The sequence below is a fragment of the Elgaria multicarinata genome, chromosome 5 (genome assembly GCF_023053635.1).
Source record: "Elgaria multicarinata webbii isolate HBS135686 ecotype San Diego chromosome 5, rElgMul1.1.pri, whole genome shotgun sequence".
In the NCBI taxonomy this organism is placed as follows: Eukaryota; Metazoa; Chordata; class Lepidosauria; order Squamata; family Anguidae; genus Elgaria; species Elgaria multicarinata.
The window spans coordinates 113003748-113258124 of record NC_086175.1 but is presented as its reverse complement, the minus strand read 5'-3'; the positions used below and the strand labels follow the sequence as shown (position 1 = coordinate 113258124).

At 40.5% G+C, this 254377-nt stretch overlaps 5 protein-coding genes across 10 annotated transcripts; 2 read left to right on the top strand and 3 right to left on the bottom strand.

Annotated features, from left to right (window-relative positions):
• The first annotated feature begins 21147 nt into the window (after window positions 1–21147).
• SAP18 (Sin3A associated protein 18) lies at window positions 21148–26975 on the top strand. The gene is made up of 4 exons (XM_063127036.1): window positions 21148–21434; window positions 23371–23480; window positions 24317–24439; window positions 25947–26975. Exons 1-4 carry the CDS (start codon window positions 21363–21365, stop codon window positions 26101–26103), a joined length of 462 nt encoding a protein of 153 aa, XP_062983106.1. The 5' UTR covers window positions 21148–21362; the 3' UTR covers window positions 26104–26975.
• Window positions 26976–36351: 9376 nt separating this feature from the next.
• SKA3 (spindle and kinetochore associated complex subunit 3) lies at window positions 36352–52285 on the bottom strand. Its single transcript, XM_063127820.1, has 10 exons — window positions 52197–52285; window positions 51524–51656; window positions 50816–50880; window positions 48999–49164; window positions 47800–48151; window positions 39280–39359; window positions 38292–38467; window positions 37962–38150; window positions 37718–37803; window positions 36352–36536 (listed from the first exon to the last, which is right to left on the bottom strand). Exons 2-10 carry the CDS (start codon window positions 51624–51626, stop codon window positions 36521–36523), a joined length of 1233 nt encoding a protein of 410 aa, XP_062983890.1. The 5' UTR covers window positions 51627–51656; window positions 52197–52285; the 3' UTR covers window positions 36352–36520.
• A 923-nt stretch (window positions 52286–53208) lies between these two features.
• On the top strand, window positions 53209–56060 carry MRPL57 (mitochondrial ribosomal protein L57). Of its 3 annotated transcripts, none has more exons than XM_063127069.1 (2): window positions 53209–53293; window positions 55637–56060. In XM_063127069.1, the coding sequence occupies exon 2, from the start codon at window positions 55639–55641 to the stop codon at window positions 55945–55947; it is 309 nt and encodes a 102-aa protein (XP_062983139.1). In that variant the 5' UTR covers window positions 53209–53293; window positions 55637–55638; the 3' UTR covers window positions 55948–56060. The 3 variants fall into 3 exon arrangements, with proteins under 3 accessions (XP_062983139.1, XP_062983141.1, XP_062983140.1); XM_063127071.1 differs by having other exon boundaries at window positions 53266–53286; XM_063127070.1 differs by lacking the exon at window positions 53209–53293 and adding an exon at window positions 53635–53657.
• Window positions 56061–58379: 2319 nt separating this feature from the next.
• ZDHHC20 (zinc finger DHHC-type palmitoyltransferase 20) lies at window positions 58380–114367 on the bottom strand. 4 transcript variants are annotated; one of them, XM_063127067.1, is made up of 14 exons: window positions 114144–114367; window positions 97575–97601; window positions 90685–90779; window positions 84084–84204; window positions 83225–83294; window positions 79665–79697; window positions 78241–78361; window positions 73594–73629; window positions 71439–71571; window positions 69636–69762; window positions 65447–65536; window positions 64876–64991; window positions 64591–64672; window positions 58380–62506 (listed from the first exon to the last, which is right to left on the bottom strand). In XM_063127067.1, the coding sequence occupies exons 1-13, from the start codon at window positions 114301–114303 to the stop codon at window positions 64635–64637; spliced, it is 1167 nt and encodes a 388-aa protein (XP_062983137.1). In that variant the 5' UTR covers window positions 114304–114367; the 3' UTR covers window positions 58380–62506; window positions 64591–64634. The 4 variants fall into 4 exon arrangements, with proteins under 4 accessions (XP_062983137.1, XP_062983138.1, XP_062983134.1 ...); XM_063127068.1 differs by lacking the exon at window positions 73594–73629; XM_063127064.1 differs by lacking the exons at window positions 58380–62506; window positions 64591–64672 and having other exon boundaries at window positions 64872–65536.
• A 19800-nt stretch (window positions 114368–134167) lies between these two features.
• MICU2 (mitochondrial calcium uptake 2) lies at window positions 134168–227370 on the bottom strand. Its single transcript, XM_063127032.1, has 12 exons — window positions 227153–227370; window positions 176631–176778; window positions 171313–171344; window positions 171131–171206; window positions 166082–166129; window positions 156360–156442; window positions 152839–152904; window positions 149453–149550; window positions 139198–139369; window positions 138846–138954; window positions 136977–137134; window positions 134168–135203 (listed from the first exon to the last, which is right to left on the bottom strand). Exons 1-12 carry the CDS (start codon window positions 227363–227365, stop codon window positions 135099–135101), a joined length of 1308 nt encoding a protein of 435 aa, XP_062983102.1. The 5' UTR covers window positions 227366–227370; the 3' UTR covers window positions 134168–135098.
• Between the last annotated feature and the right edge of the window lie 27007 nt (window positions 227371–254377).

The following is a 254377-nucleotide window of genomic DNA, read 5'->3' as shown; positions in this document are numbered from 1 at the left end:
GGTAATGCTACACCTTGGCTGGAGCAAACCAGTGGAGGGAAAGGGATATTTTTGTGGGGCAGGGAGGGTGGAGTGGAAAGAAAAGAACACAAGAAGAGGCCTGCTGGATTAAACCAAAGGCCTATCTAATCCAGCAGCATTCTGCCAACCAGATGCAAACTTGTATATAACCTGCAGCTGAAGTGGGATTTTACAGCTAAGTAAAGAGGTCTGGGATTAGGGTGTAAAGTCTTGCTCTGTTAAAATAAATGGAGTGAACATATGAAAATGTCTTATTTGTTATTAGTTGCCTGTTCACCTTGTAAATAAATCTGCAAAGAAAACAAACATGTTTTCTTTGCTAGGCAGCGCTCTCCAGTCTCAGACAGACACCCTGCTACCTGTAATCTTTTATTATTATTATTTGGAGGTGGGTCTAACTTGAAACCCTGGGCACACAAAGTGCTCTGTCCCTCCCAAAAGGAGCAGGATTGCACTTCTACTCGGCACCCATATCCTAAAACATTGGTTATTCTGAATTCAGTGGTATTTACTTCCAAGCCTCCAGGTTAACAATCTAAACATGCAATGCTGTGCATGTTTCTTCAGAAGTAAACCCCACTGTGTTCAGCAGGGCTTACTGCTGAAGTGTGTTTAGGATTGCACCCTTAGGTAAGATATGATAGAGGTTTAGAAAAGCATGCCTGATGGAGAGATTGTTTTCTCCCTCATAATATTAGAACTCAGGGTCATCTATTGTAATTGGTAGTACATTCAGACAAAATAAAATACTTCTTTATACAACACATAATTTGTCTTCATGGAATTTGCTGCTACAGGATGTAATTCCTCCATGAATTTGACTTTTAAAATTATCTAAGCCTTTGATGACTTTAAAAGACAATTTTTGGAGGCTATGGGTATTAGCTATGATACAATTTAGAGGCAGGATACAACTGAAAATCAGTTGCTGGGGGACAAACAGTGGGGAACGGATGTTGCCTTCGCATCCTGTTGGGGTCTTCCTAGATGCGCTTGACTGGCCACTTTTAGATGCTGAATTAGATGGACTTCCTTTATATTTTTATGAAAAAAGAAAACCTGTAAAAAGGAAACATGACTCAAAAGGAAAGTGAAATGGAGATCAGGTGGCAAATGCTTGATATATAGGGGCTGTTCACATAACACATTAACCCACACTTAGTGGCTGAGTGTGGGTTGTTGAACAGCAGGTTATTTGTTGAACTGTGGTTTAGCATGTTGTCTGAACCCAAGACATTTTCTGCAGGGTGGCTTGTTAAACACCCTAAACAACCCAGCAACAAACCAGGGGTTCCAAAGGTGGCTTCTTTGAGGAAAAATTAACCCATACTGTATGGTTAAGAAGCCACCCTGTGGAAAATGCCCTGGGTTCAGACAACATGCTAAACCACAGTTCGTACAACACACTAACACACACTCAGTGGGTTGACAAAAAACAACACAACAACAATACACACTCACCCACTGAGTGTGTTAGTGTGTTGTATGAACCCAGGAATAGTTTGGTTTGGAACTCATGAATTCTATAGCCAAACATGCAAAGATCTGCTATCCTGTTAACGTCAATATTATTTAAAAAACAACTAGATTTGTATTATAGTCACTCTTTCTCTCTGTGTATATGTTTATAAGAGAAATATTCCTAATTGCTCTGTTCCACCAGAAAATATGACTCCACTCACAGAACATGTTTGGTATTTCAGTTGTGCTGCCAGTTACTCAATAAAATTTCATTTGAAACTTCCAGTGTGTCAATCACTATAATTCATTGAGAGAAGCATTTGGAAAGGAAATCCCAGCTTGGATGAGAGTAGGAAAACCATTAGGTCCTTAGATAATTCCAGAGTTGAAAGAATGTTGTCGGGTGAAGCAGTTCATTTTGCAATCATCAGATACCTGCAAACCTTAAATAATATTTAGATAATAGAAGCAATGCAGCACAGCCTCATTTTTTAAATTATTGCAGCACTTAACCCATGAAGTGTGGTGATGAGACTGCTTAAATTAGTGCATTGCTCAATCACATTTTCTCAATAAGTCTGGCTTACAAAGAACCCCTAAAAATAATGTTATACATTATTCTGAAAACAAGTATATTGCTACACCTTGATCATTACATTTAGTGGGGGGAAATCCATAACAGTTCATATTGATTAATTTTGTATTCCAGTCAGCATAGATCAGTATCCCCCCCCAAAAAACAACAACAGGAGGCAGACTTTACTGTTTGTTTGTTTATTTATTAGATTTTAACCCACATTTCAGGGTGCACTGCTCTCATAAGGCTTACAATATTACGAAAACATGAACATATAAATTACAATTAAACACATATACATAGCAGCAGCTAATGATTTTCAAACACCAAATATGTAGTGGAATACATGTGTATTCAGGTGTTTTTCTTTTAAAAAAAACCCTCCAGCAGTGACAAAGGCAAATGTATCCAAAGGTTCCAAAGGTTAGGGGCCACCACTGAGAACGCTCTGTCCCTAGTACCTGTAAACCTATTGGGTCTTGCTGGTGGTCTCTTAATGCTTGGGCAGGCTCAAACAGGCATAGGCAGACAACATGTTCTCAAACCATTTAGGGCTTTAAAGAAGGGATTGGCAGAAGGTTGATCTCTGATGTTTTGGACTCCCAGCATTTATGATCATTGGCCATGCTGAGAGGGAGTTGGAGTCCCAAACATCTGTAGATCTACCTTCTGCCCACCCCTGGTTTAAAGGCTAAAACCAGCACCTTAAATTGGTGAACAGGCAGCCAATGTAAATGCTATACAATAGGAACAGTATGATTCAAATTTATTTATTAATTAAATTTATATACCGCCCCATAGCCAAAGCTCTCTGGGTGGTTTATAAAAGGCTGTGCCTATATGATGCAGCTTTGTGTCCTGATTCCTCCCAAACCCCATGGAACTGCTGCTGCAAAGTGGCATTGATTTGTTTAAATGGCAGGACTAAACACGGACTACCTGGAGAGGAAAAATCGCAGTGCTGTATTCAGACAGTGGGAATGGGGAGAGGACTGAAAACTGCTAAAACCATTTTTTGTTTTGTTTTCTGGGAAGTTTGCACAGCTTTGGAAGCTGCTACAGTTCATTGAATTGATGCATTAGTCATCACAACTGCCCTTACTTTAGTTCTCTAGACTGCAATACAGCCATGGCAGTCATTACTCAGTTTATCCAGCGCACACCCAATACCCTGGTTCCTGCACCTACCCTGCATTGGGAACCGCCCCTAGCTACGCCCACTTTCCAAATCTGAAGTGAAGCCACCAGTGACAGGCAGAGGAAACAATGCGGTGACACTGGGGCAATTGAAAAAGTCACGGTAAAATAGCATTGTGAAAAAGCGCAGTTTCAGGGGGAAAGCCCGACGTGGCTGAGTTGGCGGCTGCATCTTATAAAAAACACAGTGCTACTGAGCAGCCACAATGGGGTAAATAGGGAGTATAGACACACCCCTAGCTCCCAAAAATGTTCTAGCTTTTGCATTCTGTACCAATTGATGTATCCGAAACATCTTCAAGGGCAGCCCCACATACAGTACATTTTAGCAATTTAATCTGGATGTAACCAAGGCGTATGTCACTATGCCCAGGTCAGCTTTCTCTAGATAGGACTGCAGCTGTTGAATTAGCCTTTGCTGATAAAAATCACTCCTGGCAATTGATGCCACACAGATAGTAATGAGTGCAGACACACTCTTCATTGTGTACCTGGCTCTTCAAGGGGGAATCTGTCTCCATCCAAAGTCAGATCTAAACCTCCATCTAGATTAATGGATTTCCCAACTCATAGTACTTCCGTCTCATCCAGATTAAATTTTAGCTTGTTAGCCCTCATCCATTCCAATACTGCCTCCAGACACCTGTCCAGGGTTTTAAGCACCTCTCTGAGATTAGACGGTGGGAAACAGAAGTAGAGCTGTATGTCATCTGCATATTGATGACATCTTCACCCAAACCTCCGGATGACTTCTCTAGCAGTTTCATGTAGATATTAAAAAGCATGGGGGACAAGATGGAACCTTGAGGCACCCCAAATGGCAATGGCCAAGAGGTGGAATAATGACGAAAGGGTGGTTTGGTGTATATGGGTTTCTCTATTTTGTATTCACAACAACCCTGCAAGCCTTGTTTATTTATTTAGGGTGCAATCCTATGCAAGTTTAGATAGAGAAAAAAACTCCTACAATTCCCAGCACACTCCAGCCAGGATGGCTGCCTGGAAGAATGTTGGGAGTTGTAGGACTTTTTTTCTGTCTAAATGTGCATTGGATTGCACCTTTAAAGTATTTTAGCCCACTAAAAAATAAGTAGTCTTTCAGCAGGTGGAATGGACCTGCTTTCCCTCTTCTCTTCTCTCCCTCTGTACAGCCTGCTGGAATTGCTGCTAGTGGCGATGGTGGCAAGCAAAGAAGCATTCATGGCAGAGGACTTTCAGCAGACCTTGTGGAGCGGACCTGCTTTCCCCTCTCATTTCCTGCTCATTCTTGAGTGGGAACACACACACCCCTATCCAGCACGCTATCCACTAGGCCACACTTGCTCTCATACTGATTCAGGCCCCCCTGGGCCTGTGTCTTTCTGAATGAAGACTAAAGTTGCAGGGGCTGAATGTTTGCCCTGTAGGCACTATAGTCACCCCTAAAACCCTATCATCAAAACTTTCACAAACACACAGGCACTGTGAAGGAATGAGGTTGAAAAAGCTAACTATAAAGTCAACAAAAAGGTGCACAGGCACTGCTCCAGGCATAACAAGAATCCTGGGAATGCTAACCATAAATCAGCCACAGGTATTTTGCCATTGTTGTCTAATCCTGTGTTCAGGGAAAGAATGTGAGATTTTCAGAATGACCTCTACATAGATCAGGGATTGGCATCTTGTTTACTACTAAAGGCCACTTTAGAAATGTGCTGTAAGGAAGGCTTCAGCGTTTCTATGATGCTCTGTGTCCAGCATTCTGGGGTGGGGTATGTCCACGGGAAGTTTTCCTGGGTCCATCTGTAATACCATTGTAAGAGACCAGAGGGAAACTGCCCACAAAATAACTCTGTAGTGCTAACTATCTGTGCAGGTGCACATGCATTTGCCAGAGATAAAAAAGCAGTTTGCAATCTGGAAGCACACAGCTCTGAACGAGCATGACCCACTTCATACTCCATAAATTAGCAGCACCAGAAACAGGTCAGCGTTAGCCCCACCCCAGTGCTGTCCCTAAGTGTAGGACTTTACTTTTGAACGTATAATTGGACTGTCATCTAGTCTGAGTGTGTGTGTGTGGATGGGACAGTAAAGTGTTGCACTTACGGCAAAGGTTTGGTCATGAAGCCAAAACTAAGGTAAGACGGCAAAACCATGGAAGGTCACAGAAAGAGGAATTTAGCAAGGGACAAGAATTAGACATTTGCTGACTTGGTAGCTAAAAAAATAAGTAGAAAGAGAACAACAGATGGTGTTGGGGTCTAGAAGTCTAAAAAGTGTCATGGGAGTAGTGATGGTTACTGAAAATTTGAAACAAATGACATGGACAGGGAACATGGACAGGTGGAAATAGGCCGCAATTTCATAGGCACAGAAGTCATCCAGATTTCAGGACACACCACTATCAGGTATGATACACTGAGAGCTCAATCCTCTGCATGTTGAGACAGAAAGAAGTCCTACATCTCCCAGTATTCCTCCAGCCAGCCATGCTCATAAATGTGTGTGCTTATGTGGGTTCTTTCATGAAAGTCTACTCATAAGTAAATCCCCCATTGCACTTCACTGAATGCGCAAGAGAGAATGGGAAAGGGAGCAAGCCAACACTCATTGGCTGCTCCACACCTATACAATTGATGTTCATTTCTACTCGTGGGAGTCCGCCCACCCAACCCCAAACTAAAGCAGCTTCAGTTCCCATTTGCCCCACAAAAGCACGTTTCCCCCAGTGGAATACAGTGCTTGATGGACTGCACGTGATGTGGAAGGAGCTAATTCAATTCCATGAAAATCCAGATTTTGCCCACCTCAGAAAGTGTCTCCAGGGAGTCCAGGGAATGCTAGACTCAAGGCCAGGAGACTTTGATATCACTGCTCTCCAGGAAAAAGGTGGAGACTGAGAGCAATTGCCTGGGTGGCAAAGCATTAAAAGGCTTCGTGACATCAAACCTTGTTGGAGCAATTTGCTCCCTTTGACGTCCTGCAACTCTGGATGGAACTTCTGTGAGTCGTTTTAGAGCTGCGGTCACCAAAGTGCCTGTGGACACTTCCTTGTTGCTGTAAAAGTTTGAAGGGCCCTAGACGCATTCTTAGAAAATAAAAATGGTGGGTGGCTGTAGCCCAGTGCTTTGTTTTAAAGTGTGCCTGCTGTGAAATAGGTGTTGGAGCACAAAACTGTGGGTTCAAAATAATGGTTTTGTGTTTTGAAACTCAGAACTCACCTTTGCCTTGTTCTTTAGTACTTGGGCAACTTTAGGTTTCTTTTAGCCTCACCTGAGAAATGGGTGCTTTGTGACTGGCAATGCCAACTATGGTGGCCATTTTGTAAAGGGGAAGCTCCTTTCATCACAGCCATTTTGTGGGAGCACCCATGACACACTATCAATATTCCAGATGTGCCAAGCATCCCCAAAAGGTTGGAGAACCCTGTTTTAGAGGCTTCTAAAATAGATGCCAAGGCTGAAATTTGAAGTGAAAATAAAAAGGGGCTTCTTAACCTTCCCCTCATGGTATTTTCCTGCTGAAAATCATTCCCATTCCCACAGCAGTTTTAGCTCTACTTGGAGTGAATAAATAAATTTGGGCCAACTGAGCTGTATCACCCATTCATCTCCCACTTCTTTCATGCTGGGATAATTTTCAGCAGGAGGGCTTTGTGATAAAATATTTTGGTATCATTTTTTTAAAATGAGACCTCCCATTTGGCATATGTTATGATCCAGCAGTGAGAATGTTTGTTCACTGATGCACATACTATTGTAGAAAAATTTAAATGTGTCTTGCCTCAATGACCCATGAGTGTATCCCCTGCTGGCTATATCTACACATTTAATCAGCTTCATCCTTATAGCTTCCTCCAAAGAATCCTAGGAATTATAGCCTTGTAAAGATGCTGACAATTCTTGGAACTATAGTGACAGGGTTCCCTTCAGAGAGCTCCATCACACCTGCACTTTTGCCCTCATATTATCCCCCTTTGTTTCCATAGTGTGTGAAGCCTTGATCACTTACACCTGTGCGCTTTTAGGGTTCATGCATTTTTACACCTCTCCTCCCCTGAGCACCTACAAATCGCTACACTTTATTGTTTGTTGGTGGTTGGACAACTCCCCGCCCCCGCCCCCACCCCCCTGCACTGACTATGATGGACATGGGGCTACTAGGTGCACTGAACACTGCCTGGGATCGGACTGGTAGGAAGAAAGAAAAGAAAGGGGTGTGTGTGTGTGGGAGAGAGAGAGAGAGAGAGAGAGAGAGAGAGAGAGAGAATCCCACTTCAGTAAAGTGCCCACCTGGATGGAAAGAGACATGGGGCTCTTGCTTCCCTGCCAGACTCAAGGTTGCCTCTCCGCCTCCCCTTGATGCAAAACAGACACCCCACCCCAAACCTGGAATAAGAAAGGAAGCCGCTGCTGCAGCCCTCCTGGGATTGGTATCCTCAGCCAACTGCAGAGACAGCTGGTGTCCATGCCTTGTGGAAAGGGCAACAGGAAAACCAGGTTCCCCTCACCCCCTTCCTCTCCTCGCCTCACACGGTGCACCTTTCATACATGCTCCATCTGTCAAACGCATGCACACAAACACGAGCCCTCCGTGGCTCTCCAGAACTGGAATATGTTTACTCAGAAGTAAGACTCTCTGTTCAATGGGGTTTACTCAAAGGCAAGCCTGCATGTGACTTTAGCAGTTGAAATCAATGGGATTTACTTTTGAGTAAGGGAACCAGCCGATCTGTAGTTTATGAACTTGGAGATGCACAGCTTCACATGATCATTCATACTGGTGGACTATGGAGAAAAGAATTTAAGGGAGGGAAATTTTAAAAATCATAAAAAATCAAGGGATGACCCAATCTGATTCAAATTTGGTATGCTGAAAGCCCTCCTTAAGAGCTATCACTGTGCCAATTTGGATCTCTTTAGCTTTAAAAATGAGGGCACTGCTGGCAAGGAGGGTGCATTTTCCACATTTCTTTTAAGGTGAAAATGCCTACTCAGGAGTAAGAACATAGAGTTCAATGAGATCTCTTCTTGCTCCAGAGGGACTGCTTATAACCCACATGCAAATTTAATCCATAGATTAATTGATTAATCAACTAAAACTTCCTTTTACTGAAGAAAAGGCACGCCCCTCTCTTTCGTCAGCAATATCACACTTGAAAACATGCCCACAGAACATCAGATTGAAAATGATGGATGAAAATACACGTTGAAGTTTGAGTGGTGTGCTTTCGCATTACCGGAAGAACCGGACTTTCCACATACCAAAATACCCCGGGGGGGGGGGGGGAGGAAGAACTTCAATTACAGCAGGACATGGTTGGGATCATCTGAGACCTTTACATGCAATTTACCGCGATAGCAGACTATAACGTTGGTGTGATGGAGCTTAGAGAGGAAATGACATTAAGGTTGCAATTCTATACAAAGTTACCTGGAACTAAGTCCCACATTGAACTCAGTGGGACTTACTTCTGAACAGACGTCTATAGAGTAGCACTGCAAACCAGTTTAGGAGTATGCATTAAATAGGCCTGTGCGTATGGTCTGTGCAGGTGTCTTTTTCCCTACACAACACCTACTGATTTACTAGTCCTCAGAGTTTAAAAAAGGACTGAGAAAACCACTGATTGACAATACCATACTGAATATAAACTATGAAAATAGGCAGCAAATGTTTTCCTTTTTAAACACTTCTATTATTTATTTATTTATTTATTTATTGCATGTTTATATGAGATAAAAAATGCTTCAGATAGTTGGACTGATCTGATGTCAATGGATTTGTATTTTCATTCTGAACTTTCTTCCCACATCATTCGCTGTTTTTAGCTCATTTTAAGGATATTTACGTGCCTGTTTGAAAAGCTCTGCAGCAGCCTTGGCATTATTTTCCATTTTTAGCCCATTTCTGTCTCAGTTTCTTCTGTTGGGTGTGCTATAATTTGATCCTGAGTGGGATCTTGTGAGTCATAAAATCCAGGTTAGACCTGGAGTCTCCTAGTTGCCATTTATCCTTCCCACAGACGTGGGCAAAATAATCACTGGTTTGCAAAAGTCCCTCCCCAAACTTCACAAATAAAACTCAGAAAGTGGTATAACCCTGATGACAATTAGGAACAATTAGGTCTTATGCCAGGTCAGACTAGGGGATCATCAGACGAGCATTTTATAGCAAGCTTGTTACTGGGCACTCACGGATTTTTGTGGGTCCTATTCCCAACACCGTCCACGTCCCAAGTGTCTCCCACTCTTTCTGGCCTTCTTCCCATGACAAAAAAAGACCCTGGTGAGTCCGATTTATATTTAGAAACAGAACTTGCTGCAGTCTCCTGCTGTGTGCAGGAGAACTGGCACAATAAAAACACCCACTGAATGGGCCATGTGGTTGTTGTTTACTTCTTCTTTCTTCTCCTGTAAGAAAGAGGAAGTATTGTGCGACTGAAGCGGGGGTGGAGAAGCGACGGTAGGGAACCGTGATTCCCCTGTTGGAAAAAGGCCCTTGTCTGTCTAGCCATGTATTGTCTACTACAGGGGTAAGTAACCTGATGTCATCCAGATGTTCTGGATGACAAGTCCCATAAACCATGACCATTGGCCATGCTGGCTGGGGCTGATGGGAGTTTTAATCCAAAATATTTGGAAGGCATCTGGTTGTTTAAGCCTGGAAGAAGCCCACTATGGCGTTAGGCATGGAGCTTTCCCATCATTCGCTTCCTGTTCCTTTTATCTGGAATTGTGGGGGATTGAACCTGGGATCTTCTGCACACAAAGCATGAGCCAATCAGCAATAGGCCCTCTGCAATCCTTACCATGAGTAATTCTTATTAATGCTAAGATTAATTCTCCATGCCAGTAGATCTTATTTATTTATTTATTTATTACACTTATATACCGCTCCCATAGCCAGGGCTCTCTGGGCGGTTTACAGATCTTAGCTGTCCCAGTTGCATGGGTAAGCCGTTTCTGACCCTCCTCACCCCATCTATTATTATTATTATTATTATTATTATTATTATTATTATTATTATTATTAATTTATATAGCACCATCAATGTACATGGTGCTGTACAGAGTAAAACAATAAAATAGCAAAACCCTGGCCTCTTTTGTCAACATACTTACAATTATATGGGATGGGGGTGGAGTAGAAACACAGGGAGCCATAGTATCTGGGACTGATGTGTGTAGCTGGCGATGATGTGCCCAACACATCTGCAGGGAACCAGGTCAGGAACGGTAGTTTCAGAACTAAGGTCTTCACTCTTTCGGCACCCTACATTGATTTTGCTTGTCGTATCTGCTAATTCAGAAGGAAGGAAGGGCAATTTTTACAAACACTTCTGTGGATGATGTTGGGACCATATAAATGCTTAATACCAGAAGAAAGGCAACAGCAGCTCTCATTTAGACATTCTGTTCTGTGCACATTGAAGGGGGGGTGTAGATAGTTTTTTTATGTGCGTCACGCAGCGGAAAGCAACAGCCTGTGTTTGCTCTTTAATTAAAACATTTCAATGGGTTTAGCTTGTACAGTGTTAAAAAAGGAAAAGAAGAAAAAGAAGACCACAAACCCCTGCCTTGAGTAACCAATTAAAATTTTATAGGGGATCAGTTGCCAGAATAGAAAAGGTATCTTAGTAACAATGATGGCCAAAGCTTACTCAGAAGGATAGGAACAGCATACTCCAGCTGTCCCAGTTCGCCCAATGTTTGGAAGGAGGTGAAACTGGAAGAAATCCCCCCCCCCATGCCTTTGAGGAGGAGTTCAGGGGGGGGGCAAAAAAAGTTGTTGGATGGGGCATGCTGGGAGTTGTAGGACGTTTTTCTGTCTAAACCTGCATAGGATTGTGCCTTTAATGTGTGCACGTTTGTGTGACCTTTTCATGTCACATGAAGCTGCATTACTTTTTGCCAGCTCTCCTCCAAGCTCAAGGCAGCAGCATATACCGAGGTTATGCTATTTGTTGTCCTAACAACCCTGTGAGATAGTCTAGGCTCAGAGAAAGAAAGCACCAAGTGAACTTCATGATTATATGGAAATTCATGCCCAATCTCAGGTCCCCCCCTCACCAGTTTCAACAGAAATCCAGCCTTCTATCAACTACCCCACACTGAGTTCAATACTATGTGCTCGGTTCTGTACAGGAGTGAAACGATCCTGAAAAGACTTGGAATCTATACTAGAAGGACAAAGGGGGCAAGAACAGGGATCCAATGTTTATAGGTGAGTAAGGGGTTGGGTTGATAGGTATTTTATTTCACTGTCTATAAGCAAATCATATTAGGATCTGAATAATGAGGAAACATTACCTATTATAACACTTTTACCTTTAAAATGGGTTTCAGGAGCCATACAATGATTTCAGCTCAGCCTCAATTTATTACCTGTGTTTGAGCAAAGCCGGGTGTCCTAGCCAGGAGAGCAGCAGACTCCTTATGGGACAGAAAAGAGTTCTAAGCAAAAGCACAATTGCACACAGAGAACAAATTCATGTTTACGGTTCTGCCTTTGTCTAAATCCTGGTTGCTGATTGATTCAGGAGTATGGTGGTTATGGGGCCAGAGAGGGCACCAAGATATTTTGGCATCTGAGGCAAAAAAAAACCTCCACAAGGTCTCTCCCCTTCATCATCATCATCATCTATCCATCCATCCATTCACCCACTTCACCATACCTAATGGAACAGGCAGCTCTGCTGAGGGCAACTGGAGAAAATCATGAATTTCAGAGGGATAGGTAGGTATACTTAGGGAGGGGGAAATCTATCTAAGTTGGGAGGTTTTAATAATTTCCTCTTGGAAAGGGTCATACTAAGAGCAGAGTGTGCTTCTGAGTCATTTAAATTAGATTGGGGTAGAGGAGTCCTATCAGCGGAATTTATGAGCCAGGCAGGAGAAGCCTTCTAACATGGAGTCTGCGATTCAAAATGGAACCTGACTGACGTGTCCAGTTGCTAGACCAGCCGACTCCCGGTGTTTTGGATTACAACTCCAAAATTCCCGACCATTGGCCATGCTGGCTGGGGCTGATGGGAGTTAAAGTACAAAACATATGGGGATACCAGGTTGGGGAGTTACTCTAGGTCTCCTAATGCAGGTTACAACAGTGTGAAATGGCTCTAAGATGGGACACCATGAGCTTGTGGAAATACCAATAGTGGGACAAAGAGGGGAACAGGAGAGATTCTGTGAAATAGTGCTCAGCTTAGTGTGACACAACACTGTATGTAGAGTTTTTAAATGACATTCAACTCCTCCACCTTTTACTTCGGTGTCCATTTCCAAATAAAAGCCTGATATTGTGTGTGCGTGAGTCCAAATTTACTTCACTGTTTTTTTCATTAGGAAACAAAAATCCATGGCAAGAACTGTACAGAGAGACAAAATGTCGCAGTTTTGCTACAGGAGAAACTCTCCTGCTTTGGGAAGGGAAGGGGTGTGCCTTTGTGAGACAGGATGCAGGCTGAATGACCTCCATTCCTGAAGAGGGTGGTCCTGAAAGGTCAGGGCTGTACTTGACAGAGTGGTAATGTGAACGGAAGCTGGCTCAAAGCACACTTTCATAACTCTTGGTCTTGGAATGAATTCAGTCAGTTCCCAAGTGTTAGTCACTCACTGATTTCAATAAAAACATTAAGGTTTGTAAGAAAAATTCTCTGACCAATTATTTACAATAGAATAATTGTTTTTCTCTTTGAGTTACAAAGAAAAGCATGGCTTCTGATTACTATTTTACAGGAATTAATGTATGCTCAGATTTGTGGAATCTTTTATTGTATTGTTGTGTTCCCCCAGCCCAAGCCCCAGGATATGACCACAAGGCAAGAAACTCCCACAATTCTTCCGTGCTTACTTGTTCTATATACATGTACCTCTTGTGGTGACATAGAAGTATAAACGTGGAAATCCACTGCAGATTTTTCAATGGGAGGATTTCAAAACTACAGCCCTATTTCACCACGCAAAGGCCTTTTATACGAAAAAAGCAATCATGAAAGCATTACAGGTGTTTCTAAGCTTACAACCGTGGCAGCCAAAGTTCAGCTAGGTTGGCCAGTTGCATGTGGCCACCTGTCAAGAGCCAGAATTGCCAATTTAGTCATCTTTTGGTGCATGGTCTTGACTGTGTCTTCTACCAACTGAGTCACTGCCTTCCCATCCTTGGACAATTATAGGGTCATCCTAGGACAGGAGTTCTCAAACTGAAGGCTCACTTTCAACATAGACCCATTTCTAATTTTTTTTAATGCTTTCACTTTCACCAGCCCTTCACCCTCTCTGCTTCATGCAGAATACCCAGGATGTTAACATGAAGTGCTAATGCACAAGCACCCACCAGGAGGCATTTTATATCATCTCACCTCATTGTGCATGGCTTATTTTTTTCTTTTTGCATCCCTACATTCTCTCTGCAGCAAAGGAAAGAACTTGGGAAATGGTGGTAGCGTAACTGCTTGACCCATTTTAGATCAGGTTATGACCCACTTGGGGGTCACAGCCCACCATTTGAAGAACACCGACCTAGGCCAAGTTGCCAAAGGCTCCCAAAAGGTTGAATCCATCTCTGCTAACAGAAGCAGTTCCCCCGTAAATAATAGCCAAGTAAGCTTAACTTCAGAATTGAAAGAAATGTTCTAGGTAAGGGATGCCTGGCGTTTATATTCGCAGAGGCTACTCTTCTTTCCAGAAAGTAGTTCAAGGTATTTTGCTGCACAAGCCAACATGTTACGATTATGCTTCACAATAATGGGGCATACACCCTAGCATCACATATAAATACCCAAGGAAAGATGTAAGAATCAAGTGTAGAATCCCTCTCACAATTTTTGAAACAATATTTTTTTCCTTACTAGTAAAATCTCAACAAAACAATGGAATATCTTGAAAATTATTCAAACTAAGAATTAATTCATACTACTATTATCTATTGCTCTGCTGCTTTGGAAGGTTATGGTCTTTGTAACTCTGAACAAGAATTTACCCTTGGTATCCTGATGCCATTTTTTATTTTTATTTATTTGAATTTTATAACAAATACAATAATCACACTACATCAACTCAATATACCACAATAATAAAATTGAAAAAACTTATTAAAATAATATAGTAATATCTCGTGCACCCCCCCCCCCGGGACCCTTATTCTCCTTTCCAAAATTGTAATGTATCCTGCAACGGTTTACTCCCTTTCCCCTTTTCTAATACGAATTTAACAAATTGTCTCCAAATTTCATCAAAGTCATTTCGCTTCAGCACTCCTCTCTTAACTTCAAAACTACTCATGAGTCTATCATTAATAGCTATATCCTGATGCCATTTAGCGAGGCTCTATCACAAGTATTCTGGGTTAGTGAGTGACCAGTTTTATTTCAGGCAGAGCCAAGATTAATATGTAATCTGACAGATGGGTTGCTGTTTTATTTATTTGACTTATAACCTGACTTTCCACCAAAGAAAGCATGCTCAAGGCAGTTAACAATAAGAACCAAAATTAAAACAAAAACTTAGTACCAGATGTAGTTGCAGATGTGACAATTTGACTATAAATTTGAGGGGTGCATTTATTTTCTTTTAAATGGCCCTATTGAATTTAACAGTAACGTTTTACACAAGATCTAATGAAAGTCTCCAATTAAAGATTTTCCTTCCCCTCTGAATTGTTGGTGACAAGTATGCAGATTACATACATATGAGATATTCAAGCTGAACATAAGAAGCGGCCTGCTAGATCAGACCAAGGCAGGATCTACACTACTGCTTTAAAACAGTTTATAACAGTAGTGACAACTGTTGGGGCCCAGGACACACTCCCTATATAGTCTTCAAAAACATTTCAAAGTGTTATATCCTGCTTAGTGTAGATCTGGCCTTGGGACCATCCAGTCCAGCATCCTATTTCTAGCCAGTAATGAGGGTTCCCCTCTCTGCCGCCCCAGTGCTTCATTTTTTTGCGGAAAATTTTCCATTTCACAAGTTCACTAGTACCAATACATGGATGCAATTACAAATACAGTATTAGGCAAGCTTGGCATTTGTAATTAGCGTTTATCAGGTGATTATCGCTAGCAAGCATGTGATAGAAATGTCATTGAAATGTATGTGTCTCAGTGTGAAACAAAACTAATAAGTAGTGACAGCAAAACTGAAGGTGCCCCAACAACCTTAGTAGAACTCTGTTGAAATAGATGAGTCCGCATATCATGCACTTCTTTGGGAAGCTAAAATTAATTAGTGAAGCCTTCCCCAACCTAGTAGCCTCCGGATGTATTTGGACTACAACTCCCCGACTCCCCAACCAAATTAGAGAGAATTAGGCTGAATTAGAGACCTTTGGCTATTGGTAGGTATAGAAATGCAATCAATAAATATAGCATCAACTAGTGTGTCAATTTTCAGTCCTTGTGCTTATTTCTTACATTTAAACAAGGGAAGTAAATGATATTGTCTTTATTTTTTTAATTTTTTAAAAATAAATATTCCATTAAAAACATCTACATAATAGTTCAATCACATTCAGTGTGCTTCAGTTTTTTCATCAAATGCATGTGGTGTATTGGAACAAAAAATTAACATGGGGTACTGTTTTTTTTTTTAGCTGTGTTGTCCACTAAATACAAGTAAAATACACATACTAAATTGGATCACTCCATGGCATCAGAAAATTTTCCAGTGCAAATGACCCTATGCAAATTTGCCTAACCCACATCATTGTCTCCAGTGATGGCTGGCCAGATGCTTCTTGGAGCCACAAGCAGGACATGAAGAACATCCTGTCCCCAAGCACCTGGTATTCAGAGGAATACTGCTTCCAAAGATGGAAATTCTATTTAGCTGCCATGACTAATAGCTGTTGATAGAACTATTCTATCCTAGAAACTGTCAAATTCCCCCTTTAAAGACATCTAAGCCAGTGGCCATCTCTACACTCTGTGACACTGAATTCTATAAATGAATTATGCATCATGTGCAGAAGTATTTTCTTTTCACTGTCATCACACATTTCAGTGACATTTTCAATGATTTCTTGAAGAACATAAGAAGAAACATGTTGAATCGGACCAAAGTTTCCTCTAGTTTAGCATTCTCTTTACACAGTGGTCAACCACATACCTCTGAGAAACCCTCAAGTAGGGCAAGAATGCAGTAGCACTCTCCTGCTCACATTCCCCAATAACTGATACACAGAGTTGTACTGCCTCTAATACTGGAGGTAGTATATAGCTATCATGACTGGAAGCCATTGCCTAGTAGCTGTTCTTTCTTGAATGGTCATGCGCATTTTCATATACCATCACAATCTATGAGAAGTTGGGATTTCCCCCCCCCCCCTCTAATGTGCATTACTTTACACTGATATTGAACGTCATTTTGCCATTTTGCTGCCCATTTACTTGTATTGTTGGTCATTCACAAAGAAAGAGGCAGTGATGATCCCTGCATCGGTCTTAGCTAATCCAAACATATCCACATCATTCATTTGTTTTAGGTATATATCTAAAATATATTAAGTGCATACCTAAAACAAGTTATATGAATGCAACTAACACATAACATTCTGGCACACTCATCTGCAATTGGCTGCAACTTCCACCCTGTTGACTGTACACTTGGTAGCAAAATTAGTTTTCTCTCTTAGTAATGTGTGAAATTACAGCCTTTAGCAGAACAATAATGGGGAGCAGAGTTAAAATATGACACCATTTCCCAGATTTTGCTTCTTTCCCCTACTTTGGCAATGCAAAAACTGCCCTACCTGGAAACAACATTGCGCTTCTCTTCATTTCACCTGACTGCTGCTTCAATTTTAAATTTGCAACCTGCTTGGGGCCAATTAATTTATACACTACATCAGCTGTCTCTTTGTCATTGACGTCTTGTTAAGTCTTCCACACAGAGGCCTATCCAAATATCTCGTTCGTTGTTGTTCTCCCTGCCCCGTTGTGCCCTGAGCTTACAATATTTTGCAGGAAGTTGATCAAACTGAGCATTCTTGTAAATATGAAGTTGGCTGCCAAGAATGCAAGTGATTCATTCCCTATGAGGAATTAACTTCCTGTGCCTTCCCCCACCCCACATACCCTCCTTTAATACACATTTACTACTAAAAACAAGCAACCCCTCCCATTTTTTTTACTCTGAACAACGTGCATTCTTAATTGAATGGCAAATAAGATTCTTAAAATACTCTCAAAATCTATTCTTAGGATATAGAAAATTGTCGCTAGAGGCCTCAGCTTTGATGAAGTAGATATAATACTACTGTGAAAGGACAAATTGAAATGCTCTCAACTCAAATGTCCATGGGAGGGTTACTTGTCAGAATGAAGAGAACTGCCTTACATAATATATCTGTTCAGGGTACAATCCTAGAGCCAGCCAAAGCCCAGCTGAAGGATTGCTGCATGTGGCATAAATGTTGCTCCGGCAGCACAGAGGAGGCCTGCCGGCAGGACAACACTTGCGTTACTGGAGCCCCCCCCCCCCCCCCGAGTATGCCTGTGGAAAGTTCCATGGAAAGTTCCGACTATGTCCTATTGGCAGGGTGCCTCCCGAAGGAGCCCTCAATTTTGCCAGCATAGGAGCAGGCATAGTTAATTTCTTCCCACTGACCGCAATGTGAGGAAAGAAAGAACAGGGGGTGGCGGTAATAAAAAGCCTCCCCCATTTCCCATCAGGACTTAGGAAGTGGTAGTAGTTCCACCATGGAATTTCAATCTTCCAGTCCCATGGGATTGCTCTGTGTGTCTTTAAGATGCCATAGAATTCCCAAGTGCCTCTACTATTTCCCAAGACTGTGTTAAATAGTTTTCAGGAGCGAATATATTATATTCGCTTCAATTAGGAAAAAAAAGCAATACACAAATTTTGTTTAGTACAAGACCTCCTGACAAGACCAATCGTTTTATAGTTCCCTTCCCTTGATCCTGAATGTGGAAATATACTTGAGTGCCATCTAGCTAATCCTCAAGGTATTTCAGATAATCAACAATTGCTAGTATCAAAGAAGAGAAAGTTCTCTGTAAAATAATTTACATAGTAAATGCATTTGCACCCCACAGGCTGCTCAAAGATACCTATCTCTATAAGTACACCAAGCAAGATTATAGCCATGGTGCCTCCTAATCACACTCCTAAATTGGTGCCTTAGGTTTAGAAATAGCTGTTCATATGCAAGGATAACTCATTGATTTAAAACCTGATGAGTTGTCGGTGACACTGCAGCCACATTTTCCACTTCAGCACACAAGCCACAATTGGCTCCTTTGTAGGTTGTGGAAAGTGACATCCAAACTTAGACTGCTGGGTTGTTCAGAGGCTAAATAACCCAGTGGTTAACTCGTGGCTTGCTGCTGGGTTGATTAGCCCCTAAATAATCCAATGGTCTGGGTTCGCACACCATACTGTATAACCTACGCAGGAGGGTTTTAAACAGATGGGTTATTATGTCCGAACCAGGTCACTATTTCTGGCAAATACAGCTATTATTTTTTTTAAAGTTCATTGTTATAATATAAAAGCAGGCAATTGTTATAATATAAAAGCAGGCACTGTCTGCTTCCTATAAGATTAATCTTCCTGTAAAATGTTCATGAGGATAATGACCTACATTGCATGCACTGGTGAATTATAGTATTAAAACACAGTACACAGGTTCGAATGATTATTCGAGGCTTCATAAACCATGTTTTATGAATCTGTGAAGAAATACTGGGGTTGGACATTCCTTCCTTATCCCACCTCTGTGCTTGTATTAAGCCACAGTTCCCCATTTTGTCCAAACTAGGGGACTATGGCTTAATGTTGATTAACAAACCAGGAAAATTAGCTACTGCAGTACATTTCTTTTTTACCTTGTACAACATGATTGGGCAGAAGGAAGATCGTGGTCCACTATTTAGCTGTTAAAGTGAAAAAATAGTAGCCCACACAAAACTACATTTCCGGTAGACAATTTGTTGCTTGTGGGATTCTTGTAAAAACTGCCAGGCTAGGTGGACTGTGATCTGATCCAGGAAGGCACTTATGTTCTTACATTTTTAAGCAGGAGTGCATACATAGGAACACTTATCAGATTAGTTATGCCTTAACTGCAAAGAGATATTGAGCATTCTTTCTTTGTAGGTTTAAAACGTATTGACGAACCATAGGAATTTTGGGTTTTTTTAAAAAAATGTAAGTCACACAATACTAAAGTCAGACCAACCCTGTTGTAAAATACGGATGGGACTCTGTGGGTGTATTTGACCACAAGCAAACATGAGTATCAAATAGCTATAAAAGTGGTTATAACAAAAGGACAGAACTGCTATTATCAAAAATACACAAAATATCATTTTTTCTGCCATTGAGTTTGAATTACAGTCACTTTCAGATTTTAAATTCCACGTAAAAAAATATCAGCTTCAAACATGCTCTAGAATATAAGCATAATCTTCTGTATTTTACTGAGACATATACTCCCAATAAAATCTCATGTATATGTAAAATGAAAACAGCTTACAAGTTTCATTTTGTTTGCTGAAAGGTGATGCTTGGGTGTTATTTTCTTCCTGTATATAGTTGACATTTTATTAAGATAATGTTTCTTAGTAAAAAATACAGCAGATATTATTAGAGCATTCAGATATGATCAAAGCTGGCCTTTTGGTACATAAAACTTTAAAATATGCTCATTCACTAATATTGCTTGTTACTGTGTTATTCCTAACTATTTCTAAAGTATTTCATTTTGCTTTTCATTTAAGTGAAACAATACAACAGATCTAGAGAATAATACTTTGGAAACAAGACTAACAATTTGGGCAGGTAAGACACATCGCGAAATCTGAGCTGCATGCTGTGAGGACCATCGGGGGACAGATTCATAAAGAATAAATGGTGTCAGCAAAGCTGTCTCATGTATTTATTTATGCCTTTGGCAACGTGCAGTTCATGTATCACTTTCTCCATGAAGTGAAATATTCCATAACCATTCTATTCGTTTTAGGGTGCAAGCCTATGCATGTTTAGACAGAAAAAAAGTCCTACAACTCTCAGCATCCCTCTGATACTGGGAGTTGTAGGACTTTTTCTTTCTAAGCATGCGGAGCATTGCGCTCTGAATGTGTGTTTTTGTGTGTGCGCGTGTGAAGCCTTTGGAACAACCACCTAGTTCCAATAATACCCTACTGTTAACTAAATCGAAGTAGATTTAACTGAAATAATGACACAACCCTTTCTTGCTTACCTCTGCCTCTACTTCTCTCTGTCCACCCCGCCCTCCGCCCGTCCATTTTTAGACTGCAAGCTCCTTGAGGTAGGGGACTGCTAAACCTGTTCTTTGTGAAGTACGATGTACGCGATTATACATTTTTAAATGGGGAAACTGGCCAACTGGCACATCTGATGCTCCCTTCCGCATATAGAGCCCCATCCAACTCAAGCTTTCAAATGCTACATTTTAACTCTTTCGGACTATAGTACGATTCTAAATCCTAAAGACATAACGTGTGAACCTGCACAGTCAAACGAATACGTGTCCTCATCAAGCCGTTGTCCGCCGGAGACCGTTTCGTAACCCGCCAATTCCCCTGAGTTCTCACTTGCCTATCGGTTCCTCAATTAACTAACGGTGCAATCCTATATATATGTATACTTAGACAGAAAAAAAATCCTACAGCTCCCAGCATTCCTCAGCTAGCCGTACTGGCTGAGGGATGCTGGGAGTTGTAGGATTTCCCCCCTGTCTAAACGTGCACAGGACTCTCCCATTCCCCGCCTAAATCTTTAAGTGTCTCCGTAAAGCAAGTCCTCATTGGTCACTTCGAAAAAGGTTTACCTCCCCTATTTGCTTCTCGAGAGAATTTAGGTCTCGCGACAGTTGCGTCGCCGCGGTTTCAAGCAAAGCAAACCCGACTCTTGTGGGCGCCGCCATCTTGCTTCGGCGGAGCCCGAAGAGGCGGGAGTAGCACCTCCGGGCTCTCGGTGAGCTTGTGAGGAGGAGGAAAGCGGCGGACTAAGCGGGGTTGGAAGGGGACCGTATTGCTGGCAGTCTCCTTTCCTCCTCTGTGGTGTTCGGGTTCTCTCCTTTACCTTATTTCGCGGGGCCGTTTCCACGGAGGTTGGGCCGAGGCGACGGCAAGATGGCGGTGGAGTCTCGCGTTACTCAGGAGGAGATTAAGAAAGAACCCGAAAAGCCTATCGACCGTGAGAAGGTATAGGGAGGAGCTGGAAATGGCAGGGGAAGAGAACGGGGCGAGGAGCGCCTTTTCACACGTTACATGTTAGCTGCAGCATTCCGGCATTTGCAGCTGTCTCTGCTCTATACGGAGGGCTGCTTCACATAGACGTGTGCTTCGCTTCGTTTATAAAATATCGATTTGTCGGAGACTAATGGTTCTGAATGCATGACTGAAGAGCCCTATTGTGTGAGAGGGGGTGTATTAATTTTACCTGTAACGGCCCATTCACACTTGCAAATAATTAAGCGATGTAAGGTTGAGCCCCAGCCAATCCCTGCTCTCTGATGAGAGTATTTGTTACCTTGCGTTTCTAAATGCCTGTTTGTGACATTCATTCGGACATTTTATGTGATACCTGTAAAAAGTAAAATTTGAACTAAGTCTCAGTGGTGCTGGAAAATTTGGGAAGGTTTGTGCTATCTTGTTTCTTCAGAAAATGTTTCCAGTACTGGACTTAATTCTTTTTTGTTTTTCTTTGGCATACATAGGATAGAATCTCTAATGGGAAGGGGTAAGATTCAATAGCCTTTTCTATTAAGAATATGGAAATGTAAAACAGTACAAACACAAAAAGATATAAAAATGAGCACTAAAGAAATACATATAATGATGATGTTATTAGATAAGAATGTATCAAGACATAAAACATATGGCAACAACATTTATTGATGCTAGAGTAAATTATGTATAATAAACAACTGGTATGGTGCAAGTGAATTAATAATTTGAAAAGTCTTTCTGAAGACATTCCTAATAGCTAAAGGATATGGTATAGAGATAAAGAAGCTGAATATTGTGTTGACTGTTCTTCAAAAATCATATGAATTACCATCTTATAGTATTTTCTAGCTCTACCACAACTCCTTAGCTAATTGGCAAAGCCAACATTTACCACCCAAGGTTTTATATATTTTATAGTTTCCAAGGCATAAGATTCCACTTAAATGCAACAGTTTTCTTTAATGCCTAGAGAAATGGTAAAATGGGATCTTTCTCTTCTGCAGATCCATGTTTCATTTTAACTTATAAGGTGTCAGGGTTTTTGTTGTAGCAAAAAACTCAAAAAGTACTGTAATTAAGTATTGATAAAAAGGCTTTTTCTTGCGTATGTTAAAAACTTGTTCATAAGAATTTGTTTATAAGCATAAAGTGCTTTGTATGTGTCTAATTCATATTTCTGGAATAAACTGAAATCTTTAAGGTGTTTGTGGCTGAAAGCCTTGCCGCTAATCAGAGCAATCCTAAACTCCTGTGGATGGCAGCTGATGACTCCTTTTCGGCTTGCAGAGAGGGAGGCGTGTTGTCAGAAGAGGGTTCATTGTTTGAGTCCACCTCATTGCGCTGGTGGAAAGCCCTACTGCTGTTGCTGCCCTAGATGGTTCTCTACACATGGCCAGTCATGAGGTATTGGCGGAGGCCATGGATCCATAGGATCCAAAGCTGCCTTGATCCCTGGATGTGTCCCCAAAGTGGCTTGAAAAGTACTGCAGCACTGGAGCTGATGTATTTAATCCCCATTGTCAATGGGAGGGAAACTTTTTTTAAAAAACAAACCTGAAGCACAAAATCGGAAATAACCACAGATCTCCCCCATCCAAGAAGATAGGATTGCTCTGTTAAACATCATAGATAGAATCCAACTGAAGTCCTACTTAGAGTAGACCCCTTAAAATGAATGGGACAAGTTAATCATGGCTAACTTAATCCCATGCATTTCAGTGAGTCTTTTTAAGTAGGACTTCAGTTGGATTCTGCCTCTTATTTCTCTTTCGTCTGCTTGTCCATGGTAAGCCCTTAAGTGGAATATTACAACATGCACTGCATCCCTGACAGGATCATATAAATTGGTTTCATTTTTGGTTACTTGTCTCTCAGCCAATGAATGAATGGCACACTTTTTGCCTTGCAGACTTGCCCCCTCTTGCTGAGAGTTTTTACCACCAACAACGGGCGGCATCACCGAATAGATGAGTTTGCCCGTGGAAATGTACCTTCCAGTGAGCTGCAGATCTACACCTGGTGAGCGGCAGTGATTAGTTTGCCTGTATTACTGTGAATTCTGGTGTTACAGCAGACATTGGGTTGCCATTTTTTTTTTACTTACAGGAGAAAGGGTCTCTGCTTCTAAGAGCTAGATAGGCAAAATATCAGCTAGTGAAGCTTTGTTATATTCTGCCTCACATATTAAAGCACGGAGCCTCTGCCACTTTTTTCATGGGTAGTCTGAAGGAGAACATAAATATTTCATTGTCTTGGCAAATTGTTCTGACTTCGTAGCATGGGTGACTTCTTATTAATGGTGGTGGGCACCAACCACCCTCCCACTGGCAAGTCCCTTAGAGTTTAGAGTTTCTTCTTTTTGCTGCAGCCTGCAATGCACTCTCTCCTCCACTGAATGGTTTCGTTGCAACTCTGGGCTCTTGTCTAAACCGGGCATAGTCAGAATTCCATTCCTATATACAATGGAAAGTTTCCCATTTGGCCCATAGAGCCTCTTTGGATTCATCCAGTGTTCAAGCTTCACCCGCCAGGAGAATTCCCACTGTTATCTCCGATCTGACATCTGAGAGAATAGTAGGGTGTCTGGGGACTTGGCCAGCACTGGGAGGAATCACTGCTTTTCTCAGTGCCGTGTGAGTCAGTTTGTATGAAGTGCATCACCCGCATGGGGATGAAAGGCACTGCTCAAGCCAGAGACAAATGGAAAATGAAGCCAACATGAAATTTTTAATACGAGATATATAATCCTTGATGCAGGACTCTTCTCCCCCTTAAGAGCTTTGACTTAATATCATCATATGAACATCTAATATCGCTATAATGACCTATAATGCTGTTTGGTCTGTTTCTTCCAGGATGGATGCAACTCTAAAAGAACTGACCAGTTTAGTGAAAGAGGTCTACCCAGAAGCAAGGAAGAAGGGAACACATTTCAACTTTGCAATAGTTTTCACAGATCTTAAAAGGCCTGGTTACAGGTAATATAGTCAATTGGACAGCAGGACCACACTGTTATTGCCAAGACCTTATAATTGTGATGAAGTTCTCTGTAAGAAGAATCATACGCTGGGAATCCTGAGCTAGCTTTTCACATCTTCAACACACAATAGTGAAGAACTGTTCATTTATAGAAAGGGTGCAAAACCTCTTTCAGATGGTAGTTCCAAATTCAGTTTCAGAGAGGACTACGTTTCAGTGGTGGGCAGAACTGGAGGCAAGGTGTGGGATCAAAGCCAAAAGGAGCAGGGCCCAAATACAAAAAATACCAGCATATTTTAGCTTAAATCTCTTTAGTAACTAAGCCTTAGGAGAGGCGTGGGGGAAGAGCTGCACAAAAGCTGGGAAACCACCAGATTATCTTGGGGGGCAGGTTGGGGATTGGGAACTACCTGATAATGTGGGGAAGGGGCCTGGCCATTGAGAATCCTTTAGGGCTGGACTGGGACCACAGGAGGACTGGATTTATCATCCGGGCTAGAGGCTCAACAGCTCTGATACATAGTGTAACATAAACCTCATGCTCACAGACCAATAGCTTAATTTGGTCTCTTTCCTCAGCCTGAGAAATGCCTTCCTGAGCAATTGCTAAGGGTCATATAAGTGCTTATCTCTGCACTTTTCCATGCAAACTAATGCAAGGATCCCTCTTCTAAAGCCACCAGTTAGAAAGCAGGAGCAGTTATTTTCTTTCCTATGGCATAAGTGTTTTGGTCTGGGAGAAAGAAAAATCAGACTGGAGAAGTCAGAAGGAGCATAGTGTTCAGTGACCATCGAGAAATACCATCAGCTCCAAATTACAAATGGCTAGATTTTAGATGTTTACGAGAAGTTGAGACCATTAAACAACTGCTTGATGGTAGGAGCACATAGCACATGCTGCATAAAGAGATGATAGAATCCACACTCAATAGCACATTCACCCTGAGCTCATAACTTTTTGTAGGTGGTGTATTCCTAATCTTCCTGATAATTAAAACATTACTAACTTTAAGAGAAGTAACTTGTGGCTGCTTTGCATGTCTCCAAATCTCTGAAATTGTAGTGGAAAAACTCTGAAGCCATTATTTAATTACAGATTAAATTTAATTGATAATGAAGATTAATCTGAAAATAGCAACACAGGAAGTTTGTTTAGGATCACAACCAAAGAGCCTCTGAGTTCAATAGGACAATTTCCATCTAAATGGGGCAAGATCATCATGCCAGTCGCTGCATCTTGTATTATGCAGAAGAAACTCTAGGGAATGGGCCATAGTTAAGTACATGCATAAGGTCACAGGTTCAGTTCTTGGCATATCACATTAGAAAGGATCTTGGGCAACAGAGCTCTACCTTGGAGACCTGCTGACAGTATGGGGATAGATACAATAATCTCCCTCAGCATAAGGAAACATTCTGTGTTCAAAACAATATGGTTCTTCCTTTGGTCTTAAGTAACTTGATTTCCAGAAGGCAAATCACATGCATCTCATTTTCTTTCTACAGAGTGAAGGAGATTGGCAGTACAATGTCAGGCAGAAAGGGCACAGACGATTCCATGACTCTGCAGTCCCAGAAGTTCCAGATAGGGGATTACCTTGACATAGCAATTACTCCTCCAAATCGTGCACCACCTCCATCAGGTCGCATGAGACCTTACTGATATTTTGCTTTCTTCCAACAGCCACACCGTCTGCATTGCCATGTTGATTAGAAAAGGCTTATTTTTAAAAACGTAAAGTGAGACTACGAGAAAGCTCACTAAGACCGGGAAGTACTGAAGTTACTTTTAAATTATGTTAACTGTATATTTTTTAGAAGAGTGCTCTCTAGCTGTTAGATTTGTCTCTCTAATTAGTTGAAAGTGGCACTGTCCAGGGTTTCCAAAGTGCATAAAGCATGGCTCTAACAACACAAGTACTGTTGTGCATTGTTGAAACCTGTTATGGAGCAAATATATTAAGACCAACCATTAATGTATGTGGGGAGATTAAAATCAGATGGATGTATTTCATAAGTACACTGTTGAGATTTACTGGGAAATAAACTAAAATGTAAATCAGGCAAGTATTGTCAGTCAGCAGTGCTGTACTTTGTATGTTCACAATGAAAATATAGTCTATTACATCTCAAAACACATTGAAGTAGGAGAGGGATTTGTAAGCCATCTAGTCCAAGCAACACCATTTGATGCAGGAAATTTCTGCTTGAAGACCTCTGGTGAGGAAGAGCTACCCAGCTATAAATGTAGTTGGTCCACAATTTACAGCCAAGATGTGTCTTTTGATGTCCAATTGATATGTCCCCCTGTAGCTTAAGCCTATTAATTGTCCGGCATTCCAGGGCACTGAAGAACAAGTGTCTGCCCTTTTATATGATTCCCATCAGGTCAACTGTGCATGTTGTGGAAAACCATTCAGATGTACATCCAATTTGCACCTACTCTTAAATTTGTACAGAAGCCTATTAATATGCACGCCTCAGCTTGATCAGTGTGTTTGGATTTTTTTAAATAAAATTCATGAGAAACGCAAATGACAGGGTGTTGATAATCTCTTAGTTTAGGGCTGTTGAACCTCAGGCTTGAGAGCCAAATCTGCCTCTTTGGGTGTCCTTAGATGGCCATGCCTCCTTTCCTGTGTCACAAGATGGGTCCCACAACACCCCCGTCCATTTATCATTTGGTTGTTTCCTAGCTTTTGCTGGAAAATGGGGATTTCTTTCGGCGTTTGAAAAGGTTGAAATGCTTCTTATAAAAGTTAGTTACTGGCAGTACAAGCTTGTAATTTAAAATATGGTAGTTTTAACCCTACCAGCACCAATTACTGCAGCCCTCAAGAGCTTCTCCAACATGCAGATCACGTGCTGCTGCAACCCCCACCCCACCCCCAGGCTATAGAGTGCCCAGTAGTGCTAAAATCGATGATGTTGGCAAAAAAAATGGTTGTTTTAAACTGAGAGACTTAAAAGGAACAACTTTAGCTTGAAAAAGGGTTGGGGTTTTTTTCTGATGCAGTGAGAGTGCACCCTGCAGGGAGATACGGGGTGGGGTGGAAAGTGTCCCCCACAAGTGCCTTAAATATTGAAATTTTGAATCTTTTTAGACAACTTACCAGTTTCCACTGCTGTCTCTTGCTATTAGTTAAAAGAGTCTAACGTAGTAAGGCAAATTTAAATTTTTTTAAAATTAAAAAGTTTGTAAGATACCTGTAAAAAAAAAAAAAGCTTTGCTGAATATAATCACGTTTCTTGACAATGACAGAACCGCCAAGCTGCCAAAAGCAAAGAGAAACAGAAGTTTTACTGTTGCTTGCTTGCCTTTTGCCCTTTTGTCTAGACATTACAGCAGATGATGTATTCTGAAAATGTGATTCTCTAGTAAGAGACTGCTTCCTATGTAATTGAAAGGATTCTGAATATTTCATTGTAGAACATAACTGTTTAAGTTGAAATGCTGCCCTTTTGCCCATAACAAAATTATGGCCAATTTTAGTTTTCCATGTTGAACTTGAAGATCTTAAAAGTTTCCTACCAATTTTTTTTTAACCCAAGCTCCATATTTCTAATTTACAAAACATCTAAGTTAGCCACCTTTGCCACTGGCAGTAAAGAGTACCACTTTAGCTGCTGCTCTCTGTTTCAGGCATGGTTAATGGCCTTGGTTTAACAACTAGAAAATCCACCTGCATGGATAACTCATCAGCAGCTATTTTTCCATTAAGTAGGCGAATTAGTAACTGCAACTTACCTGCATGGCATTTTTCTTGATTAGACCTGGAAATGTCACATTTATGCTTATGATTCTAATTGTTAACAATTTATCAATCCCAATAAAAATGGGGTGTTTGGGCAGAGTTGAGATATTCACTTTTAATGTAGGCAAGTGGGAATTTTTAAAGAGTTGGTTCTGTCAAAATAAAGCACCAAGACAGTCCTGGTTTAAATATATAAAAATCTTTGTACCTGTTAAAAGTAATGTTTTGCAATGTATTGATGGAGCACATGCTGATTTCAGGGCTACAGTATGAATGAGTTTCTAAGAGAGGCTGGCTGCTATTATAAGTGGAGAGCCACAGAGACTTCAACTTCATTGGTATAGATCAGCAATTCCAAGATGTGGGTTTAGCACAACACATTTAACATGGATGAAACAAACAAAAACAGCAGCAGAAGAGCCAGTGTTAAAATTGCAAATCAGAAGCTTCCTTCCTGCGACGGCCAGGAGTGCCTGCTATCAGTTTTGGCTGATACGCCAGCTGCACCTTCTTAGAGTCAGAAGACCTAAAGACAGTAGTACACGTGCTGGTAACCTCAAGGCTTGACTTCTGCAATGCGCTCTACATAGGGCTACCATTGTACCTAGTTCGGAAACTTCAACTAGTTCAAAATATGGCAGCCAAGTTGGTCACCGGTACATCTAGGGCTGAGCATATTACCCCAACATTAAAATCACTCCACTGGCTGCCAATTAGTTTCCGGGCAAAGTACAAAGTGTTGGTCATTACCTTTAAAGCCCTAAATGGTTTGGGTCCAGGTTACCTGCGGGATCACCTTCTCCCATATAGTCCGCCCCACACACTCAGGTCCTCTGGGGTGAACTTACTTCAGTCAGCTAAAACTAGGCTGACATCAGTTTCCCAGAGGACCTTTTCTTCTGTCGCCCCCAGATTGTGGAATCTCCTGCCGGAGGAGATTCGTAAAATTAACTGTGTGTGTGATTTTAAGGCAGCTTTAAAGACTTGCCTTTTCCGGCAGGCCTATCCAGATCAATGTAAAATCAAGAATTTTTAAGATGTATTGATTCCAATACATGTCTTTTTTGCTAAGTGTAAGCCGCTCCGAGAGCCTTTTTTGGCTGAGGAGCGGAGTATAAGTATGATAAATAAATAATAAATAAATAATTGATTCCTGTTCTAATGTTGTTCCCCGCCTCGATCCAAAGGGGGAGGCGGGAAATAAATATTATTATTATTATCATTATTATCAGAGCAGCTTTGTATGTTTAAAAGCAGATCAAAAAGGAGTCTGACAGACTGCTGCAGGGAGGGTAGTCCAAAGTCTAGGCACTAGAAGAGACCCTCTCTCAAGCCCACAGGCTGAACATCCACATCCAATGAGGGTGAGACAAAACTTGGAAGATGGTGGTTCTCTTCAGTGTTTCACATAGCAATTGTCCAATTCACTGTTCTGGTCTCTTTCAAATCAAATTCCATTGTAATCCCTCACACACACACCAACCACATCCTGCCCCCACTTTCCCTCAGCCTACACTACCTCACAGGGTTGTTGTGAGGATAAAATGAAGAGGAGGATGAAGAGGACTACATGCCCTGGACTACTGCAACTACTGAGGGGCATTGAATTCTATGATTCTGTGAATCTAAGTCTATAGCAACTGGAGGGTGCCGAGTTGTAGCAAAAACTAGGTCCCTTAACCTTTTCTCTGGTGTGAAGTAATGCTTTGGGTATAAGATTCACAGATGTACATTTTGGAAAATGTTTTCCTTTCATACAAACATAAAGCAGCAGATTTATTATTTATTTATTTAGAATATTTATATACTGCTCCCCATTGAAAAATTTCGGAGCGGTGTACAAGATAAAATGAAAATAAAAACAGAATAAAACAGTTAAAACAAAATTTTAAAAGAAGCAAAAAAACCACCACAGAAATCCAAGGCTGCATGTTAAAGAAAGGCTTCTTGGAATAAAGATGTTTTCAGGAGGCGCCGAAAGGAGTACAAGGTTGGAGCCTGCCTGACCTCCAGAGGCAGGGAATTCCACAGGAGGGGCGCCACCGTGCTGAAGGCTCTTCCCCTGGTGGATTCCAATCGGAGGATGGATCTAGGTGGAACCACCAGGAGCAGGCCCTCGGATGACCTCAGTGACCGGGCAGGTTGCTAAGGGAGAAGGCGCTCTTTCAGGTATCCTGGTCCCAAGTTGTTTAGGGCTTTGTACACAAGTACAAGAACCTTAAACCTGGCCCGGTAGCGAATAGGCAGCCAGTGCAGTTCCCTCAGCAGAGGAGTTACATGCTGGAAAGGGGCAGCTCCAGACAACAGCCGAGCTGCAGCATTCTGCACTAGCTCCAGCTTCCGGAGCAGCTTCAAGGGCAGCCCCACATAGAGCGCGTTGCAGTAATCCAATCTTGAGGTTACCAATGCCTGTACCACCGTGGTCAAGCTATCCCTGTCCAGGAGAGGTCGTAGTTGGCGAACCAACCGAAGATGGTAAAAGGCACTCCGAGCCGTGGCGGCTACTTGAGCCTCCCACGACAGAAATGGGTCTAAGAGTACCCCCAAACTACAAACCTGTTCTTTCAGAGGCAGAGCAACCCCATCCAGGACAGGCAATGAGCCTGTCTCCCGGACTCGGGAACCACTCAGCCACAGGGCTTCCATCTTGCCAGGATTCAGTCTCAGTTTATTGGCCCTCATCCAGTCCATTACTGAGTCTAGGCACTGGTCCAGGACTTGCACAGCCTCACCTGATTCAGTTGTCACAGGGAGATAGAGCTGCGTGTCATCAGTGTATTGATGGCATTTAGCTCCAAATCCCCTAATGACCGCTCCCAATGGCTTCATATAGATGTTAAATAACATTGGGGACAAGATGGTGCTCTGCGGCACTCCATAGCTCAATTGCCAGGAGGCCGAGGACTGGTCACCCAATGCTACTCTCTGAACACGACCCCGTAGGTAGGACCGGAACCACTGTAAAACAGTGCCTCCGATGCCCATCCCACAGAGTCGATCCAGGAGGATACCATGATCAATGATATCAAAAGCCGCCGAGAGATCGAGCAGGATTAACAGGGTTGCATTCCCCCTGTCCCTCTCTCGATAAAGGTCATCCATCAGGGCGACCAAGGCTGATTCAGTCCCATAACCAGATCGGAACCTAGACTGGAATGGATCTAGATAATCAGTATCCTCCAAGAGTGCCTGCAGTTGCTCCGCCACAACCCTCTCAAGTACCTTCCCTAAAAAAGGAGTGTTAGCAACTGGGCGGTAGTTGCCTAATACCATCGTGTCCAGGGTGGGCTTCTTCAGGAGTGGTCGCACTACTGCCTCCTTAAGGACAGCAGGGACCACCCCTTCCCAGAGAGAAGGATTTATCACCCCTTGGACCCACCCAGTCAGACCCCCTCGGTTTGCTTTTATAAGCCAGGAGGGACAGGGATCGAGAGGGCAAATGGTCAGTCGCACTGCTGCAAGCACCTTGTCCACATCATCAGGCCGCAATAACTGGAACTGATCCGACAAAATTGGGCAGATGGTGGCATTGGACACCTCAACTGGAGCTGCACTAAAAACAATGTCAAGCTCGCTGCGGAGAGAAGCGATCTTGTCCTCAAAGTGTGATGCAAAAAGGTCACAGCGGGTCCTTGATGGAGCCAGGGCCCCATTTGCTGGGGATGATGTTAGCAGCCCCCAGACCACCCGGAAGAGCTCCGCTGGACGGCTACTCGAGGACGCAATGGAGACAGCAAAATAAGCCTTCTTTGCTGCCCGTACTGCCACGCAATAGGCACAATTATGCACTCTACAGCGTGCTCGGTCATCTTCGCTTCGAGTCTTGTGCCATTTGTGCTCCAGCCGACGTCCAGCCTGTTTCATTGATCGCAACTCCTTAGAATACCAAGGAGCAGAGCGAGCTCTACAGGACTGGAGAGGGCACTCAGGTGCGATCAAGTCGATGGCCCTCCGCATCTCACCATTCCACAGTGAGGCTAGGGCCTTGGCTGGATCACCAGCTCTCTCCACTGGAAAATCCCCAAGAGCATTCAGAAATCCATTGGATTCCATCAGTCTCCTGGGGCGGACCATCCGAATGGGTCCCTCACCCTTACAGGAGGGTAGTAACGCCGTGAGTTCAAATCTCACCAGATTTAGTTTATAAGAAGCAGGTACACAAAGAAAGGAAAACATTTTCTGAAATGTACAGCCATGTTGTATCTTATAACACCAAAACCATTCACTTTCCTTCATACCAGAGATTTTTTTTAAGAGACCTATATCTGTGTTCAAATTCAAAATACACACACACACACACACACATCTATAAAAGCTTAAAATGTAGTTCACCTTTTAAAGAAACTTGCACTACCTGAAGAAGTTTGAACTTTATGGAAAGACGCTAGAAATTATTTTAATCACGACCATGCACGGCAGATAGGCCAGGGTTAACTTCCTCCTCCTCCTCGTGGTCTTATTTATTTATTATTTATTTATTACATTTCTTGATGAAAATTATTCAATATTTCTTTCCATAAAGTTTAAACTTTAAGAGGCTTGGGTGAGGAGCTGCCACTGTAAAGGAAAGTTTGCCATGTATTCTTTACTTTGAATTAAGAAGGATGCACCAGCACTTCAAACACATACACCCCTCCCTCTTCACACTCGCAGACACACAACAAAGTCAATCCCTCTATCAAACCCCTACCTGAGCCAGCTAGCTTTTCTTTTTCCTTGGAGGCCAGGGAAGGGCCTCCCTCCAAGCAAGGCAGATCGTTTCTCTCTCCCTCCCTGGCCTCCACAGCACTGTGGGGAAGGAGAGGGCCCAGACAGGGCCTTGGCTCAACTGCAGAAGGAAATGGCTGCTTTTAACTTTTGTGAACTGCCCAGAGAGCTTCGGCTATGGGGCGGTATATAAATGAAATAAAGAAATAAATGAATGAATAAATAAAATTCTGCTTTCTCTGCTCTGGATATAATCAGATGTAGCCTAGTTGAGTTTGGTGATGATATCTACATGGAACACTATGAAATTACCTAGTTCCAATCAGGCATACCTACATCAATGATTCATGAAAAAATGGGGGAAGATGGACATTTTCACTCTTACTCACTAGAATGTATGCAGCAAATTTTAAAAAGGGGAGGAAATATCCTAGAAGTGGGAAACAGGTCTAAATACAACCTAGATGTAGATACCAGGTTCCTCCAATGCATGATTCTTTCTTCTAGCTCCCACCTTCATTTTTAAGGCTAGTAAGTAGAACATAATATTTTGACCAATGTGGTCCAAGGTACCAATAATATATGCATGCACTACACAGTGGGCTGGTTTGCATGATCAGACAAGCCACTATGGGTTACTTAATCCACACTGGCTTGTTTTGATTGTGCAAACCAGGTCACTGACTTTGTTCCTTACTTCTGTGAGCATAACTGAGATTTCTTACCTCTCCCAGTTGCAACTCTTCCCTTGCAGATTTGCTGCTCAGAGTTGAGGAAATGGTACAAAGCCATTTGAGATGTGATGACAGTAGCAGAATGGGGGTAATAATCAGGATTCCAATCATATGGGTCTTTGGATCCAAACCATTATGTGAATAGCCAACTTAGTCAATGGTGAAGGCTAATGGGAATGACAGTCCAACATCTGGAGGGCCACATGTACCCCACCTCTGCTATATCACACATGTCAAGAGGGTATAGTCTGTCATTTATCTAGGCGAGCAAAAAGATGAAGATGCCCTTCAACATAATTAGGGCATGGCATGAAACAGCAGAGGGTTGCAGGCAGGAAAGCAAAGTCTTACTTCAAGATGACTATAAAGGAATATTCCTTATTCAATAGAAGACCTACCAATGCATACATAGCCAGAAAAGACCACATTTATGCAAGTATTTCTACCCTCTCCCCACTCCCACAAACAGCATGAGAAAATTATGAAGTAAAGCTTTTCCCAGATTAGCAAAGTCGATATGAAGGTAGAACATTAATACCCTTAGAGAAAACAGTCTATAAAATGCATGACATCCACTGAGGCCAACACACTGCACATTCCTAATACAAATCAATTAAAAGCCCACATTTAGCAAGACGAAGAGCACTCTACATCTTGGATTAGTTTCCCTTGAGAATCCTCCCAATTACCCCCTTTTTAAAGAAGTGTTCATTCTTTAACCACCAGGAAGCAGCATCCTTTTCAATACTTTCCTATGTGCCAGCAGTTCCTTAAAAGGTCCCTTGATCAAAGATTAAACAAAAGTGAATGTAGCCTAAATCCACAAGATCTTACCTATTTATTTATTTTATTACATTTATATACCACCCCACAGCCATAGCGGTTTACAAAAGTTTAAAACAGTAAACAATAAAAAAGTATACAAAATTTAATACCATCAGAAACATAAAAACAACAGTATCCAACAGTATAAAAACAACTATTTAATACCATAAAGGTGCAATCCTATGCATGTTTAGACAGAAAGAACATGCTGCCTGTCTAGGGAATGGTGAGAATTGTAGGACTTTTTTCTGTCTAAACATGCATAGGATTGTGCCTTTACACGCCTTTATTTTTTATGGCAGCTGCCTTATACCATTTGTGTCATTAAGAACAGAACAGCAATCAGCCACATTATTTCACCCCAATATAGGCTAGGAATCAGTAACTTCATCATAGAATAGCCTACAAGGCCATCGAGTCCAACCCCCTGCTCAATGCAGGAATCCACCCTAAAGGATCCCTGACAGATGGTTGTCCAGCTGCCTCTTGAATGACTCTAGTGTGGGAGACCCCACAACCTCCCTAGGTAACTGATTCCATTGTCATACTGCTCTAACAGTCAGGAAGTTTTTCCTGATGTCCAGCTGGAATCTGGCTTCCTTTAACTTGAGCCCGTTATTCCGTGTCCTGCACTCTGGGAGGACTGAGAAGAGATCCTGGCCCTCCTCTGTGTGACAACCTTTTAAGTATTTGAAAATTGCTATCATGTCTCCCCTCAATCTTCTCTTCTTCAGGCTAAACATGCCCAGTTCTTTCAGTCTCTCCTCATAGGGCTTTGTTTCCAGACCCCTGAGCATCCTGGTTGCCCTCCTCTGAACATGCTCCAGCTTGTCTGCGTCTTTCTTGAATTGTGGAGCCCAGAACTGGTCGCAATACTCTAAATGAGGCCTAACCAGGGCCGAATAGAGAGGAACCAGTACTTCATGCGATTTGGAAGCTATACTTCTATTAATGCAGCCCAAAATAGCATTTGCCTTTCTTGCAGCCATATCGCACTGTTGGCTCATATTCAGCTTGTGATCTACAACAATTCCAAGATCCCTTGAGTACAATTCCTTACACCCAAGGACAACCCAGCCCTCTAAGTAGAACTAGCTGGTCCTCATACCATTCCTGCCCCTATTCCTAATACAGAAGATGAGTATGTATAGACAGAATGGTTGGTGTGGCAAATAGGACTTGGTGACTCTGTAAGAGTTAGAGCCTGCCCATCAGTTTCCGTTTTTTCCTCAAAGTGGCCATTCCAGAAACTAGTTAAAAAAAAAGCCTGGTTCCTAATATGGCTATGCAATCTCGATTATGTCCACTCAATTGTGTTCCAGTATTTTCATTAAAATAATGTTACTCAGGCTGCAATGTTACTCACTTACTCAGGAGAAAGCGCAACTGAACACACCAAGAATTACATCAAGCTACTAGTCCATCTATTGAAGCTCCCAACCATTCTTACATTTTGAGGACACATGACCTACTTGGCCTTTGCATCAAGGTGCAATTCTCTAACCAAATTATCTAAGTTGATTGCTACTAGATGGGTTCCCATAGTGGCTTAAGAACTGAAGATGTTCTTCAAGGACCATAGCTATTGTTTAGCATAGATAGTTTTTCTTCAGTTGATGATGTTCAGAGTCTTTGTTACATAATAGATGTTGTCCAAAGACACTGCTCAACGGTGATTGAGAAGTAGAATAAGTATCTGCCAGTATTTATTTATTACATTTATATACCGTCCCATAGCCAAAGCTCTCAAATAAGGTATCAAAAGTTAAAAACAGTAAACATTAAAAAAAAGTTTGTTAGCTGATAGCATGATGCTAGGTTTGAAGAATGCAGCCATTTTTATTTTTATGTCTATTCTTTATTAAATATTAACATTTGATAGTCGTCTAAAGAAAAAATAGTTTCAGTTGAACCTGTTGGCAAATTGTTTAGAAAAGAGTAGTTGGCATATTCAGGTATTTTCCCCATGTAGTTCTTTCTTCCTATTAAGCTTTCTAAACTCTTCAGAACAGCCTTAAATATTGTAGTCCCAACAAAAACTCAAGTGTTCTTCTTCAATTCATCCAGAATACTCTCTACAAATGGAATAGTGAAAGAATCAGTTACATTATAATCTTGGTCCCATCTTCAGCAAAGATTGTGTGACATCTCTTGAAATATGCCTATGCACTCACTTTCTAATGAACAGCCATCTTGATTTTAAAATATGTTTCAGAGAGTAATCCTATGGTCCTGGGAAGACACTGTTATGACCTCGGGAGGGGGACTCTTGAGTTCCACGCTCCCTTGCAGTCACTGTGGAAAGAACTGTGCTGGCTGCTTTCCGACGCTGCAAATGCAATCCTGGGGGAAGGGAAAAGGGGGCATTCCAGTGCAGGGAGAGGAGAGGCCAGGGTACAAGAAATCCTATGGCCTCTCCAACCCTGGCAAGCACACCCTCTCTAGATGGGCTGAAAGGCCCATATAGAGGAAAACATTTAAAAGAAGGATCAAGAAGCAAGGAATTGCCTCTATCATTTCTCTAGCTCTACCAGTAGCAGCCCAGTAGGGCCCTGGATATGTAGAAGCCTCAAAGACTAGAGGCTTCATTCTACCCTTTCCAGACTTTCAGTGCAATCTTATATTGCTACATGTCTACTCAAAAGTAAGCCCTATTGGGTTCAATTGGGCTTACTCCTAGGTAAGTGTGCATAGGATTATAGCCATAGCCATTTTGGGGATATTTGAAAGGTTTCACACATCTATTCTTTACCCAGCCACTCAACCCCCTGTTCACCCTTTCCTACAAGAAATTTGTGTCGGTATCTAGGCAATAGGGACTAATTTGGATAATGAGATTTTCAAGTGGCCACATCCCATTTCTACATCTCACCCTTCTGGTGCCTTCTCCAGGGGGAAATGTTCACACTTAAATTTCAAATAATATTGGCACTAGATACTAATCTACATGGGGCTTCTGACAGCTGTGATTGGTGGCAGGAAAGTATCCAGACAGCTTGCCTTTATTAAGTTAATGGTAAATATGTGGTAAGGCGGGTGAGAGCCTACACACAGTGTGATACCAAGGTAAAAGAGAGCACTATTTCTGGGTGCCATACCACCACACATGTACTCACTAACAGGCCTTTGCAAGATGCTCTCATATGAAGCAGGCCAGCCCTAAAATATCTAGTAATATACTACTTCCACCATCTGTCTGGAAGAGCCAGTCATAAAAAAGAATGAGGGAAAAGCATCTCTATGGCTGAAATCTCACCTGTTCTCTTTGTTCCCGATACCAAGAGTAGGCTCTCTCTCCACTGATGTAGATGCTTCTATGGTTGGATTGTACTTTGATAAAATCTAAAAAGGAATTTAAAATAGAAAAGAAATTGCTAACATTCACACTTCCCCACCCCTTCTCCATTTTATACATTTTTTCCATAACAAGATAAAAAAATATTTTTGCTAAGAAAAGGCTGAATTCTAGTGCGAGTTGCAGGTAAGTTTGAGTATACAACCTGAAAAATCTGTTTTGGAATCACAGTTATTGCAGGAGGTGGAGGAGGAGTACCAAACAGGTTACTGTAGTCCGATATTACTGGAGGAGAGGGTACTTCAGCACATTCCGGATAATTGTCTGAGTGCAGAACAGACACATCAGCACTTTTAATAAGAACTTTATTCGGCCTCTGAGAAACACACATTTGCTGTAGAAAAGAGAATAGAATCACAGTGTTCAAATACTAAAATGCTATGGTTATATTTAAAACCTTTCTTCGATTCAGTATGGGACAGAAAGTCCTATTAAGAAATTCATAACATTTATAAAAGAGTAACCAAATGCTTACTTTAGATTCTATTTTCAGAGGTTGTGTATTTGATAGAGGTTTTTCTGTTGTATGATTAGATGCAACTGGATGGTTACCCTCTGGGGATTTTTGTAAGACAGTGTTCTTTCTGTGGGGAATTTTCACTCCAGGTGTGCAGAATGCAGGTGCATCAGGTGAAGCCATGTAATCAAAATCTGAAAATGCAATGTTTTATTGGCAGTGTTACATGGATTTACATGAAACTGAGAGTTCAGTTCTTAGAAACTCGTTTGGCATAGCAATGGGCCTGTGCAGACAACACTCCAAGCTCTGTGGTTAGTGAAACTGTGGTTCTCTGGGGTTAGCACCAATCACAAGCTGTGCTGTCACACACATTTTAAGCCACGGTTACAGCCGCTAATCCTGCAGCAAACGGTCTGACTGTGGTTAGTGAGTGGGCAGGTTTAGCAAAACGCATCGCACAAGACACCTTAAACCCGGCTGCTTATCCACAAGTCTTAACCAGCAGGGTTTAAGGTGTCTTCTGAAGAGGTCCAATAATTATAATTCAAAATATTTCTTGGCCACCTTTAAGGGCAGAAGCCCTCCCAAGGTGGCATACAACAATGAAACTGATAAAACCAATACAATATTAAAAGCGATAGAAACACAATAAAACAGAAATAATACAATAAAACATAAATAAAAACCAAACAACAAATCCAGGAATAAATACAGCAACAAATAAGGTATCAAACTGCAGGCCTGAGGACCGTGCTGTGGCTGCCCCTAGGTTGTGGAAATGTCTGCTGAGGGAGGATCCAACTGGCCTCCTCCTCAATGGTGCCCAACAAACATTTAGTGTGCTTTACTTATGCTTCTAGCTGTGAAAAACCGTTCAAGGAGAAGGTCTGGAATATCCCTGAGGATGCCAGACTTCTACAGGCTCTCTTTGAGTAACTATTGCATTAAAAATACTTCTACTTTTCAGTGGGTCATCAGTTTATTTTGAATACCCAGGACTTACCACACAATTTGTTTGCTTGCTTAGGTGTAGCCAGGTTCTTGTTTGGTACTGATGCCACTGCTGGTCCACGTATGCAGTGCCTAAAAAAAGAGGCAAAAATATTGTCATATCCATGAAAGTGTATCTAGCCTCATAACTGACAGGGTGACTGTGGGTAGTGTTCAAATCAACATGAACACTAACAAATTACGTTGCACTAGCTAAGGGATCTTTAGCACAACCCTAATAGCATTAGTTGGCACAACGGGTTTTCTTGGGAATAGTGTCGTGCCAGCTAGCGCTATTAGTTGGAGATCTCTTACATTAGTACGTTATTTACATTAGCGCTTTTGTCCACTTTTTATATTCCCACAAAACCCTAAGTAGAATGCTGTGGTAAGCCAGAGCTGATTGACCTTGTTTGTGAATAGAAAGTAGTTAATAGCAATACAACAAGGGACCCAGAGTCAGTTGATGGTGGGGGAGGGGTTCCCGCCAAAACTGTTTGCCTCAGCTATAGAAGTTTCCGAAACGAGCTCCACGCAGGCGCAGAGCCCACATGTGTGATGCACACAGACCACGAAGAAGAACATAATAAAAATACTCCTCTCGCCAGAGGGAATGAAATGGTTAATAAAATGGTGTTTATAAAATGGTTAACAAGAGCAAGTTAAAACATTTTGCAATCCTGGACAATATTTGCTAATATGTTCTATTATATTAATAAGTTTAGTCTTTTATGGCTGCCAGTGACTTTCGTTTCTCCTGACCATTTGACAAACTTGGCAGTCCTGTATGACATATCTGTACCAGCCAATAGTGTTAGAGTTATGCTTACAGAGGAGTTATAATTAAACCCAACTATTAAGGGCTCAGGATATTGATTCCTCATATGAAGATATGGGGGAAAGACTCATGGGCAGACAAGGCAAGATATCTATCTGTGAGTTGGGCTTTGTCTACTAAGAACATAAGAACAGCCATGCTGGATCACACCAAGGGTCCATCTAGTCCAGCACTCTGTTCACACAGTGGCCAACCAGCCATAGGCCAGGGTTGAACAACCAGGACATGGTGCAACAGCACCCTCCCACCCATGTTCCCCAGAAACTGGTGCACACAGGCTTGCTGCCTCGAATACTGGAGATATTCTAAGTGTGGTCGCACCATAGATTTGTATAACAGCAGTATGATATTGGCTGTTTTATTCTCAATTCCTTTTCTTATCATGCCGAACATGGAGTTTGCCTTCTTTACAGCGGCCACAAACTTGGTGGATATTTTCATCGAGCTATCCACCACAATCCCAAGATCTCTTTATTGTTCGGTCACTGCCAGCTCAGATCCCATTAGGTTATACTTGAAGTTGGGTTTTTTTGCCCCAACATGCATTACCTTAAACCTGTTTACATTGAACTGCATCTGCCACTTGGATGCCCACTCTCCCAGCCTGGAGAGATCCCTTTGGAGCTCTTTACAATTCCTTTGTGTTTTAACAACCTTAAATAATTTGGTGTTGTCGGCAAACTTGGCCACTTCACTGCTCACTCCTAATTCCAGATCATTGATGAACAAGTTGAAAAGAATTGGTCCCAATACTGATCCCTGTGGGACCCCACTATTTACTTCCCTCCACCAGGAGAATTGACCATTTATTCCTACTCTCTGCTTTCTGTTCTTTAACCAGTTATTGATCCATAAGAGGACCTCTCCTCTTATTCCATGACTACTTATTCAGGAATCTTTGGTAGGGGACTTTATCAAAAGCCTAACAAGAGGCAAGAGGCCTAACATGAGGTAAGGCAATTCCTCTTTCAAATGCTGTTGAGGTGGCAACTCCTCTCGTAGAGTGGGAACGCACTCTACCCTCCAACGGGAGGCCAGCAAGTTCATAGGCTAATTTAATGGTCTGAACGACCCAAGCATATATTCTCTGCGAAGATACTTGAAGGCCTTTTTGTTTGCCCCCGTAACAAATAAAAAGTCTTTGAGATCTCCGAAAAGAAGCAGTTCTGGACTGATAGAAGGCGAGGGCACGTCTAACGTCCAGTGTGTGGAGAGCGGACTCTAAGGGAGATGTCGGCGAAGGAAAAAAAATTGGCAGAATGATATCCTGACTAACGTGGAACTATGACACAACCTTTGGGAGGAAGGCTGGGTCTGGTCTAAGGACCACCTTGTCAGCGTGGAAAACTGTATAAGGTGGGTCTATGCGGAGTGCTGCTACCTCTGATGAACGTCTAGCAGACGTAATGGCAACTAGAAAAACAACTTTGAAAGTTAATAAATGGAGGTCTGTAGTTGCCAGCAGTTCAAAAGGCTTGCCAGACAATGCCTTGAGCACCACGGAAAGGCTCCATTGAGGAACAAAGGAACGAACGGGTGGAATGGTATTCTTCACCCTTTCATAAAACGCTTAACTAATGGATGGGTGAAAACCGAACAGCCCTGAATCCATAGATGTGAGGCAGAGATTGCTGCCAGGTAAACTCTAAGTGAGGAAAACTTAAGGCCTCTTTTAAACAAAGACAAAAGGAAGGTGAGGATGGTGGAAATAGGCGCTGAAAAGGGGTTCTCATTCCTGCTTAGTGCAAAGGAGGAGAAAACTTCCCATTTGGTAGCATATGACTTCCTAGTTGCTGGTTTCCTAGCTGCTAGAATTATGTCCCATATATCAGAGGGTAAGGATTGACAGTTTAACGCTGTCGTATCCTCCAGGCTGTTAGATTCAATAGGCTGTTAGATTCACTCCAGGCTGTTAGACTCTACATCCGGGTGGAGAATGAGCCCTTTCCCTTTGGAGATTAGGTTGTGGCATTGGGGCAACCTGATGTTTGAGGACAGTTTGAGAAGCGGTGTGAACCATGGCTGTCTTGGCCACCAGGGTGTGATTAGTATTGCATTGGAATTGTCCCTGCGTAACTTCACTATCACCCTGGAGATGAGAGGTATTGAGGGAAACAGGTATAACAGTTGCCCCCACCAGGTCATTTGGAAGGCGTCTCCTAGAGACTGTCTTCCGTGGCCCGCCCAGGTGCAGAAGCGACTGCAGATGGTGTTCTCTGAGGATGCGAACAGGTCCACATTAGGTTTTCCCCACTTCTAAAAAATTGTAGCAAGTGCAAACTTCGCCATCTGCCACTCGTGAGTGTCTACAAAGCTGCGGCTGAGATTGTCTGCCAACGTATTGTCCTGGCCTGCAATATGAAGGGCTGATAAAGTCATGCTGTGTGCGATTGCCCAGTTCCAAATCTCTAGGGTCAAAGAAATCAGGTCCATTGACCGAGTTCCCCCTTGTTTGTTGATATGCCAGACTACTGCCATATTGTCTGTATGGATCTGGACTACGTAGCCTGATAAAGTTTGTTGAAAAGAGTGCAGTGCCTTCTGTACGGCCATTAATTCTAGAACGTTTATGTGTCTTTGCCTGTCGGCAGGGCTCCAACGTTCTTGGATCATCAATTTCCCACAGTGGGCACCCCAGCCCGTTAGCGATGCATCCGTTGCTAGGAACTTGGACGGAACCGGTGGTCGGAAGTCTAGACCCTGCATGATGTTGTGGGAATCCATCCACCAGAGAAAGGTCTCCTTCACCGTTGCCAGGAGCGAAAGCCTGACTCGGTGTGCATCCATTGTGTTGTCGTACTCCCGTTTGAACCACAACTGTAGGGGCCTCATATGGAGGCGAGCCCATGGTACAACGCTCACTGTCGCTGCCATGAATCCAAGTAACCTCTGGACTTGAAAGGCTGATATGCTGTGTGAACGGTAAAGTTTGAGTGCGAGTGTTGTCAACGTGGTGGCTCTTTCCTCTGGGAGGAAAGCCTTGGAACGGGTTGAGTCCAAAACTGCTCCGAGGAATTTTATCTTTTGGGTAGGTTGGAAGGTTGACTTTTCCTCGTTTATGTATAGGCCTAAGGTGTTGAGGAGGTCGATAGTAAGTTTGGTGCTGTGACTGGCTTCTTGTTCTGTACCCGCCACTATCAGCCAGTCGTCTAAATACGGGTAAATCTCTACCTCCCGAGTTCTGAGGTGTGTGCATACCGGCGCCATGCACTTTGTAAAAACTCGGGGGGCAGTCGAAAGGCCGAATGGGAGCACCTTGAATTGGAAAATATCCTTCCCTATAATGAATAGGAGGAAATGGTGATGATCGTTGTGGATCGAGATGTGGAAGTATGCATCTTTTAGATCGATTGCTGTAAACCAGTCCCCTTGGGAGAGGAATGGCAAGATGGTTGCTAAAGAGTTCATTCGAAACTTTTTGGGTTTGATGAACTTGTTGAGTTCCCTGAGATCCAAAATAGGACGGAGGGCCCCATCTTGCTTCGGAACCGTAAAGTAGCGGGAATAGAACCCGCCTCCTAGAGCGTTTGTTGGTAATCGCTCTATGGCACCCTTCTTTAGAAGAGATGTAGTTTCTTGTAAGAGAGCGACTGCAGGTGGTGAGAACCTTGCGGTTCCGAGCGGAGGGAGGGTAGCAAACTCTATTTTGTAGCCCCGAAAAATGATGTTTAAAACCCAGGCATTGGTGGTAATGCCTGCCCATGTAAGGTAAAAAGGGGCAAGAATATCTTTGAAATAAGGAGGACAGATAGGGATTGTGGGGCAGTCAAAGACAACGTCTTTGGCCTCCATCAAGTTTGCCCTTGTTCTGTTTAAAGCGACCAGCATATGGTTGTCTCTTGTACTGTGACTGGGGTTGGTACTGAGACGTACGCTCTTGCGGTTGTTGTTGTCTGGGGAAAAGTTGTTGCTGGGTTCTGAACCAGCGTCTAGGACGGAAAGCTCTTTGTGACTGTTGTTGTCCGATGCCCATCTTTTTGGCTGTATTTTTAGCCTTTTGGATACTTTCCATCGACTCATCGGTGGAGCAGTGGAATAAGCCTTCACCATCAAAGGGTAAGTCCTCTATCCGGGTGCGTGCCTCCTAAGATAGTCCCGCTGACCTTAACCATGCATGCCTTCTTAATGCGATGGAAGCTACCATCGCTTTTGAAGCAGTCGGTTGCATGACGTGCTGTGTTCAGTTCTTGTCGAGACAGTCTCATAGCCTCAGTATAGAAAACATTTGCTAGCTCCCTTTGATCATCTGGGAGATAGCCAGACAACGATGCCATTTTTTCCCACAGGAAGAATTGGTATTTTGCCATGGTGGCTTGGTAGTTATGGACTCTCAAGGACAACGCCGAAGAAGAATAGATTCTTCTACCTAGGCCGTCTAGTCTGCATTCCTCCTTATCTACGGGTGCATTGTGCCTTCTTTGTGAACGTCCCTGAGATGCTTCCACAATAATAGAATTTGGCTTGGGGTAGGTGAAAAAAAAGGTGCTGTTTTCTCCTGTATTTTGTACAGGTTCTCCAGCATTTTTGACGTTGGTGGCATAGAGGAGGGTAACTTCCAGGATTGTTGGGTGGTTCTCAATAACACTGGTAAATAGGGGATGGCTGCCGGTGTTGACGTTTCGCAGTAAACGTCATCATAAACCGGGTCGTTTAACTTTTCCAACGGTTGGGACATTTCAATCCCTAATGACCTTGCCATCCTTTGAACCTGCTCCGCAAAATGTGCTAAGTCTTCCGAAGGGGAGACTACATCTGTGGTTGCCACAAGATCATCTGGTAAGGGAACAGATGGTGCTGGCGACGCCTCTTGTGAGGAATCTGATTGATAATCTTCCTCCGAGAAAGTATCCAACCTACTTCCCACTTCCGTCGGCCTGGACGATGGTTGCATTGAATGGATCGGTACCGGAACAGTCGGTAGCGATGTAGTGGCAGTGGGTTGTAATTCCACTGTCGTTTGCCTCGGTAGCGAGGGGCGCATCGGTTGCGACGGCTGTGGAGGTGGCGGTGGTGGCGTAGAGGTGGCCTCGTGAGAGGGTGGGGGACGAGAAATCGTCTCTGAAGGTGGTTGATGAAAACGCGGGTATGGAGCATGTGAGCGTCCTTGATATTAATAATAATCTTGTTCTGCTCTGTGTCTCCAATTGTCATAATAATATGGCAGATATGGCAGTGGTGCCCAATCGGCGTAATACTCACGCCTCCAAAGTGGGGAGTGGGAACGATCACCGTAGGTAGAATGCTCTCGTCCCGAAAAAACAGAGGTTGGTGAGCGATTCCCGGTCTGTCGGTATGGAGACATCGATCGGTACCGATATCTGTCGGTACCGACTGGTGGGGGTGGTTCCTCTCAGTATCGAGGGGAAGCGGGACCCCGTTTCGCCATCGTATAGTCCAGAGAGGAGTCTCTTATTTCACCCTCTGAAACAGATGCCATTAAAGCAGGGTCCTCCACCGGTACTGTAACAATCTGAAAAGGTGAAGGTACCGGGGAGCCCAGAACCTCCTCAGCTTGCGGTTTTGGCAAGGTTAGTACCGGCAGTGACAACGGTGTTGCCCGTTTTGGTATCGAATAGGTCTTTGGTAGCGAAAGCCTCGGTATCGGGCTCTTCGGTATTGGAGGGGACCTTTGTAGTGATGATGTCGATATCGGGCTCCTCGGTACTGCAGGAGACTTCGGTAGCAAAGTTTTCGGTACCGGGCTCTTCGATACCGATGAAACTGAAGTGGCTAATTTTCTTTTCCCATGTTCAGCTTTCAGTTCTCTTCTTTTTTTGAATATCTTCTGTCCCATTGTGCTCTCTAGCCCTCTTAGAAAGCTTCTTTGCAGCTTTCACGGAAGCAACATGAGGGAGGACGGGGGGAACCGCTAGGGCTTCACTCCTAGTAGGTGGAGGCTGGGGCGAAGGCTCCATTCTGTGAGAAGTAGTAACTCGAGGAGGCCTCGGTTTGTCTATTGCTACCAGTGCCCTTTCCCAGAGAATCGCCCGAAGGCGGTCTGAGCGTTTTTTTCTCGCTTGCCTCGAGAATTTTAAGCAAAACACGCAGGATTCAACTACGTGCACTTCCCCCAAGCACAATAAACACAACGAATGTCCATCCGTCTGGGAGATATTTTGTCCACAGGATGAACACTTTTTGAAGAGTCCTGTTTGTGCCATAGGCACCTAACAACTAAATAAGAAATATAATATATATATATATATATATATATATATATATATATATATATATAAAGTTAGAACACTGAAGAAGAAAAAAGGAAGAAAAAACGACAGTTTTCAGCAAAAAGGTAAGTACCTAACCTAGAAGTCTCCAAGAAAGCTGTTGACCCACAGGCGGTTGAAGAGAACTGAGGAGTTAGGGCGGGAACCCCTGAACGTGCTCAGTGGACGGTGGGGGAGGGGTTCCCGCCCAAAAATGTTTTCAGCTAGTGAAGTTTCCGGAGCTGACCCTGCGCAGGCGTAGAGCCCATATGTGTGATGCACAGAGACCACGAAGAACGAATTTGTTCCCTGAGAGCCAGGAGCTCATTACACCGAGCACACCCCCATGATTTCTGTCCAGCAGGCAGATGCTAGCAAGGGGATATGATAGTGCCAGGGAAGAGATCTTTAGAAGGCTACATGATGTTGACATCAAGACAGCAATGGCCATCACTGCTGGGAGTCATTCCAACATGAACTAATAGCAATACATTTGGGTCTTCTATCCAACAACTTTTGGTAACTTTTGATGGGAAATTTGGGAGAAAGCAGTTTTGGAGCATTCCTTGACATGGCGCTAACTGGGGAAGCTCAGTTGGTAGCAGTAGCTAAGGACTGCAGTTGATGAGGGCAGTTCTTGCCTTGGTTATTCCCACTCTGGTGACATCCAGGCTGTACTACTGGAATGCACTATATGTGGGGGCTGTCTTTAAAAACAGTTCAGAAACTTCAGAATAGAACCACTGGTGGGGGGGACTGGGTGATCAGCTTATGTGACACAGATACTGCACTGGATGCCAAGCACTTCTGAGTACAATTTAAAGTGTTTGTTTTATTTTTTAAAGCCTTAAATGGGTGGGCCCAAATTACTTGAAGAAACCCCTTCACCTGTACCAGCCTGCACAGATTCTGAGGTAATCAACAAGAGACCCTTCTCTGCCTGCCACCATGGGTGGCTAGACTAAGTTCAAAGGAGAGGGCCTATTGTGTGAGTTTAACTGTTGTATACTGTCTTGGGAAGACTCCTGCCTGAAATACAGCCAATAAATATTTTAAATAAAATAAATTTGAACTGGCAGTTCATCAGGGCTTCTTTATAGGTCTTTTGGAAAGCTATGAAGACCCACATGTTCTCACTGGCCTTTTCTTAATTTTGGGGCTGTGGGTTTTATTGCATTTCATTGTTTTGTATTATTTTTTACATGCTACCTTGGGAACGTTCTGCTCTTAAAGGCTACCTAACAATAATTTTGAATAGATACATAAATGTCAGGAGCTGGAGGCCAACGACTTAGAAGGGCCACAGGTTGCTCATTTCTGAGCAAGAGGTTTGCAGCAAAAGTCTCACCCCTTCACCCACTAAATATTTCCACATTTAACAACATAATATTTGCAAATACCACCAATTGATCTCTTCAGAAATGGAAGGTGCCATGCGAGAAATGAAACCCCCAATATTCTTACAAAGGTTCTCAAGGATGCTACTTACTTAACGTTTTTTGCATTATTAAGTAAGAAGATTGTTTGGTCTTCCACTAAACCCGTGGTTTCATCATTCAAACACAGGTCACGCCCATGGATATGAAAGTGTTCTGTCTTGGGTGATACATATGCGGATCCATCCGCCCTTGGCTCTTCTTTTGGTACATGTGCTTGGGGCTGAGGATGCATTGTGCCTAAAGTATTTGGAAGAGCATATTTTGAAAGCCCAAAATCGGAAAGTTGTGGAATTCGCAGTGGACTATGAGATCCAGATAATTTTCCAGGATAATCAAGGTTTGGGGGCTCTTCTAGATCAGGCATGGTAGACTCAGGGTTGATTTCAGCTTCACCCTTTATTTCTTTATAAAAGAAGAAAAATTGCTCATGGTCTGAGAAGTAGTCAGCATTTTAAAATACAGAATTTGTAGTTAGGCATGTTACAAGAATGACAATGTGTTGTCTGTACTGGACCAATCTCCTAATTACAGTTAAAAGAACAGTTTCTCTTTACTTTTCCAATGTAGGTTCCATTTTGAGCTAAACAGTATGATTTAGTGTGTCATGTAAACCATGACTTAGTTTGTCATGTAAACCATTGGGCCTGTTCAGATAACACTTCAGGTTCTGTGGTTAGTGAAAATGTGGTTCTCTGGGGTTAGCACTAACAGCAAGCTGTGTTGTCGCACACAACACTTTAAGCCACAGTTACAGCCACTAACCTTGCTGCTTAGCCAAAATCCTTAACCAGCAGGGTTTAAGGTGTCATATTTATTTAATTTATTATTGCATTTATATCCTGCTTTTTTTCCTCTTAAGGGACCCAAGGAGGCATACATAATCCTCCTCCTCTCCACTTTATCCTCACAACAACCACCCTGTGAGGTAGGATGGGCTGAGAGTCTATGACTGGCCCAAAGCCACCCAGTGGATTTCCATGGTCGAGTGGGGACTAAACTCGTATCTCCTGACTCCCATTCCAACACTTTAGTCACTACACCACACTGGCTGTCATATGAACCATTCCTAACCATGGTGACTACATAACAACGATTTAAACACATTCACTAACCACTTTCAAGCTGAAAGTTCTCTCTCTTTCTATTTAAGCAAAGAGCATTTCTTACTTTAAGAAATGAACACACAAGAAGCAAAATGTGGAATATATTAACAAAAATCAACAAGCCTAGATTTGGAAAAAGAAGTTACCTTCATCTTTGTCAACAAGTGGTTTGTAACCATACTTCTGGAAGAGGTCACTTATTTTCTTAAGATCTGTTGTATTTCTTTTCATCAGAACTTTACTGGCTTTTATGAAGTCATATGTAGTATCTCTTTCTGAAGAACTCTTACAAAGAGTATTATCAGCATCACCCTTTGATTTAAAAGAAGTTGATTTTTAGCCCAAAGTGAACTATTTAAATTAGCAAGAGTTACAACAGGTTCAGGATACAAGGACCTGTTTTCATTATTCCCAAAACAAAAGCAGCAACAGGGTGGATTTATTTATTTATTTAAAGTAGTGTTTAATTTAAATTGGATTCTTAAAACGATAAGCAGTTTTCTTAAAAAACTAGTTTAATATTAAATAATTGCTGTAAACATGCTATCACTATGGTTAATCACTAAACAAAATCAATGCCTCTGTCAGATATATTAAAATAAAAGAGTTTTTCTATGAAAATGAAGAACCAATTTGATCCTCTCTCTAATCTGAATATTTACACTCTACCTAACAGGTATTTCATTTTCACCTCATGCAAATGAACTGCTCTAATCCGCCAGACCTTCCAGACCTTACTTCTACCACAGCAATCATGGGCATTTCATTTTTGTTTGCCACTTTATTTTTGTAAGGGTGGGCTATGCTAAGGCAGAAGGAACAACTATAGAAAGGAAAAGACAAAATTGTACAGTGCACAGGTTCATGTAATTTCACAAACTGTGGTGCTGGTCATAAAACAAACTCTATATGGGAATATTTAAAAGACATACTTGTATAGGTTAAAAAAGAAGAAATCATACAAAATGTATATACTGTGACAAAGAAGTGCAAAGATTGGTTGGATGAATGAGAGTGTAAGCATCAATGGCAACAGTGTAGAATTCTGATGAATGGGTTATTTAGTGGAGGGTTAAAAAAAACATGTAACTTTTCCTACGTATTTAGGGTCATGGGTGACCCTAGATGGAAAATAAGTAATGTTTTCCTTTAGTCTCAACCACTTAAATGCAGATAAATAAATAAAACATTAATTCTTGTGAGACATCTATGATATCTCTAGCAATATTTCTCTAATTCAGCTTGAAGGTGCGGAAAAGGCAACCCAAAATGATCAGGAGACTAGAGCAACTCCCCTACGAAGAATGGTTTCAATATCTGGGGCTCTTTTGTCTAGAAAAAAAGGCAAGTAAAGGGGGACATGACAGAGGTGTATAAAATTATGCATGGGGTGGAGAAAGTGGATAGAGAGAAGTCACAAAACTTTTCTCCCTTTCATAATACTCAAACCAGGTCATCCAATGAAACTGAATTGTGCAAGATTCAGGACAGACCAAAAAAAGTACTTCTTACACAGCACATAGTTAAACTATGAAATTTGCTATCACCTATCAAGGGATGAAGGGATGTGCTTTAAACTTGGCATCGCTAAAGCCCTACTTAAGAGCTACCAGGGTGTCAAGTTTCATCTCTTTGTCTTTAAAAATGACGAAGATTTATGCATTTTTGTTAATTCCCATTGATGTTAATATCATGATTTTCCAAAAACGAAGCAGTTTTCCACCAGGTAATCTGACGGTGCAAGGAGACAGAGCCGCCCGAAAAATCTGGGCAGGGAATCGCCTCATCAGAGCACTGCTCCGAATTTCAGGGAGGAGCAGACCTGGTCTGCACACCCCTAACATCTATTTACTTCCCGTGAATTGGAACTGACATGTCTAATATGTAGCCAGTGAAATTACCGAAAGAAAATGCATATGCCATTATACAATATGAACGAAGAAGAGGAGCAGGTAAGCCATACCTTTAGTGTTCTTACTTCAGAGTACAGTTCATGTAAATATCTCATTGGAGAATCATCTTCAAATTCTTTGTGACATGTTTTAAAGAAGAAGAAAAAAGATTTAGGAAGAAAGCACAATCCAGTACCTATATAAGATATTCTATAGCATATGGCATTGATACATTGTTAAAGCTGAGCTTTCAGCCTAGTCACTGGCTAGTTGGGACACTGCCTTAGGACCCCAATGGAAGCCATGATGAGTCTCCCAAATGAAGGGCAGGACAACCTGCGTGGAGCATTGTAGAAGTACAACATGCCTTTGGATTTAATTGGGCAGAGTGGCACTGCCAAGTTCGAATGCAGAACAAGTAGTGCAGGAGAGGGGGCACCATCTCAAATAGAGGTGAGAGTAGAAAGCCAAGCACGATGCTCTGAACATCTGTTACGGACACACAGCAGTTTTCTGTGGTCTTGATTCTGTATTGGAAAGCACAACTAACAGGGTGGCCAGTGAAAGGAACTTGCATGTTCACTTGTCCTGGGGAAGCTAGTCACATCAGAGATCAGTACAGCTGAACTAGCCCTTATATCTAAAATGAGACTGTGGTGATGAATTGCAAACTTCCCAGTTTCACAATCACAGCTGTCAGGATGCAACTTGGTTCCCCTAAAGAAATGGTACATGGCACATGTCTCATGAAACTAGGCAATTCTTTATGGCTCTCTTACCTGAATTATCACCATGGAAAACTTGCTTAAACTGCTCGGTCTGTTTCTCCAAAGTGACAGCTATGCTTCGCAGTTTGTTGAAAAAGTTTCCAGTCACATCCATACCGGGAGAAAGAAATACCACTTTTTGCCACTATCAGCATATTTTGCAGAAAGAACATAAAGTAATATTTCAACAAATATGTAAACACATAACAGTTCAGAAACAGATCTCTCTGGTTTGTAAGGGCCTTTCTTATCAGGGGGATGCTACATTTTCCCATTTTGTGGTGGTGCCCACAGCAGTCTCTCAAATTTCCAGATGTGCCCATGGGTCAAAAAAGGTTGCAGTTCCCTGTGCTAGTGCCCGTCATTCGAGGCTTTGATGCTCCTTTTGTACAACGTACAAATGTTGTCAACACAGAACAAAACACGGAAGAGGTTAAATGTACATTGTAGTTCATATAAGTCGTATACTCACATTGCACACTAATTGCAAATTGCAATACTCACATTGCACAGTAATTGCAATACTCACATTGCACACTCTACCTAAAGTGAGACTTTAGGTAGAGATTGTGCATTTTATTCATGTACAGCAAACTTGAGAACTTTTATAAATGATAAATTACTATGATTTAAACAAATGATTTACTTACATAAAACATGCCACAATAAATTAAAATAAGCTTACACCATAATGAATTTGTTACCCTTTCAGATGCCACAGAAGATTGTTGTTTTGACTTTAAAAATAAAACGGCAATTTCCTTTAAAGACCAATGACTGGTCTTATACACATTTTCCTGGGAGTAAGCCCCCAATGGGAGGTATTTTTGAGTAGGTATTTTGAGTAGATATGTATAGGTTTGTACTGTAAGAGTTGCATTGCTGGATCAAGCCTTGGCTTATCCAGTCCAGCATGCTGAGGCCAAGCCAGATGCCTTGGAAAGATAAATTCCCCCTGTTAATCCCCAGCATGCATCTGGTACCCAGAGATGAAGATGATGCTATTACTGCTACTACATTTATATCCCGCCTTTCCCTCAAGGCAGCTTACAATGGTCCTTCTCTTAATTTTACACTCACAACAACCTTATGAGGTGAGGTAAGGTAAGCTGAAAGTCAGCGACTGGAGGTTTTATTATTTTATCTATTTACAGCATTTATGCACCATCTTTTAGACAAAAAGGCACCTTTCTATATAACTATCGTGTCCGAACAATAATTGTTATAACTACGCTCTATGAATCCCTCCACTCCCTACAAAAAGCCAGTATAAATATCTCATGCTCTCCACGTTGTACTTTAAAGAGAACGGACTACACACCCTGCCCCAGGAAAGAAGCAGAAGACAAAAGGAGACCATTTCGATCACCCACACCCAAGATATCACCCGTGTTCACAGGAAGTAACTGTTACACACGACCATTCGCTAACACGGAAAACAACTCCCACCCCGCCTGTGAAAAGGTGAGAGAAACCGACGACCGTACCCGGAGAAGCGACCCTTTGAAGTCACCCCTCGTTCCCACTTCGAGAAAGTCCTCACGGACTTTTCCTTCCAGCAACCGCCGCTTTTCTCTCACAGCGCCCCGCCGCGAGCTTTGAATCCCCCGCGACGGCGAGTCCCGATTGGTCGCAACGAAACGGGCCCTCCCCTTCACTCCTGGCTCTGTGAATTTGAGCTCTCGCGAGAGCCGAGACTTATGGCTCCGAGCCCAACCAACTCAGCTGCGCCATTTTGTGTCCCTGAAGTCCGCTGAGGCGATCCAGAGTCGACGGTGTTCGGTGAGTTCACAAGGAGCGGGAAATGTTCTGAGATAACTGCGAAGTCAAAGGGCGGTGGGCTCTGGTAACCCCTTTCCCTTCGTTTAAGTAGCACGAGGAAGACCTCAGTCAAGGACTTGCTTTGAGCCTCTTCCCTGCAGCCCGCTGGACCAGTGGCCGGCAGGAGCAAAAGGCAGCTGATTCCAGCCATGCGTGGTCTGTCTCCTTTCTCCCGTGTAGACTCCCGTGGGGGCTCCGCTAGTGTGTTGTGCAGAGCGACCTTATGTACCTTCATATGGAAGTGAGGAGACCGGAGGAGGCAAAGGGAACATCAGGGCCTGCTCCATTTGGAGCAGGTAGCCAGAACCATTCCATCAGCCCTGCTGTCAGTCTGCTTAATTTTTTCCTCTTCCCTCCACATCCCGTTTTCCTTCCGCGTCGAGTCTTTTTAGATTGTAAACCTACAGGCAGAGGCTGTCTTTTTGTTGTTGATTGATTGTAAGCCACTTAGATAAAAAATATATTTAATAAATAAGTTTTGTATACTTATAGATATCTTTTATATTGCCTTTGAATAAAAATTCTTAGGGTGGTTTAAATAAAAGTAAAGTAAAGGGTGCATTAAATAGATCCAAGCCATGGGATTCCTAGTTAAGGGTAATTTACACATACAAGGGAAAAGATGGGATCTTTTAATCCTATCTTTTGCACTCGATGGCCTTATAGGCCCCTTCCAACTCTACTTAACTATGATTCTATGAGTTTAGTGTGTCCTCTTGCTTGAGAATATAAAAAGTATGTTCTGGATCAGACAAACACCTACATAATTCAAGCATTTGTTGGAATAATTTCAGCTACTGCTGTGCATTAATTAGTTCGCCTGTTAGAAACTGGTAGTTTTATAGCAATGTAGTTTGTTTTTATAGCAGTGTGGGTTTTGATTTATGCTTCTCCAAGTGTTCTTGGATGTTCAGCCTTGCTGAGTGTGTTCACATGATCATTTGATTAGGTATAGCTTCTTAATGCTGTCCAACTGCCCTTATTTTCCAGCATCTGTCCATAGTAAAACATTACCCCATTTTTGAGTTTGGCACTAAGAGCGAGTCAGTGGCTGCTTTTGGTCAACACAGTAAGGCCACTTCATGGATGGATGACTAAAGGAAAAAATCTTTATTTTTAATTTTTATTGGAAATATACTTGTAGCGTCACATCAAAATACAATTCACATAAAATGACATAGAATTTTTGTTGTTGTTAAACAGCTTTGCTAAAGATTCATACATCTTAATAGCTGAACAGGAAATAGAATTTGTAAATCTTTATTGTTCTAAGATTTCAAGTACCAATAGCTTAAAACAGAGAGATCTCATTCAATACTGAATAACATGTTCAGCTGATACAGGCATGGTGAGCATCTAATAAGCTTTTGCATTATTAAATCAGCACATTTATACCTTTTTGTGTAGAAATTATCTCAGGACTAATATTATCTGCTGTCTCATGTATTAGGACCCATGGTCTTCATTACCTTGTTATTAAACATTCCTGAAAAACTAGTACCTACAAAAAGGTTTACACATACACCTTTCAGACTAGATACAATCACACCTGTTCATTACTCAAAATATTTTTTTTTGCCCTAAGTGATAGGATTTTAACTTAGTATTTTCTCTTTGGATATCATCTAGGTCAACTTGACTGTTATTTCTATGGCACTTATTGTGAACCTTTATCTTCCCTTTAATGCAATTACTACTTTTTACTTATTTACATTTTCAAATTCTTAATTATTTATGATTAAACATTTGGTATTCGCATCTCATAATAAGCTATCATCCAATATTGTTTTAAGATAGGTGGAATAGCATTTTTCAGTGGTTTTACTAGCAAGCCCAATAAATCAAACTTTGCTAGTTCCTAAAAATGTAGGACAGTAGGAGACTTTAACCCGTTGCCCCCACCCCCACCCCATGGTCCCAATCTGGATTGCGTGCCCATTTACTTCAACAGAAGATTCCCACCCCCAAGACAAATAGGCATGAGCTGCAAAGGGTTAAAGCACCCCTATCCTAATGCCAGGATCTCAATCAAGTGTATGGGCCCCATGCCTACAATTTACTTTTAAAGAGCCATTCACTCAATTGTGTATATGCTGTCACATCTAATTTGGCGCTTTCAGTAATCCCTTGTCCAGATTCCTATGTCAATTACTAGAAGTTAGTTTTTCTAATTCATCACCACCAGTGCTTTGAGCGCATCTTTCTGGGCTCTGGCTGCTAAATTGTTGCTAGCAGAATACTAACTTGTTGCTTTTAATCAAATAATATTCAAGTAGTCAAAGTTAATTTTGTTTATTCGAAAAGGTATGTTTCTGACTATTGTGCTGCTTCGGAACAAAATTCCTGGGAGACAATGGATTGGTAAACACAGGCGACCAAGGTTCGTTTCCTCTCAAATGAAGTCTAATATGATTCGAAGACTGGAAATTGAAGCTGAAAATGAGTATTGGCTGAGCCAGCCATACATGACGGAAGAGCAGGACTATCGTCATAATGAAGAACGCAGACATGCAACACGGCAAGCGCTCTTGGCTGAAAAAATATCTAAGTTTCCTGAACACAAGTATGCTACAGAACATCTAGACCATCTTAACGTGACCAAGAAATGGACGTAGATTGACATTTCAAGTAAACTGCTTGCATGTAGTTGACTATTTACATCTGCTGACTGTGGCGAACGTCAGTTATAACAAGGTCTTGTAAATAAATGCATTGATCTTCAAGTTTATCCCTTACCGAATCAGTTTTGTTAGTGCCTACCCTTTCCTATTAAATTATGCATGCTCTTTTTCTTGCAAAGCTGTAGCAATAGTACTGTGTTTGGAAAGGATTGCCCTCTCTTCAGGCGGGGAAAGAAAAAAGGATGTCCGTTGCTCTTGTCATGGGGTTTGCTCCAGAGGCAGCTGCAGTTAAGAGGCAGTATCCACAAATGACCTCTATTTATTTTATTCACTACATTTATATACCACTCCATAGCTGAAGCTCTCTGGGCGGTTTACAAAAGTTGAAAACAGTAAACATTAAAAATATACAAAATTTTAAACCATCAAAAACATAAAAACAACAGTATAAAGTGGTATGACAATATTATAAACTGGCACTGGGGCTTTTCCAAGAAACCCGTCATGCCAACAATTTGGTTAAGACATTCATATATATATTACACAGTAACCGCGTTCGGATGACACAATAGTCAACCATGTGTTAAGTGTCAACTCCACGGTTGACTATTTAGGTGGTACTCCCCACATGGTTGAGTATTGCCCATCCCCACCCCCTCTCTGCCTTTCCCACCGAATGGCAGTGCTGGTTCCCATGAGAATCATTCAGACAACACGATAATCTAAGCATATATTTCTTTCAAATGTAGGTGTAAAGACCTATAGCGGTAACTGCAGGCAAAGTTATACTGGGAATGCTCACTTTCTATATCTTCACTATATGGATTAGGACCCTAGCACGGGCAAAAGGGAAGCTTTAATCCTTTGTCCTCTGCTTGTGCTGTGGTCCCAATCTGGTCCCCCCCATGCCTCCAATTTGCATTGCTAAAAAAAAAGCATCCAGTTGAAATTAAACTGGAAGCAAAGGGTTATAGTCCCTACCCACCACTCTTACGTTCCTGATACATATGAGGTTCCATGAGTTTACTTTTGTGTAAAAAACAACAAGCCACATACTTAAAATAACATGCAGGTTGACCCTCATAATTTGGGAGGGGATGGAATGTACAGGGTGAAGGAGCAAAAAGATCAGGGCCTCAAACCATTTTACTGAAAGCAGAAATGTAGCACAAGGGCTCCAATCGTTGCTCTATTCAGTGGGGTGGGTGGGTGGGTTTGCACATCATTTAAAGCCATGACTTACAGTAACTTATTTTGAAAATAGGCTTGTTATCCCCCACACGACCAGACAAATAAGCTACTGTGCCCTTGCCCCTCTTTCCTCTACAGCCTTCCTGCTTGGCTGGGATAGTATCCCAGCATCCTTTGCATTGGAAACCAAATCATGGTGCCCCCTGCACTGCTATGTCACCTGCATCGCTCCGATTGGCCTGTCTCACACTAGGGGCATATTCTTCATTTTCCTGCCATTATTGTTAGCTCCTTTTCCACTCCACACCACCTCACCCAACCAGGCTCAATTCTCAAGGCTCCATCCCCCCAACTCCCAGCTGGTTTTCAAAGCCGTTCCCATATCCCTGCGAGTGTGCACAAAAATTGGGGGCTCCAAATCCATGAAAGTTTGCTAGAATGGGATGAATTTTTATATACAGCATCTCCTCATGGGGAGAATCCAAATGCTCTACTGGTTAATTTTGTGACTTTCCTTTTTCATGGAAAAATGATCAGAAAAGAAAAAAAATGCAGGCTGTAACTCCACAGAACTTTGGAGGACTGGAGCAAAAATTCATTTCTTTCATAGGTTACTAAAGCCATTAACTCCTAATAACTTTTCTCACTTTAGTAGGTCACTTACGCTAGCTCAATATATTTTATGTTAGTAGTAGTGTTGAATTGGATAGTCTGTGCTGGTAATTGGAAAGATTTCAGGAACACAGAAAGGGAAAGTGAGTTTTGATCTGTGACAAAGGTGGATGTTTGAGTCTTGTGGGGTTGCCTTGGTAATGAAGGGTTACAAAAGTACCGAGGACTCTCATTAGCCAATTAGTACCTGGTACAGCATTGCTTGATTGCATTAGGAAGTGGAAATGTGATGAAGGATTCCCAGGCCAGCTGACAGAACCTGAAAAATTCATCCTGTCCTAAACTGTTAGCTGTTGTCAGCAAACACTTACAGGCAAAATGGAGACCTCTGAGCCAAGGTATGGAGACTTAAATTGGAGGTGCAGCTGCTGCAACATCTTCCCTCTGCATTCTTTCTTCTTTTAAAATCAGACCTGCGCTCACATAAAGAGCCCAAATTTAAAGCCTTTCTTCCCAAGCGATGTCACTCTTATACCAATACCAAAAAAAAAAAATTTTTTTTTTAAAAGGAATGGTATCTTTATTGCCACCACTGATTAGAAATGTAGTTCACAACAGCCAGCTTATTTCCAATGTATTTATTTATTTAGCTTCTTTTGCATTCATTGTGTCATAATCTGTTAATGTATCACCACTTTGGCAAGGAAGTGCTTAAAGATGATGCATTATTTTTCTTGAACAGGAGTTATAATTAAGACATGAATGGAAGTCTGTACTTTGATATACAAAATACTCAACATGACCTAAAATTATTACGTTGATGGAAAATACACATGAAAGATATTACAAGGTGCAGTTAAAAATATGAAAATTTCAGGCAAAGTGATTTGTTATTCTTCTATCTTTATTTATAAAATTCCATTTAAAAAGTCACTTTGAATTATTAAACTATTAATGGCAATATGTTTTATTTGTGCATAGGAATATTCCTATCTGCAACGTAATAGATGCATCATTCACATTATATATCCTCTAAATAACCTCATACCAATTTGAATGTGAAAACTTGCAAGTTTACTTTTAGTACAATGAAATAACTATATTTATGTAAAATACTTGCATACACTTTTGTCATAAATACAGTGCAATGTATCTGACATACCCACTGGCAAACACACAGGTTGTGGCAACCCTAGATAAATTAAGGGCACCACTTTTATGGCCATGTAATTTACACTTGGGAGTGGACAGAAGTTCTGCAGTGAACAGATGCAGTGGACAGAAGTTCTGTTATACACTACAACCTGCAATCCTAAACCATGTACTTGTAAATTATCTCCACTGAAATCACTAGGACTTCCAGGTAAAATTAGGATTGAGGTAAAAAAAGGGCTGCAATCCTTAAACCACTTACCCTAAAGTTTTCCTGGTATAATTCTAGAAGTCCTCAGAATGGCAACATAATGTAACCTACACATCTGATATAATTTCCTAATTCTTTGGTACCATGAAAGAAGATCCTGATGCTATCTTAACATGTGACCAAGTTATGAGCCATTCATCTCACTGCTGAAGGATCTTCCCAAACTCATTTATTTTGTAAACATGGTTAGACTTTTCCTACAATTTACAAGATTCAAGTAATGTCTGGAAAACATATATTGGATAGTAAGACTAACTGAAAACATGTTTTTCAACACAGATGGCAAAGGTTGCATTGTTAGGTAGCTAAGATCTAACTTCACATTGTATATTACAGTTGGCATCATTTTATGAAAAGATGCTTGGATCATCTTGACTGACTGACTTATTCAATCATAGGAGATATCAATTGTTAGTGCATTAGTTCTATAGCGAAAGATGGAAATTTGGTTTTAAAAAGTCCTGTTTTTAGACTTTTTTTTAGTAGTTACAAGTTCTTGGTGTAAGAAACCACAATAATAGAAAATACTTTTTTCTTTACACTTCTCACCCCCAAGCTGCAACATAAATTGTAACTCATAAATGCAGCCAGCAAGTACCTTAATAAAATCAGAACTCAAAAAAGACTGGTAAGGGACTTCCCACAGCAGCAAGGAATGTAACTGTGCTTGCAGGATGCAAGATTTATTTACTAGTATTAAAAACATGTGCATACAGTAAATTGTTTCTAAGTTCCTCAAATCACCAGCAAAATGCTTTGATGAGAAGGCATTGAAATAAAACTTGTGAGCATATCTTTCAGTATAATCAACAAACATTACACAGTATATTCTTTGGTACAATTTTGTGATACTGGTAAGATACTCGCATATTAAATACATTTTAGACACTGAACAAGTTCTTCTGATCCAATATACAGACAGTTTCACAAGTAATTGATAGGACCTTTTCAAAGTGGTTTAAGGACTGCAGAATAATCTAAAATACAAAGCATTGACACATTTTTAAGTTACCCCCATAGCAACAATGAAAAAGGAATGCATTATCAGAAATATGTGGACACCCAATATTCGTGTAAGTGCAGATGGGCCTTTATTCCTATGTACACTTTACAAGAGAACCCTGTCACCATTCATTTCATGTATGCTGCGTGTTTATTAACATACTGCAAGAAGAAATCTGCTTTAATTGAGTTATTGACAAATACCACTGATATGTGCATGATTTGGCATAGGTATTCAGAAACGACAAACAAGGCATTGCACTTGCCTCAAAATTTAAGGGGCAGAGGATTTGTAGCTAGCTGGAATTGTGGGGTCATAGGTACTCAATCAGCAGACTCACTGTCTATTCATCCCCATTTAACCTAGAGAAGCTACCTGAAAGAGCTCTTGTGCCACATAAAGCTTCCTTCCCCCTTGCACTCACATTGATAGGCACGGGCCCAAATCCCATTATCTGACTAAAGGAACAGGGGTTAATGTTAGCATTGAAAGTCCTGAGCCTGATCATACATTTATAGCACAGAAGAGCATAGGACTCAGTGCTTTGTGATTGGATAGGCACAAAGGCAGCATAAGCTATTTTAGCTTTTCCCTCTTTTACAAACCAGCCCAGGACAGCTGACTATAAAATATGTAACACTTTTTGCAAACTATGAAGTTACTTTGTCTATAAGCCCTCTTCTCCCACCCCCATTATGTTGCCTAGGATTTGCAGAGTGGGGCAAATTTCTTTTGTATGCGTCACACATAATAGAATTTAAACCAAGATACTTTGAGATGTTTTTATGGAACTTCAACAGGCTTTGAGCCGTCAATACTCAGTTTATGATAGGGGATTAAAATGTACACATCAAGACAGAATGATGCGCAATCACCTCCATTCAACCAAGGAGGAACATCATAGCTCTGCCAGTCTGTTCCTTGGAGTAGAGGTACCAGCGCTCTGCTTGAAGGACGGGTTGGTGGATGGAGAGAGAAGGAGAGGAAGCCTTATGCACATTCTGCTCTTGGCTGGACATTTATGAGTCAAGAATAAAGAACCTTACAGCCCTTAGTGAACTGATCGAGTTGAAGCCACCACAGTTATTCGTAGTATTTCTGGAATTACTTGTTCAGATAGCCATTTGTGTCTAAAGGACAAGACTCGATTCCAAGGGTCAGTGTGGACATTGGAGAAAGGGAGAAAGACAGAGAGAGTAAGGTCTTGGACAAGAAATCAGGTACAGTAGAGAACAAGATTCTCTTTCTTCCTTTGGTGCCTTCTTTCCCACCTTACTCAAGGAATGTTCCCATAAAGATCCTTGTGAAATCCAGCCCCACAAAAAAAGTACGTAATCTGCTTCCTTTCTCTTAAAGAAAAGGAAGCAGATGATCCCTGGACTTGGTCTGAAAGAAGACTTGAACAATCAGCTGGCTTCAGAAAGGATTTTAAATTGGGATTACCAGTCAAAACAAATTAGAAAGAATATTCAGGTAAAAATTTCTAGGATGGGAGGCGAAGAAGTCATGTTAATGAAGTATATTCCTGATATGACTTAGATTAAACATATTTAAAGGAAATTAAAAGGTTCTCTTTAAAAATATATTAAAAGAACAGAAGAAAAAATTAATTCTCCAGACTAATGTACCAAGCTGCCAGTGGGGACTAATTCTGAAGCAAACAAACAAATGAGAAACCTTGCTTGTCTGAGTCTGCATTGCAACAAAGCAAGCCTGAAGGAAGAGAACTTCAATATCAGAGGGGACTAAAAAGCCAGGGTGATAGGTTGCTTGGTTAGTAACACCTACCAATAACACTTGTTATCTGATAATGGAGGTGGAGAAAGCAAAATCGCACCATACCACTAGTCCACCAGATGATGTTTGAGCCACACATAACTCGACTGTGCAGTACCAATGGCCAAATGCAATGGTCATATAGCATACTTACTTCCCTCCCCCACCCAACCTTCCTCCTATAGACTTGCTATGAAAGTAACTCCTGTTTGACACTGGCATGGCATTGCCTCTCATGTGAACTTTGCAGAATCGGTCCCCTCCAGTGGAGTGCAGTTGGAATGCATAGTTTCTGCACTTCTAGAGTCTTGCACACCCTTGCAGGGCATTTGGCCCTTGTAGCGGCTTAAGTCCATGTTGCAAAAACGCACATCAAGAATCTTAAGGCATCAGACTTCCTGTTCTGCAAGTGCTTATAAGCATCCAGTGGATACCATCAAGGGTTTCATTTTTCATATCCTGTTAACATGCTGGCACTGTTCCATTGATATATCAGTGTCTTCCTTAGAAAATTAAGTAATATCCAAGCACAAATGTATTGTAGAAACCTATTTGGAAAACAAATTCAATTAGTGTAATATCGCATAAAGTTAGGTAGAGATAGGAAAAATACAAGGCTGAACTATCATTCAAAATCTCTGCATTTTCCATGTACTGAAACACACAAAGGACATGTACTGCCACTTGTTTTCCACACTCTTAGCCTCAATCAGCTTTGCCTTGGCAAACTAGCAATTGCATTACAAACTAATTTCTGTCTAGACAGAAGCTGCTTCTACTCTTCAATTAAACACTTGGCAAATAAGAGTCTTCTCATTTGGTCTCCCCAAGGGTACTTGCAGCTTTCTGAAATCTGCTTTGTGCTTTCGAGATAGCCGTACTATCAGTGATATGTCATGTCTACCACCAGTGCTTTGCGATGTCTCAACTAGCTTAGAAAACCCTTCCCCCTAATCCTAGATGTGTGGAAATTTATTGTGGTCATTCAATGCTAAGTCAGAAGCACTGTGCACAGTGCATTTGGTGACAGGCACTGACTGAGTTTGCACGATAAGACAACCTTGTCGGGGGAAATTTATCCACAGAAGACCCCTGGAGTGAAAAAGAAAACTGGACTTGGCATTAAGCTTCACACAGGTGTTGCTCATTAGTGCTGGAACTATAAGGGTCGAAAATCAGGAAAGAATTTCTTGCATCATCCCTTAATTGAATTATTGGATGATGAAACTGTGTGCAATACTGTGTATGAAATTGTATATAAAGCTGTACAAATGATATGGTGGTGGATGCTGGTCAGTGATGTTGTGTATGCTGGATGTGTTTTGTATAGAAACGTTATACGTATATGCCTCAGTAAAATCTTTGCTGAAGAAAACCTTACGTGGTGTGAGTATTTTTCTTTCGGAGGGAAGGCACTCAGAAACCAAGCAGGAGTGTCAAATGCTGAAAAGCTGCTGCTTAATCTCTGCTAAGCAATCCTAACAAACCTATCATGGGCAACAAGCCACCCTAACAACCCATAGCTTGTTCTAGGGGTTTTTCAACCCACAATAGTTTGGTGTGTCATCTGAACCTGGCACTGCCAACCCATCATAGCTTACGAGCATCAGTGAGCGAGCCACTTTACAAGAGAGGCAGAAACCCTTTAGTAAGAGCGGCAGTGATCTCGCCCATGAACAAGTGAAAGTCCCTCCAGCAGTGCCGAACTGGCACGTTGAAGCGGCTGTCACTCCTTCACTAACCCGTTTTTTAAAAAACAAATAAATCCCTGGTGACAGTTGCATAAATAGGGGCTGATTCCCCCCCCCCCAGCTCTGATAATATGCGCAAATGTCCTTTTTTAACAACAACAACAACAACAACAACATTATTGTTGGGTTTTTCTGTCCAAAATATATAGGCTTGCCTTGTCTGATACCTTGTATGTTTCAGCTGTCAAACATATAAAGTAATTTAGCAGTATAGGCTGATTCGACAGCTTTTGACAGTTGACAGGTGGGGGAAGGGGTCAAGATCACCCCCTTAGCCATTTGATCCCCAGGTTTTTAGGTATTGCCTTGACCCTTTGGGGTGCCCTGCTTCAAATCCCCATACGCACATGGCTATATTTGACAGCTGTCAAAGGTTGTCGTGGTTAGTGCGACTGGGAGGTAAAAGTGGGTGGCGTATAGCTCAATCACGTGCCAGGCCCACCGTTAGTTATTCTGATGACAACCCACACTGCATGGCTTATTCACCAAAATGGGTTGCCATGTTGTTCAAATTCACCCACTGTCTTTTTCCTGTCTTTTGGGGGCTGTACTACAGAATTAAAAACAGGTGCCTGGTCTAAGAGCTTATCATATTAAATCTATGCTTAATATGGGTAACAGCAGATTCTGGTGAGTACTAAGGCAGTGATTGGCAGAGGAAAATCAAGCATCTTCTGTGTTTAACCATAGATCACAATATCTTCCACTCCTTAATTGCCATGTTCTTGCCTTTAAACAGTGCTACTTAACTCTAGGCTTTATATTTCTGATGCATCATCCACATTTCTTTTTCCTTTAAGGTTTTTGAAATGAGAACAATGTTACGTCATAGTCTTGCAAAGTCACTATTAATTTCTATTTCTGAGCAGAAGTTATCTTACCTTTTCCCTCCAACCACTGAGAGGGATGGACACTGAAATCAGGATCAGCTCTCCAACGAAACTATAATATGTTTTTTTATACCTTAAATGAAAGAAAAGACCAGGGTATAAAGTACATATGCCTCATATGATAGAAATAGTAGGGGATAAACAATTATGCTAGTACCTATGTTACCTTATATTACTTTGTATAAGATAAACTTGTTCATGTTTAAATCAAAAATCAGAATATTGAAATTCTGTTCTGTAACAAGCTATTAGAATCAATTGATTAATGTTCAATACCTGATTTAGCATTTTCATCTTCTGAACCGGCTTCCACCCACTGGTTTTCATTGGCCAGCAATCGATTTTGAGACTCACTGAGTGGCCTAGTAGGAAATGGCTGACTGGGACCAGAGCTGAAAAGAGGAATTGTGGTCAGAGGTTGGATTCTACCATACCAAGGGTTTACCCTTGAAATTCTTCCTTAAATAAACTCTGGAAAATTACACAATATAAACTAATATTGCTTACAGCCAGTTCAGACATAACAAACTAGGGTTCATTTAATACGAAGATACTGGCACGAGCCTCGGATTTGCACACTCTCCCTCCCCTTCACACACGAGGGGAGGAGATTTGAAGTTTCTGTTCCTGGTTAGCAACAAACTCCAAACCTCCTCCCCTTCCCCATGAATGGGAGGTGGCTACATGCAAACCTGAGGTTTCGATGTTCAATGACGAATCATGGATTGAGAGAAAGAAGAATCTGAATTTTATTTCAATGGACTTCAATGTGCGCTTTCCGTCACTTCCCTGAAAAGATGGAGTAAGATAAACAAAAGCAAAATGCAAGTGGGACAAAACCCCACACCTTTTGGCAGGTTCATTTTGGCTTGAAACAGTAAGTTGCTCTGGATCCATAATCACTAGACGTGTTGGAAAGTTACAGCCATCTCCTAAGCTGCAAAATAAGATAAACATGACATGGTTAATACATCATTAGCATGCTAACTATTAAAAATTAACAGTGAGTTTAAAAAGAACTATGCAACGTGGGAGAAATGGACTTAGCCCATTCAAACAAACCAAGTAAATATAGATACTAGATCGCCCTGTAGGGAGCTTTAGTTGATCAGAAAGTAGAGGCATGGCTTGAATAGAAGAAGGCAAGTCTCTTTTTCAGTGCTGAAGGGTACACTACAAATGTTGCAGGGAACAGGCAATTTTAGCTGCATATAATCTGCGCATAATTTTTATAAACACCATGCAAGCAAAATGCGTACTTGTTCATTAACACACTCGTCCTTTCTCTTCAGATGTGACAACCTCCACTTGGACGATGCAGAATGCAGGAGATCAAAATTTATAGAAACTTAGGCTTAAGCAAGTCCTTGCCCTTCAGATACTAAGAATGCTTGTACTGCATGTCTTGCACTTTTATCAGTAAATTGCATGCAGCCTGTTTATCTCCAGTGTAGTGGTTTTGTTAATGTCTTAGTCTGGACTTAACAGGGGAATCATTTTCCTGTTATTTTTCTTAAATTTCTATGCTATGGCTGAAGAAATTGTACTTGGCTAAATGATCCGCTGACTACAACTAGTACGGCAGTTTGTTTGTTTTTTAAAAAAGCAGTGTTTTTGCAAACATGGGAGTAAATTATATTTCTAGACAGTATATTATAGTCCATTACAGTAACAGCACACTATCAGCCCTTGGACTGTTAGCATCTGCCATAATAACTAAAATAGACACCTTTTGCTTCAAAGTATGGTCTACATGTTGGGAATGTTAACTATGTGCAGCTTAGTATAATGAAACAGCTTTGGTCGCCTTGGTGGATGATCTTCGCTGGGAACTGGACAGGGGGAGAGTGTCCCTGCTGGTTCTGCTGGACCTCTCAGCGGTGTTTGATACCATCGACCATGGTATCCTTCTGGGCCGCCTTGCTGGGATGGGTCTTGGAGGCACTGTTTTACAGTGGCTCCATTCCTTCCTGGATGGATGGACCCAGAAGGTGGTACTGGGGGACTCCTGTTCGACTCCTTGGCCGTTGGCCTGTGGAGTCCCTCAGGGCTCTGTTTTGTCCCCCATGCTATTTAACATATACATGAAACCGTTGGGAGAGGTTATCCAGAGTTGTGGAGTGCGGTTCCACCAGTACGCTGATGATACCCAACTCTACTACTCCTTTCCATTCAATTCCAAGGAAGAGGTTTCTGTGCTAAACCGGTGTTTGTTGGCAGTAATGGATTGAATGAGGGCGAACAAATTGAAGCTTAATCCAGATAAGACAGAGGTGCTCCTGGTCAGTCAAAAGGCAGATCAGGGAATAGGGATTCAGCTTGTGTTGGATGGGGTTACACTCCCCCTGAAGACACAGGTCCGCAGCTTGGGTGTACTTCTGGATTCAGCCCTGAGCCTGGATGCCCAGGTTTCGGCAGTGGCCAGGAGTACATTTGCACAGTTAAAGCTAGTGCGCCAGCTGCGCCCATTCCTAGAGATGTCGGACCTGGCCACGGTGACAAATGCCTTAGTTACATCCCGATTGGATTACTGTAATGTGCTCTACGTGGGGCTACCTTTGAAGAGTGTTCGGAAACTCCAGCTGGTTCAAAGAGCTGCAGCCAGATTGTTGACCGGGGTTGGTTACAGGGAGCATACAACTCCCCTGTTAAAACCACTCCACTGGCTTCTGGTCTGTTTCCGGGCACATTCAAAGTGCTGGTTATGACCTATAAAGCCCTATATGGCTCGGGTCCAGGTTATTTCTCCCTTATGAGCCTGCCCGTGCTTTGAGATCTTCTGGAGAAGCTCTTCTTTCAGTCCCACCATATTCACAGGCGCGCTTGGTGGGAACATGGGAGAGGGCCTTCTCGGTGGCTGCTCCAGTGCTCTGGAACTCTCTTCCCGGGGAAGCTAGGCTGGCTCCCTCCTTGATGGGCTTTCGGAAGCAGGCTAGAACGTTTTTGTTCCAGCAGGCCTTTGGAGAGTAATCTGGCCCTCCAACTATGTTAATGTCTTATAATTTTGTTGTGTATTTTAAATGTTTATGGTTTTGTTTCCCCACCCCACCCCAATGTATGTTTTAAACTTTGTAAGGCCACCTTGAGGCACTCCAAGCTGCTACTCCTGATACGGAAATAATAATAATAATAATGTCACTTTTTTAATGGGACAATTGTCCAAGTGCTATGTAATGTTTGTCTTCAACAAGTTTCCTCCCCTATTATATTTATTTTTATTATTTTTATTTATTATTTATTTATTATTTAAAATATTTCTGAAATTGCCCTTCATCCATAGATTCCAGAGCAATGTACAACAGACATAAACATTATACATGCAAAATACAAAGATAATAAAACAATATCCTTCCTAAAAATGACAGACCGTGAAACAGCAAGACTCAAAAAAGTAAGCCCAGTTTGAGATAACAACACCCTTAACGCCTGGGGAATGCTAAGCCAAATATAAATATTGTATCCTGGTGCCAAAAAGATCATACTGACAGCACTAGACATACCTCTTTGGGGAAGGCATTTCAGAGTTGGGGTGCCATCACAGAAAAGACTCTCTTTAATGCATACATAATGCACTTCCACTAAGGAAAGCACTCTAAGAATGGCCTCAGAGATCTTAAGTCATGGACTGGAATTGGAGGAACATTCCTTCAAGTATTTGGGTCCCAAACCATTTAAAGTAGGAGTAGACCAATGCTACCTACTTTCTGAAACCCTGCATGTAGGAATGAGCATTTCAGACAGTTTATTTAAAATATCAAGTAACTGAAAGTAAGACTGCCAATATCATCATGTCTTTATATAAACCTATGATGTGACCACACTTGGAATACTGTATATAATTCTGGTCACCACACTCAAAAACAGTATCGTAGAGTTGGAAAATGCAAAACAACCACCACCACCAAAATTATCAGGTGTCTGGAGTAATTCTGTTATTTTTATTTATTTATTTATTTTTATTTATTACACTTATATACCGCCCCATAGCCAGAGCTGTCTGGGAGGTTTACAGAAATTCTAAAATTGAGATAAAAACGGCCTATTTGGTTTAGAAAAAAAACGACTAAGGAGAGACATTATAGAGGTGTACAAAATTACGCATGATGTGGAGAAAAATTGTGACAACTATCATCCAGACACAAGTAGCCCCTTCTTGGGCAGGTACCTAAGAAGGACATGGCAATCCAACTCCAGGCACTTTTGGATTAAATGGGTTATCTGGACCCATTTCAATCCAAGTTCAGGCATGGCTTTGACATCAAAACAGCCTTGGTCACCATGATGATTTATCAACCCAATTGGTTCCCCTTGACTTCTCAGTAATTCTTGATATAATCAAGCATTACATCTTATTGGACTGTGTAGGTTTGGTGTGGATGATACAGTGATTCCATTGTAGAACATGAGTGCTACAATATTACTTCAAGGAACCAGTAGGATTTTCAGGGGAGGCCCTGTTGTCTGCCTACGAATTTCCATTTGGCAGTGAAATGGAGTTGGGCCTTCTCTGCAGTGGCACCTGCCCTGTAGAATATTTTTCGTTCTGAGGTGCATCATGTTTTAGGCATTTATTGAAAATGTATTTGTTTACTTTGGCTTTCCTCCTGCTATCAGCTATCTTTGTACCATCCTCATACGATTTTTGTGTGTATATATGTTTTAATAGTTGTTGTTGTTGTTGTTGTAAAACGCTTCAGGATTTATTTTAAATGAGCAATATATGAATATTGTTAACAAACAAATAATAAATAAATGTCAAGGATCTAGCCTGCATCTTCTCTGGTTCCATTATGCATAGAAACATTATTTTTTAAAATCAAATCGGCTATATTTGATGTAATTTAGCTCTAAGCAGACAGGGCATCATTTAAATCTGCACTCAAGTATGATCACTGTGCAGGAATTGTACAAGTTAGAATTTTAGAAGTCTTTGGAATTTGAGGTGCTTTGTGAAGTTTAGTCAACTGTTTTCTACCCTCACCAAGCTCTAAATTTTATTTTTAAAAAATGGCCATGTATAATTTAAATATGAATACCTTGTAAAAATTGGTAGTAACCAATATTTTTTCTCATCTCCAAAAACCTGTCGCAGGTTTTTACTGCATCCAAGAGAGAAGCCATTTTTGTCAGGTCCATTTCGAAACATGGGTGCCCGGAAAGCTTCTGTACCGCACACAAAAGGGAAAACAAATTAAACAAACTGGGAAGCCGGGGAGCTCTTTGGTAATGAGACATTAGGAGCTGCAGAACAAAAACATATCCCAAAGAACCACTTAAAGAAGCCAAGTTTGTCATCCACAAGATCATATTAAGTTAATAAAACTTAATCTTCATAAAACGCCCAGGGAGCTTCAGCTATGAGGCAATATAGAAATGTAGCAAATACTAATACCGCTAACAATAAACATTTAAGAACACAAGAAGAGCCATGCTGGATCAGACTGAGGGTCCATCTAGTCCAGTACTCTGTTCTCACAGTGGCCAGCCAGCTGCTGACCAGGGACCAACAAAGCAGGACATGGTGCAATACTCAATAAGCTGCTTTTGAAATCTGGAGGGCTTTTCAAAGTGGATTTTGCATGAAATGCTGTTTTTAGGAAGAAAGAATAGGAAGAACTGTTCCTCCCACCTGCCCAGAAGCCCATGATTGATGTGACTTAAAGCATCTCTTACTTCTCATGATGATGCAGCACTTTGTTTCTAGAACCAGGCAAAACCCCCGACTTAATTACAGGGTCAGTAGCTGGGAGGATCAGGAGTCACTTTAAATCACAAATATGGGGCAGTATCCAAACACTGCCCTTGCACTAGTGGGAATGACCACTAGCGCAATGGGAAGCTAGCGCTTTATACTGCAACTGGAAATTAGCTCAAACTAGCACTTTCAGAATGGGAGAAATGAGCTTTCTCCCGTTTTGTAAGTGCTAGTTTGAGCTATTCTACTTCTGTTCCACTATGAAGCACTAGCGTCCCATTGTGCTACTGGTCATACGCACGCAACTTGATTGGCACTGGCAGACTGACAGCATTTGATATGGCCCTTGACAGCTTTGATTGATTGGTTATAGCTTTTCACACACTTATTAGGGGCCCATCTCTAAAGGACTTACTTATGAGTAAGATACACAGCTGTCAAAGTTACTGGGCAATCTTGGGCCAGTCATAAACTCTCAGACTAATTTAGTTCATAGGTTTGTTGGTGTCAGGATCAAACCCGTCTCCCTGGTGTGGATCCTGAATTGGACCTGAAGGCTGAAGAAAACCAGCCAACACAGGAAGCAGGGGAGGAAATTCTCCAAGACTCTCCGGGAGTCAAGGAGGAATCTTCCCAAGAACTGATCCAACAGAAGACCCAGGCTCAGAGATCATCTTCCCTCTTCTTCCCCTCCTGGGAACTCAGCCTTTATCAGAAGGGAAGGGAGCATCAAATTGACAGATCCCAGAGTCTGCCGCAGGGTCATGTGAGTGGAGTTGAGAGTCCACTAGACCAGCCACATGACAGAGGTTACAGCTTTAAGACCCTCCCTGAAGGAGGGGCTCAGTAAAAGCTTGTTGGGCACAGAGGGGAAACCATCCATTAAATTGATAGGCAATTGCCTTGCTTTGTTAGGCTAATCAAGTTTAGAGGATAGCTACTAGCATTCAAACTTCCTTCAGGTGTGAAGAGGTGTCTATTTACCGAATAAAGCTTTTTGTGGATTGCACAGCAGGCTTCTGTATTGTCTCACATCACTGTGGGAGGGCTTGGAATCATGACAGTTGTGAGGATAAAGTAGAATAACTCTAAGCTGCTTGGAGGAAGGGTAGGATACAAATGGGAATCATCGTCATTTACTAACCTATTGTTGATCTGTTTTTGCCAACCAGCCAGCAGTGATAACTAAAGAGTGACAGTATGCTGATGAAGAACATGGCAGCCACAAAGAAAAGGAAGAGAACATGGAATTTTGCATGTGTGTCTAGGAGTTCATTCTGGGGGGGAAAAGAAAAGATTAGTATAAACCTCTTTTCATCAGCTTTCTATTAAACTGCTATTCTCCTACAAAGCTGCCTCTCTGAATTAAAGCAGGTATCACTATATATTCCACCATTTGGGGCAGGAAGGCAGGATATACATTTAAAAATAAATGAATAAATAAATAAATTTGAACAGTGCTATGAGCAGTTTAGCACCTAGAAACTTCTAATATAGGTCACATGAAGCCAATATATAACTGCAAATTGTTATTACCCTGTGGTGGAGTGTACATGTCTGTAAAACTGTCTAGTAAACACTGTCCTTTTAAAAATGTTCGTATGAACTGGGTTTTTTTTTCATATATTTTCCGTCAAGTAATTTATAGTCCATGGGAGGATGTAACACAAAGTGCACCCACTCTAAAACCTAGTTTTCAAACTATGGGAGGGCCCCACAGAGCAGGGTCACAGGACATCAGGAAATGGGGGCATAAAGTTCCAGGCAAAGTAAAGATATGGGGGCAGGTGGAGCCTCCCACCCAGGCATAAACAGACTTCAGTATGAAATGATCTGATCACTGTTATTTGTAAGTAACAATAGGACCCATATGTAACAATGAGCACATATTTGTGCATTTGATAGCACACTGGGTTTGTACATAGTTGGACCCTCCACAGAGTTAATAGACAAAAAACATAGAAAATGAAAGTTTGTTGCCAAATACATGGTTGCAAAGAGGATCAAAGATAAATTCAAAGAAGAAGAAGAGGAGGAGGAGAAAAAAACCAAACAGAATAACTGACTGGACTTCAGCTTGTTAAATTTGTGCATTGCCTCACTTTATGCAAGATAAAGAAAAACTGGAGAATTTATAGAAAGGGATAATTAAAGTTATTAGGGATACAGACCATGTTTTATCTAGATGAAGTAAAATTTAAGCAGTTTTGGCTTTTTCTCACAGACCCCCAGGAGAAAGAGGAAAGAATGGTAATTAATTTATTAACTTGTGAGTGGCATGGGAGGAAACCTGAGGAAACTTACACAAAATATAAGAATTCAATGTAGCTCCCCAATAACTGAGGACTCTTTTAGTAGCAAAGGGAAAGCTCAACCCTCCCTTCATTTTCATACTGATTGATAGAAGAGAGACCATGCACCAAAGAACCATGATGTCTCCTAGCAAAAGTCTCCAATCCCTATGATCGATTCAGAGCTGAAGGGAAGTCTCAACAGCTTCCCTTCATCCTTAAAACGACTATTGCAGGAGAGAATTAGGCTGCAGGAATGTGATGGGGAAAAACACTTTGAAGTGGCCAATACCCTGGCTCAAGAACAGCAATGGAATGCCCAAAATCCTCATCATGTGGAATAGGGAATCTGTAGTCAAGAAAAACCCTTGGGGAACTGTACTCATTTCTCTACATACAGCATAGTACCCCTTTATTCCTGACAAGATAAGATAGAGCATACAAGTTTGCCACAATTACTTTTAAAGCTTAAAGTAGTTAGACAAGACTGGGCCTTAAACAATATACCTCAGGAAATCCATCGAATATACTGTAAGCCTCTGTAAAGAGGCAAACATTATAGGGAATTGTTTATGGATTATTATTTTTTTTTTAAATGATGTCTTCTTTATATTGAGTATAAGCATCATTTCATGAGAAAAAAGCCCTATGCATTTTTAACCTAGTCTAATTTTCTTTCCATATATACTCAAATAACACAAATTTCATTAAATAGGTAATAGTTTAGCTACAATAGCTATGTACACCAAAACACGACCTTTAAAATAGAAAATGAAAATGAAATTATCTATTTCTTCTTAGATTTAGATAGTTTTAACAACCATTCAATTTTCTGTCAGCATATCCAACACACTTAGGAGCACCAATTTCTGCCTTAGATTCTTTATGCTATTTTCTTTATTAAATCAAAATACATTTTATTTATTATAGAAGTATATTATAATCTTGTGACCCACTGTCAGAAATGAATGTACAAAAGGATAGACTTCAGCTTAAATTGCATTTTACCTTTGGACAATTCTCAGCAGATTTCCTGCGGCAAAGCTTTGTGCAAATAAAGACAATTTATTAAAGAGCTATATCCCTTTGACGCTGGTGTTCAGAAACAGTAAAAACGTTGTTAGAAAATTAATGGGTTTTGCGTGCACAAGGTGTCAAACGTGCAGCATTCAATGGCAAAAGGCCTTATTCTACATTCACTGAATGGACATGTAAAGCTGAACTTGTGTTTGCACAATGAGGTTGAAGTAAAGATTCATCATTTTAATGGTATGGATTCAGGACACACCATTAAAACTAAGAGCTCTATCCATTGCTCTCTAATTTTCAATATCTAAAGATTTACCTTTCAGCCAATCTGTTGCATACAGAATCATGAAACCTACTGCAACTTAATGTCTACACTGATGTCAAATTTGAATTGAAATTTGTTACCCAGCTATATATCGGAACATTCTGAAAGCATAATTTTCTGGCCGCTATTACACTTTTCTTAGAATTAATTATTTGGAGATTATCACTAGTTTACAGTGACATATTTAGTTCTTCATATGAAATATTATGAGAGCTGTGGGTGGGCAATGTTACAATGTATATTTTTGGTCTTTCCTATACCTTAGATTAGAATTAAAGCATTACACTAAAAATCTTAACCTAAACCCTTTCCATGGATCTAGAAAAGCCATAGATCTCGAACCTACAGCTATCCAAATGTTATAGAACTGTAATTCCCATCATCCCAAATCACTATGGGCCTGTTCAGACAACACACTAAGCCATGGTCAGGCCACTAACCCTTTTGCAGCAAATAGTTAGTGAACATGATTAAACCGTGGGCATGTAATCACCATGGTTAGGAATGGTTCACACGACCCGCTAAGTCATAATGTTTAGCTCAAAATGCTTAACCACCATGGCTTAGTGTGTCATCTGAACAGTGTCTATGTCAGCTGTGGCTAATGGGAGTAGGAGTCCACCAATACCTTAGAAGGCCACAAATTCCCTAACCCATTTTCAAAAATATTTAGGTTCCAAAGGTTTTAACCAAACTATTTAAACACTTTTTGGTTGGCAAAAAGTTAGTGAGTCAGATTTCACATATCTGACAAACTGAAGGAATTAAGAATAGCTAAAGTCATCTCCTGAAAAAAGAGCAGAACATGGAATAGGAGTGGCGTGCACACCACACACACACACACACGCACACACACACACACACACACAGAAGTGAGCAGCTGCCTGGAGAATGTACAAAAAAGTCTTTAGGTTCATCAATATTGGTACTTCAGAGCTGTATGACCAATATATCACTATATGAAATAATCTTACAGTTAACTGTCTACAGCTTGCAGTAACCAACAAATAGATGTCGCCTCATTCATAATGTGTGTGTTCCTATATCAATGACATAGTTGTAAGAACTTCTAAACTTTTTAGAAGTTTATAGACACTAGATAACTGAAAACAGCATTTTTCTCACACTTGAGTAAACTGTAACAATTTCATCGGAAACTTTAATCATTTCTGCTTTCAAGGTTATCAAAAGCAGAAGTGTGGGCACAAGCAAGCCAAAGTTGGATTTTCAGTCCTATTAAATTCTAACATAAAATTAAGCACATGCATTGTTCTGTCCCATAGCATTTTAAAAATGCTTCCTTTTGGCTGGATTGCACCCTGGCAGCTTTCACTTCAATTTCAATGGAACTGAAATTAAAAGAGAAATAAATTCAGATGGTCTGAAACTACCTTTAAAAATACTTCCTTGGTTATATAGAGTTCCACCTTATAAAGGTTCTTGCTAATCAGAAGTGATACAATTGATTAGCCACTTATGAAAATGGAGGTGCCACAAATGCCTAAAGAATGAAAGCAAACCAAAATTCTCCTACATTTAACAATAGACATTCAAAATGGTAATTTTCTATAACAAATTAGAATATAAGCAAGATCCTCAATAAATAATGGTAAACACACCTCTAAGGGTACTTTCTTATTGTCCATGATGAAATGTATTAAAATGTAAAAATGAGTAAGATGTTTTTTGTAAATCCCAATCCTTTAAGCTACCTCAAATGTAATAGTCAAACTAGGTTCTTTTTTCTTTTATGATGGCCCTGTTCAGAAGACACCTTAAACCATGACTTTAACCATGGTGGTTAAGCCAGAAAGCCAGGTTGTGTTGCTTTATTCACTGTGGTTAAAGCCATGGTTTAAGGTGTCTTCTGAACGGGCCCAATAAAAAGGAATTCTAGAAAAATTAGATCTGGTGATACACCTATGAAATTCTCAGATAGTTCATGGATAAAAGTGGAATACAATCCATATGATTTGTGAACCATCCAGAGAGCTTCAGCAATTGGGTGATATAGAAATGTAATAAATAAATACACAGATGTATAAAACAATAAGAACTGCCTTGGCAGGGCTTTTGCCTGGAAAGAAATAATCAAGTCCTGGGTCAGGGTGTTCACACATGGATCACGTCTGGAGGCACAATATTTTTCCTCCCCTATCATTACTAGATTAGCCAGGCAAGTGTCAGGCACACCCAATGCTGGGAAGCACAGAAGAATGTTGCAAGGAATGACATCATCCACCTGGACCAGGGCCAGAGGAGACCAATCCTTCTGCACTCATGGAGAGCTACCCTTCTTCCCCATTATGCCCATTTAGCCAAGCTAAAATATTCTACACTTCCTTCAGCACAAGCTTCTATTCATGAGACAGCATCCAGAGTGCAGGGGTGGAGAAAGCAAGGAAAACCATTCTCGCAGTGCCAAGGACAGAATGCAGGCTTTGGAAATGCATCCACCCAGGTTTAAGTGTTACTTCAGTCAGGATGGCCTTAGGGAAATCTCTGCCCCAGTTCGGACATACATCTCTCAGCTTAATATGCCAAGATACAAACCTTGTTCCTGAGTGTGCCACCCCATCTCTGCTCCCTTCTGCACGTGCTACAATAATCAGGGCCATCGCTGCCATAGAGGCAGCTCAGGCAGCGGCCTAGAGCGCCAAGCAAAGGAGGGCGCCGAATGGCGCACCCGGAAACTGCTCTCCTAGAGCGACTTCCAGGCACGCTGTTCCAAAGCCGCTGTTGCCCCGGCTGCCCCCCAACCCCAGTGTCCTGGCTTCGAAACCAGGAGCAGGTGTGGGGGGCAGCTTCAGTACAGCGTGCCCGGGTGCGCTGTTCTGAAGCCACCGCCCCGCCCCCCAACCCCAGTGTCCTGGCTTCGAAGCCAGGAACAGAAGTGGGCATGGGGGACAGGGTTTGGCTTCAGTACGGCGCGCCCAGGCGCGCCGTTCTGAAGCCACCGCCCCGCCCCCCAATCCCAGCATCCTGGCTTCGAAGCCAGGAGTGGGCGGCGGCTTCAGTACGGCGCGCCTGCCTAGGGCGCAAAATACTCTGGCGCCGGCCCTGACAATAATGAGTAAGTCTTCAATTAACCATAGTTTAAACTATGCTTACCAGGTTTGGACCATGCAAGATCTGAAACCAACTTCAAACTATTATTTAAGATACTAGAGCATTCCAATCCTGATAACCATAGTTTCCTAGTTCTGGCTTATTATAGGGTGCAAACAAGATAACCTTTGCTTCCTTTATGGGTTGTAGGATGGGTATGAAGCCACCTCTGCTGCAATGGACCAAGCGCAGGGTTCGGATGACATGCCCCCCTCCCTGCAGCACAGGTAATTATATAAACAACAGTTGCACATGCAGAAGGAGAAGCCACGATAGCTTCTTCTCCCCACATGATCATCCGAGTCACTGTGAAGATATTCTGGCTTATTATAGCAGCAAAGAAGGAAGCAATGAAAGGTCAGCATGCACGGGCACAAGGCTCATATTCTTATGAAGCCAAGATATGTACATCTGAACCAGTCTTATACCTCTCTGTGCCTAACCCAAGGTGTCATGAGGATAAACAAGGCAAGAACAATCAGTCTTCATAAATATTAATGTATTAGGTTTACTTGATCAAAATATACAATTTCCTGCTCTATATATGAAGCATGCATACAGGAATTGTTTTCTGAAATCAGACATTTAAATATTGGCATATTTAATGTGAGAAATTCTCACATTAAATAAGAAAATATCTCATACTCTATGGATGTTAGCTAGCTCTTTTCAGAAGCAAGCAGTAACAGGTCCATAGCATTAAGGCAACATGCAGCACTTTAGAGATGATCTGGCTTGTTGTGGCATAAATTTTGGTAGGATACAGCTGATTTGATAGGTATTCTTTACAATGAGTGATTGAATATAAAGTTAATTGTGCTACTGGACCAGAGCAGTAAATATTAAAATAATGAATTTGTTTTGAAATTAGGTGAGGGTTGATTTTTCTTTTTAGTTATAGATGTCATACAAATATAATGTGCTTTCCTAAAATATGCACAAAAAGCCCATGTAAGAAATATGATCTACATGATAGCAAATTCTACCCCAGAGTTTGCCAGCTCCAGTGAACATAAAACCATACATTAATAAAGTCTATGAAACTATTCGGTAGATTTGTCTTGCTTCAGCCACTTCAATAACGGTGGTTATGATGATGCTTATGTAGTATGCCAAAAATGATATCATGATACTTTTATATCTATTAGACATAAACACACATTTACTTTGAAGATCTAATAAAAAAAACTTACTGTCCAAAACTTTATGAAATACTGCAGAACTGTAGAAGCAACAAATAGACAATACAGGAGGGAATAAAATAAAAACAGGAGGAAAAACTTGTAGTTAGAAAATCCCACGCAGTTATTCACCCTAGAAAAGAAAGCAAAAATTGCTAAGTAATCTTCCTTCCTTCTAGAATAACGATTCACATAAAAAGGACAACTTTCCTAGGTTTGCCAGACAGTATTTAATCACTTAGGAAAAATATTTTCTGAAAGTAACTTAAAAGCCTGAAGCGAAAAGGTTTCCTTTTATTTTTATTATATTTATTATTGCATTTATTATATTATTGCATTTTATTTTTTCCTTCAAGGAGCTCAAGGCGGCGTACATAATCCTCCTCTCCATTTTATCCTCGCAACAACCACCACCCTGTGTGGTAGGTTGGTCTGAAAGTCTGTGACTGGCCCAAAGTCACCCAGTGGGCTTCCATGGCCGAGTGGGGACTAGAACCCAGATCTCCCGACTCCCAGTCCGACACTCTAACCACTACACCACACTGGCCAGGCGAGTTAGCTCTCTCCTCTCTCTTTCCAGAATGCTTGAAATCAAGATCATAAAAACATCCCTTTACCAATTAAACATGCTAGAAATGCTGCTTGTTAATTATGCACACATACGTATAATTTATTTTGATATAATTGTTCTCATTTCCCAATTCATTCCCTCTCTCCCTCTCTCAAACACACACTCTCTCTCATTCTATTGACTTCCTTTTTTGTCTCTACAACCATTTCATTTCACGTTCTAAGCTTTATGAAGGACAGTGCTGTAGTCATTCAACAGATAGGCACTGTTACCAGATAATGAATAATAATAATAATGATGATGATGATGATGATGCTTCTTGTAGTGTCCCTACACAAGTGAATGGCAAAGCTTCCATTAATTTTAATAGGATTGTAGCCATAGGTTCTTATTTTGAGAATTCCCTCCCAAGGAGACTAGGTTTGCTCTTTCTCTGCTGTCGTTCTGCTGTCAGGCAAAAGCTGCTTCATTCAAGAAGGCCTTTGGCCTGTAAGTGGTTCTGTTGGGTTGGATGCTGTTCTGTAATTCTGTAATTGTGGTGTTTTTATTGTGTTTTATTTTAATGTGTTTTATTGATTTATCTACTTTTAACTGCTTTTGTAAGCCACTTTGAGTGCCATTTTTTGGTAGAAAGGCAGGGTAGACATCAAATAAAAATAAATAAATAGAACCTGTTATAAAATTCATTCTAATCTATATGTAGACTTTTTGGTAGTTGACCAACCCGTACCGATGTAGCATCTAAATTTCCCCACTCCTAGTTATTCCTGTTCCTGACTCATCTTGTAGCGCAGCCCCCAGTAAGGGGTTTAGTTACTTCTCTCTGGATGTGCATAAAATCAAGAACAAAGAAAGGAAGGCATACCAAGGACAATGATGATCCATTTTCAGTACACATCTAAAGGGAAAAAAATGAAGGAATTTTAACCACTTCAAAGTTAAGTAAAAACACTAACACACATTTTCCCACAAGCATATCTAATCTACACCTTGTAAAAGCATTTCAATCTCTACATATGATCACAGCTGCCAAAACTCTGAAATGAAACATTACAAGACAGATACATGTAAGTCTCCCATAGCCATTCTTTCCTTTTCTCTTCCTCTCTTTATTAAAAATAGCCAAGGGAACATGAGTGTAGGAAGAGCTAAGAGAATGAAAGATGACTGCATGTTTTTTTCTCTTCCACAGCTATTTTCCCCACTCAATGTGTTTTTCCACCCATGGGTACACACTTATATTCCCCATATGGGTGGATAAGCAAGTGTGTGCGCGTGCGTGCGTGCATGCGTGGGGTGGGTGGTATTTTGCACAGAAAAATGGCTAGAGGAGAAAGAGGCAAGAAGCCCCTTCTTACATACCCTTGCTGTTCTTCCATGTTTTCCCATAGCCTCCTATGACTGCTTTTCATTTTAAACGCACACAAAGTTCAGAAGACTGTCATACAAATCCTTAGCATTCAGCCAAATAAGAATTCCAATTAAAAACTACAAATGGCTAATGCTTTGCAAATAGATCACATCCTTCTTTCCCAAAACATTTAAATTCTGAAGCATGTTCTAAAGCAGAGTGTTACAACAGAAAAAAGAATGCATGTTTTCAGCACAATGAAACTCTGCAAACTTGTTGTATGGGAGATTATTTTGCTGGTAGCTGTAGTGCAAAATTAGAACACAGGAACACAAGAGAATTATAGTGCAAAAGAATGTAGTGGGCCATACAATGCCAGCAAAGCATAGTAATTAAGAGAATGAGGCATAAGCCAGGAAATGTCTCACTCAGATCTCATTGATAAACTCAAGACCCTGTAGGAGATAACCCACTGACCTCCCAACTTTAAAAAAACTGAAATGCAGCTACAAGTATATGACCACATGACAGCTTGTTTGGAGCAGTGGCAGGGAGGGGATGTTTAACCTTTTCCGCATGTATTTTTTATGTCAGTGTTCTCCAATGCAGCACCATGGAGACTTTCCAATGCACCCACAAGGAGATCAGAGCCATTCTGATCAGAGCAACGAAGATGGAGGGTAGCTGAACCCCAGCCTTTGCTTTACCTAGTAGTGCGCCTGACCTCCTTGGAAAAATGTGAAAAAGAAAAAGGGACCCCTTCCTTACAACTGCTATCCAGCGTAAGAGAGAAGAATCTCACTATGACACCAGTAAGCTTTTGGGGGAGGTGTGTGTGAGTAGACCAATCAGGACTGTGGCAGGGAAGAGAACAAGGCGAAAGTACTGCCTCATGTGTGTTTGTTTGTGTGTGTGTGTGTGTAACACAAAGTGGGGTGGCCTGAGGGTCAGGCTCGGCTCACACTGCAATTTCTCAGCCAGTGGGAAAGGGTCGGAAAATGTGAAGGCAGGGAGAAGACAGAGGTCTCATCAGAATTCTGTGGACCACCCCAGGCTGCACTCTTAGTTTCACCAGAAGCTGCAGGTGTGCAGAAGGACCGTGCATGGCTGAGGAGAGTCTGGCTCACTTCTCTATGTGTGAGAGGGGGAATCGGCGGGTACTTTTCCAAATCAATTATGGGTTAGCTGGCATGAGGGCAGTGGGCAGAAGGAAAAGAGAGTAATGTTAAGCTATTATTTCACTGCTTTGGTGAAGTTTAGGAGAGGCAGGGGAATTTTTGTTTTAAAAATCAGAAATCACCTCCCAGGTCCTGAGGGGAACGTTTTATGTACTTTGGCTAGGAAGGAGTCATGATACAACCTCCCTAGCTTTTGGCTCACCAATACAGCCTGCTGAGGCCTGTGTGCCTTTCTCAGGGGAGTGGGGGCAGGTCAGGAAATCCAATATGTAGCCTAGAGTATGTGGGAAAGCTTTCTAGAACAGCCACCCCCAGGGAGTGGGAGTGGAGGAAGGCTGGTCTGAGAGAGAAGGCAATGGCAGAGAGAGAGAGAGAGGGACACATACACAAAGAGAGAATGATTCAATCAAGTCCCCAGTTCATTGTGTGGTGTGCCTTTCACCTCTCCCGTGCATGTACATGGCAGGGCCTGCACTTTTTCCATTCTACAGTTGCCTTCTCTTCCTCTTCCGGGGCAGGGTAGAAAAAGATTGATGGTGGATGTGTTTGTTAGCTTTGGCTATTGGGCGGTATAGAAATGAAATAATAATATGTGTGCAGAATTAGAAACAGAACTGCCTGAACTTGCATGATTTTTTACACAGGATCCTCCTCAAACCACCAAATCACAAAAACCACCAAATCACAAAAACATTGAAGGATGGCATAGAAATCTTGAAAATAAAGCAACATTTCTTGCATAACATGTAATTTTGCTCTGACGTAAACTACTAGCTCATTCTGGTTTTATGATGACTATAATGGCTGAAACATCCCCCCCCCACACACACACGCATACCACCTAGTAATTTAATGCTGGTGATTGTGCATGCTCTTCTACATTTTATTACCATGCATAACGTCCAAATAAAGTGGCTGCACTTGCATGTCAATTTAAGCCAAAATTATTGCTTGATAAACTAGGATGAAAACAAACAGTATACTGGTATACCCAGCCCGTTTGCTCCCACTTCACTCCTCCTATTGTGTGAGCAGATAAACTAACCTGGAACTGGATAGCTTCTCATGGCATCTGAATTAGGGATTATTGCTTACTGTGGCCTTCTCCAACCTGCTACCCTCCAGATTTTTTGGACAACCCCCATCAGACCCAGCCAGCATGGCCAATGGTTAGGTGGTATTGTAGTTCAAAACATCTGGAGGGCATCAAATTGGAGAAGGGTGGCTTAGAGCATCCAAACAAGCCAGTATTCATAAGCACAACCCTAGTTTAAAACTAGCTTATGAATCCTGGCTTGTTTGGGCACACTTAAACCATAACTCTGTGTTCAGACAATGAAAGAAGGGATCCCTTTCCTGGTTAATCCACTCATGTGAAGAAAGGAGCAGTGGGAGTGAACAGGCTGCATGCATCCTAGTTTGTTAAGTCATAATTTTTGGCTTAAAGTGATGTGCAAATGTAGGCAATGTAAGCCTGTTATGGAAATATTGCAGTAGGCAGATGCTCAACTAAATAAAGCTTATTAAAATGATGTAATATAATCAATATTGTAATATACTGTCATGGAGTAAAAGAGGGAAATGAGATTCTGAATTGTTTGTTCGCTTCTATTTCACATCTCCCTTACTCTCGTTCAGTAGGAGAAAGAATGACTCATAGTTATAAGCAGATCTGTATTAATCTATTTCTGATGATAATACAACTTGTACAAACCCAAGAAAAATACAATTTGTGATCAATTCCCCAGTTAAAAAACAGATATTTTGTGCAGAAACACCTTGTATCTGGAAAAACAGCATTGAGGCTTCAGTTTTGAAGATGATCTTGTTACTAAAAACACAGATGTTCATGAATCCAAACAAATCTATCCTACCCTAGAGGTGGTAAATACTCACAAGTCACAGGCAGAACAGTGGTGACATCGATCAGGCTTGATTAACTGGCATCTGTCGCAGTACCTTATGGCTAAATTAAATATTTTACAATCAAGGTTAAACATGAACTTATAAGTGTGAAGATTCAGAATTCAGAAACTCTCTATTTCTCATACTTTGATTCATTACATCTCAAAAACTAATGAGTAAACAGTGATGTGAGAGTTCTACCAACAGATTGCTTCTTTAAAAGACACAGTGTACTATAAGGTGAAAGGTATTACTAAGATGGATACTTAAAACTAACAACGGTAGACACACATTCTGGAGACATAAAATGCTAAACATTAGCTGGAACATCAAAATACGAACACTGGTGTGTTTTTTCCTGCTGCTTTAGATACACATAGCTCTTCTTCTTGAATTTAAGAAATAAGCGTTCATGCAAATTTCCCTTCTAGAACTGGTTTCATTCTACTGGTTGTTTATAGAGAGACAGGCAAGAACCAGACTAAAGAACTTGATGATTCACCACAGTAAGAAAGCTGAGACATAAGACCAAACTATGGTTTGCCATTACGAGAATGAACGAGCATTAGTCTCAGCCGGGCACATTCCTGGCCACACTCTTCCCCTTGTGCATGCCAATTACTTCCTTTACTTCCAGGTTCTCAGCATAACCTGACATTTCATTTAAACCCATGAAACCATGGCTTGCATTAATCAAGACTGCAAACCATGTTTAAACTGTGCTTTCCAATCCTGATTTGCTGGCAATCAGTACACATGCTTGTTCCTGCTGAATGGCCCCAGTCAAACTTGGCAATGTCATTGCGGCCATAAAGAATTATTGAAATGCTGGTATCATTTATAGGCTCACCTCTTGATGTTGTTGTGGTATAGACAGGTAAGTCTTTAGCAGCTCTTCTCAGAATTTCCTGCTGAGATTCTGGTCTCTCTTCTTTTTCATATTGCTCCTTATCCGTTTTGGACAAACAGAACTGAAGGAGACAGAAGCATGTTTTTTCCCCAGTCACATTTTATTAATGTTTAGGTGCTATATAGAATCCTTTAAGCATTTCTCAATATTCAAAGTGGAAACGTGGTGGAGAAGGAACTGAATTTCAAACACTACTTTTAAAAAGCAATTAACACTGGAAGGGATACAAATACAAAGGAGTAAAGAACTCAATGTGCCAACAGCTCAAGTTATATGCCAGTCTTAAAAGAGCAATAAGTAGAGATCATGGGTGCTTCCAGATGGAGGGCTCCTTAACTAGCCTCTTAAAAAAATGCAGGGCAAGGAGGAACAGGAAGCTACTAATTAAAGGCACAATAGACCAAAAATCTTCTTTAGCACTTTGCCAATCCACACTGATAAGGTAGGAACTGCACTTTTGTTTTAAACAAATTGTTACAAACAAGGTCCGAAAAAAGATGAGAGGACAACATGGAAAACACTGAAATGCAGCAAACTACCAATACTGTCTGGATTGTTCATAAGCATGGAGTAAACAAAAGGTTTTCATTCCAGACCCAATACATGGCTAGTGAAGAAGCAACCAGTGTACATGCTTCTGGAAACCTCGTCATTTGCACTGTTGCATAATATGTATAAATATTCCAAGAACAAGCTTACAAACTGGTTTTCAGGACTAAGGTTGCCACCTTGTTTCTGGCCTTGCTCCTAAATTTTTAACAGCAGAGCTTGACACACTGAAATTTAGCAGGCGAAGTTCTATGTTTAAGAGGGGGCCCTGGTAATTTTTAATGTGTCTGTCCACTGTTAAAGCCACAAGAGGAGGAGTATTGGGCAAAAGGCGGGATACAAATAAATATAACAACAACAACTTTTTTCTTTTAACTCTGTCATGACATAGTACATAGTACAAGAAAACATATCCAGGAAGACAGAAATACCTTCTATAATCTAAAGTCATTACACACCCAGACTGCCTGAAGTACTTACTCAGTAGATAATATAATTTACTTTAAGGGCAAGTGGGCATATTAGCCTAGAGTAAAAACAAACATCATATGACTATTCTGGCTGCTAGTCAAGAGCAAGTGCCTTACAAACAAGGCATTGGATCAAACAAGTCACTTATGTAGATAGAATATCTTAACACTTTAAAACACAGTCTGGTGAAACTACCGACTGATTCAAGAAAAATATTCCTTGAAGCAATACTCCATTTATATACCCGTAAGTACTAATGGGATCACAGAATTGTTCTCCTGAACAAGGGTTTGATCCAGGATCTGCCTTCTGTGAGAGGAAGGGCTCTGCTTATAGAAGGTCCCTTTGCTCAATTTTTGGGGATCCTACCATGCCTCCCACACCACAGCTCTCCCCAGTCAGCAGGGTCTCCTGACTCTCTGTAGCTTTTTCAGAGGGCTGGAAGGGCTGCCATGGGGGAGAGGGGGCAGGGAAGTCCACTTCCATCAGTGCAGTTGAACCAGCATAAATCTGGATCCAACCCAATATCTACACTCAAAAGAGCAAGAACCTACAAAACCACAAAAAACTAGAATTATTTCAAACACGGTCCAAAATACTTTTCAACTGGAAAAAACAATCTCTTCTGTTTGTTGTTTTGTTTCTTCATCTAATTCCAGAGTGTCAAATTATACCAATTGTTCTTCTATAAAAGAATAAAGAGAAAAAGGGATATTCCAAGTAGAGTATATGTTCTTTAGATATTGACTTCCTTTTCATTTGTTTAAAACATTTTATTTGTTTAAAGATAAATTAGAAAGCTTAAATTCGAGATGGGTATCTCTTTATTACTACCTAATTTATTGCTACCTAATTCCTTCTAATAATGGACTTAGGTGACAGGATGCTTATCAGTTTGGATGTGAAACAGGCCATATTCCGTAGACTCCCTAGGTACACAAGAAATTTATAAATGAAAAGGGAAATAAAATTTTAAAACCAGAAACACAGTCTGACAAGGACTTGTTGGCTTCATGGATGTACAGAATGTTGAAAGTTGTTGAGGGAGGGGAGAGAAGGAAAGTGAATTTGCCTGTTCCAGTCTTAACACCTTATTTAAAAGGATCCTGGATTATGTAGCACAGCAGGGGAAGACCTCCAGGATATTGGAAAGAAGGTGTGAAGATATGCTTTTAAGTCTTAAGATGGACCTAGGAAATCTTAGGAGCTGTGGAGTGGGAATTGCAGAGCAGGACTTCCATAGGGAAACAAGTGCCCTCAGATAGCATATGGACTTTCCCATTATGGTCCACTGCGGACATAACCGTCCTGATCTCCCAGCCATATTTGAAAGATGAATGTGCGTTAGTCTTGCACGTTCCGTTCTCCGCTCCCAAATTTCTAGCCTCTTTCTATTACTTGATTTAACTAAGGATTAGTATTATGCTAGCTATGGTTAACCAGATAGCCTTATCAAAATGGCTTGCAAGCATACCTTAAGTATCAGGCATGTCTGCACCAGCCCTATATCCCGGGGTAGTCTCTGGATCGTCCCTGTCCATCCAAATAACACACAGGGGATCCCAGGGGCAACCCGGGATGACCAAGGACTTTCCCTGGGATATAGCTGATTTTTCCACGGTCCTGGGACCATCCCGCAGAGTGCAGGCTGTGTGGCCGCTGCTCCCAGGTCCTCCTGTCATCCCTGTGTGTAGCAGGGACCGTAAAATGGGCACGGAGCTGCACATGGGCAGTCTGTGTCCATCGGGGTGGGGAGTGGGTTCAGGGTTTTAATGGGTTTTTTACCTTTTTTGCGGAGGAGTGCAACTGCGCTCCTTCTCCCTCTTCGGGGGGAAAAAATAGCAGCCGCGACGTCCTTCCAGGATGTTGCACGGCCATCAAGGTGCTGGGGGAGGATCACGGAAGCCGATAAGTCCGTGACCCCCCCTCCCTCTATATCTTATGGCGTGGACATGCCCATTGGCTTCCACGCTACTCTTTACAAGGGTAATCCTGGTTAGCGTCAGTGCAAATGTAACATCGCACCATATTTAAATAAAATCATAGGGGGTGGGATTTGTGTGAGAAAGAGCAGGGGGAGGTAACATAAGGGTTCAGGCTTAGGAGATCAAGAATGTTATGACTGCGCAATGCCTAACAGATGCAGAGTGGTGTAAAGTAGCCAAGCAAATACAAACAAAAATAGATCACAGTATTTGTTAGCTACACACAAGAGTCATTTTTTTAGTTAAGAGAATATTCTGGGCAATAGCAAAAGCAAGGTTGAGCCCCACTTTGTGTCAGGTCTCCCTGTCCCTCAGGAAAGCACACTTTCTGGCAAACTGACATGAGACATCCAAATCAGTGAGACTTCTTTACTGGAGAAAATCCCATGGCAAAACTTAATGATTACACATTTCTGGTGGTAAGCAGCTGTAGGCTCCAAGAAATTCCAGAACAGTCATAAGCTAATCGCTACTACCATCACGAGATCCCCATCAATGTGGTTTCCCAGTTGTCATCTCCTTATTCTGAACACAAGAGAAAGTCAATCCATATATGGGTCCCAAACCTGGACAAGAGAAGGGCATGATTTTGGCATGATCCCTCAGGCAATTCTTGAAAGCCCTAAAAAAAACTACCCAAAGAGAGCTAGACCAACCTTGGATCATACGTTGGTCACTCAAAGGGAACATGGTCAAGGCTTAAACAAGATCACAGGGAAGGTAAACCCTCAAGCGCAGGGAATTCTGTGCCACAGCTTTCGCATGGCCAACTCATCATCGCATGAGTCCAGGCAGAGGAGAGAAAAGGTCCAACAATCAATGATCAAACCCAGTCTGCCAGTACACTGAGCTGATGACAAACGAAGACACACAATCCACAACAAACAGAATTCAAATCTATGAAAAGCATCACAGTACTTTTCATGGCAAGTTCTTAGTAATCTGAAGTTTCATTTAGAAGGGAGCATGTGCAGAGTGCCCCCAGAGTCTCAGACAATGATGGATCCAAACAGGGAAGTTTTCCGGGAATGCAGAGCAGATGTTCCTAGCAAAGGATCCTCGCCTTTGCACCAGCATAAAAGGGAGGCGTAGGCCTCTTCCAGACCACTTGACAGACAGGAGTTTTGGCCTTTCAGCAATGCCCCTGTCCAAACAGGACGGCACTGCTCAGCTCACGAAGAAGACACTTCAATCTGGGCAACCCTTCTGCAACCCCCCACCCTTTCTTTATCAATTTCTCACAGACAGTTTCTCTACCAAGGCTGAGGCAAGCAGGTGGCTTGTGGGGAATAAGGGCACTGCTCCAATGCTCCATCTCTGCTCTGAGAACACTGTCAGAGATCAGAGATCACACAGATCATAACATTCCAGAGGTTGACCAGGCCCAAACCCTTCCCGACTACTTCTAATTAAATCTTAGCTAAAGCTATGACCATGCCTTCTATCCCTGATAACTTTGCAAACTCCCAACCTGATCCCAAAACAATTGTCATCATGACAGTTTACTTACTTTATGCCTGTTCTGTGCTGTTCCACACAGACAACTCAGACAGACTGTCAGCCAACTCTGCAAAAGAGCAGAGCTTGATGCATGCTCTTTGGCTCTTTCTCATTGGAGCTTCAGTTTATTGTGCATTAGACAGGGCCTGGGGGAATAGCGACCTGCCTGGATGCCTTCTATGGGCATAGTTGCCAAACCTCAGGTAATCAGGGACTGGAGAGAATACTAACAAAATGGGTAGGAAACACCCATTTGGGTAGGAAAGACCCTTCACCCAATCACCATTTCTCACTGATTTCTTAAAGCATTTTTCAGAACCAATCAGCTGAATTCTCTCAATTTTCCTTTGAAATTCATCCCAGCATCTGTGTGGAGCAGCTTAGCTAGGTAAATTGCATTGCTCTCCCTACTATTCTTGCTCTCCCTACTCTTCTATCAGAGTAGAAGAGGCTGAAGAGCACTTTTTTTCTGCAGCAAAGCTCTCTTTTTGAGTAACTAGTTTTGCAGCTCTGTGTGTGTCTATTACTTGTGTAACGTGTGTGAGAATAAGTGAAAGGGGGCAAGTCAAATGCAAACACTGGAGGAATGAAGAAGAATGGCTTAGCCATTTTTAATTTCTATTTGAATTGCATTTTCAGATTTTTTTTTTAACCATATCTTTAGGACCTGGGCTATTTCTACTTTTGCATATCCCCCTCTGGTGGGTCTGGGTGATTTGTAATTCATTTCTGCTTGGGGTGTGGATTTGCTCCCCTCTCCCTTTTGCATTCATGAGCTTAAATTCACTTGGTTCAGTTTCTTTCTCTGTGCAATGTAGATTATTGCTTGAACAGAAAAAAATGCTTTTGTGTGACTGTATGGATGCTGCTTGCTGCTGCAAAGGGGTGAAATTTGGATACACTTAAAACTTGCTACCCATGCTGTCCTCCTTCTGATTAGACATGCATGAGTTGGATTTTGTACTGCGCTGCATTTTGCTGTTACTTCTGAGTAGACATGCTGAGAGTTGGTTTGGGGGATGCCTTGTGGTGAATGTGCAAACCTGATCATTGTGTTTGTCATAGATTATTCCTCTGTGCCTTGGCAGCTATGCTATGGGGTTCCACAGGGCTCTACTCTATTCTCCATGCTGTACAACATCTATATGAAACCACTAGGGGAGGTTATCTGTAGGTATGGCCTAAGGTGCCATCAAAATGCAGATAATACCCAACTCTGACTCTCCTTTTCACCGAATCCAAACAAGATTGGACCCTAAGACAGTCTTCAGTGGTCCTTCTCTGGAAGCCCCCACCAATTGAAGAGAGGTAAGTGGGTACTAAGGAGAGGGGCTTTTCCGTTGTGGCACTCCGGTTGTGGAAAGTGCTTCCCAGAGAGGATTGCTTGGCACCTACATTGTTCTCTTTCCTGCACCAGGTGAATACCTTATTTTCCCGGGCATTTTAGACTTTCAGTTTCTGTTATTTTAAATCTGTTACTGTATATTTTGGTTTTATTTTATACTGTAGTTTTAAATGTTTAAACTTTTGAATAATATTTTATCATGCTGTATTTTATGGTTTTAATTGTTGTGAACCTTCCAGGGAGCTTTGGCTACTGGGCAGAATAGTAATATAATAAATAAACAAAGAAACATGGAAAGGGATGTTGTCTACTTGAAACTGAAAACATTAATTATGACATTTATTATTAAGCAGGATGGTAAATTGTGATTAGCTTATATAATTTTTAATTAGCAGATTAATAAATGGAACAACAAAGTCTTCTACTTGAATGCTGCATTACTGGATTATTTCATATAGAATATCTGAACAATTAACATTCAAATTAATGAAATCTAAAGTTAGCCATAGCAAGTTGTTTATTTTAGAAAATAATCTTAGGATTTTCATTCACAGCATTACTAAGTTATTTATTAAATGGAAACAACAACAACAACAACAACAAGCAAGCCATGTCATAGTTTAAAGCAAACATCAGTAGCAAAAACAATTCAGTAGTAAGAGTGGCATTACTTGCAAATGTTAACATTTACCTCATTGGAAGGGGAGGCGGGAGATGTAAAAATAGTCTTCCAATAGGACCACACAAACATGACAAACGACAGATGAAAAACCACAAGGTAGACAACTGCAATAAAAATAAAACACAAATAAAGTTTCAGTGAATCCAGCTAAAAAGAGGAAACACAATTTTTTAAAAATGCAATGGCTTAAAGTGTAAAAGACGTTTATTCTTCTTCATTGTTTCAGCAAAATAAATTTGAAGAGTCTATCACAGAAGAGTAAATGGCATGCTACTCTGGCCAGTTCTGAATGAAACACTACAGAATCATACCTGGGAGTGATTCTATCAGTGTGGATAAAAATAGATTTTTTGTTAAATTTAAGTCATATTTTTAAACACACATTAAATTTCAAGTATGCACATTCTTAAAAATACCCTGGTTTAACGTATTTGAACCTAACACAAACATGTTGAAGCAAAACTTAAATTTATATGTTAAAAACTGAATCCATGGCTCAGTATCAAATATACCAGCTCAATTCAGGCATTAGTCATCATACCAAATCATGGCTTATGAAGCTTAACAATAGTTTAGTATGATGTTCAAACTGATAAGCCAAGGTTTGCAAGTGGACGGGAAACCAGAATCGGAAGCCGTGGGTTGAAGTGGGCTTTTAGGCAATGGTTTGTGCTATTGGGTTGGTTTGTACAATCAAAATATGCTACAGTGGCTTACTTAAGACACCATGGCTTATTTAAATTGTGGTGCTACATGGGCTGTTGTAGTATTATTAGAAGGTTGTTTCCTCCTCCATCAAGCCACCTTGCCCAGGATGGATAACATGACAAATTGCGTCCGGACGGTCATTATGGAAATTGCATCCCACACACACCTGGCACGTGCTGCAATTTAAATAAGCCACCATGGCTTATTTAAATCATGTGAACCAGGTCAGTGATAGTTTGGCACTTTTTGCAGATTGACAAATCATAGGGCAATATCCAAAGGAGCCCATGCACCAGCAGAAACCACTGCTGGCACAGTGAGAAGTGTTAGAGCAATTCTGGAAATGAGCTGAAATGCTCATTTACAGACTAGAACAGATCTATGGAGCTCACAGAGGAGAGCTCTGCTTGCTGTTGTTCTGGAAATGAATGTTTTGCCTCGTTTACGGAGTTGCTCTAGGAAGTGCTAGCTTCCTGTAGCAATGGCATTGAGTGCTGCTGGTGTAACACAATCAGTAGATGTACAAGGATAGCGTTGGATACTGTCCATGGCTGTCGCTCCATCTCAAAAGACCACTGCACCTAGACTGCCAAGCAGAAAGGAAACACACACAGAAAAAGAGGTCTAAACAATAGTTTGTCCAGTGGTTTGGGAGCTGAAACTATGGTATGTGTTGCACTAAGCAATTGTTTGACAGCTTGGCGTGATGTCTAAATTCAGCCACTGAGTTAAGAGCTGCTTTCCTATGGAAATAATGAATCATAAGTAAAATATCTGCCATTTGAGGTTAAGCATTATAAATATGCCTTGGTAGATCATACACTATATTTATTATTATGGGCTTTGGAACTGGCAAGTCATCACAGACATTTGGATCCAGCTGCTGTTCGAGGATATGCTATCCTGTAACTTACTAGGATCACTCACTGAGTCTATCTGGGGGATTTGGTACTTCGAATGTACATCGTCTTAACCATCTGGGTTCTGCAACTGGCTGAGTTCTTGAATTATGAATATTTATAACTATCAACCAAATGTATACCCCATGGAAAAACACTTATCTCCTAAAAGCAACTATTAACCTTGCTTTTGGAAAATTCTAGGTCTTGTTCACAATTCCTGCATGTGTACAGAGAGCAAGAGAGAGAGGCAAACAAATCTATATTTTGAAATAAAATACAGATTGTGTATTATATATAGTTATTTTCTCTCCTAATACAGCTTTGCAGAAGAAGTATCTGCTAATAGTATACAATACATTGCTTATTTCCAAAAATAGTAAACATGACATATTTAAGAAATAATATATAGGTAAAATATACCCTTCCAGGTAGCACACAGGCTCTATTTAGTATAAATCAACATTTTAATAATTATATCAAGCAATTACCATGGACTTATTTAGAATAAATATTTATAGAGTGCAAATGGATTTTTTAAATATATAAGTCAATGATTTCTAAATCACCTTGATTTAAGTAAATTCACTGTGGATTCTAAAGGGTCTAACATGTATGCCAAAAAGAAAAAGGAAAAAAGAACAGGATTTACTTTATTCTCAGGCAGTCAATTGAGTGCTCATTAAATAAAGAAATAAAGTTTAAAAAATGAGCAATGTTCCTAAAATTAACCAAACACTCCTACAGTCTTAGGTTTGTGTTTGGATGTCATAAACAATATATTTTGCTACAACTGCAGTTCCTTGCAGTGCTAAACCAATGCCTCCCCATTCCTTTATGAGTCCCTTTTGCAATAGCTGAGGACTGCAGACTTAAACCCAGTTTTAAGTTAAATATTCCCAGTTCCTTCTTTTGTTCAAATACATTTCCATTCTTGTTGTCATATGTCCTCCACTGAGTTCTCTTCAATTTGTTTGCATACTTGTTAATGCAAAATAACGTTTCAGATCACATGAAAGTTTACACATTTCAATTTGAGGAACAGCACTGCCTCTCCTTCTTTATATACTATGCTTGTAGGAATGCTCTTTATATGAAACCATGTCTGCCATACACTTGAAACGATTTCTGGTTTGTTCTCTTAGCGCCAAACTACGTTATGTTTTATTATATACGTTATAGCTATTTCCCCCCCTCTTTCTTTTACCTTTATTAATTACGGGTGCATATGCATAGTTGTCTTACTATGGTTTTAATTTTTGTGAACCGCCCAGAGAGCTTCGGCTATTGGGCGGTATAGAAATGTAATAAATAAATAAATGCATAGAGTAGTCTTTAATGAGAATGAAGTATGTGGGGAGGGGAGATCTATATCTTCCCTCGCCAGTGGAATCAAAACTAAAATTGCCCCCTGCCCAACATCACTAGAATGCTTAGGAAAAGTTTCCCAAAGTTTCCTAGCTGTGCAGGTGGGGGTCCAATCACATGAGGGAGGGGAGGCTTATCCTTGCGGACTATATTCTTGGTGAGAACAGCACCAGCTGCCTGAAATTAATATAAGTTAAAAGGAGATGTAGCTATGCACTACCTATTAAGTGTAATGTGCAGTTTGGTCCAGAGTGAATTGCCCATTAATGTAATGGTTCGATTGTATTTCCATTGTAGGTTTTTACTTATAGAAGAGAAAGACTTCCATTTACTTCTACAGGATAGTCCCATAAGCTGACAGGCTCCTCTATAACTTGATTGACTTAGGAGAGGGACAAGACTTCACACAGAAATGAGAAACCCATTGCGCTGCAGGATCCCTGTCTTGCTATATTTCTAGGAAATCCACATGACCTACAGGTGAGGCGGTCATACTACATAGAAAGCTCAGAGTGACCAAGAGAGAAATGATACCACAAGATGACCAAGAGATTTTCAACTTGAAACTAGTTTTCTTTTATACTGGTCATTTAGCAAGCTATTTTTCTGGCGTAAAATAGCTGCTTGTTGACTGAAGTACCTCCCAGTACACGTATATTTGTAACAAGGAGAAATTTGTGATGTTTATGGCATACTAAGAATAGTAATCCAGAGAAGTAACATCTTACATCACTTTGTATTGTACTGAGATACAATAACAATAAAATTATTAAAACTGATGCTATCAACTCATTAACTGAGTAAGATTTGTATTAGTGTCTTTTAAGATGGAGCTAGTGCAGAATGCTGCAGCTCGGCTGTTGTCTGGAGCTGTCCCTTTCCAGCATGTAAGTCCTCTGCTGAGTGAACTACTCTGCTGAGTGAACTGCACTGGCTGCCTATTCACTACTGGGGCCAGGTGTAAGGTTCTTGTACTTGTGTACAAAGCCCTAAACAACTTGGGACCAGGATACCTGAGAGAGCGCCTTCTCCCCTACCAACCTGCCCGGTCACTGAAGTTATCCGGGGGTCTGCTCCTGGTGGTTCCACTTAGATCCATCCTCCAATTGGAGTCCACCAGGGGAAGAGCCTTCAGTGTGGTGGCTCCCCTCCTGTGGAACTCCTTGCCTTTGGTGGTCAGGCAGGCGCCAACTTTGTACTCCTTTCGGCGCTTCCTGAAAGTATCATTATTCCAGGAAGCCTTTCCTTAATGTCCAGCCATGAGTCACTGTATTTACTTCTTTTAAAATCTGTTTTAAGTGTTTTATTCTGTCCCCCCCCCCCAATTTTATCTTGTACACCGCTCTGAAATTTTCAGTGGGGAGCGGTATATAAATATTGTAAATAAATAAATAATAAATAAGCATTAAATGCTCTTTCTAGCAAGTATTCCTCACCTAACTTCAGCCCATAGCAGGCTAACAATCACAAAAGAAAGAGTGTGAACCACAAATCTATTATCCAGTGTTGATATTACACATGCACACATGCAGCCCTGTGCAACAGCATCGGCAGCTGAGATCTGGCAAGCTTAGGAAGCCCATGGTGCAGAAGGTATCTAATAGAACTGATGCTTCTGTAACAGCTCAGAGCAACTGTAAACATGGCCTGGAATGGGTCTGGTCTGGTGATCGTTGCCCAGGATCCCAGGTATGCCTGGGGTTTACCAGGTCTGAGCTGCCTATGTTGGCAAGGGAGGCTCACATATCAGTTCAGTATGTTTGTGAATTACACCCTATGAAGTTAAGAAGCAAGTTGTGTCTTTTCAAGAGTTCCCACATCATTTTAAAGTACTGCCAAGTTCAGCCAGTACTTTTTGGGCTTACTGTTTCTAATCCAACCTGGTTTACTAAATAGGCATATTTAAGCTATATTAAGAAGACAATAGAATACTAATGCCCAGGGTTGCTATCACCTCCTAAATCCAGGAGTTGCTGCTATGCTGTTAATCACTGAAGACTTTCTATTTCTAAGCATCTCTAGAAGTATCTTAGGAATGGTGAAAGAAAGCACCTTTTGTGACTAACTGTTGGTGGTGTTGGTGGGGAAGAATGTTGCATGGTGTTGAATATTTAATGCTACTCTTTCTGTCACATTCTCATACCAAAGGAGAAATTGTTGACCTACTTTCCCAAGCTGAAAAGGGATAAAGGTTTAAGAAGATATACAATTAAGCTTCAACACAATCCTAGAAACGTTAGGAGTTTCCACCTGTTCCAAAGGCACTATGCACACACTACTAGACTGTCCTGTGACTGCTTTTTTAAAAAAGTTATACAAAATCTTAAACTCTCAGAAGAAGATATTACAAAAATAGAAAGCAATGCTTAAAAACCAATTCTGAAATGGCACATTTAAAAGAAATTCTTTTTTTTTAAAGGTAAAGTCATTAACTTTGAGATTTTAAGAATCTAACCTAAGCACAGAGTCCACTCTCATATGGGGGTTCTAAATTTCAGGATTTATGAGAATAAGCTTGATTATTAAAGTGTCTAAATCCAGATTTACTTCACACAAAAATCTGATTTAACTTCAGCCAGGCAATTAATTAATCATTGTTTGAACTCAATTTCAAATGCATGATTTAACTGAATTTTGAATTGAGTGTGTCAGCAGCAAAACTACTGCTAATCCTAGTTTACTAGATTTTCCATGCAGCATCCTGCCATAGTTGCTTCTTCCTTGGAGAGAAATTCTGAGACAGTACTACAGAGACTTGGTACATGCATAACATAATTCTCTACATGTTAGATTATTTTAGAATCAGGAACCCTACTTTACAGGTGTAGCAAAAAATAAGGGACTGTTTTACCACAAGCATTTACTACAAATCCATATACAGTGTTACAGAAGAGAACTATGGAACAGAAAGAGGAAGAAATAAAATGGATAAAACTAGAGTGGTTCACAATATTAGAATACTGAACAGGAAGAATAGTGACAGACTTCACAAGGAGGAGGAAGAAAACAAAATTGTTGACTGGATAGTAAGTTAAATTAACAAACTAGATCAGAATATACATTTTGTAAGCAGTGATATATTTCATGCAGATGGACAACACTTTGAGAATGAATATAACTAGCATATCAGGGTAATGCTGAATACTTAGAAAATATGCACACCATAGGCTTCAACAAGTTAAATAATCATTTCTTCTCATAGGAAGCCTTCAACAAACCCACTCACCCACAGACTAAGGGTGAAAAAATCTTTCATCTTGGCAGCAAAAATGCTCCGGGAAGGATGATGCACTACAGCAGCTAAGTTAGGCTGTCAGGAAATCCAGGGGCAGATTTTTGGAGAACAGTCGGTTCTTTAGTTCTTAACAGCATCAATGGGTTCATCCCTTTCCTCTCCCTTCCTGCAAATACTGGGGGCGGGGTTGATGGGTTGGGCTGGTATTGGTTGAAGTATTGTGTTTTAGCTTCTCTCCATCTCTATGTTTAATGCTGCTTCCTCCACACAGTCTCTTTTGCTTCTGTCTTCCAACACTATCCTTCTTCTGGAGCTCAGCAGCAACTGGTGCTTAAGAACTCTAGGAGCCTGAGCTTTTACCCGATGACATATTCCTTTCCAGTCTACAAATTCTACCCCTACATTCCAATTGCATTTTTTTTTTCAAGGACAGGAAGGTTTGCTTTGTTAATTGATTGACTAATTTCAAGTCTTCCTTTTACTCCCCTCAGTTGTTTAGAACCTGATTCCTTCTCTTTTCTACTTCTGCAACTTTTCTCCATTTCCCAGCTCCAATTTCAACTGGCTTCTCTCTGATACTATCCCTTTCTACATCAGAAAGAAAAAAAACCCACAAGGCGGATTAAGATAAGAAACCAAGAAAACAAAATTTAAAACATTACTTTTTATTGAGAAAGAAATATTCCTACCTTTTTCTCCAGTTGAGGTAATTGTAACTAGAAAAAAACAGAAAACAAAAGTTAATACAGCAGTAGTCTTTTAGAAACGAACAACATTAATAAAATATGAACGAAGATGATCTAAACAAATTAGGATAACTCTAGAAAAAATGCATTTGTTATTTTCCGAAATCCAAGAACTTAGAGAAAATCAATACATATGTTCAATAAATGTGCACAAACCCCTTCACAAAAATTGCTTAATCTATTTAGCGAGGAAATTGCTTAATGATGAAAGCTATGCCCATTTTCATTCTGGGCAGGGGTGGAAGAAGTGGCTTTGTGTATGTGTGCTCCTGACAAACAACAGGAAATGCAGAATACAGACTTCCCTCAATTTTATTTCTCTGTTCCTTTAAGAAAATGAAGCTTGGGAAAGACAACCAAAGCAGAAAGAGCTGTAATAAAGGAGCCATATGCACCAGTGGATAGAGGACTGAAGAGCTAGGCCAGATCTATACCAAGCAGGATATAGCACTATGAAAGCGGTATATGGTATCTGTCATGGGCCCCTACAGCTGTCAGCGCACTTCAATACCGCTATAAAGCAGCAGTGTGGCTTCTGCCTCTTATATACTGCTTTCATACTGCTATATCCTGCTTGGTGTAGATCTGGCCCTAGATTGAAAACCATGTAAGACCCAGATATACTTTGTGTCCTTAAACAAGCTCTCAGGCTCAGTGTCCCAGTTTTAGTATTTTGTGGTTTAATAAGCAGAGTTGTGAATGAGTCTTACGAGTGTGCGTGCAGACCCAGCCTCCTCTCACCTCAGTATGCCACAACTAACCATAATTCCCCATTTCGTCCAGTCTGGGAAACTATGGTCACCAGGTTCAGAACAAGCCAAGACTGTGGTTTAATCTCCTAGTTTGTTCTGAACCCAGTAACCATGGTTTCTGGGCTCAGATGAAACTAACTGGCTAAAGGTAAACTAGTTTCCTCCCTAGTGACAAATTTTAGCTAGTAATCATTCCTTCTATGACATGCTCTCTAAGTTTGAACAGTTGTACCTTGCTGTGATCCCATGGACAATTTTAAAGTAATGATAATTTGTCATTCCATGTGCATGCAAGCTGAGAAGAAGCAAACAGCAACTGTGAAATAGAGCATACAGTTTATTTACACTTCCCTAGAGTACGGAAGTGAAATGAACCAACAATAATCAGCGTTCCTGAAAGAGGCAGTGAACCGAGTTCAATGCTCAAACTTTATTATGGCAATTTTTTCATTTGCCCTTGCTGAAAAGTGACATTCAAAATACAATCGTTTGTCACCAACATTGCTGAACAGAACCATCTATAGATATGACTATATAAAGAGTATCATTTAAAAAATGGACTGGCATGTTAACTTTTAGCAGTGAAATTACCATCAGCAGGACATGGGATGGTCAGAAAAATCCTAATACAGTATCACACTGGTGGCTTGTCACCACAACGCTATACATGCCTACTCAGAAGTAAGTCTCACTGAGTTCTATGGGGCTCACTCCCATGTAAATTATTATTATTATTATTATTATTATTATTATTATTATTATTTACATTTCTATACTGCCCAATAGCTGGAGCTCTCTGGGCGGTTCACAAAAATTAAAAACATTCAAAGTATAAATCAACACTATAAAACCAAAATATATAATACAATATAAAAGCTCAACTAGATAAAAAAGCAGAAATGCAAAATTACAAATTTAAAACACCAAGTTAAAATTTATTTATAGACTGTTAAAATGCTGGGAGAATAAAAAGGTCTTCACTTGGCATCTAAAAGCATATAACGTAGGTGCCAAGCGAACCTCCTTTGGGAGCTCATTCCACAGCCGGGGTGCCACAGCAGAGAAGGCCCTCCTCCTGGTAGCCACCGGCCTCACTTCCTTTGGCAGGGGCTCGTGGAGAAGGACCCCTGAGCATGACCTTAGGGTCCGGGCAGGTACATACGGGAGGAGGCATTCCTTCAGATAGCCTGGCCCCAAGCTGTTTAGGGCTTCAAATGTTAATACCAGCACTTTGAATGGATATATCAGTGCTGCTTTTAAATAAAATTTCCACCAGCTAAACTGATAAAAGATACTGTCTCAGCATAGTCTCACTGTATACACTGCACCTGCACAATAGAATTCTAAAACTATATAGAAAGGGTCACCCCAGTCCTAAAGGTTATTTGTCCCTAAATATGTTAACACTAATTATGCACACCTAGGAAACCCAAAACAAGATAGAAGTTGATACAGTGCTAGCTGTTTGCATATTTATTTTAAAAGCTTCCAAGGTAGCTATTTCTTTTCTTCTATTTCTAGTGATGTTCACTATATAGTCCTCATGGGGAATCCTTTTTCAAATTATCAACAATATTTTTTTAAAATGCTATGTACTTCTCAGCTAGGAAAATATAAGAGATAAGATTAGGGTATTTTTGTTTATCACTGTACAACTCTGACTAACCATTGTTGATTTGGCCAATATTGGTTCCAAAAGAAGTGTGCAAAAGCTTGATGACTTCTTCCTCTGGATAGGAGGAGTTTCCACAATAAGAAGGCGGGCAGATGCTTTGCTTCAACTCTACTAGATTACTCCATGCAGGATCAGAAAGGAATTTTTCACTTTCCCATGTTTTATGTGGCTTGACTCACTTCCAGTGGCCCACAAATACTGGCTTGGCTCAATAGCCAGCCACTATTTGTAATCATCATCAACCTTTCCCCTCTCCCAAGCCTTCGACATATGCCAAAGGATGCACAATTTTGTGCCTTGTTTTTAAAGTAAAATATATCCTTCTTTGGCTGGTGCTGCATCACTGAATTTCAGCAGCAAAATTGGCGATGGCAGCAGTTCTGGGGCAGGATACAGCCTCTGGTGGAGGCAAAATTGGCCTCCAGAGGTTTCTCACCCCTGACTTAGAAGGTGGTATATGTCTGTATATTTCATATTACGCTGAACTTCAGAGCAAAAAGGAAGCACTTCTTCCTTCTTTCAAACTGACATCAAAAAAGTGCCCCTCCCTCCCTTCGCTTTGTACGTCAGTCTCCTGTTGTGCTGAACTTTGATGTAGGCATAAGAGACCTCTCTACAGTTCTCTGCCATTTTAGGCAGTGGAAGGGGATCTGTGAGTGAATTTGTGGAGACCTGCTCACTTGATTTAATCAACAGTTAAAATATTTCTCTATTCTGCAGTCCCAGTAATGTGCTGCATCTTTTCATTCCTGCTCCTTGATTGCAGTTTACTGGTTCTGGTCTTGTGTTGGGCCATGTATCTGACATGGTTGAACTTCACTTCTAGTCCCTTTGCCAGCACTGATTATGGCATGACTTGCTGGACAAGAGGTTCTTCAACCAACAGCTAAGTGAACAAGGTAGTTTTAATATAGAATTCAGTTACTGTTGTTGGCATGGTCTTGGATTAATGTAGCATGGTAGGATTATACCCATGCAGTAGCAGATTCAACATGCTAAAAATAACTTTAATCTCATGAGGAAGAGCGGACAGGAAAAATTACCATTGAGGAATCAATTTAATACACTTGAGCAAACTCAAAATCTAATTGGGATATTATACTCCACTGGTGTGGTGTGCTCCAAGTACATGGTTGTATATAAAAGGAGCCTAAACACCAAGCCTAGCCACCTATATAAGTACCATCTATTAGCACTTATTCTGAGATCAGAGAAGAACAAGAAACAGTTACGATAGTTTCAGCTTAATGGACAATGCTAAATGCAATACAGAGTAATATTTACTTATTGGCTCCATCTAATATGGAAGCATATCCATTATAACAAAGAGTTTATAAATTAACTGTTGCATCAGTAAAAGTTTATTTCAGTAAAACATAACCTTAAATTGACTAAGAACATTATCCTATCATCATCTAGGTTGAATGTATTAAATTGGTCTTCTGATTCTTAGGAATAATTTATACCTTACAATGTGAAGGAAGAGAAAAGATGCAAAAAAGCCACAAGTTAGCTAAAACATTTGAAAAAAATAATGAGTTTCTCCTCAAAATAAAAACAATCACAACTGAAATAGAATGTCTCTAACATTGTTATCATAGTTATAGTTAATTACAAGGATTTCTCCTTTCATATAAAAAGATTAAACAATGTTTCAATTCATGTTACTTGTAGAAGAAAGGATTCTAAGTTTTGATCAAAGATTCTCAAGAAAAAATAGAACAAGTTGGATTTACAGATGCGCAATGAGCAAGATAAAAGGAGTATTTCAAAGATCATGTTCATAAATAAACAAAGGGAGGTGGGTGAAGATATAAATCAAGATAATTTTTACCTCCAAATTAAACAACAGATCATGGAAATAAATAAATAGAAGTAGGAGGGCACATTGTTTCCACAATTACAGCAAGGGGTGTTTAAGAAAATCTTCAGGAAACACACTGGTGGGTGAGTGGGGCCAGGGAATCTGATGGACCCCACCAGTGATCCCAACACAGCCAAAATCGCTGCACTGCCTCCTCACTGCCCAACTAAATGGCACTGTGAACCCCACTCCCACAGAAGACATGGGGCAACCAGAAGAGTCTTGCTGTGGGGATGCCACATCTGAGCTCCCAAAGAATGCCTTCGACCCCAATCCCAATCCCTGCCATGTTTCCTGACTCTCCTCCCTTTCCCACGATGCTTCAGAGCTCTGGCAGCAACAGACCAAGTGGGACCCTAAGAGTCGTCATCTAAGCACCCCCTCCCAGCAATCCTATGAATATCACTGTCCCTATGTTACTAACAGCAGCACAGGAACAGCGCTCTTTCCCCAGCCACCCAGCCAATGGCTAATCAGTTGGGCAGTGGAGAAAAGTGGGTGGGCCTCCCACTTGCAGCACAAGACCTGAATCCACAACCTTTAGGGATGTCATTCATTTGAACTGTTTCAACAAGCATCTATATGTTGTTATTTTGGGGACAGAAAGATTCTACTCATCATTTTGATGATGACAGTAGAGCATAAATTCAAGAATTAAGTTTCATTTGACTCTAGAAATGTTAACATGTCCAGCAAAAGCATGGTTAAAAAAAATACCACAAGGTAAGAATTTGTTGCGCAGAAATATATTAATAAGCACAAATGTTTGATTAATATTATTATGCTCTGTCCTAACACTCTTGCTATAATTCTATAGCTGTCATCTATAGTGTCATGGGTCACCTTCCCTCTAGCATTTAGATGTGCTGGCAAACTGAGACAGGACACTCACATCAGTGAGACTTCTTTTATTTGAGGAAATCTCATGGTGAAAAGCTTAATGTTTACACACTTCAGAAATACTTAAAGCTGATAGATGGTGAGAAAGCTTTAGACTCCAAGATAATGTACAGTCAAAATGCTACTCACTACAATAACAACTTGGTGTCCTAGTTGTCATATCAACAGTTCCAAAAATGAGTTCCAAACTACAGATGTAAAATTTCTGGAAATTTTGAAGCTACGGAAAAAAAATGTTTTTTTCAATTTTTTTCCGGAAAAAAACGGAAATTTCCGGAAAAATTGAAATAATGCAATATTAGCACTTTTTTTACAGATTGAAAGTCACGTTGTTACTTTAGGAACATAAAATGTAATTATGTCCAAGTTGGTTTGGCATAAAATTATTACATTTGGTATATTAAAAGTAGTGTATTCAAACAATTATTACAAATTTAATTACTTTAACTTTTTTTTGGTAACAAATGGAGCTACAAGCTCCTGAACTGTTAGCAACACCTGAACTGTAAGAAACCTCTTTGGTTCTGCCAGTTTATTAGAAGCAGGCAAAAAACAATTTTAAAAAACAACAACTGAAGAAACCACCAACATTAGTAACAAAGAAAAGTATTTATGTCTCTGCTAGTCCTTCAGTGTCAAGACATAAAGCCCCCATTCCCATAGAAAGAACTGAGAAAAATGGGGGGGGGGACACCAAGATTCAATGAATATGCATGAAATTTAATCAGACTCATTTTCTGACCTATACCTATCAGTATTAGTTTCAGTCTCTGCTTCCATGGAAGTGCCCCCTAGAGGCAGAAATGCATCTTCCTCTTGCATTTGAGAGTTGTAGTCTCAGTTTGCAACCTAGGACTTGCTTGTCCTTGGTGCACAGATATTGTAATAATCTGATTCTGTATAGTTTTTAGAAATCATTTGAAGAAGTAAATATCTGAACACCTTGTCTTAAACATTTTATTCATCATGCTAAAATAAAACATCCTGTAATCTGTTTTTTCTTCATTTTTTCAAAAAAGGCTTCGGAAAAAACAGGAAAAAAATGGGCTTTTTCCAAATTTTTCCAGTTTTTTTCCGGGCCTTCACATCTCTATTCCAATCCCAACCAAGGGAGGGGAAAGATTCCTGATATGATCATTCAGGCAATCACAATGGGGAATTCTTGAAAGGCTTATCAAACCATGCCTAAAATGCAGCTACACGTTGGTAACTCAGGGAACATGGCCAAAGCCAAAACAAGATCACGGGGTGGGTAAAAATCTCAGGCACAAGAACTCCTGTGCACGTACTTTAGCACCGGGAACTCCCTGCCACCTGAGTCTGACAGAGGAAAAGTCCAATGGTCAATCCCAGCCAGTCTGTGCTGACAACCAACACGCAATCCACAGCAAATGTGAGTTCAAGTCTATGAAAAGCCTCACAGTACTTTTCATGGCACAGTCCTTAGAAATCCAAAGTCCAAATAGGAGAAAGTCCATGTACAGAGTGCTTTCAAAGTCCCAAATGATGATGGAGCCAAACAGGGAGGGATTTTGGGCTAGACAAAAGATGATCCAAGCAATAAAGAGAGGCATGGGCCTGTTCAAAACCACTTGACAGACAGGGGCTCTGGATCATAAATCATGCCCGTGTCCAAACAGGGCGGCACCGCTCAGCCCACCAAGATGACACTACAATCTGAGTGACTCCTTCAGCAAGGGGCCCCCACCTTTCAAAAAACTCTTACCAGTTTCCCACAGAAGTCTTACAGCCCCAAGGTCAATGGAGGGTGTGTGCTTTCCCTGAAAATCCTGATAGAGATAAGCTTGCACAGACATTCCAAACTAGTTCTAATAAATCTAACTACAAGTTGCTAAAACCTACACCTGACATATAGATTAGAAGTAGAATTCAGATTCAAGTAAGAATTCTAATTGTCCTGATTTGTTCTTTAAATATAGGAAAAACCAGCCACCATTTATTTATTGCATTTTTATACCGCCCAACAGCCGAAGCTCCCTGGGCGGTTCACAAAAACTAAAACCATTCAAAGTATATAACACAGTATAAAAACATGATATAAAATACATATTAAAAATTGATTAAAAACATACCATACATAATTAAAACATCTTTAAAACATTCTGAAAACATTCTAAAATTTCACTGGATAGGCCTGCCGGAATAGATCAGTCTTTATGCATCTTTGCATTAAATGGTAGATCCAACAGAAATGATTAAGCTAATCACACTTTGTGATTAGCTTAATGTGATTTAATGTGATTAAATATTATAAACACTTAAATGTTATAAATACGAGTTATAATATTTAAGACACAAAATTCTCTAAATGACAGATAGGAGAAGAAAAAGGGGAAAGAATCTAAGCCTATATTTCACAAATACTGTGTTGTTTTCTTAGCAATCATCCTGGATATTGATGCATATAGCGCATTTCTAATTTATGGCTGGCTGTGGTATGCTGGGATTTGTAGTCCAACACATCTGGAGAGTACCATGTTGGCTGCTCTTGACCATTTCATTTGATTTTGACCAGTGACAACTGTACTCTCATGCAGCTGTCATTAAATTGCAGTGAGACTTGCTCTCCAGTAGTTTGTACCCAACATCTTTTGATCACTTACAATCCAACATGGATTAAAGCCAAAGCCACTGTTCTGAAAGTCTTGGCATCGTTTTACCCACCTTGAATCATATGGATTCCACACACAAACATTTGATACTGAATAATTTCTGACAGGCTTAAGTGTTTATTTTGGGAATCCAAGAGACTTGGAAGTCTTCGTTTTTCTAGGAATAATCCCAAACAACCTGGAGGTGACCTGTGGCCTAGAAGGAAGCGTGCTGGTGCATTATACCTGCATTTCAGGCTTCTTCCCTTCAATTATAGCAATTTTTTTCACATTTTGACACATGCAAATGTCTTCCTCTGCAAAATACCAGTAGACTAGAGAGCTGTGTTTCTTTTGCTACCTCCCACTTTTATCTTGCCTTGCAATTCCTACTTAAATCCAGCTAGTTCATGTCATGAACTGAATACTGAACAATCAGCTTCAGCTGGGTTATAAACTACTTTGGAGTAAACATAGCACTGTGCTGAGACAAAATGAATCACACAACTTCTATCATTTTTATTTCACTTGCCATTTGTGCAGCAGAAGTATTGAACACTTCTGGAATATCTGAAGAAATAAGCTCTACATTTCAAAACAAATCCTCCAACTTCCAAACATAATCTATTAAAGTTCACCAGGTTTGCTTTGATGACTAGGTTATTTTTTTAAAACCCAACTTAATAAAATCTGCTCAGTAAGGAAGACAGAGCAGGGAAATGCCAGTCTAGGGACTGGGAAATGAATCACATACTAATGGGGATACTAAGCTGAGTATCCTGTCTAATATAATCCCCAGATGTTTCCTATTCTGCTAGACATTGTACTGACAATAACACACATTTTCAAATTCGTGGAGAATATGCTGCTGCTTCTAGCTACCCTGCCTCTACTTTTCTAACCTTTTAACAGTCTTCTCCCCATAGAGCCATTAGCCTCCACATGTTTGATAGACAAACAATAGAATTTCAACAAGCATAAATAACTAAACAATGCTCAACCTTTGTACCAATGTATCTGCCTGCCACAGGGGTGTAGCACTATTATAATGTTGTGTTAAGATGCCATTATCTCAAACTGAGGGTACTAGCAACCCAACCCTACTATCTTACTCTGTTCACCAGGGCAAGAGATCTTTTTTCTGAAGAGGAAACTGAACAGACACATTGAGCCAGTTATCTGCCACTCTGAAGGATAATCAAGGCAGCTGTCTAGAGGGACGTGACACAGATGTATTATACCTGCTGCGCCCAAGCTGAACTCTGCTGCTTCAGTATTCTATCAGTATAATATCATTCTACCAATTATATTTCACCTGGCACAATAAACTCTTTTGACTAAGCAACATGCCTCCCCAGTAAAGATCAATCTGTTATTGACTGTGGACTCACTTAGTTTCCCATCCATGCACCTTCCTTCTGCTTCAGTCTTAACATACCCTGCTGCTACTCCCTGCACTTGGTTTTCTGCCTTCACATGCTCCTTTGAGCACTCCTCTGCCTGCCATCATCAAAACTGCCATATTCACTTGCCAGCCCTGATAATACTACCATCACACAATGTACAAGCTAAAAATCAAAAAGTAAAATACCAGCCCTCAAAAGCAGGTGTAGAATCATAGAATAGTAGTTGGAAGGGGCCTATAAGGCTATCAAGTACAACCCCCTGCTCAGTGCATATCTCTATGACTGGGTTCAGACATCATGACAACCCATGATGGGTTAAATAAACCACGATGGCTTATTTAACCCATCATGGGTTATTGTGTCATGTCAGGAGTTTCTTAATCCACAATGGCTTAATTGGCCAAAATAACTCACTCTGATTATCTATGCAGAGTGGGTTATTTAACACATCATGGGTTATTGTGTTGTGTGGTGGTCACCATGGGTTATTTTGATCTCCTATGAGTTGCTTGGCAAGAGCAGTCAAAACCGCTGCCACCACTGTCCTCCAACTGGCAGATCTGTTTCTATGATGAGCCTAGCAAGTGATCATGCTCACAGACTGCCCCCACCCTAACCCTTTCCCTGGCGGTGAGCTCTGCAATCTCCCCAAGTGTTAAACACCATCTTGGTCAGGTGGTGGTAGCTGCGCAGAGTTGTCTTTTTGCCATGTATGCCTACCTGCCAGGGGATGCTGTGTATGAAGTTTTATCCCACTCCTGCAAACTTCCATAAAGTTATAGCGGCCAACCCCTTTTTGGCAAAAAGTTGCTTTCGCTCATGTGGCTTTGTCAACACATAGGGTTTTCAATGGGCCTCATGTGCATCCCTGCTAGGGGAGGCTGTCTATGAAGTTTGGTTCGTACACAGGGTATATTTGTGCCACCCACTTTTTGGTGCATACTGGTTTTTTTGCTCCTTTGATGGTGCATCAGGTACCTCCCAACTAGGAGAGGTTGCATATGAAGTTTGGTCTCAATCCTGCATACTTCCAGCACCTCAGAGCCACTGGTGCCTTGTCAGGGTGATGCCGTGGAAGTACTGAATTAACCTCTCATCTCTCAGTGGGATATTGTGGAAGGTTAAAACAGGCTGTTGTGATGTCGTGACTCGATGAAACAGCACCACTGCTGGGGGGGAGGACAGCAGCAGGACAGGGGATTACTCAGATTATGCACAGTAATTTAATAAGCTACTCACAGTAGTTTAATAAACTATGCATGGTAGCTTATTTGTTTGATTAACCCATCATGGCTGAAAGTGATGTTTGAATGCAGCCTATATATTTAGACAACTCATTTCCTGCCAAGAAAATCCAGCATTCAACATTCTAAGCCATTACAAAGTTTCAGGGAAAAGGGAATAAAACCTGTCACCATTCTTGATTTGTCCCTTACTGCAAAGTACTCATATTAATCAACCTTTGCCTAGATTTTTAACGCATCACAACAAAATTGAAATGTCCAGTACTTTATTATAAATAGCAGGGGGTGGACTCATGGTGTACATCACATGCAATGATTTTGACTGGTAGGAGATCAGGAGACTGTGTAGAAGAAAAGCAAAACAAGGAAAAAGTTTCCCTGCTATTAAAGGTCAGATTTTCCTTCTCAATAACATCTTCTATATTAAGTTGACATGCAGAAGTTGAAAAATATATGAAAATAATGGGGCACTTGTACTGGGCTAAATATCCCAACTAGAATGGTAGTGGGAAGAAAAAGAGTATAATATAAAGTCTCAATTTTGTTGTAGAAAAGCAAGATCTGCATGGACATTAAAGCAGCCTAGGAGTTTTAGCCCAGCTTTTCCCAACTAAGTACTCTCCAGAATGTTTGGCTCCCAACTTCCTTGATAATTAGCCATGGTAGCTCATGCTAGTGGTCTAGCCATACAGACTTCCTTAGAGACTGGCTTGCAGCCACATGTATGGACTATATCATTGAGTAACAGCATGCCTGTGTACCCAATTCTGACTGATAAAGTGCAAATGGTGGTGGTGGTGGTGTGATCTCAATTTCCTTCGATGTGGTTGAAGCACACAATATACTACAGAGTCAGATCAGAATCTTTCAGTTCTGCCAGCTTTAATTCTATCCACAGATTTCTGGGTGCAACAGTTGGCCCACTACTGTTCTTGAACAATCTGCTTGATGCAAATTAACCTGCTGAGTATATTTTTATGATGAGAATTCATCTTTAAAATAAGTGGCTGGAGCAGATAACTTTCATTCTCCTTCCAATCCTAGAGTTCAAATCTTAGCATTCCAGGATGGCAATTCACATTTGTTAAGGCCAACAATAATGTTTCAGAATGCAGGGAATAAAAGCTGCTTACATAGCTTAAGAAAGAGAAAGAGTTAAAGATTAAAAAGCAATAATAAAGTACAGCAAAAAAATTCTAGCTAACAGTCCTGGTGTATACAGATTTGACTTTTTAAAAATATAACTACAATTATGTTATCTCCACACATACAGTGTTTGTGCCATATTTCTCTCTACCTTCATATTTCTCAGAACCCAGCATTTTTATGAGGCCTTACCCATAGTCCCCAAGCCCTTATCCCCAACTGAAACAAAGTTGAAGTATATGAAGTAGCCAAGTCAAGGAAGAGCCTGTTGTCTGAGAAGGCTATAATCTTCTTTGTCTAGCTGACAGGGAGAGTTAATGGTCACATTAATCCCCTGCTATGGGTACTCTTGCCTGTTGTCTTCCTCAATACAAACTGAGAACTATAAAGCCCCTTGGCCAGTTGTTTTCTAACAAGCAGCTTTCTTGTTAGGTTCCCATGGACACTTACCCAACATTCCTAAGCACTAGGGAAGCACTTGATTTTTTAATTTTTTTTAGCTGAAGAAATTTACATGGTACAATTTTGATTCCACAAATGTATGTAATTTCTGCTTTTCATGTCTCTCCAAAGAGAAAAAAAATAGCGTAACACATACAAAAAAACCATGGCCTAGCTCAGACCTAATAATCTAGCCCAAAAAACTATGATTTAAGAAACCAAGCAATATTTTATAGGGAGACTTCAATTCACAATTTCCACAATTCAGATTTCATGAAAAACTATGATTTAAGAAACCAGGAAATCTCTCGCATGCCCATTTTCTGAAAAAAAGTAAAGATTTGTGTGGCTTGTTCCTGGTCTGAGACCGTTACGCCTGAACCAAGTCCATAGATCAGTCTGCTGACAGAGGGCAGGTTTGCATGTCCCTTTAAGCCATGGTGGTTTAATAAGCTATGCACAGTAGCTTATTTTGAAAATAGCCCACTGGGTCCCATTACACAGATGGGAAAATAATCTACTGTGCATAGCATATTTCTCCCCCACCCCTCGCACCTTCTCCTCTGTAGTGTTGCTGCCCGAGTGAGTAGGCATCCCAGCTTCTTTTGCAGTAGAAACCATATCCCAACATCCTTCGCGCTACTGCAATGTCACCTGCCTGTCTCTGATTGGCCCACTATGCGCTAGGGGTGTCTTCTTCTATATCCTCTGTCTGCTGATTCCCTGTCGTTCTTTACGCAGCATCGATCTTTAGCCTCTTCCCTGCACCCCCACCAATCTCACCCCACCCCACCCCGCTTCTCAAAGCTTTCTTTCCTGCTCCACCCACCTCTCCATCCACCTAAACCCTTGAAAATTTGCAGGAATGGGAGGAAATTTCACACACAGGTTCCCCCCCTTGGGAGGCACCAAACGCACAGCCAAAACCCTTGCATGGCTCTGCAACGCAATCTGTTGCTAGACAGATCTAGGAAACGGACATCGCCCAAGAGAAGCAGAGCACTGACAGCGCTTTTGACTGCTCTTGCTGAACGACTCTGTAAGTGAGCAACTTAAGTCACTCTGTGCAACAGATGACATTCATGGGTTAACAACTTTTATTGCAGACCATGGGTCATCAGGCTTATTTTGGGGAAATAAAGCACTGTGGGTAGAAAAAGAACACACAGACGACATGCGAAGCTATCCTAGTTAAATAAACCATTGCAGGTTAACGTGTCATCCAAACCCAATCAGAGTCTTCATGTAATGACAGACACTGAATGTATCCCAAGAACAAGAGCTTGAACGTTATTCCAAGCAATAGGTTTTGTGTATTTGTTAGTTAACTCAGAAAAAACACTGGTTTTTTTAAATATGCCTAAGTGAATCTTTCAGGAATTCTGCCAAGAGCTTCATAGGGCAGCAATATAGATGAAGTCTTGATTGCATTAGGAAAGCATTAGGAATATTAACACATATTGCATGCTAAATAACATACCTGATAAAATAGTTTGGATTCCTATATGAGGTTACGTAAACACTATTACCATCAGAAATTCATCACACAAGTGAATCTCTATCCAGTGTCTGACAGGACTTTAATCGAAACTCAGATCAACCTATCTTTGCCTTACATGTAGCAAGTTTATAGGGGATATTCAATGCCTGGAGAGGAAGCTCACCTCACTCCCAGACTCAATATATTGACCCAGCTCTCTTACAAAGTGCCTACATGTGGGAAAGCTGTATGCATAGAGTTCTCTCTGTACAATCTGTATTTGCAGGATACAGATGACATAAGTGTGCAGATTGTGCATGCACAGATTCTGTTCTGAAAAGTCAGATCAACACACTGAGGTTAGGAGTGAGGCAAGCAGTAGTTTGGGCTGCATTAATAGCAGTATAGTTTCCAAATCGCACGAGGTACTGGTTCCCTTCTATTTGGCACTGGTTAGGCCTCATCTTGAGTACTGCATTCAGTTCTGGGTACCACACTTCAAGAAGGATGCAGACAAGCTGGAGCGTGTTCAGAGGAGAGCAATGAGGATGATCAGGGGTCTGGAAACAAAGCCCTATGAGGAGAGACTGAAAGAACTGGGCATGTTTAGCCTTGAGAAAAGAACCCTGAGGAGAGACATGATAGCACTCTTCAAGTTGTCACACAGAGGAGGGCCTATTTTAGTTGATTATACAGAGCTACTGCATCTGAAGTTATAACAATCCTGCAAAACAGCTCATCATTATTCCTATGTATACAGATCAAGAACTGAGGCTGAGAGATGGTGGCCTGGAGCAAGTCATTTATGGAATTCATAACTGAAACAGGATTTGAACACTGTTCTTCAAGGTCAATATCTTACACAGAATCCACCAAGAAAAATCAATTTTCCCAAGAAGGCTATAAGGCAAAGATAAACAATATTTGCAAGTAAGTTTACTGAACTTTGCTAGAGCTTTAGCTGGCCTTTGGTCACATCCCTGACACCCACTAACATCATTCGGTTCCCACCCTAAAACTGTATTACCTGAAGCAGTCTAACAGCCTAATCTTTGGTTATTAACCACCATGTTCAATGTGCCATTGTTCCATATCAATATGCACAGAATCAGGCTACAAGCCTAACTATGGTTCCCTGGAATGAAGTCCCATTCATTCAGTGTCAGTGTCAGTGTCAGTCACTTTAAATGAAAACATGGTTAGGGATTGTACTACAAGTCTATTTATATTTCAAATACCCTAATGTTTAAGATGTAAAGATTTTGCTTTTATTTTAAGTTCTATTTTATGAAACAAGAGAGCCACTTTTCATTTTATTTAAAAATAATGTTAGGGGAAAACAAACAGTAGGTCAATTAAAATATTCCAGTACTACAACAGGTAATGAACTCATATGATATTATGTTCACCTGAAGGATGGTGAAAGAATTAACTCAAAGGTTGCTTAAGAAGAAGAGAATTCAAGGTAGGAATAGCATTTGGGGGGGAAACACCCCAAAACAATGCAATTCCTTTACTTTGTATTAGTTTGAGTAGTTAGCAGCTCCTAGTTCTGTATTAGTAATCACTAAAGTATATTCACAATTCAACATACAAATATCCATTAAATTGATTTTAAAAAATTCAACTTTTGTGGAATTTTTGTGGAGATAAGTGGATGACTAAGGGCAATATCCAATGATAGTCCTACTGGGATAAGTCGCATTCACTTCAATGGGTCTACTTTGTGTAGGAGTACGATTGGATAATGCCTTAAGGCTGCAGTCCTATACACAATTGAACTCAATTGGGTTTACTTCTGAGTAGATATACATAGGATTGCACTGCAACTTTCAGTAAATGATCTTGAGTAGGCTTCCTCAACCATTTCGTGAACAGAAGAGGTTTAGGACTATACTAAAGTCTTACCACACAAGTGAAATTTAGTTCTTAAAACCTCTTATTCACCCATCACTCCTTTTGCAATTCTAATTTTCTTTTGGGTGAAGCGCTTGATACTAAGCTTCACAACCACACGAAAAGATCAATTAGCAAACCCTTTCTGGAGCACCATTCCAGGAACCTTATTCAGTCAAGGAGCAGTGACAAGCAAAGCACACTGAAGCACCGCAGCCCCAGGCTCAAATTCTGTCCAGTGAAAAGGACTTGCAAGGGAGCATTTTAGCATCAACTAAGCACCAAATAGCCATTTTGTTTAAATGGCAGCCTCAAAGCTGCTCGGAGGGTACAAGGAATCAGTCATGCAGCAAAGTCTTAAAAGAGAAAGTGACAGCCCAAGTATTTTAGCATAATACAATATACTCAGTAATAACAGTATTTACTTACTAACAGACATTAGTTATCTGCCAGCAACCACAAAACCTAAGGTGAAAGAAGCTACTAAATAAAGCTTTAAGTGTGTCCTATGATCACTTACCAGAGAGTAAGCCAGGGTTTACTTCTAAGCAATTGTACATAGGATTGTGCTGTTACTGTCCTATGAGTACCCTGATGACCAGGGCTGCTGAAGGGTGGACGTCCTGCTCTGCTCCTTTCAATTCATGCACTTAGTGTGGAGACTCTAATCCATATTAACGATTAAAAGTACAGACTATTGAGCGCGTGTATAGAAAGAGGGAAGTTTTTCGCCCCTTCCGGATTATAATCAATGCAAAATATCCAGGTGTAACCCGAAGCATGGGGACTCCGAAAGCAAGGTGGGACAGAAAAGGCAGGCAACAGGTCTCCCCAAATTCTTTGGAGATGCATAACCACTGGGCTGGTCCTCAATACTACTCAGCGGGGATAGAAAGAAAAGGAAGAAGCGAGAAAGGCGACAGGCAGAGATAATTAGGAGGAAGAGCAAGCTCCTATCCTCACCCCACGGCCATTACAAAGTAAGAGTAATATGGTAATATAACCCTCGTCCCCCTATGACGGCGGCGAAGAGGCATCCCAGGATGTGCCTTTCTGGCGGCCGCCAGTCAGGTTGCGTCGCGCCCGGCTTACTCACACACACACAGCTCCACTACGTAGGCGTAATAGGACCAGGCCACGACCAGGGCGATGAAGGCCACGGGCACCCACGCCAGCACCTTCTGGCAGCACTTGAGGACGTGCGACGGCGCCATCTTCCTCGCCGCCGAGCCGCTGCCGCCGCCCGCAGGAGCCATCTGTGCTGCCGCTGTTATTGCTGCCACCGCCGCCACCAGCACCACCTCTCAGCTCGCCGATGCGGCGAAGCCTCCTCCGCCCGCCCGCCCGCCAGCCAGCCCCCGCCCTCGCTCGCTCGCACGCTAAGGGGGCCGGGCCGGGCCGGGCCGAGCCGCCTTGCCTCCTGCGCAGCGGCTCCGGAGGGCGGGAAGAGAAGGGCTGGGAGCCTTAGGAGGGCGCACCGGCTGAGGCGAGGACGAGGAGAAAAACGAAGCTGCCTCGGAGTGAGGGAGAGACCCGACACGTAGCGCTCGTGAGGCGGCGGGGAGTCCTTCAGGCTCGTCACTGCTCGTTCCAACAGCAGCTCCCTTTCCTGCCCGCTTCTTTCGGCTCCTCACGAGGCACCGTCCGCACCGAAAACCCGTTTCGGCTCCCGCCAGACCTCCGCTTTCCTACCCTGCACGCGTACACAAGGTCACGGCGAGGCAGTCTTGCCCTTGCCTTCCACGTGAACGGATTCAGAAGCGAGCCTCCCTCGGTTCTGCAGTCCTCACAATCATATCGCTCAGAATGGTTCGGGCAATCCAAATGGTGATTGCCGAAAGCGAGGGAAAGAGCCACCCTTCTTCCCCCCCCCCCGGCTTGTGTGGGTTTTGGGGGGGAGGGGGGAATAACACAACAGGCTCGTGGAAAGCCTTTAACCCCCGCTACGTGAAGTAGTCACGAGTGAGCTTTTAAAAACAATTCTTTATGCACGTCTCTTTTATTTTCGGTGTGTAATAAAATAAAGTCCCTAGCTACGATAATTTAGGCTGCAACAAATGTATTCTAATTTACCTGGGAGTAAGTCCTATTGAACTCAATGGGGTTTACTTCTGTGTAGACACGAATAGGATTGCAGCACTGTTATCTGTTATTAACAAAACTTACAAACCGCCTGTCATGGAAGATACCAAAGAGGAAGCGAGACAAATCTCCCCCAACATATAAGTCCAGTGTCATGTAGTGATTAAACTATGTAATGGTACTATCCACACTGCCTTGCAAAATATGTCCACAAGGTTCCTTTTAATTGTTTATAGAATATATATATATATATATATATATATATATATATATATATATATATATACACACATACATACATACATACATACATACATATACACACTCTGAAGGATTGCCAAAGTGGGTTACAACCAACAAATATATAATGTATTATTCATGGTCATTATTTCTTCAGTAGTTCTAGCCCACCTTTTCTCCCGCCCACTCACATAACTTTGTGGAGTAGATTTGGCTGAGAAACAGTGCCTGGCCCATGATCGCATAGTGAACTTTGTAATGGAGTGGGGATTTAAACCCCTGCCTCCCCAGTCCTCTAAGCACTACCCAACAATGATTCATGTTTATTATTAGGACTGTGCATGGGCCCCTCGACTCACCTCGGAGGCTGATCGGGAGCTCCAAATCAGCCCAATTTGACTTGGGCCGCTTTGGGAGTGAGCTGACTTGCTTCAGATTTGGTTCCAAAGCTGCTTGGCTGCTGCCTGGGAATCCATTGGACTCTGCACTCCTCACTTGCCCTCAAAACTGCTGCATGCAGAACTTACCTTAGCCGTGTGTTTTCAATTAGAGCTGCAATTTTAAACAAAGGTGTAGGCTCTATAGTTTTCCTTAAAAGGTTGTCACACAGAGGAGAGCCAGGATCTCTTCTCGATCCTCCCAGAGTGCAGGACATGAAATAACGTGGGCTCAAGTTAAAGGAAGCCAGATTCCAGCTGGAAATCAGGAAAAACTTCCTGACTGTTAGAGCAGTACGACAATGGAATCAGTTACCTAGGGAGGTTGTGGGCTCTCCCACACTAGAGGCCTTCAAGAGGCAGCTGGACAACCATCTGTCAGGGATGCTTTAGGGTGGATTCCTGCATTGAGCAGGGGGTTGGACTCGATGGCCTTGTAGTCCCTTCCCAACTCTGCTATTCTATGATTCTAGATGTAAGGTTACAAATGGCTCTTTATGGCTGCCGTTGTTGCAACTGTAGATCTAGGAAAACTACAGAGTCCCCATCTTCATTTAAAATGATGGCACTAATCGAGGATGTGCAGCTAAGATAAGTCCTGTGGGCGCAGTTCTGGGGGTGATTGGGGGAGCAGGGGAGCATAGAGTCCAATGGATTCCTGGTCAGCCTCATGGCAGGCATGGCCCGGGGCTCACCACTGCCCTGAATCAGCCTGAAATACTTCAGACCTATTCCAATCCACTTTGCAGTGACTCGGCCCAATCCGGTACCGATCGGATTTGGGGTTTGCCTCCGAGGAAGTGCTCAGCCCTATTTATTTATTATATTCTACTTTTGCTCTCCTGTGCTTTTTCACTTCATCTCATTTTCAACACCGCTTGTCACATTGGCCAGTTCGATGCATGCACTCCACTTGTGTATTAATAACGAACAGCTGACAGTTACTATTTTTGTAGTGCAGGGGTAGGCAGCACGGCAAATATATCTTGCTTTTGGTTAGCTTTGGTGAATCTAATAAGCAGTCTCAGAATATCACTAATAACTGACTGACATTGCTTCCTCCACCCCAAAAAAACCTTTATTGGCTTTTCATGAATAATACACTATTATCAACAATGCAAACTAAATGGAAACCAGTTTCCCATGAATTGGTGATAATTTGCAATCCCTCATATCATGCTATTGTGATGGGTTAATCTTTCCAAGAGTGTGATTTTCCATATTTAGGCAAACCAACCATGTATCGAACATTCAGAACTTGCTTTCCAATGTTGCACAACTTTCAAATGTGTTGCCGTTAATAAGAACATGCTCACCTCGCCATGTGGTAAATTGCTCTGTACTTTATTTGCCAGAGATAAAAATGCTAGACAATAATACATACATCTACTGTATGTCTGATATAATTCCAAAAACTGTAGCCCAGAAGGTTCCTACATCTCCATGATCTCTCCATCACTGTGGGAATAGCAAAATGTTCATATGATGCAACTTGACCAGAGTATAATGCCATGTACAGTATATACAACTGCTGGGAGTTGTAGGACTTTCCCCCTGTCTTTATGTAGTTCTGCACTCTTATAAATGCTGGACAAAGTCCCATTTAGGTCCTCTAGTGACTGTAGGCATAGACAGATTCAAATCTTGTTAAAGGCTGAGACACTTCTATTGTCCTGACAAGTCTGTTGACAGTCTGATTTGATATTGCAGCCATCTTGCATGTACCCCAGCTAACAAGTCATCCATTCTTGCCTCTGAGACAGGCTGTCCGTTGTCTATCAGGTCTTGTACTCTATGCAGACCTATGACTTCCTACTTGTCGCATCTACAGTATATGTATAAAATGCTAAGGTGATGTGTGGTACGGAACTTTGTACACTAGAAGTTCCGAGCAGTGACACACTGGAGGTTCTGAGCTATGAGAAGGACTTAGTGTTGCTAAGCAACATGATATATAAACACAGCTGATACTGCTGGCATTGAAACAGAGCATTGTGGAACCAGCGAGGTGGGGAGTGGCTGGGAGGGAGCAGAGTCCAATGGACTCCCAGTAGGCCTCATGGCTTGCCAGTGCATCCAGAGACCTCAGGTAAGTCCTGCAGGTTGGCAGGCAAGGGGGGCAGCAGCTGGGAGGGAGCAGCTGGGAGTGAGTGGGGGAGGGGCAGTAGCTGAGAGGGGGGTGAGCCCAGAGAGGAGGCTGGGTAGCTACTGAACAATAAAGTACTAGCACACAGATGGTCTGCATGAGTCAAGCTAGTTGTTTATATTTGTCTTTCTAACAAAAGTAAGCATGATCCAAAAATGGGAGTGGGGCAAGGGAGGGAATGGTGCTAGTTGCTTTGACTATTGTTTCCAAAAAGTGGTTAAAGTAAAGGAGTATCCATAGCTGCTAAACCAGATCTCTTGAAAGGGAGGAATGCCAAGCCTCTCATCAAGGGAACTACTTGAACATTTTCCATTTGCAACCATAGAGCAATCTGGGTTGATGAGATTAAGCAACTTAATTCTTAATGTTGCTTAATATTGTTGAAATTAAACAAATGAGAGATCGGAGCAGCATTATAATAAAGTTTTAAATTAAGAATCCCAAGACCCCACTCTTGCATTTCTATATAGGGCCAGTTTGCGAATTCTTGTCCCTCTATGTGCAAAGCTTCAATAAGGTTTTAGCACTTTTTAAGGGAGTATTCCAGAACAGTGGAGGCTGGTGGCTCCGATTTCAGTGTGGATATGAATCCATTCTGGCTTTCAGTCATGAGCAGCAGAACTCTAACAGAGCTATCTGAGGTGCTGAACCCATTTTGGGGCTAAGGTTCAGCACTTTGGATAGCTCCTTTAGAGTTCTGGCAGCTTCTGACTGAAACCCGGAATGGATTCACAACCCCAACTGAAATTGGAGTCACCAGCCTCCACTATTCCAGACTATGAATATGGTAGGTAAGTTCTGGATGAGGAACAAAATCTTGGGCAGAATCATCATCTTCAGGACAGCTATTCTGCCCAACCAAGACCAATTTATTTCGCTCCTCACTCGAAGATCTCGCGTCAACTGCCTTCTTCAGAGGGACATAATTTCTTTTCTTTTTTCAGTTGTTTGAGGTCTTCAGGATTATAACTCTGAACTACCTAAAGCAGCTTCAGTGCAATTACAGCCCTGCTAGTTTTTTGCAACTGCTCTTGCTTCTCTGTTAAGGCAAATTAACTCTGATTTACAATAGTTGATGTCTAATTCTTCTATATAGTGGAAATGTTTTAAAGCGTTTAATATTCTAGTATGGCTTCCTTTGGGTCAGTAAGGGTTAGCAGGATGTCATCCACAAATAGATTGATATAAAAAAGGATGCTCCTTGTATAATAATGCCTTCCAATTTGTGGTTTACCCTCAAGTCATTTGCTAATCTCTATATAGGGAATATTGCTTCATCCCACTGGATAATGAGAATGGTTTGAAGTCAAACCTGTTAGCTCTGGTCAGTGTACTCAAACCTGAGTATAGTTGTGCTAGAAGATGCAGGAATTTGTCTCCAAAGTCCAATCCACTCTATCGAATGCTTTCAAAGCATGCAGGGAGTATTATGGCTGCTAAGGTTCTATGTTTATTACAATGGTGGATTATGGCAAATTGAGTTAGGTAAATGTCACTTTTGGAGTAAAACTTGTTTGGTTTGTATTAATATAAGCAGAGATAAACCTAATAATTCTGTTTACCAAGAAGGCTGAGAGAAGTTTGTCATCCTGGTTTAGAAGGAAGATGGATCGATACAATTCCAGAGCCAAGGTGGTTTTGCCTGGTTTAAGAGTTGCAGCAGCCGTCACTTGCCTCAAGGACTGCAGGATTGCACCACTCTCTAGAATACTGTTAACTGTTTCAAATAAGTATCAGGATGGCCTCAAACGCTTTGTAAAACTCCACTGAACCCATCTATGCCCAGTGATTTTTTTCCTTTTTAAAACATTTTTGAAAGATATTTTTAATTCTCTCCTCTGAAACTGGTTGGTTCAACAGATTGCTGTGTGTTGCTGTAAGGACTTTAAATGTCACCTTGTTTAGGAATGTTGGGATAGAAGAATGGTTTGGATTATTTGAGGAATACAGACTCTTATAGAATCTTGAAAAAGTCTTTAGCAATGTGATTAGACCTATTTTGCACAGTGCTTGCCCTATCTAACATACTCACAACATTGTTTATAGTTGTGTGTTTTTTAAGGGCCCAGGCTAGAACATTAGAATGCTTGTTTCCAAATTCATAGTACTTTCTGTCTAAATATACAATGGAAGAGTGCAAACTATTTATTTCCAAAGCATTCAATTCACATCTCTTACCAGGTAGGGCTTATTATATCTTGGACTTCCCTATCCTCTTACCAGCTGCCTCTAATTTAGCTCTTTCAGTTAACAAAATTTGCTTAGCGGCCTATCATCTCTTTTAGAGAGTATTTGTGCTCCTTTTTTATATAAGCCTTAAGTCACTGCTTTTCATACTAGGGAAAGGTGTGTCGTCGTCCTCACCCGAAATATCAGAACTGAGCTCACAGTCCTGTCATGCTGAAATCCAGTCCTGGTTTCCACCCTAAGCTTTCTTCCATCCCTTCAGCCTAATTTAGAAGGGTGGTGGTGGGAGAAGACTTTTTGTTGTTGCTATTGTTAAACAGTTGGGATCCCAGAACCTTTGGTGATCTACTGCAAGTCACTCAGAGACTACCAGTAGATCTCAATCTACCTTCTGCTCACCCCTAAGTTACACTGTGACCTGGTTTGCACACACTTTAACCCAGGAATTGTCAGGGCTGAGCAGCAACAGCAAGTGAGAATGCTGACTCCCACGCACTTGTCACTTCTGCTTTCAATCAACATTTTTACATCCAAATTGTGAACTTGGTTGTTTAGGGGTTACACAACACAGAGTTAACTCAACAATCTCCTATGGTTTGTTGTTGGGTTAACTCTGGGCTGATTAATCCCTAAACAACCCAGAGTTCTGGGTTCAGATGTCATGATAACAAGCCAAGAATGGGGCATTCCTGAGTTGTTGTTTGAAAGTGAAAGTGATGCTCAGGAGGAAGCATCCTTAGTCACTTGCCGCCTTGTGCGTTAAACAACCCATAGTTAGGGATATCAGAGAAATCAAGAATGGAATCAAATGAGTTTGGTTTTCTATTACTCTTGACCTGCAGATTCTGCAATGGACCAGATTTTGCACAGTTGCATGGATTCCACAGACTTGCGGACCATGTTTTTTACATCCTGGAATTTTACACAAATTTAGTCGTAGAAGAAAATACATTAAAAAAAACCCCACCACATAGGCTAAAGCATGAAAATGTCCATTTTAGGGGAGGGTTTACACATTTGGGTGGGTGGAATTTGTGCATTTTGCAAGTTTTGCATGTGCAAAATCGCAAAAGTGCACAAATTTGGAAAATGGGGGGGGCATCCAATTGCATGAATGAGCAGACAACAGAATGAAAGGCACCTGACAATCTGCAAACACAGATAGAATGGATTTTACAAAATCTGTACATCCCTACCTATAGTTAGCTATTATATGTGAACTGGGTCAATTTTTTTTTAAATATTTTGGCTACTAAGCATCAACACATAAAACAGTCTGACAACTTTGTAAATCTCAATGTTTACTTTGTAGCTGTTTTGAAATTTCCCCCTTTTTTGTAATGTATTTATTAAACAAAAACAAAAATAAAACAAAAACTTAAAACAAATAGCACAATGAGTGAGCTAAATCAAAAGACACACTTTGATGAACCAAAAGAAAACTGCTATGGTGTTTTTCGTTTGCACTGTCCCTTACAGTAACTCTCAGTATCTCCCCACCATAGTAAAATAGGATATGAATACTGAACTGAGGCAGAAAGACAGTGAATTGCCCAAGTGAGTTTGTGGATGACTTGGGATTAGATCCAACTTATTTTTGTCCCAAGTGACACACTTCATCCACTTCACTTCATTGGTTTCTTGTGCTATTCAGTGAAATCAATGTAAGCTATCTAATGAAATGTACTTGTCTTTGGCCATAGTCCAGGAATCCTTTCCTGTATGCTGAGCAGTTATTTACCATGTGCAAGCAGCATCGTATGCAGGAACTAGGCCGCCTGAGTTTCTTCTGCATGCAGGAGCATGTTTCCAGCAACTGAGTAAGCCCATAGTTTGTGCAGCTCTTGTGCACCCCAGCTCAGAAATGCGTGAGCAGCTTTTGGTTCTCTCTGGGTACCAGCCTTTAGCATTTATTTTGACTTGTAACCTGACTAAGAGTTCAGGGGCAATTAATAATCTTTATAAGAACACTATTATAACGGGGGGGGGGGGGGGAGAAAAAGCCCTTTGAATTTAAGTCCTTTGAATTTAAATGGTCCACGTTGGGCTCTGCTCCAAGTCTGGCATTTAGACCTCATTAATATGACCAAAGGACATTGATCACCATTATTGTGTAAACACACCAACCCTAGTAATTGTAATTTATATTCCAATGCTGACAACAGTGGTGTGTTTGGAGGAATCCCCCCTTCCCAAATCTCAGGGAATGCAAGAAGGAGCCCCGTGTCAGAGATGTCCTAAGTTTGTCTCTTGCCTTTCAAGTAGAAGGCATGATTAAAGAAATAAATTGTTGGTAAGTTCAGATCAAAGAAAAGTATTCCCCTCCCCACATACAATCCATAAATAATTCATTGCCACAAGATATGATGTGAACTAGATTACACAGCTTTAAGAGGGGTGTAGGCAAATTCATAGAGAACATGTCCCTTAACAGACAGTAACCCCTCTACAGCAGGGGTGTTGAACCTCAGGCCTGTAGGTCAAATCTGGCCTGCTTGAGGTCTCAATCCAACCTTCTGAAGGTCCCCAGAGGGCCACACCCCTTCACCTGGCTCTTCTGTCCCCAACCACCAATTGATTGGTGGTTTTCCAGGTTTTACATGCCCCACCTCCATTCTAAAAAGTTGAGATGCCTCTCCTAAGGCTTAGTTACTGTCACTGAGCACTAAAATATGCTATTTTTGGTATTTTGGCTTTGTCCCCTTTTGCCATTGGTCCTGCCCACTACTGGACTGCAGCCCCTGAGATAGTCTCTGAAATTGAATTTGGCCCTTGGGTTGAAAGTGGTTCGACATCCCTGCTCTATAGCCAGAAGCCCTTCAAGAGACAGGAACTAAGGAGACCAGCTTTCCCCCACTGGCTGGCAACTCTGTGTGTCAAAGCAACTGAAGTGCTGCTCTTAAATACTTCCATTTTTTTTTAAAAAAAATGGATTTTAATATCTCCTTCTTAAGTATGTTTATTTAGCAGTAAGCCCATTTTGTTCAACAGGACTTGCTCCTTAGTAAGAATGGCAGCCTACAAGCCTTTCCAGATGATCACAAGGACATAAGAAGAGCCATGCTGGATCAGACCAACGGTCCATCTAGTCCAGCGCACTGTTCACACACTGGCCAACTAGCTGTCGACCAGGGAACCACAAGCAGGACATGATGCAACAGCACCCTCCCACCCATGTCCCCCAGCAACTAGTGTATATAGGTATTTTTATACTGCAATGCATTTTATGTTGGGCTATCTATGTGCTTAGTTGGGAAGGTGCAGCTGATACAGAGTGCAGCAGTGAGGATGCTGAGTGGAGGACTGGCCGTGTGCACATTACACCAGCGTTGAAGCAACTGCACTGTTGGTCAGGAGTATAGTGGAGTCAGGTCACACTGCTGGCCCCTTATTATTATGCTGTCAAGTGCCCAGATGGCCCTGTTGCCTCTGAGTTTAGCTGCAATCCTCACAGCAGCAGGAGGAAAATGAATTATCTCACTAACCATTTATTGTTCCTTGTTGTAATGCAGGCTATTTTGGGGGTGATTTGGTCATGCATGGCAATTAAGATTTGTGAGATTTACAAAAGGCCTGCTTCTGGTGGAGACGAAAACTCCTAGGACTGGTTTGTTGATATCCATCAACACAGCTGCCTGCTTTTTGACTTTCTTTGGGATGTATGGTTATGGAGATTGTCATGATCATAGAATCATAGAATAGTACAGTTGGAAGGGGCCTATAAGGCCATCAAGTCCAAACCCTGCTCAATGCAGGAATTCACCTTAAAGCATACTTGACAGGTGGTTGTCCAGATGTCCATGATGAGCACTTGCACTCAAAATATATCACCATGCCACTGCTATTGGTGTGCTCCCTTACTATAAATGCCACTCAGAGCTGGCCCTACCATGAAGTGGTAGGAAGCAGGCGCAGCAGGTCTCCAAAGGGTCTGCTGCTGCTTGGTCCTGCTGTCTGTCTGCAGGCAGGCAGCCAGCAGGACTAAGCAGCAGCAGCAGCAGCCGCCGTCGCCGTTCGCCCCCCAGCCCTGCTGGCCAACCAGCTTACTTTCCCTAGTGTGGGCCTGTAAGTTGCCTTAAGGTCTTTCTCCTTCAGGAACTGTCCTGGAAGTTCCGGGATCTCTCATGATACTTTGCTGGACACACAGGCGCTGTCTGGGTCCTGAAGGCAGAAAGAACTTACAAGCAGTGCATGGACCTGCACTAGGGAAAGTAGGCCAGCTGGCTGGCAGGGTCAAGAGGCACGGTGTGGTGGGGGAGGGGGGAGCAGTAGCTGGAGGCCACCTGGGGGGGAAGGCTGCAGTAGGGAGGAGAAGGCCATGGGGGAAGGTGGCAGTGTACCAAATCCCGCTTCTGGCAGCAATCTGCCTGGGGCCAGGCCTGAGGCCACTGCTAGAGCATTAATCCATCTCCTCTTCCTAAACAAACATGTCATCATTCAGCAAAAGATATGAGGCACTGTGGCGTTACACCCCACAAGTCAATTCCCAAAGGTATGCCTGCAGTTTGTAAGTCTGTGGTTTGTAGAATGTTGGCCTGAGTGGGCGGAGTTAGAATGTCTTGGGAGGGGGGAGGAGTGATATATAAGGGAATGACTGAGGGGATTGTGAGTTCTTTCCAGGGAGACTTGTTAGGGACTCTTAGAGTCTGTAGTGCTCTCTGTGTTTATGGTACTTAAATTCTGGGAAATTTGAGAGTCAGTGTAGTGAGTGGTGTCTTTAGAGTGTGGTGTGCATGTAGTGGAAGTATATTAATCAATACTGATAATAAAGAAAGTTCAAGAGTGATTGTGTGAGAGAAAGGAAAGCGCGAATGTGAGAGTGAGAGGATTGTATGGAAGGTTTCAAAAAGGTTTTTAAATGTTGTTATTTGAAACAAAGCTTGTGAACTTTTAAAAATAAATTTTGATTGTTTGTTTTAAAACTACCACAAAAATCCCACGTGTCTGTTTGGCATTTATCATCTTAAGTTTACATCATTCAGCATCCACTCTGACAATCATTCACCTAAGCAGATATAACTCACAGCGCATTATTATATATATTAAATCCTTCTCCATTTTAAACCCCTTTCTCCACATAGTTTGGAGGAAGGTGGGCTTTATCCCTTGCCTCAAGCGTATCAAGTGTTGGTGCTTGGCTTGAGCAGGGAGTAGCCTCGGCCGGGTCTGGTGTACAGAGCCTGTATCGCCCCATAAGAAGTGGTGGCAGACGTGAGGTCTGGTGTTCAGAGCCAGTGTCGTGGCATAAAAGGTGGTGGCAGCGTCGGGATCCGAAGTAGACTCTGTTCATTTTTAGTGACAGAAGTCAAAAAGGATTTTATTTGTGAATAGGACAGAGGGTGATTACTGTAAAGCACCTCTGAGGTCCTTAGCTGTGAAAGTTACATATTACCTAAGTCAGAGGTTGCGCTGATACAATTCTCTGACAGGATATTTTTGTCTGTGGTGAGATACATATTATAAAATACCAACTTTACCACTCCTGACCTTAATTGAAAACTCCCAGTACCATTTTATTTATTAAGGTTAAGTCTCTGTCTGATAAAAATGGATATCTTAGCTTTGAAGAAAGATGCCCTTTCAGACAGATGTAAGCGTTTAAATTTGCCAACTGAAGGAAAGTCAGTTGATGAAATGAAATGGGCTCTTATAGAATATTACAGAGTTCATGCTGCAGGTGAAACTGAGGTAAATCCTCTTAGGCAAGTGCCTGTAGAAATGTCTCCTCAATACATTCAGCTAGAAATGGAGAAAATAAAACAACAAAGAGAACAACGAGAAGCTGATAGACAACTTGAATTAGAAAAGATAAAACAGCAGGAGGCTAATAGACAAATTGAATTAGAAAGAATAAAGTTGAAGAGAGCTGAGTTGGAACAGCAAGAGGCTGATAGGGAAAAAGATAGAGAGCTGGAGCTAGAACGAATTGCTTTAGAAAAGAGAAAATTTGAGCGGGAAGATCAGAGGAGAATTGAGGAAGGGGCTAGACCTCCCAAATTATCTCCTAAAGACTTTACCCCTTATGTTGAGGGGCAAGATCCCCAAATTTTCTTCAATACCTTTGAAAAGGCAGCCATGATGTGGGAAGTAAAGCCACACGATTATATGAAGTTTATCCCTAACTTGATCAAGGGAGACCTGGCTGAAATTTATAACAGTTTTCCTGTGGGGGAAACTTTAGATTTTGCCTCATTTAAAACAGCAGTTTATAAAATATTTCGCTATGGGCCTGAGTATTTCCGGAAGAAATTTAGAAGCCTTAATGCTGTGTCATCCAAATCTTTTGTGGAGTTGGGACACAAATTAGCAGATCATTTTGAAAAATGGATCACCTGCGCTGAGGTGAAAACCAAGCAAGATTTAGTTGATCTGATGATTAAAGATCAATTAATTTTTCAAATCCCTCAAGATATAAGATTGTTGGTGAGAGATAGAGACCCAAAAACATATCAAGATGCAGCTTCCCTGGCTGATCAATTTTCCTTAAACCGGGGCTATCATATGACCAGCAAGTCTCCTAAAGAAAATAATATTAAACCAGGGTATAAACCTAATGGGGGTAAGAAAGAAGCTGAGGTAAATAAAAATCAGTTGCCAACAGAAAAGGCGGGAAACACCACCAAACCTATGTTTGGAAATACAGACCTCACATGCAATCATTGTGGGTTGGTGGGGCATATTAGACCACACTGTCCCAGGCTGAGGGAAAAGTACCTCAGTAAGAAGAGTGGATATAAATAAAGATGCTGAACATACCCAAAGTTCCCAGTGTTACACATTAGTGTGGGAAAATGTTTTAATAAATGGAAAAAAGCATAAAGCTATTCTGGATACTGGAGCTTGTTTGTCTCTGATTAGAGCAGACCTTGTGAGGAGGGAGGAGATTATTCCTCACAGAAAAATTAACATCAAACCTGTGACAGGGCCCATAATTGAAATTCCGGTAGCCGAGATGGAGGTTACATGGAGGGGAGTCACAGGGAAATGTATTTTAGGTGTTAATTTTTGGCAAAAAGAACCTTTAATCCTAGGTACTGATATCATGGGGTTAGAAGGTAGAAAAGTTTTTATTATTTCATGCTCACAAGCAGCAGTGGAAGGCTTGTCAGACAATTGTAGCGAATCTGGAGAGGCTGAGGGCATGCCTCTGCAGTTGCCTAGCAACCCAGCTGAAGGAACTGTTGAGCCAAGAAACAACGTTGCAAAAACTGATACCACGTTAGCTTTAAACACAGGAAATGATCCCAGCTTGGAAGTTTTAAGATCCTGGAGCGGGCGGTCTACTCTCGCTGTCTTGACTTTCTTTCTAGTAACTCTGCTTTGGATCCACTTCAATCTGGATTCCGTCCTCTGCATTCCACCGAAACAGCCCTTACTAAGACCACCAATGATCTCCTTACTGCCAAGTCTAAAGGCCATTATTCCGTTCTTATTCTCCTTGATCTAACTGCAGCCTTTGACACGGTTGATCATGATCTTCTCTTAGATTCCCTTCATGACCTTGGATTTTGTGGCTCTGTCTATAACTGGTTTGCCTCCTATCTAGCGGGTCGCTCTTTCAGCGTGTTGGCTAATGGCAGCTCGTCTTCCTCCTTTCCCCTTTCAGTAGGGGTTCCGCAAGGCTCGGTGCTTGGCCCGTTGTTGTTTTCCTTATACATGTTACCCTTGGGCAAGCTTATTCAATCTCATGGCCTCCAATATCATCTGTACGCCGATGATACACAACTATATCTGTCATCTCCGGAACTTTCTCCTGATGTTCACGATCGTATCTCGGCATGTCTTTCAGATATCTCAGCTTGGCTGCTTCATCGTCGTTTGAAACTCAATATGGCAAAGACTGAATTGCTTGTTTTTCTTCCTAAACCTTCTCCTCATCTCTCATTCTCTCTTACTGTCAATGATGTTACGCTTACTCCGGTCAAGGAAGCTCGTAGCCTTGGCTTTATATTTGACTCCTCGCTCTCCTTTATTCCTCATATTGAGGCAGTAGCTAAATCTTGTCGATTTTTCCTGTATAATATTGCCAGGATTCGATCATTTTTGTCTGTCTCTTCCGCCAAGACGCTTGTTCATGCACTGGTTATTTCACGGTTGGACTACTGCAACCTTCTTCTCTCTGGCCTTCCTTCTTCTCACATCAGTCCGTTGGTTTCTGTTCACCACTCTGCCGCAAAGATCATCTTCTTGGCTCGCCGCTCTGACCATGTTACTCCGCTTCTGAAATCTCTTCATTGGCTTCCAATTCACTTCAGAATCCAATATAAACTTCTCCTGTTAACCTTCAAAGCTTTTCACGGTCTAGCTCCTTCCTATCTCTCCTCTCTCATCTCACACTATTGCCCCGCTCGTGCTCTTCGCTCCTCTGATGCAATGTTTCTCGCCTGCCCAAGGGCCTCTACTTCCCTTGCTCGGCTCCGTCCATTTTCTTCTGCTGCCCCTTACGCCTGGAACGCTCTTCCAGAACATTTGAGAACTACAACTTCAATCGCAGCTTTTAAAGCTCAACTAAAAACTTTTCTTTTTCCTAAAGCTTTTAAAACTTGATGTTGTGCAGACTTTATACTGTTAGTTTTACCCTACCCTGTGCCTGCTTACCCTACCCTGTGCCTGTTTGCATTCTCTTCCCCTCCTTATTATTTTACTATGATTTTATTAGATTGTAAGCCTATGCGGCAGAGTCTTGTTATTTACTGTTTTACTCTGTACAGCACCATGTACATTGATGGTGCTATATAAATAAATAAATAAATAAATAATAATAATAATAATAATAATAATAATAATAATAATAATGAAAAGCAGTTTATGGTACCAATACCATATAGGGACCAGCTGCTGAAATTAGCTCACGACTCCTTTTTGGCAGGCCATATGGAGATAGGTAAAACCCAGAAAAGGTTGATGACTAATTATTACTTGCCAAATATTTTTAGGGAAGGCACAGAGTTTTACAAGTCCTGTGAGAGTTACCAGAGGGTGGAGAAAAGTAGAGACAAGGTCAAGGCTCCCCTAAATCCCTTACCAGCTGGGTCTGGTGTTCAGAGCCTGTATCGCCCCATAAGAAGTGGTGGCAGACGTGAGGTCTGGTGTTCAGAGCCTGTGTCGTGGCAGGCACTATCTAAAGAAAGTTGGGCATATCTAACAACACAATCCTAGGTAGGTTTACCCATACATAAATCCCATAGAATCACGGGACTTACTCCCAGGTATGTGGAAATAGGTTTGCAGTCTAAGTACCATTGAAATCAATGATATTTAAATGTTTAACTGCATGCTAAAAATAAGAGCCATTGATCCAAGCCTGACTTTCTCTGGATTACACCCATGGGTAAGATTTTGAAAGTCATCCAGGATATTAAATGTGTATAATTTTTATCCCATTTTAGAAATGGTCAAATTAGTCTCAGAATATATGGCTTAATAGGGAAATGAATAGAAAACGTAGGGCTCCACCTTGTGGGAACTGGCAATATTTATATTTTTTGCAAAGCAACCCACAAAATGCTTAAAATGAGGGCCCATACAACAAACACCACTTGTCTCAGGCATTTGTATTTTTATCAGCAAAACTTTGTTGTAGTTCTTATGTAAAATATAGTTGCTGCCTCCAACCTCCACACTCACAATTGCAGGGACATTGCTTGCTGAAATGTTCTTTCTTTTCCTTTCCTTGTCTCTTAAAATTTTGAATTTAAGCACATTGAGGTAGGGACCTCACATTTTTGCTCTGTAACTTCTGATAGAACTATATAAAATTAAGTTAATGTGAGTAGAGAAATATGCATAACTATTGTGCACATTCACAGTAAAGCATAGAAAATGTAGACCAAAAGGCAGCTGAAACTGGAATTCAATATATTGCTAGATCAAAATGTTTTGTCTCTGAACTGAAAATGAATTTATGAAGGATTTTGAGCAGCTCTGGTCAATACAGAGTTTCAAATAAAGGTTATAAACACTGAATAGGCTAGTATGCATAACATACTACATTTATGCTGTCCATTTTTGTCACTCCCTATGGTTGATTTAAATAGTCCCACATTTTAGGAAGTGCTACCTAAATGCCTATGGAAACACATAAATCAATGCATGTTGGTCCATCCTTTTTGTTCGCAGCATTTATTTTCATTTGCTCAGTAACAGATATTCTCTGGGAAAATTACAGGAACTAAGAGAGGCTGGGACAGCGTAGCATGACATGGTGGGGAATCTCTTCTACGAAGTGATTTTCTGTCCCAAAAATGAGAAGACGGTTGAGAGTATTGGCCTATGTACAGTTCTTGCAAGACGACTCCCATCCTCTCCAGGTGGTGTAGAAATGATCTGAACATCTTGAAGAATACAAGTCAGGTGAACCTTTCCTGGAATCAGGCGAGTGACAGTGCCAAGGGGGCACAGCATGAGTTGCAGCACTTGGAAGACCAGACTGTGCAATATGTGGCAGTGAAGAGTCTCTTATTTCTCTTTCCGAAGGCGAAGCCATAATTTGAGCCTCACCAGAGGGGATTTGTGTGATGGTCTCTGCACTGTTTGAATGGGTGGGAATAACAACAGTGGAGGTGGGAGTTGGGGCCGGTCTCATTGGAGGTCAGCTATATTGTCCTGTGGGACAGGTGATGGCATTGGTTTAGTGGGATTTCAATCTTCCTCCAGTAACATAAAAGTTCTTCTTCTTGGGTTCTGCAATCTGATCCTTGGAAGAGCGTTTAGAGTTGGCCTTCTTTGCAATTGTGTGGGAAATAGGTAAGGCGGGTTTCCCACCTATACACCTCAGCTCCAGAAAGTTACAACAGAGGCTCTGAGCAGGCACAGAACTCACATGCGTGGTGCACAGAGACCATGAAGAAGAACTGGATGAGTTACAGTAATACAAGCATCTTTGGTGTTCTGACATTAGCATCCCTTTCACTGATGGTATGAACACAGAGGTTTATTTCTTATTTTATTTAAAAAAGAAACTTGGCTGCCTTTCAGGGCCAGAGCCCTCCCAAAGCAGCGTATAATAAGAAAACACACAATAAAAACTGATATGGTCTTAAAAAGCACTAAAAACGTAAAAAAAAAAAAAAAACAGCAGTAAAAACAGCAACAACAGTGAACATATCAGGAGAAGGCTAAAGTGGAATAATACATTTTAGGACCTTCTTAAAAGCCTGCAGTGATGGGGCCCGGCAGAAAAGGTTCTGTCATATTGGCGCCCACCTAACTGCACTCACAGGTGAGCAAGTGAGAAGGGCCTCTTTTGCTGACCTTAAAGTGCAAGCCAGTGGATATAGATGAAGGCAGCCCTTCGAGTAATTTAGTCCCAAACCATTTAAGGCTTTAAAGGTCAAAATCAGCACTTTAAATTGGGCTCAGAAACACACTGGTAACTGGCACAGTTGGAGCAGTATAGGTGTTATATGATTAAAAAGGCCCACCAACACTCTGGTGGCCGCATTCTGCACCAGCTGAAGTTTCTGAACCGTCTTCAAAGGCAGCCCCATGTACAGCACATTACAACTCTAAAATCTCTTCACTGGCTCCCAATTAGTTTCCGGGCGAAGTATAAAGTGTTGGTTATTACTTTTAAAGCCCTACATGGTTTGGGTCCAGGTTACCTGTGGGATCATCTTCTTCCATACAATCTGCCCCGCACACTCAGGTCCACTGGGAAGAATTTACTTCAGTCAGCCAAAACTTGGCTGACAACTGTTGCCCAGAGGACCTTCTCTTCTGCCACTCCTAGACTGTGGAATGGCCTGCTGGAGGAGATTCGTCAACTTAATAGTCTTCTCAAATTCAAGAAAGCTACAAAGACTGATCTCTTTCGGCAGGCCTGCCCAAATGAATTTTAAGATGTTTGACGGTTATTGTAATATTGTATCAGTTTTATACGTTTTTAGTCAATTTTATGGTATTTGTATCTAACTTTGGCTGTTGCTAAATTTCTTACAGTGGCGGCCAGGATTAGAGCTCTCTGTGTATTAGACGAAAATTGACAATAGCTCTAACTGTCTGATGTTTCATGTTTGATTCTTGTTTTTTCATGGGTCTATGGATCACAATAAAGATGTATGGTATGGTATTTGTATCTAATGTTCCCTGCCTCAATCCAGAGGGAGAGGCATGTAATAAATAAATAAATAAATATATTATTATTATTATTACAATAGTCCAGTCTGTATGTCAGTAGTGATTGAGGCAAGGTCCATCTTCTCCAGATAGGTTCACTGCAAGATGTATTCATCCTAGCAAATTCAGAAATGAGGGTATTACATGTGTATTATTTGTTTGCCAAAGAGGCCTACCTTGCATCCTCCCCTTCCCTTGAGATTGCCAGTTTGCTTTCAAGTCAGCACAGGTTTTCATTAGCTATTTTTCTCTCGGAATGAACAGATATTACCATACTGCCCGATTCTGTTGGAGTGTTAGGATGAGGTACATGTTATCAAATCATTTATATCCTAATCCTATGCATGTTTACTTAGAAGTGAGCTCCATTGAATTCAACTAGATATATTTTAAGGGAGGGAGCAATCCTATGCTCCCCAGAGAGTGTCCGGTTCGGAGCTATGAAACCGCACTTCCCTTCCTTACCGGCGCGGAGAGAACTGCATGAGCTGCCTCTCCACATTCAGGAAATGGAGTCAGAGGGAAAGGGGGCATTCCCTGGTGGTGGGGAGGGGAGGGAACTGGAGTGGCAGTGGCTGCCCCAGCCCCCTTCCATAAAAAGCAGGGAGGCTGAAGTGTGGAGGCAAAGATCACCTCTGCTGTCCTCCCACCTTGCACTGAGTAGTCGGCAGCCTCCGAGTTCGGACGCTGCCGACTAGCCACATAGGATTGCGCCCTAAGTGGATATACCATAGTTTGGGACATCCCAGACCATCCTATTATGAGTTCTGAGACAGATCTTAATATGGGGAAACCAAGTATTTAATTTTTTAAATTGCATCCAAACCAACAGCTTAGTCGCCCCCCTCTCCCCCCTCCAGGCACGTCTACAAAATGGCTTCTATCAAGGCATTTATGGTCCACAAGCAATCGCTGTAAGATTCAATTACCATCATACATTTAAATGCAGAAAATCGTTTCCTCCAAGCCTCTCACAACAAAGCTCTGGGGCACAGTTTGAAGGGAATTAAAGTACTGTGGAGTTACTTCTTGGAAGGAGCTCATCACAGTCCTCAAGTTAACAAATATATAAAGAAAAGTATTCTATTTCTATTCTAAAGACACAGGAGGTCAGCTACATTGACTCTGTGAACAACATGTATTAAGATTTTATTGTGACTACAAGGTAATGGAGCATAAATTAAACTGTTGTTGCAGCACGACAGTATTATCAGACCCCTCTCCTCACATCAAGAGGCACAAAACATATTAAACTTTGAAGAGCACTACAGAAGTAATTCTCATCAGATTGTGACTTGGTTCGGGCAGCACAATAACCAATGGTGGGTTAAATAGTCAATGGTAGGTTAAATAGTCAATGGTTGGTTACTGTGTCATCTGTCGGGCCTTTTTCATACCACGGTTGGTTATTCGGCAGAGTTGATTATTTGAACAACTGTAGGTTATCGTGTCGTGTGTCTGGCACTGTTGACTATTTTGTCGCACACAGTTGGTTATTTTCAGCGACTACAGAGTCCCTTGGCAAGAGTGACCAAAGCGGTGAGATGATAACCAGTGGACAGTCTTGGGGTTCCTGGATCTGATGCTACAACCTCATTATCCTGAAGTTCCAACTCTCTCTAGTGAGAAGTTTGCAAGCCATGGTGGTTGCTTCCTTCACAGCAATTGTTCGAACCCAGTCATACAGTAATTACAGATAAATCTAACTGCTACAACCTGTTATTTGTATTAAGTAATAACCCTCCCAAGCATTTCAGTTTTCACTATTTTAGACCTTTTTTTCTCTTGATAACCTGTCTTGAGATAACCAGGCCCTTAGACTGTGCCAACAAAGGAAAAATAACTAGGAAGGAAACAGAGAAAGGTGGAAATTTACACACTGGATCCTGGTGGAAGCAAGACCAGAAGCCATTTCATTCAAATTGCCAAAAGAGAATTCCTTTAATTTTTTTAATTGCTGAGCTAATCTGTACACATTCACACAATTTACAATCTTCCAGTTTATGTAAACATTTTTGTATTTCCAGCTTGGAGTGAGAGATGCAAACCTTACTGCTAACAGGATGAATAAACATTTGTAGAAAGTACAGGAATAAACAAATAATATAATTATCAAAAGATGCTTTCCTAGGCAAGAGAGATTTCTAATACCCATAAAGTGTTCTTGAAGTAGCTTTTGAGCACTAACGTTTTATTCACAATCTGCATGGGGTGTTTAAAAGTTGCAATCCTAAATTCACCAGTGCTAGTGAAATCATAGGGACAACTAATCAATGAATTGAAGGTTATAGTTTTAAAATAATTTTGGCCTGACAAAAAATCAATATGGAATTGTAGGTTTTATCGTTTTTATTTCTTTAGCCCTACCCCAACCTAGCACCCACCAGATGTTGGACTGCAACTTTCAGCTGGCTGGGGGATGCTGGGAGTTGTAGTCCAACACATCTAGAGGGTACCAGGTTGGGGAAGGCAGTATTAGCCCTTAAGGAAGGAGGGTGTGTTCCAGTGCTGTTAATGAGACTTGCCTTCTTTATGGAACATACAGAAACTAGAAATTTCTACTAAATTCCAGGCAGATTGACCAACACAGGAATTTTAATAGTATCTATTTCTGACAACTTCAGTGCTACCTGGAATTCGAACACTTGTTATAAAAGCTGGAAATCAGCAAACCTGATTATACTGATCAGTACTGTAACATTACAATGAGAACAGAAATATGTTCAATATTTAACTGTATGAAGTGATTGCCCCAAATCTAATATATCCAGCATGTAAACAAAAATACACAAAAGACACAAACCCAGACTTTTATAGTTGTAAAATGTTCTTATGGATGTGTTTAAAAAGGACTTTTCCCAGTTTGTTTCCAGACTTCTTTTGCTCCTTTAATGGTCTCTCTCTTCACACATTTCCAATAACCTTGGGCTCCTTGCTGTTGAGGCACCTGTTAGAATTAAAACAGTTATCATTTAAAATTTAAGTTGTATTTTAACCACTGATTACATCAGATCAAGCGAGACACCTAGTGCCTCCTTATCAGCTCATCTCGAACTGATGCTCATTTAGCTCTTCCTCTCCCAGAATTGTCTTTGCAATAGCTTTTCTACCCAGTCATTATGTAACAAGAACTGGTACCGGAATTTGTTAATTTTGGTCTTTTCTTCCCATTTCCTTTTCCTTTTGTATCGCACCTATTTGACTGTAAGCCATTATTTTAAAACTATTTTGATTATACAGACAACAGGCAGTATATGAATGCAGCAAAAAAATAGATAATTGAATGAAATAAATTCTTTAGACTCCTATGACCCTTGATTCATTATTACCATAAGAAGCTTTGCTATTAATTTCACTGGATATGGGGATAAAATCCTGAGGGCCTGGTCGACATCTGATTGGCCACTGTGTGAACAGAGTGCTGGACTAGATGGACCTTGGGTCTGATCCAGCATGGCTCTTCTTATGTTCTTATGAAGGCAGCTGTTAATTTCCCTTACAGTGTAGATGCTCTATCATGACTGACCCAAGTGTTAATGTAACAAAGCTAAATGATTGCTAATCACTTTGGTCCAGGCTCAGTTATTTTGCACATGGTATTATCTCCAGTAAGTGTTAATCTGGTCTTCAAATAGTCTGTCTGTGGCAAGTCAGTTCTCACTCTTGCCTTTCGTAGAGGACTGACAAAATGCATTATCAATTAATGTTGGGATATGAAGTAGGGAAGCCTGGTGCTATTGAGCTAAGATGATTTTATTATTGGGGATGGCTCAATTTATAAGCGTTCCTTTTACGCTTTGGTCGAAAACAGTGATGCAGAGCTCAGGTCCAGGGCCCAAATCCAGACCCCAATATGGCCCTCTGGGGTCTCCAGAAGGCCCTTCTCCCTAGCTACTGATTGTTTGGTGGTTCCCTGTTTTTTGTGCATCCCCCCCCCCCATTCCAAAAGTGCTTCTCCTAAGGTTTAGTTACTGGCAATAAAAGCTTTAAGATAAAACGTACTGGTATATTGGCCCTGCCCCTTTTGCTTCACCTACCCTGAGAGCTTCTCCAAAATGGAATTTGGCCCTTGGGCTGAAAGAGGTTCTGTATCCCTGGTCTAAAAGGTCACCTCTTTGGCTCTAGGAAGAAGCTCTTCCCATGAAGCAGAATGTGATATCTTGGTCTTCCCCTGTGGGGTTTGTCACACCATACTATTGAGCCATCTGGGTGTGTTACTAATCTTAGTTCTCAGCCTACTGACATCACTGGCATGAAGCACTTTCTCAATCTTGATCCCTGCTTGTGGCAGAGCAAGCTGAGAGATGCAGGTTAATCTGAAAGAGGAATTTTATGTAAAGGATCCTGTAACAATGCAAGGGATCGTGGTGGGTGACATTCAGGTGTGTGCAACCTCTAAAAATCTTAACACAAGGCATTTCAGTATGGATGTACATTGTTCTTGTGGCTCTCCATCAGGTTGGATGTTCAGTGAAGCCTATTGAACATACATCCACAGTAAACCATTTAATAGGCTAACTGACTCTTCTGTAAAATGTTTGTTTTAATTAGAAAATGCCGTATCTTGCATGTATACTGCCAGCATCTTCAAAGAAGCAGCCTTTTAAAATTTCCAAAATTATCTAGTTTCACAAACTACTTCCACCAGGATTATATGATCTGGATGTTGTCAACCGATTAAAGCAGTACAGTATTGAATGAAGGAACAAGCTTCTGTTACCCTTAAGCCTCGGTGCATCCTGTTCTTCAGTACTCCAAGGAACTCTGCGTGGCTGAGGCAATTGTCTCCATCTAAATCAAAGATCTTGAAGATGGTGTCCAAAACGTTTTCCGAGAGCTCCTGTCCTATAACCACTTTTACAGCTCTCTTGAAGTCGGCTAACGAAAGAACATACCACATGTTAATATTAAAAAGTAAAAAAGCTATGGATGAATTATAGATGAATTTATGGCACTCAACAGTGGAGAGGGGGCCTATAAGTTTAAAGAATAAATTACTCTACCTGGGCACACGTACTTCATCTGATCAAAATATAAATCCAGATGGGCTACTGAAGTTGCCTTATGGCACAGCATAAGCATTATGTGGCTTTTGAAGAACTATGACTACTTTTTATGGAAGAGCAAGGAAAAGATTTATTTTTTTGCTGAAAACAGCCATCTTTTCAGATGAATGTGCGTCTGGATTACAGGAACATGCCCCCAAAGCTCTCCCCAAAACCTGTGTAATTTCCCACTGCAAAGCTTTACCTAACTTGTGCCCCTCCAAACGTTGTTAGACTCCAACTCCCATCAGCCCCAGCCAGCATGGCTAATGCTCAGGGATAATGGGAGTTGTAGTCCAACAACATCTGGCTCAAAATTGCCAAATTGGTGCTTGTGGACGCCACAAGCCACCATGACTAATAAGTCAAGGTGGGCTGCAACTGATCAAGTGAACCACGTCAATGTATCTCCCAGACAGAGAAAATCTATACACCTCTTATACAGTTCCATTTTTTGCACAACACAAGGAGTAGTAAAATGCAGATACCCACAGATTCTTTTGAATCATCCTTTTGCCATTAATTGTGGTATAAAAAGCAGCCTCTAGAAATATTTTAGGAATAATTTGCATATTAACTACTTAACTTTTGATTTCTTAATGTGTGGAATGAATTTACTACTTTTTGTCTTGAAGACTGGAAGAAAGCAGCAGTTTGCCATCTTCCAGTTGCCCAAATAGGCAGCAGTGGTGGCCGGGGCTCAGCAGTGGCACCTGTCTGCCCGCATAGAAAATGCAAATCATAGAATCATAGAATAGTAGGGTTGGAAGGGACCTATAAGGCGATCGTGTCCAAAGCCCTGCTCAATGCAGGAATCCACCTTAAAGCATACCTGACAGGTGGTTGTCCAGCTGCCTCTTGAAGGCCTCTAGTGTGGGAGAGCCCACAACCTCTCTAGGTCATTGGTTCCATTGTCATACTGCTCTAAAAGTCAAGGAGTTTTTTCCTGATGTCCAGCTGAAATCTGGCTTCCTTTAACTTGAACCCCTTATTCTGCAGTCTGAGATGATCGAGAAGAGATCCTGGACCTCCTCTGTGGGACAACTTCCAAGTACTTGAAGAGTGCTATCATGTCTCCCCTCAGTGTTCTCTTCTCAAGGCTAAACATGCCCAGTTCTTTCAGTCTCTCCTCATAGGGCTTTGTTTCCAGACCCCTGATCATCCTCATTGCCCTCCTCTGAACACACTCCAGCTTGTCTGCGTCCTTCTTAAGTGTAGTGCCCAGAACTGGACACAATACTCAAGATGAGGCCTAACCAGGGCCAAATAGAAGGGAACCAGTACCTTGTGCGAATTGGAAGCTATGCCTCTATTAATGAGGCCCAAAATAGCATTTGCCCAAAATGCTTGCCAGGAGATGGTGATCTGCTAGCTTGTAGTAAGGGATTGAACAGTATTGTATTAACAGGTTCAAAACCCTTTTATAAAGGAGACAGGAGCACAAGATGTGGGTTTACATTATCAATTTTCTTTCATAAGCCATGCTCATCGTATTTTCTTCTTCTTACTTGAAATGTCGGTCTATGAAATTATGGATTTCTTACCCCGTTTAACAGGACGACTGGCTACAGTAAACATTTTCAAGGCAATTGAAAAGTCTTCTAAGCGGTTTGTAAACTGGCAGAAAGTCTTAAATTCCTCCATACTGATACTCTGGAATACCAAAAAACAAAACAAAACAAAAACAGACTTTGTTAAGATATATACGCAAGAGATCTAAAACAAAGAATTTTCTTGAAGGATTAATCGGACTATTATGAAGTGGATATAAAATTAGTTAACATTGTAAAGACAAGTCAAATAAAAAATAATAATGCTATAATTTAAGGATTTAGTAAGAATGCTCTCCAAATACACTTCAGAAAAGCCATTCGAGTTTAGGTATTCTATACCAACCTCTCCTGCTTGGATTCTGTCTTTTACATTTTGCCAGTAAACTTCGTTGTTTTCCTCATCAGTGAAATACAGCAACCACTCTACAAAATCCTCTTTTCTCATGCAGGTGAGGCCTTTGGAAAACTGGATGAATTCCATTTCTTGCACCTCTGTTTGTAAATTCTGCATAAATCTTACAAATAAGAATGGTGACACAATTCAAAATAATAATTAAGAAAGAAACCATATTTCATAGTAAGGATCATATATTCACTTTTCTAGCCCACTCACACCTTAGCACATATACAGTGATTTCATATATAAATAAGCAACACCTTCTAGGCTCCCTGTTTTCATTCACTGGTGAAGACAAGAAATGCAATGCATAAACTGTTAGTTTCCAGGTCTCAACAGCAGCAACAAGGCTGCTGGTGGGTACATCTTACAGAGACCACGTAACACCGGTCTTAAAGGAATTGCACTGGCACTGACTGCCTATACGCTTCCGGTCGGAATTCAAGGTGTTGGTAATGACGTTTAAAGCCCTAAACGGCTTGGGACCTCGATACCTGAGGGAGCGCCTCTCCTTATATATGCCTGCCCGAGACCTTAGATCTGTTGGAAGAGCCATTCTCTGCATCCCACCAGCACAAATCATTCACTATGATGGGACAAGGGATTCTCTGTTGTGGCACCCTGACTGTGGAATGCCCTCCCCTTGGAGGCCCGACTGGTACCAACGCTGATTTTATTCTGGCGCCAAGTGTAAACATGGCTTTTTATCAAAGCTTTTAATGGTTGAATTCACTAAGTTGGCACATTGTTTTAACTGTTTTAATAGTTTTACTGCTTTTAAATTATATATTGTTTTAACTTGGTTTATGCTTTAGTTTGGTTTTAGCCGTGTATATTTACTGTTTATGCTTTTATCTGTACGCCGCCCTGAGATCTTATTGATGTAGGGCGGGATATAAATGTTTTAAATAAATAAATAAATAAACTTCCATAACCTAAGACATGTTACCAAGCATGGGTAATGCAAGCTGAGAAGGCAGAAATCTACGGATAATAATAATAATAATAATAATAATAATAATAATAATAATAATAATAAAATCCCACCTTTTTCCCAGAACTGGAACTCAAGGTGGTTTAAAAGATTAAAACATGTACAATTAAAACATATAAATATAAATTAAAGAATTTAAAATAGAATTAATCCTACAGTAAAATTAAAAACATATTTATTTATTTATTACATTTTTATACCGCCCAATAGCCGAATTTTTAAAATTCTAAAAACTGTAACAGGTTAAAAGGGGGGGGGGAATCCAATATATTAACACAGGTCCAGAGTAGTTCCAAAAGCCTGCCGAAACAAAAAAGGTTTTGCCTGCCTCCGAAACTGTAGCACAGAGGGAGCCAGCCTAGCCTCCCTGGGAAGGGAGTTCCAGAGCCTTGGGGCAGCCACCGAGAAGGCCCTCTCCTGCGTACCCATCAGGCGTGCCTTGGATGTTGGTGGGACTGAAAGAAAGGCCTCCCCAGGGGCAGGCTCATATGGGAGAATACGGTCTTTCAGTATTCTGATGCATTCAAACTGAGTTACTCGCATAAGCAAGAGAAAGGTATAGCTCTCTTAGGCTGAAGTCTTATACACACATATGTGGGAATAAGGCCCACTGAATTCAATAGACTTACTTCAGAGTAGACACATATAGGATTGCACTGTTAGTAATGTTGTTTTACCTTTGCATGCAATACAAGTTGTCTAACAGTGTCTTTTAGCAGTTCTACCACTAGGGTGCTCTCTAAATCCATGCACTTTTGTGGATGTTCTAGCAGCTATGGGCTGATTTTTTTTCCTGCTACGTGGATGCATAACTATTACCTGAATGAGAAAGAATATTTAAACACAAAAGTAGTATAAAACTTCTGTGAACAGCCAACCAGAGTACTGAACCTTTGACAAGAACTCATGTGGTCTTAAAATATATTTTTTGGGGTGAAAAGCTATACACAAATAGAATAGGAGCATGATAAGTAGTTTCCTAGTCTTATAATGGATGAAGAATCCATCTTGCGCAAGGAAGGCTAACTATTATTACCCATGTGCCCTACACTCTCATACAGTAAATAAAAAGAATGATATTTTTATATCATATTGCAAGAACTGAATATTGGTGACGTTTTGTTTGGTCATGAGCAAGTACTTTGAATATCAATTCCTTACCCTTGGACTCACTGACTTTACTGAGCCAGAAATAAAGCACTTGTCTTAAAGGGAATTCTATATTGACATCCCTAAATTCACTGCTTGGTCACTTGTGCCCCCGACAAGTACATAAAGAGGCGATGGATTCCTCTGATCAATCACATCAGTATACATAGGCCATCCTGAGCAGGGATGTATAAGAAATTTGTTTCAGTTCATTTTAAATCAGGATTTACCCAGTTTGTACCTTCCAGACCAAACATGGAGACAATCTGACATCAAAGTCTGTATATTTCTGAGACTGTGATTTGTAGAACAACAACAAAAAAAGCGCATTTAACTGCATGAATACATTTGAAAAAATGCACATGAGAATCCCACACAAATATGTTTTAATCAATGGGAGAAGAGTGCATACATTTCAAAGATCTGTACATTTGGAAAAATATGTACAAAAATACACAGATTTTCATGCCCCCCCAACCTGATATTGATTAGAGGTATCATGAGCTTTGAGATGGAATTCAAAGACTTTCAGTAAACTTGCTGATTTGCACATCCCTACATAATGTGTATATTTTGAATAGGCTGACTAGTGTTTCTAGCATAAGAAGAAAACAAGAATATTTATCTCCAACCAAGCAGTAACATCTAAAACCAGTAACAGAATCGTTTTTGTATATTCTCCTAATTTTTTTGCAAATTTGAAGTGCTGCTTAGTCTGGATATTGCTGCTCATCATTTGGAAAATTGCCTCATTGTAGACTGTGAAGCAACTGAGGTGAATTTGAGCTAAACATTATGTTTTATTTCAATAAGTGAGGGTCTGAATGGGTTAACAGTAAAAGAAAAATGTATGCTTTTTAGTTGAGGCTTGTGCCTGAGGAGAGTTACACTGTAAATGTGGTATGCTGGCTCTCCATGTGTGCCAAAACGCTGGAAAATCAGCATTCTGGCTTCCATGGATAGAGGAAGCTTTTCTCTTCAGACAATTGCCCTCCATAAGAAGAGAGTGATGGATGTGAAGGATGGGTTCCTGCCTCACAATCCCCTGATCAATCACATCAGTATACATAAGTCATCCCAAGGCTGGAACACTCCTTCTCATCACATGTTTGCCCTATTCAAGTACAGAATGCCTGAATAGGAGAAGTTTCTCCCAGCTATGCTACTCCCCATGTATCTAGTGCAGCATCAGAATAGTATGAAGGTTCAGGGAGGGGGGATTCACTGTAGTTTACAGAGTTCCATCTTCCTCTCCAGGTCTTCTGTCCAAGTGGGGGCCAACCTGGAAAGTTGATAACTTGTACTGGGCTTTCAGAATAGATTGGGGATTCTGCTGGTGCATTACCTACGCTGCTGTCCACCAGTCTCACTGCCTAAGCTGAGAGGGCTGACCAAGGATTTGGTGTTGGGCACTCCCAGGATGATTGTTCTGGGATACATCAACATACATGCTAAAACTGCCTTCTCTGGGGTGTATCAGGATTTTATACCTGCCATGATAATCATAGGGCTGTCCCAACATGTCATCACCCTGACACATATACCAGATCATGCTCTGGGTTTGATTTTAACAACTAGAAAGGAGGGTGGGGGATTTTACATCTATTCCCTTGTCTTGGTCAGATTGCTTCCTGTTAAGGCTTAGACTTTCAGCCCAGGGAGAGATTTTGCGTATTACAACACATTTAGAAAATGTCTTGAGTCTAAAGTCACTTGCATCTATGATTTGGATGTTTGTGGAAGTTTCTAGAATCTAGTCTACTTTTGTTAGATGATCTTCAGTTATTGGTTGAGTGGCTGACCACTTGTGTGTTCAATCCTTACTTGTCATGATCTGTTAAATCTAGCAGGGAAGGGATGTCCGGCTCGTTCCTAGAGGTTGTAAATGCCTCTATGAGATGGGGAATGATCCTATTTTTTTTTTTTAAATGAAGTGATAATCCAACACTTCTGAAGAACCCTAGCATGGATCCAAAAGATCTTAATTATACATTAGTGTCCAACATTCCCTTCCTAGGCAAGGTGGTCAAGAATGGTAGCCTGTCAAATCCAGTCACTCTGGGATGAAACTGATTTTCTAGATCCAATTCAATCAAACTTTGGGCCTAGGTTTGGGACAGAAACTGCCTTGGCCACTCTGTCAATAACTTTTACTGAGAGAGAATGGAGGTGGGGAGAAAGACAGACAGACAGGAAGAGTGCGACCCTGGATCTTGGATCTCTCAATGGCTTCTGATAGCGTTGACCATAGTATCCTTTCAGACTATCCAAACCAGGTGTGGGAGGCAACACTTGATGTTGGTTCTACTCCTACTTGGTGCTAGGAGATCAAGTGTTAGGAGACCTTTGCTCAATCCCTTCATAGTTATGCTTTGGGATCGTGTGGAGAGGAATTTCCTAATTAGAGATCAGAGATAACAAGGGGATTTCTCCTTACTTAATGCGCCTCTCTATCTCCCAATTTGACCACCCTGTGCCATCCCCAATGGGGACAGATGCGGGGTGGGCAAAGCTGGTCCCTGGCTGAAGTGATGGCTGGAGAAGTCCACTGGAAATGATGCGGGGTGGGCAAAGCTCCCTGGCTGAAGCACCAGCTGGTGCTTCTGATGGGAACTGTCTTTGCCCATCTCGAGCCTTCCCCTATTGGGGATAAAACAGTGCAAGCGAACCACTTAGTGCAGTGCTACCCCTCACAATATTTGTGACTTAGGCTTCCCTACTTCATGCCTGGCATCCTAAGGTAGGACACTTGCAAACTTCAGATCTGGCCCCTCAACTCCACTTTTGCGATGCAAACAGGAATTCCAAAGGTCTGTTAGCCAAATGGAATAAGGTCCTACTATAGAGATTCAAAAGAACATGAAGCTAGTTTGACAGCCAATATATATTGCTGGCTGGCGTGCAGCCATAAAGCACAGAGGTTGGGCAATTTGCCACCCTAAATGGTCAAAAAGGGGCAGGAGAGGGATAAAGTCCCTCAATCCATGTAGTAGATTGCTAAACTGGAGTGGCTTGTCATGCAGCATGATTTAAAGTGGTTTCTGCAAGGCAGGCAAAAAACAAAAAAACAAACGTCTTAAGCGATGTGTTGCAAACAACAAATCAACCTGAGAAGCGAAGGACTAAATAATAAAGCCAATGTTTCATTTCAGCATTTTGAAAAAAGGAATATTAACAACACGTAAACACCATTAAGCTTATGAATGAATCCTCTCCACCCCGCATTTTAAGGAACATAAATTACACAGGTAACTATATCTAAAGCTTGTGTGACAGGTTTTAAAGCAGCCTAATCAAATGTAATCACTCCTTGCTTTCTCTAGCTACCCTACTGATCAATGGAAAGCCTTTCTAACAAGAACTTGGAAAATGATAAAAGCATTTACCATCATTTTCCCCTCTGTCTTTGACAATGATCTATGTCTGTACAGCTCATCAGTCATCTCTTGTAAAAACACCATGGCACTTTGATCAAAAAGCCAACAATGGCTTCCCATGTGAGGTAAAAATGTTGTGAAAAGCCATCAGATAGAAATCACATTTTCCCTGAACAATAGAAACTCAGAAATGATGTGCCTGAGTTACTTGCAAATAAAATAATGTGAAAAGTGATATCTCTACAGAGCTTTTTTCCTTTTCTTTTTTCTTTTAAAAAAGACACTGATCCTTTCATTCACCTTTCTGTGCATTAAAAGAAACTTTGCTGTCATGTCACAATGAAGATGGAGTGGGAATATATGGGTAGTGATAAAGAGACACATTCCAAGTGCATGAAAAATAAATGCCACTACTGAAAAATTACCTGTATTAAACCCTATATTTATCCCAACAGCTCAAAAAGCAAGATGTGGGAGTCTAATTTTGATTACAGGCTTCTATCTGTGTGGTAGGCAAAGGTCTTTAACCTACATTTGCTGAATGTAGTAGGTACACAGTATTATCAGTGTTATGCCTCATTGGGTCAATGCAGGATTTTATCTAATTACCTGAGACATTCCAGTTCACACTATAAATGCAAACAACCTTTTACGGGTGCACTCTGGCCTATGTTTTGTTAAGAGGCCCTGCTGTACGAGAGAAAAGGGAGTGTTAAGGCAAGAGAGCTCTTAAGTTTAAGAACTTCAAAGGCTTATTTCCTTTAAGGCTGGTGTATTCCTGAATCAGTGGAAGGAAATGTTTTCCAAGCAATAGAAATACCCCTTTATTCTTGTTTTGGCTAAGAGCATACAAACTGCAAGTGGCCATGTTGATCCATTGGGGGGAAAATCTGGAAGTAACTGCAGAGTAATATCTTTATTTGAACCAACTAAAGCATCACAAAATGGTGAACGAACTTTAGAGTTCACCAGAACTTCAGTCTGGATGCTAACCAGGGATGGTGTGGGGGGGAGGGGGAAGAGGAGAAAGAGAAAGATATTCCTGGGCATGCTGAAAAATCCTCAGTCTTCTCTTTGTAAAATGGAACTGAAGAGGTGTAACACTACTTTAAGACAAGCTTGAATATGCTAAGTGCAAAGGAGCTCTGTTGAGAGCCGTGGCTTTTGTTACTGAAGGACTGACTAGACAAACACTGTAAATTACAGATCTTCTTTATACAGTGTTGATGCAAAACAGATAATGAATCCAAGAATAAATGTAAAACATTCACTACGATAACGTGGCTCAGACTGTACACATACCATTATGCAGTATTTGCTGCTTAATATTAATGATGATGGGAACATAATTTCAAGTGGAAACAGAACAATGGCCCCTTTGTAACATGGGAGCCAATACGGCACAACTCTTTCCATAGAATGAAGGCAACGTCAAAAGCTACAGTTCACGGTGGCATTGTGGCTCCTTTCTATGCAAGCATCACCCTGCTCTGCAAATGGGACTATGCTAGAATGGGAAGCAGTTGCACTATAGAGTCATCACTCATGGAATCTGAAGTGGTGAGCACTGAATTTGAGTAGGGTGGATGAATCATCTTATTTTATTTATTTATTTATTTATTTATTACATTTTTATACCGCCCAATAGCCGAAGCTCTCTGGGCGGTTCACAAAAATTAAAACCATAATAAAACAACTAACAGGTTAAAAACACAAATACAAAATACAATATAAAAAAAATCATCTTGGCATTTCCTTGGTGCTGAGGGCTGTCAATGTCCAATGGAAAGGAGCTCATGCCCTTGATCCTATGCAATGCAATGCTGCTCCTGTACTCCATTAGTTTCATTTCCCATTTATTGAATTGCATTTATTTTTCATCCATTATTAGTTCATTTTTGTTTGCATTTTCCACTTATTTAATGGCGACCCAGTTTTCTGCTGTGTATAGCTTTTGGTGTTCTTGTTTTTATTTATCCAAATGGATAAATAAACATTTTCAGGCATTCTACAACCTCACTAGATTACCAGACCTACAGCATTTCAGATAAGTCAATTCCCCTCCATTTTATAGACAATTAAAATAAGTGCACAAAGCCTAATTAAGAGAGATTTCCTATTTGTCCATTTCACTGATTTCTTTTCTCTCACTCCTTGTGGCCTTCCTGTGAATAGTACACAGAGTTCTAGGCAAGGCATCTAATGCAAAGCATTCTGAAATGCAAACCAATTGAAAAAAAATAGGTTTTCATCCATTTCTCCCCAATTGTCCTTTAATTTTCCATGAATAGAAAATGAAACTAATTCATTTTTATAAAGAAAACAAATGAGGCCTATTGATTTCATTTTCCATTCATTTTAAAAATGAATACACACCCTTAATGGAAATTAGCTTCCAATTATATTTACTTTTATTAAATCAGTTCAGATATAAAGCTAAATGACAATTAACATACACAGGGGAAGGAAGAATTCACCTTGAAAGTGATGGAAATGTGAGAGGAAAATATGTGATTCTGCCCTGGGTTGGTGACTGGCCCAGCTGAACCACTCCTTGGTGGATTGGTAGATCTTTCAAACTGTTAATATTATCAGCATAAGGTAGATGCTTCTTCCTCTCTACACTCCCCTTTTCCTGGCTTGCTTCTTCAAGTTATCCACCATCAGAATGTGGAGAAAATACATACCTATGATTTCCTGCAAGTCAGGAACTGCTAAATCATTTCTAGAGTCTCCTGTGTATATTTAGGAGTCGATATATATTTTAGCTCCTTACTATACAGATACAAATACTTTCTGGGCTATGCTTTTCAGCAGAGAAGCGATTTATAGGAGAGCTCCTATGAAAACTAACATGTGAAATATCCCTAAGGGAATTCCTGTACCGGAGTTCAAGCTGACAGAGTTGATTTGCAGATGATTCTACAAAGAAAAGGACCGACTTGTGGTAGCAATGCAAGTTGAATTGCACTGCTAACTGGGTTTTCTTTTTTTTTTGGCAAGGGGGGGGTTGCACTTATGTATTTTCCTAGACAGATACAGAGCTTCAAATACATCTCTCCACTCCCAGTGGATGTTTGGCTTTTAATGTGCATTAAAGCAGCATTTTAAATAGCACTTTAAAACATTTCCCAATATCAGCTAATAATTGTGGTTAAAGTTTAACTAGAATATTTTGATGAAGTCTAGGACTAGTGTTTAAATTTACAATGTATAAGATTACAATTCTGACTTTCTACTCAAAGCACAAAGCAGTGCACAACATGGAAAAAATAAACAGTTTAAACAACACAAAGAACAGCGGTAATCTACCCAAAACGTCAGATAAAAGCTAAAGGAGTCAAGAGTCTTCATCAATAACTAAGTATAAAAGGTCTTCACCAAATCTCTTTAGGCCAAGCAGGTTTTTCTGGGAAGAGCATTCCATAGTTGTGGGGCCACAGAGACGGCAATTTTTGCACACCTATAGACCAAATATCACTTGAATTTGTATAGCCAGCTGGTCTTCCTCTCCAGATCTTAACAACAGAGAGACACTGGGTGAACTGCATTTTTTTAAAAAACACCTACAAGGCTTTATCCATTCAGGCTTGAGTCCCTTTTGCAAAGTGATTTGTTGCAGCAGTCATAAGCAGCAATCAGTCTTGCCAAGCCATACTGTGACCCCAGCATGAACCAAACAATAGTGCCTAGCACTTGGTAACGACAAATGTATTAAGGCAGGGGTTCAGAATCGGAGGGGGACCAGATGATGTCAGCTGGGTGTTGCCACACCCCTGATATCACAGGGGGTGAGTGACCATGCCCACATGACATCACGTGTTCCACTGCTGAAGTGCTGGGTGCATCTTCCACCCGGCACTTGGGCCAAGGACCAGGCTCCACTGCATGCTGGCTTTCCTGGTTAGGGAAGTCCTGTGTGCAGTGAAGCTGAGCTGATGGAAGAGTTAAGGGGACTTGGAAGGCTCTGCTCTGGCTTTGCACAACCCCTGCAATGGAAGAAGGAGGCAGGATGGGCAAAACTGACCATGTTGCTCATCTGATGGAGCAGCGAATGGCTTTGCTGCACGTGGGGCTTCCCTGACCGGGAAAGACCTTGTGCAGAGAAGCAGCAGAGAAGAATCCCCACTGTTGTCTGTGATCAGAGCTAACAGTGGAGATTTCTCTCTGCATGTCTTCCACAACCCCTAGTAGGGGGGTGGGTCTATGGAGGACTTTGCGGCCCAGATTAGGCCCATGGGCCAGAGGTTATGCACCTCTGCATAATGGCATATGTCCATGGACTCTGAACAGGTTTGGTTTAAGCTCCACTCTTTCTGTTTGATCCCAAAGTATCAATTTATTCCATGCTGTCACAACTACAAGAATGAGCTGAGCTTTCTGCCAAGTGGAGCATACAAATATCATTCTGGATACATCTATTAGTCTTATGGAAGCCTATCGGAGGGGGATGCCGAGTTGACATGAGGGCTGATGTGATTTCCACCGTGTGCCAAGTACAGAAAGCTGTTTGGAATCCTTCTGAGATAAGGGATACCACCAAACATAAAAGATGCTACTCCAAACCGGACAATATAGTGATTTGCAATTGATGACAGATTGACCAAACTTTACCACTTCACAACATGGAGCAAACTAGGATGTCAGTTAAAATGTTAACTAGTAATATTTAGAACACTACCTGTGGAATTCACAATACTGAAGCTTTTCTTTTCCTCCTCTTCCAAAGAAGTGGACCAGCAACATGGTGTTAATATCAGAATCTTCCAATTCTGGCTCCTGGAGAAAACACATCAATTTAAGCCGTTTCTCTGCAGACCTCCAGAGTTATTTATAATTTGATTATCCTACTTGTAAGCTAACAGTGAAATCCCCAAAGGAAAGATTATCGAACATGACTATGCAAAATCTAGCTTGAATTTCAGGTGAAGTAAGAAGCCAGCAAACAAGAAGCAATTTGCATTTGTGACTTAAAGAAAAGTTTTGAAGAGTATTGGTAACATGTGTGGTATCTCTTTGTGGGGGATGCAATATCTTTCTCCAATCGGAAAGATAAGTGGCAATGGGCATTGGTTGGGATCCCATAAACCAAAGTCCAAAGGTGTGCAAAGTAGAATTTCTAGCTTTTGTCATTTGCACAGCAGACATTCTTGCCGTGTCACAAACTACTTAAGGAATTCCCACATCATTTTTAAAGGAGATTTCCTTGCAGCATGGGCAGTGCTATTCAGGTTATGCAGCCTCCCCCCCCCCCCCACAGCCCCCTTATGTGGACACCTACCAACCACTCAAAATTTGGGGGGATTCCCCCAAAATGTATTTTTCCCCAAACATTAATCAACAGGTAGAGGCCAAAAAAAGCACATGGTATGTAAAATACAAACAAAAATGCACACATTAAAAAACAACAATCTGATATGATATGTCTTTTCATGTCAAAACCAAACAAACATCTGCATGGAGACTGCATGCAATGAACTTTGAGGTGGGAAAAAGAGGAAATCCATGGAATCAAATGAAACAGACTAACCCATTCCAACTTATAAGGCTGATTGTGTTATGTAGAGTTAGGCATCTCTAAGTCCATTGATTTAAATGATCTTAAGCAAGTCCAATTCTGCATAGGATCAGGCTGCAATGTTTATGATTTCCTATGAATGACCAAATAATTCTGTATATACTATATAATTGAATTTTTCCTTCTGAAAAACAGGCCTACAGAAATCAAAGAATGCATTTCACTTAGCTCAGCTATTTCATCCTTTCAAAAGGCTAAAACCACACAAAGTGCAGGATTTCTATGTTATGTATTTCTTTCACCACTTAGACTAAGTGGCATTTCTTTGAACACAACAACACACTAAGCAACATGGAATCCACAAGGATTTCAACAGTACTATTCTAATGACATCTAAATAGCCCCTCCGTCTTTTATTCTGCTGAAGAGGCAAGATGAAAGACAGCAATCTATTCATGAGTTTAAATACTGGTTATTTAGCTTTTCGTATTATCAACAAGTTGCATTAATTCAGTGAGTTTCATGCTTACTGCTCACATGACAACATATTTTATAGTTTAAGCAGCATTCTTATTTGTTCTATGCAACTTTTCCCTGAACGAGGTAACATGAACCAATTCTTAGCTATGTAAAAACTTCTGATGTTTACATTTTACCATTTGATTTTTTTAAAATTTTAAAAATCAAAAGGTACTCAAAACATATAAAACCTAAGAATAACTTCAAAAATATTACACATAAAATACTATAATTAATTATAAGAAAGAAAAAGTAAGAAAAAGAGAAAAGAATGTCAGTAATAAAATCCATCAATTTTAATTAACATTAAAAGAGAAAATAACATGATAAAATAAGTAAGTTATCCATACTAAACTGATAAACTTTTTTATGATGTACAGTCAAAGAAACCTCATAACAAAATAATGTTGTAAACTGGGATATAGTGCATTTGATTTGCATAAGGTGAAAAATGGTGAACCATTAGTAGTATAGTTACTAATTGCCTGATTTGGGAAAGCTCAGGTGAAGTGAAGCAAACTAAGGCATTGGCTTCGCTCCTCCTTTGCATTCCCCATGTGGAGAATATGGGGGAGTAGTGAAATGGACGCAGATGGCCTCACTCTTCCCTGTGTCTGGACAGGCTTTGTGCCACTGTTGCCTGCCTAATACTTGAAAGGTTTTCACACAGAGGAGGGCCAGGATCTCTTCTCGATCATCCCAGAATGCAGGACACGGAATAATGAATAGATTGCTGTCTTTTGTGAACCGCCCAGAGAGCTCCGGCTATTGGGCGGTTTAGAAATGTAATTAATAAATAATAAATAAATAAATAATGGGCTCAAGTTACAGGAAGCCAGATTCCAGCCGGACATCAGTAAAAACTTCCTGACTGTTAGAGCAGTACGACAATGGAACCAATGACCTAGGGAGATCGTGGGCTCTCCCACACTAGAGGCATTCAAGAGGCAGCTGGAAAACCATCTGACAAGTATGCTTTAAGGTGGATTCCTTCATTGAGCAGGGGGTTGGATTCGATGGCCCTATAGATCCCTTCCAACTCTACTATTCTATGATTCTATGCTTTCCCTTCTGAGGTGATGGGGCTTTGGAAGGGGAGAGTGGCTTCAGGGAGGAGAGGCAGGACAGACCACTTGTCCATTATAACATAAATGAAGGCCTTTTCATATTCTGGTATTGAAATATAAGTTTTAAAAAAACAAAAAAAATGAAATATAAGTTTTTTAAAAATAAGTTATATTGAAATATAAGTTAAAAAAAAAATTAAATCTGTAAACCATCTTATACAATATGCCCTAACAGTACACTTTCATCTTATGGATTGTTAAACCTCCGTGTTTTTCCTCATCTTGTAGAATGAGTGTCTTAACTTGGATTCTCTTATTTTTCCAAATTGGTTTGTCATTTCATTATTCGATCATTATCCTAATTTGGATACACTGAAAATAAATAAATACACAAATAAATAAATCATTTTGACTGCCAATAAAATAGTATGTTCAGTTTTGACCAGTGCTCAATTAGTAGTATAAAATCTTCAAAATGATTCAGAATTATTCTTATACAACTTTTGATTCTATAGTTTGCAATAGCAGTTACTGATTCCTTCGCAAGTTTTTTATGAATTGATTTTAATTTGGGGTGTGGGGGGAAAATCTTTCTGTATTGGGATGTATCTATGCAAGAAAAAACTCCCAAACTGACCTAGTAGGGCTTTTACTGCTCTTTGTTCAACTCAGTTAAGCATAATGTTATAGGGTTATGTTATTACAGGTTCATAAAAATGGTGTGACTGCATACAATGTAGATGAATTCAATGCGTTTCTCTCAAAAACCCAAATAAAGAACAAAAGCCATTTGGAATTATTTCTGTAACGAAAATGCAGAAGTAAGGTCAACAGATCAGGCACTTTCATTTAATGAAGTAGCAGAGTTGATACGGATGTAATCAGCTCCAAGCTATGAAAGGAATAATGTTAAAAAGAGAACAAACTCCTTAGAAGGAAAATCACTTATTTCCGAAGACCTACCTGAGATATCGCTTCATCTCCCAAAGCGGTTTTCAATTCATCTTGCTTCCCAATTATGTTCTTAAGCTAAAACAAAAGGGATATTGTTTTTCATTTGCTAACTATATTCTTGCTTTTCATATCAGAGTGTGCTTTGACCAAAACATTTTTTATGAAACAGAAAGGAGCTTCTCTCAAGGCCAGTTCCGACACTACCAAAATCCCTACAATGAAAACGCTTCCATGTAAGTAGAAACATAAGACTCCTGTGTAGATTGTAACACGGGACACTCCTATGTAGTTTACATACACTGTAAGATTCTTAGCACATGTATCTTGAGTGGAAAGCTAGCACACAGAATTATCACATCTAACAATAGCCCTGTTCAGAAGACACCTTAAACCACGGCTTTAACCATAGTGGTTGAGCCAGAAAGCCAGGCTGTGTTCTGAAGACACCTTAAACCATGGCTTTAACCACTTTGAATAAGGCTTTCTGGCTTAACCACCATGGTTAAAGCCGTGGTTAAGGTGTCTTCTGAATGGGGCCAATGTGGGTTTCACATTACTGCAGTTCCTTCAATGAAAGGAACTGGTAAAATGTGAAGTGGACTACACACAACAATCAACGCTTTAAAGTCTCAGGAATTAAGATCATGTTCATCATAAGAGATACAGGCTTCTGACTAAAAATAACCTTGGGCTTCATCTAAAGGCTGCACAAATGGAACTCTGCTTATGCAGTCAATCTTTTCTATCCCCTCCGAGTTCCTCTACCCAATTTTGGACAATCCCTCTGTCTGACTGCAACCCCCCAGGATGCAGCCAGTACTGATCAGGAGGGCCCCTGGCTCTCTGGAGAGGATCTGCAAAGACGTTCGGAGAAAGGAGGGGAAGGACAGTTGTGCAAGTGGCCTTCTGTTACTATCAAGTCTTCTTTCAGGTTTTCAGAAATATATGCAGAAATACATTCAAATGGGACAGGGTAGCATAAGACCAAAGAATGGTAAGAACAGATAACTGTTTTTGTAAGCCATTTTTTTTTAAAAAAAGATCTTTCTCAAAGCTTAATGTGATGCAGTTGCTAAGAGTGTGATCCAGAAATCTCTGGTTCAGCTCTTTCTTCAGTCATGAGCTCACTAGGTGGCCTTAGGCAAGCTTCTTTCTGCCCATCTTTGCCTTTCCACCTGAAATATACAAGACTCATTGGCAGATCACATGTGTTGCCCATACAGCAGGTCCCAGGTTCAGTCCCTGGCATCTGTAGTTAAGGGTCCTCAGGAAGCTGTGCCAGGCAAGAGGTTTGCCCAAGTTCTTGGGCAGCAGCTACCAGTTGGATTAGGCAGTGCTGTGCTGGAATGGTCTGACTAACGGGGGTGCAGAACTTCTGGCTCGGGGCCAAATCTGGCCCTCCACAGTCCCCCAGAGGGCCCCACCCCTTTCCCCCAACCATGGATTGTTAGGTGGTTTCCCAGCTTTTGTGCAGTTTTCCCTGCATTCTAAAAGGCTGAAATGCCTTTCCTAAGGCTTAATTACCGGCACTAAGAGCTTTAAGAGAAAATATGCTGGTATTTTGGCCCCGCCCCCTTTGCCTTCAGCCCCACCCACTGGCATGCGGCCCCCTGAGAGCTTCTCTAAAATTGCATTAGACTGTCAGGCTAAAAGAGGTTCAACATTTCTGCTATATAAGCCAGTTTTATAAGATTATTGTAAGAATGATTGAGATTATTTAATTCATTTAAATACTGAAATACATTGTTTGTATTTTAGTCTTTTAATTGTTGTAACCTGCCCTGACAGATTATAAATAAAATAAATACACTAGAAAATAAAATAATAACACACAGTGCATGTGAAGCACTGCGAACAGTCAAAAAGCACTATAAAATGAGACATCTGTAAAAAAAAAAAAAAAGGTTAAAAAGAAAGGGGAAAAAAATCAGAACATGACTTGGTAATTTTGTACTCCACCGTACCTTAACAAGTTAAGATCCAAACCAAGCTCTCTAGCAAATACACCCATTTGGAGCTTAATATAAATCTCTAGCAAATCATTCAGAAGACTCCTGGGAGCAGCCTCTCTTTGTGAAAACATTTATAATTACCCTTAAATCTCTTCATGTTTCTAACAAGAGATTTAGCACAACACACTGCAAAAGCTCACCTACCTTTCAGAGATGTTAGCACCAGTCCTCAAATGGACAGCAAAAATAAAAGAACACGGGATTTATTATTTACGACCACAGCATGGATAGAGATAGAAAGCAGAGGATTTAGAGTTGCTTAAGAGAGGTGCTTTTAAAAGTACGTTTATCACTGTAAGACAAGCAGCGCATGACTTTCCCTTCTGAATAATGGAACTGAACAACCCCCCACCCCAAGCCTCCTGCTTTATCAACCTTAACCCTGATCTCCGATTCCTCATGCCAACCTCGGATGATACTTCTGGCAGGTTAGGTTTGAAATAGCTGTATTCCCCCTAAATAGTTTGCACCTGTCCCTGTCCACTGTCATTCTAAAAGAGTGGTGCACACTGAAACACAACACTTAACACCCTTTCACCTAGCATTGCATTGCAGAAAGACCACCCACCCCTGATCTGTTTGTTTAAGCCAGGCATGTTGGGGTAGGACATCATTTTCTCTGCTCCTCCCAAGTTTCTACTACTGTTGAAAGATTAGATATAGGGGGACATGTGACAGAACTGTGCCTACAGACAAGCAGCTGCCATTTACAGCTAAAGGGAAAGCAGTCTACAACCTGGTGCCGTGGAGCAAAGAGATATGGCTCTTACAAGTCATGCATCAATTGCGCTCTATCTTCACTGGACCTGGGGAATGCCATTTTTTCTGGGTCCACGAAGCAAGCCTGGACAAGTCAGCTAGGGGCCTTACCCATCACATTTGTTGCACTTCCTTTTTTGTGTGCTGAAATTGAAGTCACTTCACCCTCTCTCCAGATGGTCTCAGTAACCATTCAAATTAACTGAATACTTGGGTGTTTGATTTTGAACTTGTGTGTGATTAATAGGATCCTTATAAAAAGTTAAATATGCATCCTCTTAACATTCCTACAATGGAAACCTCTCTCTAGTGATGGGTTTTCAGCCATTTTGCTTGTGTGTGTAGAAATATATCTCAATTCCACACACAAAAGTGATCAGAAATCTGAGAATCTTTAAATTAAAGAAACTTTTTGTCCTAGCTTGTGACACTAAAGCAAGGTTGTGACAGTAACGCAAGTTTGTTAGTAAAGGAAGAGCGAGAGCAGGTTTGTCATGTGTGCATTGCCACCTATGTCCAAATGTAAAAAAAAATATGAAATCTGGTCTAAGGGAAAGTGCTGAGAACATTAACTTAGAACGTTAATGAAAGAAGTTACAAATGTTTTTAATTTCCTCAGTTCTAGTCAGGACAGGATCTCTCCTTGCACAAAACAGATGAGGAAGGAATATTCTTGAATCCATTCTACCTTACATTTTGCAGTTATATGGTATTTCCATGAACAAAAGGGGAAAGATTTTAAAATATTGACATCTATACCTTAAAGAATTCCTTTTTCTCTACTTGTTCATTCCCATCCACATCCAACATTTTAAAAGCAATATGGAATCCAGTCTGCGGTTCTGTAATGAATCATAGCATACAAATCTGTTCAGAAATATTTTAAATGTAATACAATACTGCCTGCTACAATCATATAGCAAAGTATTCTGAAACCATTTCTAGATCAGCTAGTTGTAGAGATAGTTCCAAGAAAACAAAATGTTTTATCAATTTGGTTCCTATTATGAAAACTCCATTGGGGGCGGCACGCTCTATTCATGGTGGGAACATGTTCTAAACTAGGATTAGTGCTAACTAAAAAATGGATCTTCAAATCATGATTTGGGGAATCAGAAATAGGATGTATTAACTGAACCACCAGCTATGATGTATGAACTACTAGAAAGATGTGTCTAGCACTTCACCCGGGACAGAAGAATCTCTGAAAACCATTTATAAAAAGGAGTACAAAGGAATATCAGTGACAACAATATGTTCATATAAGCTTTTACCATTACAGATATACATATTTTCCAATATATATTTACTACAACTTTCTAGTATTAATATTACCTATTGTTGCTGCAATCAAGGGTCCTATAAACTGCATGGAATGTCTGTGAAGAGTCCTGTCTCTTTAAGAGGTGGGTTTCAAATCCTCACAGCTTTCAGTAGGTAATTAACATTTATGGCAGATCAACAAATATTTCACAGTGTGCAAATAACCTTAGAGAAGAAACCCATACTGACTGAGGGTTACAGCTGATTTCTCTCAGTGGAATGTTTCATTGTAAAGGTTTTACTAAGTATTCTTTGAGTCAGTATTACTATGTATGTAGTCTACAACACTCTTAGAGAATAAAAGAATGATTTGTTCTAAAGTGATGCATACCATATGTGGGAACATGCTGATAAGAAGGTAGCCCCACGTAATACATGGGAGCTAAAGCTGTTCATACAGCTCATAAGATGACACTCTTATCTGATATGATGCAACTCCAATGGTATGTATTTATAAAATAAGCGAGGTTCAAAGAAAAGCTCAACACACTTGCATTTAGTTACACAAACAATACCTCTAACATGTGAGTTTCAGACATCTACATTGGCTCTTAGTAAAAGTTGCATTTGGGTGCTATCCACAAAAAGAACGTTAAACATTCTTAAAATGTGAAGCCCTCAAAATTTGGTTATTTGCAACGCAACTTGAGATGGAGATGAAGCGCCAGATGAATCTTTTTATGAAATGACACAGCTGTAAGGACCAGTGGCTGAGCATCTCCTTCAGAGCAGAGTATCCCTTAATCCTTTTCTGACTGCAAAATGGCTGGTGTGCATGATCTCAGGATTGATAATAAGCCATGTTGACTTGCTAACCACTCTGTGTGTGCTAGTTGCATTTACATAATTATTCTCATCAGCACAGTTTGTTGTGACATTCAAATCCAGTGGGGTGGTGGTTGAGGTAGTTAACAACTACCCAGCAACCCCCATACAGGTCATGGGTTCTGGGTGGTTTGTCTTAAGAGAAAGGAGAGGCAGGAAAATTGGCTTTTGATCTTTGCAGGAAATTCCTGATCTTCCTAGTGGATATCTCTCATTTGGGAATCCACCTCTTCTGGGTGGCAGACAGAGTCCTCAAACTGATCACTTTGAGGAGCAGCTCCTGCGTTGCTCAAACTAGAACAGTGCACGAGTCCATCAATTTCCAAATAGCTGCACAAAAGAAAAAAATGTACTGTAACCATGAACTAGAACAGTTTACTCAGCTTTAAAGGAGAAAGGAATAGTATCAGAAAAAAAGATAATAGTTAAATAAGAAAAGAGGGACTTCCCCATGTCATACTCATGATACCACGGTGAGCAAGATTGCTCTCGATCTACGATGAAAACAAAGCTCTAGTGGTAAGTCCAAAACTCTCTTTTCTCCCTAGTGGTTGTGGGCATTCATCTCCTCATGGGGCCCAAAAATAAATAGGCAGCCAGTGAAGTTATTTTAAAGACTGATGAGATAGAATCCGAGTCATGTCCCCACTGGAGGAAACCTCAGAGGAAGAGCTAGAGCCCCCCAGAAACTGAGGACACCCTAGATCAGTCACTGAAACCAGACCAGTAGGAACCTGGGCCTTCAGTGGAGATGGCTGTAGGTCCATCCCTGTCAGAGGGAGGGGACTCTGAAAGGCTGAGCAACTTCTTGACCCCAGGAGCACTGCTGTCTCAAGCGACAGGCCAGTAGGGCTCCTGGGAAAAGGAGTGCTCACTTGCAAAAAAGGACTCCTCAGGAGGTAGTGACTCCTCATGACTAGATCTCTGACCAGAGAGTTCTAATGTACTGTAGCTGGGCACAGGGTGGGGCTTAGCAGGCTCTAGTGCTAAAAGCCTTTAGTGTCTGCCTAGCCAGTGCTGGAAACAACACATTCTTTCAGCTCCAGTCTCTTCTACCTTGCCTCCTGGTTCTGTGATTGATGCGCCAAGCTATTGACCCTAGGATTCTTGACACTGCTTCTGGACTGTGTAACATACTTGACTGCCTGTGTTTTGACCTCTGCCTGCTATCTCGACCATTCCTGCTTTAGCCTAACTCCATGTATCTGACAGCTCACCTGTGCTTTGATCTCCATAGTAATATGGTTTTATTTAGTGTTATGAACAAGTGTATGTGCTGTATAATTGTTAGTTTTCTGCATTTATTCTTTCTGGACATTTTTACGCTGGATTTTTTTGTCAGCCAAATGATTGTTTTATGATATTGTGTTATTAAATGGTATTATCATTTTATGCTGTAATCTGCCCAGAGAATATTATGTTTGGGTGGTTTTATATACAGTAGCAAAAAAATAAAAATAAATGAATAAAATAGAAATAGTAGTTGGATTTTTTGGGGGGAGTGTCTTTTTTATATTGATGTATGGTGCTTTAGATGCCCAATTAAGAAAAAAAGGATTACAAACATTTAAACAAATGAACAGAAAACCTGAAACACACAGCAGACCAACAGTAGTTCAGAACAGTAGGAAGGCTGTGGTAAGAAGCTGATGAATTATTAAGGAATCACTCAAGGCAACTATTTGCCAGGCCTAACTGGTATAGAAATTTCTCTAAGGCAATGCAGTTGGCTCTTTCAGGACAAATTGATGACTACAACTTCTACCTAAGCTCACTTACTACTTCCATAGCTGCCTGCTGTGTGGGCAAGTCACTGCTGAGGAGGTGTGTGTGTAGGCGGGGGGAAGGGAGTGCTCATTGAGGCTATGAGGCTGGCTGCAACTACCACCGAGAAGAAAGCAAAGCCCATTGTGGCTCACACATACAGTCTAGAAAATGGTTTCCTCCCTATCTCAAACTAACTGGAACCACTGAGAGGGAAGAAAAAATATTCCAAAAGGCCTACAAGACTAAAATTGGGATGCCTTTCAGAAGAAACCCGTTTTTTGCCACTGCAATGGGGTTGATCTGGGCAAGGCAGGAGCCCTTCCTCTTGAATGATATCAATTGAAGGACTCTGCCACCAGGAGGTGATGCATTGCCAGAGAAAGAATACCCTACTGTCACTAGGGAAGAAGACAACACAGCCATTCCCCAGGGACTTGAAGGACATGAGGACTACCCAGATCATGACATAAGCTGCTCTATGTTTTCTGGAAGAAACACAAATTATATGAGCAGCAGAGAAAACACTTCCGGAAGACCTTCCTGGATGCCTCATCCATCTCTCCACCCCTCTTATGATCACTCTACCGCAGCCTTCCCCAACATTGTGTCCTCCAGTTCTGCTGGACAACTCTCAGCATCTGGGAGTTGTAGTCCAATATATCTGGAAGGAACCAAGTTGGGGAAGGCTGATCTAAAGGTGTACTTATTGGCCTGCTTTGCATGGAGGTCACCGTAGGTGAATTTTGCTGTGGGGTTTCTCATCACAGTAGCCATTTTGAATATTTGGGGCATGGCGGGGGGGGGCGCTATAGCTTCTCATTTTGTGTGAACTCAGCAAGTGTGGGTCATTGGGGTGGTTGACAAGCCAACCACACTCTAAAACAGCCCGTGGGTTCTGGGCTGCTTGTCAACCACCCCTACAAGCCACATGTGTTGGTTTCGCACATAATGAGAATCTAAGGAGTGGCTCTGCTATGCCCCAAATATTCAAAATGGTGGCTGCTACTGTGATGAGAACCTCCACAGGGAAGTTCACCCATGGTGGCTTCTTATGTGCAAACCAAGTCACTGTCTTCTCCATTCTCTGCTGATGGAGGGAAAAACACAGCAATCACATGAACAGTTGAGTAGAGATGGCAAAATGATAAAGGCTAGGGTAAGGTATACTAAATTTCAGTCAGACAGTGGTTACGTTTTTGAAGAGAGGTACTGGGGCAGCTCCATGCGTATGGGACTAGAAGCAAAGCTACTGTGACAGCTTCTTTGAATAATCTTGTAGCTCCTAATAAACTAGGCTTTCATAAATATATACTTCAGAACTATGAAGCATCAAGAATTAATTGAAATGAGAAACCTGTTAGATGCAGATGGAGATAGCAACACCTGTTGACATTTTCTTTCAAAATGAGGGATATGATAACTTAAAACAATAGGAGCAATGGATTTTCCTCAACAGACAGAGGCTCCTTTGTTTTTGACATTCAATCAATTTGAAATACCAAGGAAATAATCTCATTCAGACCTTTGAAGAAAGAACGGGAAAGGGCTGGCTTTGATGCCACTTAGATTTCCTTCTTTTTCAATGTATCAATATCGGCTACCTCGCAGCACAAGTCCAAGCAACACTAAAGACTTACCAAACTACTTCTTAGTTTATAAAACATGGTATAGTAAAATTAGTGCAGCCGCAGGTGTGTTTATATTTAGCATGCATAAAAATTGCACCTTCTTAATGTGCATTTAAAAACGTTCTTGGATAGGGATGACCTTTTGAAGCACCCATCAGAATTAGATTTAGTCTTAGTAAGCATCTCTGTATTCCTCTTCAAAATATGAGGGCTTTGCTGATGTGCTACATTAGGCAGTCCCTAACTAGGAAAAAAAAAAGGTGTATAGGAACAGTTTGTGCCCCTCGTTTTTTTGGCTTAAAGTATGCAACATCTGCCTGTCTCCACAATAGAGGCACATATCTACAGAAAGATGAGACTGAGAATCTTATTGAAAGATTCTTAGCACCAGAATATTCATGTGGCAAACATACATAAAAATCAATAATGGCACATTTGTGCTTAAGATGTAGCATTTTATGCCTTGTACTGGTTCAGATATTTCTTTGCCCTCAGGATTCTAGCCAAGCCTCAACCTTGCACACTCCCTCAAAGCGAACAAGTACATTGAGAGATCATACATTTATTTAAATATAGGATCTCCTCAACCTTGAGAGAGCATAAGGCTAGGGAGATCTTCTCAAGGGAGTGGCACAGAGTGTTTCAAAGTTGGTGGACTGTACCCCACAGACTCACATACGCAGCCTTCCAAACAAACTTACAAGTTTTATTTAAACAAAGCCTTTCCACTGAGCTCTCTCAAGCTGTGGTCTCTCTCTCCTAAGGCCAGAAACAGTTGGTAATGCCCTTAACTACTTCATGGTACCTCCCAGTAAGCACAACCCATTTAGGCTACATCTAGCAGTTCTTTTATATTTTTACGGAGAGGGACCATGCAAGCTCTTTTATATTGTTACAGAGAGGGACCATGTAGGATCCCAAAATCGGGATCTATTTTGACTGTTTTGTTCTGTTGAATGTTTTGTTCTGTTGTTGTTTAAATGGATGCTGCTGTTTTTATACTGTTTTTTATGTGGTTTTTAAATGGTTTTTAAATTTGTGTTTACTGTTTTTAGCTTTTGTGAACTGCCCAGAGAGCTTTGGCTGTGGGGCGGTATATAAATGTAAATAAATAAATAAATAAAACGAATATATATTTTGGTACAGTTTTCAAATCTGTTTTAAAACATCCAATGTGTACTTAGTCATAACCAATTCCTGTAGTTGCTTATTTTGGAATCTCTTATGATATATGCAAAAATATTATACAGTTTATCAGAAAAAGGCACTCTACTAGAGAGAAGCAAAATATAAAGTGAGACATTCCTTTTTTAAATGCTACAAAATAAGTGCAGTTTTCTGAAAGAGACTCCTAAGAGCTCAGTGCAATAAGGCATAGACGCAGGACTTGTGCTCCTCTCTTAGTATAAGATATAGCAGCACTGGAAGGTCACTACTATTAAGACAGAGGGAGCATATATTTCTTATATGTATTGGCTTTATAGTGACATTTTACAGAGACCCTTGTAAAACATGTTTATGTGGTTGCATAATTCTCCCACATTTTGATTTGGCCATTTAGTGATTCTCCAGAATCTTGGTTTTCATTTTACAAAAGCCAACAATAACAGAGGCCTTAGCTTTTATAGCTGCTCAGCTAACCTTCAAAACATGACTAAAGAGTAATTAAAACTGCAAACTCTGACTCCAAGCCAGCCTAAAAATAATAGCCCTTAGGAGCATCTACCACTATTTCATTTCAGAGGAGCCTTAGTCTTAGACAATACTTCTATTTCACAGTCCAAATTATCTGAGCAAGTCTACATCCACAAACACAACAGGATATGTGGCTGATGGGTGAGAATACACAGGAGAAGAATAAAAAGGCAAGCTAAAGCCTAATTTACACATTACCCGAGGACATGGCTGCCACCACTTTCATAGCTATTTCCACACAACAGTGGTAACATGTAAACCACTCATGTGGTTATGGTAGAAGCTTTAAGCTTTTTTCTGGACTTGTGTGGTAACAAGAAGAGGCAACAACCTTGCTGCTCATAAGAACACAGGGAAATGTCAAACTATTTGTCCATCCAGCCCAATATTATCTATTCAGACCATTTATTTATTAATGACTGGCAGTGGATCTCCAGAAGCTCAGGCAGAAGGGATTTTTCATCAACTGTTACCTGATCCTTTTTACTGGTTATGGCAGGGATTGGATCTGGGATCTTCTGCATGGAAATAATATTCTCTAGCACTAAGCTGTGGTTTCTTCCCTAAATATCCTCAGGGAATCTGTACTTTACATGGGTCCTAAGGCTGGTCTATGTCTTTCTCACCATCTTTCAATTGCAATATTTCAGTCTTCCCCAATCTGGTATTCTCCAGATGTTTTGGATGATATTTCCTGACCATTGGCCATGATGACTGAGGCTGATGGGAGTTGAAGTCTAAAACATCTGGAAGATGCAAGTTTGGATAACGCTGCTATATTTCATCGTAAGGAAGTAAAGTATTATGGGTGACTATCAAAATCAATAGGAATATTTGCCAGCCTGTTCTGGAATTCATCTACAGGTTGTTTGCCACATAAAAGTGAGCAAATGGATGAGACTAATAATATCATTAGGCAACATTAAAGCTGAAACAAAATGTTTACAGGAGGAAACAGGACACATTAAAAATGTAAAAATCTGTTCTAACGATGCCAGAACATGTATGATAAAACGGGAAATTACTACTTCCTATGGGGCTTATTGCTATTGCTTGTGTCCTTAAAAAAACAACAACCTGGGATAAGTTTGGTACATTATATGCACATAGATTATTCTATGTTAAATTTCTGAACTTCTGGGGAGAGCTGCCCATAAAAATCAATGGAGAAATCCAAGGTTTTAATGTAGCTGGGATTGGGCACGATAACTTACAGTTTGCCGCCATGGTCAATTACTTCTTTCCTCTCAGATCTCCTCCCAGGCCAAATTTAGCATTCAACTGCTAGCATGTTGGACTCAGGCCATGACGCTCATGGGGTGACTTAGGGCCAGTCACTGACTCTCACTCTAATACATCTCACAGGGTTGTTGCGAGGATAAAATCATCTTGTATGATCAACTTGGAGGAAGGGTGGGACATCAGGAAAAGCTTCCTGACTGTTAGAACAGTACGGCAATGGAACCAGTTACCTAGGGAGGTTGTGGGCTCTCCCACACTAGAGGCATTCAAGAGGTAGATGGACAGCCATCCGCCAGGAATGCTTTAAGGTGGATTCCTGCATTGAGTGGTTGGTTGGACTCAATAGCCTTATAGGCCCCTTCCAACCCTACTATTCTATGATTCTATAAAAATGTGACAAATAAATGAATGGATAAATGCAGAAGCCTCATGTTCCATGGACTGGCTCAAAAACTTTAAAAAAGAAGTTTTTGAACATGAATAAGATGACTCCACTTAGAGCCTTTGATGTTAGTGTTTTTCCCCCAGCCCCCTTAGACACAGGCTCAGATAACACACACACCAGAGATACAGTACTTATTCCCTCTAATAGCAAACTTGGGTGCCAAGTGCCTACCAATTTAAAAGCAAAACAGGGTGAAATATATGTTAGTGGTTTCTATATACTTGAGAACCCCCTTGGCTTGCATATGTTTCTGAATTCAAAAAAGAGACTATTTTTTTTAAAAAAAAAGTCTGTATGCGCTTCCAGGATATAGGGAATATTGCGGGCATAGATGTAAAAATTCTAGACTACCTAATCTTATTGTTTGGAGAGGCAACTTCTAGGTTCATGCTAAATTCAGGAGCATCTGCCTTTGCTGCTACCTTGTAGTATATGTATAGCATTTGCTGTGTTGTAAATTTTCTCAGGGCTATTTTTGCCATTCTTATTATTTCCTTGTCCCACAAAGGGGAGGAAGCATCCTGGTGCATAGAAATACATATACTGGGCGTAATGGGTCTGAAATATCTTCTTTAGGAGCACTCCTAAGCATGACCAACTGGAATCTTTGGTTTCCAACTGTGTTGCAAAAGCAACAGAGCACCTCCAGACCAGATGAAAATGTTTGCCACAAAATTCCTACCACTTCAATTGCACTGTAACATCCATCCAAGTTATGACTCCCTTTTGTTTCGCAGCTCGTCAAGACTTTTCAACCACCTCATTACCAACTGACATGCTAAAACCAAACTCTTGTCAAATGACACAATATCCATTTACTTTACATTTTCCTTGTAACTAGAGATGCAGCTGGATGCTGCCCCAGGCTTGGATTACGAACTTTGGCAGCTCGTAATGCACGCCTCATATATGAAGTGAGCATTATGATCCCCAAGTTCTTTCGAATTGAGAATAATTCCCCTTTCCCGCTTGCCTCCCTATCCCTTCTCACCGCCCCCACCCACCTGTCACTCTCAAGCCCCACTCCTTCCATTTCCTAGAGCTTCTGGCTCACCGTAGTAGCAGTGCAAGGCGCTGGGAAAACTCCCTCTCGTCTCCACTCCTGCTGTCACCGCCAGATCCACAGCAGCGGCAACGTAAGCAGGTGAGTGCAGGAAGTGGAGCCGGAAGCTGATAGACGGATTGGATTTGGAAGCTGTACTGGATCCCATCATGCCTCTGAGTTAAATCAGACCCTATTACACCCTGCACATTAACTTCAAATAACCTGAGCTATTTCCCAATTTGGGGTGGTGGGGATAGTGCAGCTTAGTTCAAGACAATTTCAGGAGAAACAGGCATGGCGAATCACTATAATAACCAGTTACTTTCTTTATCAACTGAATTTTGAAATTGGACTGTGTCATCATAAAAACGTTTAAGTGACAGGGAATAGTGAATAGAAATATGAATAGGGATAATAATAATAATAATAATAATAATAATAATAATAATAATAATAATAAGGATTCATATTTCTTTGTACTGAAATATACACTCCGCAGCAAAATACTTACTTGTGAGAATTGTCAGCAAAAACAGGTACTCTGTGTAGGAGATCAATCCTGAAGCAAAACAGTAAAATGTGAACAGTGTAGAATTCAGAATCAACACACTGGTGTGGTCTGTTTACAGTACAGTTTGCACAATCACCTTCATTTGTAAAGGTTCTTCAGTTTAGTACAGTATATCAACTACAGGAAGTAGCAGCTATTATTTATCCATCAAGTCAGATTTTTCTGTCCCTGGTTCTAGTGCTCTGGCAGTGAACTTGTTGTTCTACAATTCCTGTCATGCTGATGTCTCATTAAGAGACTTGGGTTTATTTGGTATTAATAAAAGGTCTGCACTAAATCTTTTGATTTTTACAGAAAATATTCAGTGTTTATACAAAGGATGAATAAATTAAGTGTGCTTTGTCATATTTAGTACCTGGGAGGAGAGCTACTCTAATGTTACTCTGAAGGATCAAAGTATTTCATCCTTTGGCAGTCTTAGAAAAGCGAAGACTAGATTTTCTCTAAGTCTCATGGGGAATATGGCAACACAAAGCTGCCAAGCTGCTAGATTGCTCTGATAGGACTGCTGGGCCTGGAGCCAAGAAGAGGCTTCACTTAAAAAAAAAAGAAAAGAAAAGAAGAATCTGAATGCGTCCTTTTTGCAAGGTGAAAGTATTTTTTTCTTCCTTTTTGAAGGAAAATTCCAGCGTTTCCCTTTGAAAGGCCGACTTAAATGAAGAGCCTGAACAAACACAAAGATGTGACGGTGTCAAAATAGCAACATGCCAGCTAAAGATAGAGAAGTATATAAAGAGTATGGTTGAAACAAAAGAATCTGAAGCATCTCTCCTATAAGAGCACTTTGAGAAATTTTTCAGAGGCCTTTTATAAATAACTGTTTAAAAATCAAGTTACTTTTAACATGTGAACTGAAAACCATCCTGCATAATGGATGAAACTGTCGACACAAGATGTTTGAACTCCACTATCCAAAGGGAAGCTACTTCTGTGATTTACATTCAGCTAATTGATAGGCAAAGAGTCCCCCTGCCTTATGACTTTTAAACAATTCCCAATAACTGCATTATACCAGATCATTATTTCATAACTGATTTGAAGTATCTGATCTTTTAAGAAAGCTTTCTTATTTTAGCTCCATGATGCATACATTTTACTTCATTAAAGTCAGCATGGGTTGCAGGATAAATATTAGGAGTTTTATCTCTGTCCTTAATAATTCACCGTGTTGTATGCAGCAAGACATTTTTCTGTCTGTTTCAGCCTCTCCATCTACAGAAGTAGGAGGAATAAGTGTGGCCACTCAGACTACAGTGCATGTTAAACTTTACGCTAGCACTGTGGAAGACCCTTTCTGCGTGTTTCTCTACAGTTCTTGCAAAATATTTCAAGGCCCACAGCTTCACGAGAGTTCTTATCGCATGGGTCTTTCTCCAGCATTCTGGGGAAATTGATGCACGTCTGCAGGCCTCCCAAACATTACACAAACGCTGTGGGATGAACCCATGCAAGTGTATCTCCTGTAATGTTCCTGAAACCTTTAAAGCGCATCTGTCTCTCTAAAATGTTTAATTGTGGACTTCCAGCCAATTCTTACTCTAAGCAAGGCATTTCATTACCTCATCCACCTACAAATTTGCAAACAACCTCATTTCACAGCATTGGAAATGAAAGCTGATGGCAATTTGTTCACTGCTGAGCTGGAATTCGAACATGTGCCTCAGTTTAAATCTAAACACCTCTCAGGACTTATAATGCAAGTAGATTCAGTGAAAGTAACATTGTACCCACTTGTAGCAAAGTACTAAAGATGTATCAATGGGCTCAACTGCTCTGATTAGAGGCTAGTGACACCACTTCCCCACATGGAACAGGTGCTATGCAGAATGCTTATAAGCAGCTATTACATGTCTCCTGGCTTTCAGAATCCATCTTCTCTCAATGAAATACATACCATTTTATACTTCAAAGGGTGGAATCCCTTGCAATAATGCAGGAGGCCATTGCAAGAAAAAGGTGTGCAAATATTCCTTTCTGAACCTACTTATGAGTATTTTAAAACAAAGCTATAACATATTTTACATTTTTTTCTGACTGTGGCTGATCATATTAGTGTCAACATACATCTGGCTGACTAAAAGCACATTTTTACTGTGGAATCAGTTCCATAACAGTTCATCTCAGTTTTTACTTTGCTACGCCACAGATCTGGCATAGAACTTCATCCATTGTTGAACTGAATTTCTTTTTGGAATGTGTTTTAATTCCAAAATAGCCAAGAGAATTAAGGGGTTTTTTATATATAGAGGTGCAATGAGAAAATTAATTGGAAAGAAAGAGAATCACATATCCATGTGATCTCTATTAAAAAAGAATATATTTCCACACAATGAGATATTGAAGTTACAAAACAAATTAAACAAACATACTTTTATTTTGAGTGTAAATTACCAACTTTACAGCAAAGAGGGTTAGAAAATGCAGAGTGACATTATATTTCATTTATCAATAATTTTAGATACCAATATAAAATTTATGGCAGAACAATAAAATGGGGAGTGAAAGACATCCCACTAGGAGGCACAATTGCCTTCAATCCAAACTCAGTGAACATTCACTCTTTAGAAAAGGCATTGGAGGGAAGGAGGACAATCTAAACTGTGTATTTAAAAGCTGTGGATTCTCAGGTTTTAGTTTCTGACAAACAGGAATTTCCCATTTTGAAAAACAACCCCCCCCCCAAAAAAAAACATTTAAATAGTGATGCTACAGTGTTAGATAAAAGTGAAGTGACTTGGTGGTGGGAACTCAAATCCATTCAAACGGTGTTGAAAAAACAAACTATGCTTGTAAGAAACTAGGTGATTCCATGCAATATCTACCTTTCAAATAAGCAGGTCTATAAAATGGAGTATCATCAAGGAAACTGAAGAAGATCAAGGACTGTATAAAAGTGTTATGCCTATACAAAGATCACAGAGTCACAAAAAGCTTTGGACTACGTGAGTTGGAATTAGAAAAGCCAAGGGCATGACTAAATGTTTTCTCTCTGCTTGTACCCATCTAGTAATAGAACAGTTTGGCTCAGTTCAGACAACACGTTTCTCAACTGTGGTTTCAGAACTCCATGGTGAAGTTTTTACACCACCATTGAGAAACGTGTTGTTTGGCGGGAAAACTCTATGCAATGGTGGAGGTTTTTTTTTTAAAACACTCCACGCAGAATATCCACTCTGTGCATAGGAGAGTTCCTGCATAACTGTTGTGTTGCACATTGTGTGGTGGGCTCCATGGAGTTTTCCGATCCATTGAGGTGACTTTTCCAACTGGCTACAGTTCTCTGGCAAGAGCAGTGAAAGGAGGGAGTGCCGCTCTAGGAGAGCCGCCACAACACGTGGGGGATTGTTTTTTTGCAGCAATGGCTGATGGGATACCATCGGGAGGACTGGGGGAGGAGAGGAAGGAAAGGAAAAGAACCTCTCATGCAAGCACTGAGTCATTATTGACTCTTGGAGGGACGCCAGCTTTCGCTGACGTTTTCTTGGCAGGCCTTATAGCAGGGTGGTTTGCTGTTGCCTTCCCCGGCCGTTATTACCTTTCCCCCAGCTAACTGGGTACTCATATTACCGACCTCGGGAGGATGGAAGGGGTGGAGGAATTGTTACTCAAACACCACGTTGAATTTTACTTAACTCCACGGTAGCCCACAGTCACACAATGGTGGAGTTAGAACTTGTTGTGTGGGGAGTACCCCCTAAAAACTCAACTGTTGAGTGGAGTTTTCACACTGGATAGACTAATGTGTTATCTGAACTGAGCCTTTATCTTTTCATATGGAGTCCCTATTTCCTAGTTTTCTGCCTTCTTTCAGAGAATGGAAGCAAACAGAGGAAAGATCAATGGACAAGTGCATGTGTATCAGGCTTATGCAAGGGTATTTCTGAATGTTTACCACAATATCAGGTATATTCTGTCTTTCTGTGGCAGCTCAGAGCTTTGTCAGATCCTAAACTAGATGTTCCACTGAAGAACTGGATTATCTCCATTCACTTCCTCTTGCACTTCCTATCCCCTCTGGAGTTCTATCAAAGTCCTTTTCCAGTGGGACATCACAATCTTTAGGTTATGCTGGCTATCTTTTGCATATAACGTAGTATATGCAAGCCATAGTGCAGTCACTGGTAGGGATGGTTCAATTCTAATTCTGTGGAGTTTCTCTCCCCTTCCTCCCCAGTCTCCATTTCCTTCCATGCAGGTTCTGTATGAATGCGGTTTTAATGTGGAAAAAATTATTTATTTGTAAAAATGTGCACAATTTTGTGCATATTTTTCAAATTGTATGTATCTTTGATGCATTAATCCATTGGACTAAAGAGTATTTGTATGCATTTTTTAAATATATTTTTCTTTGTGCACTTTTCAAAAAGCACGAGATGCATACTTTCTGTTCTGGGGAATGCACTGGAAGTCTGGAAATGGGCAGATTTCTGAATGCAAAGTGCGTCTACTTCTGCATCCATTTTTGGGTGGTGCAGACCAGGGAAAAACTCGACTGGGCAGATTCCCCATACATCCCTAGTTACTTGTCATGGGGATATCATGTCCTAAACAGACACGAAACAGCATTTCAACTGCTCTTGCTTTCTTTTGGGGGCTTAATCCCACTAAGATTTCCTCTAGTACCAACTTGTCCAGTCAGGGAAAAGAAATGAATTGAATGGGTTCCCAACCTACAAGTACCTTAGAAAACCTAAATGATGCCATGGTTTCATAGTGTTCTTTCAAAATTACTTTTAGAATTCTTGCCGTCCACCATTCCCTCAGGAAAAATGTGAGCCAGAGACTTACAAATCTACTTGCCTGCTACCCAGGGTTCTTTGGGGAATCTTATGAATTTGAAAAAAGTGTCCCTTTCCCAGATCTGCCTTCCTAGTTGCATAACGAACTAGAACAGCTCCAAGCAAGAATTTCCATATACTGAAATCTCATTTTTAAGACTGAACAGAGTTTTCCTTCAAAATAAATTCCACTAATGATTTAAATCATTACCTTTATCTCCGAGGTCTCTAAAAAACGTTGGCCCTGGTTTAGCCTTTGCAACATTTGCTAGTGCTGAATCTAATTCCTTTGAATAAAATAAATACCAAGTTAGTTGTGAAAGAAGAATCCATTAAACAAGTAGCAGTAAGAACAAGAGTTCTCTGGAAAAAGAGCAGGAGCACGTTGCTTACCTTTTTTGTCAGTTTCTTGGCCAAAGTTTTACCTGTTAAAAAAAAAATCATACCACTCAATCATCTGCAAGTCAAAACTTTGATCAAGTTCTGTGGCATTTCTTCAGATTTCTTTTATGGGGAAGATGCAAGTAATATGAAACAGAACAAAACCACTAGCTTCAAAATGACATAATTCCCACAATGCTCAGGAAAACAGAGTGTTCAAAGCTAATATGAACAGCCTGTTCAAATGTTCCTGCCACATAGAACAAAAAAGAATAAAATAAACTCTTTTAGGTATTTCTAAACATTTTTTATGAACATAAATTCCCACTTACTCCATTACCTGTTGTGCCTAAAATGAAGATAACAAAATTAGTAATAATTCAAGATGGCGTTTATCAAAACATTTTATAGTGAAAGACCACCACTAGGAACAGTTGTCTGGGGTCGGTGGAGTGAGGGGTGAGATGGTCGGCCAAGTTCCTCCATGCTTTCTCCTCCCGCAGTTCAACCTTTTAGAATGGTGGTGGGAAAATCATGCAAAAGCCAGGGAATGACCAAAAAATTAGCAGGCAGAGGAAAGGGTATAGGGTCAGGGGAAGGCTGCATGCCCCCAGGTGGGCCAGATTTGCCCAGCATGCCTGAGGTTCAGTACTTCTGATATGCAGGCTTCCCAATGCCTCCAAATAATCCTGTGCTTGTTTGAATCTGGTGCCTTCTTCATCCTGGATTACAATCCGGGGGGGGGGGGGGATAGGGAGACAGAAAGCAGGGGAGGCTGGTGGCTCCAATATTAGTGGACTGGTGAAACTGCTCCGGGTTTTAGTCAGAACTCTAAAGGAGCAATCTGACCACCTTGGATAGCTCCTTTAGAGTTCTGACTGCTTCTGACTGAAACCTGGAGCAGATTCCCTGCCCCACTGACATCAGAGCCACCAGCCTCCACTGACAAATAGGCAATTTCTATAAGCAGAGGAGGGTGTGGGCACAGGCCTTCTAACCTTTTCAAAACCTGGCCCTGTGCTATGTGTCTCTGAATTGAAGTTGACATTCAGAATCTGATCATATTAATATGGAATACTTTCTCCTCTACATAGTAACGACTGGTGGGTTCTGCTACTCCTTCTGATTTCAACTCTTTTAGGAGGTTGCAGGGAAGAGGGGGGATGTGCTTTACCCAGAGTTTCCTAAGTCAGGAGGCCAATCCATCCACACACAGAGGTGGAGAGTAGGTTTTACCCCAGTATAACATCTAACCCAAATCCAACTCCCCATAAGAACAAATAGCAGCTATTCACTTATATAGGAGAAAGGGAGGTTCAAGTACACTACAAGGAGCCAAAACCTGCTCTCTGCTCCTGGTGACCTTAGAGATTCAAACACTGGCTCCTATCAGCATTGCACCATCCTGGGTTCCATTTTTGGGTCATGCTAGAGTGCAGTGAAATGTTGGGAGAATTGGGCAGAATATTAGGAGGTTGCTTTTACATACAGGGTGACTAATATTGGTGGAATTGTAGAGGATATGGCTTGATTCAATATGCTTTTTGGATACATCCTTGCCATCTTATGTTAGAACATCCTTCAGCACATTTACAACGAAGTTGGGCTTCAATCCTCCAGATGCCTTAAGATATGGGCCCTGCGGGCACAAGAACAAACACAGGAGGGAAGAAGCTCAACTTTGAAGACCTTTTTGTAAGAAAAAGGTACAAGAAAATCAGAGATTAGAAATAATGGACAGAATGAGCTTTACAAAAGATTCTCGGTGCCAAAAAAAAACACCTGTGAAATTGTTCAGCATGGGAGTCAAGTGAGATTTATGGTCAATATGACAGCGGGGAGGGGGGAGTCTTGTAGAATGAGATCTCTATAAATATCTTCAAGTCATTTGCTCTAGGACAGTGTCACTAATTCAGGGAGATTGCTTATATATAATTTTAAGACTTCAAATTGTGTAATAAACACTTTTCAGGGGAGTATCTCTACCTCCTTAATGTAGTGGACATGTGAAAGCTATCTGGTTTGCCATTTTATGGTGGCATTCCATTACACTCTTACTGGAAGCTGACTTACAATCTTGGAAAACGTCTGGAGATACACCCCAAACAGATTCTATAAAAGATTATATTTTTCTACAGTTTTATCATTTTTCACTCCATGTACTTTTACGAACTGAAGGCAAAGATGACGAAACTTGTTTACTGCAGTAAAATGTAACCTTCAATGCAATTTTGAGTTTTTATTGTTATGAGCATGAAAGAATGGAAACTACTTCAAGCCTCAGATCTTCCAGCCTGCAATGGAATTTTGGCTGAGGAAATAAACTGAATGTTTTTCAAAACATCTCCACCTTTCTTGGACATCCCATTATATGGCGTTTAAATATACAGCAGATTCATCAAACACCAACAGATTCATCAAACAGGCACATCTTGTTACAGGAAAAGGGAGATTTTGAACCTCATAAGTAAGGGCCACAAAAATTCTTTCCCACAGATCAAAAGAATCAGTAGTGGTTGCAATAACAGTCCCCCTCTTTAAAAGGAAAAGCCTTAGTTTTACACAAGCAGGTGTGGCATTTTGTCAGGCATATTTTTAACCATTTCTGGCGTCTCTCACTTCCCTGCAACTAATGTTCAAAACAACCTGACATTAGTGCTGAATGAGTATTGCAATGGTAATGGATTAATCTGGGGTGCTCTTGCATGTAAGTAGCTCGCACACATTATGTCCTTGTAGGATCTGCATTGTAGGTAACAGGCTTACAACTGACAAAATATGTTTAGAAGGGAAAAATCCTTTGAACAAAAAATGTCATACTAATCAACCTTTAGTGATAAAGTTATAATGTCAAGTAAAAAGAGGAAGGTTACACAGGAACATAGGAATCTGGCTTACACTGAGTCTGGCCCTTGGTCTGTCTAGCTCAGTACTGTTGACACTGACTGGCAGCAATGGCTCTCCAGGGTTTCAGGCAGGAGTTTTTGCAGACCTGTCTGGAGATGCCAGGGATTGAACGTGGGACCTTCTGTATGCCAAACTGGGGCTCTTACCACTGAACCAAGGGCTCTCCCTTCTTAGGTGTCAATTATCTCCCTAAATAAGTTTTTTCTAAAACTTGGAAGTTTTCTTTCCTTGTTATGTACTTAGGGAAAAACCAGGCAAATGAGAACTATAAATCTCATGTGCACGTTGTATTTTCATCCATAGTCCTTAGGAGGAAAATCACCAGTAAAGGACATTTATTGTATTTCAGAATGGTGATCCAAATGTCTCTTTGATCAGGAAATTTCCTAAACACGTTTACTAGGAAATAAGCCCCATTGGATGAGTAAACATGCATAGATTTGCATTATGTTATCCTGAGATAAAAGAAGCAACTGGGGAAGTTTTTAGAGCATTCACCCTTTTCCAGCTAGATGTTCTTCCCATATTTGTTTGTTAGTAACATTAGTATTTCTAAAAGGCAATGTAGTTTAAACATAGTACCATTGTTTTAGAGACACCAATTTTAAAATTCCTAAAATTCTGTGAGCTGTGACATAACTGTGTCAGCAAAAATGGTTGGGAGGGTGACTAGCTCCTAAGTTTTTGATAGGTTAAGGGTGCATCCATGCTGGTTGGGGATGCTGGGAGATGCAGGACTTATTTCTGTCTACACATGCATAAGATTGCACCCTAAATGATTTTAATGGATAGATATGAAAGACTAATATTAATGACTGATTGGACTGACAAATCCCAAGCTTCACACGAAGAGGGGTGGGTTAAGTATATTGAAGCTTATTGCACAGTGGGAGCTAGGCCATATTGTGCAACACACTAGTCTTATTTCAAATCCAGAAGCACAGGGGGAGAGATAGTTGTACAATAGCGGTATTTGCACCGCACAGAAAATCCAGGGGTCCGACGGTGCTCTGATGGAGCTCTAAACTTTCAGTGCGCTGGATACCCATGGTGCAGAGTGAAGGCCATTCAGAGCTCTGTCCCGTTTTCGGAAAACCACTTCATTATAGGCTATGGCAATTAACCAAAATGCTTACAGCTCTGTCATTTTTAAAGATAAAGAAATGAAACTTGGAACGTGATAGCTCTTAAGAAGGGCTTTAGACATGCCAAGTTTGAAGCAGATTCCTTCATCGCTTGATTTTTTAAGGATTTTTTCCACACAACCCCCCATCCTTTACTTTGCTGATGCACACTTGTGTATCTCCTGTTTATAAAAATAGAGCTCTGCTGTATTCCCTGACCATTTGCTCTAATGGGGTGAAATGGGGCGGATAAAACCTCCCTCCATAAATGCACAGAGGTCAATTAATGCAGAATCAGGTGCGGGGGTTGGTGGGTTTGAGGGGGATTTTTTTTAAAAAAAATCCTAAAAATCATGGAATGAAGGGATCTGCTTCAAACTTGGCATTCCTAAAGCCCTACTTAAGAGCTATCATGCTGCCAAGTTCCATCTCTTTATCTTTAAAAATGAAGGAGATGTAAGCATTTTGTTAATTGCTATGGGCTAATGGAACAGATGAGTGTGAAACTTTTGACAGCTGAGCTGTCAAACTTTTAAAAAATCCTTAAAAATTAAGGAATGAAGGGATCTGCACGTCTAAAGCCCTCCTTAAGAGCTATCATCGTGCCATGCTTCATCTATTTAACTTTAAAAATGACGGAGATATATGCATTTTTGTTAATCCCCATTGACAATAATAGCGCAATTCTAAAAAAATGGAGCATGAGTAATCCGGTGGTGTGAAGAGATGCCCCCACCCCTAAATCGGAGTGGAGAACCTGAATTTTGGGGTGGCGAAGACCTGCTCTGCACACCCCTATTGTACAATATTAAATACACTATTAAGGGCACTATTTACATACTTTTAAGTATTTTCAGTATGGAAAAAAGGAATGTTAAGAGTAAATGAGAATGTACTTTCTAAATAGGAAGCTTTGGCTATTGGGTGGTATAAAAATGCAAAAAAACAAAACAAAAACTGTGTGACTTCAATTTCAGCTATATGCTACCTCCAGAATCAGAGGCAGTATGCCTATGTACACCAGTTGCTGGGGAACATGCATGCTGTTGAACTTTCCTGCTTGTGGTTTTCCTGTGGGCAGCTGGTTGGCCACTTTGTGAACAGAAAGCAGGACTAGATGGACCCCTGGTCTGATCCAGCAAGGGTCTTCTTACCTTCTCATTTTAAAATAATGTACAAGTATGGTGGGACTCAAATTAACTGGGGAAAAAATGGGATTTTGTATTTGTGGTTATATCACAAATTAACATTCATTCTATAACACGGTATAAACTAAGAAGGAAAAAGAAGAGCACTTACGTCCTGATTTGTCAAACATAACTGAAAACAGGAAGTCCCTTGGAGTCATGTAATAGTCTCCTTCATATTCCAAGGAAGCAAACTGCATAAAACGTTTCTTTCGTATGGAAAGCTTTTCTGCCATCTCTTCATCTACATCACCTTCTTTCTAAAAGGGCGGGGCGAGGGGAAAGGAAGGACAGATGCACAATTAAACTTTTAGACCCACCAACAATCATTAGCTGGGACTCAACAACAGAACTAGCTGTAAAATTCTTTTCTCAAACAGCATCCCTACCCCACACTGCACGGCAGCCATGTTTGAGACCAGAGGGGACTTTAAAAACAGTTTGTGAGATTGCGTGGGCATGTATCTCCAGTTAAAGAAAACCCCACACAAAATCCCACTGGGCATACCCAAGCTCTTGGACAAGACTCAAACAACTCTCTAGAGCAGCCTTCCTCAACCTGGGGCGCTCCAGATGTGTTGGACTGCATCTCCCAGAATGCCCCAGCCAGCTGGCTGGGGCATTCTGGGAGCTGTAGTCCAACACATCTGGAGCGCCCCAGGTTGAGGAAGGCTGCTCTAGAGTGTTATAAAGATGTTAGAATCGGAGGCCTACTATCGACAATGCCATTTCAGTAGATTTGTTATTTGGTTTTACCCTCATGCTTCATTAAGGGGCAACATATTTTGGAAGTTGAAAAAGCAAGCAAACTAACAATGGTGTAGAGAGAAAAGTTAATCTTCATGGCTGAGATCCGAAGAGTATTCTGTGCAAGAAGAAAGAACTTCTGCACACACAATCAACTACTTTTCCATACCTGACCCTCAGACCAAGCCAAGTTCAACACCTTTGCTGTAATGAATTATTTTGTGCCAAGCTAATTTCTATATTCTTTCTTTTCTTCTTGCCAGCACTGCTGCTTCTCTACCACCCTTAACCCTAATAACGCCCCGTCCTCCGTAGTTCATCTCCTCCTCCTTTTTTCCATTCCCATTTTTTCCACTTGTGAAAAGAATTGCATAATTGCACAAAAAGCATAAATACCAGAAAGAAACGAACAGAAAGAAATGAACATCTTTGCCGTTTTTTGTTAACATGTGATAGCAAGACAGTCCTATTGGCACTGGCCAACTTCAGTATTACAGCCCAAATGCAAAGAGCAATTTTTTTGACCTTGCAGTTAAAAATTACTATGATTTGTTTTACCTATTTTTTATCTACATTTCTACTATGGTAGTTGTAACCATTGATTGAAACAATAAAAGATCTATCTATCTATCTATCTATCTATCTATCTATCTATCTATCTATCTATCTATCTATCCATCCATCCATCTATCCATCTATCCATCTATCTATCTATGCCATATGCTCCACACCTTTAAGTTTTACAAAGAACATCTATCCTCTCCAAGATGCATCTTGATTCTATGAACACGTATTTCAGAAATATTCAATTCTTGGAAATTTTCAGTAGATATAAGGCAGGCCAGTTTCTGATTTAACGTAATTTTTCAAAAGCCTATTATAGTCATGCTCTAAAACTAGCATGGTCAATATCTACTTGGGGTTGGTTCTCCACTCTTGGTCCTCTGACCTGAACTACTTCTCTTTAAAGGTTCCAGCTTTTTAAGTCATTGCCTTGGTGACTTTTTAGCAAATAATGTGGTATATAAATGATAATAATAAATAAAAAGAAAATGAACCATGCATGCAGCCTACATACTTCTGTTCTATGTTTATAGGGCAACCCATATGCAGAGTTCAAACCCTGTTAGTGGCTATTATGGTAGCAATGGGAATTCCTATTCACCTGTGGATAGGTATTACTGACTGTAAGTGATCATGTAAAATTTAAAATGATAAGGCTTCCATCTATCTATCACTACACTACCAACACTCACATAATGAATTCACTAGGCACATTGTTTTAATTGTTTTAATAGTTTTACTGCTTTTAAATTATATATAGTTTTAACTTGGTTTATGGTTTAATTTGTTTTAAGCTGTGTATATTTACTGGTTTTATACTATATGCTTTTATCTGTATGCCTTCCTGAGATCTTATTGATATAGGGCGGGATATAAATGTTTTAAATAAATAAATAAATAATATGTACGTAGTTTCAAGATATGTGAAAATGAGAACCAAGAATATATTGCCATGGGATTGTGGGTGGAGGTGGGCGTTGTGCTGGTTGGTTTTTGTGGGTGTCTTCCAACTTGATCATTCTTGAATCTAGGAGAAAGGGTGATCCTAAAACCTGCTAGACTGGTTTGGACCCGGCGATACGCTTTGGCCAGACACACTCTAAATAAACTAAAGTGCTATGTTGCCCAGAACCATCTTGTTAAAGAGATTAGTCTTAACAAAGGCTAGGGAAAGAGCCAGAAGGGAGCATGTCTTCCTTCCTCCACCATATCCCCATCCTTTCTTTGGAGATGAAGTCATCCAATGTTAACCAGCACAGGTAGGCCTTACCTGCACTGGTTAACAATTCCAAATATAGGAGAGCATTCTCGATAAACTTTTAGATGGCAGATATAATAAAATCCTATTGCTCAACAGATGCTGTCCTTGTAATAATACCAAGGTGGAAACTATATCACATGTGTTACCGTTTTGTAGATTTTATCAAGGGGCTAGGAATGATCTTCTGAATCCCATTTTACAATCTTTTCCTGGTCACCCTACTGAATTCTTATGACCCTATTACTTCAGAGCTCAGTCAAGTCAATCAGCAAGTGGGCAAATTTTTGAATTTCTATTAGACCCTCTATGACTAATTGTGTTTTTAATAGCTAAATGTATGCTCAGTCCTTTTGTATGTAACTTTTGTGGTGTGCTGGAATGGTCTATTGACTGCAATAAAGATTTGCTGTGTAGTTATTTAATCATTTTTTTTTAATTGTTAATGACGGATATTGTAGAAATGATTTTCATATTTATTTTTTATTTGTGCGATTGTGTATAAAACAAAATTCCTTCTTAAAAATGAACGTTACAGTCTATATACCATGTGCGTCAAATTAATTTGAGTCAGTGGACCACTGAAACCACTCCTTTACCAGTATCAAGAAAATTGGTACAAACCAAAAGGAAACAACAGCTAAAAGAAAGCAAACATCTATTACATGTCCCCTATCATAGCAGTTATTTTACTGAAATGCTTTTATGTTCTAACTTACTTCTGAAAAACAAAACATAAAAGCCACAAAAATGGTACATATACATCTTCAGATCACGAAGTTTATCTTAAAAGGGCACCCTTCGTTTTCAAGGACTGTGCTTTTCCTACACACCACTGTGCCAAAGATATAATTACCCCTTATTTCAGGTGTCATTGCACCAGTGTTTCCCTTATCTGGTGGGAGAAAGAGGATGAAAAAGCGCTTGATTCTGTAGGCAGATGGTTGGCCACTGTGTGAACAGAATGATAGACCTGATGGAACTTCAGCCTGATCCAGCAGGGCTCTTCTTATGTTCTTATGTCGAACCATTGTGAAATATCTTTCAGGAGGGACAGACAACCTGTAGCTGTTCGATATGAGGTTTCTCTCCACAGGATTCCTTTCAATTTAATGTGCATTACTGATCCCCATTCAGCTATGGTGCACATCCAAATGTGCAGTACATTGAAAACAATGCCATACAGATATGCTTATTGATTGATTGATTGATTGATTGATTGATTTTAGAACATCTATATACCACTTTTAAAAATCCTAACTTATTACTTATTATTACAACTTAATATATCATTAAAAGCATAGCATTTAGATTAAGCCCTGCACATGTTTAGTTGGAAGCAACTCTTCCTAGGTTCAATGGTAAGTGTGCACAGGATTGCAGTCCAAGTTACTGTCTAGTATCTATGTTCAGAAAATGAAGCATCATTTTTTTAAAACCATGAGCCTGCATTAAACCTGAAGAGTTTTGAAACTTTCTGGCTATTGGTATGGATGTGCACACATCTTTACGTATGAAGAAGGGTTACACTTCACTTTAGTTACAAGGCATTTAAAATTTATTTATTTATTTATTACATTTTTATACTGCCCAATAGCCGAAGCTCTTTGGGCGGTTCACAAAAATTAAACCCATAATGAAACAACCAACAGGTTAAAAGCACAAATACAAAAAAAATACAGTATAAAAAGCACAACCAGGATAAAACCACGCAGCAAAATTGATATAAGATTAAAATACAAGTTAGAAAAGTAAAATTTAAATTTAAGTTAAAATTAAGTGTTAAAATACTGAGAGAATAAAAAGGTCTTCAGCTGGCGACGAAAGCAGTACAGTGTAGGCACCAGGCGGACCTCTCTGGGGAGCTCGTTCCACAGCCGGGGTGCCACAGCGGAGAAAGCCCTCCTCCTAGTAGCCACCTGCCTCACTTCCTTTGGTAGGGGCTCACGGAGAAGGGTCCCTGTAGATGATCTTAAGGTCTGGGCAGGTACATATGGAAAGAGGCGTTCCTTCAAATAACCTGGCCCCAAACCGTTTAGGGCTTTAAATGTCAATACCAGCACTTTGAATTGGGCCCGGACCTGGACTGGCAGCCAATGAAGTTGTAAAAGGACTGGCGTAATGTGATCTCGCCGGCCAGTCCCTGTTAGTAAACGGGCTGCCCTGTTTTGTACCAGCTGAAGCTTCCAGACCGTTTTCAAAGGCAGCCCCACGTATAACGCATTGCAGTAATCCAAACGAGAGGTTATCAGAGCACGGATAACTGTAGTTAGGCTATCTCTGTCCAGATAAGGGCGTAGTTGGTATATCAACCTAAGCTGATAAAAGGTGCTCTTTGCCGCTGAGTTCACCTGTGCCTCAAGTGACAGTTCTGGATCCAAGAGCACCCCCAAACTACGGACCCGATCCTTTAGGGAGAGTGCAACCCTGTCCAGGACAGGGCAAACATCACCTCGCCGGACAGATGAACCACCCACTAACAGTACCTCCGTCTTGTCTGGATTGAGTCTCAGTTTGTTAGCCCTCATCCAGTCCATTACCGTGCCCAGGCACTGGTTCAGAACAGTCACTGCCTCACCTGGGTTTGATGAAAAGGAAAGGTAGAGCTGGGTATCATCCGCATATTGATGACACCTCACTCCACATCTCCACATAACCTCCCCCAGCGGCTTCATGTATATGTTAAACAGCATAGGGGATAAGATAGAGCCCTGTGGAACCCCATGGCTTAGGAGCCACGGCACAAAGCAATAATCCCTTCCAGAAGCACCAACTTCTGGAATTGGCCATCCAAGTAGGAGCGGAACCACTGCAACGCAGTACCTCCAACTCCCAGCTCAGTCAACCTATCCAGAAGGATACCATGGTCGATGGTATCGAAGGCCGCTGAGAGGTCCAGGAGAACTAACAGGGTCACACTCCCCCTGTTTCTCTCCCGGCAGAGGTCATCCCACAGGGTGACCAAGGCAGTTTCTGTTCCAAAACCAGGCCTGAAACCCAATTGAAATGGATCTAGATAATCCATTTCATTTAAGAGTGCCTGGAGTTGCCTTGCAACCACCCGCTCAAGCACCTTGCCCAGGAAGGGGATATTAGCCACCGGCCTGTAGTTGTTAACATCCTCCATGTCCAGGTTAGGCTTCTTCAGGAGTGGTCTAATTACCGCCTCTTTTAAAGAGACTGGCACCACTCCCTCTCTCAAGGAGGCATTTACAACCTCCTGGACCCAGCCGGCGATCCCCTCCTTATTTGATGTAATGAGCCATGAGGGGCAAGAGGCAAGCACACAGGTGGTCGACCGGACTTGGCCAAGCACCTTGTCCACATCCTCGGGCCTCAATAATTGAAACTCATCCAATAAAACTGAACCGGACGGCGCTCTGAACACCTCTACTGTGTGTAAAAATTGACATTAATTACACAATTTTGAATAGTTGAAAGCAAATTTATTGTGAACTGCTGCTCATCCTTAATAAGTAATATGATAATAAAAAGCTAAACAAACAATGGACATCTTTGCTCCTGGAGGTATATACACCTTTTCATATTTTTCTGACAGTGATAAATTGTTATTAATCTTTCAAAAATTTTAGTAAGATGCATAAGTGTTTATTTAAGGTAACAGTGGAATGAAACCTTAGAATGTACAATAAGTCTAAAGTGCTCAAAATGTTCCCAGTAATAAGAGTTTTATGCTAGACATCTAACACCTTTTAATAAGCAAATTTGTTAACAACTATCAACTCTGGGACAAAGCACCTGTTCAGGAATAAAGAAAATCATTTGTAACTGCAGAAACGTCCATTTGGAGTAAACGAATTGGTGTACTTGTGGGCCTGGGAATGATGACCAACTGTTGTGTTGTAGGAGTGTGATTAAATGTGGTCTCTGGTAAAGAAAGGAGGATCAATTGGATTTTTACAGCACGTTTGTATCAGTTTTCTGCATCCGGTCTCTTACAAAGCAACAAAATTAAGTGACGTCAGGGAATATTTCTTTTCTCCTGAGTTATCTCCAAGGTGAATAGGATTCACATGTTTAGTTCCAACACATACTTGCTATTTTATTTACTGCAATCACTGCATAACCCTATTTAGATGGAAATGCCTAGTGTTAAAACTAATTTCTAGTTTCATATTTAATATGGCTTATTCTAACAATCGTGTGTTATTTTCTGAAATGCAGATCAGATCCACATTGAAATGTATTAGCAATCCATCCACAGAAATATCTCACTTAGGTATTAAAAATATAATAGTGTAGCATCATTTTTCTTTACTGTTTATCAAAGCATTTAAAGAAGGCATTTATTATCTCTGAATGTCTGAAGTGGACTCTGTTGTAAGAACATTAAAGGAGACTTAAGGACTTGCTACTTTACTAAAGATTTATAAAAGAGCTACCAATAGGCCCATAGCAAAGAAGGTATTTAAACACACTTTAGTAAGGTTCAATTTGAACACTAAGCAGATTTTAATTTAATACCAATATGCTAGAACAAAATTAAACCACAGTAAAATGTGTTCAGTTAATGCTAAGGGTAGAATTTCAGCTGAAGGTTTCAGTTGTTTTATTGTGTCTAGATACAGCAAGGGCGTTCCCACATATCATATGTTCCACCAAAGCAAGGCACCAACTGAATTAATGAAGGATGAGGTTTCAGCCTTAATTCCGAATGTAGCTGCTTTTGTGGTTTTAAGTCAGACCTCTGGTGTTAACTGGGAATGTTAATGGCAGATCTCTAATAGTTAATAGGGATTTAGGCTTCAATGACTTCAAAGAAGTCTCCAGTGACGCAATTGTCTTCGCCTTCCATTGACGTGGCAAACTGATCAGCTGCTAGGAAACAATTGATGTCTGGGCATTATTTGAACACAATCTAGGGACTGCAGAGATACACGTCAAAGCAATAGCATTATTTCCTCTGCAAGCTAATTTTTAATTTGAGCTATAAATCTTCTTAGTTTAATTGATTTTATTTGGGGGGGGGGGAAAGACTGTGGTTCTCTTCCATACTTTGGTTTGCGTAAGAAATCTGGCCAGAGGCAGCTAAAACAAGACAAACTTAATGTTTCCCTCCACCCCTCACAATTGCCTGGAAGGCTATTTAATTTAACTTAGGAGAAAACAATGGATCTTAATCATAGGCCATTTAGTTCTAGCTAAAACAGTAGAATAAAGAGTGTATACATTTTTCAAATTTAACGTGTACTATGAAAAATGTGATACGTACCTTGTTGTTAGTTATTAACAAAGTGATGTTCTTGAATATTGTCTAGCTTTGAGAAATTAAGTTATATGTACGTTGGAATCCATTGTATGTTAATCCATGTTGGATTAAGATTTTCAAATACTTGGTGTGTATTCTTCTAATTTTTCCTCTACCATATTCCTACTTTTTGCAGAAAAGTAGGTTCTCCATATTTTTATTTTCTAATGCACTGTCACTTCCACTTTGTTTTCAGTATAGTATAATTAAAAGGTTTATATATTCAAGATAATTAACTCTACCCTTATATTGTCCTCACCTTTCACTTCCCCTCTTGATTTCCATTTGATTCAATCCCTAACTATACTTCCATACCAATTTCTAGTAATTTCTGGCTGTATTAAAACACTTTGTCATCCTGATAAAACATTATACGTATTTATTTGAGAATACATTTTTTCTGCTAATTCTTGAAAAACTAATCTTACACAGTCATTTTCAGACAATGATTATGTTAGGTTTTCTTTCTCTCTAATTGTTATTACCTTTACTACCTTGTCATAAGGTCCTTTTCTAAGAAAGTATGACACACTGTCCTTTGTTTAAAACATGATTGCAAATTAGACAGAGGAACCTTCAGCCTGAGGGGGTTCCCCATCTGCCACCTCTCCCCAAGCAGCGAAAATCTCTTATATTTCATCAGCAGATTTTTCCTTAAGAAAAAAATGCTTAGTTTAATAGCACAACTTCTACCTGTTCAATATGCTATTTCAAGGTTACTGATGCTCTTAATAATATAATTTACTATCTTTTCATTCTGTTTTTTTCTAGTATCATGGGGGGCAATTCATGTTAACAGGTATATTGTCCTAAAGCAGCCTTCCCCAACCAGATGCTCCCAAGATTGGCTAAGGGGTGATGGGAGTCGTAGTCCAATAGATCTTAAGGGCACCAGGTTGGGGTAGGCTGTCTTACATTTTCTAAAGGATGGGGAAAAGACAAAGCAAGTCTTTGAAGTTTGAACATTTTATATAACTCTCTCGATCTCCACTCTCAATAACAGTGGACAGTTCAAACATCATAAAAGTCTGACACACATCATCTAGCATGCAGAAAAACATGCACTTGTACAATCAAAAAGTATAACCATAAGGCACAAGTCATCTACAAACAGGATTCAGTCTGATTCCTACACAGCTGTTTGCAACTTAATGTTCAAAGCATCACTGAGTGCATCCAGGACCCATCCACCATCGACACAAGATATTCAAGGTCATAGTAACCACCATGAGAAGAGAGACCATATGTTCTGTAGATGGAAGTTTCCAATTACAGTTGTATTTCAATCCTCAGTCTGTATTCTGGTAGCTATTGCATTATGAATGAATATGTGTGTCACTGGTATTACATTCTGGCTGCTAAAAAGCATTGCATAATTCCATTTTTTTTTGTTGCTTTTTAATCCAACAAGATCCAGCTTGGTTCATATTTTTTCCTGAAATATAAACTGAAGGGGTGGGGAGCTGGAGACATCGAAAGAGAACACAAAGGCAGGGAAGGCCCACAAGTTCTAACAAGTTCTGACAAGACAGGAACCAACATGTTCAACAAGCCATACATTTACACCCCAGCCTGCAAGTTATCACACTGAACCTATTTCAAAGTGACACTACAACAATAATTGCTTGTACACATTTATTTAGGAAGATCTCTACACACACACACACACACAAACACACACACATATATATCCAGGACTGCCATTGTTTTTTGCATTTTAAGAATCAGCCAGATTTTCTAGGAGCAGGCTGAGAGAGAGAAACCTGTCTGCTTCAATGAGAGAAGAGATCATATTCTCACCTGTATACTCTGCTCTCATAGAATAGCAGAGTTGGAAGGGGCCAATAAGGTAATTGAGTCCTACCCCCTGCTCAATGCAGGAATCCACCCTAAAGCATCCCTGACAGATGCTTGTCCAGCTGCCTCTTGAATGCCTCTAGTGTGGGAGAGCCCACGACCTCCCTAGGTAACTGATTCCATTGTCGTACTGCTCTCATGTCCCCCTCCCTGCCAATTTTCTAAGGCAGTGCCTAATAGACAGATGCCAGTTCTCAAGCCTACCTGGAAGTCATAACTCTGACTTTGGAACCCTTTCTCCCACCACCACCACCACCACCACCACCACCACCACGAAGAGTCTGGTGGCACCTTAAAGACAAATATTTATTGTGGCATATGTGTTCATGAACTACCATCTACTTCATTCATCAATTTACACATAAAAAAGCCAAGAAAGGTGATATTTCTACAGAATACTACAAACAGTGACCTGTGATAACATCTGAACTTGGTTACTGCTATGAATGGTCAGTGTGTGTTAACTTGTATACATTTGACTGTTCTATAGAAATGTCACACACTTGCCTTTCATGGCTTTTTGACCAGATTATTTACAATGTTTCTCTGTTCTCATATGTATACACATAGTCAGTACACCAACTGAGGCAAACGTGCATCTGATAAAGACTTTTGTGTTTGCTATGCCTGGTTTTTAAACTGCCACTGGCACTTGGATTACTACACACATTAACACATCTGAAAGTCAAAAATGCACATGGAATAGGTGATTAAGAATGCTCTCAGTGATTAGAATAGGCACTATATTGAAGAGTTGATATAAAAGAAATATACATACTTAGAGCTATCCATTATTTAATTATAACACTTAATACAATAAAAACTCTAAGCAGGCAAGACCTGGGGGTGTTGAGGTGGAGTCACAGTAGTCTATCATGATTTTATTCTCTTGTGCAGGTGCCCCATTCCACAATCTTCTAATTTCAAGTGTGTGCATCTGAATATGGGTGTTTGGGGACAGAATAGGGATTCTGTTGGTGAACTGTCCACCTTGCTGCTCAACAGTCCTGAGCTAGACAGGGGGTCTCAGGGTTGGTGCTGGAGTCTGTGGCTTGGTGTGCTGGGGGACTATATATATATATATATATATATATATATATATATATATATATACTGAGACTACCCAGTCAAGTTTGGCTCAGGAATTAATGGCCTCCATGGGCCTGTCCCAATTAATATTTGACCCCGCCCACTCACTCAGCAGGGAACACTTTGGATCTAGTTTTATGTGTAAGTTGGGATGATGGTGATCTGAGGGTGGAGGAGGCTTATACAGTTCCATCGTCATGGACAGATCACTACCTGGTGGATTTCTGATGACGCTTTGGAATTTTCCTGTCACCTTGGCAGGTGATTCTGTTGAAGCCCTAGTTGATCTCTGGAATGAAGAAATGGCCCAGGGATAATAGCTCCTGAGTGTCCCCTTCCAAGAAGTGGAGCCAAATGAGCCCCCTGGTTTTCCAGGGTGCTGTGGGCACTGAAGGAAGTGGGATGTTGATTATAGTAATGTTGGCAGAAAACTTGGAACGAGTCTGATCAAATGTGGGCTAGAACTCATTTGAAAGCCTACTCCATGGAAATGATGGTGGTGAAGAAATTGTACTTCACCACCACCATTGTAGCTGCTCAGAGTCAACCAGAGGAACTTTTTCAGGTGGTCAGAGACCTCTTATACTCTGGCCCACAAGAAGTGGACTAATCAATAGCCCACCGTGACCAACTTCTGCATCACTTTGCAGATAAAATCAATCAGATTCATGCTGATTTGGATGCCATAGTTGCAGGTCCAGTGGATGTAACTTTGACTTGTCCTTGTCCAGTTATAATGAATACTTTTCAACTTGTACAGTTCAAGGATGTGGACAGGATTTTTGGAGAGCTGAGGCCTACCACTTGTGTGATGGACCCTTTCCAGCTTATAAACGCAGCTGGCGGGTGAGGGACTAGGACTGGCCGAGAGGGTAAGGGTAGTGGTGAATGCCTCTGTGCAGCAAAGTGTGTTTCTGTCTTGCGTAGAGGTGGTGGTGGTAAGACCCTCATTTAAAAAACCTTCCCTCAGCCCAACTGTATTGGATAATTTCCAGCCAGTCTCCAATATTCCCTTCTTGGGTAAAGTGCCAGAGTGTGTGGTGGCTTCTCAGCGCTGGACTTTTTGGATGAGGCAGAATATCTAGATTGATTTCAATCTGGTTTCAGACCTGGTTATGGGACAAAGATTGCTTTGGTCACCTTGGTGGAAGTGATCAACTGGACAGTTGGAGTGTGTCCCTGTTAGTTCTAGTGGACCTTTCGGCAGCTTTCAATGCCATCAACCATAGTATCCTTCTGAGGAACCTGCTACTACTAATATGATGGCTCCAGTCCTTCTTGGAGGGGCAATCTCAGATGGGGATGCTGGGGGATTCTTGTTTGAAGCCATGTTCGTTGGCGTATAGTGTTCCTCAGGGTACCATATAATTCCCCAATGTTATGCCCAGGTCTTGGCAATGTCCAGGAGTGTGTTTGTTTAGGTTAGGCTAGTGCATCAACTGCATTAACGTCACCTGTACAACCCTCACATAATTCTACAGCAGACTGTGGCTTATGTGAGGGTCAACCTTCAATGGGCTGTCGTGTTGTGTGAACTGGCCAAATGTATACAAATGTGTTCATCTACAGCAGACTCAGCACTCAAGATACATTCATTTACCAGTCAAGATTCACACAACTGCAATAGGAATAATAAGGTTGTAAGCCTATGCGGCAGGGTCTTGCTATTTACTGTTTTACTCTGTACAGCACCATGTACATTGATGGTGCTATATAAATAAATAATAATAATAATAAGGTTTCAAACAGCAGACATATCCTTCAGAGAAATATGTATTTCAACATTATATCCTGCGTTTCTAGAAGAATTCATAATCAGAAGTAAAAATGTTTTCTTTTTCTTCTGTGAAGTAGCTCAAGGTACAATCTTCTGTGTTTAAAGATATTTATCTTTACTCATTCTGTGGATACCTTCTGCATATTTTCAGAGGCTTTATCAGGAAGCCTGTGCTTTGCTAGTAGTATAGCTAACATTGGCACACATGACATATTTTAAACAGTGACAATGTTACAGACCAAAATCTAAATGGAGGGACTGTTGGCTTGTTTGAAATAAGTCTATACTCCAAAATATTTCAGGCTTCAATTTTGTATACCAAATATTTGCTTACCTTTATTCATAAATATAACTGGAAAAAACCCTCCAGTATTGCATCTTTTCAGGTGGCCTCAGTGGCATGGAGTGTCTTCCACCAACTTCGGTTGGTGGCCCAGCTATGCACATATCTGGACAGGAATAACCTGGCTTCAGCTGTCTAGATTATTACAATGAGCTCTACGTGGGTTTGCCTCTGAAGACAGTTCAGAAGCTACAGTTTATGCAAAATGCGATGGCCATCTTCATTACATGGACTAGAAGGTCCAAACATAGAAGACCCACTCTGGCCTGCTCGCACTGGCCTTTATGCTTCCAAGTTGGATTCTAGGTGCTGTTTTTACGCTATAAAGACCTTTATGGCTTGGAACTGCAATACTTGACGGAACAGCTTTTCCTTCCTGTACTCTATGCTCAGCACCTCAGATCTTCCTCCAGATGTCTCCTCTGGGAGGCTAGGAAGGTGGCAACGAGGAAGAGTGCCTTCTCAATGGTGGCTCCCCATCTGTATACCTGATGAGGCCCACCTGGTGCCAACATTGTTATTGTTTCAACGCCAGGTTAAGACCTATTTCTTTTATTTATTTATTTATTTATTACATTTTTATACCGCCCAATAGCCGAAGCTCTCTGGGCGGTTCACAAAAATTAAAATCATCATAAAACAACCAACAAGTTAAAAATACAAATACAAAATACAATATAAAAAGCACAACCAGGATAAAACCACGCAGCAAAATTGATATAAGGTTAAAATACAGAGTTAAAACAGTATAATTTAAATTTAAGTTAAAATTAAGTGTTAAAATACTGAGTGAATAAAAAGGTCTTCAGCTGGCGACGAAAGGAGTTTCTTTTCTCAGGCATTTGGCAGCTTATGATGAGATTTTAAGCACTCCTGGATCTGTCCTATGGTATGGTTGACTGTTAAAAGTTGCTGTTACATATATGTTGTCTTCATGTATATTGTGTGTTTTATGTAAATAGTTTTTAAATTCTGTATACTGTATTTTATTGTTTTAATCTTTGTAAACCAGACAGCCTTGCTATGTGGCAATACAGAAATGCAATTAACAACAAAAACAGGCAGACAAGCTAGCCAGCTAAGGGGTCCCAACATTTATTTAGTTCTACCAGTATATACCTAGCCAGCTTGACTTACAAGGAGGAATGGTTTCAGGTAAGTGTGACAGGAAGTAGTTTTATTAATAACTGTTGCCATGGTTAACTGAGCCACTTGATGAATGGAGAACTTAGCTCTGGGGAGACTAGGATTCAAATCCCCACTCAGCTATGAAGCTGACTGGGTGATCTTGGGATAGTCATAATTTCGCAGCCTATCTCACAAGGTTGTCACTAGGTTCTTAGTGGAAGGGCAGGATAAGAGGAAATAAATAAAATGCAGGCCTGCATATGCAAGTGAGCTACCACAGAGCATGTGGCATGACCAGATGTCACCTAATTTGCAATGCTCTAATGAAGTTAATGCACAAATGCTAGTCAAGTGCTGAGCCAGCAAGTGATGGGACAATGAAGAGCAATAAATGCATGTGTGAACCAGCCCTTGGTGTGGGACTTTGGACAATCTAAAGTGTTAGTTCATATTCAGTAGAAATGGGAGTTTATTGCGAACTGTCTCTCAGGACTCTTGCGAAAGCAAATAAAGAATGCAAAAGCATTATAAAAGTTAAACATGCTATATAAATCATTAAAAGTTTACTAAAGATCATATGATTGGGAAACACCCTTGAATCCCAGCACTAAACAGCTGGGCTGTTGCAAACAAGACACAGGTCGGGATCTAAAGGGCCATGCAACTAATTCCAAAGAGCCTTGGCTATTGGGTGGTATAGAAATGTAATAAATAAATAAATAGAAAAACTATTTCTATATGCCAAATAGGACTTTCAGCTTGTGTTTCTCAAAAGGCACCCCCTATGCCACCTGCCAAGCCACTACTGAAGTGGAAATAACTTTCAGAAGTTGTTTGTGATATGGCATGCCCCCTTTTAAAGAAGATCAAAATTCTACCAAACAGGGTCCAAGACATTGGGCATGCCAAAAGCAACTCTTTGGAATTCACCAATTACGTGGTTGTTCTGGTTTCTCATGTTAGCCTGCCATAGGGCTTGTAACCACCTTGGGCTAGTAGAGTAGGTGACATATCAGAGTAACCTAAGTAACTCACTCCAAATGATGCTAGCAAATTTTGGAACTAATGTAGAAGACTAAATGAGTGTAAATTGTGGAAGGAAACATACAATTTTTAAAACAATTCTGGACAAATTTAACAGGAGATAAGTGTCCAGTACCTCAGAAGTGGCCTAACTGAGCTAGAAACCAAACCTTTAGCTTTCTTTTGTTTGTAAAACACACTTTAATAATCTAATATTGGGATCACAAAGATCCAATTATCATTTCTAGTAACAAAAAAAACCCCATAAGATGTGTTTCTGTCATTCCAATTCAATGTGAAAGTTGTTTATATTTCTATTTATTAACCAGGTGTCTGTAGTGATACGCAGTATTAATTCCTACATTGTCCTTTGGACCTTCTGAATCTTACCTACACGTTTTCTTCTTTCATTGAAAAGACCTTGTGGATAAGAATTTTAAAACACACACACACACACGGCTTATTTTAATTGCTAAACCATTTCCCCACCCCACCCCATGCTCAGATCATTTGGGGGCTTGGCTGCTCCTGCATATCCTTTGCCTGTCAGTTAAGATCAGCTCTGAGTAGGGATGTTGGAGAAATCAGGAATGGAATCAAATGAGTACAGATTTCTATGAATTGCAACCCATGGATTTTGCAGCAGACTGGCTTATTCTGAGTTGTATGGATTCCGTGGTCTTGCAGACCAATTTCTTTTACTTTCCAGAATTTTACACAAATTTAGTCATAGAAAATAAAAACACCAGACAAAAAATGCACATTTCCCCCATAGGCTAAAGCATGAAATGCACATGGGGGGGGGGGGATTTGGGTACTTTGAGAGTATAGCTTATTTTAGCAAGTGCGAATTTGCACAAATTCAGGAAACTGACAACATTCTGATTTCACCAATGAGCAGAACAACAGAATGAAAGGCACCCGACAATACATAAAACACAGACAGAACAGATTTTACAAAATCCCTACATCCCTAGCTCAGAGGCTCTGCTTCAAAGATTAGACAGGTGAGAACTTAAGACAGGGCTACCAGGAGGAGGGCCTTCTCTGCTGTGGCACCCTGGCTGTGGAATGAGCTCCCAAAGGAGGTTCGCTTGGCACCTACATTATATGCCTTTAGACGCCAGGTGAGGACCTTTTTATTCTCCCAGCATTTTAACAGTCTATAAATACATTTTAACTGGTGTTTTAAATTTGTAATTTTGCATTGCTGCTGTTTTTATCTGGTTGAGCTTTTATATTGTATTTTATATTATGGTTTTATACTGTTGTTTTATACTTTGAATGTTTTTAATTTTTGTGAACTGCCCAGAGAGCTCTGGCTATTGGGTGGTATAGAAATGCAATAAATAAATACATAAATAACTAAATAAAAATTTAGGGGAGGTGCGGAGATTGTGGAATATGTCCTAATGGAGGCTGTCTGGGCTCCTTCTCTTTTAGTTTTCAGACATTTGCTGAAGACCTTTTTGTTTCTACATGTTTTTTACTGTTTTGATTTTAGTCTTCCCGTTTGCTTTTTGCTTTTTAAGCTGGCTGCTGATTTTAAATGGTTTTTATAGTATTCTGTATTGTGTGCTTATTTTATTGTTTTAAAATATTTAAACATTTTTGCAATTCATTTTGTGGGTTTTCCAACTGAAAAGCAGGGTAGAAATACTAAGTAATAATTTAGACTCTACCCCTCCATAGTACCTTTGGCATTCTGTTCCCCACTGACCCTCCTTTTAATGAAACTCCTTAATGAAAAGCATAACAGAACGACTGTAATATATAGAGTATGAAGTAGTTCACGTTAGAAGCAAATGTTTTATGTATCTTTGGTACACTTTGCGGGAATCGCAGAAGGGTTAAATTTTGATCTATCACAATGGACTGTTTTGGAGAAAGAATGTGCAGGTTTCCCTTCTCTAGGCCTCCAGCCCGACCACTGAAGTTGCTCTTATCAGAAGCTCCTGTATTCTTGGAAGCAGACTGATAGTACTCCATTAAACTTCCTTGGGAGGTCCAGAATTCAAAGCAAAGCAATCCTTTTCACCTCCTGCTAAAGGTTTTCAACACTATTCACATCTCAGTATATTTTTTTTCAAAAATAGTTTCTGTATAATAATGTTTATTTGAAGAAGGATAAAGCTATGCATGAAACAGGTTGAGTCAAGTTACACATAAATTGGTGCCATCTCCTTCTGCTCAATAAATGTATCCAAACATCCCAGGACTTCAGGTACTCCTACGTTTTTCAAAGCTGTCAAAGTGTTTATTTATAAATGGTGGTAGTATTTTTAACTTTTACTGTAAAGGAATGTTTTGCTTTACTTTCACTTGAGCAGTTTTTACCAAGAAAAAAAGTGGTTTGGGTGAAACAGGGTTCTTTTCAATTTCATGTAATATAGAAGGCTAGCGAGATACTTTTTTGAAGTGATAGTTTTTAAATATGCAATAGTTAGACAAGCTAGAATATATGCAACAAAACTGCAGCTCTGGATTTCATTTTGATACTATAAAATGTATACAACTTTGAGATGCAGCATCTCAAACTCCTTCCAGCTTATATAGAAACAACCTGTTATCTCGTACTTTGCCACCGTACTTCTCCTTGAAGGAGAATTAACCTTATTAACCATTTTCCATGCATCAACCTTTCTAGTTTTGAATGTAACCAAAGTTAACAATAACCAAATCATTAGCATCATTATTAATTTCATTTCTATACCACCCAATAGCCAAAGTTCTCTGGGCGGTTCATAAAAATTACAAGCCACAAGTACAAAATAGTAACAAGATAATATAAAAATCTTTAACATACAAAATGTAAAAACAAATCTAAACAGCTAAAAATAGTTACAATAAGATACTGAACCTTATAAAAACAACTCATGCAAATACCCCATCATATGCCATGTAACTCCTAGGAGTAGGACAGTTTGTTCCATCTGTGTAGTTATATATTTAATCACACAGACTTTGTGTGTATTTGCCTCACAGATGTCTGTGAAATTATGAGACTAAGAATTGCTCCAGAGCAGTGGTGCAGAACCTGAAGGCCGGGGCCCAAGTTCAATCACCCAGGGCTCCCCAGATAACAATGTCCCATTTTCTCCAACCATAGATCATTCGATGGTTTCCAATTTTTTGTGCAGGTTTTTCCCCATTCTAAGGGGATGGAACGCTTCTTGGTTTGAAAGAGTTTCAATAACCTCATTTCCAGAATAAGATGTTCATGGATCTGAGCCCTACAGCTCACATAAGCAGCTGGCTACAGACCAGGGCACCACCAAGTGTCCTTTACATAGGCTCAATACGTCAGAGACGCATAATGGACATTGATGTGATAAAGCCGATACAGCTCTTTCATTCCACCATGCAGCTAATGTAATGTGCAACATAGAGGGCTAATGCCACCACATCCATAATGCCCGTTTGTGTTCTCTCTTCTCCCCAGCCATTTGAGGACAGTGCACTGAGGAAATTACATCACACTGCAGCCCTATTCAGTCATTATCCTAACTGGTTACACTCAACCCACTGGGTAGCCCCGCCCCAAGTGTCATGTCATAATGGAGAATGCCCATAGAACACATACAATGTGATCACCTGCCACAATAACCCTGATTATTTAGGGCTCTGAATCACTGGAAGTCTCCACATTTACAGTTATATGCATGGACACCTATGGACATAGCTACATTGTGACATAATGTCATGGGGCATGGCTACTCGATACAGCCTTGTCCACACTCACATGGTTGCACTCTTATGTTAATTGCATAGAAGGAGGGGAAGCCTGTACTGGCTCCTCCATCATACCACTCAATACAAATCAACTAGGCTGTTTTTATAGTTCACAGAGAGGCATTTAAGTCTTCTCTGGGCATTTAATACGGCTCCACTTAAATTCATTCAACCCTTTCACAGCGGTGTTGCTGCCTTGGGCTTAACTGAATCATCACAGCACTAGCCTAGAATGCCCCACACTGAGTCAACATAGTGCTAAATAAGCACATAACTAGTACATGTGCTGATGCTATGATTAGGCACCACGGGAAAAAAAAAAGTAAGTTTGGGTCTTTTATATAAAAGCCTGGGCTTTAGCTACAGAAGACATTTAGTCAGGGACATATAGGAACACAATGAAGTGTCTTTGCTGGTTCCTCTGGTTCCTGCTTCACCTCCATTTTCTTCACACATTTAGCAACTACTAAAATAAGAATGTAAGCGGCCTCTTTAGGACTGACTAAAGAAATGGGGTACAGTGAGGGTTGCCATGAAATTAATAAGGGAAAAGCAGCAGTAATCCAAGAAGGATTTGAATAAGCTTTCAAATGCTTTGCTCAATGAAGCAGCACCTGTTGAAAATGTAACAAAATCTCCAAATGTTCAAACAGTCCTTCTTTTCCTTTATTAATTGTGTGAGGGTGTCAAATATCTTAAAAATTGAAATTCTCTCATAAATCTTTGTTGGTTCTATGGAAAACCTCTTGAAAACACAACACACAACTGTTTGATGTTAACTTTATTCTTAAATATCTTATAAGGAAAATTTTAAATAGAGCAGACAGATCCATTGGGAAGGAAAATACTACTTTTGTAGGGGGGAGTAATTTTGTGTATTTTGAACTGTATCCAAAGCAAAAACATATTTCATTTGTTCAACACATCCGGTTTTCACTTATTTCACAGAATTACGATAGTGAAGACAACAGGTTTCTTTTGCAAAATACTTTTGTGAGCATACGAATACTGTACAAGTGCCCAATTGGTTTGATTTGGCACTCTTTCAGTTCCAACCAGATAAATGAAAATGGCAACAGCAGCCAGACAGCATGCTTAGGGTGGATGCTCAACTTCTGAGAAACTGTACATTACTAAAGGGAAATTGTAAGCCAAAGAATGTAAGCCAAAGTGATATGGCAAACAGCTTTGCAAAATGATATTTAGACAAACGTATCCCTAAAGGTAAATGACAAGGTCGTCATAGTACGATAATCATGATTTTCACCTGGTGAGATACCATGAACTCAAAAAGAAAAAATAAAGTAAAATTTGTTTCTTTAAATTTCTATGCTAGTCAATGAAACAGGCTGAAATCCCATATGTATTATCCTGGGATTTGATTCTGAGTAAACCTTCAAAGGATTGCACTATCACAATGTTCTAAATTGTCAATCCAATTTATATTTTACAACAATTTAAGCCAAGATAATGCTTTACACAATGACTCTTTCCATATTTTTTTTTAAAAAAACTGTCTTGTGTGTCTTAAACAGTTTTGTCCACTGAATATATATATATATATATATATATATATATATATATATATATGGGGCTCCATCTTTGGCTCCCCCTGTAGATCCTGAAGAGTTTATCATATTTGCTCCATATAAATGTAGCATTAAATGTTAAGCTTCAGTTCTTACGATTGGATCTTGCAGCTCAAAATATAGCAGATGAAGATTGGAAACGAGATTTATCACAAAGCAGAAAAAACATCACATGCTTCCCACATCAATTTAAACCAGTTTTAGCTAATGTGAGAATGTCATTCAAATACATTCCCACCACCACCACCAAGAGAAGAGCTACTTCTTATTATTTGAGGGAGGGGCTGCACTGAGGAACTGAACTTCTATCAGAAAGTCAGTTAACACACGTTTCTGGTTTAAAAAGTTAACACAAGACAAGATTTAAAATTATCATTTATTAAAAATATTTGTATACCACCTTGTAAAGTAAAGTCTCCTTAGAATAGTTTAAAAAATATAATTTTAAAATAATAAATTACAATTAGAAAGTGTTTTAGTGTTTATATATCTACAAATTGAGGCATTAGGCTCTCATCTGTTTATATACCAGCATCATTTTCAAGAACATATCTTTTAAAATAAGCATTCTGGAGTTTTCAGGACAACTGAAAATCTATAACCAACAGGCAATACAGTAAGAAAACTACAATTTTCTACACCTTCTACAACACATACACAATACAATACACTTTACAAAAATATGTGTTGTCCCAACCCTTTCCTCTTATGATTTCTTGCCCAATTTTTACCATTTTCCAAATTTATCTTTCCTGCCCACTGCATAGATCTCACTGCAATATCATCTTCCTTGGGTGACCTACGATGCACTTCAGGTGGAGTTTAGAGCTCCTGTAACAGTATCACCTCTTGTTTTGCATTCTTGCAATCTGCTAGTTCACTGTAGTAAACTTTTTTGCAGCTGTGCACTAGCTGCTGGTCTCAATGATTTTGTTCCATCAAAGCCTTCTTCAAATCCTTTTTAGGTGCTGAAAGATTGTTCCATTTAGGCATATACTGCATTTCCTTTGGTTTCTGGTTTATATTTTTCCACATCAGCTGCATTTGCCAGCTGTTGGGTCAGTTACCTAACTGAAGTATTTCCTTTCCTTTCTCAACTCAGTGCAATGATCATTGAGAACTGAGGTTCTTAAGGACTTTACATATGATTGTTGAGAGCATAATAAATAAGCAGTAGCTATTCACTTGTAAGTTATTCAAAACTTTCCCCTTGAGGCATATTTGTTGCAATATTGTACCATTCAAAAACAAGCTTTTCCTACCTAGATGGCACATCTTGGAGAGTGCAGATGGAATACTGCTTACACATGTAATTATCAGATATCCACAGTAATTTCACAAGCACAACATCCCACCCCATTGAAAGCCATGAACGATACTTCTAAAGGAAAACATACACAGGATTGGGCTGCATGAGGCACTTTTTAAAGGCGTTTTTATCCTTCATTTAAGAATTATTCTGGCCTGGCCACTCAAGCACTTAGCACACATGCAGTCCTTAAAAAGATAACGCATAAACCAAACCAATTTCCAGAAGGTAAATATCAACAAGGTTATCTTCTCAGGCTAAAGCAATGCCACCCTTAAGTTTTTTGATGAATGGAAGAACTGTGTTGATTGTTCGTTTACTAAAAGTGAGGCAAAGTAAGAAATACATTAGTTATTAGATGAACTCCCTGAATAGGTAGCAAGGGTTTCACCCCTGCATATATTATGTTACTCCATTCTCTTGTTGGAAATGGCGTCTTCCCCAGATGAAGATACAGAAGAAATAAAAGGTTTATGTTTTACCATAGAGTTAACAGTAGAAGTTGGAAGGGTAAGGAAAAGTACCCATCTTGCCATGTCCCTCCAAGGTGGACGAAGAATATTTTCCTTACAATGCCATCATGTTCTCAAACCTGTTCCAAGCCAAGCTTATATCTATCACTTGGAAATTCAAAACTGGAAAAAGCGGCAAGACTTTCAAATTTATGCATCCCTTCATTGGTTGGGGTTAAACTGGCACAGGGTAGGAAGAAGGGTGTAGGACAAGATGTTTTGCAGTAATTTTATATTACCTATTTTTGTTTTAAATGTGTTGTAAACTTGCTTTGAGCTTACAATTTGCATAATAACATTTATTTTAAGTCCTACAAAATGCACATGACCTTGGTTTTATAAGATGTTCTGCTATAAGATACTCTGCTAAATATTTAAATACAATTAAAGTAGGGACTCCCACCAGAAAAGTTTCTCCCCACAGAAAACCTATTTACAGTGTACAATTATGTTTAGTATGTAGATCAGCTGCACCTCTGGCCTTAATAAACTGCTTACAGATTAACTTGTAAGCCTATGCGGCAGAGTCTTGCTATTTACTGTTTTACTCTGTACAGCACCATGTACATTGATGGTGCTATATAAATAAATAATAATAATAATAATAATAATAATAATAATAACTTGAGCAGTTTGTGTGCATTTTGCAAGCTCTAAACCAAATTCAGTGATGAACTTTGCAAATCGCATAATCAAATGTTCTTTCCCAGTACAAAATTTCCTCCACAAGAAATTAATAAAATGGAAATTAAGGTGTGCAATAGCAGAAACCAAAATTAAGATATGGCGAATTGTGCATTCCATCATAGTTGTGGCGTTCTCTTACTCTGCTGGCTCCATAAACTCAGGAAATTAAGAGCATAATTATTCCCCCTAAGTATAGGGAAACAAAAGTGGAAGTCCCTGCTATTCTGCTAGTTTATAGCCTTAAAAAGTATTTTAGCAGACATTGTTAGCAACATTTTGATTTTTTTAAAAACAAAACAAAACAAGTCCACCTAAATTTCCTTCTATCATAAGAGCTTATTTGGTGACAAAAATTAATGCTTTTTAAAATTGCCCCACCACAAAAACACACTGTGATTTCCCACCTCATCTGCCACCAGGGCAAATTATTGTATAATATGAAATTGTGCTTCTCCAGGCTTCTTCTTTTTTTGGACACATTCCCAAAACAACAGATTTTCACTACAGTTAATTTTTAAAAGTTTTGCTGCTTAAAAGTTTGCCATGATTTTATTGTAAACTTCAGGATTTCAGGTGCTTTCTTAAAAGCACCAGCTGCTAAAAAGCTGGGCTTTCATTAACATTAAAAACAAACACCCCAATTATCCTCATGGGTGTTAAAGATGAGTTTAGCTACCCTGTATACCATTAATACAATCCCCTTCCCATCACAGTTATTTTTCAAACGTGATGCAAGTGAATCACATGACTGAAAGTCAGACGTGTTATTTTTTGCTCATTTGTGGATGGCACCTATACAGTTATTTATACTGTGGTATGGGATCTTCTGTCTTAAAGGATTTCAGTTCACCATTTTAAGGTCACATACATAGCACATATTTTTTTCTGGCAAAAATAGACACATCATAAAAATAGCAATAAATATGATAATTTATTTAACCTTTTCAGTTATCTGCTTTAGGCAGTGAATCACCACTTCTAAGTCTTTGGTCTAAAAGCACTAATACTGGGAGGCTCAAAGGAATTGGGCCTCTTTCATTTTTAAGCTACCCAATACTAAATCATACCACCGGTCCATTTAGCTGTCTATTTCGAGTATCAGTGGCTCTCCAAAGTCTCAGGTAGAGGTCTTTCCTAGCTCTGCCACCTGAGATCCTTGGAACTGGAGATGACTGGGATTGAACCTTGGACTTTCTGCATGCAAAGTATGTACTCTTCCACTAAGATTGAGTTATGGCCCCTCTGCCATCCCTCTGCTTCCACTGCAGAAAAGGAGCCAGAATCCATACCTGCTTACTCCTTCACTACAGGTATTTGTGTGCCAATTGTTATCAAGGGGGGCTGCTACTCTTTTCAACATAAACTGTATTGAAATATTAAGCTACAAATACAGCATGTGATGTATTACGAGGTCATTTCCTATGCGTGACATAAATCGTTAAGGTGATACATTGTGTAAGTGCAAATCTCTATAGGCCAATTTCAGATAATTGTTTCATTCTGAATTATCCAATAATACACATTACCATACCAATATTTTACCTCAAAGAATTAATAGTAGCTATCGGGTGCGGAAACAATCAAACCTGGAGCCAGAGCACTCTATCTAAAAGGTACTTTTCTCTTTAGATGTGGAAGAGGCTGGAGGAACCATAATAATAATAAATTAATTTCTTACCTGCCTCTCCATTCTGACCGAGGTGGTAAATGATAAAATATATAAAACTGAATTAAAACATAATATACATTGTTAAAAACATCCTAAAAAACATCCTAAAAACATACTAAAAACATCTTAAAATTCCACTGGATAGGCCAGCAGGAAGAGATCAGTCTTTACAGCTTTCTTGAATGCTAGTAGACTGTTAAGTTGACGAGTCTCCTCTGGCAGGCCATTCCACAGTCTGGGAACAGCAGAAGAGAAGGTCCTCTGGGTAAGAGTCTAGTTTTTGCTAGCTGAAGTAGATTTTTCCCAGAGGAACTGAGTGTGTGGGGCAGATTGTACAGGAGAAGGCGATCCCGCAGGTAGCCATGTTGGGCTTTAAAGGTAATAACCAACACTTTATACTTTTCTCAGAAACTAATTGGCAGCCAGTGAAGAGATTTTAAAACTGGTGTAATATGTTCACGCCTAGGTGTACCGGTGACCAGCCTGGCTGCCATATTTTGAATTAGTTGAAGTTTCCGGACTAGGCACAAAGGTAGCCCTATGTAGAGCGCATTACAGAAGTCGAGTCTTGATGTTACCAGCGTGTGCACTACTGACTATAGGTCTTCTAACTCTAGGAAGGGGCGCAGTTGGCATATCACGGTGAATTAGGCCAGCTTCTGAATAACGTAGCCCAGATTATACAGTTCAACTTTTTTGGGGGTGGGTGGGGGAAGTTGGCTTATTTCTTAACTGATGAGTTTTAGCTATAATTAACAAGGCTTGAAACAGCTCAACTGTTATTCCATAAAAACTAGTAACCCAAAGGTATTTGTATTCTACTTTACTCCTTTTCAGTATCTTATACTTTATGTGTGCCTTTTGTAGCTTTACTGTTTGAAACTTCAAAGACGTACCAAGCATGCTTTATTCAAGAACACTCTCGAACACTATCCTACTACCTGCACGTTTGAAATGGCTGATTCTGAACAAAAATAATCAGGTTTTGGTGAAGTAATAGAGTAAAAGTAAGTTACATTTCTTCTAAGTAACTTGGTAAAAGAAATAAATGTGATGTAAAAACTACTGGCATAGATTCAGTTTTAAAGAGTTGTCAAGTACTTTCTTACTGTGATTATTTCCACAGATGTAAATTTTGAATTCTGCCCAAAGGACTATGTGCACACAAATAAAAGTGTGCTTTATATATAACTACTTGGCATACAACTTTATCAGTGACAAATATCCTTAGTTTCTTTGTGGGTAGATCTTTTATGTAATGGAAGATGTTTAGACCCATGAAAATATGCTAAACATTTAGATCATCATATCAAAGTGTGATGTGAGCTTAACTGTATATATTAGTTTAAAGGGCTTTGACCATGATTTAGTTAAACCAAGTTAAAAGTGAAATTGTGAATAATTAGAAAAAAACTCTATGCAAAGCACATTTTAAGGGGAAGGTTTCTGAATGAATAAGTTGGTCATGAGTTTTTGTTAAACAAAAACAGTTTCAAACTATTTAAAAATGTACATAAAACTATGTTAACAAAACACACTAACCCCACATTCAGTAGCTGAGTGTGGGTTGTTGTTGAACTGTGGGTTATTTGTCGAACCATGGTGGCTTGTTAACCATGCAATCTGGCTTGTTAACCACCCTGAACAACCCAACAACAAACCATGGGTTCTCAAGGTGGCTTGTTTGAGAAAAATAAGCCACATTGCATGGATAACAAGCCACCCATGGTTCAACAAACAACCCACGGTTCAACAAAAACTGACACACAACCAGTGAGTGTAAGTTAGGGTGTTGTTTTAACTGCCCCAAAATCTTTTTCTCCCAGTGAAATCTTTTATACTACATTTTAAAAATGATTTCTTTATGATCAACACATGTCCATTTTTCTGGAATTAGTGGATTTAAAACTAGTTTAGGATTGCCCTAACCCAGGTGATAAACAATGCTTCAGACAAAAGTCTATATAAGTATTTACAATAGTTACTGTGGTTAAAATTGGAAACAATTGTTTGAACACTAGCATTTCATAAAAGTTGACTGTAGCTTTCATTCGTTCACCAGAAGCTTCATTTGTGAACTGAATAAAGTTTTCACCAATTTTTCTGGTAATAGAGAAAGATGTATTGAACAAAAATAAACTCAGTATTAATGAAAATCATTGGAACTGAACTTCTAAGCCAACCGAGACATTTTTATAGGACTCAAGCATCCTCTAATAACTGCCCATGCTTCTAGATTAGCCTTCCCTAACCATCCAGCTGTGTTGGACCAGCCAGTTGGAGGGCAGGAGGCTGGGGATGGCTGCTCTAGAAAGAAGACTATCACACACTGTAAGAGCCTACGGTTCCCAAAAACAGGGGGGGGGGGGAAGAAACAAGAATTCTTTTATTACAGAGCTGAGGACATGTCTGGGTGGTTGTTAGGAAGGTACAACCAAGATGCATACAAAAACTAAGTCAGGTCAGTTTGAGTACTTCTGGAAGGTGACAGGTTTTTTTAGGCCTAAAACTTTTTCAAATAGTCAAATGGACACTCCTGATTTTGAGCTAGTACTTGGAATATCACAAGTTGTATTGTCAAAAAGATGTACAATGGTATGCATGCCCCTGTTTGTGCAGGCTGTTTATTTATGAGCTGGTGTCACTGACACATACAGAAGCCTAAAGTGTTTTAATTACATTTGGTGCTACTAAAAACAGGAAGAATAGGGCAGTGCAAAGGGTAAGAAAGAGTAAGCCTAGGTCTTGGGATGGCTACATTCAGAATTTTTGGGAGGTGGCGAGGGTTGGAGGAGAAGTCTACTCCAGTTACTGATTATCTCAGAGTCAGGGATAAAGCAGATTCTACCCCCTTTACACAATAGTGTACTTAAATGAAGCTACCAATTTTCTTCTATAAAAATCTGTGCAGCCATTTAATCCTCTGAAGAAAATAAAGGCTGCAAGGTAGGGCATCTTTTACATGAAGTCCAAACTTGTCCCTTACTGCCCCAACACTGAACTGCCTAGCTTCCACCAAAGATGACCCTGCAAGGGTAAAGTGACTCTCCTCCTATCCCTGTCTCCCCAAATTGGCACAGCATGATTGGTGTTTCAACTAGTATAAAATAAAAATTAATAAAATTGATTCACATTACACACTAAAATGTAAGACTACATAATGTTGTACTATGCAACTTTTCATTCCATAATCTCTCTTCAGTGTCAGTTTTGAGACGGATTCAAATAGAAGATTTGGCATGCATGACAATACCATGCAGACAGAAATGCCATTATTATTATTATTATTATTATTATTATTATTATTATTATTATTATTATTTGTATGGGCCTAGGTTCCGGCTTATGAAGATAACCAGTTCCAATGAAGTGCTAGTACGTAAATGGACACAAGAGGCCCACATGTGTCAGAGAAAGCCCTAGTGTCCCTAAGTACTTTGCTCAATCTGATCCTGATGCAGTTCTCTTTAGTTCCATTTATTTTAGCAAGTCATTCATAAGAACAGAAGCAAACTATGCGAGCCCACACAGCTGGTTCATCAAGGGCAACATTTCCACAAAGAATAAAGCAACTGAGCTTTCCTTACAATTCACCCAGATTTCTGAGGAGCATTTGTTTCAATACCCTACAGCAACATAGCTGCTTTCAAGAGAGGCTCATTTCATTGTTCTGACACATAAGGCAAGAGGTTTGTTTTTCAAACAAGATCTTTTAGTGATTTCACATACATCAAAGCCAGTGCTAAGTATATGTAGCACACTCCATTTACATTCAAGCTATTAGCCACAGAAGGTAACAGCTAAACATTGCTGCTTCTGTTGTCCATCATGACATGCAAAATGAATTTTCTAACCAAAACACTTGATATAAAAATGGTACAGTTTTCCCCACAAAAAGGAAGATATCTTAACTTTTACACCAGGTATCAATTTTCTACAGTAAAGATAATGGAGAAAGCCAGGGAGTTCCAGAAAAACATCTATTTCTGTTTTATTGACTATTCTAAAGCCTTTGACTGTGTGGATCATAACAAACTGTGGCAAGTTCTTAGTAGTATGGGGATACCAAGTCATCTTGTCTGCCTCCTGAGGAATCTGTATAACGAACAAGTAGCAACGGTAAGAACAGACCACGGAACAACGGACTGGTTTAAGATTGGGAAAGGAGTACGGCAGGGTTGTATACTCTCACCTTATCTATTCAACTTGTATGCAGAACACATCATGCGACGTGCTGGGCTTGACGAATCCAAGGCTGGAGTTAAAATTGCAGGAAGAAACATTAACAATCTCAGATATGCAGATGACACCACTTTGATGGCTGAAAGCGAGGAGGAGCTGAGGAGCCTTATGACAAAGGTGAAAGAAGAAAGTGCAAAAGCCGGGTTGCAGTTAAACCTAAAAAAAACCAAGATTATGGCAACTAGCTTGATTGATAACTGGCAAATAGAGGGAGAAAACGTGGAGGCAGTGACAGACTTTGTATTTCTGGGCGCAAAGATTACTGCAGACGCTGACTGCAGCCAGGAAATCAGAAGACGTTTACTTCTTGGGAGGAGAGCAATGACAAATCTTGATAAAATAGTTAAGAGCAGAGACACCACACTGACAACAAAGGTCCGCATAGTTAAAGCAATGGTATTCCCCGTAGTAACCTATGGCTGCGAGAGCTGGACCATAAGGAAAGCTGAGCGAAGGAAGATAGATGCTTTTGAACTGTGGTGTTGGAGGAAAATTCTGAGAGTGCCTTGGACTGCAAGAAGATCAAACCAGTCCATACTGCAGGAAATAAAGCCAGACTGCTCACTTGAGGGAATGGTATTAAAGGCAAAACTGAAGTACTTTGGCCACATAATGAGAAGACAGGATACCCTGGAGAAGAGGTTGACGCTAGGGAAAGTGGAAGGCAAAAGGAAGAGGGGCCGACCAAGGGCAAGATGGATGGATGATATTCTGGAGGTGACAGACTTGACCTTGGGGAAGCTGGGGGTGGCGACAGCCGACAGAAAGCTCTGGCGTGGGCTGGCCCATGAAGTCACGAAGAGTCGGAAACGACTGAACGAATAAACAACAACATGCTTAAGAATAATGCAACACACTTGAGTATCTCTCACTAAGAATCTATGCCTAAGTAATAAATCAACCAGCATTTTTTTTCTTTTTAATAAAGTGGGCTTGTAGCTAACATTTTAGCAGATGTGTAATTTTTCTTCATATTTGGTTTACTTAGAAAGATATAAATATTAAACTATCAAATCCAAGCAAACCAGAGAACATCAGATGGCATGATCCATCTTCTCCTACAGGGAGATAATTCTCCATCTACATGTAGAGAGAGATCCCCTAGAGGAAATTGGAGTTCTCCCCTCCCTCACTGGCTCTCCGCCAGGTGACCCTATTATCCAGGACCTCCCATACTTCAGACACACATCCTGTGATTTGCTCCTCACCACACTTTGAGGATACAAGTTTCTCCTCAAGAAACTTGGGTCCAGGAGAGGAGCAGGTTGTCAAATTTATGGAGGATAGTGTTATCAATGGCTACTAGTCCAGATGGCTATCTGCTACCCCCAATATCAAAGGTAATATGCCTATGTAGACCAGTCACTGGGGAACATGGGTGGGAAGGAGCTGTTGCACTCAGATTCTGCATGTGGGTTTCCTGTGGGCATCTGGTTGACCACTGTCTGGGTTGTTTCTTTCTCTCCTCCTTTATCTGCTCCCTCCCTGTAAACCAAAAACCTTTGCAGCGCTGTAGTACTGGCACATAAAATAGCTGGTTTTTCAAGCTCTGAAGCCTGGCAAAACAACCCACAAAGAACCCACCGTTTTGTGTTCGCACATAACAACCAGCCATGGTTTAAAGAACCTAGAGTTCACAACCCAACAACAAACCATGGGTTCTCTTTCTGTGTTGTTAGCACAGCCATGTTCGCACATCAAATACTTTTAAATGTTACGTAACAAAATGGACTAAACCAAAGACTAAATCAAGTATACGGTCTGGAAATATTTAAGAGAAACAGAAATTAGGCACTACTTTTATATTAAACAGTATTGCATTTATCTAACACTAGATTGTTGACAACATTATCAAGGCAACATTTTCAAGAGAAGATTAAAAATTCATAGTTTAATCTAATTCATTAAATCAACCCTTACCTGCTATATTTTATGTATCTAAACGTAATGGGTTGGACCCAAGGTTTTTACTCCACCAGTGAAGGTGCCCTTCCATTCACAGAATGGAAACTTTAGTTCCAATCCAATATCTGTCCACAATCTTTTAATAGTGGTACCAAGATGAGGAGCTATTACTTTGAATACAGGCCTAGCCTGGGGTGGGGGTTAGCAGGTAGGTTCAAAGGAGTTACAGAAAGAACATACCAAGTGAAATCTTTCAAAAATTTTAATGTTTTATGACATCAATCTTGGAAACTGATTGAATTTTCTTTATTAGTTGACATTTAACAAATCCGGTATAATTGCAGAAATCCTTAGTTCAAAACCCCTTCACTGATATGTAATTAGTACAACCTTGTGAACTATAATATACTTTACTGAATGTTAACTGTGCCATTTTCTGCTTTGTCTTATGCTTACAAGTAACCAAAGAATTTAAGGATGGATTTTGTATTCATGCTCCAACATTTTTTGATATTAATAGTAAAAGTAAAGAGTCAAACAAAGTAAGGCAATGCAGCCTCCAACTATTTGAATAATAGGCTTCGTTAGCCATCACAAACCCTAGAACAATTAGGTATACATTTAACTTAAAGTAATCTTCTAAAGCAATTTAATGAATGCCACTGCTTCTATTATAGGGTACTGGACTCGGGAGTTTTCTTGTAACTGTTTGCAGAGCATCACATCACATACATTGCATAAAATCTTTTAAGAAAGATGAGATTATGTAAAAAGAATCCATGGCCCAGCTAGTGATTAAATAGTCTTGTTACACTATTTCTATTCTGCCAGAATAAGAAGGGTTTCAAAGCTGTTCTAAATCCACACTCAGATTTTAAATACAACATACTTTCTAAATCCATTTGTAAAACAAAGGTTGCAAGGAACAAGCTAGCTAGCTAGATTTTTTAAAAGAATGTGTTATTTTTAAATCTCTAGATATCCCCAAATAGGTGTCCTTAATTCCCAACACCAACTGCTGTTTGTCAATCAAATCTGAACTAACAAAACAATATAAGTTACTGATAAATATCTTACAAAGCAAGGAAATTCAATTTGATTTCTGGAGTCCTTATACAAAGCAAACTTTGCTTTGAGTCTCACTCCAGAGAGGATTTGAATTCTTTTAGGCTAAATGGCTTAAAATCTTACTCGTACACCACCCTGAAATGTAATTTGATGAAAAGTAATATAACAACATTTTGAACAAAGTAAAAGTACTATAGTTAAGGCAACCATATTGCACACAAATTTATTGCATGAATTACAATTTTTCAGTTCTTCAACAGCAAGGTATTTCTTTAATATTTTAACAGCAACTGTAACTTGCTTATAGTAGCAGCCATCCTGAACTTACTTATTATTATTATTATTATTATTATTATTATTATTATTATTTATTTATTTATTTAGCACCATCAATGTACACGGTGCTGTACAGAGTAAAACAGTAAATAGCAAGGCCCTGCCGCATAGGCTTACAATCTAATAAAATCATAGTAAAACAATAAGGAGGGGAAGAGAATGCCAACAGGCACAGGGTAGGGTAAGCAGGCACAGGGTAGGGTAAAACTAACAGTGTAAAGTCCGCACAACATCAAGTTTTAAAAGCTTTAGGAAAAAGAAAAGTTTTCCCCTGTCCTCCCCATTATCTTTATTTCTGAATTTATTTGGTTTTAGAAGCATGACATCAAACATTTTTCATCTATACATTGTCTGCTGGTCCTGCCTGAGAGCTATATCACTACATTTCTGTTTTACAGATTGAAAGTTTAAGAGAGCTGAAGTAGAGTTACTTCATCCATTAGCTTAACCATGGCTAAGACCAATCAGGGTTTCTTGGTGTTGATCTAATGCTTAAATACACCTTTAGCAATATTTATTATGCTGTTTTTTATCTGTTATTTTTGTGTTTTTAATTGTGCTTTAATGAATTTGTTTTATTATTATTTTCATTAAGTGTTATTTATGTTTTTAAGCTGCCTTGAATGTCCTTTTTCTTGGTAGAAGGACCAGGTACAAATCAAATCAATCAATCTCTACCTATAAAGTGGAAAGTATGTGCGTATGTCCCAAAATGTTTACCCACTTCCACATATGGTACTACCTTAATGCTGTTCACCCAGACAGGTCTTCATGTACATGGTTCAGAAAAAATCTAAAAACATGAATTTTGGGATTTTAAGTATATTTTTTTAAAGAATTTAATTTAAAAAAACCTAGGTTTATGTCTACAATTCCCAGCAAGCCTTGGGCGGAACTCCCAGCAGGCTTGGGTGGGAGGCCAGACTTACTGGCCTTTGGTGTCCATTGTGATTCCTAAGCTCAGTCTCAAGCAGTCAACCCAATTCCACATAAAAGGAAACAACCCACATAAAAGGGCTGCATCCATTTGTGGTGCCTCCTCCCACTTGCCATATGTGGTTTTAAAATCATAACTAGATACAATAGCATGTCTTTGAGAGGCCGAACTCTGGACATGTTCAAAGGCACCCTATCCTGATATCGGTTTTCTCAGAAACGGAGGGAAGCACACACGCAGCCTGCAGCCTTCACCCTTAAGAAGGAGGGAAGGAAGAAAGGGAAGCACTCTGTGCATGCCCAGAAACAGGCTTGACAAAGGGGGGCAAGTGCCTGACCTGGTCCTGGCCATTCAGTACAGACTCCTGGTGGAGCACTTCATGGGTGAAAAGTGTGGGCTGAGGCAGTCCCAGCAGGACTTGGCCGGAGTTGTGCGTTTCCATTGACAGCTGCCTCTTGATAACAAAAGAAATACATGTGAAAACACCAGCGAAATCGGGGCCAGCTTTCGCTACAGAACATAATAAAGAGGCTCCTTGCAGATAGAACACCACCTCGGCAGTTGGGACAGGAAGCTGTATCCCAAACCTGGGATACTGGCTGAAATATACTAGCCCAATACCTACTTTTAAAAAAAGCAAGGGATAGTAACATCTAGTGGTATTGGCAATTTGTAAATAACTACTTAGTATTTCTAAGTGTCGATATAGTATACGTGACCACTGAGAAAGACCCTCCTTTAGGGTCAAAACGCGTTTGGTCTGGTTTTTTTTTTTTAAATCCTTGACTTTGAGTGTTTTTTAATGGGTTCTTAGTATTTGTTAGTGTGTTCTTAATGTCAGACTACACAGCCCTACAGTGGCAATATACTTTTTTTCTGCACTAGTGAAACTTATTAACTTATTAAAAGGCTTTTATAATACTTATCCACCTTTGTAGTATATGTGAATACGGATAGAGATACGATCCGCCCCTTTCTCTTACTTTACTGTCAAAGAGCAGCATCAACCACGAGGAGGAGGAAAGCACCTATCAGAGGACATGGGCACCTGAGGGCCGCCAAAGCCATGCTGGGAGGTGTAGTACTGCCATCTCTATCTCTCAGTCCTAACTCAGCCCACACTAACTGACTTTTCCCAACTGCCCACCATTCACTCTTCTGTTTCAATAGCCTTGGGTGGAAGAAAAGATTTATCAGGCTGTGGCAGCCATCACCTAGAAGTGGCTCTCCATCCTGGGCCTGAAGAGAGAGCGTCTGGGTTGGCTGCCTCAGTTAGTAGGCCCCATCGGGAGCAGAAGGGAAGGAAGTCGCAGCTCTGGGCAAAAGGCATGCTGGGAGTTGTAGTCCTTGTTTTCTGTGGGGCCAAGGAAAATCATGACGACAGCTTCAAGATGGCCCTGGCTAGGCGTCCAGGGTGAGAGAGAGAGAAAAGAAACTAGTTTAATTTGTTTTAAAGTTACCTCACAGGCCTAGGACAGGCCTACCTTGCAGTGTTGTTGTGAGGGTAAGAGAGAGGGGAAATGAATTTAATTTGTTTGAAGTTTAACTTACAGGCCTAGCATTGGCCTGCAACTTTAAGATGGTGCATCCACTTCCCTACTATATGTTATTCAGATATCTGGGCAATGCTGGGTATATTTTGAAAACATATTTTTAGCTGGTAGAAAGGGTGTTCTGTGTCCTGATTGTTTTTGAAGTTTAGACAGGTGCTCCAGCCAAGGCATGATGGGAGACGTGTAGGCTTTTCAGGTAAAACAAAAAATGTGGTTTATTACGAAGCTCTAATTTAAAATACAGTTAACACAATTTTCAATTTATTCTAACAAAACAATTTACTAACTCAACCAAACTAAAAAAACAACAACCAACCTAAAGATGAATAAGTTGCATAGAAATTTATTATATATCAAATAAATGTTATAAACATTATTATTCACAGACCCGGGCGTTATCAGCTAGTCAATCAATAAAACAATCCTCACCAAAATAAAATGAATCTTCCATTTTATCATACAAATTAAAGCTGCAACTCATATAAAAATATAAAACTCTATAAAAAGAGAGTAGAGAGAGAATTCTTTCACTTAATTTTTTTTAGCTACAGTCCAGTATTTATGTAACTTTAATGATACATGTTACAGGGAGACAGTTCTATTCTTTAAGCAAAATGACAATTACAGTAATTTATGGCCAATTTTACAACGAAGTATTTTACATATCTATCAAGTCTGATATGACCTCTAACCAAAATTTCAGAGGCAAATGTAAGGGCATTATACTCAGCCTTCAGCAAGCACTCAAAATAAAATAAAATAAAATAAAATAAAATAAAATAAAGGGAAGTAAAGTAACTCATAATAAAGGTTTACTAAGGCTGCATTCCTGTACCCAATTACCTGGGAGTAAATCCCAATGAACTCAATAGGACTTACTTCTGAGTAGATACACTGATATGACTTAAAGCACAATGTCTTAAGAATTTAAGCAACTCTGTACATAAGCCTACACAGTTCCCCCCCCCCCCTTAAACAGACAAGATAATGTAGACTGAGTTTCCGGTCAGTGTCAAATCAGCAAAAAACACCACTTTAATATGTTAATACAAGTGTACACCTTCAGAACTATGTAATAAAGCAATAACGAAGCAGTAATACAACAATTAGGATTATATTGTTAAATGGTTACTACAGAGCACTGGTTAGTACCGTACACAATGGCATATTTAAAAACTCATTTTGGAAAACTGAAATATTTCTTTATGAACCCATCAGTTTAAAAACTAGTCTCAGAAATTCTTTGTTATGAAATACCGGCTTCTCTGAAGTGAAAGATTTCTTTTTGTCATTCCTTCCCAACATTTACAGTTGTTCAGTCTGCATATGCTACAATTACAATGGAGCACAGACCAGTAGCACAGCCAACACAATTACATTGTATTTAAGTATATAACCACTTTGAAATCCTGATCAGACAGCATTTATTCAGCTCTTAAACATGAAAGGTCACAAAATTATTTAATTGGATTGTTCAATTGTTCTCCTGTCTATGTGGACAACTCATACTACCTCTGCGGTTAAGACTTGTGCCAGAAAGCTAAAATGTGGTTTTCCTGTATTTCATTACCCCTGCCCCAACCCCAAACCAATGCTGCTACTTTTTCTGTTAAATACTTGCACCAGGTGAAGCTGTTACTTGGATTTTTCTATCTTTAAAGCTATGTATCTACAAGTCAGGCGTCACAAAGGAGGGAGAGGGGTAATGCTGTTGTCAAATAATTAAAAAACCCGAACATGTTTAAGTAGATGTGTCAGTACTGTAATTCTATTATACAAGCAAAGAAAATGTAAGACAGCCTCTCATTCATACAGGACAAATAGCTGTGCCAAAAGCACAAATTACACCTAATTACAGGGTATAACTCTGTCATCTCTCTTTTTATAACCTAGTCGTTTACACACTTTGATTTTTTACTTCCATTTGGGTTTATTAACATCAAAGCTTTGTCATCACTTATCTGTTTCCACAGAGTTTTTACTTGGGGCAATAAAGAATAAAAAACTTCTTTGCATTCCAGCTTTTCGGATGCAAGAATGGTTTAGTCTGCATTGTTCTTATGATGTTTCATACAAAGGTTTTAATAACCGTGTTGTTAAGTTTATGGCCCTTGGCGGAGAAGTCTTAAAATACACTATAATTTAACCTACTGTTGTATTGAAATACATTAGTACAGTACTCTGAAATTATATTCTTATTGTTAATGCTATTTTCATAAACATGACTATGTATGTAATTAATACAGATTTGAATGGAAGTATAATGGACAGTTTAATTTTAGACATTTGTAAGCTTTTGTCAGTATTACATGCCAAGACATTACTTGTGTTCTTCTTCCAGACTGGTCAGCTATAATGTGGGGATGCCTCATAAATGAAGAGGTATGATGGCTTCTCACAACCTGTAGCCACTTTCCCAGGCCTGGGTTAGTTGTTTTGCTGTGGCTTTGGCTGAAGAAAAAGTCAACTGCATTAAGTCAACAGTGTTGCTTAAAGGGTAGAACTCTGCTACGTTGAGAGGAGAATATGAGCTTTAGAAGGTATCCTATGTGATTTATTTAAAAAGGTAGCACTCCATGGTCCACTGTTTGATGAGGGTTGCCATGGACAGTACAGTCCAATCATCTGGTCTCTGTATAGCTTCGTGGCGGAAAGGATGGGGTGACCAGTATTCACAATATAGTCAGGCCAAGTCAGCTTGCCTGACATCTGAAATCCTCTATGTTGAATGTGTTTTGCTTTCAAAGTACCCTAATAATATATACCAGGGTATCAAACACTTATAGTGGTGTTCTGTTCCTACCCCGAACTAATGGAAGGAATATGTTCAACCCACTTTTCCCCTCGACTCGCCAACCTACACATAGTAGCTATAGCTGAGGGTGAGTAGAAGCTTAATCAAGATACATCTGGAATGTGGATCAATTTATTTTATTTTATTTTTTGCTTTGTTGACAAAAGAATTTTAAAATCTTACAATTTACCCAATACAGCAAATAATAGCACATGTGTTATGGTTCACATTCAGGGTTTGTGAGTGGTGTAGTTAGTAATTAGAAAAAGTATAAGTACCCTTTCGATATGTTCTTCAGCTTAGAACCATCTTGTAACTTCTGGATATATGTTCTGGCTCTCCATTTATATTTGATGATATTGGAGCCAGTAAGTGACTATTTCTGACATGCTTCTAAAGTTACTTCCTCATTGACTTTGTTTAAGCACTCTGTTGACCAATGCACTCTCTCATTTATTTTCATCTATGTGTCACCACAGGCCTTGGGACAAGTGCTATGGGAGGCTCTGTGGTACCATTTAAGGACCTCAAAATATATTTTAGGCAACATGTGATTGCTCCCCAGGAGCACTTATATCACTAAGCAGCTCATTAGTTCCACATACTGGCTATGTTTGCACATAATGCTAAGCCAGTATTTATTTAGCCTAACAGTGGTTTGTCCGAATGGCCAAACCTGCTCCAGGCAATGAACTATAGTTTATTTTTCAGCAACCAACACCAATTTGAAACCATGGTTTGTTGTTTGTATACAAATCCTAGCTTGTTTTAACCATTGTTTGTTGTTACATCCAAATGTGTGGAATCCCAGCTTATTCCTTGCTTGTTTTGGCTCCCTACCCCAGCAGCTCACCAAGCAACAGAGGTGCAAGGCAAGAGCAGCTAGAAAACAAAACTGCTCAACAGGCTGATTCCCTTGGTTGCACTATCCCCAAACTTGCCTTCCCTACTTATCCCTCTCAAGCCAGTCCACCTAGATTTGCTGCTGCTTTGTGAAGAAAGGAAACAGTAAAGGGATCTTTGCCTGCTTCACTAACATCTGTGAAAGGCTGCATGTTGAAAATACAATTTAACTCTTTGTGGGATACCCTGACAGTTACATGTGCAGAGGGCAAAATAAACTGTCAAAGGGAAAAACGGATTACTGACCTTACTTCATGCTGAATTTTTGGCCAGCTCTGTTGCTGAGAAAATGACTGCAAAGTACTTATCACCTCATTGACCAAACTTGTATGTTTATTGGATGAGTGAATTCTAGTAAGAAGAAAATGTTTACAAGGGGTGGATTTCAGGGATTGCTCAGCACGAAGCCAAACACCGACTGCAATATTCTCCATGTTTATAGAAAAGGGTCATCTCCCCACTCCCATAGCAGACTTGTCAAGAAGCTATGGCATGCCCTGAATATTTAAAATAGCAGCCACCACCGCAATGAGAAGCCCTGCAGGCAAATTCATCCACTATGGTTTTTCGTTACATGTGAACCAGGTGTTCAAGTTGCAGCCAGAAACTGACAGAAGAGACAAGGGAAAACAAACCAGAAATTGGCAAAACAAGCTGCAATTTTTTCTCATCTCCAAAAGTTCCTGGCTTGTTCAAACAATGGTTAACTGATCTGACTGCAAACAAATTTAGATGCCTGCATCCTTTTTCGCTTAAACCACCTGGCTGATGTTGTGAACTTACAACATGAGATCTACCACTTAGGAACCACACTTGAGAATCTCACAGCTTTCCTCCGTCTTAGAGAGGGTATTAGTATCTTTGAGACAGAAGAAGCCATTACCACCAATCCCTACTTAATCTCTGAGCTCCAAGACTTCTGTGATTTGTCAGTACCTATATCCTCAAATTTAATCCTCCACTCTGGTACAATTGGATTGTTTTAGGGTTACTGAGTTGTTAACCACCCCAACAAACCACCCTTGCCATGTTGGCAAGGGTAATTGGGTAAATCCAGCTGGCATGTGCAAGGTGGGGGGGGTACATGAAGTTGTGACACAAGCTACAGTTTCTTAGCTCATATGTAAGATTGTTCCTACTGACTTAAAAAATGTAAATATGAAACTCCATATTTACACAGTTCCTCAGACTATTTATTTATTTATTTTATTTATTTATTTATTTATTTATTTAATTACATTTATATACCGCCCCACAGCCGAAGCTCTCTGGGCGGTTTACAACAATTAAAGACTAATGTTTAAAGATGAGAAGGAGGGAAATCTAATTTCAAACCTAATGATGTTGTCAGATGTAATATTAGCAGAGAAAGATAGGGGGAAATAAGAAAAGGATTACTAAAACTTAAATATTTGCAAGCCAGAAACAATACAGGAAAATGACTGCAAGTAAACACTAAGATTTAAGTAGAGAATAATGTGTCACATTTGTGGACAATAGCCTGTATGAAGAATATTTATATTTAAATAAATTAATATTTGACTCTCCAGAGTTGTTAATTTACCAGAACACAAACTTCTAGAAATATTTCAGGAGATATGAATGGCTGTGCCTTTCTATCATTTGTATTTTAAATTTGTATTTCTGCACCGCTGCTGATTTTATCCTGGTTGTGCTTTTATATTGTATTTTATATCATGTTATTGTTTTATACTTTGAATGGTTTAATTTTTGTGAACCGCCCAGGGTGCTTTGGCTATTGGGCAGTATAAAAATGCAATAAATAAATAAATAAATAAATCAGCAGTCCCAATTATGCATAAAAACATAGTTTGGGCTTCTAAATTTGTTTCCAAAATATCCAAATCTGAAGAAACAGGAAATCCATCAGACCAGGTGCCTGGAGTTTTATATAACACGATGAATCCAGAAGCCATTCTGGCTTGCTACTCTAAGCCACTAGAAAATTAACATGAACAACTTTTGTTAAAGACTTGGTAAGCAGAATTTCATTAAAACATTGTTGCAAATTTTTAAAAATAAGACTGATCATCATATTGATGTGAAAAGAAGTGTTCTATAATTGATGTGTTGATCTATTGATGTGTTCTATAATTCAATTCTATAATTTCACTTAAATATTGAATAAACAATTTCCCTCTTGGAAAGAAGGTGTAGTTAGCAGCTAAGGCCATGAGATGTAAGTTAAGACACCGACTGAAATCTTATTTCAGCTGTGGCCTTCAGCAAGATTTCAGGATCAGCTCTCCATTTGTGATATTGGGATAATCCTGAACTACCTAAAATGGATGCTGTCAGGATTAGTGAAATATATGTGAAGTGGTTTAATACAAAGCATTTATAACTATTGCTCCTGTCTTGCCTAGTTTTACATTAATTTGTGTTTTGCCTTTTATTTAATATTCACCAAATACATATTATATTTACATTTTAATATTTTGCAACAAAGTACTTGGGAAGCCAGAAAGGTAATCTCTGCACCTTTATTCTCTGAGTATTTTGAACTCAACAGCTTGAAAAGTCTTCCCTGAATTAACCCACTGCTTAGAGGAGGAATAAAACAGTAAAAAGCCAAGATACGTTCAGATTTGTAGTACTTTGAAATTTTACTGCACTTATTACTAATACACAATGCCATCATAAAGCTAAAGCTTGAGCTAAAAATAGTCCTTGCAGCTGGTATGCCAATACCTTTATTGCTGCACAGCAGGATACCTGATTTACCTTCCCAACTTTACAGGAGACTTCTAGTAAATAGCTGTCAACAAGCCTGTACATGACTGAAGTCAAATTACTAATAGTATGGGAACAGGAGTTTGAACTTCGTGCCAACAAAATATCATGTATCTAATCTAAGGAGGAATTACAGGCCTCAAGACTGCTATTATTTTATTAGCCATACCACCTTCATTTTGATCTGTTCCAGTAATTTTGTTTGAATCTACATGTCTGTGGGATGTTTCTTTGTCATTTAAAGTACATTACATTTTATGCTCCAGAAAAGCTGTGACTATTCTGACATTTTTGGATTTTAGAAAGGTCGGAATAGTTTCCAGCGTATAAAAAGGCATATCATCATCAATGGCATAAAAAAGGTTATCAACTGACTCAAAATTTCTGTCCTACATCATTAACTAAACATTTTCATAGTGGTAAACAGACATAATTTAATGGCTACTGGTACAAATAGCATGTTTACTTATATTTCTAAAGTACTAACACAGAGAATACTTAAACAAATATGACAAATGTGATATGGTTTTCTCTTTTTAAAATACTCCTTCTGTTGGGCTAGCTGGGGGCCTGCTCAAGCAGTGGAATGTCAGAACGAGGAGGGCAGGACTCAGCATGGCCTCCCCTCTGTTTATAGGCTAAAGGAGAGTGGCACTCTGTTTTGGCCATATCTGCAAGATAAAGTCAAATCTTTGATCTGTCCAACCCTACAAATCTTCTGTGGGAACCAAGCAGAGGAAGAGGGCTGAAGAAGTGTCACCCAGGTTAAGACATCAACTCAAGAGGGTGGAACAGAGATGCCCTGCTTGGCATAGAGCAGCCTTTCTCAACCTGGGGCGCTCCAGATGTGTTGGACTACAACTCCCAGAATGCCCCAGCCAGCTGGCTGGGGCATTCTGGGAGATGCAGTCCAACACATCTGGAGTGCCCCAGGTTGAGAAAGGCTGGCATAGAGGCTCGTGATCTTGCTATTTATTATGAACTGTAGATATCCGACTTGGGCCACTATAGCTGGACTGTTTCCTGACATGGTTGTCATATTTAATCTTTAAGCTATTTTGTGAACTAACCAATGTGCCTATATGATATATGGGGAGTGGTAACTGCTGAGCTTTCATCATGAGATTTGCTGCAATTAAGAATTTCACTGATTTGGGTGTTCTATGTTAGAGTGTCAGAAAAATTGGCCATGACACCTGCTGAACAGTACTGTATTTTCAGGTAACGCTACTTTCTATTATTGCATGGCCTTAGCTGCAAAAACTTTGACTGCAAATTGTGGACGGCTTTCAAACTACTAGATGCTTATGTAGAATAACGATCTACATAAATATCTAGCAGTTTGAGAGTGCCAAAATTCTTCAGAGTAGGTGCCTTTATATGTTGAGTTACCACACTGTGCAGCACAGACTTATATCTTTGGCTGATGGATAGAGACATGAAAGAAAATGGGGAACTCAACTTTATGTCTCTATATAAAGATTGAGATAATCAGAAAGACTGCTTAAGTACTGATTCAAAGCACTAATAATTGACTTGAGAGATGTGATATGGTCTTTTGTAGTTTACAGACTGCAAATAGGTTGCGATGGGTCTGGCACACTCTGCCACCTTGGCAAATAAAGAGGCACACAAGGCAACACTTATGCACTCTTTGCTTTTACAGCACCTCCTTACAGCAGTTATACTTAGAACAAACATTCTCATACTACATAATGAGACTGAAAAACAAAGAAGAAACCAAGACTTGCTGATGGTCAGAAGACTGCATTCTATCCCAACGCCGAAGTTCACTCAGCAAAAGATAGAAATATGATTAAATAGTTTACCACTTCAACAGCTTCTATCTTTTCTTCTTCTTTTGAGTATAGTACTTGTTTGCATGCTTAACCAATCCTTGCTAACAAGCATGAAACACTAAATGCTTGATGATCCCATACACATTAACTTTTACACATGGCTAGCTGTTCATAGATTTTCATGGGATCGAGTATGCTACCACCCGCCCAGAGAGCTTCAGCTATGGGGCGATATATAAATGTAAATAATAATAATAATAATAATAATAATAATAATAATAATAATACCAGTAAAGAAAACTGTTAAAAAACTGTAAGATATTCAGAGTTAAGAGGGATAGTTTAAAAAGTTTACTCTTTGAACAAGCGACAGAGTAGCATAGCTAATGCATAAGTTAGATCAGAAGTGTTGGAAACAGAGCTGCTCTAATTCAGTGGGTAACAGTACACGCCTCTCTAGTTAACTGGACTAAATGAGACATAGGAAGCTGCCTTATATCAAGTTAAATCATTGGCTCATCTACCTTAGTAGCAACAACTATCAAGTGTTTTTGGCAGGAGTCTTTTCAAGCACCTTTTGGCAATGACAGGGGTTGAACCTGGGGCTTTTTGCATGCAAAGCATGTGCCCTGCCACTAAACTATGACCATTCACTTTCAGGGTAGAGATGTAAAGGCCTGGAAACCCCCCAGAAAAATTCAGAACACCCCTCCCCCCGTTTCCCCCAAAGCCTTTTTTTTTTTTTTTTGCTTTTTTCTGAGAAATTGAAGAGAATGAAGAAAAATGGATTATGGAATGTTTTAACTTAGCATGATGAATAAAATGTTTAAGATAAGGTGTTCATATATTTACTTCTCCAAATGATTACTAAAACTATGTACAGTATCAGATTATTACAATTTCTGTGCACCGAGGAAAAGCAAGTCCTGGGTCGCTAACTGAGACTAGAACTCTCAAATGCAAGAGCAAGATTCATTTCTGCCTCTAAGGGGCACTGCCATTGAAGCAGACTGAAACTGATAGTGATAGCTATAGCTCAGAAAATGAGTTTGATTAAATCTCATGCATATTCATTGAATCTTGGTTTGCTTTTTTCCTCAGTTCTTTTTATGGGAATGGGTACTTTATGTCTGCTCGATACTGTGGAGGACTAGCAGAGACGTAATTTTCTTTCTTACTAATGTTGATGATTTTGTGTGTGTGTTTTAATTTTTTTTTTTTTGCCTGCTCCTCATAAACTGGCAAAACCAAAGAGGTTCCTTACATTTCAGGTGTTCCTTACAGTTCAGGAGCTTGTAGCTCCGTTTGTTACCAAAAAAAAATAAAAAAATAAAAATAAAAAAAATAAAAGTAAATTCAACTTGTAATAATTACTTGAATATACTGTACTTTTAATATACCAAATGTGAAAACGTTATGCCAAACCAACTTGAACATAATTACAGTTTTATGTTCCTAAAGTAACAAAGTGACTTTTAGTCTGTAAAAAGTGCTAATATTGCATTTTGCATTTTCCCCAAAAAAATTCCATTCCCACCCCCACCCCCCCACAAAAAAACTGTTTCCCCCCACATGCCTTCAAAATTTCCAGAAATTTTACATCTCTACCTCAGGGGAACAATTAGTCCCACAAACTCCAAAACTACTTGCCCAGGGCAATGGAGGATAAAGACAGCCTTTTCACTACAATCACTAACGTTTTTTAAAAAATACTATAGTGCTTTGAAACACTGTTTAACCATCCTACTGTTACAAGGCTTATGTTTGCCACCTTACATGTCTCAAAGCAAAACTGATTACTACAAGAGAAATTATATGATTTGTGCTGAAATCTTCAGTTAATATCGTTGAATTTTATAATTTGAAGTTCAAAGATTTAGGGATGAACAGATTACCAATATTACTTTCCAAATGTCCATTTTTTATTTTTGTTTTCAAAAAGTTCAGAATGGAATCTCATGCAGGTAATTCTGCACCAATCTTTCCAAAACTCTGGAATGCGATTACATATGCAGAATGATAGTCATTAGGCTGCAGATGCTAAATATCAAACTAAAATTTAATATAAAGATACTTTCATAGAATATTAAAATAATCAAGGGGTTGAAGATTCAGCATAAGCCCTGCTACCACACTCCATTATGGATCAAGTAGTACTTTGAGCCAATAGAGCAGTACTGCTGCAGAAGAAAAACTGTGGCATTCTGGACTCCAAGTTTATTACCGTATTTCTTTGATTCTAAGATGCACTTTTCCCCCCATATAAACATCTCTAAAAACGGGGTGCATCTTAGAATCGCGGTGCGATTATTATTCTTAGAATCAAAGCTTTTTTTCTGTTGGTGGTACTGAAATTAGTGTGCGTTTTACAATCGATGGCGTCTTACAATCGAAGAAATATGGTAATAAAGAAAAAAGTAGGCACTTTTAGATGAGAATATTAAGGGCAAAATTCTGGAATTCAATTACAAATGCAGAATGATAGTAATTTTCCTGCAGATGCTAAATATCAAATTGAAATTAAAAAGAGATTTTCATAGAGTATCAAACCAACCAAGGGGTTTTAGGGTTCAGTAAAAGCCCTGGTTCCCTGGCAGAACTCATGATATGCCACTGACATGGATGATAAAACAGTAGATCACAAAACAGTGGATCACCCAGATACACCACTTCCCCAATTGTGAAAACCTACACCAAGCCCTGACTTCAATGGGAACCATGGATGTGTCGATGGTCACCTCACCCACATCATCATGACAGAGCATAGAGCATGGCATAACTCAAGTACCCAATCACCACAATTATATAAACCCACATAGTAACTCAGATAATAGGGTATGCACCATTGAGCTCTTAACTCTGCCCCCATGTTATACACACTTTGCATGTACCAGGGAGAAGTCAGGTTAGGGGACTTTGCACAGAACAGCCTAGCCTGAGAAGACACATAGCAACTTGACAATATTGCTACATTTCTCTGCCTATAACAGGATCTTTGGCCTTGGTACTTCAGACACAAATACCCAAGCCTGCTCCTACAAATGGGAGTGCCAGGACAAAGTAACTCACATAGGTAAGCAAGGGCACGAATACACATCTGCCATGTCTCCCCATGCAACCTTCTTTGCTATATGTAATTTCTGTGTCTTGACTGAATGTTATTGTCCTAATAAGCTTCAAGTATTGAATTAACTATCAAAATGTGATAATGAAGTTATTCAACTTTTAGATATCCATGAAGTTTAAATAACTAGAGCATTAAATATATCACAAGTATCATACTGTGCATTACTGACATTCAGACATTGTCATGTTGAGAGACCAAAACAGTCAATAATATAGCAAGTAAGGAATCTGTGAGGCCATAATGTTACGTTTAAATTTAGAAATAGATTTTACTTAAGGGTGTGCACTTGTTTCACAACACAGTATCACTTACAGCTTTTTGAATGCAGGATATAAATATCTTGTAGCTTTTACTTTGAAAATATTATACTCATGCATCCTTGCTTTATATTAAAGATTTATTCAGATTACTGGAAAATGTCCAGTGTAGCCTTATATATTATAACTTTTCTAATCTGCATTGTTACACTGGGCATTATCAAATGCATCAGGAATGCTAACGCAAATTACATTACGCTAGCATAAGAGACCTCTAGAGCAACATGAATAGTGTTAGCTGGTACAAAGCTGTCATTTTTCTCCCTCTCATAATAAAAGAAACTGGGGTCATCCCATGAAGCTAATTGGTGGGAGATTCCAGACAGATAAAAGGAAGTACTTCTTTACACAGCACATAGTTAATCTCTAGAATTCATTACCACAAGATGTAGTGATGGCCACCAATGGATAGCTTTAAAAGGGGGTTCAATTCCTGGAGGAGATGGTGATCAATGGCTACTATTCCTGATGGCTATGTTGTACCTCCAGTATCAGAGGCAGCATGCCTATGTACAGCAGTTGCTGGGGAACATGGGTGGGAGGGTGTTGTTGCACTTCTGTCCTGTTTGTGGGTTCTCAGTCAACAGCTGATCGGCCACTTTGTGAACAGAATGTTGGACTAGATGGACTCTTGATCTGATCCAGCATGACACCACTGTGAACATATTAAACAGTTGATAGCTTTGGTTTCTAATTATATTTTGCTGCTTGTAAAAAAAAGAAAGAAAGAGAGAGAGGGAGAGATCACTAGACTATTGAACTAGGTTAATCATCAGCATCCTCACCGATGTTTACCTTTAGACTTTCTGCAGCTCTGTCTTTGAGTGATGCTGTAGGACCATAGGATGATGGCTGACATTTGCAATAATCCACTGTTCTTTAATTTCTGTCAACATACGCAATGCCTTTATTCTCTGTAAGTGTTGTTTGATTAATAGACATGGGGCAGTATTCAATGCTGCTGCTCTGCTTACACAACTGATGTAGTACTAACGTAGTAAGTAACCTCTATGGGTATGCTGGCATGACAGGTTTTCCAGGGAAACCTGACATGCCAGCATACACTATTGCTGTTGTGCTAGAGGTTGCTTATGCTAGCACTACATCCATGGGATAAGTGGAGTGGCAGCATTGGATAGTGCCCATGATTTCTAAGTCAAACACATTACTAAAACTAATTTCATCCAGATTATAAAATATTATGCAAACAGCCAATCTCGACACCATAAATTAGCCATAGACTTCCCTGTGGCTAACTTAGACTCTGTGGACAGTAATTAACTGATAGATGTTCTGTAGTCTTATGCATCACTCAAGAAGAGATTGCGTGCATCATACAATCAATAGACAGGAAAAAAGTTCTACAAAATCCCATGCTGGCTTGGAAATGCTGGGAGCTGTAGGACTTTTTCTGTCTAAACATACATAGGTTTGCACCATAAATCAATAATTTTTGCAGTATTTTCAAAGGATTAAGAGCTTTATGGTCTTTAAAGCATGTGCCTAATCTGGAAGCCCATCTAGGCAGTGGCTTTGCTTTTTTAAAACTTCTAAACAACTTGGAATACTTTGAGCTTTTCACATCCAGAGAAATGACCAAAGCTTAGTTTGATTTAGAAGTTGGAGTTAATACGTAGTATTTAGAAGGACCATTCAGTGCAAACGCAAATTACAGTACTAGCTCAGCTCAAGGCTTAGGATCACAATAGTAAACCCATAAAGACAAGACATTCCAAGCCCAACTTGGTTAATGAGAGAAGCACGCTATGTAGTGGCATGTTAATGCAGAGGATTGCAAGCGTTCTGAAAATAAACATTAAGTCAAAGCCAACAACAGATGTTTGATAGAAGTGTCCCATCTCAAAATCTTCTGCAGTACATTACTATGACTCTGATATTGGAAATATAGTGCTAAAGATAAACAAGTATGAAGTATCACTATGTCCGGTATTCAACAACACTGGAAAATGACTGTGCTAATTGCTACGCAGTGTCCACTCAAAAGAAAAAGGTTATTTCAAGCACTGCAGAAGTCTGGTGTACTATGCTAATCCTAAATTCTAGAACAGGAAAGATTCAGAGTACAGAAAAGAAATGGTGGTTCAATGAGTTATTCAAATTATAAATATTTTTTAAATTAAATGTGGAGAATTACTCACTATTGTGTAAGAAATTTAGTTTGGGAAGTGGCCAGCACCAAGGCTCAATTACATGACATACATCAAGATTTCTATATTTCAAGTGTTCAGAACAGTTCACATACATTATCTCAGTAATCCTTATGAGATTACTGTGATAATGTATGGGGTGTGTGTATGTGTGTGCCAGGTTTGAGAAGTAGTCACTTTTTTAAGACCGTCTAGCTAATTCATGGTTAAGATCCAAACCAGTAACTTCCCATCACCCTATTCTTAGGTGTTATGCTACCCAGTTCTATGATTTTTATTGCATGTCTAGAAATAGACACAATATTCCCTGTTTGTATCCAGGGAGACTCTGTACTCATCAAGAGTACTCATCAAGAGAGGTATGGTTTCTCCTATTCACTTCTGCTAAGAAATAGGAGGCCTTGATCTTTGGAAAGGTAAATAACTCCAGACAGCAACCACATTATTCTCCTAGCTTTTTTAAATGGGCAGAAAGAGTATTGTATAAGTAGTTTTTTTTTAAATCACAAGTGTCCTCATTTGTTTTTAAAACTTTATATAGCTTCCTGTACTATGCAGTTCAGACAGAACAAAGATAAGTATTTTACTTGTAAAATATTTTATTTACAAATGAGTAAATATATATCTTACAACAACCTATTTAATAAGACTTTTTATACATAAAGTTAATAGGTCAGATAAGATCTATACAGATAATACAAGCTCATAACTTTTACAGCCACCTACAAGTTAGTGTAAATGGGAGTAGATAGCGCCCAGCAGAACATACTTTATACTAAGGGAACACAAGTTGTGCTGGTGTAAGTACACTGAAATGAAATAATTCTCTGGTAGTTTGCTCAGAGCCCTGACATGAGGCATTATCTGTTTAGTTGAATGAAGATTCAAGTGCAATCTCATACATGCCTACTCAGAAGAGTTCAATGGGACTTACTTCCAGGCATGTGCATATACTATGCAATTCAGTGGGCCGTGTTCAGAAGACACCTTAAACCATGACTTTAACCACGATGAATAAGGCTTTTTGCCTTATTCACTGTGGTTAAAGCCATGGTTTAAAATCTCTTCTGAACATGGCCCAGCTTTCTGGCTTAACCACTGTGGTTAAAGCAATGGTTTAAGGTGTCTTCTGAACTGGGCCTATATTGCATAGGAGTGCAGCCTTGGTTAAGTTGCAGTTAATGCTTTATAACAAATTACAATATTACAGACTGATAAGAACCCATTCCAAAGAGTTAAGCTTTACAAACCATTGTTTTAGTACCAATAGCAAACAGAAAACCAAGGAGAGGCACCAATTATAATATTTAATTCTGATGTTTATCCACCCACAACTATTTCCAGTGACTACTAATACCTTATTTACCCTATGTGCTATTACACTTCTTCCTGGCAGTTCTTACTCAGAACTGTACTGAAACAGCCAAGATGAAATCCTGTTCTTCATATATTGCTCCAAATTAACATCTAGTATAGCCTTTTACATTTCTTGGCAATGCATTTTTAGTGGTCACTAGCCTCTGGATACAAACCCATCCACCCTTCCAAAAGGATCAGGAAATCAATTTGCTTCGAGTACTGCACAAGAGATGTTTCTTATTAAAAACTGCAAGACACAGGCAGCATAGTCTAGGAACATACTCATTCCACATGGACAGATAAATCTAAAGCAGATTTATTTAAAAATAGGAAACTGGTTGAAATGGCTATCAACACTATGCAACCATTGTCTTCAAGGTATTTTGAACATTTGCACAGTTCCACAGAATTTTAAAGTCTCAACCCCGCCCCCCCCCCCCCCCCCGCTACCCTTCAAACTATGCTGCATTACAGCTTCCATAATTCCCAGATAGTGCTGGTTGGGAATTATGGGAGTTGTAGTCCAATACAACCTGGAAGGAACTAAACTGGAGAAGGCCGTTATAAGGAACTAAATAGGGAAACCACAACGCCAGTTGTTCCCGTCGCACAAAAGCAACTGCAGCAATAATAAAGCGGATCCACAGAACAGGGCTACCCCAGTTGCCTTCCAAAAGCTGAGGCATGCAGAGTGGACGGCAATGGGAGGAGGGAACAACGGCTCTTTCCGGCCCCGAGGCTGCCACTGTCATCATTGCTGTCGTAAGAGAGAAAAGGAAGAACAGCACCTGGTCGACCCTCATTGGGTTCGCCACTTACCTGAGCCAGGACTGTCAAGAAGCCTCCGCTCCTCTCCTGCCGGGTCCATTTTCTGTAGGAGCCCGCCAAGGCGCCACCTCCGACCAGAGCGGCAGCTGCCAGCCACCGGCCCACCCCATGCCTCTGGCTCCGGGGGGTGCCGAGCACGGACACCCCGCGTTTCCCATAACCTCGGACAACAACCGCCCAAGCGGCTCTCCAGGCCGCCGCCATTTTCCCGGAAGTCGACAGAGCGCAGGAACACCTGTAAAACCAACAGACACCAACCCCCTATAGACTTTTTATAGTCAGACTCGTTCAGCGTTCTAGGTTCCGGGATGGCTTTGGATATCAGGTTTGGTCTCCCCGCTGGAGTGGTCCATAGAAATCAATGGAGAAATGCAAAATTTTAGCGTAGCTGTGAACGGGCAGAAGAAGCTATCTCCCTCCCGTCGCCAAAACTGAACGTAGCAGTAAAGACAAGAGGTTCATTCTTTTCCTAATAGCTTTTTTTTAAAAAAGAGTTTTGTACACGCCGGACCATAACACGCCCGTATGCACGTTAATGGAGCACAGAACTTCTGCGTGCAATTGAGTGCTGGATTTGGGCTGGAAGAAGGAGGTTTCAAGGGGTACTTCGGGCAGGTTGATCTTTTTACTGCAATCTGAGGAGTGATTGGGGGATTTGAGGCTGCAAACCCAAAACAGCTTCTACCCCTCCCACCTCTAACCTGAAATATTGCAGGACTACATTGCAGGGCTGTGATAACACCCCCTCCCCACCTTTCATTAAAGAGTTATTGTTAATGTCATTGGAATTGGCAAGACATTTCCCTCCCAGTATTTATAAACTTTTCTTAAAATCACATCCTCCCCAAAGACACACATATGAAATAAGACTTGAATTATAAAGAGTAGAGACACCTCTCTTCCTTGCTGCCTTCCGTTTCTGGGGGGATACGCTCGATCACAATTAGGCTAAAATCTTGAATATCAAGTCCATTGTTTCCCAAGGGTTCCAACCCGCGGGAGAGACAAAAAGGAGCATCGATAGGAACCTGGAAGTTCCGTCTCCAGTCATTAAAACAGCCACTCTACATTTTCTATCTCTGCAAACTCGTCTACCATAAACACAAAGGCACGCTCTTTTGCTGCGCAGGCGCAGTTTCCATAGGTGCTTCTGCAGGCGAAATAGGCTGAATATATTTTGTGCATGTAGAGAGAAATAGGCTGGGTTGTTGTGGAAGTCCTTGCGTACTCTATTCTTTGGCTCTCGCTGGTTGTGGTGCATGTTGGGAGAAAACTAAGAGGCACTTTGACTGAAATTACGGCTGCCACTTATTTCCAGGGTTTCCAATGGAAACTATTTGGATCTGATGATTTGCCGATCTCTTTGCATCAATCTCTTCCTGAAAAGATCTGTTCAGGCATGTGTATCTGTCCTATATCTAATGTAGTAAAGACAGCTGCAAAGAATTTATTCACCACCTCTGCAATCTCTTTAGCTGCCTTTAGTACTCGCTTTAACTCTGTTGTCATCTAAATGTCCAACTGTCTCCTTGGCTGACACTATTTCTGATGTATTTAAGGAATGTTTTATTTTTAGTCTCAGCGGATGAGCTGTGGCGCCCGTGGGTGTCAAACTGCATATACAACCCCTGCTGTGAGTTGTGGTATTGTGTGAACCCAATGAGCATGGGTTATGTGAGGGTTAAACAACTCTCGCATAACCCTAAACCTGACCATGAGTTACGCAAGAGTTGTTTAAACCTTGCATAATCCCTACTCACCTGATTTGCATGACATGACAACCCTCAAGTGCAGGCTGGTGTCCTCAGCATTATTAAACATGCACCCCTCAAAATTCTTTCCTTTTTTATCCCTTATTGTGTGCTTGCATTTCTTTTGTGCAAATTTGTGTTCCTTTTTATGGGGCCTTGTAGGGGGCAACAGGAGGGCCCCCAACATTGCATCTGTACCAGGCCCTATAAATCCTCTGGGTATTCCTGCAAAGCTGGGGCGGGGCGGGGCGCACCAAAGGGGCATCTTTGGGCAAAGGCTTCAAATTTCGGAAGGAAGCAAGATTTCTCTAATAGCTTTGTTGATACTGTTTGTTAATTTGTTGTTACTGTTGGTGAATTTCAACCCAGCTCAGCTTCTATTGTTGCAATTTTGGATTACTCCCAAGCATTTTGCTATCTCCTTAAATTTTCCTTTCAACTTCTTTTTTGCAAGTCTCAAGTACACCTTTCCCTGTCCTCCCTACAGATTTTGTATCAAGAAATGAGAATATCCCACTGGTTCTCTCTATATCACCATGTTCCTATCTCAGCCCCAGTGACAAAACATCAAGGTAAAATTAAGTATGCATGGAAGTTAAGCACCCATGCAACCCGTTTGTTTAATTCATCATTAATTTCTTACTATCAGCTGAACTCAAAACCAGGGCAGAGATAATACTATTGTAGAGAGATGAACACAAATAACATGGTTACACCAGAACTGTGTAACTGGTTTTGAATAAGCGAGGTTTATTATAATTTTATATTTGTGTTAATAATTCTATGGATAATTAAAGATTGGTTAATTCTGATTATGAACAACTTTTGTCGGGATTGCAGCCTTTGGACACATTCTATCAAGCACAGCTACTGTGAAAATCCTAGTGAAGGGAATGAAAGAGTCACAACACTATGGGAAAGAATCCAATCTTTTTTTAAACAACAACAAAACCCTACAAAATGCCACACATAAAGGGAGAGAGATAATTGTCCTTAAGGGTACCAATAAAACGAGTCAAGATTAGTATGGCTAATTTTATCTCTTTAAAAAGTAGAAGTATTTATTAGGGACTCTCAAACCTTAAAATACAATGTGAGTAATATAATTTGATGTAATTATAATGTTACGAAACTGGGAGATGCAATTTAGGCTGATGAAAGTATTAATTCACAGGAACATCACTCCCCCTATAAGAAAAGTGGCTAGCTGGTGTGTGGACATATGGGGCACCAAAATAGATGGAAAGGAGGGCTCAAGTGTGGGCCCTATGGGTAGCTGGGGCTCCTGAAGTTTGCAGGAATGTTGGAGAATCGTTTTGGGAATCTTGCCACAACCAGATTCACAAAATGACCAGGGCTAATGGCTGTGCATGTTTGCTGTCCTTCAGGGCCAGCCCTAGCATAAATAGTGCCCCAGACAAGGAGTGCCTTTGGTGCTCCCCACCCCCTGTGGTCAGCTTTGCAGGACCACTCAGAGGGTTTATAGGGCCTGGCGCAGATGTGATGTTGGTGGCTCTCCTGCTGCCCCCTACAAGGCCCCATACATATGTGTACAAAGCTGGGGTCACATGCAAGAAGTATTGCATGCACAGACTACATTTGAGAAATTTTACCTGCAGCTCTTCCTTGCTTGGGATCAGACAGAATGCCAGATATGCATCATTTTGTCTTACATATGGATAAGGGAATAGGGATCAGGTTGTGCTACTCTTGGGCATCTCCTCCAAATTCCAACCCCGTTCTTCCAGAGCTTCTTTCTGATACCTAGGGCTCAGTCTTACAGGTCTTCTGGTTGGGGCCTGCTGCTGTCCTTCTCCACTACTCATAGAGAAAGGATGCTTCTCTTAAGTCCTTATTTATTTATTTATTTATTTATATAGCACCATCAATGTACATGGTGCTGTACAGAGTAAAACAATAAAATAGCAAAACCCTGCCACAAAGGCTTACATTCTAACAAAATCATAATAAAACAATAAGAAGGGGAAGAGAATGCACCAAACAGGCACAGGGTAGAGTAAAACTAACAGTATAAAAGTCAGAACAAAATCAAGTTTTAAAAAGAAAAGTTTTTAGCTGAGCTTTAAAAGCTGCGATTGAACTTGTAGTTCTCAAATGTTCTGGAAAAGCATTCCAGGCGTAAGGGGCAGCAGAAGAAAATGGACGAAGCCGAGCAAGGGAAGTAGAGACCCTTGGGCAGGTGAGAAACATGGCATTAGAGGAGCGAAGAGCACGAGCGGGGCAATAGTGTGAGATGAGAGAGGAAAGATAGGAAGGAGCTAGACAGTGAAAAGCTTTGTAGGTCAACAGGCCCTGTGGTAACTTCCACAGAAAATTACTCTCCAGTGGTATCTTTCCTAGAAATCTTAGGTGGTGTTCACTCACTCATTCACACACTCACTCCTTTTCCGGCTCTGCCACAGAATCCCTCCTTAAAGCCTTCTGTGTTCCTTCTCTCCTTTAAACAAACTCTGTATCCTTGGCTACTTGGCCTGGGGCAATCATAAGCCTGCCTGACCAATTTTATCTTTATTGCTGCCCAGACATAAAGGAAGATTTTACTTTACCGTGATTGGTTTAGACTCCTTTACAGTTGGGCTGCAGGCCGAGCTCATAAGGCCTTTCCCTTCCAGCCTCTGAAGAATACATTTTACAGCCAGCTTAAGCCTCAAATTAGCATCTATTCCGTTTCATACATAAGTATATAAAATACTTACTTCATCATGTCCAGGGAGAGGTCCCACTGACTAGGTTCACATGACACAACAGCCCATCATGGACAACAAGACACAATGGGTTGTTGTGTCATCTGAACCGAGACCACTTCCTGCAAGTTGGCTTATTTTGGGGCAAAAAGCCACCCTGAACAACCCCTGGCTTGTGCTAAGGGTTGTTTTATCCATGATGGGTTGGAATGTCATTGGAACCCAGCTAAGTCAAGCCTTCACGGGTTGCAGTTATCGGGTTCAGAGCCACTCAGCAAGAGCAGCAGAAAGTCCTGCTGCTCTTCTTAACTGCACCTGCAATTGAAGGGCACTGACAATGGTTGGGGCCCATAACACATTCCATATACCGTTTTCAAACCACTTTCAAAGTGTTATAAGTTGCTTGGTGTAGATCTGGCCTAGCTCTCAAGTTAACTGGAGCTGTGTGTTGGGCTGAAGGGAAGCAAGTGACTGGTCCTATATTGTATACTGACCAGCATCAGCTTTCCAGGGTTTCAGGCAGAGGTTTCTCCCAGCCCTATATGAAGTGGGAGCTTTTGCAAAGCATGAGTTCTACCACTGAGCTATGCTTCTTCCAAATCTCTTCCCAAAGTCTTCCCCATAGCATTGATCCTTTAAACTGCAAGAAGGACCAGGCTAGGCAGGATGGAGGGACTGGGATTCATCTATGGCTTTAGCTAGACCTTGGATTATCCCAGGCAAATGGAGGGGTCATCCCTGTCTGCTCCTGGGATCCCCTGTGTGTCATTTGGATGCACAAGGATGATCCCTGGATATAGGCCTGGTCTAGCTATGGCCTATGTTTTTTCTTTCTTTTTTCCATGGGTTGGCATTTGTTAAAATAAACAGTGAACGATCTGAGTTTTGAACAGATCGGAAAGTATATCAATGGTGTGGGAATTTAGAGCAAGTGCAAAACAAAATATTTTTGTACAAGAGAAAATAGGCATATGCTGGGCTCGTGGCTAGGACAATAATGTACAGGGTTCCAGTAAAATACCAGAAGATAACAAACGAATGGAAGATGGAACTACTCATGGCTTTCAACTAATACAGCTAAGGAACAGACACTCATATTTAGCACTTCTCATTTGGAATCTGGATGTTATTGTCAGTGTGGATCAGTTTATTTTTGTGTAATTAGGATGTGTGTTATTGGTGATCCAATGTAGAAAGTCTGATATTATGTCCTCAACTAGAATTTCTTTAATAAGACATTGCAAAATGTCTCTGTAACTAGGCCTTTCACACCTGTGAACAGAATTATACTCAGTAAATTAGAGTGGGAGAAAAAGTGGGGTAATATACTTCCCCCCACCCCCCGAAAAAGTGCTGGAAATTTTGACTGGAATAAAATATGCATATTTAGTCAGAGTTGTATCAATTCCTTCAAACAAATTCTGCACAGAGGCACGGCCTGCTCTGGTGCATGGCCTACTGAACTTATGGGACTTATTCCTATCAGAGTTCATAGGACTGTGGCCTTAGTTGCACTAACATGCTACTGATTACAGATATGAGTGGACCTGCATGTTTGGTTTAATTGTGGAACTAGGTATTAAAATGAGGTTTCGTGGGGAACTTTTGGTTTCATGTTTGAAGCTTGAATTTGACTAGTGACATATTCAGGCATTCCCTGTGAATGTTGAAAAGGTCTGAGGAGGGCTCATCTGCACATTCCCCACCCCCCAATACACCTATTCTGGTTACATAATGATAAATTGATGATAAATTGATGATAAAGATCATCTTCTTGGCTCGCCGCTCCGACCATGTTACTCCGCTTCTGAAATCTCTTCATTGGCTTCCAATCCACTTCAGAATCCAATATAAACTTCTCCTGTTAACCTTCAAAGCTTTTCACGGTCTAGCTCCTTCCTATCTCTCCTCTCTCATCTCACACTATCGCCCCGCTCGTGCTCTTCGCTCCTCTGATGCCATGTTTCTCGCCTGCCCAAGGGCCTCTACTTCCCTTGCTCGGCTTCGTCCATTTTCGTCTGCTGCCCCTTACGCCTGGAACGCTCTTCCAGAACATTTGAGAACTACAAGTTCAACTGCAGCTTTTAAAGCTCAACTAAAAACTTTTCTTTTTCCTAAAGCTTTTAAAACTTGGTGTTGTGCAGACTTCTACTGTTACTTTCTACTGTTAGCTTTACCCTACCCTGTGCCTGCTTACCCTACCCTGTACCTGTTTGCATTCTCTTCCCCTCCTTATTGTTTTACTATGATTTTATTAGATTGTAAGCCTATGCGGCAGGGTCTTGCTATTTACTGTTTTACACTGTACAGCACCATGTACATTGATGGTGCTATATAAATAAATAATAATAATAATAAATTCTGTCATTAGGAATATGACAAATTCATTTACTGTGTGGTTGACCACTCCCTTTCTTCACAGAGTAGGAAGCTTCAACCCCCAAATTCTGGATTCTAAGCCAGTCATAGGAAGTACTTCCATTTCCCCCCATCTATTTCTTGAGAATTAGACTTTTCAGAAACATAGGCAGTGCCATATACCACGATGTTAGAATATTTTATCCATCTAACACAGTGGATGTGCTCAGATGGCCCTTTAGTCCAAGGAGTATGACTACTCCGCTCCCAGGCAGTTAACAACATGTGCTGAGTTTGTTTTTAACTGACTCCAGAATAGTTGTTTTAAATGGATATTGTTGTTTTTATGCTTTTGATGTTTTTTAAATTTTGTATATTTGTTTTTAACGTTCACTGTTTTTAACTTTTGTAAACCGCCCACAGAGCTTCGGCTATGGGGCAGTGTATAAATGTAATAAATAAATAAAATAAATAAATACATGTTAAGTACAGGATTGCGCCTTTAAATTATATCTCCCCGCCTCGATCCAGAGGGAGAGGCAGGTAATAAATAAATAAATTTATTATTATTATTATTATTATTATTATTATTATTATTATTTTGTAGATTCTCTGCATCTGGGCAGTGACATCAAATGAGCTCATATTACCATAGTCAAATATCAATGTTTTACATGGTTCCCTCCGCCTCCCTAGAAATACTACGCTTACCACTTGCTAGAATGGGATCTGCCAACCTCTGCTCACAGTTCAAGAAAAGGTTAGCTGCTATTTTATGGTAACAAAATAGTGACCAACAATTGATAATACACATTAATAAGAAACCCCACTCCCTAGACTATTCTAATAAATTAGTAATATTTTGCATGACTGTCATTGAAATGGAGGAAAAAAAGTTTATAGTGCTACAAACCGCACTGACAATATTCAGAAATTCCAAACAAAAAGTACATTAGGAAAATTTATAAATATGTGTTCTTGGTGTCCTTTGCAAAAGTAGACTTAAAAAACAAACATTGGTTGTACAAAAAGGTTTTTAATTAATGTCTTGGTGGGCCATAAAACTGTATTTCTTCCACAATTGCCATTCCTCCTTCTCCTGGATCATATCACTGTGCAAACTTAGCAAGCCCCAAATCATTGTGAGGGAATGGCAATTTTAAGTTTTAAACTATTAAAAAACCCATCCAGGTTCCACCTCCTCTCTTGCAGCTGTAAAAACTTTCCTGGCCAAAAATAACATAATGTTTGATTAATTGAGATGTCTGTGTGCAATAAAAAAAATCAAGGGATATCCCTGTATCTGGGCTATATAAAACCTAGTCCTTATCTTCAATCTTGTTCTTTCTTCCAGAAACCTTTCAACTTTATCCATCACTGACCCTCCACTGAGATGATACCAGCAATGAAGGACTGTTGGGTGTAATTAGTATTAGGTCAGTCATGAACAGCTGCAAATTAAATAAAAGAACCTGGCCTGATGTATTGTGTGGCGGGTTTGGGAATAAATGTGTCTGACATTCTCATCCCAGCTTTAAACTATTAGCATTCTGTGTGCCTGGTTATGTCACTTACAGGGCCTGTTCAGACAACATGCTAAGCCATGATTAGGCCGCTAACCCTTTTGCAGCAAATGGAGCATGTTTACACCATGGCTACGTAGCCACCATGGTTAGGAATGGTTCACATGACACACTAAGCTATAATGTTTAGCTCAAAATGCTTAACCACTGTGGCTTAGCGTGTCGTCTGAACAGGATCAGTGAGTTTATACACAACTGTTATTACGCTCCTTGCATTTTGGGGTTGCCCCCATGTATTAATTCCTTACAATAGCACACTAAGACAATAAAACACAAATTGTAGAACATTGTTTTACTTGTGGAACAAATAGCATTGAAGAATAAAGCAGACAGCTACTATAACAACACCTAAGGGATTGTCTCTTGCCCCAGTTCCTTGGCATGTGACAAATGTTGCTCTATGCTGCTTCATTTTCTTGCAGTGTTGCTGGTTCTACCTGCAGGCAGAAAGGTGGGATAGAAATGTACAAATAATTAAAAATAAAACTATTGTCTGTTGGACTTTAATCTTTCTTGAGAAGCAGATCTAAATATTTTTGCTCTTAGTGTATCTCAGCAACATTATCTAAAAGGCTGAATTGCTTTAGTTAGATAATGTGATCCACATCAACATGTCAATATAAATAAATTTGTCTAAAATATCTCTAGCCTTTCCCCACCCTATTAATTCTAGTGATCAGAAAAGGGGGGCATTTTTTGAGTGGAACATCTTGTGAAATGTGAATTTTCGCTGGAGATCTGGATAAGGACTATAGGATATATAAGGGTAGTTGACAGCCATTTATGTGTAGAGGTAAGTTAAAACATTGTTGCTGATTCATGCAGCTTTGATCTGCCTACATGGAAAATGACTTGTTGTGAAAGCCTCTTGCAAGAAGAAAATGGTTTTCATTGTTGGGTATATGCTTATGGCCCACGTGTATGGGTCTTTGTGCACAGAAAGAAACAGTCAGTCTAGAGCAGGGTTGTTCTAAGACCTCACACTTTGTTAAACACGTAGAGGTTGGAAACTATTGTTGATCCAGAGATTTATCACTAGGAGCGCCTTCAGATGGGGAAAAACCATGTTCCCTTACTGTGGTTCTGCTTTCTGCTTCTCTTCTGCTTCTGCAATGAGCTATAATTACACAAGACAGACAGCAGCAACCACATGGCTTGTACAGCCTCAATGCAATTGAATGGGACAACACCCTCTAGTGGGCATTTTATAGTGCAACTTTGCCTGCACATAGCAGCAAAACTGGACAAATATCAATATATCCCAGAAGAGTTGGGGTTTCTGAGGGTTTATTTTTAACGTTAAAGTCGGAAAATGGAGTGGGAGATGCACAGGAGGCTGCCGTCGTCGTCAGAATTGCCTATGAACATCTGTGACTGGCCAGTAACAAGTGTGCCATAAAGTGTTTATTTAAAGACACTATAGATCTCAATCTATTCTTCGATTCTATTCTTCGACGCCATCGATTCTAAGGCGCACCGCATTTTAGAGATGTTTATATGGGGAAAAAATATTCTGCCATGCATGGGGAGCGGATTGCAGGCAGGTAAGGGAAGAGATGTGGGTGGGAGCCAACTGGGGAGCACGTGCAAGGGCCCGGAGGCTTTACCAGCTGCCACCACTTCTTGCAGGGAGCGGGAGGGGGTCGTTCGCGAGGCGCAGCTGCGAGTCCCGGAGCGCATCCTGCCCGCTCCCCGGCCCAGCAACTCACCTCCCGGGCGTCGCCTCCGTCTTCCCGGCCGGCGCTGCTGCTCCTCCTCTGCTGCGCAGAACCAGCAGCCACAAGAAGCAAGCGGCGCCCGCCCGCCTCACACAACCCTCCGCAAGCCCTGCAGCGCCCGCCCGTCCGCCCCGGCCCCATGCACAAGGCGAGGCGCGCGCCAGGCCTGACCCAAACGGAGCCGCATAGCCATGCCCACTAGGCCCAACCGGGCCGGCTGCGCTCGGGGTGCAGCGGGCGGGGCCCGCTTAGTGCTTGGAGCTCTGTTGGTGTGTGTGTGAGCCCGGTTAGCTCTGGGGAGCACAAATAGGCCCAGGGCAGCCGCGGATCATCGCTGAGGCCCCCAATCAGGCCAAGCACATTCCCCAGCCTACATGGTGAGTGCAGAGCTGCTTTGGTGCTCAACAAGCCCTTGAGCTGCCTGGGCATCTGGAGCAGGGTGGAGGGATAACAGCGCACTTTGTAGGCGATTCTAAGACGCCATCGATTCTAAGGCGCAGCCCGTTTTTAGAGATGTTTATATTGGGGAAAACGTGCGTCTTAGAATCGAAGAAATACGGTAACTTCTGCCCACACTTAGCATATTCATTGTTATGCAGATTGTCATACATCTATGAAATCCTTATATGTCTAACTGGGCTCTAGTCCATTTTCTTTCTTTTTTTTGAAGCACAACAATTCTTGTCTCTAATTGGGTGGCATTAATAAATACTCGGATAAATACTCTAATTTGGTGGCATTAATAAATACTCTGAGTGATTATTTTGATGTGCTCTAATTGGTGGTGATGGCAATCCCAGATATAGAATAATAACAAAACTGATGGCTTAGTAGTGGAGCACATTCTTTGCAAGTAGCAGGACCCAGCATCTCCAGGTTGCACTAGGAAAGAATCCTGCCTGAAAACATGGGGAACCACTGCCAGTCAGTGACAACAACACTGGGCTAGAAGGACCAGTGGTCTGACTCAGTATGAGACAGCCTCCTATGTTCACAGGATAGTACACATGAGGAGGATTGAGTTAGAGTTCTACAGTAATGTTTCTATGGATTCCTTACTTAATCTGAATTTGCCTGTGGATTCCTCCTCTTCCTCCTCCTCCTTCTACACCCTGGGAAGATTTATTTCCTCTCATCATCTATACGACCCTGGAGAACAATCAGTTCAAGGCAACCCTACTTCCAATACCACTACTTAGATAAGAGCACAACAATTAATAGGATTCCCCTAGCAACTATTGGTTATTCTATTATTAGATATTTTATTGAGAATCTGAGAGGATTTCATTCTCCCCCCCCCCACGTGTGTGTGTGTGTGTGTGTGTGTGTGTGTGTGTGTGTGTGTGTGCATAGAGTCTCTCTCTCTCTCTGTGTGTGTGTGGGGGGGAGAGAGAGAGTGTTGAACTCTAGGGAGATATTTCAATTATAGCATTAAATGTTCTCTTGTAATGAAGACTATTAGCATAACTGAGATGCTATATACATCAGGTAAGAGACAGAAATCAAACCAGTCCTTCCGTGTTTTTTAAAAAAGCTGTTTTGGTCAGCTTATAACTGCTTTAGAGGCTATTAAACTGAAGGGCAAATTAATTGGATGAGGGCTAATAAACTGAAGCTCAGCTCAGACAAGTCTGAAATGGTGGTTCTGCGCACATAAGACTAATTCTGGCCCACTTGCATTGGCTGCCTGTATGCTTCTCAGCCCAAATCAAGGTGTTGGTTTTAACCTATAAAGCCTTACATGGCTTGAGACCTCAGTATCTGACAGAATATGTCTCCTGACCCGAACATACCTAGACACTCTGTTCAACATCTAGGCCCCCCTCCAAGTGCCACCTCTGAGGAAGGCTTGGAGGGTGGCAACAAGGGAGAGGGCCTTTTCAGTGGTGGCCCCCCAACTGTGGAATGAGCTCCCCATTCAGGCATACCTATTTAATGGCATATGATGGGGCACTTAGGCCAACCATCCAAACAGGTCTAGTATTTTATTTATTTATTTATTACATTTTTATACCGCCCAATAGCCGAAGCTCTCTATTGATACTGTTTTTAGCTGTCTAAATTGTTTTAAAAACATGTATATTTATATTTTAAGCTGTATTATGAATTGTTGTAAACTGCCCAGAGAGCTTTGGCTATATACGTAACTATAATATATAGTTATATAGTTATATATATATATTAGATATAAAGAATTGTGTGAACTTTCTTCTTGAGGATTCCAACAGGTTGGTTACAACAAAAACTGTGGAATTTTTAGCAACTGCCATTAAAATAAGGGCTGCAATTGCATCCTAGGTTTTAAATTGTATAATTTTAGTCCTAGCTGTATTCAGTATTTTTATTTGCTTAGTGATACTGAATATATTTGTGTTAAGGATTTTTTAAAATACTGGACATTTTACTGTATATTTTATGTTTGTTTTACTGTTATAAATTGCAGTGACTGTTGGATTGGTGCAAATACAATTTGATTTGATTTAATAAAGAATAAATGTGCACAGGATTCAGCTTGTGAGGAAGAGGATTCCATATTGCATCATAGTGAGGTGATACTCAGTTAGTGTAAGTACAAGGGAGTTGCAAGCATGGAAGAAGAACAGCTTTGATTTCAGCTGTAGAGGGTACACATTCTCCATTTTAATGTGTTTTTCAGTGCCTTCACAACATCAGAAGTATAATTAATTATCACCAGTTAATACAAGATATGAACTACCAATTAACGTATGTGCCAGATCTCAGAGAAGAAATGTGTGGGAGGAACCTCAGGCATTTCTGGCATGTTTAACATATGCTTCCTTCTTATCTTAGAATATACCCTACAGATATAAATTACATGAAAACCACATCACTACTTACAATAAGGCAGTGAGCTCCAGTTGATGGATAATGGGATTATTACTCCTGTACTTAAGCCATGACACTTGAAATCACGTAATCACTTCATTCTCAAAGACCAAAACAATTCTCCCTCTTACCAAAACGATGAGCCAACTTTCTCTATGGGCTTCTGCCAGTTCCTAGAAGTGATAAAACATCATTATGTCATAGGATATTCATCCAGAGCATGGAACTGCAGTTGTAAATCAAGGATAACACTGAAAACAGCAAGTTTGGAATCCTATCTACTAATAGTGAGTGCAAGTCTCCTTATGGGGATCCTTACGCAGCCAAAATGGCACCATCCATGTACCACAGGGAGGTATCAGCAGGCTTGAGGGAATCCCAAAGTTTACAAGTATAAAAAAAAATTAGGAAAAAAAACTTAAGGGGACACCCCAAAACCATCCAATGAGGTCCAAGCATGCTCAGTGGCCAATTGCTGCCTGATTATTTATTTATTTATTTATTTATTTAATGGTATTTATGAATTCCTTACATTAAAATCAATTTTGAAGTGATGAACAAAAATAGAGTATAAGATCATAATTAAATACATTATTATTATTATTATTATTATTATTATTATTATTATTATTATTGACAGAAGATAATATAAACTTCCTGGATATGTTTATCGGAAAAATATGTTTTCTGTAGGTGCAGAAAACCCAGATGGTTTGGTACCTGTCTAATCTGTATTGTAGGGAGTTCCAGAGAGTGGTTGCTATGATACTAAGAGAGCAATCATAGAATCATAGAATAGTAGAGTTGGAAGGGGCTTATAAGGCCATCGAGTCCAACCCCCTGCTCAATGCGGAAATCCACCTTAAAGCATATCTGACAGATGGCTGTCCAGCTGCCTCTTGAATGCCACTAGCGGCGGAGAGTCACTACCTCCCTAGGTCATTGGTTCCATTGTCATACTGCTCTAACAGTCAGGAAGTTTTTCCTGATGTCCAGCTGGAATCTGGCTTCCTGTAACTTGAACCCATTATTCTGTGTCCTGCACTCTGGGATGATCAAGAAGAGATCCTGGCCCTCCTCTCTGTGACAACCTTTCAAGTATCCTATGGGATGTATCCTGGCTACTCATAAGCCTCTGAACTTGGAGGCTTACAAGTATCCAATGCAGAGTGGGAGGTACGATGTGTCTCGCGCTCTGCATTTTATCTAGATGGGCAATTTCATCCATCTAGCAGAGGATTTGGGGAGGGGGAGGGGGAGGGAAGGAAGCTGGGGAAATCTCATAGTCCTGTTTCCCCAGTCTCCTCCCCTCCCTACGCTTGGGAACACCTCCTTTTCTCCATTTCCATGCTCCATTTTGCAGGCATGGAGTGGGAGGTGCTGCGGTTCTCTCCATGTTGTCTAGGGGATGTAGGATTGCTCCCTAAGAGCCCCATTCTCATCCATCATGGACTGGGTGTCCATAGTATAGAAATGTTGTTTGATTAGTTGCTTGACTAGTTCTCATAAATGTAAAGTGATACAATGGGGGAAGGAGAACTCAAACTGATGGAAAAAGGGATGGAAGTAGACAGGGATAAAAAAGTTGAGGCAGGGGGTTATAAGAGATCCCATAAGTACCCCAATACATTCTGATTAGCAAACTAGCTAAAAGTGGGCTAGATGGAACAACTATTAGGTGGATCCACAGTTGGCTACAGAATTGGACTCAAAGAGTGCTTATCAATGGTACCGCCTAAAACTGGGGGAAGGTAATGAGCGGGGTACCAAGGGTTCAGTCCTGGGCCCAGTGCTCTTCAAGGATCTTGGAAGTGTTGTAGACCCCAAGCTGAATATGACCCAACAGTGTTGTGGCTGCAAAAAAAGCAAATGCTATTTGGGGCTGCATTAATAGAAGTATAGCTTCCAAATCATGTTAGGTACTGGTTCCTCTCTATTCAGCATTGGTTAGGCCTCATATTGAGTATTGTGTCCAGTTCTGGGCACCACTCTTCAAGAAGGATGCAGACAAGCTGGAGCATGTTCAGAGGAGGGCAATGAGGGTGATCAGGGGTCTGAAAACAAAGCCCTATGAGGAGGAACTGGGTATGTTTAGCCTTGAGAACAGAAGACTGAGGGAAGACATGATAGCACTCTTCACACAAAGGAGGGCCAGGATCTCTTCTTGATCATCTCAGAATGCAGGACATGGAATAATGGGCTCAAGTTACAGGAAGCCAGATTCTGGCTGGACATCTGAAAAAATGTCCTGACTGTTAGAGCAGTACAACAATGGAACCAATTACTTAGGGAGCTCGTGGGCTTTCCCACACCAGAGGCATTCAGGAGGCAGCTGGACAGCTATCCGTCCGGTATGCTTTAAGGTGGATTCCTGCGTTGAGCAGGGAGTTGGACTCGATGACCTTATTGGCCTCTCAACGCTACTGTTCTATGATTCTTTGAGACAGAGAAGCTATGAAGAGTGAAGAAGTCCCTCATTCCAGTTACTGAATGCTGTATCACTGCGTTCCCCAAACTGGTGCTGTCCAGATGTGTTAGACTGCAACTCCCATAACTCCCAGCACCACGGCCAATGGCTATCCTGCCTGAGAATTATGGGAGTTGCAGTCCAGTACATCTGGAGGTCACCAGGTTGGGGAAGGCTGCCTTATCAGGACATTATATATTCCCTGAGTCTTTAACAGGCAATGTCTTTCTCCTTTAAAATATATCTGCACTAATGGGTGTTATATAGACACAACTTGCAAATGGATAAATACACTGATATCTGGTCTGCTTTTCTTGAAACCTTTCTATAACTCTCCCCCCCCCACTTTTTTTTTTATTGAACGGTACACATGATGGAAAATGACAATAATCTTATATACGTAATGTATGGTGGGTCCCCCCTTTTCACGATGTATTTTTTGTTCTATTTTGTTGATATTCACAATAAAAATAAAAATTATATCTATTATCTATCTGTCTATCTATCTATCTATCTATCTATCTATTTATTTGCACTATCGTGTGATCTAGGAACATGCTACTTAATCAAATAAACAAATAGATTTTCATGCATCTAATGTGTACACTGTGGTTCCAAGATAAACTTTGATACTTGAACCTCAATTCATACTGTCATTTAGGGTTGGAATCCTGAATGGACTTTGACATGATACTATCTCTCATTTTTATTTTCTAAATGGGAATGTTAAGAACATAGCTCACCATTTTGAGGGTAGAGGGTGAGGTGGGAGAATGAAATATGATAAGGGCTGTGAATTCTGATGTGGACATAGTGCTCAGTGGCAAACCTTGTGATTTCTGCCTGTTCACAGCTGTGCAGTAAACATGCCTTTTCCTGATTATTGTCTTTTCTTCCAACAGAAAAGTACCTTGACAAGAACCACCTCAAGATATCTTCCCAAGACTGTGCAGGATTTGCCTGAGGGCTGTCAACACATTGGTGCTATTGGTTACACAGCAACAGGCTTGATTTAACCAGTTCTTATTTGATCCACTCCTTCCTTCTTAGCCAAAGTTGCATGAAGAGAAATCTTTACGCCAAAGAGCAGGTACAGGAGTTTGGATCAGATTGCAATGTGCAGCACAATCTAGGGATGGATTAATCCCTCCATGTTGGTTCCTATTTCTCCAATCCTGAATCCAGTTCATTCTGAACTTTGAGAATTTTTCCAGTGTTTTGTTCAGTTCATTTTGAACTTTGAGAATTGAAAAGAAAAATGGCATGAAAATTTGGACTCATGTTAGTGCACGTTTCTCCTAATACACCCATTTTTGTACACAATTTCATAGTATCATAGAATAGTAGAGTTGGAAGGGGCCTATAAGGCCATCGAGTCTTCACCCAATAAACAATTTTTTGAAAGCAACTTTCCTAATATAATGCATTTTGAATATTATTTTCATTTATATATGCACTGTTCAGTACACTTTCCCATAATACATGTATTTTTGTCCCACTTGTTTGGTTGGAGAACCCTATCGCAAAATTCGAAGAAGCGTGAAGTTTCAAGGGAAACTGAGAATTGAGCTGTATGTTGGTTCAAAAGTGCAAAATTAGGTATGAATGAATTTCTGCCCCCATCCCTAGCACAGTCTTATACATGTTTACTCAGAAGTAAGTTCCACTATCTCTAAAAATGCAGAGATAGACCAGTAAATGGTGACTTTTCAGATATTCACAAGGTGCATCTGGATTTGTTGGCATTCCTATGTGTTGTTGGCAATCATACCATTTTTTACATTATCTGTAAGAAACATAGCGGTGAGTAGCAAACTCTACTTGCGTTCTTCAACTGTGCAGCATTAATAATGTCAGTTACAGCATTAATACTTTCCTCCTAACTACAGGAAAGTCCAAAAGAGGATGACTAGGATGATGAGAGGTCTGGAAAGCAAGACATATGAGTAGTGGCTGAAAAAGTTGGGTATGTTTAGCATGGAGAAGAGAAGATTAAGGGGAGACGTGATAGGGGTCTTCAAATATTTCAAGGCCTCTCATGCAAAAGATGGAAAAGGTGTATTATTTTTTGTTCTAGAGAGCAGAACTAGAATGAATGAGTAAAATTGCAGGGAAATAGATTTTTCAGCTAAACAGTAGGAGAAGCTTCCCAATGGTAAGAGCAGTTTGACAGTGGAGCAGACTGCTTTGGTGGTGGGTTCTCTTTTTCTGAAGGGTTTTAGATAGAGTACGGACAGCCATCTATCAAGAATGCTGTGGTTGTAAGTGACACTATTAATGCTGCACTGAGCAGGGGGTTGGACTAAATGACCTTCAAAGTTCCTTCCAACTCTAAAATTGCATGATTCTTTGAAATAATTGTATTCTGCCAACTTGAAGAGTGTTAAAGTATGTGAAGGGGAAAGTCCTACATCTGTGGACTGTTCCATTTTCAAACACACGTCCCTGACTAATACTACAAACCTCCCTTTCCCAATTTGAAGCTACTCCAAGAGTGTGAAGGAGGATTTTTCACTGTCTGACTTTCCGTACCAAGTGCTTTAGCTTGCTAGACTACTGGCCATTGATATGAGTCTAAAATCATGTCCTACATCTTTAGGGATAAAAAATATATTAAAAGTTCCTGTCAGGGTTTTTTCCTATAATTTGCCCCCCACAGCACTTCTTTAAGGATTTCTGCATCCTTCAGAGTCCCATTGTCTTTTGTTTTTTTTACCTTCCCCTTCCCAGTAATGTGGGGTTTAGGCTGTAGATGTAGGGTGAGTGGCACACCAGAAATTTTAAGTTTAACACAACTGTTGACTAATATGTTAAAAGGAGCAAATTACAATTAAAGATATTTAGTCAATAAAGCTGAGTGATACAAAAGGCATTAAAAGGAAAGAAAAGTTGCAAAAGTGCAAGTTCTTTTACCCTAAGCTGAACCTAGACTTCTTTAGGCTGCTTCTTTCTGCTCCTTCCTCATGCTCCGGCCTTTTCCTTCTCTGCCTCTTTGGCTGGCTCTCTCCATTTATCCCCTCTTCCCCCCCAAACTAAAATTACACTTTCAATCTTGAAGAGATAGAACTTAACTGGAGAAATGAAACTTAACCAGGGAATAAATCTTAACCAGAGAAATGAAACTACTACTCTCATGGATACCGCCTCCCAACAGAAAAAACTCCAGACTTCTAAGTTGGATTCTATTACCTTGCTTCCATAGGTTTCAAAGCTTCGCAGTCCCATTTTTAGATTTTCTTGTTAATAGGGTGTGTTGGGCTATCTGTGTAGCAACTTGGATCTTTCTATGTGTTGTGGAAGAACCTTAAGAATTTTGATACTCCTGTCAGTCAGTGAGTGAGGCCCAAGTGTCTTTATATAGAAAGGCAATGTTTACGCGATAGCTATTATTGTCTGGCCAACCCTAGCTATTTTGGCATTGCTGGTAAAATTAGTTTTGCTGTCTTCCACCTAGAAACACAACAATATAGTGTGTGTCTTACAAAACAACCAGCTTAATATTAGGTTTTTTTAGGCTGTACAGTTGGGTTTGGCACTTTGAAAAAGTAAAAAACAAACATCAGGCACAATCTAGCCAAAGTTAAGAACTTTGATTTCAGCGTGGGGAGTGACAGACACACATCACTTTCTTCCATTGAAATCAAAAGGACTTTAAAATGCTTGCTTTTGGCACGACTGAATTGTGCCTACCGCATAAAAACAGAAGAAAATTCTCAACAATTAAAATAAGTTGCGCTATAGTACCAGCAAATCTACTTTATCACTGCAAAATGTGAGAAGCAAACACAGATTCCTACCAGGTACCCAATTAGTGACAACAAATGGGACTTGCAACAAAATGTTACAGTGTATTTTCATCCCCTAACAGGAGTGTTCCTATTCAAGGGTCCAGCCAGCAAACCTGCAGTTTTTTCGTTCCCCCACCCTCAAAACAGACACACAACATTTCATGGCTCTTAGTGTTCACTGAGCATGCTTAGTTCATATTGGGCAAGCCTTTGGATGTTTTGTTCTTTCTTTCTGTCATCACAGGGGCACTGATTTTGCTATTAGAGGAAGGGATGAATTAGATTTATTATCACCAGTTTCCAAACACAGTGGGTGGTGATAGTGGCTTAAACCTAGAAGCAACATTGGCCTTAGCTAGACCTACCTTTTGTTCTGGGAGAGAGGAGGGGAGATCTCATGTTGGGGTTAACGCGAGATCTCTCCCTCGTTTACATGTAAGGCGCGATGACTTCAGGAAGAGGGGCGTCACGCCCACTATTTTTTTAAAAAAAGAGGACGTAGCGCACAAATGCTCGTGCGCTAAAGGTAAGTCTTTTTTAAAATTTAAGTTAGTTTCCCCGCTCCCTCCACCCTAACCACAATAGGTGCAGCTCCTGGCTCCGTGCGAGTAATTGCGTGGAGCGGGGTCAAGCCGCTGAAAAAGGCCAGACAGTCTGTGGTCTCGGGCTCAGCCCAAGACCATGGAAAAAGCGGGCCCAAAGGGGAGGACTATATCCCGGGGCAAGGGAGAGATGATCCTTCCCTGATCCCGGGATCCCCTGTGCGTCATCTGGACGCACAGGGATGATCCCAGGGTTTGCTCCAGGAAATAGCTTGGTCTAGCTAAGGCTATTGTCTACTATCATAGAATAGCAGAGTTGGAAGGGACCTATAAGGCCACTGAGTCCAACCCCCTGCTCAAAGCAGGAATCCACATTAAAGCATACTAATAAATGGCTTTCCATCTGTATTTTCAATACCTCTAGTGTAGAGAGCCCACTACCTCCTTAGGTAATTGGTTCCATTGTCATACTGCTCTAACAGTCAGGAAGTTTTTCTGATGTCCATCTGGAATCTGGCTTCCTGTAACTTGAGCCCATTATTCCATGTCCTGCACTCTGGGATGATTGAAAAGAGATCCTGGCCCTGTTCTGTATAACTGAACATTGCTATCATGTTAGTGAAGTGTGTCTAACAAGAGACCTGGCCAGAAATATATATTAATGAAGAATAATCACATGTAGAGCATTTCTACATTAGGTGAAAATCGTGCTGGCTTACTGGACTGCTCCTTTGTGTGATTGGGATAGGTTCCATTACACGGGCGGATGTGGTTTGAATTTTCGACCATGTGGTTTGTAATTGAACACTTCCTCTCCTTTCAGTGCTCATAGCCTTGAATGGGACAGTGCCCTCTAGTGAATGCTTTCTAGTGCAACTTTGGCTACACACATTAGGAAATACTACAATATTTCAGAAGAATTGGGATATTGAGGTTTTGGGTTTTTTTTATAACGGGATAACTGGGGGAAGATGCGGGAGATGTGCAGGAGGGTGACAACATCATTTAAAGGACCCACAAACTTCCATGAGTGGTCAATCATGAACACGCCATATATCGTGCTAAAACACAGGGTGTTGAGTGTCTCTTTGCTCCTTAAGTGTTGTACCTCTTTATTTCTCTTGGCAGATTTTAAACTCCCTCCCCATGTTCCTGTCTATTACGGCTGTGCATGGTGATCTGCTCTGCATCCTGATCCACTCCTTTCAGATCGGGTCCACTCTCCTCCGTGTCGATCTGCCTCCGCTCCGTTCCAGAGCTCTGGATTTGGATCGGAGTTCCGCTTTCCCCCCTATAGACTTGCATTGCAAAGGTTAAATGCCTATAACTTTTTAAGTTTTGAAGTTAGAAACATCAAAATGGGCACCATGACAGCTTGTACATAGATCCTTGTTCATGCCAGTTTTGAAGGAAATCAGATCATCCCCTGATTTTTTAGGAATATTTAAAATATTCCCCCCCCCCATTTACAGAAATGCAGTGATCTCTATTATTTTTTAAGCTACGCACATGTAACTGGGCACAATGATAGCTTCCACATAAATTCTTAGGCATGGCCACTTTGAAGGAAATCAGATCATGCCTTGATTTTTTGGGAATTTTTAAAGTTAATTTTTTTTTATGTGTTAACCCTAAACCATTTCCCCAATGTACAAAACTGCATTCATCTCCATCATTTTTCAAGATACAGACATGTAACTGGGCACCATGATAGCTTCTAAATAGATCCTTATTCATGCTAATTTTGAAGGAAATCAGATCATTCCCTGATTTTGGGGGAATATTTAAAATATTTCCCATTTACAGAAATGCAGTGATCTCTGTTATTTTTAAAGCTATACACATGTAACTGGGCACCATGATAGTTTCCACATAGATCCTTAGGCATGGCCACTTTGAAGGAAATCAGATCATGCCTTGATTTTTTGGGAATTTTTAAAGTTAAACCTAAATCAGAATCTTCTTCTCAGGTTAACCACTTCAAAAATGAGCACAGGGAGAAAAGTGTCTCTGTATGCCTCTGGCTTAGTCCTCCGCTCCAACACTGGGATTGGAGGATGCTTCATGGGGTGATCACTTATCTTCACGATTGGGAGATGAAGCTGTCTATCAACGATGAAAAAAGCTTCCCCCTCCCGCTTTTTACCCATTCAATAAAAATTAATTGCAAGCAAACCGCACAACGTATATTTTTTAAAAAATCTATGCAAATGACCCCCCAATCATCAATCTCTAAGCACAGGAATTTTCAGGGATCTAGCTTTAAAAACAAAAAAGTTATAGGCATTTCTTCACCCAATGCAATCCTATGTAAAAAAAAGAAGTCCAAAATGGCGATTGGAGCTCCGAAACTTCGCGGAATGCTCTGCAAATGAGTGAACTGTTTCACATCACTCCACTGCCCCCAACCTGATTCAGATCTGCCTTTGGCGTAGGGGAATCGGCTCGCTCTGCTCCCGCTTCTACGATCAGAAATGGAGCGGAGCGCAACCCTACTGTCTATGCACTTGATCCTTCATATACAAATGATTCCTTTATATATTTCCATTTGATGATGTTACAGGATTTATTGAATTGCATTACAATTATGCAAAATGCACTTACATAATTGTGAATTGCAGACATTACCTCCCATTCTGGTGCTACATGTGGGAGGTTTATGGGATGGTCAAGTGCAGCCATAAGTAACTATGGGGCTCTGGCTGGGAGACAAATCTGTTGACTAATGGTTAGTCTGAGATAGACTTAAGGTAATAATTAAATGATGTCCCATAGTGGGAGATGCAGCTTTTAAATACTACTATTATTCAGAGAAGAGGTGAACACACCAACTGCCTGATCAAAGGGAACCCTGGAAAGAAGAGGAAACTACAGGATTGTGGTTCTATGGTAATATTCAGGTTTTAATTATTGCATGAGTAATTAAGAATACCACAACTCAGGATGGAGGAGAAAAGATTTGATATTATATAGCAAATGTAGATTTTGCATGAGATTTTGCTGGAACACCGCCTACTCATGGATGATTAATGATAGCCTGCATGAAACTCATGCAGTAATGAAAACATCAAAGTCCTGGGTTAGTGGTTTGAAAGCTCTTTGTTTCAGGATGAAGGCAAATAGAATTTTGGTATCGTATTTTATTCCTTTAACTGTTTGTAAACAGAGGACATTTGTTATTAGGTGGGTAAAAATATAATAAATAAATAAACGTTCTGTTTCAGATGTGCTTATTTTATTATCTGCACTCTTGACTGGAATGAAACACCTTCTTACACTTTTGTGGCTTCATTCAGGCAGTCTGTTGCAAAACACAACATAGCTTGAAATGTATCACAGTAATATCATGTACTGCATTGCCCTACTACATCAATGCCCTACTACATTGTGTAGGGCAGCATTGCAGGACTTCAGGCCAAATCCAGGCATTGGCCTGAGTGCCAAATCCCAGCTGGTTTCCCAGCTGTTGTGTAGTTTTTCCCCCATTCTAAAAGAGTTAAATGTCTCTCTTAAGACTTATTTACTGGCAGCAAGAGACTGAGAACATTATCAGCTGGGGGAAATTGTGTTTCCCTAATGTTACTTTTCTGCCCCACAATAGGGATGAGCAACTTCCTTTTTCTTCACATGGGGAAGAAAGAGGAAGCAAACAAAGACCACGTGGCCCATTCAGTGGGCTTTTTTGGTGTCCCGCTGCTTCTTTTGCACACAGCAGGAAATGGCGGCACATTACGCTATAGACCAGAACTTGGATTTTCCACGTCTTTTTTTGCGACAGGAAAATGAGCAGAAGGAGCGATAGACGGACGTCATTGTTAAAAGGACCTGCAAAAACCACGAGTGCCCAGTAACAGGCATGCTATAAAATGCTCTTAAACTACAATATGCTGGAATTTTTGACTTCCGCTACCCCTGCCCAACACTAATACACAGTCCCTAGGCCCAAAGAGGTTCAACATCCCTGATATATGGCTTGGAGACCGGACACCTTTGTACAAAACCCATTTAACCACGAAATTTACTGGGTGGTCTTGGTAACATAACTATTTGCCATCCTAACCTGCTTCACAGTTAAGTGGGTCTCAGTTTTGCATAGTAACAGAATGGTGGATTGCCTTGGGGAACATAGATGCAGCAGGCTAGGCACCTTGTTCTACTTTTAAAAAGTCTCCATCCTTTTTAAATTCAAAGCTCCTCCCATCACCCATTTCCAATCCTTCTGCTTCTAAGCATATATTGATAATCCCCAATATTCTATGTGTCCACATCCTTCTGACTAAAAATACATAGGACTGCACTGTACATTTATTTCTACTGAAACCACTGCTGACATTTAATATCCGTGTAATCCACATTCCACTTAAAGTGACACACTTGAATTTAAGCTGACTAGTCCCATTAAGTGATTTGGGCATCACACTCCTTTCGCTGCTGCCGCTGCCTTGACTTTCTTCAAGCTCCCTTATTGAACAATACATGATTTTTCATAAGGCAGAAGCAATGCACCCAACTCTGCCCCTTGCGCAAGACGCTTGGCCTCCAATGTGATGGCTGATTGTGGAGAATCGGTGGTGCAGAATGAAATCCAATGTATGCTTGGTTCACATGAAAAGAAGTCTTAAGTAGTGTATGAGATGGATAATAATAATAATAATAATAATAATAATAATAATAATAATAATAAATATCATGGTATTATGACATGGCTTGAGACTGGCTTTTGAAACAACAAGCCAAGATGAAATTAGCCTAAAACCAGGACCACCTTCACATCTGCATGTGAGTGCAACCGACTGTGTATGTCTTTTCCCATCCGATTGACACTGAGCTGGGATGAATGGTGTCCATCACCTAGAAAGTCCCATGTGGTCATTTCAGACCATGGTTGGAATAGTGACACATGATGCACCACAGGAAAGAAGCTGCCATATCACCTGTGTATATTGAAGGAGTCCACAGCTCAGGACCGGACAAATTATTTTTTACTGTCTGAGACAAAGGATGACACCAGTATTCCCATTCCATGCACGAAAGCTGACCAGACAATCTAGGGATGTGCAAATCAGCAAATCCCAAGCTCATCAGCATTCTCCAATTTCCACCTTGAAGCTCATTCCACTTCATGTCTGTCTCAGATTGCAAGCTTTGTTGTATTTTCACATGAAAATATGTGTCTTCATGCACATTTCCACCAAAGATATGTATCAGAAACAAGTGCTGTTGAGTTCAGTGGGGCTTGTTCCCAAATAAACGGGTTTAGGATTGTACACTTAGTTCCTAAACTGTAGCGATGCTTGAAAGAATGTTTTGTACTCTATGTCTGGTTACCTTTTATTGTTTCTTATATTAAAATAAATTTAAATATATATTTTGAAAGACTGTAGTGATATTTTTACTTACCCGGTAGGTCGTTATTTTCAAGGGAGGTTTTACTTAACAGGTAGGTCATTATTTTATTGGTATTTAGCTTGTGTATCTTTGGCTACCTAACCTGCCTACCTCGTTTGATACATTGGATGATTTGGACCTGCTCAACTGGATGAAAAGTAGAGTGTACATTTTACAATATAATAAATAAAATGTCAACACAAGGCTTTGCTGAACATGATCCTCCTTGATAAAAAATGGGGGAAAAATGGGGAATAGCACTCCTGTAGAGAGAGTGTGTATGTGAGCAAGGCAGAAGAGAGGCACGTTTGCTTGAGTAACTCCTACAGAATTAGGAGCTAATGCTCTTAGCCTTTGTTCAGGCGAAGGCAACCATAGGAAATAACCACAGGGAACATCAGTCCAACCCACTGCCTTGAGGCAGGAAAGTGGAGTTAAGCATCTTGACAGATGACTGTCTTAGAAGTTTCCGGTTATGGAGATTTCATTTGAAAGAGCCTGTTATTTTCATAGGTACAACAGCACAGAGAGATACGGAGGCATAGGATTAAAAATAAAAATAAAAGAATCTCCTCTGACTTCCTGGTTTTCTCGGAAAATGAAATGGACCATATCAGGACCTTGAGCTGTGTTGGAGTATGTTGGAGTTTTTTTAATTATTATTCTGAAACACATTTCAAAAAACTGAGTGGCACAACAGGAATATCCTAGGTTGCTGCAACTCTGCCTTGGGAGTAAGCACCATTAAAATAAATGGGCTTTCTTCTGAGTAGACATGTATAGAATTGTGCTGTCATGGCATTTTCACAAGTGATGCTAAGAACCCCTTTGAAGCCTTCTCCACTTCAATCCTCCCCCACCCCCACAATTTTCTGCATTTATAATTTGAATAAAAAGTGTAAATTGGGCTGACTGCATACTTGATTTTAACTACCTTCCATTTTCTATCATTATTACTTTTCTTAACTGCCTTTCCCTAAGGTATAGGGAGCTTCGGCTATTGGGCGGTATAAAAATGCAATAAATAATAATAATAATAATAATAATAATAATAATGGCAACTAATTAATTAATTAATTAATATTATTTACATTTCTATACCGCTCCATAGCTGAAGCTCTCTGGGTGGTTTTCCTGAGATTAAACATAATTAAAAAAAACCTGTCACTTCCCCAAACAACCCTATTACTTGGAATATTATTAAATGCAAAGTAGGAAGCAGAAGATACATGTTTAATAAGATGTAGATTTTCTAGTCCATGTCGCCTTTTAATTTGATTTACACAGCCTTCAATAAATGAAATCAATCCACGATTTTAAGTGTATCTCCTGAAAGCTGCCATAGTCATCTGATTCACAGCTCAGCTAATTGGAGTGCATGGATTTAAATCAGGGCAGCCCTACTGAATCTTTCACAATCATAAGAACATAAGATGTGCCATGCTGGATCAGACCAAGGGTCCATCTAGTCCAGCACTCTGTTCGCACAGTGGCCAAGCAGCCATCAGCCAGGGATGAACAAGCAGGTCATGGTGCAACAGCACCCTCCCGCCCATGTTCCCCAGCAATCAGGAAGCCTTTTAGCTAAAATCCTCATTTGTAAGCTACACCCTGAAAATGATTATCAAGGCAGCCTGTGACACACAAAACCTCTGACTTGTAAGCTTTAATCATAGCTGGCATTCCGCCCATGCTCAGGAGCACTGTGGTCCTCATGGTCTCTTTATATGTTCCAAGGCTAGTGGAAAACAGATTCCGAGGACGAGATATGTAAAGCCGGGGTCTCTAAGGCCACAGCTAGACCTAAGGTTTATCCTGAGATCATCCAGGGTTCGCCCCTGCCTGAGCACTGGATCCCCTGTGTGTCACCTAGATGAACAGGTTTGACCCCTGGACGATCCAGGGATAAACCTTAGGTCTACCTATGGCCTAATTAAGACCCGGGGATTGCGGATTTAAGTGCAGTTTAGGAGTGTAGTGTTAATAATCAGAGAGCTTTAATCACAATAACATTTGAGTGGCAGCAGCAGCTGCTGGTATTACATTTTTCAGATCGCCCGACTCCAAAA

Bases quoted from the DNA above. Each gene is read 5' to 3' on its own strand.
- MRPL57 (XM_063127069.1), top strand. From the start codon at position 55,639: ATGTTTCTGACTATTGTGCTGCTTCGGAACAAAATTCCTGGGAGACAA.
- MICU2 (XM_063127032.1), bottom strand. From the start codon at position 227,365: ATGGCGGCGGCCTGGAGAGCCGCTTGGGCGGTTGTTGTCCGAGGTTAT. The intron at 171,207-171,312 runs GTAAGCAACGTG...TTTTATTCAAAG, and splicing joins CCAAGAAACTGACAAAAAAG to GAATTAGATTCAGCACTAGC. The intron at 166,130-171,130 runs GTAATGATTTAA...GTTTTGCTTCAG, and splicing joins TAGAGACCTCGGAGATAAAG to GATTGATCTCCTACACAGAG.
- ZDHHC20 (XM_063127064.1), bottom strand. From the start codon at position 114,303: ATGGCTCCTGCGGGCGGCGGCAGCGGCTCGGCGGCGAGGAAGATGGCG. The intron at 78,362-79,664 runs GTATGCCTTCCT...TTTCTTTTCTAG, and splicing joins ATGGATCATCATTGTCCTTG to GGTGAATAACTGCGTGGGAT. The intron at 73,630-78,240 runs GTAAGTTTTTTT...ATTTGCACAAAG, and splicing joins ATTTCATAAAGTTTTGGACA to CTTTGCCGCAGGAAATCTGC.
- SAP18 (XM_063127036.1), top strand. From the start codon at position 21,363: ATGGCGGTGGAGTCTCGCGTTACTCAGGAGGAGATTAAGAAAGAACCC. The intron at 21,435-23,370 runs GTATAGGGAGGA...TTTGCCTTGCAG, and splicing joins AGCCTATCGACCGTGAGAAG to ACTTGCCCCCTCTTGCTGAG. The intron at 23,481-24,316 runs GTGAGCGGCAGT...TGTTTCTTCCAG, and splicing joins GAGCTGCAGATCTACACCTG to GATGGATGCAACTCTAAAAG.
- SKA3 (XM_063127820.1), bottom strand. From the start codon at position 51,626: ATGGATGTGACTGGAAACTTTTTCAACAAACTGCGAAGCATAGCTGTC. The intron at 48,152-48,998 runs GTAACTTCTTTT...TCTTTTATAAAG, and splicing joins ACTTGTTGACAAAGATGAAG to AAATAAAGGGTGAAGCTGAA. The intron at 39,360-47,799 runs GTAAGTAGCATC...CTCTTTTTTTAG, and splicing joins AATAATGCAAAAAACGTTAA to GCACTGCATACGTGGACCAG.